At 43.4% G+C, this 288,358-nt stretch overlaps 7 protein-coding genes across 23 annotated transcripts in view; 3 read left to right on the forward strand and 4 right to left on the reverse strand.

Annotated features, from left to right (window-relative positions):
- The first annotated feature begins 13,776 nt into the window (after positions 1-13,776).
- On the forward strand, positions 13,777-143,533 carry LOC118397707 (otoferlin). Of its 11 annotated transcripts, XM_052470683.1 has the most exons (47): positions 13,777-14,161; positions 28,257-28,315; positions 50,940-51,028; positions 67,794-67,893; positions 71,426-71,622; positions 105,872-105,942; positions 106,098-106,230; positions 106,413-106,467; positions 111,217-111,348; positions 112,711-112,773; positions 113,022-113,106; positions 113,239-113,398; positions 113,661-113,847; positions 114,092-114,278; positions 114,543-114,766; positions 115,584-115,692; positions 115,851-116,049; positions 116,479-116,599; positions 116,956-117,056; positions 117,287-117,377; positions 117,485-117,601; positions 117,942-118,094; positions 118,648-118,840; positions 121,099-121,223; positions 121,342-121,476; positions 122,217-122,378; positions 122,970-123,041; positions 124,512-124,631; positions 124,972-125,133; positions 125,310-125,472; positions 125,932-126,107; positions 126,339-126,368; positions 126,510-126,644; positions 126,812-126,887; positions 127,455-127,603; positions 127,910-128,182; positions 128,382-128,509; positions 129,989-130,159; positions 130,273-130,433; positions 130,668-130,810; positions 131,312-131,400; positions 134,084-134,182; positions 136,064-136,305; positions 136,807-136,985; positions 138,006-138,106; positions 138,628-138,835; positions 139,896-140,036. In XM_052470683.1, the coding sequence occupies exons 1-46, from the start codon at positions 14,083-14,085 to the stop codon at positions 138,806-138,808; spliced, it is 6,177 nt and encodes a 2,058-aa protein (XP_052326643.1). In that variant the 5' UTR covers positions 13,777-14,082; the 3' UTR covers positions 138,809-138,835; positions 139,896-140,036. The 11 variants fall into 11 exon arrangements, with proteins under 11 accessions (XP_052326643.1, XP_052326641.1, XP_052326640.1 ...); XM_052470681.1 differs by lacking the exons at positions 138,628-138,835; positions 139,896-140,036 and adding an exon at positions 143,054-143,533; XM_052470680.1 differs by lacking the exons at positions 134,084-134,182; positions 138,628-138,835; positions 139,896-140,036 and adding exons at positions 134,388-134,486; positions 143,054-143,533.
- drc1 (dynein regulatory complex subunit 1 homolog (Chlamydomonas)) lies at positions 143,482-153,324 on the reverse strand. Its single transcript, XM_035793671.2, has 16 exons — positions 153,036-153,324; positions 151,151-151,238; positions 150,927-151,039; positions 150,474-150,657; positions 150,257-150,394; positions 149,547-149,633; positions 149,311-149,433; positions 149,083-149,222; positions 146,161-146,295; positions 145,343-145,799; positions 145,111-145,200; positions 144,893-144,979; positions 144,602-144,747; positions 144,005-144,157; positions 143,756-143,858; positions 143,482-143,630 (listed from the first exon to the last, which is right to left on the reverse strand). Exons 1-16 carry the CDS (start codon positions 153,161-153,163, stop codon positions 143,574-143,576), a joined length of 2,229 nt encoding a protein of 742 aa, XP_035649564.1. The 5' UTR covers positions 153,164-153,324; the 3' UTR covers positions 143,482-143,573.
- A 23,159-nt stretch (positions 153,325-176,483) lies between these two features.
- On the forward strand, positions 176,484-187,324 carry LOC118397708 (opsin-5). The gene is made up of 4 exons (XM_052468945.1): positions 176,484-176,544; positions 176,892-177,185; positions 181,603-181,928; positions 186,524-187,324. Exons 1-4 carry the CDS (start codon positions 176,484-176,486, stop codon positions 186,896-186,898), a joined length of 1,056 nt encoding a protein of 351 aa, XP_052324905.1. The 3' UTR covers positions 186,899-187,324.
- Positions 187,325-191,108: 3,784 nt separating this feature from the next.
- On the reverse strand, positions 191,109-231,368 carry mmut (methylmalonyl CoA mutase). 3 transcript variants are annotated; one of them, XR_004828620.2, is made up of 13 exons: positions 231,215-231,368; positions 223,835-224,259; positions 223,182-223,549; positions 222,783-222,940; positions 220,588-220,759; positions 220,229-220,477; positions 219,964-220,075; positions 218,894-219,009; positions 214,424-214,539; positions 208,614-208,745; positions 206,298-206,445; positions 198,732-198,974; positions 191,109-192,807 (listed from the first exon to the last, which is right to left on the reverse strand). XR_004828620.2 is itself a non-coding variant. In XM_035793672.2 (13 exons), exons 2-13 carry the CDS (start codon positions 224,250-224,252, stop codon positions 192,679-192,681), a joined length of 2,286 nt encoding a protein of 761 aa, XP_035649565.1. In that variant the 5' UTR covers positions 224,253-224,259; positions 231,215-231,368; the 3' UTR covers positions 191,109-192,678. The 3 variants fall into 3 exon arrangements, 2 of the variants coding, with proteins under 2 accessions (XP_035649565.1, XP_052326658.1); XM_035793672.2 differs by having other exon boundaries at positions 198,807-198,974; XM_052470698.1 differs by having other exon boundaries at positions 198,807-198,974; positions 231,202-231,329.
- Positions 231,369-231,626: 258 nt separating this feature from the next.
- On the reverse strand, positions 231,627-254,118 carry fkbp1b (FKBP prolyl isomerase 1B). Its single transcript, XM_035793673.2, has 4 exons — positions 253,871-254,118; positions 252,731-252,778; positions 232,859-232,971; positions 231,627-232,720 (listed from the first exon to the last, which is right to left on the reverse strand). Exons 1-4 carry the CDS (start codon positions 253,905-253,907, stop codon positions 232,592-232,594), a joined length of 327 nt encoding a protein of 108 aa, XP_035649566.1. The 5' UTR covers positions 253,908-254,118; the 3' UTR covers positions 231,627-232,591.
- Positions 254,119-256,959: 2,841 nt separating this feature from the next.
- Positions 256,960-263,899, forward strand: LOC118398392 (WD repeat and coiled-coil-containing protein-like). 3 transcript variants are annotated; one of them, XM_035793675.2, is made up of 4 exons: positions 256,960-257,668; positions 258,375-260,329; positions 260,841-260,961; positions 263,258-263,899. In XM_035793675.2, the coding sequence occupies exons 2-4, from the start codon at positions 258,398-258,400 to the stop codon at positions 263,440-263,442; spliced, it is 2,238 nt and encodes a 745-aa protein (XP_035649568.1). In that variant the 5' UTR covers positions 256,960-257,668; positions 258,375-258,397; the 3' UTR covers positions 263,443-263,899. The 3 variants fall into 3 exon arrangements, 2 of the variants coding, with proteins under 2 accessions (XP_035649568.1, XP_035649569.1); XM_035793676.2 differs by having other exon boundaries at positions 256,960-257,491; XR_004828621.2 differs by lacking the exons at positions 256,960-257,668; positions 258,375-260,329; positions 260,841-260,961 and adding an exon at positions 261,476-262,675 and having other exon boundaries at positions 263,258-263,406.
- A 230-nt stretch (positions 263,900-264,129) lies between these two features.
- Positions 264,130-288,358, reverse strand: part of LOC118398394 (sphingosine-1-phosphate transporter MFSD2B-like) — a 56,453-nt gene continuing 32,224 nt past the window's right edge. For all 3 annotated transcript variants that reach the window (XM_052470700.1, XM_035793677.2, XM_035793679.2), the window contains 11 exons: positions 278,339-278,462; positions 276,452-276,530; positions 276,164-276,345; positions 274,166-274,256; positions 272,544-272,665; positions 266,807-266,890; positions 266,440-266,523; positions 266,213-266,322; positions 265,300-265,443; positions 264,708-264,884; positions 264,130-264,507 (listed from right to left, as the gene is read on the reverse strand). In XM_052470700.1, the coding sequence (XP_052326660.1) occupies positions 264,456-264,507; positions 264,708-264,884; positions 265,300-265,443; positions 266,213-266,322; positions 266,440-266,523; positions 266,807-266,890; positions 272,544-272,665; positions 274,166-274,256; positions 276,164-276,345; positions 276,452-276,530; positions 278,339-278,462 (1,249 nt within the window). In that variant the 3' untranslated portion in view covers positions 264,130-264,455. The remainder of the gene's footprint in view (positions 264,508-264,707; positions 264,885-265,299; positions 265,444-266,212; positions 266,323-266,439; positions 266,524-266,806; positions 266,891-272,543; positions 272,666-274,165; positions 274,257-276,163; positions 276,346-276,451; positions 276,531-278,338; positions 278,463-288,358) is intronic.

Genomic DNA, 288,358 nt, shown 5'->3' on the forward strand with positions numbered 1-288,358 from the left:
TCTAGAAGGTTCCCTGTCCTGTTAGATGTAAGGCCCTAAAAGTATTTATGTCAGGTCTAGCTTTATGCTGTATCATGGTCCTGAATGTTTAATGTCTGTCTTTAAACAGGTGTGAAACCAAGAGCTTGTCATTTGAGATGTGTGGTTGTTCAAATTGTGTATCAGGTTCAGATGGAGACAGGCTTATAATGCATTTCAGAAAAAGATAAGAGGAGATGGGTAATAATAATGTGTGCTTGATTATTTTTGTGTATATATATATATATTCATCCAGTACAGGGAGGTTTGTTCATTTATTTCTTAACTTTCCAGATTTAGACCTTGTATCTGCTCAGTTAGAGTTTGAGGTCACATGGGTTGCGAGGTAGGGGTTTGTTACTACGCCGATAAATTACACTATCCATCCAGACCTTTGCCACAAATAGAACATTTGTGTGACCGGACCTTCTCAAATAGTACTTGAGTATCCCTGCTGTAGTGAATCATGCTGCAGGCCTATGCCCCGCTGCTGAAGTCCTGAAAGTATTTGATGGTGGCATTCGAGCCTTGTCTCATAGACTAGACGTAACAAAGTAAAAGTAAATCCAGCCCTCTAAAATTAGTATGATATGTTACGTTTAGTATGGTTACATAAGACCGACGGTTACTTAAGGCCAAAACAAAAGTAGGGTTGTTAGCAAAAACAAAAGTAGGGTGGTTGGTCGGGGTGAATGGGTGGGCTTATATCCAGAGGTTGCAAGTTTGAATCTCATCACGGACAACTTTACATTTTAGCTAATTAACCATTTTTTAACTACATACTACTTTTTAGCTTCCTTGCAACTATTTAGCATGTTAGCTAACGCTAACCTTAACCCTTTAACCTAACTCTTAAACCTAACCTTAACCCTAACCCCTAGTCTGGCTAACATTAGCCAGCTAGCTAACGTTAGCCACTTAGCCACCAAACTAGACTTGGTAACATATACATTTAGCAAATTTGTAACATATTGTACGTTTTGCAAATTCATAACATATCAAACGAAATGGGTGATGGATATCCACAAACGAATACATACCATAGGAAGGTAACATATCATACTAAATGGAGTGTCTCTGATTTATATACAGAATCATACAAAAGCTCTGAGACATGGTTGGGCAATCCCGAACGTGTCCCTGTATAATTACTTAGTGCTTAGGACATGGTACCTTAAAAATTGGCACCTTAAAAGATGTGAAAGAAAGTAAACAACATTTCATGTTTTATCCTAGCCTCCTTGTCTAGATAAACCATTCGATATGGGCCATTTGGCAGGTGTCTGTTGTTGTGCGTGATAAGTGTTCCATCCCCTCTGAGCGTCATGTTACTGGTATTATCCCTTGGACCACTCAAGGAGCACTACAAGCAGCTGCCCAGCACCGGACCCAAACACGGACAGAGACTTACCTGACCCACACCTCTGCACTAACACCAGGCGAACAGAGGGCAACAGAGAGTTGTATGGCAACTACCCTTTTATACAAAGTGGTCCTTCTGGTCACAAAATAATAACAGAATTATAGAAATAGAATGGGATAAAACTGCCATACCTGCACTGTCATTTTCTAGGATTGCCTAAAATAGGATATCACATAAATTACGATTAATAAGATTGAAATTACAATTGAATTAAGATTTAGGAATATAATATTTAGAAAAACGTTGATCCTCTTGAAATCTAAGCTATATAGAAATTGCAAATGGTCTGGAAATATATGGAATTATGGTAGCTTAGGTGGAATTGTAAAAACTATTGGTCGCTAAATCCAGAGAAGTGACGGACCATGTAAAAAACACTTGGTTACTAAATCCATTTAGAAGGACCACATAAAAACGGTTGGCTGGTATGCCCTCATTCATCTGAGCGGTTGGCTGTTGTCATGACGTGGCCTTTTCTGGGTGTAGATCGTGGCTTCCCCCTCTCTCTCACTTTCTCTCCTAAACCCAGGTTTTATTGTCTCAGGTTGTAAATTCCTGGCAGAGACTCTCTCCCCCAGTCATGCAGAGAGATCACAGAGAGAGAACAAAGGACTTCACTTGGGCAAACTCCTAAATCCCCAAAATGGGATAATTAAACACTATGTCTACTTTTGAGAGTGTGGGAATGGTCCATGAACACTTAAGGGAGAGTTAGGTTGAGTGTGTTTCATTTGGAGATCTCATGAAAGACACATAACGGCATCTCTTAAAGTGTACATTTCCCAGCTGTCAGGTTTAAATCTAAATATTGTGAAACGTATGTGATTAAACATGAAACTATTTGTGAAAAGATGTAATGTGATGTTTAGCTTCTAAATGAGAGTATGGATTTTTCATATAAAGATGAACTAGTCAGTGGCCACGCCCACGTGAGCATAGACATTACGTCGGCGTCATGGAACCACCCTTTTCTACTGAAATGCATAAAACCCACACCTGAGGAAATTCACTTCAGACAAAGCAAAGTCCACCGTGAGCTGTGGTGGCGAGTAGTTAAGACTAAGCAAACCCCAGCTGAGGTTGCAAATGGTTTAATTTCTGAGACCAAAACATGCTGTGTGAAGTGGTTGAAACTACAACTCTACCAAAGGACAAGACTATTCCATGTGGAGTATTGGCTACACGGCTGGAAATGTTTCAACTCTGAGACTATCGATCCCTACAGAATAAGAGCAAATCTTAGTCAGCTAGAAATTACGTAAACCGAGGAGGAGAATACAGACAACCCCTGAAACATCTATTTTATTCTATTCTATGAGAACATTTCACCACCACGCTCACATACATGCAGTTTCTATTTGAGGATATTTATATATTTTGGTAGTCTGGATGACTTGGAATCACACAACATTCAGACATTCGTGTTACTTTTGTCAATAAAAAGTCCTCAGAAATGTGCGTCTTCTCTGTTCGGACGACGATAGCACTCTGGGCTATGATGGATGAGGGATAACTTAGGTAGGCTGAGCAGCCAAACTAACGGGACTTAAGGGAAACTGAATGGACTGTGAGGGGAAGTTAGGTAGAGTGGAGAGGAGCAGGACAGCCTTTTTACAGCCACCCCAATATTTCTTATGGGAAAATTAACATAGATGAAAAGGCCTCTAACCTACGTGGCAAAGTCTCTAATGTGGACCACGTTATTTAAAGGGACAAAGTATCTGAAAGGCCACAGGCCTCAAAGGTATTCTTCTTCCTAACATGCTGAATACTACCCGGCAGGATAGGCAGGGCCACGCGGGTAGGGGGAGGGCCCTCTAACTCAGTTGGTGTAGGGCAGCTGGGCCCATCCTTAGATGCTGAGTGCAATGCCAGCCACGGCTGAAGCAGGTGGCTCGCCTACTTTGGCGGAGGAATGTGGCATTCTGGCCACAACTGTCCTTGGCTGCTCACTTACTGCGGCTGAGGCTGGTAACTCTTTCACCACTGCTGAAAGCGATGACTCCCATGGGTGAGGATCATCAGGGATCTGGAGGCAGGGGCTGACTGGGCCCTAGAAGCAATGTCAGATGGTCTCCCACGTGGGAAGGGCTGAGGGTCATCACGGCAGAAGGCAGGCAGCTGCCCAGAACTAGAGACAACAGGTTGAGAACGGCTGAAGGGTGGCAGCTTAGTGCACTTTAAACTTTTAACTTTGACAAGTCTCTGGACCTGACAGGGAAACCGAATCTGGACCTGACAGGAAAACCGACTGAACCTGACAGGGAGAATGACTTTGGACCTGGCATGGAAACTGACTCTGAACCTGACAGGGAAACTGACTCTGAACCTGACATGGAAACTGACTCTGAACCTGGCAGGGAAACTGACTCTGGACAAATCAAATCAAATTTTATTGGTCACATACACATGATTAGCAGAGGTTATTGTGGGTGTAGCAAAATGCATGTGCTTCTAGCTCCGACCGTACAGTAATATCTAACAAGTAATATCTAACAAATTACAAAACATATACCCCATATACGCACAAAACTAAGTAGGAATGAATTAAGACTATACACTTATGGACAAATGATGTCAGAGCAGAATGGACTAAGATACAGTAGAATACTAAAAAAACGACCAGTGAAAACAGAGGACGCCAAATTCAAACCACAGAAATCTCATAATTAAAATTCCTAAAACATACATGTGTTTTATATAATTTTAAAGGTAATCTTGTTATTAATCCCACCAAAGTGTCCGATTTCAAATATGCTTTTCAGCAAAAGCACTGCAAACGATTATGTTAGGTCTCCACCAAATCACAATAAGCACAGCCATTTTCCAGTGAAATATAGCATTCACAAAAAGCAGGAATAGAGATAAAATTAATCACTAACCTTGAATTATCTTCATCAGATGACACTCATAGGACTTCATGTTACACAATACATACATGTTTTGTTTGATAAAGTTCATATTTATTTAAAAAATCTGAGTTTACATTGGCGTATTAGATTCACTAGTTCCAAAAACATCAAGTGATTTTGCATAGCCACATCGTTTCAACAGAAATACTCATCATAAATGTAGATGATAATACAAGTTATACACATGGAATTATAGATATACCTCTCCTTAATGCAACCGCTGTGTCATATTTCTACAAATGTTTACGGAAAAAGCACACCACGCAATAATCTGAGACGGAGATCAGAACAGTAGCCAAATTAGCCTCCATGTTGGAGTCAACAGAAACCAGAAAATACATGATAAATGTTTCTTTACCTTTGATGAACTTCATCAGAATGCAGTCCTATGAATCCCAGGTCCACAATAAATGCTTGATTTGTTCGAAAATGTCCGTTATTTATGTCCAATTAGCTACTTTGGTTAGTACGTTTGGTACACCTATCCAAACGCTGGAGCTGGTCGACCATTTTTTTGGACAAAATCTTCAAAAAGTTATATTACAGGTTGAAGAAACATTTCAAACTAAGTACAGAATCAATCATTATGATGTTTTTATCATAAATCTTCAATAAGGTTCCAACCGGATAATTCCTTTGTATCTTGAGGAGGAACGGAACGCAGGAGGATATCATGTGGTATGCGCATGACCTGGAACTGGCTCTCTGCCAGTAGTCTGACTCATTCCCCTCTCATTCAGTCCCACAACACAGTGGAAGCCTCATTCAAATTTCTATAGACGGTTGACATCTAGTGGAAGCCCTGGGAAGTGAATCTTCATTCATATCTAAAGGGGATTTCAATAGGGAATGGGTTGAATACATACCAACCTCAGATTTCTCACTTCCTGTTTGGATTTGTTCTCAGGTTTTTGCCTGCCATATGAGTTCTGTTACACTCACAGACATCATTCAAACAGTTTTAGAAACTTCAGAGTGATTTCTATCCAATACTACTAATAATATGCATATATTAGCAACTGAAACTGAGGAGCAGGCCGTTTACACTGGGCACCTCCTGGCACCTTTCATCCAAGCTACTCAATAGTGCCCCTGCAGCCATAAGAAGTTAAGTGAATGAGATACCGTAGAATAGTATAGAAAACAGTATATACACATGAATGAGTAATGCCAGATGTAAACATTAAGATACCATAGAATAGTATGGAATACAATATATACATATGAGATGAGTAATGCCAGATATGTAAACATTATTAAACTTCATCAGGATTGTTGGGTCCCCTTCGGGACAGTTGAGCTAATGTACGCTAATGCGATTAGGACATAGACATATCTGATATTGGCAGAAAGCTTAAATTCTTGTTAATCTAACTGCACTGTCCAATTTACAGTAGCTATTACAGTGAAAGAATACCATGCTGTTGTTTGAGGAGAGTGCACAGTTTTGAACATGAAAAGTTATTAATAAACAGATTAGGCACATTTGGGCAGTCTTGATACAACAGTTTGAATAGAAATGCAATGGTTCATTGGATCAGTCTAAAACTTTGCACATACACTGCTGCCATCTGGTGGCCAAAATCTACATTTCACCTGGATGGAATAATACATTATGGCATTTCTCTTCCATTTCAAAGATGATGGTACAAAAAAATACAACAAAACGGTTGGTTTTTACTTTGTATTGTCTTTTACCAGATCTAATGTGTTATAGTCTCCTACATTCCTTTCACATTTCCACAAACTTCAAAGTGTTTCTTTTCAAATGGTACCAGGAATATGCATATCCTTGCTTCAGGGCCTGAGCTACAGACAGTTAGATTTGGGTATGTCATTTTAGGTGAAAATTGCAAAAAAGGGATTCATCCTTTTAAAGTGATAGTGTTCCATTCCTTAAAGGGGCCAGTGATTCCTAGTCTATGCCTAAATGCTTTTAATGTGCTAGTGATGTCTGTTTAACAGTCTGATGTTGTTGAAATTGTTTTACAATCTCTCAGTCCCAGCTTTGATGCACCTGTACTAACCGAATGATAGAGGGCTGAACAGGCGGTGGCTCGGGTGGTTGATGTCCTTGATGATCTTATTGGCCTTTCTGTGACATCGGGTGCTGTAGGTGTTCTGGAGGGTGGGTAGTTTGACCCTGGTAATGCGTTGGGCAGAACGCACCACCCTCTGGAGAGCCTTGCGGTTGTGGGTGGTGCAGGTGCCGTACCAGGCAGTGATACAGCCCTTCAGGATGCTTTCAATTGTACATCTGTAAAGGTTTGTGAGGGTTTTAGATGACCAGCCATATTTCTTTAGCCTCCTGAGTTTGACGAGGCTCTGTTTCTCTTTCTTCACCACATTGTGTGGGTGGTCCATTTCAGTTTGTCAGTAATGTGTACGCCAAGGAACTTGAAGCGTTCCACCTTCTCCACTGTGGTCTCGTCGATGTAGATGGGTGTGCTCCCTCTGCTGTTTCCTGAAGTCCACAATCATCTCCTTTGTTTTCTTGAAGTTGAGTGAGAGATTATTTTCCAGGCACCACACTCCCAGAGCCCTCACCTCCTCCCTGTAGACTGTCTCGTCATCGTTGGTTATCAAGCCTACTACTGTTGTTTCATCTGCAATCTTGATGACTGGGTTGGAGGCATGCTTGACCACGCAGTCATGTGTTAACATGGAGTACAGGAGGGGGCTGAGCACACATCCTTGTGGGGACCCAGTGTTGAGGATCAGCGGAGTGGAGGTGATGTTTCCTACCTTCACCACCTGGGGGCAGCCCGTCAGGAAGTCCGGGACCCAGTTGCACAAGGCGGGGTTCAGACCCAGGGCCTCGAGCTTAATGATGAGCTTGGAGGGTACTATGGTGTTGAATGCTGAGCTGTAGTCGATAAACAACATTCCTACATAAGTATTCCTCTTGTCCAGATGGTATAGGGCAGTGCGTAGAGTGATGGCGATTGCATCGTCTGTGGATCTATTGGGGCGGTAAGCAAATTGAAGTGGTTCTAGGGTGCCAGGTAAGGTAGAGGTGATATTATCCTTGACTAGTCTCTCAAAGCACTTCATGGCAGAGTTGAGTGCTACAAGGAGACAGGGAAAACTGACTCTGAACCTGACAGGGAGAACAACTCTGAACGTGATAGGGACAATTTCTCTGAACTTGACAATGAGAACGATGCTGGACCTGCCAGGGAAACTGATGCTGGACTTAGAGAAGAGTTGAGTACTGGGCCTACTAGAGAAACTGGTACCTTTGAGCCTAGCGGGACAGGAGACTGATGACTTTCCTGGGCTAGGGACTGAGGGCTGACAAATGCTGGAGACAGCAGAACTAGTGCAGCTGGAGACCAATGACCTAAAGCTAAAGGCCGATGGCAGATGAGGGCTCAGGACTGAGAACCAAGCACAGGTAACTTGTGGCTTAGCAGGGCAGAAGGCTCTAAGCTAGGCGGGCTAAGGAGCTGTATGCTGACTATGTCTGGAGACTGCGAACCTAGTACAATGAACTTGGGGCCTTGTAAGACAGGAGGCTCTAAACCTGGTGGGATAGGCAACTGCCTAATAAATAAGGTAGTGGGCTGCAATCTGAGCAGGTCAGGAGACTGCAGACCTGCAGATGGGGTAGCTAATTATGGCCTAGCATGGTAGGGAGCTCTGCAGTCCATGCAGGGCAGGATACACTAGACCTATTTGAGGGTCAGAACATACTTGACTTACTGGAAGGGCAGGGAACTCTGGCCTTACCATGGAGGCAGGATAGACTGGACCTACTTGAGGGGCAGGACACTCAAAGCCATGACACTTTACACATGCCAGTAGGCCCAAAACTGTAACTCTGAACCTACCGGCTGGGAAGGGAACTCTGACCCTACCGGGAAGGAAGGGTACTGGACAACTAGGTCAGGGGAGACATCAGGGATGACATCTGGTGGGTCACCCGGGTTGATGTCTGACAGGAACCCTGAGGCAAGGTCTTGAGGTAGCAGGACCCTCTGGGCCAGAACTAGCATGGTGCTATCAGGTGGGGCCAGCAGGGACTCCAGGCCTGGGACCAGTAGGTCCCACAATGCTGTGACTGGAGAGGCCCCAATGTCTGGCCTGTACTTGACCTCTGCAGTAGCTGAAGGCTGTGGCTCCATCCAAGGTGCAGGCAACGACTTCAGCGCGGGCTTGGGCTTTGGGCCAGGATTAGTGAGGGGCTCCTGAGAGAGAGCAGGTGGAGTCTTTGATGCTGAAGGTTCCAGGGTAGCAGACAATTTAACCTTGGGCACCCTAGCATCTGTCTTGTTTAGCAGGGGATCCCCACTGGGAGGAAAGGACGACTCTGCAACCAGAACAGCCCCCATTGCAGTGGCTGGCTGTGGCTCCACAGCTGGAGCGGGAGTCTCCTTAACTGTGGCTAGTCGAAGAGCTAGCTGAGGAGGGTGCAGACCTTAATGTCTTGGACTGCAAAATCTGGAGTTGTTTGTCATCTGCTGGGAAGCTAGGCCTCTCTTGGGAGCAGAAGTGGACCTGACACAGTGCCTCTGGTCAGGGAGGCCTAGAGTGTCGTCGGTTGGGAGAGGGGCTAGACCACCTTGGGTGGAGGTGGGGCTCCCGACACTATGGCAGTGGCAGAGACAACGTAAGCTCCAGCCAGGGGGACCTGGAGCCACGAAGATCTGTTGAGTAGCTGGGACACCTCGGGACGTAGTGGGGGTCCCAATGGTACAGTGGAGATGGTGAACACTCAGGCTGGGAGGGCCTGGTGTCGTGTCTCTCAGGGGAGTAGCCAGGCCAACTCGGGAGTACCGGCATTGATGGCACTCCAGTGGCAGTGACGATGTCTCTAGCCAGGAAGGCCTAGAGCGGTGGTGGTCCGGACAGTAGCAGTGGTACCTGTTCTTCCGTGGCTATGACTCAGGCCGGGAGGGTCTAGAGCACACCCTCCTGATCTCTTGCTGCTCGTGACGCAGGTACTCGTATTCCTTCATCAGCTCCCAAGTGGTGAGGGTATGGTCACTGACCACTACCACTGATGGTTTCGCATGTGGAGGGTGGTGACAGCAGCCCCATACATCTTGCAGGATGACTTGTCTGCAATCTGGAGCGCGGAAACAACTCCTCTTCTGGGTACTTCAACATCTCAACTATACCAGATCAGAATCCGGTGATCTGAAGAACCATGTGAAAACTATTGGTCACTAAATCTGGAGAACATATGGTCACTAAATCTGTCTAGAAGAACCACGTAAAAACTGTTGGCTGGTATGCCCTCACCCATCTGAGTGGTTGGCTGTGAATGGCCTCACTCGCTATATACTTATAAATGGCGCCGGAGGAGATTGCCGCCGTTTTACTAACCAATTGTGCTATTATGTGTTTCTTTTCGCGATATTTGTCAATTATTTTGTACGTAATGTTTCTGTAACCGTATCTTACGGAAGAAAAGAGCTTCTGGATATCAGGACAGCGATCACTCACCTCAGGTTAGACAAAGATTTCTTCAACAACAACAACAACAAGCAGGACTCACACGATATTCTCCAAACACCCCACAGGGCAGACATGCCAATTATTTGCAAAAGGAAGCGACGCAGAGGATGAAGAGCCGGATGCCTCGTCCGGACCCGCAGAGGACAACTAGGAAAGCTGCCGTTATCGTCAATATCACTCGCCAACGTGCAATCGTTGGACAATAAACTAGACAAGGTAAGATCACGAATACCCTACCAACGGGACATCAAAAACTGTAATATCCTATGCTTCACAGAATCGTGGCTGAATGACGACATGGATATTCAGCCAGCGGGATACACACTGCCCCAGGATAGAACAGCACACTCCGGTAAGACGGGGAGGGGGGTCTGTGCATATTTGTAAACAACAGCTGGTGCACGAAATCTTAGGAAGTCTCTATACTTTGCTCGCCTGAAGTAGAGTATATTGTGATAAACTGCAGGCCACACTACTTGCCTAGAGAGTTCTCAGCTATACTTTTCGTGGATGTTTATTTACCACCACAGACAGAGGCTGGCACTAAGACCGCACTCAGTCAGCTGTATAAGGAAATAAGCAAACAGGAAACCACTCACCCAGAGGCGGCGCTCCTAGTGGCCGGAGACTTTAATGCAGGGAAACTTAAATCAGTTCTACCAAATCTCTATCAACATGTTAAACTTTCAACCAGAGGGGAAAAAAATCTAGATCACCTGTACTCCACACACAGAGACTCGTACAAAGCTCTCCCTCACCCTCCATTTGGTAAATCTGACCACAACTCTATCCTCCTGATTCCTGCTTACAAGCAAAAATTAAAGCAGGAAGCACCAAAAAATGGTCAGATGAAGCAGATGCTAAACTACAGGACTGCTTTGCTGTCACAGACTGGAACATGTTCCGGGATTCTTCCGATGACATTAAGGAATACATCACATCAGTCACTTGCTTTATGAATAAGTGCCTTGAGGACGTCGTCCCCACAGTGACTGTACGTACATACCCCAACCAGAAGCCATGGATTACAGGCAACATTCGCACTGAGCTACAAGAAATCCTGCTATGCCCTGCGACGAACCATCAAACAGGCAAAGCGTCAATACAGGGCTAAGATTGAATCATACTACTAAGGCTGGTAATGGCTCACATCAACACCATTATCCCAGAAACCTTAGACCCACTCCAATTTGCATACCGCCCAAACAGATCCACAGATGATGCAATCTCTATTGCACTCCACACTGCCCTTCCTCACCTGGACAAAAGGAACACCGATGTGAGAATGCTGTTCATTGACTACAGCTCAGCGTTCAACACCATAGTACCTCAAAGCTCATCACCAAGCTAAGGATCCTGGGACTAAACACCTTCCTCTGCAACTGGAACCTGGACTTCCTGACAGGCAGCCCCCAGGTGGTGAGAGTAAGTAGCAACACATCTGCCACGTTGATCCTCAACACTGGAGCTCCCCAGGGAGGTGTGCTCTGTCCCCTCCTGTACTCCCTGTTCACCCACGACTGCATGGCCAGGCACGACTCCAACACTATCATTAAGTTTGCTGACGACACAACAGTGGTAGGCCTGATCACTGACAACGACGAGACAGCCTTTAGGGAGGAGGGCAGAGACCTGGCCGGGTGGTGCCAGAATAACAACCTATACCTCAACGTAACCAAGACTAAGGAGATGATTGTGGACTACAGGAAAAGGAGCACCGAGCACATCCCCATTCTCATCGACAGGGCTGTAGTGGAGCAGTTTGAGAGCTTCAAATTGCTTGTCCACATCAACAACAACCAAATTGGTCCAAACACACCACGACAGTCGTGAAGAGGGCACGACAAAGCCTATTCCCCCCTCAGGAAACTAAAAAGATTTGTTATGGGTCCTGAGATCCTCAAAAGGTTCTACAGCTGCAACATCCTGACTGGTTGCATCACTGACCGGTTGCATCACCGCCTGGTACGGCAATTGCTCGGCCTTCGACCACAAGGCCCTTCAGAGGGTAGTGCGTACGGACCAGATCATCACTGGGGCAAAGCTGTCTCCCATCCAGGACCTCTACACCAGGCGGTGTCAGAGGAAGGCCCTAAAAATTGTCAAAGACCCCAGCCACCCCAGTCATAGACGGTTCATAGACGGTTCTCTCCTCATAGTCACTTTAACTATACATTCATGTACATACTACCTAAATTGGCCCGACCAACTAGTGCTCCCGCACATTGGCTAACCGGGCTATCTGCATTATGTCCCACCACCTGCCAACCCCTCTTTTTACGCTTCTGCTACTCTCTGTTCATCATATATGCATAGTCATACATACTACCTCAATAAGCCTGACTAACAGGTGTCTGTATTTAGCCTTGCTACTCTTTTTTCAAATGTCTTTCTACTGTTTTATTTCTTTACTTACCTACACACACACAACTTTTTTTGGCACCATTGGTTAGACCCTGTAAGTAAGCATTTCACTGTAAGGTTATATTCGGCGCACGTGACAAATAAACTTTGATTTGATTTGATTGGTTTGGTTCTGGCCTCTATAGAGCTGTCCGGTTAGATGATGTTGAGGCCCATTGACTGTACTCTTGATCACCACCACATGCACATACACCCAGGTACAGCTGTGTCTATTTGAGGATGTTTATATGATTTTGGTCATTCGAATGACTTGGAATGCTATTGTTGTGGTTATTTCAATGTGTTATTTCTGATTGGTTGGGAATGGCAGGGCTATGATTTAGGTAGGCTGAGCACCCAAACTAACAGGACTTAATGGAAACTGAATGGACTGTGAGGGTTAGTTAGTTAGGTAGAGAGGAGAGGAGAGGAGCAGGACAGCCTATTTTTACAGCAATAGACATTATTTTTCTTAAAGGATCTTCAGTTGTGGCAAGTCGGATAAGATGAAGATAGCCAACAGTAAACCTTTAAAACAGCAACATGCACACATGTTGGGCAGGAGAGGCACAGTAATTTTTGCAGAAAATATGGGGCTCAAAACTGGTGGATATCACGGCCGTTAAAAGAAGTGGACCAAGGTGCAGAGTGGTGAGCTTACATTTTGTTTTTTATTAGAAAAGATAACACCACCAAAACAATCAACACTACAACGCAAACCGTGACACTACATGCTATGTGCCATAAACAAAAGTCAACTTCCCACAAAGACAGGTGGAAAAAAAGGGCTACCTAAGTATGGTTCTCAATCAGAGATAATGATAGACAGCTGTCCCTGATTGAGAACCCTACCCGGCCAAAACATAGAAATACAAATAATAGAATATAGAAAACCCACCCCAACTCACACCCTGACCAACCCAAAATAGAGACATAAACAAGATCTCTAAGGTCAGGGCATGACAGTGAGGCTCCACATGCCCTGGATGACTGGTTGCCACTGACAGATACACATATTTGCAAGGTAGGCCTATCCTATGTACCCTAAAAGATAAATGTAGCTAAGTCACAACATAATTTTCATCTAGAATTAGATTCGCACAAGTCACACAAATCAATTGGCATGTAGGCCTAGCCTATTGATGCATGTTCAAAACTGTTAGTGGCTCTTTTGGTATTAACAAAATGAAATAAAATTGAATTCCCGAACAGACTTTTAATATTGATACCCCATTCTGTATTTTGGTATTTTATTAGGATTTGTTGCGAAAGCCGCAGCTACTCTTCTTGGGGTCCACACAGAACATGAAACATTACATAATACAGAACATTAATAGACAAGAACAGCTCAAGGACAGAACTACATACATGTAAAAACGGCACACATATCCTACATATCAATACATACACACAAAATATTCTGTATAGTGGATTTCCTCTCAACAATGGTAAACATTTTTATCTGAGAATGCAACCCTCCCTGTCCAAGACACTTTCTCCCGCCCCATCCCTCGGTATGACCGCGAGTCGAAGCGCAGACCCCTGTCTTCACCACACGCGCCAGTCAGTCACCTGGATGCGCGAGACCCAGCAGTCGCAAAGCATATAGCGCGGGATAAAACGAAAGCTTATGAGTAATTGGACATCCTTCCTTCATTTATGTCAAAGGAGATAAAGCAGATGCTTCATGCGGAATGGAAGGAGATTTTGTTTCACCAAAGACGCAATGAGAGGGTCTAGGTTCAGAGATCATTGAACATTTGGTTGATACGCTTATCAGCAGAATATACGAGTGTTTTGCTCTGTGAAGGAAAATACTGTTGTTCATTTTTTCCTGAAGTGCTGTATTGTACCGAAGTTGACATGGCTCTTCTAGTCCACCTTAAGACGATCCGGGACCTTCGTGGAAAGGGGGACAGAATCGCCAAAGTCACATTTCGAGGTAAGAAACTCAAATACTTTATTATCACTACAGATGCGTTGTCAGGGATGTTTTCTCTCTCTATGACCCAATAGGAATAGTCATACTGATTGCGCAGTGCCTATGAGTTTGCGATGTGATCGATGTGATTTGGTGTATGAGCCTGTGGATAGGTAAACCCCAAGGTGGTGACGCGTCTCCTGTGGTTGCGCTGAAAAGTTAGGGAAACCCCCGCCTGCCTCCACAATCCCAGGAGGTGATGGAGAGAGACAGATTGTGGAGGCGAGGAGTGCTTTTATGCATCGGAATACATAATACCCATAAATAAATAATTTATTGAGTAATTTCAGTTAGGACATCGTTTTTTAACCGTCAAGTTTAAAAAGGTGTACAATAACCTATAGTCCTATCGATCAGAAGGATATTCTCTTCCCTATAGGCCGAGTCGTTATACGCAACCGTTTTTTCACGTTTTACAGTTCTACAGCTCTCATCTTTCTCCACCGTGGCTAGCCTCCCTTGCAATGCGGTCAGCTGAGCTGGATCTTACAGTATCAAAAACCATTGATTTCCATCACGGAAAGGAATGAGTCTCTAATAAGGAAGCTGTCCCGTGGTCGGTGGTCCATTATGGCCAACTCCCCTGGCCAGGCAGGTCTGATTGGAAACAGATTGGTAATCCCAATGCAACAATTAAACGAATGAACAATATAGGCACTGTAGATGAAGGCTAGACTGTTACGCATTCGTGTGGAGGGAATTGTGTGTGTTTTCTGTTTGAAACTGTTTGCCCGTTTCAGCACCACGGAGAGCAAATTCAGATTTTTGGTTGCAGCGATAAACTTTTATGGCATCACAATGTCAAATTATTGGTTAATAACTCTATTATGACATCACAGTGACTAATTGTTTGTTGTTAACCTTTATGACATCACAATGCTGAACTAGTAATTGAAAGAAATGTTGCGATAACTCTGTATGACAATGAGTAGCCTACTTGTTTGTAGAATAAAGGCCAATAACTGTTTACACAGTAACCCTGCTTAAACGGTATTGGCCATAGGTTATACCTGCCGTTTTACCAGTTGAAGTAGACACCTGCTGTATAAGCTGTCTGGCACTGAAACCGTAAATTATGTGGCTTGTTGTTCAGTTTAACCAAGGCACCATATAAGATGTTCGGTTTCTGAACTATTAACTTAGGATGTCAGTGAAATGGGCAACAATTTAGTAACAGGGCCGACCCGCTCATTAGGCAGGAATATGCGGACGCCTATGGCTGCAGATTGACGAAGGCGGCATTTTCTGAGCTAAATTGACATTCAACCACACATAAAACCTCACATAACCCCCCCCCCCACACACACACACACACAAAAATATTCTCTCAACCGATGGCATATGTTTTTTTTTAGGTGAGTGCTGCTGCCGCCCTATGATAAGCAGTGCCTACTTTGTCAAAGGCAGGGGGAGACTAAATATTTACCATTCCCAACGTGACTCACCATGGTGTTGTTGGAGAGACGCATTACTGTGGCGCTCCACCAACATTCCGACCCAAAAAGTATCTAACACAAATCATGTAGCAGATATAAAATATGATAGAAAGACTATGTGGTATTTTCTGTAGCCTACAGGCTGGAGATAATGTAACGAGACAAACATTTTACATCATGCCGGTTTCTCCGATCAAATAGCCTGAACTAAATGGCGCCCAATCAAATAAAAGATTAGCTGACATGTTTAACAAAAAACAGGACAGGTCAAAGTAAAATGGACAACATGGTATGGACAATCAGGCTACATACGACTGCAGTCCAGGAGTTTCATCCCTTGGGCTAAATTGTCATGATCAGTCATTTCACGTTTGTATCTGTACATGTTTTGTGAGCTGATCATAGCGAAAAACAAAATGCTTCTTCTGCATTTCCCACTGTGCAAACACATTGCAAATGGGCTCAGGATAACTCCTCTTTATAAAGTAGGGTAGCTGATATAAAGAGCATGAATAGCCACATTGATTAGAGACAGGAATCAGCACTGATAAAGCCCATGCAACGACCGCACAAGCACAGACTAAGACCGACGTCTTATGGACGTCTTTAAAATATATATATTTTTTTACAAACGGAAGGCCTACCACATAGATGGGCATTACTAAAATTACATTTCAGGTGACACTGTAGGCCAGGAATGAGCAACTCCAGTCCTCCGTGGCCTGATTGGTGTCACACTTTTGCCCCAGCCTCAGCTAACACATCTGACACCAATAATCATCTAATCACGATCTTCTGTTTAGAATGCAATTCGTTTCATCAGTTGTGTTGACTAGGGATGGGGGGAAAGTGTGACACCACTCCAGCCCCAAGGACTGGAATTGATTTCCACGTCCAAGGACATTGTTTTTTTGTCCGGTCCGGACCAAATCTGAACTAATCATAGACGTCAATGTTTGGTTCAGTCTTTATTTGGCCCAAACATAGACGTCTATAAATGACATATTTGCAACTTTCATTTAGAACCAAAATGAACATGATTTCAATGTCTTGAAAATATATATTTTCAACACCCGGAAAATACGTGTTTTCAATATCTGTAAAATACCCCCCCCCCCTTCTCCATCTCCCTCTCTCTTTCCTTCCCTATCCACCCCTCTCTCTCTGGTGTTTGAGATGTTGTTGATAGCTCCTTGCCTGGAGTACATGCTGTCAGCAAGGCCTCCTGGGTACTTTAAAATCAGACTGTTTCCTGTCTGGAGAGGAAGGGTTCTCTCAGGAAGCCCCTGCCCCACTGGGCAGGCCAACTTATATCCCTTACAGGGACAGACACTGGGGAAGGTTATGAAAGCTTTGTTACCAGTAACCACAGAGTTAGACATCTATCCGGTGCTTGTAACGCCAGGGTAGTGGGTTCGATCCCGGGACCACCCATACGTAGAATGTATGCACACATGACTGTAAGATAAAAGCGTGCTAAATGGCATATATTATTATTATTATTATTATCCCGTGGGGAATATAGTTGACCAATGTGTCTATTAAGTAGAAGAAGTTTAAGATAATATATGTTTTAAGTCCAGATATACAGTACAAAAACCTGAACATACACATTCTGTGCTGTACAATGCATAAAGTACCAGTCAAAAGTTTGGACACACCTACTCGTTCCAAGGTTTTTCTTTATTTTTACTATTTTCTACATTGTAGAATATTCATCAAAACTATGAAATAACACATACGGAATCATGTAGTAACCAAAAAAAGTGTTAAACAAATAAAGACATATATTTCAGATTCTTCAAAAAGTAGCCACACTTTCCCTTGATGACAGCTTCTCACACTCTTGGCATTTTCACAACCAGATTCATGGTTGGAAGGAATTTAATTTAACATGTGTGCCTTGTTAATTGGTGGAATTTCTTTACTTCTTAATGCGTTTGAGACAATCAGTTGTGTTGTGACAATGTAAGGAATTTCCTCCTCTTCTTCCGAAGAGGAGAGGCGAGAGGGATCGGTGGATCAATATGTGGCGTGGTAAGTGTCCATGGTTCTTTTAAGAAGAAATACTTAACATGAATACAACTGAATACAAAAACAATAAACGTGAAAACGAACTAAACCCAAAACAGTACCGTGTGGTGAAAAACACAGACATGGAAACAAACACCCACAAACAAACAGTGAAACCCAGGCTACCTAAGTATGATCTTCAATCAGAGACAACTAATGACACCTGCCTCTGATTGAGAACCATACTAGGCCGAAACATAGAAATCCCTAAATCATAGAAAACCAAACATAGACTGCCCACCCCAACTCACGCACTGACCATACTAAATAATGACAAAACAAGAAATAAAGGTCAGAACGTGACAGACAAGGTATGGGTGGTATACAGAAGATAGCCCTATTTGGTAAAAGACCAAGTCCATATTATGGCAAGAAGAGCTCAAATAAGCAAAGAGAAACAACAGTCCATCATTACTTTAAGACATGAAGGTCAGTCAATGCGAAACATTTCAAGAACTTTGAAAGTGTCATCAAGAGCGTTCGCAAAAATCATCAGGCGCTATGATGAAATTGGCTCTCATTTCCGCCACAGGAAAGGAAGACCCAGAGTTACCTCTGCTACAGAGGATAAGTTCATTAGAGCCTCAGAAATTGCAGTCCAAATAAATGCTTCATAGAGTTCAAGTAACAGACACATCTCAACATCAACTGTTCAGAGGAGACTGCATGAATCAGGCCTTCATGGTCAAATTTATGCAAAGAAACCACTACTAAAGGACACCAATAATAAGAAGCAACTTGTTTGGGCCAAGAGCATGAGCAATGGACATTAGACCGGTGGAAATATGTCCTTTGGTCTGATTAGTCCAAATTTGAGATTTTTGGTTCCAACCTCTGTGTCTTTGTGAGAGACGCAGAGTAGGTGAATGGATGATCTTTGCATGTGTGGTCCCCTCTGTGAAGCATGGAGAAGGTGTGATGGTGTGGGGGTGCTTTGCTGGTGACACTGTCTGTGACTTATTTAGAACTCAAGGCACGCTTAACCAGCATGGCTACCACAGCATTCTGCAGCGATCCGCCATCCCATCTGGTTTGCGCTTAGTGGGACTATCATATGTTTTTCAACAGTACAATGACCCAACACATCTCCAGGCTGTGTAAGGGCTATTTGACCAAGAAGGAGAGTGATGGAGTGCTGCATCAGATGACCTGGCCTCCACAATCACCCGACCTCAACCCAATTGAGATGGTTTGGGACGAGCTGGACTGCAGAGGGAAGGAAAAGCAGCTAACAAGTGCTCAGCATATGTGGGAACTTCTTCAAGACTGTTGGAAGATCATTCCAGGTGAATTTGGTTGAGAGAATGACGAGAATGTGCAAAGCTGTCATCAAGACAAATGGTGGCTACTTTGAAGAATCTCAAATATGACATTTATTTTGATTTGTTTAACACTTTTTTCGCTTACTACATGATTCCATGTGTGTTATTTCATAGTTTTGATGTCTTTACTACATTTACATTTACATTTAAGTCATTTAGCAGACGCTCTTATCCAGAGCGACTTACAAATTGGTGCATTCACCTTATGACATCCAGTGGAACAGCCACTTTACAATAGTGCATCTAAATCTTTTAAGGGGGGTGAGAAGGATTACTTTATCCTATCCTAGGTATTCCTTAAAGAGGTGGGGTTTCAGGTGTCTCCGGAAGGTGGTGATTGACTCCGCTGTCCTGGCGTCGTGAGGGAGTGTGTTCCACCATTGGGGAGCCAGAGCAGCGAACAGTTTTGACTGGGCTGAGCGGGAACTGTACTTCCTCAGTGGTAGGGAGGCGAGCAGGCCAGAGGTGGATGAACGCAGTGCCTTTGTTTGGGTGTAGGGCCTGATCAGAGCCTGGAGGTACTGAGGTGCCGTTCCCCTCACAGCTCCGTAGGCAAGCACCATGGTCTTGTAGCGGATGCGAGCTTCAACTGGAAGCCAGTGGAGAGAGCGGAGGAGCGGGGTGACGTGAGAGAACTTGGGAAGGTTGAACACCAGACGGGCTGCGGCGTTCTGGATGAGTTGTAGGGTTTAATGGCACAGGCAGGGAGCCCAGCCAACAGCGAGTTGCAGTAATCCAGACGGGAGATGACAAGTGCCTGGATAAGGACCTGCGCCGCTTCCTGTGTGAGGCAGGGTCGTACTCTGCGGATGTTGTAGAGCATGAACCTACAGGAACGGGCCACCGCCTTGATGTTAGTTGAGAACGACAGGGTGTTGTCCAGGATCACGCCAAGGTTCTTAGCGCTCTGGGAGGAGGACACAATGGAGTTGTCAACCGTGATGGTGAGATCATGGAACGGGCAGTCCTTCCCCGGGAGGAAGAGCAGCTCCGTCTTGCCGAGGTTCAGCTTGAGGTGGTGATCCGTCATCCACACTGATATGTCTGCCAGACATGCAGAGATGCGATTCACCACCTGGTCATCAGAAGGAGGAAAGGAGAAGATTAATTGTGTGTCGTCTGCATAGCAATGATAGGAGAGACCATGTGAGGTTATGACAGAGCCAAGTGACTTGGTGTATAGCGAGAATAGGAGATAGGAGAGAATATTTACTATTATTCTACAATGTATAAAATAGTTTAAAAAAAGAAAAACCCTGGAATTAGTAGGTCTGCCTAAACTTTTGACTGGTACTGTACATTTCAGTGATTGGTAGAGCCAAGAATTTTCCCAAATCTTTTGTCAACATGTGTTGAATGATAGCATGAATATTTCACCAACATAATTTTGGAAGGGTGTTGAATTGCCCGCTGGTAAAAATAGATTGTTTGGGGCTTTGTTATCTTCATTAGCCCAGCACTTCCCTATTCTGAAGTCTAGCACTTCCCTATTCTAAAGCCAGATACTCTAACTTCTACTGCACTGTAATAGGGCTTGATGGTAATGCTTGTCTTCTCTTCCTGGGCCTGAGGTGAAGTTAGCACAGCCAATGTGTTACGCTGTATATAAAATAAATGAGAAATTAAATGATTATTTCCACCATCACGGAAATGAGTCAGATTCACTCTGGTTGAGATTCAATTACAGATTACTTGATTCTCAAAGAAGTTGTTATCGTTCTGCCTGCTTAGGATAATTCTCTCTCGCTCTCTCAAATTTGAAATAGTTATGAAAGGGACTCTCTCTCTCTCGTTTTCTCCCTCCCTCTCTGTCACTCAATTTGTTTCTTTCTGTTCCTCTGCTAAATTGTAGAAATGAAACAGGTTGCTGAACGCTCTCTTTCTTGTAAATCGTTTTTTTAATTACAGAACACTGCCAATATATTTTTTCCCTCTGCTCTGCTGATATAACCTTTTACTTTCACTCTACAGTAAGATATCAGTAAAAAAAAAAACGCTCTCACTCTATAAATCCCCAGGTAATTGAAAGTGCACAGACTGCCCCCGTGTCTACTATTCAACGTAGTATATTGATTGACGTACCTCGCTGTAGGTGTTTTCTCATTTTCTCCCTCTCAATCTCCTTACGTCTGTCTGTCTCTGTCTCTCTCTCTCTCTGTCTGTTTTTATTGACTTGCTGCTCCACTTTGCCTTTGTCATTTATATCTCTGCCATGGTCCCACATTACCAGTTGTTTGTTTTTTTAAAATCTCTCACTCCCGATGCCTTGTTACATTTGAATTGTTTGGTGTTAAGCGTACTTACATAACATTATGGCCTCTATTTTCAGCTAGTGCTAAGGTGCTGCAAGTATCAAACCCACGTTAGTGTGCAATTTCGTCATGTAAATCTGGTGCACTGGCATTTTCCAGCCCTAACGCCAGGTTTGGCAATTTACCTGTCTATCCTCAGCTCGCTTGCGCTGAGGTGGGTGGGAACGGTGGCAATATTTTAAGGTGTGTCCTTAAAAACAAGCGTAAAAGTGAGAATTTCATGCAGTGGTAATGGGATGTTTTAAGACCCACAAAAAGCAGGCCTTAACAGTTACACAGTTGATAATGGCATGGATTTTGACATCGGAAGCGCAGGCTATCCAGCCATGATGCACAGTGCTCATGGAAGGTGAGATATGCCTCTTGTACCGGTGAGTCTCGTATAATTCTCTATATTTGTTCAAATATTGGTTTCCCGCCTTTTCGCTTAATTTGAAAAAAAAAACTAACTTATTAGAGAAATTCACCTTCCATGGGTTTACACTTGAAAACAAACAGCTTGAATTGAATGCAATTTCGTCAGTTATTTCTGGAGTAGTGCAAATATGATCAGTAAGATGGTACCATGAAGGTTAAAAAACATTACATTTCCCAGCAGTATAACGGTAGACATTCCCCATTTCTCTGTATATTGGATCTTTATCCAGCTTCTGTGAAAAGTTTGGATGTACAGTTGAAGTTGGAAGTTTACATACACTTAGGTTGGAGTCATTAAAGCTAGCTTTTCAACCCTATCCACAACTATAGTTTTGGCAAGTCGGTTAGGACATCTACTTTCGTGCATGACACAAGTCATTTTTCCAAAATTGTTTCCAGACAGATTATTTCACTTTGCAATTCACTGTATCACATTTCCAGTGGGTCAGAAGGTTACATACACTAAGTTGACTGTGCCTTTAAACAGCTTTGAAAATTCCCCAAAATGATGTCATGGCTTTAGAAGCTTCTGATATGCCAATTGACATAATTTGAGTCAATTGGAAGTTTACCTGTGGATGTATTTCAAGGCCTACCTTCAAACTCAGTGCCTCTTTGCTGGACAGCATGGGAAAATCAAAAGAAATCAGCCAAGACCTATGAAAGAAACGTGTAGACTTCCACAAGTCTGGTTCATCCTTGGGAGCAATTTTCAAACGCCTGAAGGTACCACGTTCATCTCTACAAACAATAGTACGCAAGTATAAACACCATGGGACCACGCAGCCGTCATACCACTCAGGAAGGAGATGCGTTCTGTCTCCTAGAGATTAATGTACTTTGGTGTGAAAAGTGCAAATCAATCCCAGAACAACAGCAAAGGACCTTGTGAAGATACTAGAGGAAACAGGTACAAAAGTATCTATATCCACAGTAAAACAAGTCCTATATCGACATAACCTGAAAGGCCACTGCTCCAAAACCGCAATAAAAAAAGCCAGACTACTGTTTGCAACTGCACATGGGGACAAAGATTGTACTTTTTGTAGAAACGTCCTCTGGTCTGAGGAAACAAAAATAGAACTGTTTGGCCATAATGACCATCGTTATGTTTGGAGGAAAAAGGGGGAGGCTTGCAAGCCGAAGAACACCATCCCAACTGTCAAGCACGGGGGTAGCAGCATCATGTTGTGGGGGTGCTTGTGCACTTCACAAAATTGATGGCATCTTGAGGAAGGGAAATGATGTGGATATATTGAAGCAACATCTCAAGACGTCAGTCTTAAAGCTTGGTCGTAAATGTGTCTTCCAAATGGACAATGAACCCAAGTATACTTCCAAAGTTGTGGCAAAATGAATTAAGGACAACAAAGTCAAGGTATTGGAGTGTCCATCACAAAGCCCCTACCTCAATCGTATAGAAAATGTGTTGGCAGAGCTGAAAAAGAGATCCTACAAACCTGACTCAGTTATACACAAGCTCTGTCAGGAGGAATGGGCCAAAATTCACACAACTTATTGTGGGAAGCTTGTGGAAGGCTACCCGAAACGTTTGACCCAAGTTAAACCATTTAAAGGCAATGCTACCAAATACTAATTGACTGTATGTAAACTTCTGACCCACTGGGAATGTGATGAAAGAAATGAAAGCTGAAATAAATCATACTCTCTACTAGTAACGACTGTTGTTAATGTGTGCAGGTCATGAAAAGCATCCTACAGGGAGCTAATGATGGTGCCTGGTTCGAGCCCGGGTAGGGGGCGAGGGGGGTGGTTTCCCGCTTGCTCTGTACGGACTAAAGTTATACTGTTACATTAGGAAGGACGTCTGTATCTTTGTAGTGACTGGGTATATTGATACACCAACCAAAGAGTAGTTACTAACTTCACCATGCTCAAAGGTGTTTGCTTTTTAAAATTATTATTATTTCTTTAATCTACCAATAGGTGCCCTTCTTTCCGAGGCATTGGAAAACCTCCCTGGTCTTTGTGGTTGAATCTGTGTTTGAAATTCACTGCTAGACTGAGAGAACTTACAGATAATTGTATGATAATTGTATGTGTGAGATACAGAGATGAAGCAAATGGTGACTTTAAAACAGTTACAGAGTTTAATGGCTGTGAATGGAGAACCACTTGGTATGGAAACTGCTCAGCCTCCGACTGCAAGGTGCTAGAGAGGGTAGTGCGTACGGCCCAGTACATCACTGGGGCCAAGCTTCCTGCCATCCAGGACCTCTATACCAGGCGGTGTCAGAGGAAGGCCCTAAAAATTGCCAAAGACTCCAGTCATAGTCATTGTTCTCTCTGCTACCGCAGGGCAAGCAGTTCCAGAGAGCCAAGCCTAGGTCCAAAAGGCTTCTAAACAGCTTCTACCCCCAAGCCATAAGACTCCTGAACATCTAATGTTATGGCTACCCGGACTATTTGCACCCTCCCATTTGAGATTTATTACTTCAAAGTAACTGAGGATGGATAAACAACATTGTAGTTACTCCACAATACTAACCTAATTGAAGGAAGCCTGTACATATTAAAAATATTCCAAAACATGCTTCCTGTTTGCATCAAAGCTCTAAAGAAAAACTCCTCAATATGTTGCAAAGAAATGAACTTTATGTCTTGATTACAAAGTGTTATGTTTGTTGCAAATCCAACACAACACATCACTGAGTACCACGCTTCATATTTTCAAGCACGGTGGTGGCTGCATTATGTTATGGGTATGCTTGTCATCGGCAAGAATTGGGGAGTTTTCCTGGATAAAAAATAAATAAACTGAATGGAGCTAAGCACAGGCAAAATCCTAAAGGAAAACCTGGTCCAGCCTGCTTTCCACCAGACACTGGGAGATAATTTCAACTTTCAGCAGGACAGTAACCTAAAACACAAGGCCAAATATACACTGGCGTTGCATACCAAGAAGACAGTGAATGTTCCTGAGTGGCGGAGTTACAGTTTTGACTTAAATCTACTTGAAAATCAATGGCAAGACCAGAAAAAGATTGTCTAGCAATGATCAACAATCAATTTGACAGAGCTTGAAGAATTATGAAAAGAATAATGGGCAAATGTTGCACAATTCAGGTGTAGAAGTGACGTTCCCAGTGACTTACCCAGAAATACTCACCGCTGTATTCGTTGTCTCATTCACAAGAATAGACCCAATAGGCACTGTATTTACTGTGTTTGTTTTCGTACTGTATGTACACTGAATATGCCCAACTTTAGGAACACCTTCCTAATATTGAGTTGCTCTTTTGCCTCGAGTCCAGCCTCAATTCGTCGGGGAATGGACTCCATAAGGTATCGTAGGCGTTCCACAGGGATGCTGGCCCATGTTGACTCCAATGCTTCCCACCGTTTTGTCAAGTTGGCTGGCTGTCCTATGGGTGGTGGACCATTCTTGATACACACGGGAACCTGTTGAGTGTGAAAAACCCTGCAGCGTTGCAGTTCGTGACACAAATCGCCTGACACCTACTACCATACTCCATTCAAAGGCACTGAAAACTTTTGTCTTGCCCATTCACCTTCTGATTGGCACACATACACAATCCATGTCTCAATTGTCTCAAGGCTTAAAAATCCTTCTTTAGCCTGTCTGCTCTCCTTCATCTACTTTGATTGAAGTGGATTTAATAAGTTACATCAATAAGGGATCATAGCTTTCACCTGGATTCACCTGGTCAGTCTATCTATGTCATGGAACGAGCAGGTGTCCTTAATTAATGTTTTGTATACTCAGCGTATATTGGTGCATCATTTCTTAAACAACCTGATGGAAAATGTAAAAGATGTTTAGCTACAAATTCACACAGTGGTAATTGAATTATAATGGAGGTATTGCTGTGCTCGTGCTTCTTTTAAAAACACAATGTCTGCATAGAGAGATGTAGTTCTCTCTCTCTCTCTTTTCCCCCCTCTGTTTCGTGAGTCCTAAGTTAGTCGTTTATCTGTCTGCCTGTCTTTCTCTCCTTTGGCTCCTCGTATCAAGTGTGGTTTTATGTTTGTCATTAGGTTATTATAGCCCCATTACTCTGTCTTTCCCTTTCCACTTAGTCTGACACATTTAGGATCTTGTAAGATAGTGGACTCTACGGTCTTGTCAGGGGTACGGAGCATGAGGAGTCAGATGGAATTCACGTGCAAAATGGTGGTATTCAGTTACAGGTGCAGAAGGTGAGCTGGAATCATGTATATTGATATTCATGAACACTTGACTGGCAAAAATAACAAACAAGTAACATAAATGCAACAGCCAATTCACAGAAGCGAAAGGCTTCTAAGGCAGAGCGCCTAAATCTTTGACAAAGTGCTAGTAACACACCTGACAAAATGTTACTCCAGCCAAAGCTCTCCTAAAAAATGAGCAACTTGAAAAGGAAAAAAAGCCCAACCCCTGACACTGGTATAATCCAAAAAATGCACCTTAACAGGTATTTAATAATTAACATTAATTTATTTATTTAATTAACACTAATTATTTCCTTCACAATCAATAATATCATATCAATGGCCAATACATAATACATTTCAACACCTCAGAATATCATATCACAAACATTTAACAAATAAAGATACAGTTTTAGGAAAACACCACTCAACATAGAACATTCTAATTACTGCTCTTCAGTCCACAAACAATTTGCGGTGGTGAGTACGGGTCTCCCTTACGAAAAAGATTGCAGTAAAAAGTGCAGTAACTGCAGTCGACTGGTATTTTGGACGTAGTAATTGCAGAATAACTGCTTGCTTTGCAAGCCCTTGGTCAACAATGCAGTTTTAAGAAAAATAAGAAAAATATATTAAATAAATAAATAAATAAAATATTTACTAACTTAACTAAAGTAAAAAATAAAATAAAAAATAACAATAATGAGGCTATATACTGGGGGTACTGGTACCGAGTCAATGTGCAGGGGTACAGGTTAGTTGAGGTAATTAAGGTAATATGTACAGTACCAGTCAAAAGTTTGGACAGACCTACTAATTCCATTTTTTTTTCTTTTTTATATTTTCTACATTGTAGAATAATAGAGAAGACATCACAACTATGAAAGAACAAATGTATTCTTGTAGTAACCAAAAAGTATATATTTTATGTTTCAGATTCTTCAAATTAGCCACCCTTTGCCTTGATAACAGCTTTGCACACTCTTGGCATTCTTTCAACCAGCTTCATGAGGAATGTTTTTCCAACAGTCTTGAAGGAGTTCCCTACCTTGGCACAACACAACACAAACACATTAATAAGGGAAATATTCCACAAATGAACTTTTAACAAGGCACACCTGGTAATTGAAATGCATTCCAGGTGACTACTTCATGATGCTGGTTCAGGGCAAATGGTAGCTACTTTGAAGAATCTCAAATGGGGGGTGTGTGCAAATAGTCTGGGTAACCATAAGATTAGATGTTCAGGGGTCTTGTGGCTTGGGGGTAGAAGCTGTTTAGAAGCCTTTTGGACCTAGACGTGGCTCTCCGGTACTGCTTGCCCTGCGGTAAGCAGAGAGAACAATCTATGACTGGAGTCTTTGGCAATTTTTAGGGCCTTCCTCTGACACCGCCTGGTATAGAGGTCCTGGATGGCAGGAAGCTTGGTCCTAGTGATGTACTGGGCTGTACGCACTACCCTCTCTAGCACCTTGCAGTCGGAGGCTGAGCAGTTTCCATGCCAAGTGGTGATGCAACCATGCTCTCGATGGTGCAGCTGTAGAACTTTTTGAGGATCTGAGGAGACATGTCAAATCTTTTCAGTCTCCTGAGGGGGAATAGGCGTTGTCGTGCCGTCTTTCACAACTGTCTTGGTGTGTCTGGACCATGTTAGTTTGTTGGTGATGTGCACACCAAGAAACCTGAAGCTCTCAACCTGCTCCACTACTGCCCTGTCAATGAGAATGGGGCCCTCCTTTTCATGTAATCCACAATCATTCCTTCTCATAATGTATGCGTCGAGAGATGTAGTTCTCTCTCTTTCTTTTCCTCTCACTTTCTTTTGCCTGTCACATTCAGTGTCATTATGAGTCCTAATTTAGTCATTTATCCGTCTGCCTGTCTTTCTCTCCTCTGGCTCGTTGAATCAAGCCAAGTAGAGAGGTAAAAGTTGTATTCGGTGCATGTGACAAATTAAAATGTGATTTGATTTGAGTTATACTGCACTCTGACTGCAATCATCGTAAGGGCTGCGATACAATAAACATTTTAACTTTGAAATATAGAATTTTTGCTAATTCTTCTTGCGTGTTAACTTTTTGTAATAACAGTGGAACTAGCCGTAGGAATACGCTTGCGAAACGCCAACATTTGCAAGTGTTTTGGCACCAAACGGCAATGGTGTGAAATGTCCAGTGGATGTATATATTTGCTTTGCAATGTGTTATTCAACGCATACTGTATAGAAGACTCATTGACACACATGCATTTTTATTTTTGTCATTTCATTTGAGACTTTTGAACGTGTCTAACCCCTGACCTCTGTCCTTCCACTCCTCAGGTCTGTCGCTCTACACGCATGTGCTGGAAAACTGTGAGGATGAGGCCAGATTTGATGAGGTTTGTAACTCCCATTCCATCTTATAGCTTCCAAATAGCTATCAAGCCCTTTCGCTTTCGAGTTTATATTTAATCTCCACCCAGCACAGCCAGAAGATGACTGGCCACCGCTCATAGCCTGGTTCCTCTCTAGATTTCTTCCACCAGGCTGCCTGCCGCCCAATGATGGAGACAGAAAGAAAGACAGACAGGTTATATGTTCGATACCCATCTTAACCCTTCATGTCTGAGTGCCTATGTATGTAATGTATCCATCTCCCCCTACCTATTGACTTTTCTAACTCAAAAATATCAATCAATCAATCACATTTATTTATAAAACCCTTCTTACATCAGCTGATGTCACAAAGTGCTGTACAGAAACCCAGCCTAAAACCCCAAACAGCAAGCAATACAGGTGTAGAAGCACGGTGGCTTGGGAGAAAACTCCCTAGAAAGGCCAGAACCTAGGAAGAAAACTAGAGAGGAACCAGGCTATGAGGGGTGGCCAGTCCTCTTCTGGCTGTGCCGGGTGGAGATTATAACAGAACATGGCCAAGATGTTCAAATGTTCATAGATGACCAGTGTAACAGTATACTTTTTAAACCGTCCCCTCGCCCATACCCGGGCGCGAACCAGGGACCTTCTGCACACATCAACAACAGTCACCCACGAAGCATCGTTACCCATCGCTCCACAAAAGCCGCGGCCCTTGCAGAGCAAGGGGAAATACTACTTCAAGGTCTCAGAGCAAGTGACGTAACCGATTGAAACGCTATTTAGCGCACACCGCTAACTAAGCTAGCCGTTTCACATCCGTTACACCAGCAGGGTCCAATAATAATAATCACAGTGGTTGTCGAAGGTGCAACAGGTCAGCACCTCAGGAGTAAATGTCAGTTGGCTTTTCATAGCCGATCATTCAGAGTGTCTCTACCACTCCAGCTGTCTCTAGAGAGTTGAAAAATCTCTAGAGAGTTGAAAACATTCATGTCTAGCGTCTTTATTAAAGAACACGAATAACCACCACTCTGCGTTTTGGTCCGCCTCTACTTCACCTCAAAAATGACCCACCTTCGCTTAAACCCCTAAAATAAAGCAGCTTAATTTAATTTTAAACCCCAAATCTAGTTTACAGGGAGAAACAACCTGTCATTCATCACAAACTTTGTGAAGACTGCATTTAATCAGTGGCCACCACTCATGTTATTACAACACACCTGTCATAATTGTTTTCTTTACTAAAGCAGAGCTTTATTATTATTATTTCTAAAGGTACTGCATAGGTGTAAACACCAATATATTTTAGCAAGAGATAGCACTTTATAGCCTAAGAAAGTAGCAGAAATGTGCAGAAAGTAGTTTTGAATGCATTTAACTGAAGGGAAACAATAACAGTCTTGAGCTTTTTTGGCAACATAATGACATATTCTTATACACTGTACAATGAGGAATTCAACTACAGAATACTAGTCTTCTCCCATTTTTTGAACCATTGCCCTCACCCACAAGGTGTATAAACAACAACAATAAACAAGAATAAAATATGATAGATACAAAACAAAAACATAAAACATAAATCAATCAACTCTAATTAGCACATGTAGGACAGTATGCAAGAGTGTGGGCATGGACTGCAGATGTATTTCTCACATGGGCAGCATATAGTATTTGTTTTATCCTCCTCTTGCCTGCCCCAGCTTCAGCCTCAGGTGGATCAGGCCAATAGTCTGCTCCAGGAACACCCTTCTCTTGTTCCGCTTATCAGGCATCCAGGTAGGGTAGATCTTGTTCCATATCACGAAAGCATTGTATGAGGACACATCAATGATGTTATGGAAGATGACCAGGGGCCAGCGGGCAGTCATCCTCCTGCAGCTGTAAGTTCCAATCACCTTGTCCAGGTTGTCCACGCCTCCTTTGTTGTGGTTGTAGTCCAGGATGATGGCTGGCTTCCTGTCCTCACAATCACGGATCTCAGCCATTTTGTGCAGTGTGCTCAGGAGGACCACATTCTTGTTCCTCTTCGGGAGGTAAGAAACTAGAGTGGTGGTGGGAGTGAAGGAAAACTTTGGATAACTAAGGCTTCTCTCCCCCTTATTGTGAGGAGTGCAGGGGGAGCTCAGGCTTGTTCTTCCTCTTCAGGAGCTGCTGGATGAGTTCAGAATTTGTCACACGTGACAATGTACCCCCTCAGTCCATCTGTCACATCAAACACAACCCGCATCCCCTGGTTCTTCTCCGGGCCTCCACTCGGTCGGCTTCCCTGTTTAGACTTGCATCTTCCAAGCGTAGATGGATTGTGCATCACAGGCCACCCATGTCTTGATGCAATACTTTGCTGGCTTGCTGGGCATATACTTATCACATTTAATTTCAAGACCCAAGTGCAGACTGTGTTGAATTAACAATGTTTATTACAACAACAGGGGATGGGAAACGACAGGTCAAGTCAGGCAGGAGTCAGTTATCCAGAGTAGGGGGAAAGGCACCGGACGGCAGGCAGGCTCAGAGTCAGGCAGAGTGGAAGGCAGGCGGGCTCAGAGTCAGGACAGGCAATGGTCAAAACCAGGACTGCGAGAAAAGAGAGATGGGGAAAAGCAGGAGCTGAGAAACAAACGGCTTGTTTACTTGACAAACAAGACAAACTGGAAACAGACAAACAGAGAACACAGGTATAAGTACCCAGGGGATAATGGGGAGAATGGGCGACATCTGGAGGGGGTGGAGACAAACACAAGGTAAGCTAAAACAGATCAGGGTGTGACAATACTGCCGGAAAGAACAGCAACCCTTTGACAAAAGAGATTACTATCAGTAATTAGTATCAGTGTCACAGAAAACAATCACATAAATCAATGATATTACAGAAATACATAATAAACAGTGAAAATCCCTTACATTACAGATGTGAAAGTAAAAATGTATCTATGAATGGAACCAGTTGCTCATCCACTGTTACTTCAGGCCCAGGGTTGTAGAGGTATGGCAGACGCTCCACCCACTTCTCCCAGACCTCTTTTATGGCCGCTAGTTTGTCTCTCACCTATCTTGCAGGTCTTTTTTATTTTATATCACCTTTATTTAACCAGGTAACTGCAACCTGGCCAAGATAAAGCAAAGCAGTGCGACAAAAACAACAACACAGAGTTACACATGGGATAAACAAACATACAGTCTATAACACAGTAGAAATGTATATTTACAGTGTGTCACGGTCTTTGAAAGGTGGATTGGACCAAAGTACAGTGTGTTAGGCGTACATTTTTTCCTTTATTTTAAATGACACTGAAAAACCAACAAAATACAAAAATGAACGTAAAGCTACATGCAGTGCAGAAAGCAACTACACACAAACATAGTCAAGATCCCACAAACTAAAGGTGGAAAAAAAGGCTGCCTAAGTATGATTCCCAATCAGAGACAACGATAGACAGCTGCCTCTGATTGGGAACCATACCCGGCCAACAAAGAAATGGAAAAACTAGAATGCCCACCCAAATCACACCCTGACCTAACCAAATAGAGAAATAAAAAGGCTCTCTAAAGTCAGGGCATGACAGTGTGCAAATGTAGTAAGATTAGGGAGGTAAGGCAATAAATAGGCCATATAGGTGACATAATTACAATTTGCCATTAACCCTGGAGTGATAGATGTGCAAGTAGAGATACTGGTGTGCAAAAGAGCAAAAAAAAGTAACAATATGGGGATGAGGTAGTTGGGCCTGTGTACAGGTGTACAGCTGCTCTGACAGCTGATGCTTAAAGTTAGTGAGAGAGATATAAGTCTCCAGCTTCAGTGATGTTTGCAATTCGTTCCAATCATTGGCAGCAGAGAACTGGAAGGAAAGGTGGCTAAAGGAAGTGTTGGCTTTGGGGATGACAAGTGAGAAATTCCTTCTGGAGCACGTGCTACGGGAGGGTGTTGCTGTGGTGACAAGTGAGCTAAGTGAGATAAGTGAAATAAGGTGGGGCTTTACCTCGCAAAGACTTATAGATGACCTGGAGCCAGTGGGTTTGGCAACAAATATGTAGCGAGGGTCAGCCAACGAGAGCATGCAGGTTGCAGTTGTGGATAGTAAATGGGGCTTTGGTGACAAAACGGATGGCACTGTGATAGACTACATCCAATTTGCTGAGAAGTAGTTTGGACTTCCAGGGCCGACAGAGATGGCCGCCTCGCTTCGCGTTCCTAGGAAACTATGCAGTTTTTTGTTTTTTTACGTGTTATTTCTTACATTAGTACCCCAGGTCATCTTAGGTTTCATTACATACAGTCGAGAAGAACTACTGAATATAAGATCAGCGTCAACTCACCATCAGTACGACCAAGAATATGTTTTCCGCGACGCGGATCCTGTGTTCTGCCTTACAAACAGGTCAACGGAATTGATTCCATGCAGCGACCCCCCAAAAAAACTACTTCGTAAAAGAGGGAAACGTAGCGGTCTTCTGGTCAGACTCCGGACACGGGCACATCGCGCACCACTCCCTAGCATTCTTCTTGCCAATGTCCAGTCTCTTGACAACAAGGTTGATGAAATCCGAGCAAGGGTAGCATTCCAGAGGGACATCAGAGACTGTAACGTTCTCTGCTTCACGGAAACATGGCTCACTGGGAAGACGGGGCGGTGCAGCCAACGGGTTTCTCCACGCATCGCACCGACAGAAACAAACATCTTTCTGGTAAGAAGAGTGGCGGGGGCGTATGCCTCATGACTAACGAGACATGGTGTGACGAAAGAAACATACAGGAACTCAAATCCTTCTGTTCACCTGATTTAGAATTCCTCACAATCAAATGTAGACCGCATTATCTACCAAGAGAATTCTCTTCTAATATAATCACAGCCGTATATATCCCCCCCCCCCCAAGCAGACACATCGATGGCTCTGAACGAACTTTATTTAACTCTTTGCAAACTGGAAACCATTTATCCGGAGGCTGCATTCAAGCTAATCTGAAAACAAGACTCCCTAAATTTTATCAGCATATCGATTGTGCAACCAGGGGTGGTAAAACCTTGCATCATTGTTACTCTAACTTCCGCGACGCATATAAGGCCCTGCCCCGCCCCCCTTTCGGAAAAGCTGACCACGACTCCATTTTGTTGATCCCTGCCTACAGACAGAAACTTAAACAAGAGGCTCCCACGCTGAGGTCTGTCCAACGCTGGTCCGACCAAGCTGACTCCACACTCCAAGACTGCTTCCATCACGTGGACTGGGACATGTTTCGTATTGCGTCAGATACGAATACGCTGATTCGGTGTGCAAGTTCATTAGAACGTGCATTGAAGATGTCGTTCCCATAGCAACGATAAAAACATTCCCTAACCAGAAACCGTGGATTGATGGCAGCATTTGCGTGAAACAGAAAGTGCGAAGCACTGCTTTTAATCAGGGCAAGGTGTCTGGTAACATGACCGAATACAAACAGTGCAGCTATTCCCTCCGCAAGGCTATTAAACAAGCTAAGCGTCAGTACAGAGACTAAGTAGAATCTCAATTCAACGGCTCAGACACAAGAGGCATGTGGCAGGGTCTACAGTCAATCACGGACTACAAGAAGAAACCCAGCCCAGTCACGGACCAGGATGTCTTGCTCCCAGGCAGACTAAATAACTTTTTTGCCCGCTTTGAGGACAATACAGTGCCACTGACACGGCCTGCAACGCAAACATGCGGTCTCTCCTTCACTGCAGCAGAGGTGAGTAAGACATTTAAACGTGTTAACCCTCGCAAGGCTGCAGGCCCAGACGGCATCCCCAGCCGCGCCCTCAGAGCATGCGCAGACCAGCTGGCCGGTGTGTTTACGGACATATTCAATCAATCCCTATACCAGTCTGCTGTTCCCACATGCTTCAAGAGGGCCACCATTGTTCCTGTTCCCCAGGAAGCTAAGGTAACTGAGCTAAACGACTACCGCCCCGTAGCACTCACTTCCGTCATCATGAAGTGCTTTGAGAGACTAGTCAAGGACCATATCACCTCCACCCTACCTGACACCCTAGACCCACTCCAATTTGCTTACCGCCCAAATAGGTCCACAGACGATGCAATCTCAACCACACTGCACACTGCCCTAACCCACCTGGACAAGAGGAATACCTATGTGAGAATGCTGTTCATCGACTACAGCTCGGCATTCAACACCATAGTACCCTCCAAGCTCGTCATCAAGCTCGAGACCCTGGGTCTCGACCCCGCCCTGTGCAACTGGGTACTGGACTTCCTGACGGGCCGCCCCCAGGTGGTGAGGGTAGGCAACAACATCTCCTCCCCGCTGATCCTCAACACGGGGGCCCCACAAGGGTGCATTCTGAGCCCTCTCCTGTACTCCCTGTTCACCCACGACTGCGTGGCCACGCACGACTCAAACTCATTCATCAAGTTTGCGGATTACACAACAGTGGTAGGCTTGATTACCAACAACGACGAGACGGCCTACAGGGAGGAGGTGAGGGCCCTCGGAGTGTGGTGTCAGGAAAATAACCTCACACTCAACGTCAACAAAACTAAGGAGATGATTGTGGACTTCAGGAAACAGCAGAGGGAACACCCCCCTATCCACATCGATGGAACAGTAGTGGAGAGGGTAGCAAGTTTTAAGTTCCTCGGCATACACATCACAGACAAACTGAACTGGTCCACTCACACTCACAGCGTCGTGAAGAAGGCGCAGCAGCGCCTCTTCAACCTCAGGAGGCTGAAGAAATTAGGCTTGTCACCAAAAGCACTCACAAACTTCTACAGATGCACAATCGAGAGCATCCTGGCGGGCTGTATCACCGCCTGGTACGGCAACTGCTCCGCCCTCAACCGTAAGGCTCTCCAGAGGGTAGTGAGGTCTGCACAACGCATCACCGGGGCAAACTACCTGCCCTCCAGGACACCTACACCACCCGATGTTACAGGAAGGCCATAAAGATCATCAAGGACATCAACCACCCGAGCCACTGCCTGTTCACCCCGCTATCATCCAGAAGGCGAGGTCAGTACAGGTGCATCAAAGCTGGGACCGAGAGACTGAAAACAGCTTCTATCTCAAGGCCATCAGACTGTTAAACAGCCACCACTAACATTGAGTGGCTGCTGCCAACACACTGTCATTGACACTGACCCAACTCCAGCCACTTTAATAATGGGAATTTATGGGAAATGATGTAAATATATCACTAGCCACTTTAAACAATGCTACCTTATATAATGTTACTTACCCTACATTATTCATCTCATATGCATACGTATATACTGTACTCTATATCATCGACTGCATCCTTATGTAATACATGTATCACTAGCCACTTTAACTATGCCACTTTGTCTACATACTCATCTCATATGTATATACTGTACTCATATGTATATACTGTACTCGATACCATCTACTGTATGCTGCCCTGTACCATCACTCATTCATATATCCTTATGTACATAATCTTTATCCCCTTACACTGTGTATAAGACAGTAGTTTTGGAATTGTTAGTTAGATTACTTGTTGGTTATCACTGCATTGTCAGAACTAGAAGCACAAGCATTTCGCTACACTCGCATTAACATCTGCTAACCTTTTGTATGTGACAAATAAAATTAGATTTGATTTGATTTGATTTAGAGTTTTGGAGGCTATTTTGTAAGTGACATCGCGCCGAAGTAAAGGATCGGTAGGATAGTCATTTTTAAGAGGGTATATTTGGCAGAATGAGTGAAATAGGCTTTGTTGCGAAATAGGAAGCCGATTCTAGATGTCATTTTGGATTGGAGATGCTTAATGTGAATCTGGAAGGAGAGTTTACAGTCTAACCAGACACCTAGGTATTTGTAGTTGTCCACATATTTGGATCCATCCAAGTCGGAACCATCCAGAGTAGTGATGCTAGTCAGGCGGGCGGGTGCGGGTAGCAATTGGTTGAAGAGCATGCATTTAGTTTTACTAGCATTTAAAAGCAGTTGGAGGCCACGGAAAGAGTATGGCACTGAAGCTTGTTTGGAGGTTTGTTAATTAACACAGTGTCCAAAGAAGGGCCAGATGTATACAGAATGGTGTCGTCTGCGTAGAGGTGGATAAGAGAATCACCAGCAGCAAGGGCGACATTGATGTATACAGAGAAAAGAGTCAGCCTGAGAATTGAACCCTGTGGCACCCCCATAGAGACTGCCAGAGGTCCGGACAACAGGCCCTCCGATTTGACACACTGAACCAGGCAAGGCAGTCATTTGAGAAAGAAAGGCTATTGAGTCTGCCGATAAGAATAGGATGATTGACAGAGTGGAAATATTTGGCCAGGTCGATGTAGACAGCTGCACAGTACTGTCTTTTATCGATGGCGGTTTATTGATGGCGTTTAGGACCTTGAGCGTGACTAAGGTTCCCCCATGACCAGCTCAGAAACCAGACTGCATAGTGGGTTTCGAAATGGTCGGTGATCTGTTTGTTGACTTGGCTTTCGAAGATTTTAGAAAGGCAGGGCAGGATGGATATAGGTATATAACATTTTCTGCGCCCCCGAGGTGGAAAGCATGGCCAGCCGTAGAACAATGCTTACTGAAATGATCGATTATCGTAGATTTATCGGTGGTACAGTGTTTCCTAGCCTCAGTACAGTGGGCAGCTGGGAGGAGGTGCTCTTTTTCTCCATGGACTTTACGTGCACTCATGGCTTCAGCAACTGGGGAGACTGTCATCTGCAGCACCTTTATAGCCTCTGACTGCATTCTCCATTAGTAAATAATGCTTTCAGGACATGTTTATTTTGTCTGAAATGTTGTATATTTTTTCTGTGAACTTTTTCTGTCATGTTGGGATCATTGTAGGGGAGACGCTGCACATGCACAAGACAGTTTTAGTTTTGTCTGAGTTCAATCAGTAGCACACATATTCTCAATTTCTCATTGCGTGTGTGTGTGTGTATTTGTAGTTTTTGTGGTGTGTAAATTATTTTATAACTGCCGTGTCAAAATGACCCTAAGACAATCTTTGTACCCTGGTGGTGTACAGCTTTCATGGAAATATGAACAAAGGCGATGTTTCACTTTTTTTTTATTGTTGTGGCCACTCTAGGAAAAGCAATCAAATTTCAAGTTGAAAAAAATATAATAAGGGGGTTTTCGCTGCTGTCATTTTTGACCCTTAAGACAACACAAGGGTTAAAGGGATACTTGGGGATTTTGGCAATTGGTACACTTTATCTACTTCCCCAGAGACAGATGAACACACACACACACACGCACACGCACACGCACACACACACACACACACACACACACACACACACACACACACACACACACACACACACACACACACACACACACACACACACACACACACACACACACACACACACACACACACACTACTTTTCTTTTTCTGAGCTTTCCTTGAGCCCTCATTAACAGTAGCTGGTACAGTTAATGTAGGAGAAATGATCTGATCAGACAGAGCCTTATCCTACTCTCCCTGCCCTGTCTTTATGTATCCAAACCATTAAACGATGATGAGGTCTTTATGTCAACTCAACATCAATAGATTGTCCAGTCTGGCCCCAGGCAGCCTAGGGCATAGAGCAAAGCCTCAACAGTGTGAGTATGTGGGTGTTTTATCTTAAAAGTTGACCCAAAAAGCTTTGGATGTGATAGCAGCTTAATTTTCATCATCCTAATCATCATCCTCCTCATCATCTTCTTTATAAAACTCACTGTATAACCCAGCCCAGGATCTCTAGCAGAGCACCGCAACATTAGCATAAAGATAGGAGGCCTGTTTCTTCATGCATGGCCTGGAACATGCCTTTGATATTCGACTGGATGCTGAATCTGTATTCATAATTCAACACAGCTGGGTTTGAGGGTTAGCTTTTAGCTGCATTAAATTGGGGCCTCCCACTCAAATCAAAATATTCAAATCAAATTTATTGGTCTTGTACACAGTTTTGCTCCAAAAGTGCAGCAATATCTAACAATACAACAAACAAAATGTAAAACTAATGTCAAAAATATCAGAACGAGCAATGACAGAGTCCGGAATATAAATATACAGTGGGGCAAAAAAGTATTTAGTCAGCCACCAAAAAGTATTTAGTCAGCCACCAATTGTGCAAGTTCTCCTGTAATTTTCATCATTATTACACTTCAACTATGACAGACAAAATGAAAAAAAAAAAATCCCAAAAATCACATTGTATGATTTTTTATGAATTTATTTGCAAATTATGGTGGAAAATAAGTATTTGGTCAATAACAAAAGTTTATCTCAATACTTTGTTATATACCCTTTGTTGGCAATGACAGTCAAACGTTTTCTGTAAGTCTTTGTTGCTGGTATTTTGGCCCATTCCTCCATGCAGATCTCCTATAGAGCAGTAATGTTTTGGGGCTGTTGCTGGGCAACACAGACTTTCAACTCCCTCCAAAGATTTTCTATGGGGTTGAGATCTGGAGACTGGCTAGGCCACTCCAGGACCTTGAAATGCTTCTTACGAAGCCACTCCTTCGTTGCCAGGGCGGTGTGTTTGGGATCATTGTCATGCTGAAAGACCCAGCTACGTTTCATCTTCAATGCCCTTGCTGATGGTAGGCTTTGTTACTTTGGTCCCAGCTCTCTGCAGGTCATTCACTAGGTCCCCCCATGTGGTTCTGGGATTTTTGCTCAACATTCTTGTGATCATTTTGACCCCACGGGGTGAGATCTTGCGTGGAGCCCCGGATCGAGGGAGATTGTCAGTGGTCTTGTATATCTTCCATTTCCTAATAATTGCTCCCACAGTTGATTTCTTCAAACCAAGCTGCTTATCAAAGAGCTGCTTACCAGCTCTTTGGTCTTGGCCATAGTGGAGTTTGGAGGTTGACTGTTGGAGGTTGTGGACAGGTGTCTTTTATACTGATAAAAAGTTCAAACAGGTGCCATTAATACAGGTAACGAGTGGAGGACAGAGGAGCCTCTTAAAGAAGAATCTTGCTTGTTTGTAGGTGACCAAATACTTATTTTTCACCATAATTTGCAAATAAATTCATTAAAAATCCTACAATGTGATTTTCTGGATGTTTTCCTCATTTTGTCTGTCATAGTTGAAGTGTACCTATGATGAAAATTACAGGCCTCTCTCATCTTTTTAAGTGGGAGAACTTGCACAATTGGTGTCTGACTAAATACTTTTTTTGCCCCACTGTATATACTGTATATATACCACCATGCAGCTATCTCTTCCAGCTAGAATACTGGTGTGTATTTGGACCTCTAGTTAACAGCAGTCGGAGTGTTGGGAAGTGATTTGTGCTTTGAAACAGACAAGTCTGAGGATGCAGATCTAAAAATGAATTCACATAACTCTCTCTCTGTTTCTAAACTTTCTGCCCAATTCAGGCAGAGGAACCTTCATAGAGATAATGCATAGGGCATATAGACTGACTTTTTCATGAGAGGCACTCCAAGCAACATGTTAAAAATGTATTGACTTTTTCATGACTTTTTCATTTGCTTACATATTACATATTCTCTTCATTACATAGCATATTGTACCTGTCAGCCAGGCCTACAGTGGTTACACTTAAAGTCCCACCTTACCTCTCACTGAAAGCCTTGTCTTGATTCCTGCCCTCTCCCGCTGTGGTTGACCCCAGTGGCTAGTTGCTGGCCACTGTGGGGTAACTTCCTGAAAGTCCCCGCATCACTTCCCTGATTATCCCGGCCTGTGGTTGAGTTGCAGGAAACGAGGTCACTCATGTGACTGTTTGTTATGACGGGGTTTAATTTAGTGAGTGTTCTCGTTAACTCAGCGCCCCTGCGTCCAGTTCATGGAGAGAACGATATTCCCGTCAGACTAACCAAACCAGAATAACCAAGCTCCAGGAAATATGCTGGTTTGTCACAGGGCTTTGCGACTGTGAGATGTTTACTACAGGCATCTGTAGACTACATAGAGACTGGATTGTTTTTCACTTCCAAAATATTCCTGGGTGGTTGCCCACTGTTCTCTAAGGCTGGGGGCTGCCCTAGAGAGGTTTTCTCCAAAATCTCAGCACATTGAAGAAATGGAAGAAGAAATGTATTCCTAGATAATGCTGAAGGCCTGTACCTTAGATTCTTATTTTTCCCCACACAGCTTTACTGAAGGCAGTGGTTTCATGGGTACTTGTGACTACGAAGTTCCTCATTGCATTTCTCACTGTGGATTATTCATTGCTGTTTTTATTCGTTTTTGTTTAACAAATGCGCGCACACACTGTCAGACAGTGTAATTTCTGAGGGGAATGTTTCATCCTCTTTTCTACTGTGCATTCCTACTCCTTTCGTGATGGCGCCGACAGAGATGGTCGCCTCGCTTCGCGTTCTTAGGAAATGATGCAGTATTTTTTTTTTATGTATTCTTTCTTACGCTGTTACCCCAGGAAATTGGGCTGGCAAAATTCTGGATCATTGCTACTCTAACTTCGGCGACGCACACAAAGCCCTCCCTCCTTTCGGCAAATCTGACCACATCTCCATTTTGTTGCTCCCAGCCTATAGACAGAGACTTAAACAGGAAATGCCCGTGTTCAGGTCTGTTCAACGCTGGTCCGACCATTCTGATTCCACGCTTAAAGATTGCTTCGATCACCTGTTCACCCATCACGTTCCACCCATAAGGCCTAAGAGAGCGTTTTTGGTCATTGACTGTAGGAAAGGGCTACTAACAAGGTCTTCCCACTAGCATTTCTGATAGCATTTTCTACCTCCGGTACCAGAAAGGTATAAGGTCGATATCATATAGGTTTGATGGTGACACATTGCAATACCATACAGACAATTATTTGGGTATCTGCAAGTAAGTCATTTTATTGAATCCAAGATGATGTTCCCTCCACAGAACCCAATACAAACCCCAGTCAGGACCCCAGTGGGTAAAATCAGTGGGGAAGCCAAGCCATGCCATTTAAAAAGCCATATAGCAAATATGTTGTGATAATTGCATTATTTGCTCTATAACCCATTTGTTTATATGCCACAGTGATATACAATAAGGCAGAGACAACAAAAAGACAAAAGTCACACAGTGGCGGAATAAATTCAACTACACATATGTTAGTTTCATCACAAAACCAGAGAGCAATATCTGTCCGGTGAAGACCACCAAGCAAATATTGCATATTGCATGACCCACAGCATGGTCAAGCAAGTACATTTTTACAAATTCATTAAAAGTGAGAAGCTAAAATGTTTTGAGTCAGTAAGTATTCAACCCCTTTGTTATGGCAAGCCTGAATTTGCTTAACACATAATCACATAATAATGGACTAACTCTGTTTGCAATCATAGTGTTTAAAAATATTTTTTAATGACCACCTTATCTCTGTACCCCACACATACACTGCACGACTGATGTCTCTCAGTCGTGCAGTGAATTTCAAACACAGATTCAACAACAAAGGGAGATTATTTTCCATTGCCTAGCAAAGAAAGGCACCTATTGGTAGATGGGTAAGAAGAAAAAAAAGACAGACATTGATTATCCCTTTGGGCATGGTGAAGTTATTAATTACACTTTAGATGATGTATCAATACACCCAGTCACTACAAAGATACAGGGGTCCTTCCTAACTGAGTGGCCGGAGAGGAAGAAAACCACTCAGGGATTTCACCATGAGGCCAAAAGTGACTTTAAAAAGGTTAGAGTTCAATGGCTGTGATAGGAGGAAACTGAAGATGGATCAAACAACACGGTAGTTACTCCACAATACTAATCTAATTGACAGAGTGAAAAGAAGGAAGCCTGTACAGATTAAAAATATTCCAAAACATGCATCCTGTTTGCAACATGACAATTAAGTAATACTGCAAAAAATGTAGCAAACCTTTAACTTTTTCTCCTGAATAGAAAGTGTTATGTTTGGGGCAAATACAACACAATATATTACTGAGTACCACTCTCCATATTTTTCAATCATAGTGGTGGCTGCATCATGGTATGTGTGTGCTTGTAATCATTAAGGACTGGGGAGGTTTTCAGGATAAAAAATAAACAGAATGGCGCTAAGCACAGACAAAATCCTATAGGAAAACCTGGTTCAGTCTGATTTCCACCAGACACTGGGAGATGAATTCACATTTCAGCAGGACAATAACCTAAAACACAAGGCCAAATATTCACTGGAGTTGTTTACCAAGCCAACATTGAGTGTTCCTGAGTGGCCTAGTTACAGTTTTGGCTTAAATTGTCATGAAAATCTATGGCAAGACTTGAAAATGGCTTTCTAGCAATGATTAACAACCAACTTGACAGAGCTTGAAGGATATTTAAAATAAGAATGTGCAAATATTGTACAATTCAGGTGTGCAAAGCTCTTAAAGACTTACCCAGAAAGACTCACAGCTGTTATTGCTGCCAAAGGTGCTTCTACAAATTATTGACGCAGGGGTGTGAAGACTTACAGTATAGTATGTAAATTATATATTTGTGTATTTAAATTTCAATAAATGTAAAAAATGTCTAAAAACACGTTTTCATGTTGTCATTATGGGGTATTGTGTGTAAATGGGCGAGAAAAATATATTTAATCCATTTTGAATTCAGGCTATAACACAACAAAATGTGGAATATGTCAAGGTGTAAGAATCATTTCTGAAGGCACTTTATATGTAAAAGCTTTTAAGAAACACCACATGACCAAAAGTATGCGGAGACCTGCTTGTCTCATTCCAAAATAATTGGCATTAATATGGAGTTGGTCCCCCCTCTTTTGGGAAGGCTTTCCACTACATTAGTGAGATCGGGTACTGATGTTGGGCGATTAGGCCTGGCTCGCAGTCAGCGTTCCAATTCATCCCAAAGGTGTTTGATGGAGTTGAGGTCAGGGCTCTGTGCAGGCCAGTCAAATTCTTCCACAGCAATCACGACAAACCATTTCTGTATGGACCTCACTTTGTGCATTGGGGCATTGTCATGCTGAAACAGGAAAGAGCCTTCCCCAAACTGTTGCCACGAAGTTGGAAGCACAGAAATGTCATTGTATGATATAGTTTTAAGATTTCCCTTTCCTGGAACTAAGGGGCCTAGCCTGAACCATGAAAAACAGCCCCACACCATTATTCCTCATCCACCAAACTTTACAGTTGGCACTATGCATTGGGGTAGGTAGCGTTCTCCTGGCATCCACCAAACCCAAATTCGTCCGTCGGACTGCCAGATGGTGAAGCCTGATTCATCACTCCAGAGAACGCGTTTCCACAGCCCCAGAGTCCAATGCTCCAGAGTCCAACGGTGGCGAGATTTACACCACTCCAGCCAATGCTTAGCATTGCGTATGGTGATCTTAGGCTTGTGTGCGGCTGCTTAGCATTGGAAACTAATTTCATGAAGCTCCCATGGGCAGTTTGGAACTCGGTAGGGAGTATTGCAACCGAGGACAGATTATTTTTACACGCTACGCGGTTCTGCACTCAGCGGTCCCATTCTATGAGCTTGTGTAGCCTACCACTTCGCGGCTGAGCCGTTGTTGCTCCTAAACATTTCCACTTCATGTTGCTCCTAAACATTTCCACTTCACAATAACAGCACTTACAATTGACCGGGGCAGCTCTAGCAGGGCAGAAATGTGATGAACTGACTTGTTGGAAAGGTGGCATCCTATGACGGTGCCACATTGAAAGTAACTGAGTTATTCAGTAAGGCCATTCTACTGCCAACGTTTTCCTATGGAGATTGCATGGCTATGTGCTCGATTTTATACACCTGTCAGCAACGGGTGTGGCTGAAATAGCCAAATCCACTCATTTGAAGGGGTGACCACATACTTTTGTGTCTATAGTGTACTTCTCGCTAACACTTGTTAGGGGTTCAAGCAGCGAAGCTGGTGAAACGCTTTGTATTTCTTCTCGGACATTATTATTATTAGTAGTATTATAACAATTCTGCCACTTTGGTGAAAGAATAATTAAATATCCATCAGATAATGCTTTGGCCTCACCCTCTCATGAACTTGATATCTATTGACCAAGGTCTATATTTTCAGACACGGATTAGTATTGTAACAAAACTTGGGAAACATGTTGTTAACACTGTTAAGAGTCAACATATGCTAGCACATTCGGATTGACCACACAGTGGTGCTATAAGGGGCACATGTTTATCTCTCTTGATCGGTTTGTCTCCAAATTATGAAATTTGGCAGACATGCTCAGGGATATGACTATGCTGTGGTTCATTTTAGACGCATGGTGGAAGGACAAAACCATTCATGCAAGCTCATTGGCTCTTAGAGGCCATAGCGTTTGAGCTAGAGGCCTGGCACATGCGTTTAAATGGGTTCATAGATGATAAATATAAAATGATGTGCCAATTGGTCCAGTGTTTCGGGAGAAGATGGCGTTTAATGTAATCAACATCATTGAAAATGGTCAAAATTACCTAATCGATCTGTTCTATGTTGAGTTCTGATATTAGGCAAGTGTGGTAAGGATAACAGAAGTAGCTCATCCTAAGGCAATGTGTCCAATATGTCCTGATGGTAGCTCGATGGGGCCTAAACTTGAACCCTGGCATTACTGCTCGCAGCTATATTGTTTGATCCCATTTCCGAATCTCCACAGGCTAGGGATAGTTTAGTGAAGTATCAGCAGATAATTCTGACTTGTTACATTGAACAGCAGAAGTTTTTTTAGGGTGAAGATAAGAAACTTGTGCAGTTTGATTGCATAGTTCTATCTGCTTAATCGACCATGTACGATTCTGTGAAAGCTGCTTCGACATATGTTCCCTCTCCGCAGTTAACTCCACACCAGATGGCCTCAGTGCCTCACACAGCAAGAAAGCAAAAACTAATTGGAGTTTAATCAAGACTGCAGTCTAGTCTAATTCAGTTCGCAATCAAACCACTTTAGATCAGCTCGAAAGAGTGCAGCAAGTCAGAGAAAAGCTGACTCAATGCGGTAAGTATATTGCACTTGTTTTTTTTAATCCTTTAATTACCTTATTTGCTGGTGGATGTTCTTGATTGTACTTGTGTGGGAAGGATAGTTTAATTATGTGCATCATTAATCAGATAAAAATGTGTTCATGGAAGTGTCATTAACTGATGGCGTTTAATGACCATAATGCGTTGAGGATCATCATTGATCATTTGCTGTGTAAATCTAATTTATACTGAAGAGTTTTAATGTCAACAAGTGTTTTTTAATCTTTATTGTCATGTTATTTGCATCGGGTTTCATTTGGCACGTAAAGAATAATTACTTTCTATGAGTGGCTGTATGGCACTCAACATGAATCATTGCATGTGTTGCTGAAGGGTGTAGAGAAAGATGCAGAGATACAAAGGAATAGGGAAAGATATAGCAAGACTGTAAGAACGTGTGAGAGAGATGCTTGAGTGATTGGGAGACAGAGGCTATGGAGAAAAAGAGAAATGGACTGTCCAATTTACAAAAAGAGATGGAGAGAAAGAGAGAAAGAAAGTGTAGGAGCGAAATGGGGAGAGTTGCACAAGATGGAATTTCTCAGCCGGCGAACCAAGCTTGAACTCTTAGAAAAATAGGTGCCATCTAGAACTTAAAAGGGTTCTTCAACTGTCCCCATGTGGGAACCCTTTGAATAACCCTTTTCGGTTCCAAGTAGAACCCTTTTTTATTCCAGGTAGAACCCTATTGGGTTTCATGCAGAACCCTTTCCCCAGAGGGTTCTACATGGAACCCAAAAGATTTCTACCTGGAATCAAAAAGGATTCTACTTGGAACCAAAAAGAGTTCTCCTATGGGGACAGCCGAAGAACCCTGTTGGAACCCTTTTTTCTAAGAGTATATAAGAGATGCTGTTTCATCTTAGGAGAAACACCCACTCACGCAAACAAACACACATAAAGGCTTTGAAAATCTGTTCACCATTAGTGAGCATACAGTCGCATTATCTGCAGTCTCTGTACAGCACCTTATCCTGTAGTGCCAGACCCGATCTCTCAAGTCGTAGGTTAAACAAATTATTGAAAGAAACACTAGTGAATTATGTAATATGTCACCATCTCTGAAAGCGAGGGTGTGTGTGTTGGTGTGATGTGATGTGAGGTCGCAACGATCCTCTGCTCTTCAATAATGCAACTCTCAGAGTTGAGCTTGGGCTTTAGGCCTACATGCTCAGTGGAGTGCTGAATACAGGATGGGAAACCTTGAGTAGACTACCTCCCCTTTCCCCTCCCCTGTCCAGGAAATACATTACTTAGTGCTGAGCGATTTGTGCATTTTGAGGTCAATTCAGTTTGGGTTCTATTATTTTTTTTTTAAATCACGGTTTTCGATTTCGGTTTTTGATTAAAATGAAGGAAAAAGGAAAAAGGTTTTTGATTAAAGAAAATGAACATTAATAAATGCACTATGCATTATGTGGGTTGAATGTCCCACAGAATAAAACGAATAAAACAGTGACTGCCCATTACAGATGATCACTTATTATTAACCATCATTTATTCACCTTACTTTATTTTAATAAAATATTTCAGTAATTGTGTATATTACATTTGTTTTTTTTGAGGACTTTATTATTTCATTCCCAGTCACCATCTCATCTCTGTCGAGCTGCTGCCTACGCTGTCTGGCAAAATCACGATTTTGTAGTTCTTCAGAGTAAATAAGGCATGCTTTTATGACTGCTTAACACCAACTATCAATCACTTAAATCATGCCTTTTCAGGTAGAGATACCCCGTGAAACAAACGCTGCTCTATATAGCACCTCACGATCGTGCATTCTTCTCTCTTACATGGCAGTCATAAAAGAAACACTGACGGACAAGTAGATGCGCAATGGATTGTGGTCATTGCAGTTAACTACTACATCCCACAGGTCAGACTGGATCTGATTTATCTCTCGAGAAACTGTGCGATTTTGCACATTGAGTTCACAGAAGAAAAAAAACTGAACGAAATGGAATTCAAATAATTGAAGCAAATTTGGTCAATTAGTTGTTTAGAAATACGAAAAATAAGTGGAATTTCAGTTAACCGCTCAGCACGAACAGCACTAAATATTACATCACTTCCCCTGAAAATGACCTATAGCTAATTCCTCCAACTGGAGTGAGGTGTTATCTAAGGGATGAAGCATAGGCCACGATCAGGCTGATCCAACTGTTTTTATTCAACACATTACATAAGTATATGATCATTTCTTTTACATGGCTTTTGATGGGTTTCAAACTTGAAAAGGACATCAAATGAAGTAGGTGTTAAGTTTGAAAGGATCTTCCGAGCAGATGTTAAGTATAAACTCTCAGAGAGAATACTATAAGGAGCTCTTAATTATAGATACTTTATACCTCAAAGCTGCTCTCAGTGATTGAGACAGAGAGGGCTGTAAAGCTACATAATTTATCTCAGCCTAGATGTTTTCATCATCTGTGTATATGGCAATAGTTCGGAGGAATCGTGTGATATGGCTAGGACGGCAGTATGCCGCTCACCCTTCTAGTCGCCCTGGTTTCACAGCAGATCATGGGATTAACATCTCGTTTTTAATTGAGCTCTTAGTCCCTCTTAAAAATGGTTATGTATTGGTAACACTGGTGCTCCCAACTTAAAAAAGTGCGGATCACAACATACAATTCAGGGGCACCAGAAGATAGATTTGTTTAATTGACTGAGATATAGCATATTGGGCCTATATGAATTCTAGCTACTTTTGAAGCACATGCTCGGTTACTACATTGTATAAAACACCACAAAACCTACCACACAAGGCAAAACATTCCATTACACCATAGCCAACTTGTCAACAGTATGTTTATGTTAAATACTGTAACATTTTCTGAAATTGACCATATTCAATTATCATTGCAATTGCTTACACGTTGATGTCAGACATGTTGCTGATGACCGGGATGAAAGCAGGAGCAGATTTCAGGAGCAGGACAAGACAACCCTCTTTGTGACTGATGACTGACATAAGGGCATGTACGTGATAGGCCTATCTGGCTTATATGATTCTGATGGTCATAATGCTTCTTGACAACAACAAAGGATTTAAGAAACACACTTTCAAACGAAAGGAAACTTCTTGGCAGGGGAAAAAAAAACACATTTGGCTACTGTAAATGTGGGTGTCATAACCAGCCATAAAATCACGCAATATATGTCTCAACAAGTGTAAATATATGCGTCATGACAGTGTTATGACAGGTTATTGCATGTTAGGACCGCTGTTATGACATACTATGACATGGTTATGACCATGTCATAAAGTGTTATGAGGCAAGCTGTCAAGTAAAGTGTTACCACAAAGTCATTGTAGCCATTTCACTTCCCCTGTGAGATGAGCAGGGGCTGGGGCTGGTTTGCTGTACCGTAGCCAAAGCCTTCCAGCAGCCTCCCTACCAAAGGTTGCACTGTGTCCATTACAATGTCTTTCAACAGTTATCCATATTATCGGAGCTTCATCTTATTCTTTCTAACTCTTCCTATGGTGGAGTTCAATTTATGGAAGATGCCAACACGTTGGGTCCTTTAACCGAACCCCTCCGAAAGACACACATACAAAACAGTACACATATACAGCTACACTGGGTGCCGGGGGATGTTCTAAGTCCACAACAATACTTAACCCTTGTGTTGTCTTAAGGGTCAAAAATGACCCGCCACGATGTTTAACAGCAGAGAAAATCCCCTAAATTATATTTTTTCAACTTGAAATTTGATTAATTTTCCTCGATTGACCCCAACATTAGAAAAAGTGAAGCATCGCCTTTGTTCATATTTCCATGAAAGCTGTACACCACCAGGGTACAAAGATTGTCTTGGGGTCATTTTTGACCCGGCAGTTATTCAATAATTTACACACCACAAAAACACAAAGACACACACACATACACACACACATTCACACATACACAAACACACACACTGAGAAATTGAGATTATGTGTGCTACTGATTGAACTCAGCCAGCAGCTCCTGATGAGGAAGATCACCGTGGTCGGCACAGTTAGAAAGAACAAGCCTGAGCTCCCCCTGCACTCCTCGCAATTAGGGGGAGAGAGGCCTTCTCATCAGTTTGCCTTCACCCCAACCATTACTCTAGTTTCTTACCTCCCAAAGAGGAACAAGAATGTGGTCCTCCTGAGCACAAAAAAATGGCTGAGATCAGTGATCGTGATCGTAGTTAACTGTAAATACTACAGCATGCTACAGTATACAGTATTCACTGTGGGGTTTTAGTCCAGTAAAGTCCACCAAAACACTACAGGTAATAGTATAACATTTAAGTACTGTATACTATAGTATTTTTTCATGTGGGTGCACACACACGCATACACACACCTAAGGGCTTGTCTCTTGTCTGTATGGATTACAGTGGCAGGTGGAACCCCAGGTTTAAATAAAGGGGCAGGCCTGGTGGATAACTGCTCTGAGTAAAAACAGCCCACTGTGCTGTCAGCAACCAGGAGCAGAAAGGACCAGCAAGGGCTGGATGAGCTTCAAACATTTCCCATCACACATCCAGCACTGACATAGACACATTTAGTTCAACGTTACAACAGACAAGACTGACAGAGAACAATTGAATTCCCTCAGCTCTGTCTTGCTGTTGTACCCTTGACAGGATTTAGCTAGGCTCTCTCTCACTCTTTGGATCCTTACCCCATTCCACCCTCAATTTTTTTTAAACAGAACTTACATAAGGTGACAACACAGGGGGAAAGGCTGCTGATTGGCTAATCAACTGTGGACAGTCATTTTAAGCAGTAAGGCCCGCGGGGGTGTGGGATATGGCCAATATACCACGGCTAAGGGCTGTTCTTATGCAAGACGCAATGCAGAGTGTCTGGACACAGCCCGTATCAAGGTATATTGGCCATATATCACAAACCCCCGAGTGGCGCAGCGATCTAAGACACTGCATCTCAGTGCTAGAGGTATCACTGCAGAACCTGGTTTGATCCTTGGCTGTATCACAACCTGCTGTGGTCGGGAGTCTCATAGGGCAGCGCATAACTGGCCCAGCATCGTCCGGGTTAGGGGAGGTTTTGTCTGGGGTAAAATAAGAATTTGTTCTTAACTGGTTTGCCTAGTTAAATGAAGGTTAAATAAAAATGTAATAAATAAAAGAAACCTGAGGTTCCTCATTGCTATTATAAACTGCTTACCAACATAATTAGAGCAGTAAAAAATAAACATTTTGTCATACCCGTGGTATACAGTCTGATGTACCACGGCTGTCAGCAAATCAGCTTTGGGGCTCGAACCAACCAGTTTATAATAGAGATTAGATCACTGAGATGCATAGCGTTTGCATGCTGTGGTGCAACTTCTGTTGTGTCTGTTAGAGATGACTCAGCAGCACAACTTGGGTTTATCTTGAAGAAATCCAATTAAGGTTTTCTCACAATTTCAGTTATTCATGTTGCCGGTGGTGTTGCTTTGGCGTTGGGTTGAAATTTTTTCTCTTGCTTAGTAAAACAAGTAATTAGATATTCTATGGCCCAGTAAGAGAAGGCTGGTGGACTTTTTTAAATTGCCTGTTGTGGTTAATGATTGACATGAAATACTTTTAAACCGGTCAGTCAAATGATTTTCCTGTAAACTGTGGATGTTGTGGTTGAATCATTATAGCCTGTGGTTGTGCAGCCTGTCACACTGTCACATAGTTTTGGGCTGAATCCTTAATTAGTCTTTCTCGCCCCTCAGACGTTCCGATGGCCGATTGCCAGTAGAGTGGATGAAAATGAGATGCTGGAAGTTCAAGTGTTCAACTACAGCAAAGTCTTCACCAACAGGTCAGTTACCTACAATACACTCAAACACAACACTGTAACATAAGTACTACCATAATCTCTCGTGGAGAGACTACATACACATAAATAGTACCGTCGATCTGTCATGATACATGAGATGCGTGAGAGAATGAGCAGCGAAAGTTTCAGTGCTTTGGACAAATCACAATTTCACAGGTATTAGCATCTTTTGAATTTCAGAAAGTGAGGGGACATTTGGCCATAAATTTTATTTTATTTTACCTTTATTTAACCAGGCAAGTCAGTTAAGAACACATTCTTATTTTCAATGACAGCCTGGGAATAGTGGGTTAACTGCCTGTTCAGGGGTAGAACGACAGATTTGTACCTTGTCAGCTCGGGGGTTTGAACTCGCAACCTTCCGGTTACTAGTCCAACGCTCTAACCACTAGGCTACCCTGCCGCCCCTTGCAAAGAGAGAGGGCGGAGGTCCGCTTCAGTTCTGATCCTCGTCCTATTTTTTGTCTCTAAACACATATGGACCCAGAACCGAGATTACTGCTACTACTAACAAAACTCAAACCAACAAATACCTGAATCTCAGCATGCTCAATACACACTCCAAACAGGGGTCAGAGGAATAATAATACGCACAACACTGCCACACACCACCATACTAACCAGGGTCTAACTAACAGTTGGAACATTGAGGGAAGGTCACCATAACCCTTCCATCACTTTCCTCCTGCCATCCTCAGACGGACATAATGCACACAATAATCTAGCTAAAGGCACTTCAGATAGGCAATCAGCTCCTAGCGCTTCTTGACTGCGAGGTGATAGATTGATTCAATTGTATGTGGGATTGGCTGCAGTGGAGCATCTGAATGGGCTTCTAATAGAGTGGAGCGAGGCAGTCATGAAATTGTATTAGCGCCGTATGCTAATGGACGCATCTGTCGCACCTGAGCTCAACTACTCAGACGCTAAGGACGAGACTTGAAGGATGAAGTAAAAACACAGGTACAGTATATACAGTAGATGCTACATCTCTGTCTATCTCTATGATTAGAGATGATATTCCACTCAAAGTAGGCTCTGTATGCGTGTGCATATGATAGATGAGATACATGAAGAAATAACAAAAATAAGCACGGACTCATATGATTCCAATGATACAAATGAAACGACAGACCACGTTTCTTTTAGGCACTGTTAACTGTTGACATTCTTACTACAGATACATCATCACTAACTTTGGAGGCTGTCTATTTATTATTGTAAATTTAAAAATAAAAAAAATTCTCCCCAATTTTGCTCTTGTCTCTTCGCTGCAACTCCCCAACGAACTCGGGAGAGGCAAGGTGGAGTCACGATTCCTCCAAAAACATTCCCCCCCTAACCGTGCTCCTTAACACTCGCCAGCTTAACCCCGGAAGCCATCCGCACCAATGTGTCGGATTAAACACTGTTTAACCGGCGATCAGCCTTCAGGCACCCGGCCCGTCACAAGGAATCGCTATCAATCCATTTTCAAAATTCAAATGTATTTATAAAGCCCTTCTGACATCAGCTGGTCACAATGTGCTGTACAGAAACCCAGCCTAAAACACCAAACAGCAAGCAATGCAGGTATAGAAGCACGGTGGCTAGGAAAAACTCCCTAGAAAGATCGGAACCTAGGAAGGAACCTAGAGAGGAACCAGGCTGTGAGGGGGGGGGGGGGCAGTCCTCTTCTGGCTGTGCCGGGTGGAGGTGATAACAGGACATGGTCAAGATGTTCAAATGTCCATAGATGACCAGCAGGGTCAGATAATAATAATCACAATGGTTGTAGAGGGTGCAACAGGTCAGCACCTCAGAAGTCAATGTCAGTTGACTTTTCATAGCCGATCATTCAGCGTATCTCTACCCGCCCCGGCTGTCTCTAGAGAAATGAAAACAGCAGGTCTGGGACAAGGTAGTACATTCGGTGAACAGGTCAGGGTTCCATAGCCGCAGGCTAAACAGTTGAAACTGGAGCAGCAGCACAACCAGGTAGACTGAAATGTACATCAAAGCATCTACTGCATCTCGCCTATGCCGTTAGGCCATCGCTCATCCATATATTTTTATCTACATATTCTTATTAATTCCTTTACCCTTGTGTGTATAAGTTAGTTGTTGTGAAATTGTTAAATGACTTGTTAGATATTACTGCATGGTCGGAACTAGAAGCACTAGCATTTCGCTACACTCGCATTAACATCTGCTAACCGTGTGTATGTGACAAATAACATTTGATTTGATTTGACTGAGGACAGCAAGGAGTCATCAGACCAGGTAGTCCTGAGGCATGGTCCAAGGGCTCAGGTCCTCTGAGAGAAAGAGGGAGAGAAAGAGAGAGAAAATGAGAGAGAGTATACTTAAATTCACACAGGACACCGGATAAGACAGGAGAAATACTCCAGATATAACAGACTGACCCTAGCCCCCGGACGGACACATAAACTACTGCAGCATAAATACTGGAGGCTGAGACAGGAAGGGTCGGGAGACACTGTGGCCCCGTCTGACGATACCCCTGGACATGGCCAAACTGGCAGGATATAACCCCACCCACTTTGCCAAAGCACAGCCCCCACACCACTAGAGGGATATCTTCAACCACCAACTTACAATCCTGAGACAAGGCCGAGTATTGCCCACAAAGATAATAATAATATAATATATGCCATTTAGCAGATGCTTTTATCCAAAGCGACTTACAGTCATGTGTGCATACATTCTACGTATGGGTGGTCCCGGGGATCGAACCCACTACCCTGGCGTTACAAGCGCCATGCTCTACCAACTGAGCTACAGAAGGACAAGATCTCTGCCACGGCACAACCCAAGGGGGGGCACCAACCCAGAGAGGAAGATCACGTCAGTGACTCAACCCACTCAAGTGACGCACCCCTCCTAGGGACAGCATGGAAGAGCACCAATAAGCCAGGGATTCAACCGCCGTAGTAGATATTGATACAGAAAATCCCAGTGAGGAGAGGGGAACCGGCCAGGCAGAGACAGCAGGGGCACTTCGTTGCTCCAGTGCCTTTCAGTTCACCTTCACACTCCTGGGCCAGACTACACTCAATCGCAGGACCTACTGAAGAGATGAGACTTCAATATAGACAAAGGTCGAGAGTCTGCGTCACTCACATGGATAGGCAGACCATAAAAATGGAGCTCTATAGGAGACAACCCTGCCTCCAGCTGTGTGCTTAGAAATTCTAGGGACAGTAAGGAGGCCTGCGTCTTGTGACCATAGAGAGCAAGCCCATGTCATGCTTTGTAGGTTAGCAGTAAAATCAAAAGCAGAACTAAGGTCTAGGAGCACAAGGAGAGATGCAGAGCCTCTGTCTGACGCCATTAAAAGGTAATTTACCACCTTCACAAGTGCAGTCTCAGTGGTATGATGGGGTCTAAAACCAGACTGAAGCATTTCGTATACATTGTTTGTCTTCAGGAAGGCAGTGATCTGCTGCGCAACAGCTTTTTCAAAAAATGTTGAGAGGAATGGGAGATTCGATATAGGCCGATAGTTATTATATTTTCTGGGTCAAGGTTTTGCTTTTTCAAGAGAGGCTTTATTACTGCCACTTTTAGTGAGTTTGGTACACATCTGGTGTATAGGGAAACGTTTATGTTCAACATAGGAGTGTCAAGAACAGGAAGTAGCTACTGTAGGTACTGTCTTTCCAAGCTAGTCGGAAGACTGCCAGTTTGGTGTTGCGCCATTTCCGTTCCAATTTTCTGGAAGCTTTCTTCAGGGCTCAGGTATTTTCTGTATACCAGGGAGCTAGTTTCTTATGATGAATGTTTTTGTTTTTAGGGGTAGGACAGCATCTAGGGTATTATGCAAGTTTAAATTGAGTTCCTCAGTTAGGTGGTTAATTTATAGCACGGCTTTTGATGATCCTTGGTTGGGGTCTGAGCAGACTATTTGTTGCGATTGCAAACGTAATAAACTGGTGGTCCGATAGTCCAGGATTATGAGGAAAAACATTAAGATCCACAACATTTATTCCACGGGATAAAACTAGGTCCAGAGTATGACTGTGGCAGTGAGTAGGTCCGGAGGAATGTTGCACATAATCCACTGAGTCGGTGATGGCTCCAAAAGCCTTTTGGAGTGGGTCTGTGGACTTCTCCATGTGAATATTAAAGTCACCAAAAATGTGAATATTACCTGCCATGACTACAAGATCCAATGGGAATTCTGGGAACTCAGTGAGGAACGCTGTATACGGCCCAGGAGGCCTGTAAACAGTAGCTATAAAAAGTGATTGAGTTGGCTGCATAGATTTCATGACTAGAAGCTCAAAAGACGAAAACACAGTCGTTTTTGATTGTCTAATTTGAAATGTGCTATTGTTAATGTCAGCAACACCTCCGCCTTTGCGGGATGCGCGGGGGGATATGGTCACTAGTGTAACCAGGAGGAGAGGCCTCATTTAACACAGTAAATTCATTAGGCTTAAGCCATGTTTCAGTCAGGCCAATCACATCAAGATTATGATCAGTGATTAGTTCATTGACTATAACTGCCTTTGAAGTGAGGGATCTAACATTAAGTAGCCCTATTTTGAGATGTGAGATATCACAATCTCTTTCAATAATGACAGGAATGGAGGAGGTCTTTATTCCAGTGAGATTGCTATGGCGAACACCGTCATGTTTAGTTTTGCCCAACCTAGATCGAGGCACAGACATGGCTTCAATGGGGATAGCTGAGCTGACTACACTGACTGTGCTAGTGACAGACTCCACTAAGCTGGCAGGCTGGCTAACAGCCTGCTGCCTGGCCTGCACCCTATCTCATTGTGGAACGAGGGGAGTTAGAGCCCTGTCTATGTTCGTAGATAAGATGAGAGCACCACTCCAGCTAGGATGGAGTCCGTCACTCCTCAGCAGGCCAGGCTTGGTGCTGTTTGTGGGTGAGTCCCAGAAAGAGGGCCAATTATCTACAAATTCTATATTTTGGGATGGGCAAAAATCAGTTTTCAACCAGTGATTGAGTTGTGAGACTCTGCTATAGAGCTCATCACTCCCCCTAACTGGGAAGGGGCCAGAGACAATTACTCGATGCTGACACATCTTTCTCGCTGATTTACAGGCTGAAGCTATGTTGCGCTTGGTGAGCTTTGACTGTTTCATTCTAACATTGTTGGTACTCTCTACACTCGCCAGTTTTAGCTTTAGCCAGCACCATCTTCAGATTAGCCTTAACGTCCGTAGTCCAGCCCCCTGGTAAACAGTGTATGATCGCTGGATGATTTGTTTTAAATCAAATCAAATTTTATTTGTCACATACACATGGTTAGCAGATGTTAATGCGAGTGTAGTGAAATGCTTGTGCTTCTAGTTCCGACAATACAGTAATAACCAATGAGTAATCTAGCTAACAATTCCAAAACTACTACCTTATACACATAAGTGTAAAGGGATAAAGAATATGTACATAAAGATATATGAATGAGTGATGGTACAGAGGCAAGATGCAGTAGATGGTATTGAGTACAGTATATACTTATGAGATGAGTATGTAAACAAAGTGGCATAGTTTAAAGTGGCTAGTGATACATGTATTACATAAAGATTCAGTGGATGATATAGAGTACAGTATATACGTATACATTTGAGATAAATAATGTAGGGTATGTAAACATTATATTAAGTAGCATTGTTTAAAGTGGCTAGTGATATATTTTACATCAATTCCCATCAATTCCCATTTTTAAAGTGGCTGGAGTTAAGTCTAATACTACGGGTAATAGAGTCACCAGTGACTAGGGTTTTCAATTTGTCAGAGCTAATGATGGGAGGCTTCGGTGTCTTAGACCCCGTAATGGGAGGAGGAGAGACCAGAGAAGGCTCGGCCTCTGACTCCGACCTGGTGCTTAATGGGGAGAACGGTTGAATGTTTCTGTCTGCTGAATGAGCGACACCGGTTGAGCATTCCTACAGCATTTCCTTCCAGAAGCCATGAGAAAATTGTTCGGCTACGGGGACTGTGCGAGGGGATTTATACTACTATCTGCATTTATTAGTGGCACAGACGCTGTTTCATCCTTTCCTACACTTAAAATACCCTTGCCTAACGATTGCGTCTGAAGCTAGGCTTGCAGCTATCTTTGTCATAAGGCGATCGTTCTCCAGTATATTAGGAGTACAGTGACTGCAATTAGAAGGCATAATGTTAATGTTACTACTCAGCTTTGGCTGGTGGAAGTCCTGCCGAACCATGTCCAAATAAAGCGTCTGGAGTGAAAAAGTTGAATGAAAAAAGTTGAGCGAGGAAATTAAAAAAAATATTAAACGGTCATTTAAAAAGTAAAAAACGTAAAGTTGGCAGGTAGCAAAGTAAGGTTAGCAACAAACCGCACAGCAGCATGTAAACAAGTCTACAAGTTGTGACCGGAAATGACACAAGGAGCTCTATGGCGCGATGAGCCAAGTAAACTCCCCCAGCCAAACGCTCCCCTAACCCGGGCGGCGCCAATTGTGCACCATTCTATCGTACTCCCGGCCATGGCCGGATGTGGCACAGCCCGTGAATGAACCTGGATCTGTAGTAACGCCTCTAGCACTGCAATGCACATTCACAATGGTGATAGAAATTTGGTAAGATGGATTTAAGTTTCCCTGCATTAAAGTCCCCGGCTACTTGGAGAGCCACCTCTGGGTGAGCGTTTTCTTGTTTGCTTATGGCGGAATTTGGCATGAGTCCCCATATCCTCAAAAGGTTCTACAGCTGCACCATCGAGAGCATCCAGACTGGTTGCATCACTGCCTGGTATGGCAACTGCTTGTTCTCCGACTGCAAGGCACTACAGAGGATAGCGGGTACGGCCCAGTACATCACTGGGACCAAGCCAGGCGTGTAAGAGGAAGGCCCTATTGTCTCTAGCCACCCTAGTCATAGACTGTTCTCTCTGCTACCACACGGCAAGTAGTACTGGAGCACAATGTCTAGGTCCAAGAGGTTTCTAAACAGCTTCTACCCCCAAGCCATAAGACTCCTAAACATCTTGTCAAATGGCCACCCAGACTATTTGCATTGCTCCCCCCCCCCCCATTTACACCGCTGCTACTCTCTGTTGCTATCATCTATGCATAGTCACTTTAATAACCCTACCTACATGTACAGTTGAAGATGGAAGTTTACATACACTTAGGTTGGAGTCATTAAAACTCGATTTTCAACCACTCCACAAATTTCCTGTTAACAAACTACAGTTTTGGCAAGTTGGTTAGGACATCTACTTTGTGGATGACACAAGTAATTTTTCCAACAATTGTTAACAGAGAGATTATTTCACTTATAATTCACTGTATCACAATTCCAGTGGGTCAGAAGTTTACATACACTAAGTTGACTGTGCCTTTAAACAGCTTGGAAATTTTCCGAAAATTATGTCATGGCTTTAGAAGCTTCCGATAATTGACATCTGACAAGCTTCTGCTAATTGACATCATTTGAGTCAATTGGAGGTGTACAAGTGAATGTATTTCAAGGCCTACCTTCAAATTCAGTGCTTCTTTGCTTGACAGCATGGGAAAATCAAAAGAAATCAGCCAAGACCTCAGAAAGAATAGTGTAGACTTCCACAAGTCTGGATCATCCTTGGGAGTAATTTCCAAACACCGGAAGGTACCACATTCATCTGTACAAACAATAGTATGCAAGTATAAACACCATGGGACCACGCAGCCGTCATACCGCTCAGGAAGGAGACGTGTTCTGTCTCCTAGAGATGAATGTACTTTGGTGCGAAAAGTGCAAATCAACCCCAGAACAACAGCAAAGGACCTTGTGAAGATGATGGAGGAAACAGGTACAAAAGTATCCATATCCACAGTAAAACGAGTCCTACATCGACATAACCTGAAAGGCCACTCAAAGAGGAAGAAAATCCAAAGCCACCATAAAAAAGCCAGACTACAGTTTGCAACTGCACATGGGGACAATGTGATATGATGATACTACAAGCTTGGCACACCTGTATTTGGGGAGTTTCTCCCATTTCTATCCGCAGATCATCTCAAGCTCTGTCAGGTTGGATGGGGAGAATGACTGCACAGCTATTTTCAGATCTCTTCAGAGATGTTCGATCGGGTTCAAGTCCGAGCTCTGGCTGGGCTCCTCAAAGACATACTTGTTCCGAAGCCAATCCTACATTGTCTTGGCCGTGTGTTCAGGGTTGTTGTCCTGTTGGAAGGTGAACCTTCGCCCCAGTCTGAGTTCCTCAGAGCTCTGGAGCAGGTTTTCTTCAAGGATATCTCTGTACTTTGTTCATCTTTCCAACGATCCTGACCAGTATCCCAGTCCCTGCAGCTGAAATACATCACAGCATGATGCTGCCACCACCATGCTTCACCGTTGGGATGGTGGCACATTTCCTCCAGGCAAGACACATGGCATAGGAGCCAAAGAGTTAAATCTTAGTTTCATCAGACCAGAGAATCTTGTTTGTCATGATCTGAGAGTCCTTTAGGTGCCTTTGGCAAACTCCAAGCGGGCTGTCATTTGCCTTTTACTGAGGAGTGGCTTCCATCTCGCCACTGTACCATAAAGGCCTGATTGGTGGAGTGCTGCAGAGACGGTTGTCCTTCTGGAAGGTTCTCACATCTCCACAGTGGAACTCTGGAGCTCAGTTGATTGCTCAGTTTGGCCGGGCGGCCAGCTCTAGGAAGAGTCTTGGTGGTTCCAAACTTCTTCCATGTAAGAATGATGGAGGCCACTGTGTTCTTGGGGACCTGTGCCTCAACACAATCCTGTCTCAGAGCTCTACGGACAATTCTTTCAACCTCATGGCTTGTTTTTTTCTCGGACATGCATCGTCAACTCTGGGACCTTATATAGACAGGGACCTTATATAGACATAGCCTTTCCAAATCCGGTCCAATCAAATGAAATGATCACAGGTGGACTCCAATCAAGTTGTCGAAACAGCTCAAGGATTATCAATGGAAACAAGATAAACATGAGCTCAATTTTGAGTCATTTAGCAAAGGTTCTGAATAGTTATGTAAATAAGATATTTCTGTTTGCCAAAAACTCTAAAAACCTTTTTTTCACATTGTCATTATGGGGTATTGTGTGTAGATTGAATACTTTTAGACATTTTAGAATAAGGCTGTAACATAACAAAATGTGGATAAAGGGAAGTGGTCTGAATACTTTCCGAATACACTGTATTTCACCCTCATAAACATTCATGATTACATTGTGCATGTTCATTTAGACAGTAATTATTATTCAATATGTCCTCACCTGGGATTTTAACTCATAACCTTTTGGTTCACGGCAATGGAGGGTAAGAGGGAGTGGTGGGATGACCTGGTCATGTTACCAAAACACAATGAGTTTCGTGATGATGATGACACACATGCACGCACATGCACACTTTAGTGGTTTACCTGGCCAGTTATATGCATCATTTTAAAACTTTAATATCACCTCATATACTATTGATGCAACCTCGGTGTTGCACTAATGGGGAACACTGCACTTTAATACAACCCAAAACCTTATTGCTTCTCAAAGTTTTTTCCTCCAATTATATCTGTGTTAAGGGATGTGAGCATATGAAATCCTTCCTCCACAAAGCCCCTCACATTGTATAATTCATGTGTATCTTCTCCTCCCAAACTCAGCTTCTCTCTGCTTTCGCCTCCGCTCTCTCCCCGTCTCCCTCCCTCTCTTCCCCCACAGACTGCAAATCATGCCTTCATCCCTAGTATCCCTCATTTCCTCTGCACTGTAAACAAAGACTCTTTGGATCAACCAACAACAAAAAATACTTTAACTGGTGACAACTAAATGAGTTAGGTTTTTTCAATTGAAAAATACTACATTTGTTGAAACCAAATATATGATTCAATGCCAACTGTTTTGGCAAACCTATATTTTAAGTTGCAATCTTTCAACACTCAACTTACTTTTACCCTTTGGTTAAACCTAATAAATAACAAATACAAACTAATACTTCATGTAAATGCAACCCATTTTTTTCCTCTTCTTCTAAGTTCAGTTTTTCATTTGGAATTAGCTATCCAAATTTCTTCAAATAATTAAATAAATTCCCAGTAAAAAATTAATTAAGTTGGTTCAATAACTAAAAATAATATTGCCAAACATATTCTTTACACAAGACGTTCACGTTTAGTAGCCACAATATTATAACCAAGCATTGGCTACGTTAACATAGAAACCTCATCAGGCTCTTTAGTGCAGAGGGTCATTGTCATTTGCCAGAGTAGCTGCCCCTCACATAGAGAACTCATAAACTGCCCCTTAACTTTTACAGGGGCATACAAGAGAGATTGTGTGTGTTTGTGTGTCTGTCTGTGTCTGTGTCTGTGTGTGTGTGTACAAGTTTTATTCATGTCTCACTGTTGGCCAACGGGGGGCACTGCTTTGTAATGTGATGATGAAAACTAAATCATGTGCAAGTGTAAAGCATACAGTCATTTCTATGAGAGAATACTAAACAACCTGTGCATCGTTTCCCACTCGTACTCCAAGATCTTCTCTGCATTCATGTCTTCGAACAGCAACACTTATTATTGTAGTTAAGCTTCAATTTAATGTATTGCTCGATAGAAGCCAGGGTGGCAGGTAGCCTAGTGGTTAGAGCCTTGGGCCAGTAACCAAAAGGGTGCTGACAAGGTAAAAGTATGTCACTCTGCCCCTGAACAAGGCAGTTAACCCACTCTTCCCAGGTAGGCCATCATTGAATAAGATTTTGTTCTTAACTGACTTGCCTAGTTAAGTAAAGGTACATTTTTGTATTCATTTATTTAAAGACAGCTAACTTGAGATTTTGAGGGTTGACCTAGAAAGAAAACATGTATTTCACTTGAGAAGGAAGGAGATGACCTCTGCTTTAAATTATGAAGCAGATGAAAGTAAATTGTTTGGCACATCAGGATCAATAATGAATGGCACCTTTTGAAGAGCCAAAAAGTGAGCCAGAACATGATAGGCTGGTTTTCTTCAATTATTCAGGAGTTGTACACGCTTACAAAGGCTGAAAGGAACTGACAAACCGTTCACTTTTCTGAGGAGGTATCGAGGTATCGATCACCATCGTGATAACGAAAAGACAGAGTAGAGAGGAGAGGAAGATGGGGGGGGAGAGAAGAAAGGGGTGGAGGAGAGAGAACAGTGAAGAGGACAGTATCCTGCATCCTCCTGTACCAAATAGATGGATGCAATAAAAGTTGATATTGGTTTTCTTTTCTATGAAGAAAGAGATAAGCTATATTCCAAACTAGAGAGTAATCCAAGGTATTCTGGCTATGAGCCAAATAAGGACATGTATACCATGGTATTATTCAGTACTCAGTATGGAAAGACTTAGCTACTTCCAGATGAAGCCTAGCTGTCTGCATTGGTGGGGGAATGATTTGTGACAGTGAGGATTAAACCTGGTGTTAAGTTCTGTACATAAGGTTTATCCTCCATAGTCTGTATTGACTATTCTGTTCCTTCATTTGGCTGCAGTTGTTATTATTTGCCTGCAGTATTGTGCTGCATACTGCATCCATCTCTCAGGAGGGAGGGAGAGAGGGAGATTACAGGCACAGAGAAAAGGGGGAGAGAGGGAAAGCATGAGAGATACAGAGAGAGGGTGAGAGAGTGTGAGAATGAGAGAGAGAGCGAAAGAGAGAGAGACACCTGCCTGGAGGTGATAGCATTCCCTCCCCCATACGCCCACCATAGGCAGAACTACGACAACATAACCAACAAAAACAGGTCACAACTCCTGCAGCTCTGTAGCACGCTGGGTATGTACATACTGCAAACCCAATTTTGATGAACTCACATATCTATTGGGTAAAATTCCCCAGTGTGCCATCACAGCAGCACGATTTTTGTGACCTGTTGCCACAGGAAAAGGGCAACTAGTGAAGAACAAACACCATTGTAAATACAACCCATATTTATTTGCCCTTTTGTACTTGAACTATTTGAACATAATATGACATTCGAAATGTCTTTATTATTTTTGAACTTTTGTGAGTGTAATGATACTGTTCATTTTTATTGTTTATTTCACTTTGTTTTTTATTATCTACTTCACTTGCTTTGGCAATGTTAACATATGTTTCCCATGCCAATAAAGCCCTTAAATTGAGAGAGACATGGGTGGTGGTGAAAAATGGAGGGAAAAGGAGGGAGAGGGTGGGAAAGGGTGGGAAAGGGAGGGAAAGGGAGTGCAAGGATGGGAAAGGGAGGGAAAGGGGGGGAAAGGGGGGGAAAGGGATGTAAAGGATGGGAAAGGGAGGGAAAGGGGGGGAAGGGAGGGAAAGGGAGGGAGAGGGAGGGAAAGGGGGGAAAGGGAGGTAGAGGGAGGGAAAGGGGGGAAAGGGAGGTTGAGGGAGGGAAAGGGGGGAAAGGGAGGGAAAGGGAGTGCAAGGATGGGAAAGGGGGGAAAGGGAGGGAAAGGGGGGAAAGGGAGGGAAAGGGAGGGAGATGGAGGGAAAGGGAGGGAAAGGGGGAAAGGGAGGGAGAGGGAGGGAAAGGGGGGAAAGGGTGGGAGAAGGAGGGAAAGGGAGTGCAAGGATGGGAAAGGGAGGGAAAGGGGGGGAAAGGGAGGGAGAGGGAGGGAAAGGGAGGGAAATGGGGGGAAAGGGAGGGAGAGGGAGGGAAAGGGAGGGAAAGGGTGGGAGAGGGAAAGGGTGGAAAGGGAGGGAAAGGGAGGGAAAGGGTGGGAAAGGGAGGGAAAGGGAGTGCAAGGATGGGAAAGGGGGGGAAAGGGAGGGAAAGGGGGGAAAGGAAGGGAGAGGGAGGGAAAGGGGGGAAAGGGAGGGAAAGGGTAGGAGAGGGAAAGGGTGGAAAGGGAGGGAAGGGAGGGAAAGGGTGGAAAGCAAGAGAGAGTCAGGCTAGAAATGCATGAAGCAACTTTCACACACTTTTAGTTGCAGTTTCAGGTTGCAAGTGACATCATCTCAAGCAACTTTGCTGTTACATGACGCAACAGCAAAAATAGTTTGCAACAGCAAATCAGATTGAGGCTGCTTCTGTCATATTTTTATTTTTTTATTCTGCACTACCCCCATGTTGAGCTGCTGGCTAGCTAGACAAAATGACATTACGAACACCAACATGACTAGCTAGCAACGAGCTAACCATGCTAGCAAGGAATTAAGCTAATGTTAGCTAGCTAATTAGCACAGTTCAGGGTGAACAATTTCAGTTGAAACTGGTCAGGGAAAGGTTTGGGTTCACTTCAATAATTGCATTTATTGACTGCCAAACCATGTTCATTTGACTAGCCATGATGCCAAATGGTAGATATCTCCCATTCTGCTAATGTCTCTTCTGTCAACCTTTATGCACACTGGCAGTGACAGGTAGCTGTGTTGACATGATAACTGGTTAGAATTCTGAAACTTTGAATGGATCATGTGACAAAAGTATTTTGCTTTGATTGGCTGAGGCTTGCAACTAGTTGCACAAAGTTGAACAATTAGAACTGGATGCAACCAGGTAAGAGAGAATGGTTGGTGAAATAAAAGTGGATACAGAGAATTTAGAGTGATGAACACAATGGTGGTTTGTGATTGGTATTTTAGTGAAAGCACCAAATAGCCTCTCTCTTACTCTCTCTCTCTCTCTCTCTCTCTCACACACACACACACTCACACATATCCTAATGGCCCAAGTTTGCTCCCTGCCTGTCACTTCTCATAATCCCCAGGCCTCTCACTGTTACTGACCATCCCTTAGGAGAACCCCCCCCCCCTCAACCTCCTCCAGTGTGTGTGTATGTGACAGAGTGTGAGACTATTGACTGTGGTTGTCTTATATTACGTGTAGTTGGGCTCCCAGTGGATTAATGTGTATGTGTGTGTGTGTGTGTGTGTGTGTGTGTGTGTGTGTGTGTGTGTGTGTGTGTGTGTGTGTGTGTGTGTGTGTGTGTGTGTGTGTGTGTGTGTGTGTGTGTGTGTGTGTGTGTGTGTGTGTGTGTGTGTGTGTGTGTGGATATATAGTAGTAGTTTACTGGGTCTTTGTGTGGTGTGTGATTGATTGCTCTGCTACAATATTGTCCGGGGGAAACTATATCAATTATTCACACCTTTATAATTCTCTGACTGAATACAAATGGTACCAGGTTTCGCTCCCACTTTTAACAAACAGCCAATTCAAATTACATTTGCTTGTAAATGATTTGTGAAGCACATATGAAGGCCTTATAAATGCTCTATGAAGGCTTAATGAATCCTTTACACTGTTCTTGTTGGTCATAGAGTGTAACCCATATTTCTGTATGCAGTCTGGTACATTGGGAAACTATGGAATGTTAGAGAATGAGAATTGAGATAGGCTTATCGCCCAATAAAGTCATTTGCAGCCTTTGGCTTTTTGGGGGGGTCAAAAACAATTGAAGATAATAAAATGTTGTTTTTCTAGGCAGCAATTTTGCTAAAATGTTGTTATTCTAGGCAGCAACTTTGCTAAAGGACAGGAAGTTAACAGCACTCTAAAGTTGATATGCTAAAGGAATAAATCACCTACGTTTTCTTAGACACTTTGTTAAAGTTGTTTTTCCTCAGGGCAGCGATAGCAGCTAATGAGTTTCCCCCGACAATATTGTAAGGAAATAACTGTCAGGTGTTGGAATGGGGATAGAGTTGGTTGCTACTTAACTTCAACAAGTACTCACTGGCGGATGGGTGATGGGGCTGGGCAGAGGATATTGTGTGTGTCCGTGTGTGTGCTTGTCGAGAACAGACCTGCTGGTTTGGCAACAAGCTCTGACTGTCTTACCGCAAAATCAGGTGTCCAATCCCTTGTCCATGAACGTAACATTTTGAAAGTTAAAATTCAGGCATTAATTCTGAATAGTTTAGGGGTTAAGGTTTGCACTGGGATTGCCTAGCACTGGGATTGAACACGCGACCCTCGGAGCCGGAGCTGGCAGTTTACGCCCGCCCACAACACCCTAGCAAATCTCAATTGTAATAGTGCTCACCGTTGTCCCTAGAGGACGGTTTTGAAGTAATCTCCTGACATCCTGCTTACATGATCGGACGTCTAATTTCGCAGTGGATCTTGAGCGACCTGGCCGGGTTTGAATTTTTGCAGTTTAATATTCTCTGAGAGAGAAACAGGCATGAGATCACAGGGAAAAGTGACGATATCAGTATCGGAATAGAGAAAGTGAAGGTGTATAGAGCAAATAGGGTGTGTTACCCTTTATTCAGTGTTTGTGTGCGTCCGTATCTGCGTCCGTGTCTGTAGCTCTATCTCTGTTGTTCTAATAAGAGTCTATTTCTCCGTCTGCTCCTCTTTACTGGTTAGTTGTTGTAGCGGCCAACGACTCTCCCTGCCTGTCCGAGCCAGTTCCCATCACTCTGCCTACACACTCACACACATACACACACAGGCACACACACATACGGAGTGTGGTGTCAGGAAAATAACCTCACACTCAACGTCAACAAAACTAAGGAGATGATTGTGGACTTCAGGAAACAGCAGAGGGAACACCCCCCTATCCACATCGATGGAACAGTAGTGGAGAGGGTAGCAAGTTTTAAGTTCCTCGGCATACACATCACAGACAAACTGAATTGGTCCACTCACACTGACAGCGTCGTGAAGAAGGCGCAGCAGCGCCTCTTCAAACTCAGGAGGCTGAAGAAATTCGGCTTGTCACCAAAAGCACTCACAAACTTCTACAGATGCACAATCGAGAGCATCCTGGCGGGCTGTATCACCGCCTGGTACGGCAACTGCTCCGCCCTCAACCGTAAGGCTCTCCAAAGGGTAGTGAGGCCTGCACAACGCATCACCGGGGGCAAACTACCTGCCCCCGATCATCAAGGACATCAACCACCCGAACCACTGCCTGTTCACCCCGCTATCATCCAGAAGGCGAGGTAAGTACAGGTGCATCAAAGCTGGGACCGAGAGACTGAAAAACAGCTTCTATCTCAAGGCCATCAGACTGTTAAACAGCCACCACTAACATTGAGTGGCTGCTGCCAACACACTGTCATTGACACTGACCCAACTCCAGCCACTTTAATAATGGGATTGATGGGAATGATGTAAATATATCACTAGCCACTTTAAACAATGCTACCTTATATAATGTTACTTACCCTACATTATTCATCTCATATGCATACGTATATACTGTACTCTATATCATCGACTGCATCCTTATGTAATACATGTATCACTAGCCACTTTAACTATGCCACTTTGTTTACTTTGTCTACATACTCATCTCATATGTATATACTGTACTCGATACCATCTACTGTATGCTGCTCTGTACCATCACTCATTCATATATCCTTATGTACATATTCTTTATCCCCTTACACTGTGTATAAGACAGTAGTTTTGGAATTGTTAGTTAGAGTACTTGTTGGTTATCACTGCATTGTCGGAACTAGAAGCACAAGCATTTCGCTACACTCGCATTAACATCTGCTAACCATGTGTATGTGACAAATAAAATTTGATTTGATTTTGATGGGAATGTCAGATAGTCAAGGAAGACAGTGAAAAGAGAGATAGATACAGAGAGACAGACTGAGCTGTGCAAGGACAACACTATCAACCTAATGGAACCTAGCAAACCCAGCTAAAATGCAAATGTGGCCTACTTGAAGTCTTATCTCTGAACAATCACATAAAAATACCAGTGTTTTTAGCCAAGGCACAGTTCTATGCCACGACCCACTGAATCAGGAATATTCTGCTCTTTTTGTGAAACAGTGGTTGATCATGGTTATTGTGGTTCTGTTGTTCCAGAGTCATTGGAACCTTCAAGATGGTTCTACAGAAGGTGGCAGAGGAGGGCCAGCTAGAGGTGACAGACACACTCATCGACGACAACAACACCGCCATCAGGGTAATTCCCAACACTGGTCCCTGATCAGTTTAGATATCCATAGCCATAAGAATGAGAATCCTCCATACTGATCTATGGACATCATACAGTATATACTGAACACAGCCAAAATGATAAGTATTTTATTGACCTCAGGTGAGTATTGATCCAACAGCCACATACAGTGTATTTGGAGAGTATTCAGACCCCTTCCCTTTTTACACATTTTGTTACTTAATAGCCTTGTTCTAAAATTGATTAAATTATATTTTCTCTTCATCAATCTGCACATAATAACCATTAATGACAAAGGAAAAACACATTTTTAGAAATGTTTACAAATAACATTTTCTGACCCTTTGCTATCAGATCTGAAATTGAGCTCAGGTGCAAAAACTAAGCCATGAGGTCAAAGAAATTGTCCGTAGAGCTCAGAGACAGGATTGTGTCAAGGTACAGAACTGGGGAAGGGGAACAAAAAATGTCTGCAGCATTGAAGTTCCACAAGAACACATTGGCCTCCCATCATTCTTAAATACAAGAAGTTTGGAAACACCAAGACTCTTTCTAGACCTGGCCGCCCGGCCAACACTGAGCAATCGAGGGAGAAGGGCCTTGGTCAGGGAGGAGACCAATAACCCAATGGTCATTTTGACAGAGCACAGAGAACCTCTGTGGAGCTGGGAGAACCTTCCAGAAGGACAACCATCTCTGCAGCATTCCACCAATCTGGCCTTTATGGTAGAGTGGCCAGGCTGAAGCCACTCCTCAGTAAAAGGGACATGACAGCCCGCTTGGAGTTTGCCAAAAGGAAACTAAAGGACTCGGGCCATGAGAAACAAGATTTTCTGGTCTGATGAAACCAAGATTGAACTCTTTGGATTGAATGCCAGGCGTCACGTCAGGAGGAAACCTTGCACCCTCCCTACGGTCAAGCACGATAGTGGCAGCATCATGCTGTGAGGATGTTTTTCAGTGGCAGGGACTGGGAGACTAGTCAGGATCGAGGGAAAGATGAACAGAGCAAAGTACAGAAAGATCTTTGATGAAAACCTGCTGCAGAGCTCTCAGGACTTCAGACTGGGGCAAAGGTTCTTCACCTTCCAATAAGCACACGGCCAAGACAACGCAGGAGTGGCTTCGGGACAAGTCTCTGAATGTCCTTGAGTGGTCCAACCAGAGCCCGGACTTGAACCCGATTGAACAACTCTGGAGGGACTGAAAATAGCACTGCAGCGACGCTCCCCATCCAACTTGACAGAGCTGGCAAGTTTGTAGCGTCATACCCAAGAAGAATCAAGACTGTAATCGCTGCCAAAGGTGCTTCAGCAAAGTACTGAGTAAATGATCTGAGTGCATATGTAAATGTGATATTTCAGTTTTTTAAACTTTCTAAATACCTGTTTTTGCCTCATCATTATGGTCATCATTGTGTGTAGATTGATGAGGGGGAAAAAAACATTTAATCCATTTTAGAATAAGGCTGTCACTTAACAAAATTAGGAAAAAGTCAAGGGGTTTGAATACTTTCCGAATGCACTGTATAAAGAAAGAAACAGTATGTGAGAGAATGGAAAAGAGAAAGTGTGAGATAATGGGAGCAAGGGATGGAGAGATCAAGAGCGTTATAGAGAGGAGGACAGAGAAACAGAGAGAGAGACTGTGTGAGAGCTTATCCCGGCACCAATAGCTAACAATAGCTAACACTGATGTTGGGACCTTGACACACTTAACAGGGAATGAGTGATAACCATGAAAACACGCAGGACTGATGGCTATAATTATGTTCAACAAGTATTTTATTTTTCTGTCTTTATCTAGCTCTAGTTGTGATATTTTACCTAGCCTCGCTGGCGAGCTAACATTTAGGTAATCAATCCTTTGATGACATAGCTGTCACGTTCTGACCTTAGTTCTTTTGTTATGTCTTTGTTTTAGTATGGTCAGGGCGTGAGTTGGGTGGGTTGTCTATGTTAGTTTTTCTATGATTTGCTATTTCTGTGTTTGGCCTGGTATGGTTCTCAATCAGAGGCAGCTGTCAATCGTTGTCCCTGATTGAGAACCATACTTAGGTAGCCTGTTTTCTATTGTGTTTCGTGGGTGATCATTTTCTGTTTTGTGTGTCATCTAGACAGGATTGTTTCGTTTGTTCGTTCTTCCTAGTTGTTATTTTGTTTAGTTTTGATTATATTAAAAATCACGAACACTTACCATGCTGCACCTTGGTCCTCACCTTCTTCCACCGACGACGGCCGTTACAATAGCGATGTTGTAAACGGTAATCATCTGATTACGTGTTTGTTTACTTGCACAAGCGGCATTTGAAGTTGCATGTGGTCGTATCCACTGCTAGTAAACAAAGCTGGTATCTGCAACTTTTCATGACGCAGCCAGGAAATGGCTCCATAGAGATGATGTCACACACAAGTCAGAATAGTAGATGAGAGAGTAGATGAACACAGCCGGCCCAGAGTCTCACCTGTGTTTAAACTGAACAGAGGTGTTTTTATTTAACGCGTCCTGCTGAAAGATGCGGGGATACCATGGTAACGCCTCTAACTTCACTGGCTCTGCAGTCACAGGGCAGAGATAGGGAGTGAGAGAGAGAGAGAGAGAGAGAGAGAGAGAGAGAGAGAGAGAGAGAGAGAGAGAGAGAGAGAGAGAGAGAGAGAGAGAGAGAGAGGGGAGAAAGAGGGAAAGAGAGAAAAGGAGAGAAAAAGAGAGCGAGAGAAATGTAACAAATTGCTTGGGTTGTAATAAAGATCAGTTGACTGTCCAGGGAGGTGTATTAGTCCCCAGAAGACAGGAAAGAAGAATTGCTCTGTCTCTGCATCTTCCTGTTCAGATCAATCTAAGCACTTACTGTCAAACCAAATGTATCTTTGTGCTGCAAGTGACCACAACTGTCTCTATCAACCAATATTGAGCTTTACAACAATTGTTTTACAGAAATTGTAGGCAGATTCTGTCTCACAAATTTACAGTTGTCACACTTTTTTTCCCCCCATATTCACTTGTCAAGAAAGCCGGAAGTCAATTTTAGTTTAATTTCAACCAAGAATGGATTCTTTGTTCCAGTTTAATTAAAGACGTCATTATGAAGATTTTGAGTCTCTTTAACTACAGATGTCCCCTATGGGGATAGTTTGGAGATGTGTTACCCACCCTGTCGTGGAGCAATGGCTAGGGGAGAGTTGGGTTGAGTTACCCCTAGTGTGTTTCCCTCTCTCTCACCCATTGACTTACATACCAGCAGAGAGGGTAAGTAATCCCGGATGCCGCAATCCTGAGGCATACATGTCACTTAACAAAACAAGAAAAGATTAGAGCAACGGACCTTGGCTACCTCTTTCACTGCCACTTTTATATTACCATTTCATTTAAGCAATATGAAATTGATTATGAATGATTTGTGGAGCATCTATGTATTGCTAATGATGACCTTGTGAATGCTCTATGAAGCCTTTATTAGTTGTTGTCAACTTACTCTCTGACCATAGTGTGTTTCTAGTTTGTTTTGCCTAATTTTCATTGGTTGACGCTTCCATTCCAGGCCAGTGTTACCATATACATCAAGTACACGACGATGGATGGGACTGTGGGGGTTTGGAGTGACGGAGAATTCCTGGACATCCCGGGTGACCCGGAGGGAACGTTCCAGTTTGAGACGGACAGTCTGCTCTCCGGACACAGCCAGGGGTCAGGAGTGTCACAGGGGCGATCCCTCCATGGAATTCCCACTTTTAGGAAGTGAGTCGACAACTCCATTATTATAGCTGAAACATCATCAGCGTCATTATAAATGTGCGTGCATCAACACCATTGTTAAAACAATGTCATTAACAAAAAAAACATATCAAAGCAGACATCATTATTGTGAGCATAATCATTAAATACACCATTACGCTCAAAATACACCATATAGAAAATATATATCTTCATCATCATTAATAACAACTAAAGTAAAGACATCACCGTAATCATCATCTACTGTACACACCATGCATTTGAACAGACCTTACTACTCCTGTAGCTGGCACCATAGTCTACAAGTTTGTATGGAGTGAATGTGTTACAGCAGTATGTGCCAGCCTCCAGGCAGTGCTTTCTGCGGATGACCATTAGGCCCTGTCTAGACTTGACAGTACATGCAGCTTTAGTATTCTGATCATAGAGTTTTGATCATGGAATTCTGAACGTGTCATGCGTCTACACCTACATTTAAATGTGTCTACCGTGTCCACAGTGTGTCCGGATTTCCTTTTCCTGTGTTATATTCAAATGCCAGTATCATAACACAACAACAACTGTTGGCAGTTGCTAACTGCTGTTGCTAACTAGACAGATAACCTTTGTAACTAGCCAGCAAGCTAGCAAGCAACGCTGAAAGCATAGCATACTTGTTAGCAGAACTCTAGCCAAATCCCCCAAAATGTATATAAATATTAGCTAGCCAGCAAACACGTTATGAACATATTTCCTCAACTTTATAATGAAAAGGTGCATCCCGATCCCAAAACAACAGTTTTTTGGACTTGTGGGAGAAGTGTTGATGACTTCGCTCACTGTATGGGCTTTCGGTAGCCCGATTGCATCCAGACTAAGGAGAAATCCACACACAATGCATCCCTGACCACCTGTGATCAGCCAGATCTGAACACAATCAGACCACTTTTGTGCGTCTAGACCCGTCCTTTCAATGCGATCTTCGTATTCTAATAGCATAAGTCGCATGTTGGTGTCAAGTGTAGACCCGACCTTAGCCTTCTCTCTCTCTGTGTGGTGTTGTGTTTTCTGCTGAATAATGTGTGGGCTAATAATGCGTAGGTGATATTGATTTCACATTGACCAGTCTGCCTGGCTCGGCTAGGACCCTTAATCCATCGTCATAATGTTGTGAATGTGTGCGTGTGTGTGTTTGTGTGCATGCGTGATCGCCTGTGTGTGTATGTCTGTACATGCGTGTGTGTGTGTGTGTGACCATACATCAGCCACTTATTTGGATGTATTAACATGAGTCTTTCATATAATAGACTGGTTATAATGGGAGTCAACTGGGCATTACAATGAAATGGGGCTCTGGCCATGAATCGTCATCAAAAATCTGTTGAACTGAAAATAACTCTTATAATCTCAGAGAGTTTAGTTGTACTGATTTAGTGGGTTCTATTTACTGGAAATAGTTTTTATAGTGTGTCCCCATAGTCAAATCAAAATCAAATCAAATCCAATTGTATCTGTCACATGTGCCGAATACAACAGGTGTAGGTAGATCTTACTGTGAAACGCTTTCTAATGCCATTAACCAACAACGCAGTTCAAGAAATACGGTTAAGAAAATATGTACCAAATAAACTAAAGTAGAAATAACTGTACATACTGTACGTGTCCTGTAAGGAAGACACAGACTAAGGAGGAACTGTATTATTTCACACACACACACACACACACACACACACACACACACACACACACACACACACACACACACACACACACACACACACACACACACACACACACACACACACACACACACACACACACACACACACACACACACACACACACACACACACACACTGTATCCATTCCACACTTGCAGTCTTGAAACACAAACACAGACTCAGTTTCCACTGTGCTGTCCACAGGTACACTATACACACACCTGTCCTTGATGCTAGACGAGGGCACCTGTCATCCCCTAATCACTGCGGTAACAAAGAGCAAGACCTGTCAGTCGTACAGGACAGTAAACTCATGGAAAAACACACACAGAGGGGACAGGGGGCACAGTCAATTTAGTGTATGTAAACTTCTGACCCACTGGAATTGTGATACAGTGAATTATAAGTGAAATGATCTGTCTGTAAACAATTGTTGGAAAAATGACTTGTGTCATGCACAAAGTAGATGTCCTAACCGATTTGCCAAAACTATAGCTTGTTGACAAGAAATTTGTGGAGTGGTTGAAATACATTTTTTAATGACTCCAACCTAAGTGTAGTATGTAAACTTCCGACATCAACTGTAGCTTCTTTTCTTATTTCTGATTTCTCCCGTATTTTAATTTTAATTTATTTTTTATTTTGTTGATATTGAATACTGTCCTGTTGGGTAGGACTTGCACATTAAGTATTTCACTGTACTTGTACATGTGATAAGTCAAACTTGAACGTGAACTTATGATTTGACATTATGTGTGATGACATTTCACCATAATGAAACAGTAGGTAATTCCATACCGGCCATACATATAAATTAATGTCACAACAGAAGGTGCTTTCTATTTAATGTATAATAATCAGGATCATATTGTGATTATGCTGAGGGGTAAATGTCGACGGTGAGAGGTAGTAGAATCTGGTGTGTGTGAAATTCATTACAGTTTTTTACAATCGCTAGGATCTCCTAACCAACTTTCAGCTTGGCACAGCAGTTAATTTCCCATCCAAAATGCACTAAAACTACCAAAACCCTTTATACATGTCTCAAATCAACTCATTCTTCCATAACACTAGCAAAGGTTGTCACCCAACAGGCAAACAATGACCTAAACAACACTAACAACAGGTGGCATTACACCATGTTTTCTTTTGTAAAATGTCTTTACAAAACAAGAATGACTGATCTGATCTGTCTATTTAGACTATTTAGAATTTACTAAATAGTCTAAATTTACTATTTACTATTTAGACTATTTCGAATTTATTTAGAATTTACTGCAGTGTATATTACAGGATGAATCAGAAATTATGCAATATATTTCAATATGTTTTATATCATTTTTTGGCATGGAATGATTGCAAAATACAATCATTTGTATATACACCATCCACCTACCGATACAGATACACTGGCAATGTTAGTCAACCCTGTCTTCTGCATTTGGCCACAGATTCACATCACATTCACATCACATCTTATGTCATCTTGGGCAATACACATAGGAAAGAATATTTTGGCATGCCTGCTCCATCCCTGGCAATCTTCTGCAGATATGTCCAGGCATCCAGCATTCATTGTGTCCAGGAGGGACATTTGATCATGTGGATGGTGGTCATAAACCTTCCACCTCCATGAGGAAAATAATTCCTCTACGGGGTTGAGGAATGGAGAGTAAGGTGGGCTGCACTCTCAGACTGTTATGGCATGTACTGGAGGCGAAGTCAGTTGCAGGAGAGCAGAGTATAGTTAACAGGCGCACATTTATGTTCCGTTCCAAAACGAGAGCACTACAATGATCAAACGCGCTCAAAACACGGAACATAAATAAAAGTCAAGCGCATAAATCAAACACTGCACAATATGAAACAATTCCACACAAAGACATGATGGGAAACAGAGGGTTAAATACAAGTAGATTGATTGGGGAAATGAAAACCAGGTGTGTTTTGGAACAAGACAAGACAAATGGACATATGAAAAATGGAGCGGTGATGGCTGGAAAGCCGGTGACGTCGATCGCCGAATGCCACCCGAACACGGAAAGGAGCCGACTTCGGCGGAAGTCGTGACACAGACCAGCCTCTCTCATTGATAGACCATGATTTATTACATGATCAATTATAGTAGCCCTAATCGCATCTGAGACTACAGCTCTTGATCTTCCTCTCAGTCTTCTTCCACCACACATATTTACTCCTCTCCCTCTCCCATTTGGTATAAACAGAGGACAAGAGAGATGAAGCAGTGTGTGCTGTGGTCTTCGGGTCTGAGCTGCCACGATAGAGTGATTGAAGAGAAAGTGGTTTCTCTTTCTCACACACACACACGCACACGCACACGCACACGCACACACACACACACACACACACACACACACACACACACACACACACACACACACACACACACACACACACACACACACACACACACACACACACACACACACACACACACACACACACACACACACACACACACACACACACACACTGTACACATACACACACACACTACCCCATCTCACCCATCTCACCCATCTCAGTTATAGGCTTTACCCCTTTCTCTGGGAGTTCAGAATGATTTATTGCTGACCTCCTAATGCATTTTATATCATCTCCACCCGGCCATAGCCAGCTTGTTTTGCAGGGGTTTTTCTATTCATATAAATCACCTCCCACTTGTCTTGTTATACTGCCAGTAAAGCACATCCACTAAATATGGAACACACACTCAGTTAGTTGTGATGAATGGGTTGGCATTGGGAGTAACCTACGTTTTTGACACTGTGGCCACAACAAGTGTTGGAAGACCTACAGTGGTTCCTCCTTTAAAAGTTGCGAGCTTGCACCACGGGACCTAGAGGTACCCAGCGCCACGGCTTCATTGCTCCAGACCACCACAAGCGGTAGAGCACTCGTTATGCATTTGGGTCCCAAGGTTTTTATATGATCAATCATATCGAGTGGTTTCAATGACGAATTTTGACGCGAGCCACCCTTGCCTTTGTGGCGTTCTTAAACAATGATGGCTGACAAAATATTACGGTGGAACCAGATGTAAGTTGTTATAACGTCATAACGAGTCAAGCAAAACATTTAAAATTGAGAGAAATATGTTAGTTAATGTAGAGACAAACGTTTGTACATATTTTTTTGGTCATAAAGTTAATTTATTATCCAGCTAGTTAGTGTTATGAGAATTCATTTGTAATTCATGTTGTTTAATGTTATAGGGACTCCTGAGAAAACCAGCGAACCAGGCTTGTTGTCTTGTGAAACAGTGGGTGTAAAGAATCTAGCTAGCTATAGCATTTACTGCAAATTGAATGTACAATTGTGTAAGCTTGCCTTGAAATGCAGCTGAAGTAACGTAGCTAGCTAACTATTTACTTGCTTATAGTATAGTGGAGGATAAAAATAACTGTATGCCTATGGATGTGTAGCTAGCTACAGTATGTAGCAGTATGTAGCCGTATGTAGCCGATCTAAAACGTTAGGTTCTGAACTAATATCCTGGCTAAATTCCCAATCTGGCCCTCACAAACCATCATGGTCACCTAATAATCCCCAGTTTACAATTGGCTCATTCATCCCCCTCCTCTCCCCTGTAACTATTCCCCAGGTCGTTGCTGCCAATGAGAACGTGTTCTCAGTCAACTTACCTGGTAAAATAACGGATAAATAAAAATACCAATCTATGAACCTCAGCTATCATCGTTGTTCTATCAACTTCAAGTCTGAATGGCATTAATGAAGCCTTTGGATAGAATATAATAACTTCATTGTGCCAAGGATGCAAGTCCTATATACACATATACTGTAGTTATTACCACGCATGAGATTCCCACATTGTTGCCTGTACATTGAATATATTCACTGATCATGTACTCTTCCTTGGCAAATGAAGGTGTGGTTCAGGTATGAATCTCTGAGACATTATTTTTCAGTCATATCAAACTCCATTATTTGAATGATGCTGTGTATATGTGTATGTATTACAATTATACACTTCAACAGTGTTTACCGTTCTTGGGACATCAATGATTACACATTGTTACTATGCAATAGACTAGAAACATTATTGATTTGTAATTCACATATACAGAAGAAAAAAAACTATGCATATCGAACTCCCTTCATCTGCATTCATCTGAGGACACAGGATAGTATTTCAATGAGACTTAATTTCAACCAGTGGAGAATGTGAAATGCTTTATTGAAAGAAGTTCATTATCCAGGTGTTATAAATAGGTAAATGCATTATAACTATGATAATTGTAATATTATAAATATTAATGTTCCATATTCAATGTTAATATTCAATGTTCCGGAGTTCTAAATTGAGCAGCTGCTGAAAAATGAGCTCCTGTATATATTGAGATTTAAATGTTTTTTTAGAGTGAAGTACATCGAAAAAATCAAGAGAAAACTGCAAGACTCAATAGAAGACAAAACAAGGAACAAACCAAAAAAGACAGGCTTTTGAAAAATTAACTATTTTTCATAAAATTGTACAGTTATCTTAGCTAGCTGAATTGCTAGCAGAATTGTTTACTTGTTGCTAAGCAGTTGCTAGGGAAGAAGCTAGCTAGCTTACAAAGAATAACAACAAAAAATATCTAGTTAACAGAAGAAAGGAAGACAAAATAAGGACAAAAGAAGGACAGAAGAAAAAGGAAAAGAAAGAGGACAACAAAGTGAAACAGTCAGCACTTCTATTGCAACTTCGTATTTCGTCGTCCTAACGTAGTCTACACTGCTATCTGCCCAGCAGCTAGCCAGCTAGCAAACGTCCACCGTCTACCGAATAGCAGCACTGTAGAAACTATTACACTCAACTGGACGACTTGATTAGTGTAGTGTTAGCTAGCTACATAGTTGTCTTTGCTGTCTTCGTATCCAAGATAATTGTGTAGTTTAGAGCGTGTAGTCTTAGAGTGATTATCTTAATTTACCGAGGTTAGCTAGCCAGCTATTTGTCGTCCTTAACGTAGGAGACACTGCTAGCTAGCCAACAGCTAGCCAACGTCTACTGAATAGAACTTCCGCACTCAACAACCCGGTCGCATTCCGCTTCGCTCCACAGGTAGTATCACATTTTCATTTCATTTCATTACAGCACAACGGTTTGATTTGTTTGATCGTAGCTAGCTACATAGCTAGCTACATAGCCGTCTGTGTATCAAAGATAATTGTGTAGTCTAGAGCGATTTTCTAGGTTAGCTAGCCAGCTATTGTCGTTCTTTTAACGCAACGTAACGTAATCAACACTGCTAGCTAGCCAGCTAGCCCCGAATAGCAGCACTGTAGAAACTATTACACTCAACGGAACGACTTGATTAGTGTAGTGTCAACAACGTAGCCACTGCCAGCTAGCCTACAAAGTCAACAACGCAGCCACTGCCAGCTAGCCTACTTCAGCTGTACTGTATCATTTTAATAATTTTAGTCAATAAGATTCTTGCTACGTAAGCTTAACTTTCTGAACATTCGAGACGTGTAGTCCACTTGTCATTCCAATCTCCTTGCATTAGCGTAGCCTCTTCTGTAGCCTGTCAACTATGTGTCTGTCTATCCCTGTTATCTCCTCTCTGCACAGACCATACAAACGCTCCACACCGCGTGGCCGCGGCCACCCTAATCTGGTGGTCCCAGCGCGCACGACCCACGTGGAGTTCCAGGTCTCCGGTAGCCTCTGGAACTGCCGATCTGCGGCCAACAAGGCAGAGTTCATCTCAGCCTATGCCTCCCTCCAGTCCCTCAACTTCTTGGCACTGACGGAAACATGGATCACCACAGATAACACTGCTACTCCTACTGCTCTCTCTTCGTCCGCCCACGTGTTCTCGCACACCCCGAGAGCTTCTGGTCAGCGGGGTGGTGGCACCGGGATCCTCATCTCTCCCAAGTGGTCATTCTCTCTTTCTCCCCTTACCCATCTGTCTATCGCCTCCTTTGAATTTCATGCTGTCACAGTTACCAGCCCTTTCAAGCTTAACATCCTTATCATTTATCGCCCTCCAGGTCCCCTCGGAGAGTTCATCAATGAGCTTGATGTCTTGATAAGCTCCTTTCCTGAGGACGGCTCACCTCTCACAGTTCTGGGCGACTTTAACCTCCCCACGTCTACCTTTGACTCATTCCTCTCTGCCTCCTTCTTTCCACTCCTTTCCTCTTTTGACCTCACCCTCTCACCTTCCCCCTACTCACAAGGCAGGCAATACGCTCGACCTCATCTTTACTAGATGCTGTTCTTCCACTAACCTCATTGCAACTCCCTCCAAGTCTCCGACCACTACCTTGTATCCTTTTCCCTCTCGCTCTCATCCAACACTTCCCACACTGCCCCTACTCGGATGGTATCGCGCCGTCCCAACCTTCGCTCTCTCTCCCCGCTACTCGCTCCTCTTCCATCCTATCATCTCTTCCCTCTGCTCAAACCTTCTCCAACCTATCTCCTGATTCTGCCTCCTCAACCCTCCTCTCCTCCCTTTCTGCATCCTTTGACTCTCTATGTCCCCTATCTTCCAGGCCGGCTCGGTCCTCCCCTCCCGCTCCGTGGCTCGACGACTCATTGCGAGCTCACAGTATATAATAATATATAAATAATATATGCCATTTAGCAGACGCTTTTATCCGGACTTACAGTCATGTGTGCATACATTCTACGTATGGGTGGTCCCGGGAATCGAACCCACTACCCTGGCGTTACAAGCGCCATGCTCTAATGAGCTAGAAGGACCACACAGAACAGGGCTCCGGGCAGCTCCCCTCCCTGCGGACCTGGCATCCTTTCACTCCCTCCTCTCTACATTTTCCTCCTCTGTCTCTGCTGCTAAAGCCACTTTCTACCACTCTAAATTCCAAGCATCTGCCTCTAACCCTAGGAAGCTCTTTGCCACCTTCTCCTCCCTCCTGAATCCTCCTCCCCCTCCCCCTCCTCTCTCTCTGCAGATGACTTCGTCAACCATTTTGAAAAGAAGGTCGACGACATCCGATCCTCGTTTGCTAAGTCAAACGACACCGCTGGTTCTGCTCACACTGCCCTACCCTGTGCTCTGACCTCTTTCTCCCTCTCTCTCCAGATGAAATCTCGCGTCTTGTGACGGCCGGCCGCCCAACAACCTGCCCGCTCGACCCTATCCCCTCCTCTCTTCTCCAGACCATTTCCGGAGACCTTCTCCCTTACCTCACCTCGCTCATCAACTCATCCCTGACCGCTGGCTACGTCCCTTCCGTCTTCAAGAGAGCGAGAGTTGCACCCCTTCTGAAAAAACCTACACTCGATCCCTCCGATGTCAACAACTACAGACCAGTATCCCTTCTTTCTTTTCTCTCCAAAACTCTTGAACGTGCCGTCCTTGGCCAGCTCTCCCGCTATCTCTCTCAGAATGACCTTCTTGATCCAAATCAGTCAGGTTTCAAGACTAGTCATTCAACTGAGACTGCTCTTCTCTGTATCACGGAGGCGCTCCGCACTGCTAAAGCTAACTCTCTCTCCTCTGCTCTCATCCTTCTAGACCTATCGGCTGCCTTCGATACTGTGAACCATCAGATCCTCCTCTCAACCCTCTCCGAGTTGGGCATCTCCGGCGCGGCCCACGCTTGGATTGCGTCCTACCTGACAGGTCGCTCCTACCAGGTGGCGTGGCGAGAATCTGTCTCCTCACCACGCGCTCTCACCACTGGTGTCCCCCAGGGCTCTGTTCTAGGCCCTCTCTTATTCTCGCTATACACCAAGTCACTTGGCTCTGTCATAACCTCACATGGTCTCTCCTATCATTGCTATGCAGACGACACACAATTAATCTTCTCCTTTCCCCCTTCTGATGACCAGGTGGCGAATCGCATCTCTGCATGTCTGACAGACATATCAGTGTGGATGACGGATCACCACCTCAAGCTGAACCTCGGCAAGACGGAGCTGCTCTTCCTCCCGGGAAGGACTGCCCGTTCCATGATCTCGCCATCACGGTTGACAACTCCATTGTGTCCTCCTCCCAGAGCACTAAGAACCTTGGCGTGATCCTGGACAACACCCTGTCGTTCTCAACTAACATCAAGGCGGTGGCCCGTTCCTGTAGGTTCATGCTCTACAACATCCGCAGAGTACGACCCTGCCTCACACAGGAAGCGGCGCAGGTCCTAATCCAGGCACTTGTCATCTCCCCTTCTGGATTACTGCAACTCGCTGTTGGCTGGGCTCCCTGCCTGTGCCATTAAACCCCTACAACTCATCCAGAACGCCGCAGCCCGTCTGGTGTTCAACCTTCCCAAGTTCTCTCACGTCACCCCGCTCCTCCGCTCTCTCCACTGGCTTCCAGTTGAAGCTCGCATCCGTTACAAGACCATGGTGCTTGCCTACGGAGCCGTGAGGGGAACGGCACCTCAGTACCTCCAGGCTCTGATCAGGCCCTACACCCAAACAAGGGCACTGCGTTCATCCACCTCTGGCCTGCTCGCCTCCCTACCACTGAGGAAGTACAGTTCCCGCTCAGCCCAGTCAAAACTGTTCGCTGCTCTGGCTCCCCAATGGTGGAACAAACTCCCTCACGATGCCAGGACAGCGGAGTCAATCACCACCTTCCGGAGACACCTGAAACCCCACCTCTTTAAGGAATACCTAGGATAGGATAAAGTAATCCTTCTCACCCCCCTTAAAAGATTTAGATGCACTATTGTAAAGTGGCTGTTCCACTGGATGTCATAAGGTGAATGCACCAATTTGTAAGTCGCTCTGGATAAGAGCGTCTGCTAAATGACTTAAATGTAAATGTAAATACTTCAATGCGCATATGTTGTGCATTATAAAACGAGGAAGAAAGACAAGGTGGGGAGAGAGGTGTAGAAGACAGAAAGGGAAAGAGGTAAGAACAGAGGCAGACAGTATATGATTCATCAATTACAGTGCTACCCTAATATTCTCTCAGTTCATCACAATTGCGGTGTCTCCTAACCTGCCTTGGGCCCCCAGTTGGCCCGAAGGTTATCCTAAGAGCGGCTGAGGTGGCGATGACAGGACTGGCTTCCTCTCTCACATCAAAACATACCTGCAGACGAGAGAGCATGATTTAGCCTTGGTTTTTTAAATTCTAACACGGTCAGTCATCTTAAATCAGGAGGTGAAATGCAAAACTGACCTTGGATCATTAACTCTGGGACTACTACATCTCTGTCTGTATTGCATCTCTTTAATAATACCTCTTGTTGACCCGACCAACTCACATCATGCTTTGCCCTCTGTGTCTGCCAGTTCAGATGCGGGAGGGGTTCACCAAAATAGCTGGTATAACCCAGAGGATTTAGGGAGATGTGGGAGAGGGATGAAGTGAAGAAGAGAGACTGTGTGTGGTCTCACATGGTGTCCACACTAAGTGGCTACAGAGTACTTTATGCTGAAAAACAGACACGTGAGGACAAACAATAGAAGATCATGTCAATAGAAGATACTGTATGTGACACCTATCGGAGTGTACCTGAAACATTTAAATATAGAGGGCTATGTGTCTCACCACTTGGTTATTGCAAGGCTCACCCCCAGGGAAATCATGACTTGGCAGCAACAGATAGTCCAGAGAAAATGGCTGTGTTTATGTGGTGTAAATCGGAAAATTAGCAGCTGACATCTTAAGAGTTTTTTAATTAATTCATGTGAGACATGTTCCATGTACAACAAGACAGGCAGAGATGGAGAAAAAGAACACAGAACCGTTTAAATACCTCTATTTATGTACACTTTTGCCATCAATAAAGCTTCCCATGGCCTGTTTCTCGGACAGTAAACATCTGGCAATATCTACTTTTTCGACCCCTTGGTCAGCTCGCTTTCTGAAAGTAAAGAAAACCGCTTCTTTTTTTATCGATATGAAAACAATAACTGAGATGTGACCGTTCAATCTAAAGCAGCAGATGTCATTTTTAGGATACGCCAATACAGCCCAGTGCTGCTTACCTGAGATGCCATCTTCATAGGTGTCCGCTTTGACTTTTAATTTGGATTATTTTTGATTGAAAATCAAAAAGGTTTTGCCCTCGACAAAAAGACACAACTGTACCTCCTTAGCATATAGCAATTTGCCTGTGAATAACCACACCTTCATACAAACGTGCTACTGTCTGCAGAATACAGTATAATGATATATTCAGAAAGTTCCCCTTGGATTTACCTGAGGGAAACATTTGTATCCCCTTTTGATATTCACCACAATACCACAACACCTGGGTCTTTAGTGTGAGAGACTAAGGCATTATCCCTTTAGATGCCACAGTCATGAATTAATCAACACGAGCACACTGACACGCATGCCATACTTAAATTATCTTTATTTGTTTGAGCTATTGAAATATCCATACTCCTCATTTACAAAGCGGAGGAAACTGAGGCAGGGATTGATGAGAAGGTTAATTTGATTAGGCTTTTGTTTACTTCATTCATTCATTTGGTTTGTTTTGTGTCGGGATGGGATGCAACCAAGCTCATTCTGTGCCAGTGTGAGGCCATCCTGCTTTCTGGACCGCCTTTGATCCTACCCACAATGCAGCAGATTGGCTGCGCATCAAACAGCATTGTGAAGTCTGTTAACTCAATAGTTTTTATGTTTATAAGTGTACTGCAGCACCAAATGACAGATATAGAAAGTGAAATCAAATCTAATTTAATTTTTCACATGCTCTGAATACAAGACTTAATTGTGAATTGCTTGTTTACGAGCCCTTCCCAACAACGTAGAGTTACAAAATAATAATACAAAGAAAAACAGTAACACAAGAGGAATAGATACATATATAAATATATATATATACACTGCTCAAAAAAATAAAGGGAACACTTAAAAAACACAATGTAACTCCAAGTCAATCACACTTCTGTGAAATCAAACTGCCCACTTAGGAAGCAACACTGATTGACAATAAATGTCACATGACGTTGTGCAAATGGAATAGACAACAGGTGGAAATTATAGGCAATTAGCAAGACACCCCCAATAAAGGAGTGGTTCTGAGTGGTGACCACAGACCACTTCTCAGTTCCTATGCTTCCTGGCTGATGTTTTGGTCACTTTTGAATGCTGGCGGTGCTTTCACTCTAGTGGTAGCATGAGACGGAGTCTACAACCCACACAAGTGGCTCAGGTAGTGCAGCTCATCCAGGATGGCACATCAATGCGAGCTGTGGCAAGAAGGTTTGCTGTATCTGTCTGCATAGTGTCTAGAGCATGGAGGCGCTACCAGGAGACAGGCCAGTACATCAGGAGACGTGGAGGAGGCGGAAGGAGGGCAACAACCCAGCAGCAGGACCACTACCTCCGCCTTTGTGCAAGGAGGAGCAGGAGGAGCACTGCCAGAATCCTGCAAAATGACCTCCAGCAGGCCACAAATGTGCATGTGTCTGCTCAAACGGTCAGAAACAGAAACAGAGGGCCCGACGTCCACAGGTGGGGGTTGTGATTACAGCCCAACACCGTGCAGGATGTTTTTCATTGCCAGAGAACACCAATATTGGCAAATTCACCACTGGCGCCCTGTGCTCTTCACAGATGAAAGCAGGTTCACACTGAGCACATGTGACAGACGTGACAGAGTCTGGAGACGCCGTGGAGAACGTTCTGCTGCCTGCAACATCCTCCAGCATGACCGGTTTGGCGGTGGGTCAGTCATGGTGTGGGGTGGTATTTCTTTGGGGGGCCACACAGCCCTCCATGTGCTCGCCAGTGGTAGAATGACTGCCATTAGGTACCGAGATGAGATCCTCAGACCCCTTGTGAGACCATATGCTGGTGCGGTTGGCCCTGGGTTCCTCCTAATGCAAGACAATGCTAGACCTCATGTGGCTGGAGTGTGTCAGCAGTTCCTGCAAGAGGAAGGCATTGATGCTATGGATCCCTCAGGAGACCATCCTCCACCTCATCAGGAGCATGCCCAGGCATTGTATGGAGGTCATACAGGCACGTGGAGACCACACACACTACTGAGCCTCATTTTGACTTGTTTTAAGGACATTATATCAAAGATGGTTCAGCCAGTAGTGTGGTTTTCCACTTTAATTTTGAGTGTGACTCCAAATCCAGACCTCGATGGGTTGATAAATTTGATTTCCATTGATACGTTTTGTGTGATTTTGTTGTCAGCACATTTAACTATGTAAAGAAAAAAGTATTTAATAAGAATATTTCATTAATTCAGATCTAGGATGTGTTATTTTAGTGTTCCCTTTATTTTTTTGAGCAGTGTATATATGTATATATATACAGGGCGTACCAGGACCGAGTTGATGTGCAGAGGTATGAGGTATTTGAGGTAGATTTTGTGACAAAGAAGGGCACTGAGTGATAAATGGCAGATATGTGAGGGCAGAACAAATAAACGGGCTCTGCCCTCTCACTAGGGTGTAGCCAGATGGTGAACTGCAAAGCACAAAATAGCACCTTGGTATTGATAAAACCTGAGACAAGATTGTGAGGAGGTTTTACTGGCCAGGGATTCAATCAATCAATCAAATGTATTTATAAAGCCCTTCTTACGTCAGCTGATGCCACAAAGTGCTGTACAAAAACCCAGCCTAAAACCCCAAACAGCAAGCAATGCAGGTGTAGAAGCACGGTTGCTAGGAAAAACTCACTAGAAAGGCCAGAACCTAGGAAGAAAACTAGAGAGGAACCAGGCTATGAGGGGTGGTCAGTCCTCCTCTGGCTGTGCCGGGTGGAGATTATAACAGAACATGGCCAAGATGTTCAAATGTTCATAGATGACCAGCAGGGTCAAATAATAATAATCACAGAGGTTGTCGAGGATGCAACAGGTCAGCACCTCAGGAGTTGACTTTTCTTAGACAATCATTCAGAGTATCTCTACCGTTCCTGCTGTCTCTAGAGAGTTGAAACAGCAGGTCTGGGACAGGTAGCACGTCTGGTGAACAGGTCAGGGTTCCATAGCCTCAGGCAGAACAGTTGAAACTGGAGCAGCATCATGGCCAGGTGGACTGGGGACAGGAAGGAGTCATCAGGCCAGGAAGTCCTGAGGCAAGGTTATAGGGCTCAGGTCCTCCGAGAGAAAGAAAGAAAGAATGAGAGAGAGAGAGAGAGAGAGAGAGAGAGAGAGAGAGAGAGAGAGAGAGAGAGAGAGAGAGAGAGAGAGAGAGAGAGAGAGAGAGAGAGAGAGAGAGAGAGGAAAAAATTAGGGAGCACATACTTAAATTCACACAGGACACAGGATAATACAGGATAAATACTCCAGATATAACAGACTGACCCTAGCCCCCGGACACATAAACTACTGAAGCATAAATACTGGAGGCTGAGACAGGAGGGGTCAGAAGACACTGTGGCCCCATCCGACGATACCCCCGGACAGGGCCAAACAGGCAGGATATAACCCCACCCACTTTGCCTAAGCACAGCCCCCACACCACTAGAGGAATATCTTAAACCACCAACTTACCATCCTGAGACAAAGCCGAGTATTGCCCACAAAGATCTCCACCACGGCACAACCCAAGGGGGGGGTGCCAACCCGGACAGGAAAAAAATCAAATCAAATGTATTTGTCACATACACATGGTAAGCAGAGGTTAATGCGAGTGTAGCGAAATTCTTGTGCTTCTAGTTCCGACAATGCAGTAATAACCAACGAGTAATCTAGCAAACAATTCCAAAACTACTACCTCATACACACAAGTGTAAATGGATAAAGAATATGTACATAAAGATATATGAATGAGTGATGGTACAGAGCAGCATAGGCAAGATGCAGTAGATGGTATCGAGTACAGTATATACATATGAGAGTATGTAAACAAAGTGCCAGAGTTTAAAGTGGCTAGTGATACATGTATTACATAAAGATGCAGTAGATGATATAGAGTACAGTATATACGTATACATATGAGATAAATAATGTAGGGTATGTAAACATTATATTAAGTAGCATTGTTTAAAGTGGCTAGTGATATATTTTACATCAATTCCCATCAATTCCCATTATTAAAGTGGCTGGAGTTGAGTCAGTGTGTTGGCAGCAGCCACTCAATGTTAGTGGTGGCTGTTTAACAGTCTGATGGCCTTGAGATAGAAGCTGTTTTTCAGTCTCTCGGTCCCAGCTTTGATGTACCTGTACTGACCTCGCCTTCTGGATGATAGCGGGGTGAACAGGAAGTGGCTCGGGTGGTTGTTGTCCTTGATGATCTTTATGGCCTTCCTGTGACATTGGGTGGTGTAGGTGTCCTTTAGGGCAGGTAGTTTGCCCCCGGTGATGCGTTGTGCAGACCTCACTACCCTCTGGAGAGACTTACGGTTGTGGGCTGAGCAGTTGCCATACCAGGCGGTGATACAGCCCGACAGGATGCTCTCGATTGTGCATCTGTAGAAGTTTGTGAGTGAGTGCTTTTGGTGACAAGTCAAATTTCTTCAGCCTCCTGAGGTTGAAGAGGCGCTGCTGCGCCTTCTTCACGATGCTGTCTGTGTGGGTGGACCAATTCAGTTTGTCTGTGATGTGTACGCCGAGGAACTTAAAACTTACTTCCCTCTCCACTACTGTCCTACCGATGTGGATAGGGGAGTGTTCCCTCTGCTGTTTCCTGAAGTCCACAATCATCTCCTTAGTTTTGTTGACGTTGAGTGTGAGGTTATTTTCCGAGGGCTCCTCCCTGTAGGCCGTCTTGTCATTGTTGGTAATCAAGCCTACCAATGTTGTGTCGTCCGCAAACTTGATGATTGATTTGGAGGCGTGCGTGGCCACGCAGTGGTGGGTGAACAGGGAGTACAGGAGAGGGCTCAGAACGCACCCTTGTGGCGCACCAGTGATGAGGATCAGCGGTGTGGAGATGTTGTTACCGACCCTCACCACCTGGGGGCGGCCCGTCAGGAAGTCCAGTACCCAGTTGCACAGGGCGGGGTCGAGAACCAGGGTCTCGAGCTTGATGACGAGTTTGGAAGGTACTATGGTGTTAAATGCTGAGCTGTAGTCGATGAACAGTATTCTCACATAGGTATTCCTCTTGTCCAGATGGGTTAGGGCGGGGTGCAGTGTGGTTGAGATTGCATCGTCTGTGGACCTATTTGGGCGGTAAGCAAATTGGAGTGGGTCTAGGGTGTCATGTAGGGTGGAGGTGATATTGTCCTTGACTAGTCTGACGGAAGTGAGTGCTACGGGGCGGTAGTCGTTTAGCTCAGTTACCTTAGCTTTCTTGGGAACAGGAACAATAGTGGCCCTCTTGAAGCATGTGGGAACAGCAGACTGGGATAAGGATTGATTGAATATGTCCGTAAACACACCAGCCAGCTGGTCTGCGCATGCTCTGAGGGCGCGGCTGGGGATGCCGTCTGGGCCTGCAGCCTTGCGAGGGTTAACAGGTTTAAATGTTTTACTCACCTCGGCTGCAGTGAAGGAGAGTCCGCATGTTTTGGTTTGCGGGCCGTGTCAGTGGCACTGTATTGTCCTCAAAGCGGGCAAAAAAGTTATTTAGTCTGCCTGGGAGCAAGACATCCTGGTCCGTGACTGGGCTGGTTTTCTTTTTGTAATCCTTGATTGACTGTTGAACCAGGGTGTTCTGCCACATACCTCTTGTGTGTGAGCCATTGAATTGCGATTCTACTTTGTCTCTATACTGACGCTTAGCTTGTTTGATTGCCTTGCGGAGGGAATAGCTACACTGTTTGTATTCGGTCATGTTTCCGGTCACCTTGCCCTGATTAAAAGCAGTGGTTCGCGCTTTCAGTTTCACGCGAATGCTGCCATCAATCCACGGTTTCTGGTTTGGGAATGTTTTAATCGTTGCTATGGGAACGACATATTCAACGCACGTTGCTCACCGAATCAGTGTATTCGTCAATGTTGTTGTTTGACGCAATACGAAACATATCCCAGTCCACGTGATGGAAGCAGTCTTGGAGCGTGGAATCAGATTGGTCAGACCAGCGTTGAACAGACTTCAGTGCGGGAGCTTCTTGTTTTAGCTTCTGTCTGTAGGCAGGGAGCAACAAAATGGAGTCGTGGTCAGCTTTCCCGAAAGGAGGGCGGGGGAGGGCCTTATATGCGTCTCGAAATTTAGAATAGCAATGATCCAAGGTTTTACCATCCCTGGTTTGCGCAATCGATATGCTGATACAATTTAGGGAGTCTTGTTTTCAGATTAGCCTTGTTAAAATCCCCAGCTACAATGAATGCAGCCTCAGGATATGTGGATTCCAGTTTGCAAAGAGTCAAATAAAGTTTGTTCAGAGCCATCGATGTGTCTGCTTGGGGGGGAATATATACGGCTGTGATTATAATTGAAGAGAATTCCCTTGGTAGATAATGAGGTCGACATTTGATTGTGAGGAATTCTAAATCAGGTCAACAGAAGGACTTGAGTTCCTGTATGTCGTTGTGACCACACCACATCTTGTTGACCATAAAGCATATGCCCCCACCCCTCTTCTTACCAGAAAGATCTTTGTTTCTGTCGGCGCGATGCGTGGAGAAACCAGCTGGCTGCACTGACTCCGATAGCGTCTCTCGAGTGAGCCATGTTTCCGTGAAGCAAAGAACGTTACAGTCTCTGATGTCCCTCTGGAATGCTACCTTTGCTCGGATTTTATCAACATTGTTGTCAAGAGACTGGACATTGGCGAGAAGTATGCTAGGGAGTGGTGCGTGATGTGCCCGTCTCCGGAGTCTGACCAGAAGACTGCTTCGTTTCCCTCTTTTACGAAGTCGTTGTCTTGGGTCGCTGGCTGGGATCCATTCCGTTGTCCTGGGTGAAAGGCAGAACACAGGATCCGCTTGGGGAAAGTCATATTCTTGGTCGTACTAATGGTGAGTTGACGCTGCTCTTATATTCAGTAGTTCTTCTCGGCTGTATGTAATGAAACCTAAAATGACCTGGGGTACCAATAACATGTATAAACATTTTAAAAAACTGCATAGTTTCCTAGGAACGCGAAGCGAGGCAGCCATCTCTGTCGGCGCCGGAAGAAACTTTCACGTCAGTGACTCAACCTACTCAAGTGACGCACCCCTCCTAGGGACGGCATGGAAGAGCACCAGTAAGCCAGTGACTCGGCCCCTGTAATAGGGTTAGAGGCCAGGCAGAGACAGCAAGGGTGCTTCGTTGCTCCAGGGCCTTTCCGTTCACCTTCACACTCCTGGGCCAGATTACACTCAATCATAGGACCTACTGAAGAGATGAGTCTTCAATAAAGACTTAAAGGTTGAGACCGAGTCTAAGTCCCTCACATGGGTAGGCAGACCATGCCATAAACATTTAGCTCTATAGGAGAAAGTGCTGCCTCCAGCTGTTTGCTTAGAAATTCTAGGGACAGTAAGGAGGCCTGTGTCTTGTGACCGTAGTGTACGTGTAGGAATGTACGGCAGGACGAAATCGGAAAGATAGATAAGAGCAAGCCCATGTAATGCTTTGTAGGTTAGCAGTAAAACCTTGAAATCAGCCCTTGCCTTAATGGGAAGCCAGTGTCGAGAGGCTAGCACTGGAGTAATATGATCATGTTCAGGCTGAAGTGGCTCAACATTGTGGGGGGTGCTCCGAGTTCCAGTTAACATCTCCATAATTGAAACGCCATTTGAGAGGATAGCGATGGTTATAGTGGGCCCGCTACCCAAATCCGCCAGAGGGCACCAATACATTCCGGTCATCCTAGATTATGCCACTCGCTACCCAGAAGGCAATCCCCTTCGGACGATGTCTTCCAAAATTATAGCCAAGGAATTAGTGCCCCTGTTCACCAGGGTAGGGATTCCAAAAGAGATCCTTACTAACCAGGAGACCCCCTTTATTATCCCGCCTTATGGCAGACCTTTGCAAGTTGTGGCAGGTGAAACAGTTGAGGACATCGGTTTACTATCCTCATTCGGATGGGCTGGTTGAGCGATTCAACCGCACCCTGAAGTCAATGCTCTGGAAGGTAATAGATAAGGATGGGGAAAACTGGGATTTCATGTTGCCGTATCTGATGTTTGCCATTAGAGAGGTTCCCCAAGCCTCGCGGGGGTTTTCACCCTCTGAGCTGGTATATGGGAGGCATGCCCAGGGAATCTTAGACATCGCACGGGAAACCTGGGAGCACCAGTTCACCTCTTATACTAGTGTTACAGAGCACATCACAGCCATGGTAGACAGGATAACCACAAGCACAAGAGCACCAGAGCACCAGCGGCATACTTATAAGCGGCAGGCTACCCTGGGGGAATTTCAACCGGGACATAATGTGCTGATCCCCATGGTAGAGTGTAAACTGTTAGCCACATTGAAGGGATCATATCAAGTGCTGGAGAAAATAGCAGAGGTTTATTATCGGATCCGACAGCCAGGTCGTCGGTCCCCGGAACAGATATATCACGTAAACCTGTTAAAAGCGTGGCTTTAGAGAGAGAAACACTAATTGTCATGTACCCCACACCCACTCAGGCGTGCAGCCGAAGTGCATGTTTCACCTACACTGTCTCCAGCACAAGTACAGGAAGTAAAGACCTTGATCCAGAAAAACAATGATGTATTTTCAGGGATACAGGGCGAACTGAGGTGTACGGCTCATGATATTGTTTCCCTACCTGGGAGAAAAGTGAGCATGAGGCCATATCAGGTACTTGAGGCTCGACCAGCGTACATTACAACCCGGGACCACACCTGCGGCCTGGGGCGGTCCAGGCCGGAGAAACAAACATTCAGGTACTGACCTGTTGGAAAGAACACTCTCTGGTGTGATTTTGTGTTGGTCTTTCACTTAATTTTAACCTTGAAGAGAATTGTCACAATATGTACATGAAGGCAGTGTAAAGTGATAGATAATTCATAAGAATAAGAGTAAGAATAAAGAATTCAGTAACTGTGTTAACTCCTTCTAGACCTATCGGCTGCCTTCGATACTGTGAACCATCAGATCCTCCTCTCCACCCTCTCCGAGTTGGGCATCTCCGGCGCGGCCCACGCTTGGATTGCGTCCTACCTGACAGGTCGCTCCTACCAGGTGGCGTGGCGAGAATCTGTCTCCTCACCACGCGCTCTCACCACTGGTGTCCCCCAGGGCTCTGTTCTAGGCCCTCTCTTATTCTCGCTATACACCAAGTCACTTGGCTCTGTCATAACCTCACATGGTCTCTCCTATCATTGCTATGCAGACGACACACAATTAATCTTCTCCTTTCCCCCTTCTGATGACCAGGTGGCGAATCGCATCTCTGCATGTCTGGCAGACATATCAGTGTGGATGACGGATCACCACCTCAAGCTGAACCTCAGCAAGACGGAGCTCCTCTTCCTCCCGGGGAAGGACTGCCCGTTCCATGATCTCGCCATCACGGTAGACTACTCCATTGTGTCCTCCTCCCAGAGCGCTAAGAACCTTGGCGTGATCCTGGACAACACCCTGACGTTCTCAACTAACATCAAGGCGGTGTCCCGTTCCTGTAGGTTCATGCTCTACAACATCCGCAGAGTACGACCCTGCCTCACACAGGAAGCGGCGCAGGTCCTAATCCAGGCACTTGTCATCTCCCGTCTTGATTACTGCAACTCGCTGTTGGCTGGGCTCCCTGCCTGTGCCATTAAACCCCTACAACTCATCCAGAACGCCGCAGCCCGTCTGGTGTTCAACCTTCCCAAGTTCTCTCACGTCACCCCGCTCCTCCGCTCTCTCCACTGGCTTCCAGTTGAAGCTCGCATCCGCTACAAGACCATGGTGCTTGCCTACGGAGCTGTGAGGGGAACGGCACCTCAGTACCTCCAGGCTCTGATCAGGCCCTACACCCAAACAAGGGCACTGCGTTCATCCACCTCTGGCCTGCTCGCCTCCCTACCACTGAGGAAGTACAGTTCCCGCTCAGCCCAGTCAAAACTGTTCGCTGCCCCCCAATGGTGGAACAAACTCCCTCACGACGCCAGGACAGCGGAGTCAATCACCACCTTCCGGAGACACCTGAAACCCCACCTCTTCAAGGAATACCTAGGATAGGGTAAGTAAGGGTAAGTAATCCTTCTCACCCCCCTTCTCCCCCAAAAAAAAAAGATTTAGATGCAAGTGGCTGTTCCACTGGATGTCATAAGGTGTATGCACCAATTTGTAAGTCGCTCTGGATAAGAGCGTCTGCTAAATGACTTAAATGTAATGTAAATGTGTGTATAGTGTGTGTATATAGTATTGTGAGTGTGCATAGAGTCAGTGAAAGATACTGTAGGGTCAATGCAGATAGAATGAACTATTTAACAGACTTATGGCCATAGAAGCAGTCTTATGGCTAGGGTATAAAAGCTTTCTTGGTCCGTGAACCAATGCCCCGGTATTGTTTGCCGGATGGTAGCAGAGTGTTTATGGCTTTGGTGGCTGAAGTCCTCTGACACCGCCTGATAGAGGTCCTGGATGGCAGGGAGCTCAGCACCAGTGATCTCCTGGGATGTCCTCTGCAGCTCGTCAATATTCTCTCAATGGTGCAGCTGTAGAACTTTTTGAGGATCCGAGGGCCCATGCCAAATCTTTTCAGCCTCTTGAAGGGGAACATACGCTGTCATTCCCTCTTCATGACTGTGCAGGTGTGTGTGGACCATGTTAGGTTAGTGATGTGGACACCAAGGAACTTGAAGCTCTCGACCCACTCCACTACAGCCCTGTCCATGTGGATGGGGGCGTGCTCTCCTCTCTTTCTCCTGTAATCCATGATCAGTTCCTTGGTCTTACAGATGTTGAGGGAGAGGTTGTTGTGCTGGCACCACATTGCCAAGTCTCTTACTTCCTACTTGTAGGTTGTCTCAACGCCGTTGGTGATAAGGATTACCACCGTCGTGTTGCCAGCAAACTTGATGATGGCGTTGGAGTCGTATGTGGCAATGCAGTCGTGGGTGAACAGGGAGTAGAAGAGTGGACTAAGCACGCACAACTGAGCGGAACCCGTGTTTAGTGACAGCGTGGCGGAGGTGTTCTTGCCTACCCTCACCACCTGGGCACAGCTCGTCAGGAAGTCCAGGATCCAGTTGCAGAGGGAGTTCTCAGGGTCCCAAGCTTGATGATGAGCTTGGAGGGGAGAATGATGTTGAACGTTGAGCTGTAGTCAATGAACAGCATTCTCATATAGTTATTTCCCCTCTTGTCCAGGTGGGAGAGGGCAGTGTGAAGTGCAATTGAGATTGTGTCATCTGTGGATCTGTTAGGGCAGTATGCTAATTGGAGTGGGTCCAGTGTGTCTTCCTAATTACAGATGTGAGTGCGACAGGGCGATAGTCATTTAGGCAGGTTACCTTGAAGTTCTTGGAAACAGGGACAATGGTGGTTAGCTTGAAACATGTTGAAAATATTGGTGAAGACACTGGCTGGTCTGCGCATGCTCTGTGAACAAGCCCTGGTATTCCGAGTGTAAACCTGTTTTACTCACATCGGCCATGGAGATCGAGTCACACAGTCAACCGAAACAACAGGCGCCTTCATGCAGAACTGTTTTGTTTTCCTCGACACAAGCATAAAAAGGATTTAGTTCGTTTGGGAGTTCTGCGTCACTGGGCATCTCACAGCTGTGTTTCCCTTTGTAATCCGTTATCGTCTGCAAGCCCTCCCACATCTGACACACGTCGAAGCCGGTGTATTAGGAATCCACCTTCCCCCTATATTTCCTTTGCATGTTGGATATCTTGTTGGAGGTCGTAGTGGACTTTCTTGTATGCATCCTTGTCCGCGTCCAGTTCCTTGCTAGCGGTAGCTCTAGCCTTTAGCCCAGCACAGATATGTCCGTATTGTCACTTTTCACTTATTGATGAACCCCGTGATTAATGTGGTAAACTCCTCAATGTAATTGGATGAATCCTGGAACATTTCCCAGTCTGTACAAGCAAAACAGTTTTGTAGCCTCACATCTGCTTCATTGTACCACTTCCGTATTGAGCGAGTGACTGGTACTTCCTGTTTGAGCTGAGTTTGTAAACAGGAAGCAGGAGGATACAGTCATGGTCTGATTTACCAAAAATAGGGAGAGGGGGGCTTGTATGCATTTCTGTGGGTTTAATGAAGGTGGTCTAGAGTTTTATCGCCCCTAGTGGAGCAGGAGACGTGTCATAGAAATGAGGTAGAATGATTTTAAGTCTCCCTGCGCTAAAGTCTCCTTCCACCAGACACGCTGCCTCTGAGTGTATTGTTTCTTGTTTGTTTAGGGCCCCATACAGTTCACTGAGTGCAAAAGTGGTGTTGGCTTGTGGGAGGATGTAGACAGCCGTGATAATTACGGATGAGAACTCTCTTGGTAGATAAAGAGGTCTGCAGCTCACCATGACATATTTTATATCACGTAAGCAGAAGCTCAAGATGTCCTTCACATTGGAAGCAGCACAAGAGTTGATGTTAATGAAGAGGCACACCCCCCCCTTTGGACTTGAAACCAGTTCTATGTACATAGATTCAACCAGCCAAGTTTTAGAACATTGCAGCTTTTCAAGTCTCTCTGATAGGAGATCTCAAACACATCTCATCCATCTTATTCTCGAGTGACTGGATATTTGCCAATAAAACAGAGGGGAGTGCTGATCGATTTTATCTTCTTCTCTGTCTCACCAGGATGCCAGCCCATCTTCCACGTCTACGTCTGCAGCGTTTAGGTAGCCCATAAAACAAAGGAACTATGTCCGGTGTGAACAAGCGAACAGCTGAGTCGGAGTTGAAGTCGGTATTAACGTCAAAATTAGACATTTAAAGTCAGGTTAGCAACTGTCAATCTGATGTCCAAAAGTGATTGGTCGGTAAAGATACAAAAACTGTACAGATAAACACAAAAAAAGTCACTAAGCGTCAAAGTCAGGTTGGAACTCGTAAGATGACGGCCTTCTCTATCGGCGCCATCTTTTGCCATCTTTACCACATTAAGTATTTTATGTAGAAGGTCTTTATGGGGCTGTATGAGCTCACAGCACCACTAACAAATGAGTCTTTAATGTAGAGGGTCTGTATTCATATGAGGTCAGTATGAACTTGGCACTGGTAGAATGTTCTGGGGTCGTTGATTCCTAATGTGTCTTTTGTTTGAAGCTGTGGCTTGTTTGAAGTACTCAGAGAAGAGCTTCAGTTGTAGACATCAAATGCTGCCGTTGAAGAGGTAACTTTAGATTCATGTTATTGCAGTGCTTGAATACGTGTACATGAAGTGTCCTTATGCGATAGCAAATATCTCCAACCAACTCCTCCTTGGTGTTTTATCTCCCCGTTTTCCCTCATGGTCTTCTTCAGTGTGTCTGAGTGCTGTGTTTTTTTTGTGGTGTATTGCCTGTGTGTTATGTGCCACTGTGTTGCCCCCCTATGTTGACTGACCGAGCGTGTTAAGTGACCCTCTCTGACTTCCTGTCTAAAGCCACGGTGTGAGAGGAGATCACCATGATGATCCCAAGAACAACCTCCTGGGATAAATCCTTATAGCAACACCTGTGCCATGCATAAATCTGACCCCTATTTCATCTTGACTGATAATTCCCATATAAGTTCTATAATGAGAGACTTTAACTGAAGTACAGTTGAAGTCTGAAGTGTACATTCACTTAGGTTGGAGTCATTAAATGATATAAAACATATTGAAGCTTATTGCATCATGTCTGATTCATTCCTGTAACATATACTGTAGTGAATTCTAAACAGTAGAGAGTTGTCATTCTTGTTTTGTAAAGACATTTTACAAAAGAAAACATGGTGTAATGCCACCTGTTGTTAGTGTTGTTTAGGTCATTGTTTGCTTGTTGGGTGACAACCTTTGCTAGTGTTATGGAAGAATGAGTTGATTTGAGACATGTATAAAGGGTTTTGGTAGTTTTAGTGCATTTTGGATGTGAAATTAACTGCTGTGCCAAGCTGAAAGTTGGTTAGGAGAATTGTGTGAAGAGTTTGGAAAAAGTGACCTAAGTATTGAGAAATGGATCCTAGCGATTGTAAAAAAGTGTAATGAATATCGCACACACCAGATTCCAGATTCCCTCAGCCCAATCACAATATGATCCTGATTATTATACATTAAATAGAAAGCACCTTCTGTTGTGGCATTCATTTATATGTATGGCCGTTATGGAATTACCTACTGTTTCATTATGGTGAAATGTCATCACACATAATGTCAAATCACAAGTTCACGTTCAAGTTTGACTTGTCACATGTACAAGTACAGTGAAATACTTAATGTGCAAGTCCTACCCAACAGGACAGTATTCAATATCAACTAAAGAAAATACAAATACAAATAAAAAAAACAGGAGAAATAAGAAATAAGAGTAGAAGCTACAGTGTACTGTCTAATCGGCCTTTTTGGATTATCATACAACGTTGAGAGATGATATTGCGTAAACGAGTCATCCTAAAGAGTTCAGATATCATTAAGGATGTCTTGAAAATAAAGGAGAGCCGCACACTCTAGGAGCTCAGATGCAAAAATGTCCTGTCCAACGTTTCGACAGACAAGCTCTCTTCATCGGGGTATGATCAAACACTGCGGTATGACTCGTTTATATAGTGTCAAAAGACACAGGTGTCTGTAATCATGGCCAAGTGTGGCCTAATATCATTGGTTAATTATCAAATGTTAAAATGGCATACAAAGAACAGCATACAAAAAAAAATGGATACCATACGATCATAGATACATTTTAGACTACACAAACTTACAAACAATTACAATGGCAAAGTCACAATAATCACAAGAATGGGTTCAGATCAAAGTCTACGTTGAGACCGAAGGGAGCAAGGGTCTTTAAATGAAAGATCCAGGCAGCCTCTCATTAAGGATGTCAACATAGATATTTTATTTTTTTGCCAAGGCATGTTACCTAGCTCTAGAGAGGGAGTTGTGTTTGAAACAACAGGCAGAAAGCAGCCTGAAGCGTGATGCAATACCAGACTTAAAAATGCAACAGCACTATTTCGGGCATGAGCAGAATAACATTTTTAAGACAGAGGGGGATTCAGAGAAAGCCGAGTGAAAGTTAGCCACGACTACTATTCAGCCTCTCCCTCCTTCCTCAGTCAACTGCTGTATTTTGCAACCTGATCTCATAGTTTGACTTAAAAAAATTTGAATTGGATGAACGCCGATTTTTTGACCCATTAATTCCACGTGGTTGCAGGGATAAAACAGAAACAACTCAAAGGGTTAAGTTGAGGTATTCATTCCAAGTGGTTAAGGCTATGGTTTGGGGAAGGCTCTGAACCTTGTGAGTTTGAGTCCAGTGCTGTGCCACTGTTTGTTGTGAGCACTGAGGAAGCCATATATCGACGTCCTCAGGACCTTTTGTTACATCCGAAGTCAACCGCTTTTTTCTTGTGACCAGCCGGATATGTTTACCTCCTCTACATATCTCTCTTCTTCCTTCCTTCCTTTCTCTTTCTGTCATCGCTTGTTCTGTATTTCTCTCAATCTTCAACAAGCAGGCACGCACGCACGAACACACAAATGGAAGGCTGTCTTTCTTTCTTTCCTGTTTTCATCCAGTATAGGGTACATAGACTCAAAGGATTGTTCTCTGATGTTAAATATTGATAAAGCCTTTTACACTAATGAAGAAATAAATACCACACCAGCCCAGAATACAACCTTATTACAAATACACAGAGGAACGAATACCACACCAGCAGCCCAGAATACAAGCTTTTTGCAATTACACAGAGGGAAAAAAATCTAAGCAATAGCTAAGAGGCCATATTTAATACTCCTGCAGCCCCTGCAGCCAATGCCTAACCAGACAGAACAGCTAAGCTCTTGAGATATTGACAGTCATATTTCAAAAGGCTACATTTTTATAGAAGTCGGATGGCAGTGCTTGCATCATAATTGTCATTGAAATAGAGATTTAGAAAACCATTTCTGTGTATATCAATATTAATAATAGGAGAGAACTTCATGAGAAGGCAGTGGAATGGTAAATCTTTTTTTCGACCGGAACAGTCCGCTCTAGAACATTGAACCACCACTCTGGATGTCTGGTTCACCTGATCATTGTCTGACCATCTGATCACGAGACACTCCTGAGAGAACACTGTGTGTGTGTGTGTGTGTGTGTGTGTGTGTGTGTGTGTGTGTGTGTGTGTGTGTGTGTGTGTGTGTGTGTGTGTGTGTGTGTGTGTGTGTGTGTGTGTGTGTGTGTGTGTGTGTGTGTGTGTGTGTGTGTGTGTGTGTGTGTGTGTGTGTGTGCATGTGTGTGCATGTGTGTGAGAGAGAGACTATTCAGCAGAGCCCCCAGAGCAGAACAGAGCTTTGTGGTGATGCATTATTAATTACCTGCAGCTCAATTCTTTTTTCCTCCTCCTTTATTTATTGATATTCAATTTTACAAGTTTTTGATTTTATACTGACCATTCTCCTCTCTCTTTTTCTCTCTCCGACCCTCTCTTTTTATCTATTTTTGCTTGCTCTCCCCTCCTCTCTCCCCTCATTTTGGTAAATTGAAAAAAGTAATCATTTTGTGTGTGTGTGTGTGTGTGTGTGTGTGTGTGTGTGTGTGTGTGTGTGTGTGTGTGTGTGTGTGTGTGTGTGTGTGTGTGTGTGTGTGTGTGTGTGCGTGTGTGCGTGCGTGTGTGCGTGCGCGTGCGTGTGTGTCTCTTGAGCATTACGTCAGGTAGCGTGCTGCCCCTCTCTGTATTTCTGTTGTGGTTGCGTACCATCTCAAATTTCTTCAAATAAGTAAAAACTCAAATGTCAATAACCACTGAGCACAGTGGTTAGCGTCTTTTGGACATCTTTGTTTTGTCGATTTTTGGTCTGGCCCTACCAAATCAGAACCAATCATAGAAAAAAACAAGTTTTCATAAGTTTAGACAGTACAGTAAAGTAGAGGAAAGGTAGAGTATAGTTCAGTACAGTACAATAGAGCACAGTAGTGTAATGAAAAGTAAAGTATATGTCAGTACAGTACACTACAGTACACTACAGTACAGTAGAGCACAGTATAATGTACTTTGTACCCTACTGTACTCCACTGAATTAAACTAAACTCTACTGTACATTGCTCTACTATACTGTACTCTGCTGAATTAAACTCTACTGTACTGTGCTGTGCTGTATTGTGCTGTTCAAGCTTGTGAAACATAGATGCCTTTTCAACATCCGGATATTAAGTATTCTCAACGTCTTTTGAACGTCATTTAGCTTTCTGTGTACATTGTTACAATGGGAATGGTTGTCAGATTGACAAGCAACCCCAATATCAATGGGACAACTATCCCATGAGTTATGATACACAGACAGGAGCACTTTTATTCACTATATACCAAAATATTCCTTGTAATTACACCAAATCACTCCATAGATAATATTGATCAGTATTAATCGACATGGTCGGTAGTAGGGGGTTGGTTACATCAAGATAGGTCAGTCATTGATGTTGGTCTGATGAGTTACTCCACAACCTGATTCAAGCAAACGGTTTGTGTGGTTTTGATTGGTTTGATGTGATTTGATTGGTTTGATTTGCAGTGTTTTGATTAAAGATACAGTTTACTTGGTTTTTCTTCCATTTCAGTTTAAATGAAAAGGGCAAAAATACTGGGTACTTGGTGACATTGTTCTGATTACACATAGCTTGTATTATTGCCCATTTTAGGGATAACGTTACTTTTGTTCATTGAGTTGGAATTCCATCACACCGAGAGGAAAAACAGTGCAGAAATTGCCCCTCCAGCAGCATATTTGTTCAAATTTAGCCCTTTCTGAAGTTCAGCCAGTTTTTAATTTCCATTTAGCATCTCTCTGCTCTGCCTACTCACTGACCTTTCATACATACTCAAACAGCCCCGTCTCTACTCTCTTTATTAAACTAGAGTCGCTGATTAAACAACAGCAAAGAGGCGAAGTCTCAATCAGTTCTCTTCTCTTTCTCTCGCTCAGACACTGCTTCTCTCAAAAGATAGTGATGTTTGTTAACTCTTTTTTTTGTCCCGATCTGCATTCACTCTGTGCTTGGCACAGTAAAGGAAAAGAGAAGAATGAAAAATGCAGAAAAGAGAAGTAGGTATCGGCTCTGTGTTTCTTTTATAATGTTGGTAACTTTATTAGTGTGTCTCTTTGTTATAGAGGTGTTGAAATGTATTAAGCCCATTTGTCCGTGGGTTTTCATCCCTGGTGACAGCTCACTCTGTGGTTGAACTTGTCTGCTCCAGTTCCATCTCCTCCATTTTGTTCCTGCTGACTGTAATAAGACGCTGTGATCCTCTATAGTTCTCTGACAGACAGACGCCAAACTTTCCTCTTTAATCCTCCCAGTTCATTCAACAGTAGCGTTCTGCTCTGGCAGAGTAAGTGTGAGTGTGTGTGTGTGTGTGTGTGTGTGTGTGTGTGTGTGTGTGTGTGTGTGTGTGTGTGTGTGTGTGTGTGTGTGTGTGTGTGTGTGTGTGCGTGCGTGCGTGTGTGCGTGCGTGCGTGCGTGCGTTAGTGGTTGGGAACCATTGTTTTTTTGTTCCATTTGACTGTTTTGACCAGAAAAATAAAGTTATAAACTGGTTCGAACCTTTTTAAACCTCTGAAATGGGCTAGTAGTTTACATGCATTGGGCAGACAAGTGTAGGCGTGAGAGCCAGAGAGGGTGGAGGAGGAGGCTTGACTTGAAGCGCTGGCCATCTTTTTATGACATGCATTATTTCAATTAGGCCCACAGAATTATACCTACGGAGGAGCGGCTTCTATGAAGGAACTTTGAATGTCTTTGAACTTCTGAGAGTTGGCTGAACATTGGACCATGCTAACAAGCTGGTGTGTGCGGAGTGGCACCAGAATTGAAATAAAAACACGTCTTACCTTTGTGAAACATGATAACTATAGCATCCTTAACTAGCATTGAAAAAGTTCATCCGTTCTTCTCTAGTTTAAAAAAAATTAAAAATCTCTCCCTAAATTCTTAATCACACTTGTAACGTCAGTAGGCTACAGTAGCTTGTGTTTTGGGAGGGGTAGGTAGCCTGCACACACTGGAAAAGATTTTCAGCTGGCGGGCAGACACTGGAAGCAGTTGCTGAGTGAAAGAGTGAGGGCTTTGCATAGGCACTTTGTTGCATTTTTTGTGGGACTGGGAAAAAATGCTCGTAACAATAAATAACGTTATTAACCGGTCTTCATGCTTTTAAAATAACGATTCTGTTCCGGAACTGTATAGATCACTTTTGTTCCTGGTTCTGATTCTGTTTCTAAAAATGTTTTGTACTTTTCCAGTTTTCAGTTCTGTTCCCTGAACTGGTTCTAAACCCTGGTGTGTGCTTGCATGCCTGTGTGTGTCTTCGTTTCAGAGTGTACTGTACATGTGCTCCAATGAATCCCTTGCCATGCTTGTCTACACTCATATTATTTGGTCATCAGTGCACCCCCTCCCTCTTCCCCAACACCACAGCAGCTTGTGCACTGCTGTATATTCGCCTTAGATTCATACCCTCACCTGCCTCTCCCTCCTCTGCCTCCCTGCATGCACACCTGTATTCCTCTTTACCTACCTACTTGGATTCTAGTGCACCTGTGAGCTAGGCTCCTGTTTAACGAAGGAACTCCAAACATGGAATAGAGTGAATGAGGGACAGTTGAATCTTATTTTGTTGAGAGACAGAGAGGTAGCTAGTGTTGTCATCCTGAGCTGGGTTTGGACCCTTGGTATTTTTCGTATGGTATGTATGAACCACTTGCTTTTGCTTATTGATTAGTATGATCTGCATAGCCCTTTCCTCTAGCCAAGGACCAAATGCGCCCTCTGTAGCCTAATGGGTGGAATGTTATTAATATTTTTCATAATTTCGTGTTTCTATGTCAAACAGTTTTGTTATATTTCAGTCTTCTGTGATGTATATACTCTAAATTGCATAGATTGCAATGCTATGTCTGACATGCTACAAGCGTCTTCTTTTTTAAGCCCATAACCATGTGTGTGAGGTGTATAGATTTGTTTAAGACTACCAAGAATCACTCTGTGTGAGCCTGATTTAGCCCAATGCAGTAAAAGGTTAAATGTTTGTTAATCTGACTGAGGCTGTACAGATGTAGGATCTTAATTTGATCGCTCTGTTGTTGCTGAGAATTTTCCTGCAAGGCAGGAAATGCAAACTTGTCGTGTATTCAAGGTTTACAACACAGGCTTTCTAAAGTTTGTTATTTCCACTTTAAAATGTGAGACTTGATTTTCCCTAACAACAAAATGTATCTACCTCTAGTAAAATGGTCCATTAATTATAATCCATATAATAATTCACGTTTTCTTTTGCTGCAGGATTATTTTTCTTCTGTAGCAAACTCAAATTAAGATCCTACATCTGTATTCAACACCCGGTGGTTGCACTCTAGCGTTGCTTTGAGGTGTTATTGATTTTGTGGAACAGTTTTACAAATGTTACATTCTAAAGTCCATTGCATTGTGATTATGTCAATAGTAATAGTATGGTAGCTAGGTGAACCAGCCTTGAGTGAACAATTGTTTTTGTAGTCTTACTGTATATTGCTTCTTTCTAAAGGATGCTCCCATTTTCTTGAATGAACACTATCTTATCTCCTTCCTTTTATGGTTCTTATCGAAAGTGGGTTTGATAGATATCAGTGAATTAATGAAAGGAAGATGGAAAGCAGAAATTTAACTGGAAATTGAAATTGAACTGATCAACTACTCCACTTCAGAATGCTTGAGAAGACGAACAGAAAACCTCCCTTTCATCTTCTATCTGACATGTATCTATATCTGCAGCTAATTGGATGGTCACGCTCATAGTTGTTCATTATTAAGGCCCCTCATTTGTCGGTCCAGGCCTTTGTTATGGTGGTGATATGTGATCCTCTGTAATAACTGTGTGTCGCTATTGGACACCGCTGAGTTCTATAGTGATGGGGGTCGGGGGGTGAAGAGACTGTCTTGTCCATGTGATGTTCATCTCTGCTAAATGTTTCTCTCCTGACGGTGCAATGAGTTATGTTGGTTTAGGGCAGGGTAGGCAACCCTCGTCCTGGAGTGTCACAGGCACTTCATGTTTTTGATTGATCTGTCCTGGAAGAGCAGGTACACAATATATACAAAAGTATGTGGGCACCTCTTCAAATTTGTGGATTCGGCTATTTCAGCCACACCCATTGCTGGCCTGTGTATAAAATCGAGCACACAGCCATCGCCTTACTAAGGAGCTCAGTGACTTTCAACGTGGAACCGTCATAGGATGCCACCTTTCCAACAAGTCAGTTCATCAAATTTCTGCCCTGCTAAATCTGCCCCGGTCATCTGTAAGTGCTATTGTGAAGTGGAAACGACTAGGAGTAACAACAGCACAGCCGCGAAGTGGTAGGCCACACATGCTCACAGAATTTGGCCGCCAAGTGCTGAAGCATGTGACGCGTAAAAATCGTCTGTCCTCGGTTGCAAAACTCACTACCGAGTTCCAAACTGCCTCTGGAAGCAACGTCACCACAAGTAATGTTCATCGGGAGCTTCATGAAATGGGTTCCCATGGCCGAGCAGCCGCACACAAGCCTAAGATCACAATGCGTAGTAAAGCCAAGCGTCGGCTGGAGTGGTGTAAAGCTCGCCGCCATTGGACTCTTGAGCAGTGGAAACGCGTTCTCACACTTCACCATCTGGCAGTCCAATGGACGAATCTGGGTTTGATGCCAGGAGAACACTACTTGCCGCAATGCATAGTGCCAACTGTAAAGTTTGATGGAGGAGGAATAATGGGCTGGGGCTGTTTTTCATGGTTCATGCTAGGCCCCTTAGTTCCAGTGAAGGGAAATCTTAACGCTAAAGCATACAATAACATTCTAGACGATTCTGTGCTTCCAATTTTGTGGCAACAGTTTGGGGAAGGCCCTTTTCTGTTTCAACATGACAATACCCCGTGCACAAAGCGAGGTCCATACAGAAATGGTTTGTTGAGATCGGTGTGGAAGAACTTGACAGACCTGCACAGAGCCCTGACCTCAGCCCCAATCAAACACCTTTGGGATGAATTGGAACGCCGACTGCGTAATAGGCCTAATCGCCCAACATCAGTGCCCAACTTCACTATGCTCTTGTTGTGGTTTAATGGAAGCAAGTCACTGCAGCAATGTTTCACAATCTAGTGGAAAGCCTACTCAGAAGAGTGGAGGCCATTATAGCAGGAAAGGGGGGACCAACTCCATATTAATGCCCATGACTTTGGAATGAGATGTTCGATGAGCAGGTGTCCACATACATTTTTGTCATGTAGTGTATGTTGAATTTAGGCAATTACTGAACTGATCAATTAGCTTAGTTGGTCAAGTGTGGTGCCTCGTTGGAACAAAATCCTGCAGTAACTGTGGCACCCCAGGAACAGGGTTGCCTACCCATGGTGTATGTTTTAGTTAGGTACTGTAGTTTTTCATAATGTACTGCTGAAGCACTCATACATTTCTTGTTCAATGAGGTCCTCCTCAGATAAATATAAAGGTCCCTACATGAGAGTTTAACAAAGTCCTCTGAATGTCACAATAATGAGAATAGTTCATGAATTTGGGGAACTTGACTTTGTCATTATCCCCAAAGAGGTAGGTCTTCCAAAATATTTGACCTGATTTCACTGTGTAAGTGTTCAGTAGTTCCTTTGTTTACTTTACTTCCTCCTCTTCTCTTCCTCCCTCAGAGCGGGGAAGGGGGTATTCTCAGCCATGAAGCTCGGCAAGACCAAGAGCTCCAAGGATGACCACAAGAAAGGTAGGCTTTTACTAATCAGCTGCCCATCGAGACTTTGATAAATTGAATCAGGTGTGTTAGAGCAGAGATAGAGAGAGAGACCTGTAGCTCTCCAGGAAGAGGGTTGGCCTCCCCTGGCATATAGTAACATAGGTTATTGTGATGGCGCCCCCAAGATGAGCCAGCCATCTTGGACATGGAGGATCTGAACAGGAAGGCCATGCGTCTGGGAGGGGTGGGGGGTCTGGACCCAGACTGCATCTCCCTGGCCTCCGTCACTGCCGTCACCACCAATGTCTCCAACAAGAGGTCTGTGTACTTATTTATGTACTTACTTATTGTACATCTGTTACTGCAACGATCCATTGACCCTTTATAACACTCTTATTCATGTTTATAACCCATACTACAGTACTAGTTGAGTAAATTAGCACACTGCAGGCTACACTTCATTAGGAAAAGCTCTGATTTGTGTGCCTTGACTCTCTCAGATCAAAGCCTGATATCAAGATGGAGCCTAGTTCTGGGAGGCCTGTGGATTACCAGGTGAGATGAGGAAAGAATACACCCCAACCCCCAATAAAAAATATATTTAAAAAAACAAAAACATGTTTTATTGTCACATACACCAGATAGGTGCAGTGAAATGTGTTGTTTTACAGGGTTAGCCATAGTAGTACGGCACCTCTCGAGCAAATTAAGTGCCTTGCTCAAGGGCACATTGACAGATTTTTCAGCTCACGTATTTGATCCAGCGACCTTTCTGTTACTGGCCCAACACTCTAACCGCTAGGCTACTTGCCACTCTAAACATGTGTTGATTTGCAGGTTCAGTCATAGTAATAGGCGCGCACAATTTTTAAATTGTTTTAACTGTTAAGTTCCAAAATTAGGACATTTATTTAAATCATGGTATGTTCTAATTCATTTCTAAGCAATAGCAAACATATTGTTAAATGAACATGGTACAATGACATTGTTTGTACAAGTGGCTGTCCCAAACCTGACTCCGAAACTTAATGTTTGAAAATAAAGCAATTCATGATTATTTTTTATCTAACACTATTTTTCAATATAACACCCTTCTTTGTCTACACAAAGCATTGTTCACACCCTCTTAAGCCTTAGCCCCACCCATCTCTTTAAGTTTTGGTCCGTGCGTTCTGTACGAACTTGCCAGCTACTTCCAGAGATCTAAGAGAGAGAGAGAGAGAGAGAGAGAGAATAGCTCACCCTAACATTACTCGTCCTATCGCGTTCAGAGCGCACACTGGACGCTCTGGCCAATAAGTAGAGTTGTTCCAAAAGTTGTGACCTCACAACTACAGTCAAGCACCCAAGCTACCTTGCTAACATTGGCTAGCTACTTTCAGAAACATAATGAGAGAACACCCCACTCTGACCATTTTACTCGCCCTAGCAGAGCTGGTTAGACTTTTTTGTATGTTATCCAGAGTGTTGGTGACTGTAAATGTGCTGCTGGCAACAATTGAATTATGCTTTGTTGCCAACGTTTACTGACACTGGACATATTCAATGGGTGTTGAGTGTTCAAAAATGCATCAGTTATTCTGCACTTTGGCACACTGAGACGAGAGTATTTTTTAAGAAATGTAGCTAGATAGCTAGCTAGGTAAACAATGAATACCAACGCATGATGCAACGTTAGTTAGCGAGCCAGCCAGCTAACGTTAGCTAGCTAGCTAACAGTACCCTTTAACTTGAAATGAAAATACAGTACATTGTCAAAATTAGAGTGGAGTCATGTAGTTAGCTAGCTAAACAATGGACCATAATCACAACTCATGACGTTACTGTACTCTACTGTAATATGCTGTATTGTACTGTGTTCTACTTAAGTGATAGTGCCAGAGAAGCCCGTGTTTGGAGGATATATTGGCACCGGCTTCGAGGGCATTATCACTTTTATACAACGGGTTACCAACATATTCAAATAATTATTGGTCGTTAGTTGTATCGGTTCCGTTCCTAGAGACGCGACCCAGTTGTTCAGTCTTTTTGTTCAGTATTGTAGCGACCCGCACAGACAGCGGTGTGTTATGTGGTAGGCTATTAGTGGGTTGTGTTGTACTTACCAGTGTTCGCGGGGTCCGACATGCCAATCAACCAACTATGTGCCAATCATGTGGATGCCTGGAATGTTCTGATGCCGGGCATCCTGGTGGTTGGCGGAGTGGCATGGAGGGGGTTGGGCAGGGGGATGGAGCATTGGAAGTTAAGACCAGGTTTAGCCATTGTTCTCTCTCTTACATCTGGGCTTCACAAGAGAAGGTCACGGTTGGCTTGTGGGGTATCTTTCATTTATTTGGCGTGGGCTATGGCCAAACAGTAGCTTGTGTGAAGTTGGGTTTATAAACCGTCAATTCGTAAACTCAAACCTCTGTCTGGACAATTGTTCCTTTATGATCTAGTCAGGTCATTACAGTATCTTTGGATGTGACCCAGTCGTTCATTCTAAATGTTCTATTGTCATACTGGCTGGCAACATTCTTATCCCTTTATAGCTAGCCAGCTACGGCTAACTTACAGTCACGTCAAAAAGTGCAAAATAACAGCAAAGTAGCTGCATTTGCATTTGTTTAAGCTGCATGTATTTGGAGACATTCATTACAATGACCTAATGAGGCACAATTAGCCTACCATAGAAAATGTGCTTACTCATCAGGACACTGTTGTTCAGAGGAGCTAGCCAACAACACAGCTAACACAAAGCTGCACTTTGTTTCATTTAACCTTTCTTCAATTAACATTTCATTGTATATATCCATAGAAATGATGTCAGCTGGTTCATGATTTCGACTGGCTGAGAAACGCTCCCTGCCTGTCTGTCTTATCCCGACTCCCGACACATTCATTACTATAGGACAGCTGGAAATGAAATGTAAATATTGAAACAATGTTGCAAATGTTGGAGAGACAGACAGCAAGGTTTACACAAATCTCTGCTGTTGAAAACAAAATGATAGTCTAAAGGAAATGTGAGATAAAGTCTAGATGCTTTTTATAGTGGAGATCAAGTTTATAAATTGCTTGGCTGGGCTGATGAGACAGTGGATTGCGCAGTCAAATGGAACAGAGTAAATTGTCATTTTAATGTCATAGATTTAGCCGGTGGTAACCTGTGGAATAGACAGCGGCTGGAATGCGGTTTTAACCAATCTGCATTCATGATTAGACCCACCCATTATATAATGTACTGTACTGTGCTCTACTGTGCGGTACTGTACTCGAGTTTACTCTACTTGAGTTTCTTACAATTTGAGAAAGGGCCCCTGGACCAATGTCCTGGTATAAATCTTGGTCTTTGCTCCTGATCCCTATATTACTTACATGGTTTGAGTCACTTTGGTCAACTCTGAGTTCAACTCGGGATAACCGGTACCACGCAAGTGGCTCACCTTTTAGCCAGGTAAATGTATATGGCAATGAATCATTCAGAACTAACCTGCAGGCTAACTCAGGGCTAACTGAGTGTCTGAGCCATTAGTTGAGGACCAATAAAATCATATTCCCTCCCTCTCACAAAGATTGCACCATCATCCCCTTAATTTGGGGAAGATGACTGATGTCTTGGAAATTCTAAAGAGAGACTGTATATTCTTCAAACAACAACCTTTATTGTAAGATTAGCAAAAAATGGAGCAATCAACAATCACTCATAGTTCAGAGTTAAATGCCCAACGAGCAGAGTTGGCTCTCAGCTTTTATAGAAAGTCCAACCTCTTTGTCTATGTGGCAGTTAGCAGATGTGTGCAAACAGGGATGGGGAACATGGTTTATGAAAGAAGTTCCAGCAGATAGTACAAATGGGATGTCACATATTGCGGTCGCACCCGGCTCTTATCTGTACGCCCAGACTTATGACTAAGTCACACAAGACAAGCCTGCATCAGCAAAAAAAACACTAGCATATAGCAATGGACAATTCTCTAAGTAAAAACAGTATAGTATGTCTAATTTTGTCATTTTTCGTGACATTTCCTCCCTTTTGAGACTAAGTCTAAGTTTGACTGGTACTGTATATAGTTATAAACATACTTAAACATGCTCATTCATGTAAATTGTTCTGTATTATCCAGAAAGCCATATGTATTGATGCACTTTAACATTAGAATTATGATAACATGGTAAATTGAAACCCCTACTATCACCGTCCCCATAATAGTGATACAACCCAAATTTGTGACCGAATGACAGTCCTTCGTGCTTTACTTTGAGTCTATAACGCAAACGCAAGACCCTCAACTTAGTGGTTTGTTAATGACAGATCGGTGTCTCAATGCATTTCAATCTAAATCACAATAATCTTCCTAGTGTGTAGACCTCCAAAATAATGATACCCCAAATAAACAGTTTAGGGCAACCCTAAATCAATTTACAGGCACAGTTGACCACCCCCTTCCTTCCTGGCAATCTTCTTCTGGCATTTCTTCATGTTCTGCTTCAGATAGTGTTTCAGTTCGTCAGTTCGTTTCAAAGTGGATGGCCCTTGATAATGTCTCTCACCTGGGCCGCCACTGTCCGTTACAGCCCATTATGCCTTGCCCATTTTCCCACCAGTACACCAGCAGCATGAGAAAAGTCTCTCCATGCTCCCTCCACATGGACCCATGTCGCACTCCTGAGAGAAAAGACATGAGAGAAAAGGCAGTTAATAGCTTCGACTGGATGCTGTGTACAGGTTGTTGGCTTGGACTCAGGTCTCACAGCAGAATTGGTGAAGGGTAAGGTCATAGTGAACACATTTATCAACCAGAGGAGAGGAGAGAAGGAAGGATGGAGGAATGGGGTTTATTAGAGAGGAAAGAAAAAACGCTCCAGTAAGGATACAATTAGAGGATAGTGTGAAGGCTGGGTGGGGAGAACAGAATCTAACAGCTCATTAACGTAGCCTAACTGCAAACTGCATAAACTCCCCTGCTAACAACAGCAAACTGACCTAGATACAGTAATGTACCAGTCTCTGTGACCAGGAACCACAACAGCGCACACCAACTGAGATGTTCACAGCAGGGATAATTAACCCTGAGGGACAGAAGTCGCCTCTGTAGTCTAAACCTCCAGTCTGAGTTGTCATCTTGTTTGTTTCACGCCGTACCCTTTTATTATGGTACTTTCATTCGCATTTGGGTGGAATGTTTTGGAATTAAATGATTCCCTCCATGCTTATTCCCTCCCGATTCCGATAGTCCTCCAGCAGGATTTCCGAAAAACCTGGGTTTTCCAGAAAATGTTCTGTTTCTTTGCAACCCTAATGCTAATATGTCCCATTAGATTAGCATCACAGTCGTTGAGGCAAGGCAGCTGGTTGGCCTTAACATGGACCCTGTGGTCTGTGTGGAGATTGGGGACGACAAGAAGTACACCTCCATGAAGGAGTCCACTAACTGCCCCTACTACAATGAGGTAAGTGCATCTCTCTCTCTCCCGCTCTCCCTCCCCTCCCCTCCCCTCTCTCTTCTACATTGTGTATAATTGAGTAGAAAAAGTGGGAAGAGAAGCCAGGCTCAGTTCAGAGGCTCCAGCACCAGCCTGGCTGTGTTCAGATCAAAGCCTCTGCTCTGGGCTCAACAGGAATCCTTTCTGCCTTGAGCTATGCACATTACACTCTTCTTTCACGAGAGGGAGGCTGAGCAAAGCGTCAAAGCATTATTCAGTTGGTGTCCTGATCCTGCTAGACATTAGTCTGTAATAATTCCCCTTGTATTCGATCCAATTCACCCGGACGTGAATGGATTCAGCCAATGCTGAAAGAATGTTAACTTGATCATTGTTGGTTGTATTCTGTTAGTTATTCAACTCAAGCATTAGTGATGGGGGGGGGGACAATACAGTTACAAATCGGGGTATTTATTGATTTGGCAATACCGCAATATTATTATTTTTATTATTTTTCCTTCATAGCCTGTTCTCCATCTTCTTTCTAAATAGGGAATGTATTTTCACCAATTTTATTTCCATGGCTGATCAAAACTCATTTTCTCCATGGCTCTCTCTTGTCCCTCTGCACCAGACATTATTTATTGATCATCGTATCGCTTTGTAATCACTGTATCGAACCGCAATACATATAGAATCGTGAGACTCATGAGAATCGCAATACATATCATATCGGCACATAAGTATCCACATACTGTCCACAATGTCTATACACCACATATACAGTATATATATTCATACTCCGGACTCCAACGCTGCTCATACTAATATTTCTTAATTCCATTCTTTTACTTTTAGATTTGTGTGTATTGTTTGATATTACTGCACTGTTGGAGCTTGGAAAACTAGCATTTCACTACACCCGCAATTCATGATTCAAAATACACTCCGACATCTGAGCTACCTTTTTTGCAGGTGCATGGTAACAGTTGAATAAGATGACAAAAAAAGAAGAAACGAAGGCCTTGAGGCCGATACGTAAAGCTTATTAAAGAGCAGTGATTACTAGCAAGAGCAGTGTGCGGGTTTCTTTTTCCCTCTCACTACACAAACACATTAACACCTGCTAAATGTGCGTACGCAACCAATACAATTTGATTTGCTTTTATAATATTGTATCGTGAGGTCCCTGGCAATTCCCAGCCCTATCAGGCATGTAGAAACGTGTTGTGTGGCATGACCAATGAATCCTTCAGGGGTTGATTCATTCAATTCAACCTTTGAATCTACTGAACTCAATGGAATGATCATACAATACATGAGTCATTTGACAGAAAGTAAGGCTACTGTATCTGTCACATCACATTATGCCTTCTCTTCTCCCCACAGTATTTTGTCTTTGACTTCCACGTCCCACCAGATGTCATGTTTGACAAGATCCTGAAGCTCTCCGTAAGTGGCTCTTCTACACACACACACAGACATTCAATCGTTCTCTTTATAGTAACAGCCTTTGAGCATGAAATCAACATTTTATCCTTCTCCCACACACTCTTACTCCTTACTCTCTCTCTCTCTCTCCTCTCTCTCTCTCTCTCTCTCTCTCTCTCTCTCTCTCTCTCTCTCTCTCTCTCTCCTCTCCTCTCCTCTCCTCTCCTCTCCTCTCCTCTCCTCTCCTCTCCTCTCCTCTCTCTCACCAGGTGATCCACTCTAAGAACCTGCTGCGGAGTGGCACCTTAGTTGGAACTTTCAAGCTGGATGTTGGCACAGTCTACTCCCAGCCTGGTAAGTGGTAAGGTCCTGAGACTGGCACATGGGAGATGTTGATGGTTGCCGTGGTCATATTTAGAATTATTTTAATTCCTGTAAGTGGTTGAGAGAATGGTTGATTTTTGGATTGATACTTGTCTGTCACAGAGCACCAATTCTACCACAAGTGGGCCACACTGTCTGACCCTGATGACATCACGGCCGGCTGCAAAGGTTACATCAAGTGTGACATCGCCGTGGTGGGGAAGGGGGACAACATCAAGACTCCCCACAAGGCCAACGAGACGGATGAAGACGACATAGAAGGGTAGAGAATGTTTTATTCGGGCAATAGAATGTTGTAGAAGGGATATACATTGTAAAGTGGCTGTTCCACTGGATGTCATAAGGTGTATGCACCAATTTGTAAGTCGCTCTGGATAAGAGCGTCTGCTAAATGACTTAAATGTAAATGTAAATGTTTAGGGGGGTCAGGGGTCAAATAAAAAAGTCCGGAGAATGTTATCAAGGGGTTACATTGAGACGAAATCAGGCGTACAACTGTTTTTCAACCTTTTGTTTCTGGTCAGGAACCTCCTTCTTCCGGAGGGTGTTCCCTTGGAGAGGCAGTGGGCACGATTCTACGTGAAGATCTACCGCGCTGAGGGCCTTCCCAAGATGAACACCAGCATCATGGCCAACGTTAAGAAGGCCTTCATAGGGGAGAACAGAGACCTGGTGGACCCCTACGTACAAGTGCTCTTCGCCGGACAGAGAGTAGGTCCACTTACAGCCACCCACTACTCAGGAGGTTCCTCACTTCTCCATACCATGAACCTGAAACGGTCTTATTGAAACTGTCTGTTTTATTTATTTACTTGATAAACAAAAGAGACAAACAGCATTACATAATGATCACATTCCCCATTATAAATACAGTATACATTTGCATAATATGAAGTGTCAGTGTAAGAGTTGAATTGGTGCCAATCCAGGCGTATGTTGATGGTGTTTCCTCCAGGGGAAGACGTCGGTCCAGAAGAGTAGTTATGAGCCGATCTGGAATGAGCAAGTGGTCTTCACTGAGATGTTTCCTCCGCTCTGCAAACGCATGAAGGTCCAGATAAGAGACTCCGACAAAGTCAACGACGTCGCCATAGGAACACACTTCATTGACCTGCGAAAGATCGCCAATGATGGTGACAAAGGTGAGGTCCTATCTGCCCCCAACCATAGCTCAAAGGTCGAATATTGCCAGGACATCGGGTCAATCCAATCTTATTGTAGCACATTAGTCATTTTGGTCGTCAGTCGTTTTTACCAAGTCATTAGAGGGCTTTGACCCAAATGATTAAAGAAAGTCAACAATGGTTTGCTGCTCCTGCCGACACCACACAGGCAATAGCCTTTCTCAGGACCCTGTTCTTTGTTGAATTCTCCTGTCATCCTCCATCCCTCCTCCCCTCCCCCAGGGTTCCTGCCCACCATGGGCCCAGCCTGGGTCAACATGTATGGCTCCACCCGCCAGTACACTCTGATGGATGAGCACCAGGACTTGAATGAGGGGCTGGGGGAAGGCGTGTCCTTCAGGGCCCGCCTCCTCATCTCCGTTGCCGTGGAGATCCTGGACACCACCTCCACTGAGATTGTAAGCTCCACCGAGGTGCAGGTGGAGCCTGTCTCTAACATCTCAGAGGTGAGTGCTGATTGGGTGGTGACTATTCATTGGTTGCCATGTATGTCTGAGGTCAGTTCCATTGGCCTTTCCTTTCAAAAGGGAGTGTACATTGGCTGGCTGTCATTGACTCACACCTCACACTGCAGTACTATGTTCAATCTTTCCATTATATTTACCTTACATGACCTTTCTCATCCCCATTAATTCTGATTATGAGGCATAGGACTTATTGGGAGAAACTGCCAAACTATTGAGTATCCCCACATCTTTTCAGTTAAGATACATAAAACCCTACGCGTCTTCAGCTTTGCCCTTTGACCCTGCCTATGACTTCCTGACCTCGCCATATACAGTCAGTGCTTAGATGTCTTCATTCTGTTGTTATACTGCATTGCATTGACATTATATTGCTGTTAAAGTTGTTAGCTGGCCGTTAGGGAAATCAGTAAGCAGTGTTACCCCAGGCTAAACATTAGCTTTCCCAACTGTCCCCTAGCTGTCTCTTTGTTTAGCTAATGCCTCCCTAATGTCTCCCTTGGGTGCAGTAAGTTGTTCATATCAGTTTGACTATATGCCAGGTGCATGTGTAGCTATCACCCCTTAGCCTATAGGAGAGGGAGAGAGATTAACGAGGCAAACCCTAACGTGCTCAACATCTCAATCAGTACTAAACAATACATTGTTTGATTAAAAAGAAAAACCTGTGTGTCGGTAACTGAGACTGTATTTGTTTATTTAGCATGCTGTGTGTGTGAGTTTAAGGTCAAATGGGGGTTGGTTCTACCTTTAATTTGTATTCGGTTGTTTACTTTGTCTTCTTCATTCTGTCGTTCAGAGTGTTACAGGGAAAATAGAGGAATTCTTTCTGTTTGGTTCCTTCCTGGAGGCCACCATGATCGACAGGAAGATCGGCGATAAGCCAATCAGCTTCGAGGTCACAATAGGTAAGTACTACACTCAAGGGTATACAGTAATAACTTCTCATAAGTATTTGTCTAAAAAGAGAGTACTCAATGATTTGTATGTTTGGCATGTAAATAACACAAACAATAACACAACCATACAATTCTACTACTTTATTTTCCCCATTTCCTTCTCCCAGGCAACTACGGCAACCAGATAGATGGAGTGAGCAAGCCCTCGGCAGCTAAGAAGAAGAAGAAAGAGGGAGGAGGAGGAGAGAGTGATGAGGAGGAGTCAGAGCTGATCCAGCAGAACTCCAGTGAGGACGAGGCAGATGATGATGGGGACCTGGTGTCTGTGTCCTCCTCCCCACCCATGAAACCTGTCATAACAGACAGGTCAGAGGGGCAGGGGTTCAAGGGTCAGGGGTCATCAGTGGTGGTTTGGTCATGTTCCGTTAGTTCCTCCTGGGTCACCCCTATAAAGCCTTAGTTCTGCTTAGAAATATTGTTTTGCTGATGGGGTGTCACAACTCAAAAAAGTCAGTGTACCACTTGGTCTTCTTTATTCATAGAATAAGATACAGTATGTATACCAAAATACTCTAACATAAGATCATGGAAATGTAAAAAATAACATGGTGCACGGTACAACATGAAAAAAAAAGAGAGATATGAAAGAAATCAGTTTCCATTGATCTCATTCTCTGAGGCACTCTGATAATGTCAACTCTCTTCCTCTCCCCTGTCAGATAAGAGTTGACAGGATCACATCTGTTCTACACAGCCTAGAAAAGGTTGTTTAATTTGATTTGTGCCCAACTTTAGGAACTACTTCCACCTGCCCTACTTTGAGAAGAAGCCATGTATCTACATCAAGAGCTGGTGGCAGGACCAGAGGAGAAGACTTTACAACTCCAACATCATGGACAAGATCGCTGACAAACTGGTCAGTAATCACTCATGTTGAATGTGCACCATTGTGCAGGATAATAGGTTAATTCATCCCAAATAACTCAAGGTATTACATTCTTAGAAAAAGGGGTTCCAAAAATAGTTCTTTGGCTGTCCCCATAGGAGAACCCTTTTTTGGTTCCAGGGAGAACCCTTTTTGGTTCCACATAGAACCATTTTGGGTTCCATGTAGAACCCTCTGTGGAAAGGGTCCTACATGGAACCCAAAAGGGTTCTTCAAAGTGTTTTCCTATGGGAACAGCCGAAGAACCCTTTAAAGTTCTCGGTGGCACCTTTTTGTCTAAGAGTATATTGTATCTGATGCCCTTGTTTGTGTGTTGTGTCTGACAGGAGGAGGGTCTGAATGATGTGCAGGAGATCATCAAGACAGAGACAGCCTATCCAGAGCGCAGACTCAGAGGGGTGCTGGAGGAACTCAGCACTGGCTGCAAGTGAGATAACATTACCGCTACGACAACCATAATCAATTCATAATTACTTGTTTATTTTTTTTTAACCTTTAACTCTGCATTGTTGGAAAAAGGACCTGCAAGTAAGCCTTTCACTGTTAGTCTACACCTGTTGTTTAGTAAGTATTTGACAAATAGCATTTGATTTGATTTTGATTTGATCCTATTATGCAAAGTATCTTCTTTAAGTGTCTCTGTGTTTTCACTTTCAGTCGTTTCGTCACTTTGGCGAACAAGGACCAGAACCAGGCAGGCAGAACCAAACTGGACAAAGAGAGACTCAAGTCCTGCATGAGAGAGATGGTACAGCGCCGCTCTGAGAGAGTGATGGAGAGAGTTGCTATGGTTACGGATCTATCCTTATGCAGCAGAGGGTGGGAATGTGTATAATGTCATGTCCTTCTCTATAGGAGAGCATGGGCCAGCAGGCCAAGCTGATTCGCTCCCAGGTGAAGAGGAACACAGTGAGAGACAAACTGAAGATGGTTCAGAACTTCCTGCACAGGCTACGTTTCCTTGCCGACGAGGTACAGATTCTGTTACACTCAACTTTATTTATAACACATTCCAGATGCATCGACAGAGCAATTGATAGAAAGAGCACAGGCAACCTCAGAAAAACATTCAGCAACCTCCCGCCAGTGGATCCTAACTCTCCCTTATGTAAAACACTAGCTTAATAATAACCAATCGCTTTGTACAGTTAAGAGCACCACTGTGAACTCATGAAATGCCCTTCACTGTTGAAATAGTGTGCGTCCTTGTGGATATCAATGTCATTTATGTTACGCCCAGGAATTTCAGCCTGTATTGACCACTATGTGGGTGTCAATAACACTTTGAACCTGTATCCCCTGTGCCCTCCAGCCCCAGCACAGTATCCCAGACGTGTTTGTATGGATGATGAGTAGCAACAAGCGTATCGCCTACGCCCGCATCCCCTCCAAAGACATCCTCTACTCCATCGTAGACGAGGAGACAGGCAAGGACTGTGGCAAGGTCAAAGCTGTCTTCCTCAGGGTATGTGAAGCTTCTGTGGTTCTCTCCGCCCTCTGCTTCTTCTTCCAGGGATGCCTGCGTGACACAATCAAGGCAGGAGCATTGGAAACACACAAATACAAGTACCACAAGCACAACAACAAAAACAACAACACATCCCTCAGTAAAAAGCGTTCCTCCAACGACAATGCGGATTGCCAGAAAGGCACCAACGCGTCCAACTGTAGGGTATTGCGAAGAATATTTATGTAAGTTAGGTACAACATTTAAAGAGTGACCGGGTACGGTCTCTCGTACAGGTTAGTAATGTGGCCGTTTTTGCAAAAAGGGATTTATAAATGTACAGAATGCAGTGTCAGAGAGGGCCAGCCTACTTTCTGGTAGAGAATGAAGTGATGAGTGCAAAACCTGTGATAAAACAATGAGCTGATGAAAGTCCATTTACGTTAGCGTTTGCTGTTGTATGTCTGTGACGTTGCGTCTCTAGAACCCAAGCTAAGACGAAAATGTTACTATAGCTGATGAAAGTTGCAAAAATATCCCTGCAACGTCGCTGTAACGTTTTTGTCCCCAGCTGCCTGGTAAGAAGGGGTTTGGTCCAGCCGGGTGGACAGTGCAGGCTAAGATGGAGATGTACCTGTGGCTGGGCCTCAACAAACAAAGGAAGGACTTCCTGTCTGGCATGCCCAACGGCTTTGAAGAGAACAAGGCTCCCAGGACAGGCTCGTGTCTGCAGTCTTTACCCCCTATCAGTCTGGTTTATAACAGTAAGTCTGTCTACAATCTGTGACCCCTACAGCACTGTATACTGCAGCTAAAGTAGGTAAGTACCCACTGGGCACACACTGGTTGAATCAACATTGAACCAATGTGGAATAGACGTTGAATTGACGTGTCCAGTGGGTAGTTGCTGTAAAAGCCAAGTTTTATAGTTACACATTCCCTCTACCCATTCATTGAAGTACGTACTCAAGTGTTAGTGGCTCACAACTGTGTATGTGAGTGTTGTCTCATCTCTGTGTCCTCTCTCTGCTCTCCTGTGTATCTGAGTGTTGTCTCATCTCTGTGTCCTCTCTCTGCTCTCCTGTGTACGTGAGCGTTGTCTCATCTCTGTGTCCTCTCTGCTCTCCTGTGTACGTGAGTGTTGTCTCATCTCTGTGTCCTCTCTTTGCTCTCCTGTGTATCTGAGTGTTGTCTCATCTCTGTGATCTGAGTGTTGTCTCATCTCTGTGTCCTCTCTCTGCTCTCCTGTGTACGTGAGCGTTGTCTCATCTCTGTGTCCTCTCTCTGCTCTCCTGTGTACGTGAGCTCTTGTCTCATCTCTGTGTCCTCTCTCTGCTCTCCTGTGTGTATCTGAGTGTTGTCTCATCTCTGTGTACTCTCATCTCTGTGTCTCTCTCTCCTGTATCTGAGTGGTGTATCATCTCTGTGTCCTCTCTCTGCTCTCCTGTGTATCTGAGTGGTGTCTCATCTCTGTGTCCTCTCTCTGCTCTCCTGTATCTACGTTGTCTCAGCGTTGTCTCATCTCTGTGTACTCTCTCTGCTCTCCTGTGTATCTGAGTGGTGTCTCATCTCTGTGTCCTCTCTCTGCTCTCCTGTGTATCTGAGTGTTGTCTCATCTCTGTGTACCTGTGTATGTGAGTGTTGTCTCTGCTCCCTGCTGTGTATCTGAGTGGTGTCTCATCTCTGTGTCCTCTCTCTGCTCTCCTGTGTATCTGAGTGTTATCTCATCTCTGTGTCCTCTCTCTGCTCTCCTGTGTATCTGAGTGTTGTCTCATCTCTGTGTCCTCTCTCTGCTCTCCTGTGTATCTGAGTGTTATCTCATCTCTGTGTCCTCTCTCTGCTCTCCTGTGTATGTGAGCATTGTCTCATCTCTGTGTCATCTCTCTGCTCTCCTGTGTATCTGAGTGTTGTCTCATCTCTGTGTTCTCTCTCTGCTCTCCTGTGTATGTGAATGTTGTCTCATCTCTGTGTCCTCTCTCTGCTCTCCTGTGTATCTGAGTGTTGTCTCATCTCTGTGTCCTCTCTCTGCTCTCCTGTGTATGTGAGCGTTGTCTCATCTCTGTGTCCTCTCTCTGCTCTCCTGTGTATCTGAGTGTTGTCTCATCTCTGTGTCCTCTCTCTGCTCTCCTGTGTATCTGAGTGTTGTCTCATCTCTGTGTCCTCTCTCTGCTCTCCTGTGTATCTGAGTGTTGTCTCATCTCTGTGTCCTCTCTCTGCTCTCCTGTGTATCTGAGTGTTGTCTCATCTCTGTGTCCTCTCTCTGATATCCTGTGTATCTGAGTGTTGTCTCATCTCTGTGCCTCTCTCTGATATCCTGTGTATCTGAGTGTTGTCTCATCTCTGTGTCCCTCTCTCTGCTCTCCTGTGTATCTGAGTGTTGTCTCATCTCTGTGTCCTCTCTGCTCTCCTGTGTATGTCTCCTGTGTATCTGCTCTCCTGTGTATCTGTGTTGTCTCATCTCTGTGTCCTCTCTCTGCTCTCCTGTGTATCTGAGTGTTGTCTCATCTCTGTGTCCTCTCTCTCTGTGTATATCCTGTGTATCTGAGTGTTGTGTCTCATCTCTGTGTCCTCATCTCTGTGTCCTCTCTCTGCTCTCCTGTGTATCTGAGTGTTGTCTCATCTCTGTGTCCTCTCTCTGCTCTCCTGTGTATCTGAGTGTTGTCTCATCTCTGTGTCCTCTCTCTGCTCTCCTGTGTATCTGAGTGTTGTCTCATCTTTGTGTTCTCTCTCTGCTCTCCTGTGTATGTGAGTGTTGTCTCATCTCTGTGTCCTCTCTCTGCTCTCCTGTGTATGTGAGTGTTGTCTCATCTCTGTGTCCTCTCTCTGCTCTCCTGTGTATCTGAGTGTTGTCTCATCTCTGTGTCCTCTCTCTGCTCTCCTGTGTATCTGAGTGTTGTCTCATCTCTGTGTCCTCTCTCTGCTCTCCTGTGTATGTGAACGTTGTCTCATCTCTGTGTCCTCTCTCTGCTCTCCTGTGTATCTGAGTGTTGTCTCATCTCTGTGTTCTCTCTCTGGGCTGCAGTGAAGCAGGTATTCCAGCTGAGGGCTCACATGTACCAGGCCAGGAGTCTGTTTGCTGCAGACAGCAGTGGCCTGTCAGACCCCTTCGCCAGGGTCTTCTTCTCCACACACAGCCAGGTCACTGAGGTAAGAGAGAGGGTGTGTGTACGTGTGTGCGTACGTGTGTGTGTGTGTGCTGGTGTGAGTTTTTTAAAACTTTTATTTAACAAATATTTTTCAAGCAAGACCTGTTGTGTGTTTCTAGGTCCTGAGTGAGACTCTGTGCCCTACGTGGGATCAGCTGCTGGTGTTTGATGATGTTGAGCTGTTCGGGGAGGCCGGCGAGCTACGAGACGACCCACCTATCATTGTGGTAGAGGTCTATGACCAGGACACTGTGGTACGACCCTAAAGATAGAGGGAGAGGGGGGAACTATCATTGTGGTAGAGGTCTATCTATACCCATAGAGAATAAATAGTTTTGTGGGATTCAAAGGATACGAGGATTCAAAGTACTGTGAGATCTGTGATCCCAACACGGTGTTTGTCCATATGTCCTGACTGTGTATCTGTTCTTGTCTTCATTTACCATGTTCCTCCTGTACCTCCTCATGTGGTGGATGCTGTTGGGGCTAAGTAGAGTGTGAACGCTTGAAGTAGCGCCTCTCCTGCTTTGGGCTTCTGTTTGCGTAGCAATGTAGCTAGTTAGCGGAGTCATACAAGAGGCAGGACAGGCTATTTTAAAAGGCCCTTCCCAAACTAGGTTTACCATCTCTCCATGACGTAGCCATAAGCATGGTCCTCTTGCATTCCTCCGGTAGTGGTTGAAGTTAGTAGTTGTAGACACGGTTGTGTTTGACAGCTGAAACAGTAGTTGATTAGTTTGGTTAAAGTGTTTACTCTAATAGTCATGCATGCTTCTCATAAACTGATGGAACCCATAGGGGTATGGCCCCTAGTAGGACTTCTTTTAAGTATTTTGTTAGTATTACAGTCGCATCTTCTCTGAATAGTCCCCGCTTTTTACACTGTTTTCAGCATTACCTCTGTGCTTACACTGACCCCCAGTGGACATGGCAGGAAGTACACCCCAGAAACATTTCTAACTTTGTTTTTCTTTCTACTGTTGGTGGCATCCAGGGCAAGGCAGAGTTCATTGGTCGTACGTTTGCTAAGCCCATCACTAAGATGTGTGACGAGCACTACGGACCCCCGAGGTTCCCCCCTCAGCTAGAGTACTACCAGATCTACCGTGGTAACTCTACCGCCGGTGACCTACTGGCTGCCTTCGAGCTGCTACAGGTAAACTGATCACACATGCACGCACATAGACACATGTGCACACACACACAAACACACACACACACAGACACTAGGAAACTAACACATAACAAGGACACACTGAGAGCATGCCAGCGACAAGCATGAAAAGAGTTTAAAAATACACACCCGACGTACAAGCAAGAAGTTATTGGACAAATGAATCACGTAGAGAATGATCTTCTACCGATTTACTAAATGCATGGAATATGCAACTACTGAACAGTTGTGCACACCCTTACGCACGGAACACGGTCACTAGCTAACTCTTCAGCAAATCTAGAAAAGAAAGGTCTCTCTCTCTCTCTGTCTTTCCTTTTCTTCATCTGCCTGTTATCCATTTCCATTTCATCTAATTGTCTGTTCTCCCACATTTATGTGTCCTCCTCTCCTTCTTCCTCCTATGCCTCTTCTCCCCTACTCCCACCGTCTCCTAATCCCACGCCCACCCTGTGGTCCCTTGACCCTCCTTCCTCCTCTTTTCTCCCTCTGTCCCTCACTGAACCTCGCCCTACGACCCCTACATTGTGCCCTCCAACCTACATACTCCGGTATCCTGCCCCTGCTCTGCAGATTCCCTATGACCATGAGGAGATCAGGAGGGCTCTGATTGCTGTCCATGACTTTGCAGTTCCTCAGATTAAGGTGCTCTTTTCACTCTTCTGCCCATCCCTCTATGGTCACTCTCTGGTTCTCACTCTCTGGTTCTCACTCTCTGGTTCTCACTCTCTGGTTCTCACTCTCTGGTTCTCACTCTAAGTGTTCTTCTGCCAATGGAAGCTGGTGGGAGGAGATATCGGAGGACAGGCTGATTGTAACAGCTGGAATGGAATTAATGAAACGTATCAAACTCATGAATTATATAGAAACCACATGTTTGACTCAATTCCATTTATTCCATTCGAGCCATGACAATGAGCCTGTCCTATAGCTCATCCCACCAGCCTCCTCTGTCTTCTGCTATGTTTTATTCTATAAAGGTGCTTTTCTCCCTTTCTGCCCCATCCCATCTCTATTCAGCGTCTTGCTCTGTAACGATTCTCTCGAACGTCTGTACCTCTGCAAAACGAGGAAGAGAATCCAATCCAAACTAGGAAGCCAAACTAGGAAGCAAAACTAAAAACTTCAGACAAACTAAGTCCTAAGTCCAAAAACAAAGTTTCAACAGCTTCAGTTGGGTCACTTTTATCTCGGAATACTGATGCTGACTGTGTTGTATATCAATTTGTACATTTCTACATGTATAATTTGCATATGTTTTTCTGTTTTTCTGAATACTTAGTGACAGTTGTTTTGTTTGTTTTATTAGTTGATTTTTTTAACCCGGTATTTCCAGCATTATCCACTAGGTTTGCTGCTGGTCCTCTCTAATGGACTTGAAATATGTACCGTAGCTAAAAATGGGTCAATTAGGGGCAGTTTAAGGAGAGATAATAGTATAATGGTTAAGGTGTTGGCTTGACCTGCTTGATAGTCACTGGACCTGGGTTCGAGTCCCGGTAGGGGATACCACCAAATCCCTTATAACATACTTCCATGGTTGGTTTCAATTACTCTACCCTTAACCTGCCCCTAATTGACCCCTTTTTAGCACCAACTTCCGAGTCCATTAGAGAGGATCAGCTAAGATGTAGAATCACTGATCTACAAATAGTGATCCCTGCTAAATAATAGGCTTTGTGCGATTAAGATTTGTACAACTACGCCTCTCCTGGCTTACCATTCACTCGCGCATCACCACACATTGATTGATTGATTTTGGATTTTCGACCTGCAGCAAACCAAGTGGATAATGCTGGAAATACCAGTCAATCCATTTTTTTTAAACAACCAAAACAACTGGCCCTGTGTATACTGTATGTGGCGCAGCGGTCTAAGGCATTGCATCTCAGTGCAATAGGCGTCACTTCAGTCCCTGGTTTGAATCCAGGCTGTATCACATCCGGCCGTAATTGGGAGTCTCATAGGGTGGCGCACAATTGACCCAGTGTTGTCCGGGTTTGGCCGGGGTAGACCGCCATTGTAAATAATAATTTGTTCTTAACTGACTTGCTTAGTTATGGTTAAAACATTTGTTTTTTTTTACAAATAACCCCAATTCTCTTCCCTGAGTAGATTGGGCAAGGGGGGAGGGCGGAGCTTCCTGCCATCAATGGTCCGACAGACTCAGACCGTGGACCCATCCTCCCTGTGCCAATGGGCATCAGACCAGTCCTAAGCCGTTATCGCATAGAGGTGAGACAACACTCTATGACTAGGGTACAGAACTCCGAGAGGGCACTAAAACTACAAATAGGGGGATGGTATCCCAAACTAGAGGACAAAGAGAAGGTACCCCAAAACTAGACACTTAAAGGAGGAGGAACTCCCTCATTACTGTGAGTCCAAGAAGTGGAGATCCTGTAAGGGAAACTAAAGGGAACCCCCAAAACAAGTGATTCATAAGTGTGTCAGATGCGGAACCCCCAAAACAAGTGATTCATAAGTGTGTCAGATGCGGAACCCCCAAATAAGTTGAAGATCTGGGGGGGTGCTGTTCAAATGGTCTGATCCAGTGTGATGGGTTGTGGTCCAGGTTCTGTTCTGGGGCCTGCGGGACCTGAAGAGGGTGAATTTGGCCCAGGTGGACAGACCCAGGGTGGACATAGAGTGTGCAGGGAGAGGAGTCCAGTCTGCACTCATCGTGAACTTCAAAAAGAACCCCAACTTCAGCACACTGGTCAAGTGGTTCGAGGTGGTGAGTAGAATCTGGTCAAATCTTGATGGCCTTTCAGACAATGAAAGACAACAGATACTGTACTGTGTATAGAAAATAGATTCCAGATGTTTAAACCTTAGATCAGGGCAACTTCATACCACCTAGTCCTAACTCGATATGTGACCCCCTGACCTTTGCCCCCATGGCACCATCAGGACCTGCCAGAGAACGAGCTGCTCCACCCTCCTCTTAACATCCGGGTAGTGGACTGCAGGGCATTTGGCCGATACACCCTGGTGGGTTCCCACGCCGTCACCAGCCTACGACGCTTCATCTACAGCCCCCCAGACAAGACGCAAAACAACTGGGCCAGCGCAGGTAGACCTACTCACACTATGCAAGACACTTTTCTAGTACTTTCTATTCCTATTACAAGATTTTACATTTTTGTATTGTTCAGGGGAATCCAATAACATGTATTCATACTATTTGAGTATATACTGGACATTTGGGGATATACTGTATATTCTCTGAGTCTAATCTTCCATATTCTTTTCAACTGTTTCTGATTTCCTCTCAGACCTGTGTGCATATGAATGCTTTACTTATATTGAAGCTTTCTGCGCTTGCCTTTTCCCACTCCTGCTCTCCTGCCTCTCCTGCCTCTCTCTCTCTCTCTCTCTCTCTCTCTCTCTCTCTCTCTCTCTCTCTCTCTCTCTCTCTCTCTCTCTCTCTCTCTCTCTCTCTCTCTCTCTCTCTCTCTCTCTCTCTCTCTCTCTCTCTCTCTCTCTCATCCTGTCCTTTTCCTCCTCGGTCACACCACTGACCCCACTCCAGCTAGACTGATGAATGGCTACATGGTCCTGACCAACGGGGGGTCCCAATCTCGCCCCTCCTCCCCTTACTCCCGCACCCTGCCCCGTACCCTCTCTCACCCCACAGGTGATGTCATAGTCAACATGGGCGCCAACCCCTCAGTCAGGAAAATGGACACGGTGGTGAAGTTAGATGCTGTAAGCTTTGTCACGCATGTCTCAGATTTTTTTTAATCTCTTTTGATTTTTTGAAAAGGACAGAAGTAGAGATGCACTCAAGGACTGAAATTGAGGTTTATGGCTTTTACACCTCTGGTGCTGTGTGTGGTGTAAAACAAAGATTTTTTTTGTGTGTGTTTTATATTGATATATTTAGCATTTTCATTTGTGTGTAATTTGGCGCCGTTTTGTGTGACCCTCTCCCTGTAGTCGTCTGATGCAGTAATTAAAGTTGATGTGGTAAGTGGTATGGATCTGTCCCTCCTCATTTGAAAGAGCTTCACCATGTGGACAGACATCAATTGCCACTTGTAACATTTATTTACCATGCCAGGTAGCACTTTTGTTCGTTTGTTCAGATGCTCTCTCTCGTATCTGCAGAATGAGGAGGAGAAAGAAGAGAAGAAGAAGAAGAAGAAGAAGAAGAAGGGAGAGGTGGAGGAGGACGATGAGACCGACGAGAGAATGCTGGACTGGTGGTCCAAATATTTTGCTTCCATAGAGACACTGATGGAGGTGAGAGATCTATTATAATCTATTATATTGCTTTTTGTTCCGTCTAGTAGGAATATGGTTATATTCTGGAAATAGTGTTAGAGTAGTTCCAATTAGACTACTAGAGTGTCCTAGAATAAAGTCAGTTCTATGTGTGTGTTGTGGGAATAATCCTGATCTTTTCTCAGATCCTCAGGGCCCAGGAGGCAGCTCTGGCTGAGGCCGAGGAGAGGGAGGAGCAGGAGATAGCAGCAGAGGGAGCAGGTACAACGGTCTCTCAGGATGACTACCGTATCTCTCAGAATGACAGGATTCTGTTTAAGCTCTAAATAGTGGATAAGAATGGGAGCAGTGGATGGCTGTGATGTGTGCTTTTATAGATGGATGCTATAGGATCAGAGTGTCTATCTCTGCCTGCTTGCGGACTGGTGGAGAGGGCACCAGTTGAGTTGATAATGTGAAGGCATTGTATGCATTGCACACCATCATCACTCGCCTCCTTCATCCCTAGGACCCCCCCATCCGATTACCCCCACCCATCTCCACCTAAAATAGAAGGAAAGCATGACTCCATATCAAATCATGTATATACATCTACTAGCATGTAGCATGAACTCAATTTTAAATATGATGGCATGGATATCAGTTGCCATGGCAATGGATGGCCAGAGGGGTCAGATGTCAACTTTCATGTTGATTGATATCTGGGGTGCTGTAACGTGTCCATCCCTTCGCTCCACTCAACTCCCCTCCCCTCCCCTGCCCCCTGCCCCCTGCACCCTGCCACCTCCACTCCCCCTTCTCCTCTCCTTTCCCTCGCTCCACCCTCAGATATCAAACCTGATGACCTCCCTGTAAAAGGCTCCAAGGGGAAGGAGAAGAGCCGAGACAAGAGCAGGAACAAGGACAAGAAGAAGAGTCACCATGCAGGAGAGGGGACAGAGAAACGCCCCAGCAAACCCAAAGTGAACGAGCTGCTGGTCAGTAGGCCTTAGAGATTCCACTGGGCACAAACATACACACCCCTTGCTCTGATACCTGTGTGTGTGGGGGGGGACGACATGTTTAACTATACTTGTGGATCCACAAGAGTAGTAAACTAACAAAAAGTTGACCAACTGGGGACATTTTATTAGTCCCCACAAGGTTAAATGCTATTTCTAGGGGGTTTAAGGTAAGGTTAGGGGTTAGGGAAAGTAGGATTTTGAACGGGACTGAATTGTGTCCCCCCACAATGTCAGTTATTAAACTGTGTGTATGTGTGGGCGTGCGTCTGTACTTTCCAGGTGTACAACAAGGAGTTGGAGGCAGAGTATGATAACTTTGAGGACTGGCTCCACACCTTCAACTTGTACAGAGGGAAGGCAGGGGACGACGATGAAGCAGCCCTGGATGACGACAGGATCGTGGGCAGATTCAAGGGCTCCATGTGCATGTACAAGCTGCCTCTGTCTGAGGAGATCACCCGGGAGGCGGGCTTCGACCCTAACATGGGCATGTTCCAGAGCATTCCACACAATGACCCAATCAATGTGCTGGTGCGAGTCTTCGTGGTCAGGGTGAGTAACAGCCTAGACTCTAACCCCTGACCATAAACCAAACCTTTGTTGCTCTAAAGCATAGCAACCTAGTCATGTATTCTCAGTCAACAATTTTTTTTTGGGGGGGGGGGGGTAAAATAAGGTTTCAAAAGATTTTAAGAATAAATGATTGAGTAAAAACCTGAACTATACCACATTCTTCAACTTTCTGTTCCAGGCCACAGACCTCCATCCTGCTGATGTCAATGGGAAAGCGGACCCCTACGTCGTCATCAAACTGGGCAAGTCAGAGCTGAAGGATAAAGAGAACTATATCTCCAAACAGCTCAACCCTGTCTTTGGCAAGTGAGTGTGGATGGATACACTCACTGCACTTTGCTTCTGATTCAGCTATTGCATTGAAGCATTACTTGACTCTTGTAACTCACATAGATGCATTGGCAGCGCCATCTATGAAAAGCTTACCATTTCCTATTTGTATTTTAGTCATCAGACGCTGTTATCCAGAGCCTTTTTAAACACACCTTCGGTGACAGAACCCTTTCTACATACAGTTTTATCCAAGCAATATCAAAGCTCTTTTGGAAAATGTTGATGTGGAGTGGCCCCCCCCCTCGCTATTGAACCTGGTCGATACACAAATAACCCCTTAGGTAAACGTGTTTGTACTTTTTGTAACAATGGTTCCATTGAACAGAAGCTCGAGCCTTGCTTTTAGGTGTGGGATATACGATTCCATTAGGTATGATGTTTTCCTTCCGCTGTCCAGACCAAATGAGAATGTTATAACGGTCTCGATGAAAATGATAAATGCCGTGACATTTTATCAGCTAACAATAATGATGTAAATGCCTGCGCCAAAGCCTGCCACCTTATCCTCCAATGGACACATTTGTTTATTAATGCCTAATTGTCCTTTTATCTACTGTGCTTTGTTTTTGTTTATACATACATGTATATAGATCAGGGGATGGAACCAAAATAATTTTCCAAACTTTCCATCCCCAACAGAATCCCATTTTTTTCTCGTTCCGTTCCAGTGTTCCGACCAGTTTGAACCCCCCAAAAAGTAACGGTTCATATGGTTTATTTTCTGTTGTTTTACCAATGAAATCAACACAGGTTTAAGATAATAACAAATGTATTTATTTAAACCATTAGCACGGATAGAGAATCCTTCTACAGTATGGAATGCGTAAGCTAGTTGTTTACATGTTTGATTGTTCAGATAAGTGCAGCCGTGAGATGCGACTGAAATTTCACGATGGGAAGAGGACAGAGCGAGAGAGAGGGGTGGGCATGGATGGGGCTTGGAATGTGTTTAGGCTATTATTAGCGTTATAACGTCACCAAATTACAAAATGATATACTAGACATCAGGAATATTTTTGGAACAAAAAATTAACATTTTAACATTGTTAATCATCAAGATTTAAAAATAACGGCTCTGTTCCAGAACACCAGAGATCACTTTCGTTCCCGATTCTGTTTCCCTTCATCAAAAAATGATGTTATTTTTCGGTCTGCAGTTCTGCTCCCTGGACCCCTGGTAGAGATGATGTTATGTGTTATAGATGACGCCTGTCCCATGTTTGACTATGATTGTTTTAAGTGTCTCAACTCAATTTGATTGGTCCACGATGTGGTTCTGTAAATAATTCGTATTTTGTATCAGTGTGAAGTGACAGTTAAATATTTGTTTCTGAACTTGGCAATATCAAAATCTTATCTCAAATGTCATCCGTACTCTCTTCATCTCATCCTTTTTGGTCTATCCCTTCCTTCCGTCCCTTCCTCTCCTTGCCTCCCTCAAATCCTTTTCAGGGCGTTTGACATGGAGGCTACGTTCCCCATGGAGTCCATGTTGAGCGTGTCAGTGTACGACTGGGATCTGGTGGGCACTGATGACCTCATCGGGGAGACCAAGATCGACCTGGAGAACCGCTACTATAGCAAACACAGAGCTACCTGTGGCATCGCGAACAACTATTCTGTGTGAGTTCCTGTCTGTCTGTTAGTTAGTATGTTCCTCTGTCTGTCTGTCTCTTTCGAAAGAAAAAGCAAGTAAATATCGATAACAGTCTGGTGGTGTTGTTTGTTCCTGGTAGGCATGGTTACAACATGTGGCGTGACCCCATGAAGCCAAGCCAGATCCTGGCCAAGCTCTGTAAGGAGGGCAAGCTGGACGGACCCCACTATGGCCCCGGGGGAAGGGTCAAGGTCGCCAACCGTATCTTCATGGGTGCCACAGAGATCGAGGATGAGACTGGTATGTTGTTAGTATTTGATGCATTTATGTCATTTAACAGAGCAAGCTTTATTAAGCTTTGTCTACATTTAGGGAGACCTGGTATTTTGTGTGTGTGTGTGTGTGTGTGTGTGTGTGTGTGTGTGTGTGTGTGTGTGTGTGTGTGTGTGTGTGTGTGTGTGTGTGTGTGTGTGTGTGTGTGTGTGTGTGTGTGTGTGTGTGTGTGTGTGTGTGTGTGTGTGTGTGTGTGTACAGGTCTAAAGAAGCAGACAGATGAGCACCTGGCACTGACAGTGCTGAAGCACTGGGAGGAGATCCCTAGGGTGGGCTGTAAACTCATCCCAGAACACGTTGAGACAAGACCCCTGTTCCACCCTGAGAAACCTGGCATCGAACAGGTAACACCAACTCCTATATCTCAAAAACTATCCACATGTTATTATTATATATCATTATTATAAGGGTTTATCTAGAACCTTTTTTACCCCTTTTGTCTCCCCAATTTGCAACTTCCCAACAGATTTAAATGTATTTCAAATACGTATTTATATATATTTTAGGAAAAGGGAAAAGCAGTTTAAATACACTTGGAAAGTATTTGAAAATACTCAAATACACTTCCTTGAATTTAACCTAGGTATTTGAAAATAGTGTTTGAATTAAGTATTTGGAAATACTTTCAAATACAATTTGGTAGACTATTTGGTTTTCAAATAACCATTCAAATACTCATATGTTTTGGACTGTGTATTCGAAAATACATAGAAAAAAGTATTTGAAATACCAGATACTCAAATACATATGTATTTGAAACCAGATCTGTAAATAATGAAGATTAGTGGATAATGAATCTGTAATAAGCGGTTATAACCTTTTGTGACTTCTGTTAAACTCCACAGGGGCGGATTGAGATGTGGGTAGACATGTTCCCCATGGACATGCCAGCACCTGGACCCGCCATCGACATATCACCACGGAAACCAAAGAAGTAGGTCCTGTCTGGGGCTGGCGCAAGTCTTCAGTCAGTGTAGATACAGTGTATACAAGAGGTGGAACCAAGTCATTGTTTTACAAGTCACAAGTAAGTCTCAAGTCTTAGCACTCAAGTCCCAAGACAGGCAAGTCAGAGTCAAGTCTCAAGTCAAGACCATTAAGTCTCAAGTCCTAAACTTTGAGTTTCGAGTCCTAAACAAGTCATAATGTGCTCTTCACCAAATGTAATACCATTTCATATTTTTAACAAGAGTAATAGTACACTGCTCAAAAAAATAAAGGGAACACTAAAATAACACATCCTAGATCTGAATGAATGAAATATTCTTATTAAATACTTTTTTCTTTACATAGTTGAATGTGCTGACAACAAAATCACACAAAAATTATCAATGGAAATCAAATTTATCAACCCATGGAGGTCTGGATTTGGAGTCACACTAAAAATTAAAGTGGAAAACCACACTACAGGCTGATCCAACTTTGATGTAATGTCCTTAAAACAAGTCAAAATGAGGCTCAGTAGTGTGTGTGGCCTCCACGTGCCTGTATGACCTCCCTACAACACCTGGGTATGCTCCTGATGAGGTGGCGGATGGTCTCCTGAGGGATCTCCTCCCAGATCTGGACTAAAGCATCCAGAATGTTCTCCACGGCGTCTCCAGCGTCTGTCACATGTGCTCAGTGTGAACCTGCTTTCATCTGTGAAGACCACAGGGCGCCAGTGGCGAATTTGCCACTCTTGGTGTTCTCTGGCAAATGCCAAACGTCCTGCACGGTGTTGGACTGTAAGCACAACTGCCACCTGTGGACGTCGGGCCCTCTTTACCACCCTCATGGAGTCTGTTTCTGACCATTTGAGCAGACACATGCACATTTGTGGCCTGCTGGAGGTAATTTTGCAGGGCTCTGGCAGTGCTCCTCCTGCTCCTACTTGCACAAAGGCGGAGGTAGCGGTCCTGCTGCTGGGGTGTTGCCCTCCTACGGCCTCCTCCACATCTCCTGATGTACTGGCCTGTCTCCGGGTAGCTCCTCCATGCTCTGGACCCTACGCTGACAGCCACAGCAAACCGTCTTGCCACAGCTCGCATTGATGTGCCATCCTGGATGAGCTGCACTACCTGAGCCACTTGTGTGGGTTGTAGACTCCGTCTCATGCTACCACTAAAGTGAAAGCACCGCCAGCATTCAAATGTGACCAAAACCTCAGCCAGGAAACATAGGAACTGAGAAGTGGTCTGTGGTCACCACCTTCAGAACCACTCCTTTATTGGGGGTGTCTTGCTAATTGCCTATAATTTCCACCTGTTGTCTATTCCATTTGCACAACAGCATGTGAAATGTATTGTCAATCAGTGTTGCTTCCTAAGTGGACAGTTTGATTTCACAGAAGTGTGATTGACTTGGAGTTGCATTGTGTTGTTTAAGTGTTCCCTTAATTTTTTTGAGCAGTGTATATTACATTTACGCAAATCATGAATGCTTTTAAAAATATCTATATATTTATTACTTTCCAAATAAACGTTATATTTCCATGTAAATACCTGGGTAGCCATGGGAAACACCCCCAATAGTGGTCGACTATCGAGGATCGCTATGGGGCGCAATCGGGCGATGTAGGCTTGTACACAATTGCCCAACCTTAACACACACACACACACACACACACTCTGTGTGTGATTCCAGTAGGCTAACGTATGTCAATGGTTTTAGGAACAGCAGTAACATCAGGCAGGATTTAGGCTACCAATTGCCTAGCCAGTTGTAGCTCAATCTTGGGTGCAATGATCATGTTCCCGCACTGACTGACTGTGTAGAGGCTCATTGATTTAACATTACTACACTAGTAAAGTTATAAATGATATAGCTGTCGGCTATATTAACCACGACTTACCGTTCTTTGAGCAGCTTCAAATGTCAAACAAAGTTGGAAATTGTTGCGTCTCCGTCTGTAATTTTCTTCCCGCATGTTTTGCAAGTTGCAATGCGTTTTTTGTTGATACAGAGTCTTCTTTATATCCGGAAATAATAATTTTGGGTATCATCTTTCCAAGGGCTCCATCTGAATTCACCCGGCGACTTTCCTCTGCACTGCCACGCACAACTTTTTCTCAGCTGGCACAATTTGATTGGCTGCTGTCCGATTCAAACTGTAATCCGTTTAAATGAAGAGTTGATGCGCTGCACACTTTTTTAATAGCATCATTTTAAATATTTGGGCTTGGGGAGTGTGTCAAGTCAGGTCGGAGTCATAAGGCTCAAGTCCAAGTCAAGTCACGAGTCAATGGTGTCAAAGTCTAAGTCATCATATTTTTGACTCGATTCCAAGTCATGTGACTCAAGTCCACACCTCTGGTGTATATACATCACAGATATATCATGTGACAACTTTTACATATGAACTCCTTTCTGAAAGGTTGACTGAAGTATTGTATCTTATTTATGGTCCAATATGAACTGTTGTTTATATAACTCTTAAATCAAATGGACTTATAGTTTTCAGACTAATTGCGATTACAGGTTTTCTGTGGTAAGTGTTTTATGTCCTTAGAGTGGGTTGGTCATCTAGTATTAACCCTGGGACATGGCTGTAGAGTCCACACAGTCATGTTCCAAGGCTAACTAGCACCAGACAACAGCAGTCCAACTGTGTGTGTTCCTCCCTCCCTCCTCGCCAGATATGAGCTCAGGGTGGTTATATGGAATACAGACGAAGTAATACTCGAGGACGATGATTACTTCACTGGGGAAAAGTCCAGTGACATATTTGTCAGGGGGTAGGTACCACAGAGGGCCATGGCGCTAAGCCCTGATCGCCCCGTGGGTGTGACATGGTGGCGTGCTGCGTTTTTTTGGCGTTAATCATTGTTTTTGTTTTTTGTTTCTATGTTTTCCGTGTGTTGGGTGTTTGTTTGTCGTGTCTCGTTTGATGTCCTCTCTCTCTCTCTCTCTCCTGTGTGTCGATGCTGTGCTGTTGTCTAGCTTTGAGCTGCGTGTTATTATTTGGAACACTGATGACGTAGTTCTAGAGGACGATGCTTTCATGACAGGAGAGAAGATGTCTGACATCTATGTCAAGGGGTAAAACACATATGATTCCATCGCATGGCTCGTACAAACCCCTCGCCCTCCCTTTACCCGCCCCTTCCTCAGCTAAACAACCAGAACTCTGCTCCCCTGCTCAAGCCCCACCTCTCTCCCTCAGCCCTCCTATCAGCACGCAGTAAACCACCATACCTTCACGCCTACAGAGAGAGGAAGCCAATCAGGGCCATACCACTAAAACCGCCTAAAGGGTCAGTGTCATCAAAGACATCACACAAATGACACTAGGGCCAGGCCATTTACTCATCTAAAATGGACTAATCGTTATTGAATTATCCAGATCATGGATAATGGTTTGCAATATGTTCTGTGGATGACACACGTATTGATTTAGAATTTTTCTTTTCAGTAGGTCTCATACACATTATATTGGATATAAGCCAGGATAAGTCCATGGCAGCCAATTTCTAATCATCCTTACTGCCATTTGTTTAACTGGTATGGTCCTGCATTCCTACAGCACATTCCTACATTGTCTGGGGCAGGGGTTAAACGATAGCATTAGTCAAGAATGTTTGCATGGGAAATGTCCTCGTTGTTTTTTGCAATTTTATTGTAATATGATGCTTCTTATTAATGATAATAGTATAATCAATTCTAATGGACATTGAAAGTCATATAAAAAAATTGGCCTCCCCTCCTGCTTCTCCAATGTGCCCACCTTCAGGGTTTCAATTCAGTCCATTCATCTTTTCTTTTTTTATTCCAGTTGAAGAATTTAAAACTGCCATCAATTTTGAAAGATACATTTTTTTAAATTATTGAAATGAGAATTTTGATTTCCTTTCTGAATTGAAAATGAATGGAACCCAACCCTCTTTACCAACCACTGCCCACTTGACGCCACTGCAGCAGTACAACTCACCTACAGTACTGTACTGAGCCTGCATTGAGACACATTTTGCATTGTATGACACTTCTGCTTATGTTAACCTCGTCGTATATGCATCTTCGCTCCAATGAAGGAAAGCACTGTCATAAACTCTTTTGAGATCATTTATGTGACTCTTTTTTTGTTTTTTGGAAAGCTTTGTGTTGTGCATGGCAATAGAAATCATGTGACCCTCCCAACACCAAATCAGGTCATTTGTATTTAAATACACAGTTCAAACCGTGTTCTTATTCAGTCGTTATCAGATGGTACACTTCATATGGAATTTACCCAGGTCCACACAATCAGCATTATTTCATAGGCATATTTCAATTTGTTTGAATCATTAATCTCATACTGTTTTTTTTATTGGAGGGTCACATCATGCATGTGTTTTACTTTTAAAATACTAACTTTCCTTTTTTGTATTAAATGGACCAGACCTGTAATGCATAAAACACATTCGGCCATACTATAAATTATCCACTAACAATCTCAAATCACATTCGCTGATGTAAGATGGTTGATCTTCTAACCTCCACAGATAACCTTCACACAGAGCTAGCTGATATGTAAAAAAAAAAAAAAACTTTATAATAACACGGTCCTTACACCCAATTTACAACATTATTGCCCTGACCTCTAACCTTTGACCCCTGTGATATTTAACCCTCTATCCCAGGTGGCTGAAAGGGCAACAGGAGGACAAACAGGACACAGATGTCCACTACCACTCTCTGACAGGCGAGGGGAATTTCAACTGGCGCTTCGTGTTCCCCTTTGACTACCTGATGGCCGAGGAGAAGATTGTCATCTCTAAGAAGGAGTCCATGTTCTCCTGGGATGAGACAGAGTACAAGATCCCTGCACGCCTCACCTTGCAGGTCTGGGACGCTGACCACTTCTCCGCTGATGACTTCCTAGGTAGGCCTACACTGCTAGGGCTCTCTGGAATGCTACATATTCTTCTTTTCATGTCTATTTTCTAAAATGTTCTGTATTTTCTCAGCCACTTCTTCTATAGCTCCTAGATCACATCCCTCAACCTCTTTCATCTCTTGTCCTCTTTCTCCCCAGGTTCTCGCTGTATCTCAGTCTGTCTTTGCCTCTCCATCTTTGTACAGGCGTAGGATCTTAATTTGAACCCTATTGCAGGAGAAATGTTTTACTTGTCGTGTATTTGAGGTTTAATAAGACTTTCTAAAGTTTGTCATTTCCACTTTGATATTTCAGACTTGATTTTCCCGTGTGAAAAAATGCATCAAAAATGTCAATTATAATTCAACATAATAATTCACATTTCCTGTTGCTACGGGGTTATTTACCTGCCGTAGGAAACGGGCTTAAATTAGGTTCCGACATCTGTATCTCCTCAGATATTTCCTCAGTTATTCACTAATGCCCTGTAATTTTCTCTCCTGACAGGTGCAATAGAGCTGGACCTGAACAGGTTTCCCCGCGGGGCGAAGACAGCCAAGCAGTGTTCCCTAGGCATGGTCCAGAATGAGGCTGAGCTGCCCTGCATTTCCATCTTCAAACAAAAGAGAGTCAAGGGCTGGTGGCCATTCGTGGCCCGCGACGAAAACGACGAGATGGAACTCACGGTGAGAGAGAGAGAGAGAGAGAGAGAGAGAGAGAGAGAGAGAGAGAGAGAGAGAGAGAGAGAGAGAGAGAGAGAGAGAGAGAGAGAGAGAGAGAGAGAGAGAGAGAGAGAGAGAGAGAGAGAGAGAGAGAGAGAGAGAGAGAGAGAGAGAGAGAGAGAGAGAGAGAGAGAGAGAGAGAGACTAATCTTCGAAACCAAGCGAGAGAGAGAGACTAATCTTCGAAACCAAGCGAGAGAGAGAGAGAGAGAGAAACTAATCTTCGAAACCAAGCGAGAGAGAGAGAGAGACTAATCTTCGAAACCAAGCGAGAGAGAGAGAGAGACTAATCTTCGATACCAAGCGAGAGAGAGAGAGAGACTAATCTTCGAAACCAAGCGAGAGAGAGAGAGAGACTAATCTTCGAAACCAAGCGAGAGAGAGAGAGAGACTAATCTTCGAAACCAAGCGAGAGAGAGAGAGAGACTAATCTTCGATACCAAGCGAGAGAGAGAGAGAGACTAATCTTCGAAACCAAGCGAGAGAGAGAGAGAGAGAGAGAGAGAAACTAATCTTCGAAACCAAGCGAGAGAGAGAGAGACTAATCTTCGAAACCAAGAGAGAGAGAGAGAGAGAGAGACTAATCTTCGAAACCAAGAGAGAGAGAGAGAGAGAGAGACTAATCTTCGAAACCAAGAATAAAAATGTCACATAATTATTTAGGTTCAGGGTCGAGATGTTGAGAGAAAGATACTAACGCGACTAGCGAAGTCTCCACCCCCCTATCTGGAAACTCTCAGCCGTCCAAATAACCTGTGACTAAAAACCTGGGCACTGGAACTACTGTTACTAGCTAGTCGTTGTATCCCAGAACCCTTTTGACGGATGTTACGATACCCTTTCTTTTAAGTAGTCTGTCCACTAGAGATTACACATACATAGACACAAACCCATACGCACACACGCACCGCACACATGCATCGTACACACACACCGCGCACACACACACGTTGGAGTATTGGATTGATTGTGTCGTCTTCTCAGGGTAAAGTGGAGGCGGAGCTTCATCTGATGTCGGCAGAGGAAGCGGAGAAAAGTCCTGTTGGTCTGGGACGCAATGAGCCTGACCCTCTGGAGAAACCAAAGTAAGATATTTACAGTTACAGTACACACACATTAAGACGATACACACATACAGACAAAATGAACACAATCACAAAAAAAATGATTTTAAACGTGAAGGTGGGAAAGAAAATAATGGTGCAGAGTCAGACTCATATATTCATCCACTTCCTTCAGGAGTCCTATTTACACGACGCAAAAAAAACACAAAAAAAACTGGGACCATATTTCATTAAAATGTCAATTTATATTCAAACCCTCTCATTGTGCATCCATCAGAAGCTAATAATGGTTTATTCAGAGGATATATCGTGCACACAAGACATACGGCCTATTTTGTCAACAGCACCTCTTTGCGCTGTGAAAATGCCACTCTTACACCTTCACACTATCACTCCATTCTCCTCCTGTCATTCCTTCACCTGTCTCCCTCTGTTTCTTTTCTTCCTTCCTTTGTGTTGCCTTTCTTCCTCCCCTTCAACGTTGTCTTTCCTTCCATATACATCCTCTCCACCCCTCCCTTCCTTTCCTCCCCCTTCTGAAGTCGCCCGGACACCAGTCTCATGTGGTTTGTGAACCCTCTGAAGTCCATCCGCTACTTCATCTGGCACAACTACCGCTGGCTGATCCTCAAGGCCCTAGGCCTGCTGCTACTGCTGCTCCTGCTCGGCCTCTTCCTCTACTCCTTCCCTGGCTACCTGGTCAAGAAGATGCTGGGGGCCTGAGAGAACGTCGACCCACCAGGGCCACCGGTAGCCCCCTCTCTCTGTCCTATCCTAGCCTCTCCTCTCTTGTCCTCCGTTCCGCATTTTCCGTCAGCTCCTCTTTCTCCTTTTCCCCTCTCTCTGTTCTCTCCTCTGTTCCTCCTTTTCAATGAACCCATATCGCTTCACTCTCTGCTCTTTTCCCTTCTCACCTCTTTCCTCTGCTTTCGACCACCTTCCTTTTCCATAACCTCTTTCTTCCATCCCTCAACCGCTCATCTCGTCCTCTTTTTTTCCCCCCAGGTATGTCTCAGTCTTTGTCTTTCCTCAGATATACAAAGATTGTCTCTGGTAGCTTTTGCTGCATCCCTCCCCCTTTTTTCTTTGCTCTCGGCATCTTCATGTCCCTGTCTCTGTCCCCTATACTGTCCTCTGTCTCTGTCCCCTATACTGTCCTCTGTCTCTGTCCCCTATACTGTCCTCTGTCTCTTGTCGCTCAACCTGCCAGTGTCTGGTGTCAATCCCGAGTCTTCCATTGTGCATCACACTGTCATTACACTGGCGGCTTCAGGGGAATACTTTTTAATATGAAGCTGCGTTCAAGCGAGCTGTCAAACAAACACCATCTAATTTTAAATCTGTGTCTCCATCGTCTGAGTCTCCATCGTCTGTGCTTCCCGATTGTGCGGTGGTTCTTCAGGTTCTGTATAAAATAAAAAAGAACGTTGCTATTTTGTAAACAGGGTTGTTTGTGTAGTAGTGTGTGGAGAAATTGTGATCAGTTAGAAATAGTCATACATCATATGGCTTTCGAACCACTAACGCTTGCTCTCCTCTTTCCTCTCTTTACCCTGCACTTTGGCCCCCATTACCACTGTTTCCCCACCCCACCCACTACCCTCCCTTTAATCCACTCACCCTTCTGTTCCCCACCTCTACCTCTCCCACAACCGCCCCCATCTACCCCATATCTTTCCCCACTTCCTTCCCTTATACCCTCCATATCACACCCTTTTAACCCTCAACCCCCATCCCATCCATCCCATGCCCCACTATCTACCCCTCTATTCTCATCCTTCCCCTCTAATCTTACACCCATCCCCCCCAGTCGGCCGGACACCACATTCCTGTGGTTCCTGAGCCCGCTGAAGGCTATCCGCTACCTGGTGTGTAACCGCTACAAGTGGCTTATCATCAAGATTGTTGTGGCCCTGCTGCTGCTCATGATGCTGGGGCTCTTCCTCTACAGCATGCCTGGCTACCTGGTCAAGAAGATGCTGGGGGCCTGAGGGGGCTGATTGGGGCTGCAGGGATGGGTACCAGGGTGGGTTGGGGGTGGTTGAGACACAGAGGAGTGGTGGGGGTGTTGGGCGGGGTTCCATGCACTTCCACTTTCCATTGTTAATACTCACATTCACCAAACAACATCCCCCAGTCTCTCCATCAGTACCCTCCCCCCAAACACACTCGCCTCAGTGCTGCTGAGAGAGGGCGTGTAAAGGGAGAGAATAGGGGAGGGAAAGGTGGATAGATGGGAAGACAAGATGACAGCAGCCCCCCCAGTCCACTCCCTCCGCATCCCAGCCTTGCCCTTTCTCCACCGCCCCTCTAACCATGGCAGTGCTGCTCAACACACATACTCAAGGACTTCCTATCCCTTGGTCTTCTGAAAACTAGGAACAACCATCTACTTTCGACTGCTACAGTAGCACAGTGGGCCTAACCGATCAAATGCTTCAGGACGCTAAACCAATCAGAAACCTCATCCCTGCACTGGCCACTGACTAACCAATCAAACAACTCAACCCTGATCTCATCATCAGCAATGCAGCATACCCTGATGTTACATTTCAGAGATGGTTTATTTACCTATGTATGTATTTATTTATTTATGACTTAAATTGATTTGGAAGTTGCCGGAGTCTGGTGTAGCAATCTAAGCTTCCGATTCCGGACTACACATGCCCCCTGTCGATGGGGATTCGATCCCCGGCTCGGCGGATTGTCCGCGCCCTTCCTTTCTGTATCTCTCGCCATTGTCTACTATTCTGTACTTATAACTGTCTTGTCAATAAAATAATAATAAATATGGAAGGCGATCGGAGCTCCTGGTCTCCTAAAAACATATACAATTATTTGGAAGGACATGGTTAGTTTGATCATTTCTCAAGTGATGTTGTAAACTATTTATTTAACTAGGCAAGTCAGTTAAGAACAAATTCTTATTTACCATGACGGCCTAGAACAGTGGGTTAACTACCTTGTTGGGGGGCAGAACGACAGGTTTTTTACCTTGTCAGCTCGGGGATTCAATCTAGCAACTTTTCAGTTACTGGTCCAACGCTCTAACCACTAGGCTACCTGCCACCCCATGAGACAGTGCCTTCAGTGCCATTGACTTTTTCAACATTTTGTCATGTTGCAACCTGAATTTAACATTTCATATAGGGATTCACACGCAAAGACCAGGGAGATTTTCCAATGCCTGGCAAAGAAGGGAACCTATTGGTAGATAAAAAAAATTAAAAAGCAGACGTTATAAAAAGGTTATCAAAGTTGCTTGTTCTGCCCACTATGATTAATTTGCTCCCTTCAGAAATTATAGGCTGTGGTCTATATTGGGTTAGTTATAACAAATCTTTGTTAGGGTTATTGCTTGTAATCGATAAGGACTGGGGAGCTTTTCAGGATAAAAAATAAACGTTAAGGAGCTTGGCACAGGCAAAGTCCTAGAGGAAAACCTGTTTCAGTCTGATTTCCACCAGACACTGGGAGAAAAATTTGCCTTTCAGCAGGACAATAAGCTAAAACACAAGGCCAACACTCAAGTGACTGAGTTACCGTTTCGACTTAAATCTACTTGAAAATCTATGGCAAGACCTGAAAATGATTGTCTATCAATGATCAACAACCAATTTCACCAAGCTTGAAGAAGTTAGAAAATAAGAATGCTCTTAGAGACCCAGAAAGACTCACGGCTGTAATCGCTATCAAAGGTAAATATACTTATGTAAATTATAGATATTATTTCTGTATTTAATTTTCAATGCATTTCCTCAAATTTCTAAAAACATGTTTTCACTTTGTTATTATGGGGTGTTGTGTTGAAATGGGTGAAAATGTTGTTTTATATAAATGTTTAATTCAGGCTGCAACACAACAAAATGTGGAGTAAGTCAAGGGGTTTGAATACTTTCTGAAGGCACTATGTGTCGGTTTCGAAATGGGAATCATGGGGTTGGTGTGAGCTTTTGAACCGGATCAAAGTAAATGTTTTTCCCAACAGTTCATTAGCGTTCCTCTTTAGCTCTTGCAGCCTTTGCACACGTCTTCTAAAATAACGAGACTGAAAACAGGTGTCTATTTTCCTAGGACCTACTGTAGTTCAACAAGATTTAAAGAGGGACAAGGAATACAAGAATAGCTTTCGAATATGAACCCATTAGAGAAGTAAACTTGCTATTGTTTGGCTTAAATTATGTCGTCAAAACACCAACATTTTATGGAACAAAGTTTGTTTCTTCACCACTTTCTTCAGTGACCTGGAATGCTCTTATTGGTTCTTAGTTATCCAGAAAATATACAGTAGTAATATAAGCATGCATCAGTATTCTAACATCTCACGGTGATTGAGTTGACATGATCATCAGATATGGCATGACTTCCTTTCTACTATAGCTTTTACAGTCGGCTTCTAAACCTGTTATCTGTATGGATCCTGACACGTGTTAATCCATGCAGATTTTCCCGGAAGTGGTTATGTGCACCTTATAGCACAAGAGGTCCGGTATAAAAGGGAGGTGTGGCTTGGCCTCTTGACCTCTCTCTCCCCTGTCGGCCTGTCAGATTACTTTGTTTGCAGTGTGCAGTTCCCTCTGGTTTCCCCTTGCTTGACCTACTTGTAGTTATGCCATCATTTGTGTTGCAGTCATTTTAGTGATCTCATGTTCACAAAATACAAAACCAACTAAAATTGATTTTGTTTGCACTAACACTAAGTCTATTATATTCTCCTGTTGATGAGTATGCAATACAAACATTTTGTCTGTTTTAACAATGATCTTAAATAAATGGAGTTAATTGAAATAACAATTTTGACAACTGTTGGGTTTGTATCTGGTTACAATGTGTCGTCCAGTGTGTGTCGTTGTGTTCTTTGTGTGTTTCAATATGTATCGATATGACTCGTTATTAGTAGTGTTTGTGTGTCCGTGCGTGTACATTTCAGTTTTGTGTGTGTGTGTGTGTAAACATCTCTTCCTGCAGTCGTCCCAATACCAGTCTGTCGTGGTTGCTGAGCCCAATGCATGTGGTGTGTATCCTGGCCTGGAGGCAGTACAAGCTGCACTGTGTTCTACTGCTGGGGGCTGTCCTGGGACTACTGTTCCTGGGCCTGCTCTTCTTCTCCATGCCCTCTGCCCTCAGCAACAAGATCTTCAACATCGCTGGCTGAACACACTTATCAACCACACACATGCAAACTTTCTCTCAATGTGCCTGATCCCTGAGTGTATTTGCACTCTCTTAAGCATTGTTGGTATTTGAAAGGCTCTTTGTACACACTCTAATGCATTGCACTATTATCACATATTGTTGGTATAATCTTCTATACATTCTACTTTACTATAAGATAATACTCCCATTATGCACTTTATATTTTCTATTAAAAGTGTTAAACATCAATTCTCATACCATATGTTGAAGTGCTTTATTTTCATCATTAAATATTGAAGCATTTCAACTGCACTGTGGGTTTGTGTGTACTCTTCCCGATTAGTCAGTTTGTTCACTCAGGAGCCAACTGCATCACCAGGTTGGGCGGGATCTCCAGCTCAGCATTGACCTATGAGAAGAATGTAGATAGGTTCAGTGGACGTGTCATTAAATTAGCAAACACATTCTGGACACAAACCCTCTCGATGCAATCACAGGCACACACACACACACACACACACACACCACACACACCCTGGAGTTGACGTATTGGTGAAGCAGCATCCGTAGCTCCGTGTTCTGCTGTTTCAGGCTCTGTGTGTCTGTGATGAACTTGGACCTCTCTGTCAGAACAATGCTAGGAACAGACAGATTCAAATAATCAATCAAAATGACGCTCAATCGATCACCACTTTTTATATCACCTGTTTTGTAACTCCATACGAGGCCGCTACTATCTTGTCATCACGTGTATGTGTGTGTGGGCGAGTGTGTGGTACTCACTGGTACTTGTCAAGTGCTGCCTCCAGGGCGCCCCAGATCTTGAGTTTGGCCTCAGGGATGACGTCACCCATGGCCTCCCAGTAAGCAGCGTCTTCGGTGTCATCTCTCCCTCCTAGACCCAGCATACTGGGCTGGTGAGAGGCAGCTAACTCTCTGGGGAAATGTCACAATCGTCACTTTCATTGTGAGAAATATTGTGTGTAAAGTTACGCTTCCCCACATAACATTTGTAAGGTGGTTTCTACACTGATTTAAGTTCGCCGTATTGAGTCCAACGTGTCACCACATAATTAATAAATGAGGCCCGAGGGGTTGTCGTATATGGCCAATATACCAGGGCTAAGGGCAGTATCCAGGTATTCTGTGTTGCGGCGTACCTAAGAGCAGCCTAAGAGCTGTTTTTAATACCAATAAGGCACGTCGGGGGGTTTGTGGTATATGGCCAATATACCTCTGTGTTGCATCGGGATATTGATCCTTTACTACACCCCTTTGCTTAATACATGGGCAAGGCACTTAGAATGCATGCCCAATACATTGCTTGATTATAAGTGGTATGCTAGTTTGGGTATTGAAACAGAGAGCCCCAGTGCTGACCTGGGCCGGCAGTGTTGAGCAGTGAAGGCCCGCAGGGCCACCAGGACATCATTGGGATGGATGAGGTCAGACGGCAGGCTGCAGGAGGAAGTAAACTCCCCTCGCTCCGCCTGAGGACTGGCCACGCCCCATTTTGCAGACACATCCTGAATACAAAAAAAATAAGAAAAGAAACAGGGGGATCATGTTTTATGATCATTCTTACAAGACGTCAGTGCGGAGCTGGTCATCATGGCTACTAACATCAGCCTTCTTCCCTCCCTCCCCTCTCTTCTCCCCCCCCCTCCTTACCTGGGTCAGCTCCCCTTGTGTATGTTTGTACTTCATGAAGAAATCCGCCAGCTTGTACACGTCCTCCTCGCTCTCGATCCCCATGGCCTGGCAGAGAAGAACAGAGCGGAGACAACACTGACACAGCTCCTCTGTCGCGACTGTCATGTGTTTATTTGACAGTAAATGTATAGTTACAGGTGACATAACATACATATAGCCGTCACGTTGTAACTCACAGTGAAGATGGAGTCCAGCTTCATGAGGGACTGTTCATCCTTCTCCAGTGGAGAGAGAAGCTTCAGAAGTTTACTCTCTATCAGAAAACCCTATGGAGGTGAGGGAGGGAAGGAGAGAGAGACAGAGAAGCTGTAAAGGCTAAATGTTGAACTAGTTGAGTTAGATGACACAGTTCCTCTTCCTCTCTCTATTCCTCTGTCATACAGACACACAAACTCTTAGCCCGCTCACCGCCTCGTCACACAGCAGCTCCAGGAGCTTCTTGACCATCTTCACCGACACCGTCCCACTGTGCTCCCCCTCACTCCCTTCCCTCTCTCTCTGCACCTCACTGCTCCCACTCTCCAGCCCTGCTCCTGAGTCATACACCTCCACAGCCAACCCAGGGCTCTCTGCCCCAGGCCCAACCCCGGCCTCCTGGTACTTCCCCTTCCCCAGGCCACTGGTCTGCCCAAGCTGGAGCAGCTCGGAGATTGCCTGGTGCGCAGTCTTCTGGGTCTGTCTCTGGGGCTGGAGGGGGCCGGAGCGCTCCATGAAAGCCAGTGATGGGCGCTGCCAGGACAGGCCCAACTGCTGCTCGTGGACCAGCCGGTCTGTATCCAGGGCCTTCTCCACCAGCGCCTTGACCTCCTCCTCGTTCATCAGCCACACCTCCTCAAACTTCTTGGCATCGATGGCCGCAAAGTGCCTGAATGGAAGGAGGGGAAAGAGCATAGACTTATTAGTAAGAATGGGCATTGTGTCGATGTCTCCCCTAGTGCTTGAGACATTGCACTTGACGTGACATTTGTTGGTCTGCTCGGTACAGTTAAATTGCAGTTTTGACCATCCCTGGGTTATAGCGTTAGACAGGGAGAGAAAATGAAAATGCAAAGACTGACAATTACATTCTCTTTGTGTGTGTGTGTGTGTGTGTGTGTGTGTGTGTGTGTGTGTGTGTGTGTGTGTGTGTGTGTGTGTGTGTGTGTGTGTGTGTGTGTGTGTGTGTGTGTGTGTGTGTGTGTGTGTGTGTATCCGTGTGTGTATCCGTGTGTGTGTGTGTTACTCACCTCATCTTCTTCTGCATGTGTTTGTACTGTTGCATGATGCGTGTGTAGTCGTCAGTGAGGTTCTGGTTCTCCTCCCGAGACTGCTTCTCCTGGTTGGCACACTTGATCTTCAGGTTGTTGACAACATCCTGCAGTCTAGATGATAAAAGTCCCAGTAACTACAGCAGAACTACACAGGTATAAGTGTTATTTACAAGATAACCAGTTTCCCCCAAACTACAGCCCCAAACTGTTGTCGACTTTTGTCAATAGGTTTAAAATATCTAATGGTGCTAAAGTAAACAAACCCATTGTGATAGAAGAGATTGGCGATTCAGCACCACAGAAGCGGACAGCGGTGGAAACAGAACTCAGAAATTCAGCGCCACATTGTAGTGGAGTGATAGTGTTATAGGGTGCATTCGGAAAGTATTCAGACACCTTGACTCTTCCACATTTTGTTACGTTACAGCCTTATTCTAAAATGTAATAAATAAAAACAATTCCTCATTAATCTACACACAATACCTGTTGTCCCCACAGTGACTGTACGTATATACCCCAACCAGAAGCCATGGATTGCAGGCAACATTCGCACTGAGCTAAAGGGTAGAACTGCTGCTTTCAAGGTTTGGGACTCGGGAAGCTTATAACACGGAAGCTTATAAGAAATCCTGCTATGCCCTCCGACGAACCATCAAATAGGCAAAGCGCCAATACAGGACTAAGATTGAATCATACTACACCGTCTCCGATGCTCGTCAGATGTGGCAGGGCCTGCAAACCTTTATAGACTACAAAGGGAAGCACAGCCACGAACTGCCCAGTGACACAAATTTACTGGCATTTTCAACATGCGTCCCTGATTGAGTCTGTAATACCAACATGCTTCAAGCAGACCACCATAGTCCCTGTGCCCAAGAACACTAAGGTAACCTGCCTAAATGACTACCGACCCGTAGCACTTACATCCATAGCCATGAAGTGCTTTCAACGACTGGTAATGGTTCACATCAACACCATTATCCCAGAAACTCTAGACCCACGCCAATTTGCATACCGCTCAAACAGATCCACAGATGATGCAATCTCTTTTGTACTCCACACTGCCCTTTCCCACCTGGAGAAAAGGAACACCTATGTGAGAATGCTATTCATTGACTACAGCTCAGCATTCAACACCATAGTGCCCTCAAAGCTGATCACTAAGCTAAGGATCCCGGGACTAAACACCTCCCTCTGCAACTGGATCCTGGACTTCCTGACAGGCCACCCCCAGGTAGTAAGGGTAGACAAAAACACATCTGCCACGCTGATCCTCAACACTGGGGCCCCTGAGGGGTGCGTGCTCAGTCCCACCTGTACTCCCTGTTCACCCACGACTGCATGGCCAGGCACGACTCCAACACCATCATTAAGTTTGCAGACAACACACCAGTTGTAGGTCTGATTACCAACAATGACGAGACAGCCTATAGGGAGGAGGTCAGAGACCTGGCCAGGTTGTGCCAGAATAACAACCTATACCTCAACGTAATCAAGACAAAGGAGATGATTGTGGACTACAGGAAAAGGAGGACCGGGCACGCCCCCATTCTCATCGACGGGACTGTAGTGGAGCAGGTTGAGAGGTGTCCACATCACCAACAATCTAGAATGGTCCAAACACACCAAGATAGTCGTGAAGAGGGCACAACAAAACATATTCCCCCTCAGGAGACTGAAAAGATTTGGCACGGGTCGTCAGATCATCAAAAGGTTCTACAGCTGCAACATTGAGAGCATCCTGACTGGTTGCATCACTGCCTGGTACAGCAAATGCTTGGTATCCAACCGCAAGGCACTACAGAGGGTAGTGCGTATGGCCCAGTACATCACTGTGGCTAAGCTGCCTGCCATCCAGGACCTCTACACCAGGCAGTGTCAGAGGAAAGCCCTAAAAATTGTCAAAGACCCCAGCCACCCCAGTCATAGACAAGGCAAGCGGTACCGGAGTGCCAAGTCTAGGACCAAAAGGCTTCTCAAAAGCTTTTGCCCACAAGCCATAAGACTCCTGAAAAAGGTAATCAAATGACTACTCGGACTCTAAAAGACACCTAAAGGACTCTCAGACCATGAGAAACTAGATTCTTCTGGTCTTATGAAACCAAGATAGAACTCTTTGGCCTGAATGCCAAGTGCCACGTCTGGAGGAAACCAGGTGACGCTCATCACCTGGCCAATCCCATCCCTACGGTGAAGCATGGTGGTGGCAGCATAATGCTGTTTGGATGTTTTTCAGCGGCAAGGACTGAGAGACTAGTCAGGATCAAGGGAAAGATTAACAAAGCAAAGTACTGAGAGATCCTTGATGAAAACCTGCTCCAGAGCACTCAGGATGTAAAACGGCTGTTTTGCAGATTTGTGAAGATATCAAAATACTTAAACTTACATGCAAAATACCTGCTGTTAACTTTAAAATGATTGGAATGAATTATCCAAAGAGACTGACTGGAGCAAAGGTTCACCTTCCAACAGGATAACGACCCTAAGCACACAGCCAAGACAACGCAGAAGTGGCTTCGGGACAAGTCTCTGAATGTCCATGAGTGGCCCAGCCAGAGCCCGGACTTGAATACGATCAAACATCTCTGAAGAGAACTGAAAATAACTTGAGCAGTGATGCTCCCCATCCTACCCAGCAGAGCTTGAGAGGATCTGCAGAGAATGGGAGAAACTCCCCAAATTCAGGTGTGCCAAGCTTGTAGCGTCATACCCAAGAAAACTTGAGGCTGTAATCGCTGCCAAAGGTGCTTCAACAAAGTACTGAGTAAAGGGTCTGAATACTTAAATGTGATATTTCAAAAACCTGTTTTTACTTTGTCATTATGGGGTATTGTGAGTAGATGGATGAAGGAAGTGAAGGGGTCTGAATACTTTTTGAATCATTGTAGATGTAGCTACCTGGTGATCTTTCTCTTCTGCTGGGACTTGGTGATGGTGTTCTCTTCGTCTCTCTTCTTTAGCACCTGGAAGTTGTACTCCAGCTTCTCCTGGTTCAGCTGGTACGTAGCCTTCATCTGCTGCAGTTGCTGCTCCAAGATCTACACACACACACACACCACAGCTCATTTAAATACAGTCCCTAACATACCTGCATACTCGTTCCACTTTTTCATATTTTCCGTCTACCTGAACATCTGTGTCCAGTTTGATCTTGATCATATTGTATTCCTCCGTGTCCTCTGTCCTCAGCTGCTGCAGCAACACCTCATACTCCTCCACCCTCTTCATCCTCTGCGTCACGTTCTCCAGCTAGAGAGAGAGAGAGAAAGAGAGAAAGGAGAGACAAAGAGAGACACAAACAGTTCAAGTATATTTTCAGGGAGAGAAGAGAGAGAGAGTGTATTTATTTGAATCTTATTTACCTCTTTGTCCCGGCGCTCCTTCGTGTACTGTTCCCATTTCTTCCTGTTCCCTGTGAGTAGGATCTTCCGCTCATGCTCAAAGGAATTCTGCACAAAACAGGAGCAGGTCAACAACCATCAACAAACAGATCAATGAACATGTCAACAACCACAATAACCATCCTGGTGACCAAAAACCAACCAAACGCAGGAAACAGCCCCACTCAAAGTCGGCAGGACACTGCATGGTCAGGGGAGACAGAAGGTGGCTCAGTGGAGGCTGATGGGACGAGCTATTGGAGGATGTATTTATTGTAATGGCTGGAATGGAATAAATGGAATGGTATCAAACACATTCAACGTATGGAAACCACATGTTTGACTCCTTTCCATTAATTCCATTCCACCCAATACAATGAGCCCGTCCTCCTTTAGGTCCTCCCACCTGGCTCATATCTTTCATGTCAGCTCGTGGATCACCCACCAAGGGGTAACCCCTAGGGAATGTGTGGATGCTGTTCATCGACCCCCCACACGTCCTCAACACTCTTTACTATATAGTGCTATTTATATTTATATTGTTTTTGTTTTTTTTATCACCATTTTCATTCTGTTATTTCAATTCGTCCTGCATGTTTTAGCTCAGAGCCTAAGATTTTCACAGTACCCTGCATTCACACCTGCAAGCCTGTACATGTGAGTATTAAACACTGATTCTGAATGTGTCCCACCTCTATCTGGTCCAGTTCATCCCTGTAGGAGCCCATCAGAAACTTGACCTGGTCCTCCATCCTCTCAATCATCAGGTCCACATCCTCTGCCTGCTTCTTTAGATCTTTGACGTAGCGATCGTCACTTAACTTCATCTCCTACACACGCACACACACACACATTATACATACAGACAAAACAAATTAATACACACAAGCACACACACACACACACTACCTTCTGCAACTCGTGGATGAGTTTGTTCTTGTCCTCTATGAGCAGGGCACACAGCTGCTGCTGGCTGCTCAGAGAGTCTCTCAGGTCCTGGGGGATCTCCTTCATCTTTGCCACCGTCCACTTCCTGGTGATCTCCTCAAACTTCTCCAGGCTCGACTTGGCCTCATTCTCCAGCTTCTCCACCCTGCTCAGGGGAAGGGGTGGGAGGGGAGAGAGATAGACGGAGGTCGGAGAGGAGAGGAGGGTTGGAGCACATGAATGTTTGGTTGATAGTCAACAACGTTCCAATTATTGGTAGAAGAGTTTGTTTGTTGAGCGGTGCTGTGAGGAGGTTGTATTCGTTTGACCTGCTTTTTGTGATAATGAGCTACGCATTTACAGTCCATGGTCAACAGAGGGAGCACTTCCACTACAACTGCTGCGGGGCACAGTCACTGATCCTGGGTATGGTACCTGAGTCTGTGGGCCTCCTCCACCTCTGTTTGACGCTGCGATTCCCTAGAATCAGCTGCTACCTGGATGTTGGTAACCAGCTCCGTCCCATCACTCTGCAGCTTTATCATACGCTGGGGGGAATGAGAGAAGGAGACATGTAGTGTGTCTGTGTTGTGTTGACGTTATGTTTCATTGCTTCAAATTAATTTCTAATGCTAACAATAACATTGGCCTAATGGTACCTTCTCACTCTGTTCCACTTGATGCTGGCTTTTCCTGGCCTCCTCTTTGATTTCTTTCTTTTCACGGGAGTCATCTCCCAGTTCTTGTCTGAATGACAGATGGGAAAAGGACATCTTATTTTGGCATGTACTATATACAGTGCCTTGCGAAAGTATTCGGCCCCCTTGAACTTTGCGACCTTTTGCCACATTTCAGGCTTCAAACATAAAGATATAAAACTGTATTTTTTTTTGTGAAGAATCAACAACAAGTGGGACACAATCATGAAGTGGAACGACATTTATTGGATATTTCAAACTTTTTTAACAAATCAAAAACTGAAAAATTGGGCGTGCAAAATTATTCAGCCCCCTTAAGTTAATACTATGTAGCGCCAACTTTTGCTGTGATTACAGCTGTAAGTCGCTTGGGGTATTTCTCTATCAGTTTTGCACATCGAGAGACTGAATTTTTTTCCCATTCCTCCTTGCAAAACAGCTCGAACTCAGTGAGGTTGGATGGAGAGCATTTGTGAACAGCAGTTTTCAGTTCTTTCCACAGATTCTCGATTGGATTCAGGTCTAGACTTTGACTTGGCCATTCTAACACCTGGATATGTTTATTTTTGAACCATTCCATTGTAGATTTTGCTTTATGTTTTGGATCATTGTCTTGTTGGAAGACAAATCTCCGTCCCAGTCTCAGGTCTTTTGCAGACTCCATCAGGTTTTCTTCCAGAATGGTCCTGTATTTGGCTCCATCCATCTTCCCATCAATTTTAACCATCTTCCCTGTCCCTGCTGAAGAAAAGCAGGCCCAAACCATGATGCTGCCACCACCATGTTTGACAGTGGGGATTGTGTGTTCAGGGTGTTGCTTTTACACCAAACATAACATTTTGCATTGTTGCCAAAAAGTTCAATTTTGGTTTCATCTGACCAGAGCACCTTCTTCCACATGTTTGGTGTGTCTCCCAGGTGGCTTGTGGCAAACTTTAAACAACACTTTTTATGGATATCTTTAAGAAATGGCTTTCTTCTTGCCACTCTTCCATAAAGGCCAGATGTGTGCAATATACGACTGATTGTTGTCCTATGGACAGAGTCTCCCACCTCAGCTGTAGATCTCTGCAGTTCATCCAGAGTGATCATGGGCCTTTTGGCTGCATCTCTGATCAGTCTTCTCCTTGTATGAGCTGAAAGTTTAGAGGGACGGCCAGGTCTTGGTAGATTTGCAGTGGTCTGATACTCCTTCCATTTCAATATTATCACTTGCACATTGCTCCTTGGGATGTTTAAAGCTTGGGAAATCTTTTTGTATCCAAATCCGGCTTTAAACTTCTTCACAACAGTATCTCGGACCTGCCTGGTGTGTTCCTTGTTCTTCATGATGCTCTCTGCGCTTTTAACGGACCTCTGAGACTATCACAGTGCAGGTGCATTTATACGGAGACTTGATTACACACAGGTGGATTGTATTTATCATCATTAGTCATTTAGGTCAACATTGGATCATTCAGAGATCCTCACTGAACTTCTGGAGAGAGTATGCTGCACTGAAAGTAAAGGGGCTGAATAATTTTGCACGCCCAATTTTTCCGTTTTTGATTTGTTAAAAAAGTTTGAAATATCCAATAAATGTCGTTCCACTTCATGATTGTGTCCCACTTGTTGTTGATTCTTCACAAAGAAAAATCAGTTTTATATCTTTATGTTTGAAGCCTGAAATGTGGCAAAAGGTCGCAAAGTTCAAGGGGGCCGAATACTTTCGCAAGGCACTGTAACTAGCTATAGCTAACACTAAAGTTGCAGAGGACAGAGTACACCTTCACATGCAATAGCTAAACAGCTAAGCTAAAAGTTTAACAGGTGCTATCTCAAACAGAAGCCAGCTAACGTTAGCTACCTTTTCTTGGCTTCACTTCGTGCAGCTATCCGGAGGCGACGGGCTGCAATTCTCTCCTCTGGATTTTCAGAGTCCACGGAAGGTCCAGCCTCCTCCGTATCCTCGCGTAGGTTACCGGCTTGACTCATTTTTTTCTTAGCTAGCTATCTAGTTAATCTTATTACTATGACTTAAATGTAAATGTAAATGTACTTCGCTTCTACACAAAAGTGGAAAGTGTCAACATCACTCACTATATGATGGTTTGTTGTTGTAATTGTTGCTATGGGTACGGTGGCCAGTCTAAAAAAGTAGGATATTCTGCACCCTACCGGAATGAAATGTGAACTGCAGTGAAATGTCGCGCTTTGCTACTGATTATGAAATAAAAGTGAATCAGAAAATTAAATTATAACCTTTCTTCTAATGTGGAATAGAATAGACAGGGTAGGCTATCCTCACATCTCAGACTATTATTGCTCAAGTCTAATAATAATAATACAATAATACATTTGGTAAATACAAATAATGGGCATTTGGTACACTGTCTATTTTTGCCCTGGTAAGTAGCCAATTCATGTCAAGACCTATACATACTGAGTAGTTATTTAACAAGAAAATCAGCTTCAGTGTCAATGTTGAGAAACATCCCACGTGTGGGATAATGTTAGAATTCTGCTGATCTAACTATTTTTTATTCATGAAAAGTTTATAAAAACCAGATCGTATTTGATCTCATGTGGGCTAAAGGTCTTTGGATGTTCAGTTTCCTGCAAAGGCACTGTATATACTATCATAAATTAGCATTATTAGCATTAGCATTTATGTTACTTGCCGCTTCTCATTTCAACTAACATTCAGTGTTATTTCCACAACTTTTTTCCCTTGAAAGAAGACTATCGCGTCAGTAGAGGGAATGTCTATTTTCCACATCAAAGCCTCTAATGGCCATTTGAGAGCGGAGCATGACCTTGTCCAACCAGCCCAGCCACAAGGGAAAGGGGATACCTAGTCAGTTTCACAACTTAATGCATTCAACCGAAATGTGTTTTCCGCATTTAACCCAACCCCTCTGAATCAGAGAGATGCGGGAGGCTGCTTTAATCGACGTCCATGTCATCAGCAACCGGGGAGCAGGTGTTGTTGGGGGGTTAACTGCCTTGCTCAAGGACAGAAAGGCAGATTTTTTTTTCACCTTGCCAGAAGATTAAGGGAGTGAATAGAACACAATAAAGCACCTGCTGAGTGTTTCACAAGTGTTTACAAGATAATGACAGCGTTTGAAAAGGGGTCCTTCTTGAATTGCGGTGGTAATTGTCCCTTGATTTTGGCACCATGTAAAAACACTTTAAAATGACAAAAACATGACAAATAACACATTTTCCATTTTCTTTAACTGTTTTTTTAATAAGGAAACATGTCATTCCTTTATACTGCAAAATATCTATTTAACAAATTGGCTTATCCCACTGGTGATGTGTTGAGGTGATGTTTTGGGGATTTAGATATATTTATCTATTATTTTGAATGCTAGACAGTGTACAAAAGTATTTCATATATTGTATATATTAATAAAAACAAAGGAGGCAATTAAAAACACCTTATTTTTTGCTAGATTAATTACTATAATATATAATACAGTTTTCTTTACTACAGTATTTATACTATATTTAACTGTAAATAATAATATATATTACAGTATACAACAGTAAATACAACAGTATTTACTGTATTGTTTTGGTGGACTTTAATGAATACTACAGTAAAGCTGTGGTGCAGCTCCTCTCTGATGAGAATTCTCTGGAACGACAGGTCCCGGGGGCTTTCCCTGCACTTAGGTCGTTGCAGGGACGACCACACACACACACACACACACACACACACACACACACACACACACACACACACACACACACACACACACACACACTCAAGCACAGTGCTGAAAAGGCTGTTCGCACAAAGGGGTGCAAGTGAAATTTTGACAGGAGCATAGAAAGCGGACAGGACAGGAGTGTATGTGTAAATTAGTGTGTGTGTGTGTGTGTGTGTGTGTGTGTGTGTGTGTGTGTGTGTGTGTGTGTGTGTGTGTGTGTGTGTGTGTGTGTGTGTGTGTGTGTGTGTGTGTGTGTGTGTGTGTGTGTGTGTGTTTGCATGAGTGTACTTAAAGTCAATGTTCACATTCGTCATCTTAATCTGCTCAGTGGGGAAGGGGAGTGGGGGGTGCTATACTGAATGTGTGTACTGCACTTGTCTGTGAATGTGTGTGTACTGTGCACGTGTGTGTGTGTGTGTGTGTGTGTGTGTGTGTGTGTGTGTGTGTGTGTGTGTGTGTGTGTGTGTGTGTGTGTGTGTGTGTGTGTGTGTGTGTGTGTGTGTGTGTGTGTGTGTGTGCACATCTGGGTGCATATGTGTGGGAGTCCATTATAGAGAGTGAGTGTATAAAGATTCTCGGAACTGAATATGCTTTCTGTGGTAATGTCAATAATGTGAAGAATATTATTCTTCACATTATTCACAATATTACTCAGAAGCAGAAGAGCCTGTTTCCCTGTCAGAGGTAAAATTCTATCGCTGGCACCCTTTGGGGTGTGTGAATACGGGTCCCTACTGGTCTGGTCTGTCTGTGGAAGAGGAGGATGGAGGAGGACAACAAATACATGTCCAAACTGTCACCCACTGTGGACTACTGGGCAGGCATGTACCTAGTGGTGATAGGTGAGTTACTTTTGGATTTGTTCAGCATTCTGCATGAGGCTGGTAGTTTGGGATTTGTGAAATACAAATGACAGGATTTCAGATAGATGTGAGAGCATGATTGATTTCTGTGGAGATGGTGATTAGAGATGATGTAGTGTAAAGGGATTCATATTCCGTACACACTCTTTGCGCGTGAGCTGTTTTAAATTTCTCTAATTTCTCAGTGGAATTTACAGCCATACTGTATATCACACCAAAGTCCTATCGGTTGGCAATATACAGTAGTGGATATATAAAGAATAAGCAGCACTTACGGTATAATTGATTTGACACAAAGCATTATGGTTGTCTTTTCAATGGTTGGCAATGTGTGCTCTAGATGTGTGAGTGGTTATTGTGCACTCATTGATTTGACAAAAGCTGTTGCTTTTCATTTGTCGCTTATCATTTATGCTGGACACAGTGGAAACCATACTTCCATTGGTGAGCTGTCTGATGTCAAATGAGAAAATACATGAAATAAGGATATCTACACAAACAATGTATACAAAAAGTACATTTCTGTTGATTCCTGATAAATGTACATCTAAAACTGTGAGTGTTTACATGTGGTACAACACCCCAGTCATCCTGTTGCAATTCAGATACAGTGAGGTCCAAAAATATTTGGACAGTGACAAATGTTTTGTAGTTTTGGGTCTGTACTCCAGCACTTTGGATTTGAATGAATTATACAATGACTATGAAGTGCAGACTGTCAGCTTTTATTTGAAGGTATATCAGGTGAACTGTTAAGAAATTACAGCACTTTTTGGACATAGTCCTCCCATTTTAGGGAACCAAAAGTATTTGAACAAATTCAAAGTTGAAGCTGATTAAACAGCATGATCATTACACAGGTGCACCTTGTGCTGGGGGACAATAAAAGTCTAAAATGTGCAGTTTTGTCACACAACACAATGCCCAAATATGTCTCAAGTTTTGTGGGAGCATGCAATTGGCATCCCAACTGCAGGAATGTCCACCAGAGCTGTTGCGAAATAATTAAATGTTATTTTCTCTACCATTTGGCGTTTCCAATGTCGTTTTAGAGAATTTGGCAGTACGTCCAAACGGCTTCACAACCGCAGACCACGTATATGGTATCGTGTGGGTGAGTGGTTTGCTAATGTCAACGTTTTGAACAGAATGCCCCATAGTGGTAGGGTTATGATATGGGCATGCATAAGCTACGGATAATTAAGGCAATTGCATTTTACAGCTGGCAATTTGAATGCACAGAGAAACCGTGACAAGATCCTGAGGCACATTGTAGTGCCATTCATCCGCCGCTATCATGTTTCAACATGATAATTGTCACGCTCTGACCTTAGATATCTCTGTTTTCTATATATTTTGGTTAGGTCGGGGTGAGACTAGGGTGGGTCGTCTAGTGTTGTATGTCTAGGGTTTTGTATGTCTAGGGTTGTTGTAGGTCTAGGGGGTTTTGTATTTCTATGTTGGCCTGATATGGTCCCCAATCAGAGACAGCTGTTTATCGTTGTCTCTGATTGGGGATCGTATTTAGGCAGCCCTGTTTCCCACTTTCTGGTGTGGGATCTTGTCGACAGTTAGGTGCCTGTGTGCACACTAGTAGCTTCACGTTTCGTTTGTGCTTGTTTGTTTTGTTTTGCTGAGTTTCGGTATTATTAAAAACATGTGGAACTCTATTCATGCTGTGCCTTTGTCTCATCATTACGACGATCGTGACAGAAGATCCCACGACAAAAAGACCAAGCAGCATGTTCAGGAGGAATGGACCTGGGAGGAGATTCTGGATGGAGCAAGACCCTGGACGCAGGCGGTGGAGTATCGCCGTCCTAAGGAGGAGATAGAGGCAGCGAAAGCAGAACAGCAATATTACGAGCAGTTATACCAACGAGACAAGCACGAGAGGCAGACCCAAACAACTTTTGGGGGGGACACACGGAGTGGTCAGCGGAGCCGAGGCCTGAACCAGAGCCAGTCAGGGAGTCGAGTGAGGAGCTCAACTCAAGATTCCAGAGAGAAGTGCTAGCATTGTGAGCGTTGCAGAGCGGGCGTGCTGAGGAGCGTGTTATGCAGTGATGCTAGGCAGTGATGCTAGGCAGTGATGCGCACGGTGTCTCCAGTTCGCATTCATAGCCCGGTGCGCTCTATTCCAGCTCCCCGCATTGGCCAGGCTAGACTGGGCATCCAGCCAGGAAGGATGGTGCCGGCTCAGCGCTCCTGGTCTCCAGTACACCTCCTTGGACCAGGATATCCTGAGCCGTTCTGTGCACTGGTGCACTGGTCTCCGGTGCGTCTGCACAGCCCAGTGCGTCCTGTGCCAGCGCCCCGCATTTGCAGGGCGAAAATAAACATCCAGCCAGGATGGGTTGTGCCAGTCCTATGCTCCAGACCTCCAGTGCGCCTCCACAGTCCAGTACGTCCTGTGCCTCCTCCTCGCACTCGCCCTGAGGTGTGTGTCATCAGCCCAGTGCCACCTGTACCGGTCCCACACATCAGACCTCCAGTGCGTCTCCACAGTCCGGTAAGTCCTGTACCTTCTCCTCGCACTCGCCCTGAGGTGCGTGTCATCAGCCCGGGACCACCAGTGCCTGCACCACGCATCACACCTCCAGTGCGCCTCCACAGTCCAGTACGTCCTGTGCCTCCTCCCCGTGCTCGCCCTAAGGTGCATGTCATCAGCCCAGTACCACCAGTACCGGTCCCACGCATCAGGCCTCCAGTGTGCCTTCACAGTCCAGAGCTTCCGGCGACAGTTCCCAGTCCAGAGCTTCCGGCCCACGGTTCCCAGTCCAGAGCTTCCGGCGACAGTTCCCAGTCCAGAGCTTCCGGCGACGGGCCACAGTCCAGAACCTCCAACGACGGTCCACAGTCCGGAACCTCCAATAACGGTCCACAGTCCGGAACCTCCAACGACGGTCCACAGTCCGGAACCTCCAACGACGGTCCACAGTCCGGAATGTCCACTGATGGTTCACAGTCCGGAACCTCCACCAACGATCCCCAGTCCAGGGCCTCCAGCGACGGTCCCCAGTCCGGGGTCTCCAGCGACGGTCCCCAGTTCGGAGTCTCCAGCGACGGTCCCCAGTTCAGAGTCTCCAGCGACGGTCCCCAGTTCGGGGTTTCCAGCGACGGCCCCCAGTTTGGGGTCTCCAGCGACGGTCCCCACTACGGGGTCTCCAGCAACGGTCCCCAGTCCGGGGCCTCCGGCAATGATCCGCAGTCCAGAGTCTCCGGCGATGATCCACGGTCCGGTTCCACAAAAGCGGAGGGATCAGAGTAAGGAGGAGGGGCCAGAACCGGAGCCGCCACTGAGGGTAGATGGCCACCCGGACCCTCCTCTATAGGTTCAGGTTTGTGACCGGGAGTCCGCACCTTTGGGGAGGGGGATACTGTCACGCCCTGACGTTAGATATCTCTGTTTTCTATATATTTTGGTTACGTGGGTGCTCTAGTATATTTTTGTTAGAGTGGGTACTCTAGTGTTGTATGTCTAGGGTTTTGTATGTCTAGGGTTGTTGTAGGTCTAGGGGGGGGTTGTATTTCTATGTTGGCCTGATATGGTTCCCAATCAGAGACAGCTGATTGGGGATCATATTTAGGTAGCCCTGTTTCCTATTTTCTGGTGTGGAATCTTGTCTACAATTAGGTGCCTGTGTGCACACTAGTAGCTTCACGTTTCGTTTGTGCTTGTTTGTTTTGTTTTGCTGCGCCTTGGTCTCATCATTACGACGGTCGTGACAATAATGCTCGACCCCATGTCGCAAGGATCTGTACAAAATTCCTGGAAGCTGAAAATGTCCCAGTTACTCTATGGTCTGCATACTCACCAGACATGTCACCCCTTGAGCATGTTTGGCATGCTCTGGAGCGTGTCCAGTTCCCACCAATATCCAGCAAATTCGCACGGACATTGAGGAGGAGTGGGACAACATTCCACAGGCCACAATCAACAGCCTGATCAACTCTATGCAAAGGAGTTGTGTCACGCTGCATGAGGCAAATGGTGGGACCATTTTCTGATCCATGCCCCCACCTTTTTTTTAAGGTATTTGTAAACTGACAAATGCATATCTATATTCCCATTGTGAAGTCCATAGATTAGTGCCTAATGCATTTATTTCAATTGACTGATTAACTTATATGAACAGGTAACTCAGTAAAATCATTGTTGCATGTTGCGTTTATATATATATTTCAGTATATACTATATACTATACTATACTACAAATTTGGTCTCTAAAAGGTACAAACTTTAAATGTCCACATGGTTTCCCAATTAAATGGGCAGGCGGTGAAGTTGATGCGCTTGGTGTTGAGCGATCTTGCAACTAACTATTAACATTGACAGAAAGCGTAAATTAAACGCTGAGTCTCAAATAGCCGCCTGTCCCTTTTAATAGCCAGCACACGTTTCAGCAAATAAACGTTTCAAATAAATGGTGGGTCTAAATTAATTGCTTAAGAGGTTACCATGGATTGCAGTGAATGGTTTACAAGGTTTAATGTTTGATTTGTAACATTTTTAAACATGCAATAACGACTTCAAAGAAATTATGGCAATCATTGTTTTTTATCGGCAGTAATAAACTGCTAGCCATTGGCTGCTAACAGCTTTGAACTGCTAGCAAACTGGCAAGCACAGAAACAGGCAACAACTTTGGGAGTACAGACCCCTAAAATTTGACTGATCGGCCTCTCGTGGCGCAAGTAAGAACTGCTGAAAATGCATACAAATGATTATGTCAAGGAAATGTTTTTAAAAAATCTAAATAGAGGCATACTAAGACAAAAGGAACGCGACACAGTGTGTAAATGTTAACATATTAGTGCAGTACATTAAGAAATGTATTAAAATGCTAGAAGTGAATTCTGGAATTAAACAATGAACTATGCAAATGAGCAAATACTGTGTGCATTAAGGAAATAGACACCTGGCTCAAATAGAAGCCTGTCTCTAATAAGCGCCTGTTTTAAGCAAATAAATGCCTGGGCTATGAATAGAAGTGGAGAAGGAAACACTTGTACATCAATGGGAAAGTTAACCTCATGAATTATCTAGTGGTATCGCAGTTTACATGTTTAGTCATGGCTCTACTGACTCCAGGATAATCCTTTTTCAAACCAAATAAAAGTAAAACGGGCATATTTATATAACGAACATGAGTTTGGAGGTTTAAAACTATTAAATATCATCTCTCCTATCTCTCCTAAAGCCTCCTGTCATGCCTTCTCCCGCTCCCCCTCTCTGGCGCTCGAGGGCGCCAGGCTGCACTTCATTACGCACACCTGTCACCATCATTGTGCATATCAGCACTCATCGAACTCACCTGGACTCCTTCACGTTGTTGATTGCCCCCTCTATATCTGTCTGTTCCTCAGTTTTGTTCCCCGTGTCAACATTATTGTCGTAATGTCGTTTTGTTCCCCCCCGTCCAGACGCTGTTCTTGTTATGTTTGATGTCCTTTTTCCACTTGATGTCATGTTCACTCGCTGTACTTGCTTCTCGTCTCCTGAGTCGGTCCGTACACCTCCATTATACTAAAATTATATCTAAATCCAAACTAGGTTTCCAGCAGACTACTAAGAGAGGCACATCCAAAGTTCATAAGGAGGCTTTTTGCCATAATATACAGTTGAAGTTGGAAGTTTACATACACCTTAGCCAACTAAATTTAAACTCAGTTTTTCACAATTCCTGACATTTAATCCGAGTACAAATTGCCTGTTTTAGGTCACTTAGGATCACCACTTTATTTTAAGAATGTGAAATATCAGAATAATAGTAGAGAGAATTATTTATTTCAGCTTTAATTTCTTTCACCACATTCCCAGTGGATCAGAAGTTTACATACACTCAATTAGTATTTGGTAGCATTGCCTTTAAATTGTTTAATTTAGGTCAAATGTTTTAGGGAGCCTTCCGCAGGCTTCCCATAATAAGTTGGGTGAATTTTGGCCCATTCCTCCTGACAGAGCTGGTGTAAATGAGTCAGGTTTGTAGGCCTCCTTACTCACACACACTTTTTCAGTTCTGCCCACAATGGGATTGAGGTCAGGGCTTTGTGATGGCCACTCCAATACCTTGTCTTTGTTGTCCTTAAGCCATTTTGCCATCTAATTTTAATCACATTAAAAGTAGGTTAAGGTTTAGAGATCACAACAAAAACAGACTGTGATTAGCTGGAAGGTGGCAGGCTGTATTTGAGATTAGAGAAATTCCTTGCTATTGTCTTTCAAATGATCTCAGGGCTTGATGGCTTGCCTAGGGCGTATAGCGGTCCTCTGAGTGGAGGCTAAACGCCAGAGATGCAAAAGCGGCCTGCTCATATAAGGTCCTCTGAATGGGGGCTACCCGCCAGTGATGCAAATTATGTCTTGAGCTGCAAACTCCACTCGCCTGCTGGCAGTAGGAATTTATAGTCATGGGCGTAGCGACAGAGAGAAATAGCAAGTGGAGGGAAATGTTTTGCTAACTGGGTAGGTGTGTCACTTGTTTTTGTGTCATCCTCAGTGATTGTAAATGCATTAAATTCACATGTTGTATTGTGTTTTTAAACTGGCAAATAAATCTAATCAAATAAAAATCACAACAAATGTAAGGTATTTATAGAAACAACAAAAACAGCTTGCGGCCTCTGGCTGGCTGTGGTTAGCTGTAAAAGTGGCAGGCCCAATTTGAGATTAGAGAAATTCCTTGCTATTGTCTTTCAAATTATTTTATGGCTAGATGGGTTGCCTAGGGCTTAAAGATGTTCTCTGAGTGGAGGCAAAATTTCAGAGTTGCAAAAGCAGCCTGCCAAGGGCTTATAGTGGTCCTATGGGAGAGGGCTACCCGCCAGAGATGCAAATCACGTCTTAAACGACAAACTCCATTTGCCTACTGGCGCTAGGAATTTATAGCCTTGGGCTTAAGGAAAGCGGCAAATAGTAAGTGGGAGGACATTCTTTGCTATCTTGGTAATTGCACAGGTGACATGCTGGTAAATATGAGTTAAAACAGATTTGAGTTTCCCTGCAATATAATCTCCGGCCACAAGAAGCGTTGCCTCTGGATGTACATTTTCTTGTTTGCTTATGACTCTATACAGTTCATTGAGTGCAGTCTTAGTACCGGCATCGGTTTGTGGTTGTAAATAGACAGCTCCAAAAAATATAGATGAAAACGAAATAGTATGCAGCTTGTCATGAGGTATTCATGAGGTATTCTACTTCATGAGGTATTCTACTTCTTAATACTAGAGATCAGCTAACAAAGAGACACACCTGTCCCCCCTAGTCTTTACTTGACGCTGCTGTCCTGTCTAGACAATAAATGGAAAAACCTGCAAGATATACAGTATATTTTCTATGTCCTGGTTCAGCCAATACCCTGAGAAACATATAACAGTTATTCAGGTCCCGTTGATAGGATAGTGTCGAGTTCATCCAGTTTGTTCTCCAGTGACTGCACATTCGCCAATAGAAAAATGGCAGTCTATCTCGACTGCCTTTTTTTCGCCACGGCTTCCTCTTTCAAGTCCAGGAGATTAGGGCCTGGTCCTGAGTAAACAGAACGTCTAGTGCTGCCAATCCAAATCAAGGTTATTGATCACTGTTCTGATGTCCACAAATTGTTTTCGGTCATATGAAATGATGGCGGAGACATTATGAACAAAAACAGTTAATATCAGCATAAAAAACACAATATGCATATCTAGTCCTTGGCCTACATGCTAATCTGACTTTGCAGGTCTACTGACTCTGAAAAACACCAAAAAAAAGATGCCCAGGGTCCCTTAGGCATACTACAAGGAAGCATGAAGACTGCAGATGTGGCCAGGGCAATGCATTGCAATGTCTGTAATGAGACACCTAAGACAGCACCACAGGGGCAGACCACATGTAACAACACCTGCACAGAATCGGTACATTCGAACATCACACCTGCGGGACAGGTACAGGATGGCAACAACAACTGCCCGAGTTACACCAGGAACGCACAATCCCTCCATCAGTGCTCAGACTGTCCACAATAGGCTGAGAGAGGCTGGACTGAGGGCTTGTAGGCCTGTTGTAAAGCAGGTCATCACCAGACATCACCGGCAACAACCCACCGTCGCTGGACCAGACAGGACTGGCAAAAAGTGCTCTTCACTGACGAGTTGCGGTTTTGTCTCACCAGGGGTGATGGTTGGATTTGCGTTTATCGTCGAAGGAATGAGAGTTACACCAAGGCCTGTACTCTGGAGCGGGATCGATTTGAAAGTGGAGGGTCCGTCATGGTCTGTGGCGGTATGTCACAGCATCATCGGACTGAGCTTGTTGTCATTGCAGGCAATCTCAACGTTGTGCGTTACAGGGAAGACATCCTCCTCCCTCATGTGGTACCCTTCCTGCAGGCTCATCCTGACATGACCCTCTAGCATGACAATTGCCACCAGCCATACTGCTTGTTCTGTTCGTGTTCTGCCATGGCCAGTGAAGAGCCCGGATCTCAGTCCCATTGAGCACGTCTGGGACCTGTTGGATCGGAGGATGAGGGCTATAGGGCCATTCCTCCCAGAAATGTCTGGGAACTCGCAGGTGCCTTGGTGGAAGAGTGGGGTAACATCTCACAGCAAGAACTGGCAAATCGGGTGCAGTCCATGAGGAAGAAATTTACTTTCTGCAGCTAGTGGCCACACCAGATACTGACTGTTACTTTTGATTTTGACACCCCCCCTTTGTTCAGGGACACATTATTCAATTTATGTTAATCATGTCTGTGGAACTTGTTCAATTTATGTCTCAGTTGTTGAGTCTTGTTATGTTCATACAAATATTTACACATGTTAAGTTTTCTCAAAATAAACGCAGTTGGCAGTGAGAGGACGTTCCTTTTTTTGCTGAGTTTAGTATTTTACTGAGTGACTTTCGTTTTTACTTGAGTAACTTTCTATTAAGGTATCTATACTTAATACTTAATACTTACTCAAGTATGACAATTGGGTCCTTCTTCCTCCACTGGACATTATAGAGTATTGTGTGTAAACCAGTGACACAAAATCTCAATTTAATAGATTTTAAATTCAGAGTGTAACACAACGAATTGTGGAAAAAGTCAAGGGGTGTGAATACTTTCTGAAGGCACTGGATATGCATAAAATCAGGTTTAAATTGAATGAGCAGCATGATAAATAATAAACAGTAGCAACAATGCATGGTGGTTGTGTGTGTGTGACAGGGTCTCCAAGATTTTAATTTACTGGATATTTGAAACATTTCCTGGACATCCATATGCATTGGGTGCTTAACACATCAGGGCATCCACCCACGGTGCTCAGAATGAGAGAAATCACATGTGTATTATGCAAACTCATCTTCACGAACAAATGTTGTCCCCTTGGCTACCGGTGGGTCAGTTGGATCTATTGTGTTAGGCTAATTGATTAAATTCAAAATAAAGCCAATAAGGCTCCTTATTTAACTCACCATTTCTTCGAGCAAGGTATCATCGGGTAGGATTTACGACGACATCAAAGCAGGTCAGTAAATCCATATCGGCTTCGGGGAATCTCTTGTACAAGGTGTTTCATGATGCTTGCTCTTCGTGTGCATTATTGTCCCTCTCCTGCATTTCAACATCAATTCATTTTTCTTGTCTGGGTGGTTTTCTTATAAAACCTGCTGATTAATACTTGTCCAGACAACGCTAATCAGTAGGTTAGGTTAATGGCACATGTGACCGTAGGTACATATCCCAAACAGAAGCCATGGATTACAGGCAACATCTGCACTGGACTAAAATTTGATTTGATTTGAAGTCTAGAGCTTCCGCTTTCAAGGAGCAATACACTATTCCGGACGCTTATAAGAAATCTCACTATGCCTTCTGATGACCCATCAAATAGGCAAAGTGTCAATACAGGACTAAGATCCAATCCTACTAAACCGGCTCTGATGCTTGTCGGATGTGGCAGGGCTTGCAAACTATTACGGATTACAAAGGGAATCCCAACCGCGAACTCCCCAATGATGCAAGCCTACCAGACGAGCTAAATGCCTTCTATGCTCGCTTTGAGGCAAGCAACACTGAACCATGCATGAGAGCACCAGCTGTTCTCTCCCTGACAGTCTGTAATACCTACACGTTTCAAGTAGACCGCCATAGTCCCTGTGCCTAAGAACACCAAGGTAACCTACCAAAATGACTACCGCCCGGTAGCACTCATGTCTGTAGTCATGAATAACTTTGAAAGGCCGGTCATCCCAGAAACCCTAGACCCACAACAATTTGCATACCGCCCCATCAGATCCACAGATGACTCAATCTCCATTGCACTCCACACTTCCCTTTCCCACCTGGACAAAAGGAACACCTATGTGAGAATGATGTTAATTGACTAGAGCTCAGCGTTCAACAATATAGTGCCCTCAAAGCTAAGGACCCTAGGACCAAACATCTCCCCCTGCAACTGGCTCCTGGAATTCCTGACGGGCCGCCCCAGGTGGTAAGAGTAGGCAACAACACATCTGCCACGCTGATCCTCAACACTGGGCCCCTCAGGGTTGCATACTTAGTCCCCTCCTATACTCCCTTTTCACAATTGTGGCCACGCACGACTCCAACACCGTCATTAAGTTTGCTGATGCCACAATAGTGGTAGGCCTGATCACCAACAACAATGAGAGGATATAGGGAGGAGGTCAGAGACCTGACAACAACCTCTCCCTTAATGTGAGCAAGACAAAGGAGCTGATCGTGAACTGCAGGACAAGGAGGGCTGAACACGCCCCCATACACATTGACTTGGCTGTAGTGGACCGGGTCAAGGATTTCAAGTTCCTTGGTGTCCACATCAAACACACCAAGACATTAACACAATTCTGAGTTGTTATGGTTTCCATGGTGAATTATTAGTTTCACGTTCATTCTTGGGTTAGCTGGCCTACTGCCACAGGAGAGATGCATTTGTAAAATGTTACATTGTTGTACAGGTTATAGAGTCAGAGAGGTAGGTTTACACAACCACCAATGTTGAAAAAAAAAAAACTTGTGTAGATGCTCTCTTACTGAGGGAGATTAACTTTATGAATTTCCTGCCTTGGCTGTGGGGCAGTGGAATTATGACGATATGTTTTTGTCCCACATATCAACCAATTAGCATCCAGGATCCAAACAACTGGTTTTATAAAATAGCAATTTTACACGATTATATATTCATAGGCTACTATTTCATCTCTCAACGAAAATATAGGCCTAGTCCCAACACATCTATGATTGCTAGCCAAGCCGGCTCGCCGTTCATTCGGTTAGGTTAGGTTGCCAGAAAGTATTTTTGTTCTTTAACTATGGACGCAACACAGTCGTTTGTTCTAACTGTTCCGTTGCTGTGCTAGCTGTCAACGCTCTTATCTCTTCTTTGCTACTGTAGCTAGCCAACTACAGCTAACAGAGTCAAGTCAAACTGTGCAGCCAGAATAACAGCAAATTAGCTGCATTTCTTTTTGTTTGAGCTGTTTTCTATTGACAATTATATATATATATATATAATATATAATAATAATATATATATAATATATATAATATATATGTATATATCCATATCCAATCATGCTGATTCATGATTTTGACTGGCTGAGAAAAGATCCATCTCGTCCTGACACTTTAATTCTCAATACGACAGTGGAGATCGGATTTCATTATTGAAACAATGTTGCAAACGTCGAGAGACAGACAGCAACGTTTGTACAAACCCCTGTTGTTGCAAACCAAATGTTAAGCTAAAGGCAAGGGGAAATAATTCCTAGATGCTTTTTACAGTGGAGATCGAATTGGCTCGCTGGGCTAATGGGATAGTGGTTGCACAGGGATTGCTCAGATGGAATTGAAAACAAGATGCCCATTTTTTGCGTCATAGGCTGACCCATGCTAAACAGGTTAAATAGTATGGTTTAGAACGCATCTCAACCAATCAGATATGCCAGAGAACCAGGGAACCAGGGAATTATCTTGTGACAAGGACTGTTCTGAGGCCCGAGGCGATAATTCTGGGTTGAAGGGCCTTATTCTTTTTATAAAACAGTTGCCAACATATTTATTATATTTCTTATTTAAAATTATTATTTTAAGGAGTATATGTGTTTTTGCTACCCAAGCAGGCTGGTCATTAGTTATTTTCTATTCCTGGTAGGCCGGATGGATCGGACCGCTCTGCTCCTCCCCTCACACACACACACATACACACACACACAGACAGGCACACACTCTCTCAGGGATGGATCGATCCAATATTGCAATATGTAAGGAGGAGAATGACCCCTCCCTTATTGAACTTATCGGAATTTTTGCAGAACGGGATTGGTCAATAGCTAAGCAAAGTTTTTATGCAAGAGCTTCAAATTTAAGAATGTTGTCCATCTCGTTTTCATACATCGCTTCAACCAGCCATTCCGCTCATTTCAAAACTCGTTCACTGACGATGTCTACATGCACACCAATATCACATTATTTTTAGAAATACTCAAATATTCTGTTTTTGAGTTGACATCAGTGATGAGAAGTTTGGCTCTTTTTAATGAATCTGATGTTTGACTCATTCAGTCAAAAGAACGAATCTTTGGACTCATTTCGTTCATATGGGTTAGTAATGCCCAGAGCACGCACGCCGAACGGGCGAACGGTGAACTGAAAACTCGAAATAGTAATGATTCTACAAGCTTCTCGTTCAAATGTCATTCACCATAGGGGGCTTATTGGAGCTGTCATTTGTGACAGACTTTTAAAAGCGTGCTTTAACCAATGTACCTTTGTTGATGGCTAGGCATACAAATAAGATTATTAATCAGTACATTTTAAACGAGGTCTAGATGTGGCCGCAACCGTACTAGATTGTGAACGACTCTTGGCAGAATGCATTGCTTGACTGCGGTTAGGGTGATAAGCACAACATTGCTCACCAACTGCAGCACACCAAATGGTTCATTCTCGAGTTTGTTGAGCAGAGGCTGTGTATGTTTTGGTTCTACAAAGATGTGTCCATCATAACATTCAATAATCAACTATTTTCATTCATTCTTGCACCATGTGATCAATTATCAGTTCTAAACATGTATTTTTCTTCTCTATGCTGCCTGCAGCATGATCTATTTTGCCTGCGCACATACACTGAGTGTACAAAACATTAGGAACATCTTCCTAATGTTGAGTTGCACCCCTTTTGCCCTCAGAACAGCCTCAATTCGTCAAGCATGGACTCTACAAGGTGTCGAAAGCGTTCCACAGGTATGCTGGCCCATGTTGTTTCCAACGCTTCCCACAGTTGTATCAAGTTGGCTGGATGTCCTTCGGGTGGTGGACCATTCTTGATACACATGGGAAACTGTTGAGCATGAAAAACCCAGTAGCGTTGCAGTTCTTGACACACTCAAACAGGTGCGCCTGGCACCTACTACCATTCTCAGTTCAAACGCACTTAAATATTGTGTCTTTCCCATTCACACTCTGAATGGCACACACACAATCCATGTCTCAATTGTCTCAAGGCTTAAAAAAACGTATTTAACCTTTCGCCTCCCCTTCATCTACACTGATGGAAGTGGATTTAACAAATTACATCAATAAGGACTCATAGCTTTCACCTGGATTAACCTGGTCAGTCTATGTCATGGAAAGGGCAGGTGTTCCTAATGTTTTGGGAACTCAGTCTATATGACAGACAGTTGTTGGTCGGTGCACGTCTCCAGAGTCACCGGAGGAGCGCGTATGAATCCTGCTGTAGAATTCTTTGCGGCCTTCAGGTCAAACAAACTACTAAAAATGAACGAGTCACTCAGAAAATCAAATCATGACTTACTGTCAGTAAAAATAGTTGTTAAAGAATCATTTGCAAACTGCACATTACTACATCATATCCCATTTACAATAACGTGAATAATTTCCTATCCCAGTTTTGAGAAACACGAATAAGATGCCTGGGATATGATGCTCTTAGATGGAGTACTATGGATATTATAGATCTTAACCCTTTTACTGATGTTTTTTGCAGGCTCAATCAATTTGGCATTATATTCTATTGGAATCCAGCTAGAGTGAGAATATACAGCAATTTAACCTTTTAATCACCCGCAACCTGCATTGAAAATGACTGCAGAGTAGGATTGAGTGATTATTGAGAGTACCAAAATCATATAAACTGGAACAGCCATCTCAGTAATGAGTGCAATAAATCCAACTACTAACAGATTGGATTAGTTAAGAAAAATGTATGGTATTTATTTTTGTGTAGCATACGATTAATCAACCAATCAATGTGCATAAGCACAGGTATTGAAACAAACTATTCAGAAAATCCACCTGCAATAGAGCATGCTGGAAAATGTGATAATGATGGGCATGGTTTTGAGTGTTTATGAGCAAACTTTAATTTGTAATACTGATTGTCATTTTGAAGTCCACTGAACTCACAGAATAATGCTGATTAAGCAATTGGTTATGTTGGCTTTTTTTTTTACAGGGAGCTAAATGTATTTATAGAAAATCAGGCCAGGATACAATCAAATGCACACTGCACTTGGCTTTTAAATGTAATTTACGCTTGAGCCAACATCCCCCAGTGTTTGACGTGAATGTGATTTTCACGACCATCAGGGCAATTAAAAGACAAGTGCAGAATCCAGGCCTTCTTGTTTCCTCCAGACTGGTAACCTAATTGTCCTTACAGCACGCTCCCATTAGCGATAATATTATTCACCCGTTTTTAATCAATCCGTTGAGACAAGTTTTAATGGCATTAGGTTTCAAAAAGGGCAATTTTGTTGTTTTGCATCAGCTAGCTATTGCTTGCCTGCCTGTGTGATAAAAACATTATACACAACCAGAGAAGTCTACCGGTATGCCCAAATCCAGAAGATAATGTAATAATCAGTATTCCTGTTTCTCCTGGCCTAGTAATTGTCCTAACAGGACACTCCCCTTGGGGATAATAATATTTACGAGTTAAACATAATCATACATTTATACTACCTACAGCACAGAGGTACATAAGAGCAGCTGTAGCAAAACTACAATTGTTATTGTGGTCCAATAATCATGGTGTTTGTGTTGGCCAAATAACTGTCCTCACGGCACATGCCCCTTGGGACAGTTAAAAGTATTCATGCCAGAGTCATTAGAGATCTCTATAAATGACTTGGATTCATGCCTGTGTCTGTTTACCTACACCACAGAGCAACTCACATGTAGCTGTTACAAAACTAGCTGATACAGTAGGTAATGGTGGCGGATAAATGGCACGACAATGAGCCTAAGGATCTTGTCACGTTATCTCTGTGCATTCAAATTGCCATCGTTAAAATGTCATTGTCTTTGTTGTCCGTAGCTTATGCCTGCCCATACCATAACCCCACTGCCACAATGGGGCACTCTGTTCACAATGTTGACATCAGCAAACCGTTTGTCCACATGACGCCATACACGTGGTCTGCAGCTGTGAGGCCAGTTGGACGTACTGCCGAATTATCCAAAATGACGTTGGAAGTGGCATATGGTAGAGACATGAACATTCAATTCTCTGGCAACAGCTCTGGTGGACATTCCTGCAGTCAAGCATGCCAATTTCACACTCCCTCAAAACTTGAGACTTCTGTGGCATTGTGTTGTGTGACAAAACTGCACATTTTAAAGTGGCATTTTATTGTCCCTAGCACAAGGTGCACCTGTGTAATGAACATGCTGTTTAATCAGCTTCTTGATATGCCACACCTATCAAGTGGGTGGATGATCTTGGCAAAGGAGAAATGCTCACTAACATGGATGTAAACAACTTTGTGCACAACATTTGTTTGCCTGCCACAGGAAGCGGCGCAGGTCCTAATCCAGGCACTTGTCATCTCCCGTCTGGATTACTGCAACTCGCTGTTGGCTTGGCTCCCTGCCTGTGCCATTAAACCCCTACAACTCATCCAGAACGCCGCAGCCCGTCTGGTGTTCAACCTTCCCAAGTTCTCTCATGTCACCCCGCTCCTCCACTCTCTCCACTGGCTTCCAGTTGAAGCTCGCATCCGCTACAAGACCATGGTGCTTGCCTACGGAGCTGTGAGGGGAACGGCACCTCAGTACCTCCAGGCTCTGATCAGGCCCTACACCCAAACAAGGGCACTGCGTTCATCCACCTCTGACCTGCTCGCCTCCCTACCACTGAGGAAGTACAGTTCCCGCTCAGCCCAGTCAAAACTGTTCGCTGCTCTGGCCCCCCAATGGTGGAACAAACTCCCTCACGACACCAGGACAGCGGAGTCAATCACCACCTTCCGGAGACACCTGAAACCCCACCTCTTTAAGGAATACCTAGGATAGGATAAAGTAATCCTTCTCACCCCCCTTAAAAGATTTAGATGCACTATTGTAAAGTGGCTGTTCCACTGGATGTCATAAGGTGAATGCACCAATTTGTAAGTCGCTCTGGATAAGAGCGTCTGCTAAATGACTTAAATGTAAATGTAACATTTGTACGCTTTTTGTGCGTATGGAACATTTCTTGGATATTTTATTTCAGCTCATGAAACACAGGACCGACACTTTACATGTTGCGTTTATATTTTTCTTCAGCGTAGATGCATCATAAATAATTTCCATGGAGAAAGTCCACCATTCTCCTATTCTCGCCAAGGTTGCTGTGGATTGTTCTGTCAATGTATTAAAGGTACCTAGGATTGTTGGCTCTCTGAAGGACAACGCCTCACATCCTGCCTTTTCACTGATTACATTCAGTTCATAAGCCTGTTGAGGAAGAATTAACACATAGCACCACAATATTTTTCCTTAGTTAAATTAAATCTCCATTGGGGGCGGGGGGGGGGGGCTTTGGAGAGGTTCCTATTGGAGAGCATTACATTGGTTTAACCAATAGTCCTCTATTTAAAGTACAATTACTTTTCCTGTGGCATTGGTAATTGCTGAGGTGAGCCCCTGTGGTGATATCCACGTGTAGCAGAGAAATAACAACAAATAAGGCACTGACTGACAGCTGTCAGTGTAACTAGCTAGCATGCTAACCTTAGCTAGCTAAGAAAAGTGTGAGCACCATTTCAATTAAGTCAGGTGACAATAATTATTTCAGAAAAAGACTACCAGCCTACCGGTCAAGAGATGAGTCTCAGCTAAACCATTTGTCTGACTCTTGCGGTTTGATAGATACTGTTAGATACAACTGCACTGTTGGAGCTCGGAACACAATTGTAGGTTACGGCAAAACGCTGTAACCAGCTGCTAGTTCTGGTCTACTTAGTTCATTGACTTTCATTGAACCATAAAGAAACAGCCAGTGGGGTGTCTCGCCTCCTCTTCCGTCTCTAGTTACATCTTTGCCATATCCTACACTTGGCTGCCAGAGCCATGGAGCAAATTAAAATAGGGGTTGCAAACTAATGTTTTTGTATCCCTTCCCTTTTTTTTTGCCAGCAAATTACCACAATCCAGAGCCACAACTTTTATTTGGGAAGTGGGGGGGACTCTATTTAAGGGGTAGATAAATACATTTTAGCTTCCATCAATGTAATTGTCTGCATCATTTCCAATCCCGCATATATTTTTTTGTAAACATACAGTACCAGCCAAAAGTTTGGACACACCTACTCATTCAAGGGTTTTTCTTTATTTGTACTATTTTATACATTTTAGAATAATAGCGAAGACATCAAAACTACGAAATAAGACAAATGGAATCATGAACTAAACAAAAAAAGTGTTAAACAAATAAAAATATATTTTTAGATTCTTCAAAGTAGACACCCTTTGCATTGACGACAGCTTTGCACACTCTTGGCATTCTCTCAACCAACTGGAATGCTTTTCCAAAAGTCTTGAAAGAGTTCCCACATATGCTGGGCACTTGGTGGCTGCTTTTCCTTCACTCTGTGGTCCAAACCATCTCAATTGGGTTGAGGTCGGGTGATTGTGGAAGCCAGGTCATCTGATGCAGCACTCCATCCCGGTCAAATAGCCCTTACACAGCCTGGAGGTGTGCCGGGTCATTGTCCTGTTGAAAAACAAATGATTGTCCCACTAAGCGCAAACCAGATGGAATGGCATATCACTGCAGAATAAATAAATCACTGACAGTGCCACCAGCAAAGCACCCACACACCATCACACTCCCTCCATGCTTCACGGTGGGAACCACACATGCGGAGATCATCCGTTCACCTATTCTGCGTCTCACAAAGACATGGCGGTTAGAATCAAAAACCTAAAATTTTGACTCATCAGACCGAAGGACAGATTTAATGTCCATTGCTCATGTTTCTTGACCCAAGCAAGTCTCTTCTTATTATCAGTGTCATTTAGTAGTGGTTTCTTTGCAGCAATTCGACCATGAAGGCCTGATTCACGCAGTCTCCACTGAACAGTTGATGTTGAGATGTCTGTTACTTGAACTCTGAAGCATTTATCTGAGCTGCAATTTCTGAGGATGGTAACTCTAATGAACTTATCCTCTGCAGCAGAGGTAACTCTGTGTCTTCCTTTCCTGTGGCGGTCCTCATGAGAGACAGTTTCATCATAGCGTTTGATGATTTTTGCGACTGCACTTGAAGAAACTTTAAAAATTCTTGACATTTTCCGTATTGACTGACCTTCATGTCTTAAAGTAATGATAGACTGTCATTTCTCTTGGCTTATTTGAGCTGTTCTTCCTATACTACGGACTTAGTCTTTTACCAAATAGGGCTTTATTCTGTATACCACCTCTACCTTGTCACAACACAACTGATTGGATCAAACGCATTAAGAAGCAAAGCAATTCCACAAATTAACTTTTAACAAAGCACACCTGTTAATTGAAATGCATTCCAGGTGACTACCTCATGTGCAAAGCTGTCAAGGCAAAGGGTGGCTATTTTGAAAAATCTCAAATATATTTTGGTTTGTGTGACACTTTTTTGGTTACTACATGATTTCATATGTGTTATTTTATAGTTTTGATATCTTCACTATTATTATACAATATAGAAAATAGTCAAATAAAGTAAAACCCTTGATTGAGTAGGTGTATCCAAACTTTTTACCAATACTGTGTATATACGTATATATATATATATATATATATATATATATATCAAATTTATTTTCCTTCATTCTTTTTCCCTAACCCTACCATCTCTCCCCTAATTGGAGTAAACTAATGGACAACAACACTTAGGCTTCTTCTTCCAGGTCATACCCACTATATACATTTTACGGACACAGTATATTTTACAATAGTTATATTTTGTTTGTTTTTAGTCCCATCTTTCAGCTCCACTCAATCCCTCCCATCTATCTCTGAACACCATCCAGTTTTGATTAGTATTTGCCATTTATTTTTCAACTGTGCTGTGATGCTTCACAAAATTTCTGAACATTTCTATTCTCATACATATTTAAACATGTTGCTAAGACTATTATTATATATCATTGATCGATTGGCGATTACTTGTGAAATCACCCAGCACATGTAAACCTGATAATACAGTGTGAAAGCTCTTAAAGTTACAATGTTTCCGTTATAGCGTCTTTTTGACAGTTTTTATAACATCACAAAATAGACATTAATATTCCATATTCCATCTGTCATTATTCCCAGCATTCGGATGTTGAAATATATTTTCCCAGTGTCCATTGTTTGATGTTGAAGTTTTTGGCGGCAAGAGTCTCTCGGTAACAAAGGGATTTTGCCCTTTAGATACTGCAGGGCAAGAGAGAAAGTTCACTACCGACTGTTAAAGTCACAAAACCGGCCCCTCTTCCCTCTCTCCTCTTTGGTGGGAGAAAGGGGGGGTCTGGCTATCTGATCAATGCATACAATGACCGGCCCAATGACCGGCCCAACAACAGGACACAAACAGTCCGGAGAAATACAGAAATGATCACATCCACAAAACGAACAGAGAAACAAGCCTGCACAAAAGCCGACAGGCCTACTGGGTTTAAATAGCCCACAATCAAAACCTAAACAAAAAACAGGTGCAACTAATCAGACACAACTAAATTAAATGAAAAGGGGATCGGTGGCAGCTAGTAGGCCGTACCCCCCCCCACCCCTCCAACGTGCGTGCGGTTCCCGCAGCGCGCCGACCCCGGCCTCGAGGTCGACCCAGAGGGCGAGGCGCAGGGCGAGGCGCAGGGCGATCCGGGTGGAGGTGGTGGAAGTCCCTCAAGAGGGAAGGATCTAAAATGTCCCCCCCCCCCGGTACCCAGCACCTCTCCTCCGGACCGTACCCCTCCCAGTCCACGAGGTACTGCAGGCCCCTCACCCGGCGTCTCGAGTCCAGAATAGCTCGTACCGTGTACGCCGGGGACCCCTCAATGTCCAGAGGGGGCGGAGAGACCTCTGGCACCTCACCTTCTTGTAGGGGACCAGCTACCACCGGCCTGAGGAGAGACACATGGAACGAGGGGTTAATGCGATAGTAAGAGGGAAGTTGCAATCTATAACACACCTCGTTTATCCTCCTCAGGACTTTAAATGGCCCAACACACTGTGGCCCCATCTTCCGGCAGGGCAGGCGGAAGGGTAGGTTTCAGGTCGAGAGCCAGACCCTGTCCCCTGGTGCGAACACAGGGGCCTCACTGCGGTGGCGGTCAGCGCTCTTCTTCTGCCATCCACTGGCCTGCTTGACAGAGTCCTGGACTGCCCTCAAGGTCTCCCTAGAGCGCTGTACCCACTCCTCCACCGCAGGAGCTTTGGTCTGACTCTGATGCCACGGAGCCAGGACCGGCTGGTAGCCCAGCACGCATTGGAATGGCGACATGTTCGTGGAGGAGTGACGGAGTGAGTTCTGTGCCACCTCTGCCCATGGGACGTACCTCGCCCATTCTCCTGGCCGGTCCTGGCAATACAACCTCAGAAACCTACCCACTTCCTGGTTCACTCTCTCCACCTGCCCATTACTCTCGGGGTGATAACCAGAGGTAAAGGCTGACCGAGACCCCCAGACGCTCCATAAACACCCTCCAAACCCGGGACGTGAACTGGGGACCTCGATCAAATACGATGTCCTCCGGCACCCCGTTCTCTCTCTTTCTTCCAGCTTGATTGGTTAATTGATTGCTGGATTAGTTTACTAATCCTTGCTCTCTCTTCTAGCTTTCTTGCTTGATTCCTTGATTGACTGACTGACTTATTGCTCTCTTTCTCTCTCTCATCCAGCGGTGCTCTCAGTGCTGGGTAATGCTGCGGTCCTGCTGACCTCAGCACTGCGGCCGACTCACCTCAAGGCCCCGGAGCTCCTGACAGTCAACCTGGCTGTGACGGACATCGGCATGGCTCTCAGCATGTACCCCCTATCCATTGCCTCGCTCTTCAACCACGCCTGGATTGGAGGGAATTCCTCCTGCCTCTACTATGGCCTGATGGGGATGATCTTCGGCACGGCCAGCATCATGACCCTGGCTGTCATGGGGTTGGTACGATACCTGGTGACAGGAAACCCACCTAAAACAGGTATGGTGATGAGTCCGTCAGTTGAGCACAGTTTCTTTTTTATGGAAGCTGGTTTGAAAAAGTGCGGTAGGGTGGCTGGTTGATAGTGGAGGTTGTTTGGTAAACTACCATTTGTTTGTGTGATATAACAAGCCTTACCTGAGATCTGATGGGTCGTGCTAGCCCCCACAGATAATAATGTTTCAGTGCAGTTAATTTGATGAAGAACCCCCCCAAGACACATTTTTGATTGATCAAATTTGACTAGGAGGTTCACTCCACACCTCTGATTTCCATATAGGTCTAAACCAAACATTACTAAACCCCGAGGGCACTTCTCTCCATGAGGACCGAGGCTCTAAGGCCCTGAATTAGGATCCGCAGGCTTTCTTTTAGCTTTTTTTCTCTATTATATTTTATAAAAGCCTCCGCTCTTCTGGGAAGGCGATGTTGGAACATTGCTGCAGGGACTTGCTTTCATTCAACCACAAGAGCATTATTGAGGTTGGGCACTGACTTTGGGCGATTAGGCCTGAACCTTGATTTATCACTCCAGAGAACACATTTCCATGGCTCCAGAGTCCAATTGCGGTGAGCTTTACACCACCCCAGTTGAAGCTTGGCATTGCGCATGGTGATCTTAGGCTTGTGTGCGGCTGCTCGGAAACCCATTTCATGAAGCTCCTGATGAACCGTGCTGACGTTGCTTTCAGAGGCATTTTGCAACTTGGATGTGAGTGTTGCAACCAAGGACAGACTATTTTTACGAGCTATTCAGCACTCAACGGTCCCGTTCTGTGAACTTGTGTGGCCTACGTCTTTGCGGCTGAGTCGTTATTGCTCCTAGATGTTTCCACCTCACAATAACGGCCCTTACAGTTGACCGGGGCAGCTCTAGCAGGGCATAAATTTGACAAACTGATTTGGAGAACAGCAAAAACAAGCAAAAAAGACCCCAGCCATTTTCACCTTGGCTGCTGTAGGTTAATTCACACCGGTCGATCTACATGCCACTGTGAATCATTTCTCATATACCCCTGAAAGGGGGGAATATGAGAAATGATTCACAGTGGCATGTAGCATCAGCGACTGTTCAGTCAGTTGTAATGATGAATTGCATAAATCGTCGTCTCTTTAATTAGATATCTATTTTCTCAAACGACATAGCATCCACATTTGTATTCCAGGGCATTACTAATCAAGCTCCGCACGAACAAGCAATCAATGGAGCACACAGATTATTGTATTATCACATTCACATGAATTATTAGAATATTACTTAGGATTCTGTATTAATATCAGTGATGTAGTGTTAAAACAAAGTGGGTAATGGGTCATCTATTAAATTCAAATGGAAATCCGGGGGGAAAAGAATAACAACAAAAAAGCCTTTTGTCCGAGATGGGGGTAGTTCCTTTCACTTCTCAGGCCTTTGGCCTGGGTTACGCGAGAGGGCAGAGTTCGCCATTTGAGAGAGTGGTGAATTATTATTATTTTCAAATTTGAAAAAACAGAAACAGAAACATAGCATTGCTTAATGCGCCCAACTGAATCTAAACACTCGTGAGGCTGAGCCGCAATTCATGCTTCCACTCACACAGAGACAGCACCCACATGGATAATGCTACCCGCAACAACAACCACACTGCTCACACAGCCTAACGCCATCATTGTCAAAAGTGACAACAGTGACACATCAAAGGATGTGAGTGTGCCATGCAGTAACCGTAAAACACTCAATGTAGGAGAGAATACTTTTTGTAAAACACAGAGGGCCGATAGAAAGACAGCAGTCACACACAGCATGATGTTAATGAATAAGCAGCACTTTCACTCTGACATAATTAGCAGGTAGGATCCAATCATAAGGATGCAAAAACACAACCATTAGGCTAAGCATTTCCCAGTCAAAATGTATAGCTATTACATTGCAAACATATTTTTCAAGTTCAGAGCACAAAATAAATCTGTGATCTAAAATCTTAAATGTAACAATGTTTCACACACATAACACATTATTTTCAGAGACAACTAGTTAACAACAGATAGCTGGTTAACAAGTGATCATTTACTAGATGATGATCATTTGAAACGTAATTGCTTTATGGAAGTTAATCTTGAAAAGGGCGAAGCTAACACGTTAGCATCAACCTCCTCTTCAACAACACCTGCTGCAGCCACTACACACTAGCTTACAACAAAAGCTAGCTAGGCCATGGGAAAACTACTGCTCACTCTATTGCACAGTGACCTGTCAGCCTTGGAGAAGGGGAAAGTATACATGCGCTTTTGTTCAAATGTGATTGGTTGATTCCGCTGTTACTCAAAAGTCTGACCTTTCAGGGGGCATGTGCTCAAAATGAAAAAGGTCACCCACCTGCATTTATTTTATTGATTGTGATTTTATCTTCAATGCTCTTAAATAATATACAATTAATAGTCTTCTAACTCATGATATGTGGCTGGCTGGCTACTAGCTTATATTTTAGTATATGGCGGCCGGCAAGAGTCTAGACTGCCTATGTTGCTGTTGCTCTGACACACGTGCAACTCCCGACTGAAGAAGGGATGGAGTTGTGTCGGAGATTTGTAGATGCAGCTGCTCCTCTCTATGCCTTTCTGCCTCTCTCTGCTGCACGTAGGCTATTAGCCAACCGGCCCGAATATTGGCGATGATGTAAATCAAGTGTTAATCAAGTTTTATCAAGTGTTAATCAAGTTTTATCAAGTGTTAATCAAATGTTATGCTGCAGGGGGTGGAGGGTGGCGAACTTGAACGACGTCACAATGACTTGTGGGCAGTGTGTTCAGAACAACAATGACAAAAACTGTGTACATAAAAATATAATTATACCATCACCCAAAAGGACTCTTGGCGAGTGGGAGGGCAAATGGGCAGGTGCTCGGACACAAGTAAACAACTACCTGTGCACGTGCCTGATATACAGTGTAATGCTACTTATACATCAGCTACTGTATTATATACGACTGACTGGATGCATGGACAATCGACCAGGAAGTGTTTGACAGTCCCAGTTCTGGACATCTGTCTGTGTCCTGCATACTGAAGAGGAAGGCTATTCAGCTGAAATGTTTGTTCATAATGTACAAAGTAGGGATTGGCGTGACAAGAATGTATGCATGATAATCCCCTGGTGCAGATCTAAACTAAATGGAAAAAAGACAGGGAAATAAGTCGTTCTAAGCTATCTTCTTAAGGTTCTGGGTGCATTATTATTGGTTTTATTACTCATAATCTAAACTACCAGCAGGGGGTGGAGACGTCTATAGAATTTGAATTTTAAAGCCATTCTAATTAGACACCATAGGGCACACACATATATACTACATGCAGGCAGACACACACACACACATGCATACACACATGCAATACACTGCTCAAAATCTGAATTAATGAAATATTCTTATTAAATACTTTTTTCTTTACATAGTTGAATGTGCTGACAACAAAATCACCCAAATATTATCAATGGAAATCAAATGTATCAACCCATGGAGGTCTGGATTTGGAGTCACACTCAAAATTAAAGTGGAAAACCACACTACAGGAGTTACATTGTGTTGTTTAAGTGTTCCCTTTATTATTTTGAGCAGTGTATTATTCAATTGGATGTAATGCTCTGTGACCCACAATCAGCTTACTTACAGTCACTCTGCCAACCACATTGTTTTTATCAGCTAGATCAGCCATCATAATATTCATTCATTCATTCTATTCGCCATCATATCTACAGTATCTCCATATCTATGTAATGTGCTCATTACGGTCCGTTCCAAACTGTTGACTCAGAAATATACATATTCTAATTCCGTGGTAGTCCCTGCAAGGGTTGGTTCCAAATGCAGACATAATAATTTGTTCTTAACTGACTTGCCGAGTTAAACGAAGGTTAAATTAAATAAAAATGTTTAAAAAATGGTGGGTTGGATGGCAGCCGAGGTGGTCACTGACAGCTAGTCAATACCGATTCATCATCGGTGCTTCTGATGAATGTGAATAAGTAAATCAGGATGTTTAGTGCAGTGTAAGTGTGGGTTCTTATGGATCATTACTCTTATGAAGTGAGGGAATAGCAAGAGGTTCCTAGTGGGCTGCGAACCCCCAGGACGTCTCTCCCAAAGAAGCTCTAACTGCAATGTTAATAAGAATATCCCCATTGGGTGAGATGGTAAGGCGCCTATCAAATAGGGTCCTTGCAGTGCTCTAGCTGTCCTTACTGTACACTCCTCTTTAACTCTCGTACAGGTAATAAGTTCCAGCATCATAGCATAATGATGATCAGTGTGATATGACTAGAGTTAAACTTTGGTTTAGGGTTTGGATTAGGGTTAGGGTAAGGTTTATGCGAAGGGTTGGGGTCCTCCTCTACCTCTCTTCCTACCCTTCTCTACCTCTCCCCCTCTACCTCTTCACCAGGCAACAAGTTCCAGCGTCGGACCATCACCATGGTGATCAGTGTGATCTGGCTGTACTCTGGACTGTGGGCTGTGTTCCCTCTACTGGGATGGGGTGGCTACGGACCGGAGCCCTTCGGGGTGGCCTGCTCCGTGGACTGGGCCAGTTACCAAGACTCCCTGAACCGTTCCACCTTCATCATGTCTCTGTCTATCCTCTGCACCTTCATCCCCTGCCTCGTCATCCTCTTCTCCTATTTCGGCATAGCCTGGAAACTCCACAAGGCCTACCAGGCCATCCAAAGCAGCGACTTCCACTACGGACACATCGAGAGGAAGGTCACTCTGGTGAGTATGACCGTTTATCTGTTGACTGTTTATTAAATATTCTTTCTTTAAAGCTGGAATCCGCATAAAGTGAAACAGTGCCACTGTTCTCCCCAGCACCTTTGTTATTGTTTGTCGGTGAAACGGAGGAGAGCAGCGTTCGGCAGCTTTATCGTGCGTGGTGTTTTATCGTGCGTGCAATGATATCCAAGGGAGAAAACAAGTGTTTGTTGTTTAAAGTAACTTCTTTGTTGTTGTAATATCACAAATGGACATGGCAGTTGAAATACGGATTCCAGCTTTAATTAGATTAGTGAGTTTATTAATGGGTTGTTGGGATGAAGTTAATATAAATCAATTATGTAAGTTGTTAAATTAATGAGAAGTGTTATTATCTTTCCCTATAGCCCAGTGGGCCAAACAGCAAACCGACAAGAACAACAACAGATTGCGCTGTTGAGTGAAGCTAAGGGCCTTGTTTGAATATTGTAAAATTGCCTCCCTCCTTCTGTTGCTCCTTGATGTAATTACCAATCTAATGTGATTTGAGATGGGAGGCGACACTGACTGTCAGCGTCCTTTCAGCTATACAAATGATTGCTTCTCTCTAGGACGTGTGTGTTTGTGATTAATTGAATCTTTGGATAGTTTATATTTAGGGCCATAGCTCACACAGTGCTCCACAAGCTGCCAAGACAAATACTGTGTAAAGTATAGCTGCTTATAGAACAAGGATATTTAAGTTGACTATTCTTATGGACATCAATGCTAGTTGACACATTCTCCATGTACAGCCCTTTATAACATTCTTACCATTGAAAAAGCATGTGATTTAACCATTCTTATGACCATTAATGCTCATTTATGGAACACAGAGAGGGGTCACAAACGTGTGTATAGGTGGCAGGGAAGTCAGGCGCAGGAGAATAAACTCGGTAAATGGAGTATTTTAATAAAACAAAACATAACTCCAAAACCATAAATACAAATTCAACAAATTGGGTACGAGGACCGGTCGCGCACCAAATACAAACACGAAACTGAAACAAAGACATGATGGGAAACAGAGGGTTAAATACACAACAGGTAATGAATGGGATTTAAACCAGGTGTGTAGGAAGACAAGACAAAACCAATGGAAAATGGATCAATGATGGCTAGAAGACCGGTGACGTTGACCGCCGAGCACCACCCCAACAAGGAGAGGCATCGACTTCGGCAGAAGTCGTGACGAGGAGAACGCTGAGGACGAGAAAAGGATAGATAGAGGGGAGAGCGAGAAGAGGATTAGATGAGAAGGGAGAGAGAGAGAGAGAGAGAGGAGAAGAGGTGAGAGGAGAGTGAGGGGAGAGCAGAGAAAGATTGGTTTACCAGTGTCTCTGTGTCCCTCTGATGAATCTGTAGTGTTTGACAGAGCATGCTGGGTCAACTCCCGGTCACCTCTCTGACACTTCACACATCTGTCTGTTCCTGTACAAATCTCTCACACATCTGTTGGTCCCACAGCAGCATGAAACATTCCAGTGTGTTGTGTGTGTGTGTGTGTGTGTGTGTGTGTGTGTGTGTCTGCAGTGTGATTCGTATGAAGAGTGCTGCTTAGTTATTTTATTCATGCAATGTGGAAGGCTTTTAAATGACAAAATGAATAATTTTGTATTTAGAAAAAAAAAAGTTTTAATTGAATTTAAAATGTTCCTTCAAGAGCAGTTGAATACATCTTTCACATTCACTTTGTTCTTTAATGCATGCCCAGTGGTTAGGCCCAGTTTAGTTTTCCGCTCTCCTACGATGCAAACAGACAGATAATGAATGACCTATTAGAGTGAGATCCATCTCCAGCTGGCGATAGCCTCACATAACTCAGATGGAGGGTTTCATTTAGTTTATCTCTGTAATGTTGTGCATACACAGAGCAGGGTGTAGTGATACATTAACAAAGACAGATTCACACCTCTTTCTCTCTGACTCACAGCTTCACAGTAATTTTTTATTTTTTATTTCACCTTTATTTAACCAGGTAGACTAGTTGAGAACAAGTTCTCATTTACAACTGCGACCTGGCCAAGATAAAGCACAGCATTTCGACACATACAACAACACAGAGTTACACATGGAATAAACAAACATACAGTCAATAATACAGTAGAAAAGTCTATATACAGTGTGTGCTAATGATGTAAGATAAGGGAATAAATAGGCCATGGTGGCGAAATAATTACAATACACCAATTAAACACTGGAGTGATAGATATGCAGAAGATGAATGTGCAAGTAGAGATACTGGGGTGCAAAGGAACAAGATAAATATAGAAATGCAGTATGGGGATGAGGTAGTTGGATGGGCTATTTACAGATAGGCTATGTACAGGTGCAGTGATATGTGAGCTGCTCTGACAGCTGGTGCTTAAAGCTAGTGAGGGAGATATGAGTCTCCAGCTTCAGTGATTTTTGCAATTAGTTCCAGTCATTGACAGCAGAGAACTGGAAGGAAAGGCGGACAAAGGAGGAATTGGCTTTGGGGGTGACCAGTGAGATATACCTGCTGCAGCGCATGCTACGGGTGGGTGCTGCTATGGTGATCAGTGAGCTGAGATAAGACGGGGCTTTACCTAGCAAAGACTTGTAGGTGACCTGGAGCCAGTGGGTTTGGCGACGAGTATGAAGCGAGTGCCAGCCAACGAGAGTGTACAGGTCACAGTGGTGGGTAGTATATGGGGCTTTGGTGACAAAACTAATGGCACTGTGATAGACTGCATCCAATTTGTTGAGTAGAGTCGCCAAAGTCAAGGATCGGTAGGATGGTCAGTTTTACGAGGGTATGTTTGGCAGCATGAGTGAAGAAGGCTTTGTTGTAAAATAGGAAGCCGATTCTAGATTTAATTTTGGATTGGAGATGCTTAATGTGAGTCTGGAAGGTGATTTTACAGTCTAACTAGACACACAGTTATTTGTAGTTGTCCACATATTCAGAACCATCCAGAGTAGTGATGCTGGACAGGCAGGGGCAGCGATCGGTTGAAGAGCATGCATTTATTTACAAGCCTTCAAGAGCAGTTGGAGGCCATGGATGGAGAGTTGTATGGCATTGAAGCTCATCTGGAGGTTAGTTATCACAGTGTCCAAAGAAGGGCCAGAAGTATACAGAATTTTGTCGTCTGCGTAGAGGTGGAGAATCACCAGCAGCAAGAGCGACATCATTGATGTATACAGAGAAGAGATTCAGCCCGAGAATTGAACCCTGTGGCACCCCCATAGAGGCTGACAGAGGTCCGGACAACAGGCCCTCTGATTTGACACACTGAACTCAATCAGAGAAGTAGGTAGTGAACCAGGCAAGGCAGTCATTTGAGAAACCAAGGCTGTTGACTCTGCCGATAAGAATGTGTTGATTGAGTCCAAAGCCTTGGCCAGGTCAATGAATACATCTGCACAGTAATGTCTCTTATCGATGGTGGCTATGATATAATTTAGGACCTTGAGCATGGCTGAGGTGCACCAATGACCAGCTCTGAAACCAGATTGCATAGCGGAGAAGGTACGGTGGGATTCAAAATGGCCGGTAATCTATTTGTTAACATGGCTTTCGAAGACCATAGAAAGGCAGGGTAGGATATATATAGGTATGTAGCCGTTTGGATCTAGAGTGTCTCCCCCTTTGAAGAGGGGTATGATTGAGGCAGCTTTCCAATCTTTGGGAATCTCAGACGATCCGAAAGAGAAGTTGAACAGGCTAGTAATAGGGGTTGCAACAATTTCGGCAGATTATTTTAGAAAGAGAGGGTCCAGATTGTCTAGCCCGGCTGATTTGTAGGGGTCCAGACTTTAGAGCTCTTTCAGAACATCAACTATCTGTACTTGGGTGAAGGAGAAATGGGGAGGCTTGGGCGAATTGCTGTGGGGGGTGCAGGGCAGTTGACCGGGGTAGGGGTAGCCAGGTGGAAAGCATGGCCAGCCGTAGAAAAATGCTTATTGAAATTCTCAATTATAGTGGATTTATCGGTGGTGACAGTTTCCTATCCTCAGTGCAGTGGGCAGCAGGGAGGAGGTGCTCTTATTCTCCATGGACTTTACAGTGTCCCAGAACTTTTTTGAGTATGTGCAACAGAATGCAAATTTCTGTTTGAAAAAGCTAGCCTTAGCTTTCCTAACTGCCTGTGTATATTGGTTCCTAACTTCCCTGAAAAGTTGCATATCACGGGGGCTATTCGATATCACGGGGGCTATTTTTTGAATTGGGCATGCTTTATTTAAGATGGTGAGGAAGGCACTTTTAAATAATAATCAGGCATCCTATTAGATATCAAAACAGTACCAGTTTTGCTGACATTTTGTAAAATTATATTTATCCGGGCAAAACCCTATTTCACGCTGGTTCCACTACTTAGGGTCTTTCAGACATGGGGCTCAAGCAGAGCTCATGAGTAACTGTGACAAAGCGTACAAGTCTAGATCACGAGAAACGCTTTAGTCCCTGTCAAATTTGGCTACCCTAGGTTAAGAAGTTTGACATGGCTGTAAACATAGTCTATGCTATGTTTTTGACAGGCAAATGCCTCCCCTCTCTGTTTCTCTCCTCCCCTCTCCCTTATCTCCTCCCCCTCTCCTCTTCACCCTAGATGGCGGTGTTGATCAGCTCTGGGTTCATCGTAGCCTGGTCTCCCTACGTGGTGCTCAGCTTTTGGAGTATGTTCCACAACAAGGGGAAGGACAGCCTGGCCCCCGTGGTCTCCCTGCTGCCCTGCCTGTTCGCTAAAGGTTCCACGGCCTACAACCCTTTCATCTACTACATCTTCAGACGCTCCTTTAGACGCCAGCTGCGCCAGCTCCAGGTCCAGATCTGCTGCTCTGCCCAACCAGACTCACCTTCGTGTAGGGAGACAGGAGAGGGCAGGCAGAGTGTAAGGTCTGACCTACTACAGAGCTTTCCGGATGATAAGAATAGAGCTCCCTTGGTGGGGAAGTTGGGAACTGCGGTGCTGGAAAGAGTCTGAGAAAGAGCTGACAAGCTCCTGTTAAAAAAGTATTGGAACACGGCCTGTTTGAACATTGGTCCGTACCCATCAAAGGGTTAAGACTGTGTGTGTGCGTTAAAGGGTCACAAATGGATGGGGTGCGAGTTAATCCACTGTGTTTCTTCACTGTCATTCTAGCACACACTACTAGGTCATAGCCTCATCCTCGCCACGTCACTTACAAAGTAACACTTTACTTGAAGTCAACAGACAAAATGTATTATGATGCAGTCATAAGACACATCACATATTATAATCATTGTAATAAGGTTTTATAAGGGCTCATACATGTTTATAAAAAAGTTGTAAAGCATTGTGTTTTTTGGCTTGAAGTTAAAGGAATATCATGTAGAATGAAGCCCCCTAAAGGAAACTGGGTGAATTGCAACAACATTTGCAATTCTACTTGCCATGTAGAATTTTAGCAACCAGGAAATAGCAAGTCAATTTCTTATAGCAAGTCAATTTCTGAGTCTCTTTTACTTTCAGTTTTGCACACTATTTCTGCCATTGTTCATTGTGCTTGTGAGGAGTTAACCATGCCTCTGTGTGACGCTGATGGAAGAGAGGGAGGGTCCTGCCTTCCAATTTGACAACAAGAGACAGAACGGCTTTTGTTGTCAAATAGGAGGACTGCACCATCATCATGTAACTTTGTGTGGGCCCCAATTGATTCATTTTTTAACAAATATTGTGAAACATTATACTATTACCACATATATATTAAGGACATTTCCTGAAATTAAAATGCAAAAATATGACATAATGCCCCTTTTAAGTGTTATTGTAAAGTTCACTTTATTGTTGAATGTTGTTGTGAGGTACTGTAGCATTGAACTTAAACTTCACAATGTCCACTATGAGCATTTACAATGGTCTCTGTTGCCATAGTTCTGGTCCCTTTCTTCCTGTTTTGAGAGACTTGTTGGATATTGTAGCATTGGCAGGCTACGAGACAGCCTTCTTGACTTTCCTCTCCATGTCTAGAGTGTTCTGAGAGTCTGTCCCCAATAGAAGCCTCAGGAACCATCAAGTTAAAACAGGAGAGCTAATCTGACATCGCACCCTATTCCCTACATAGTCCACTACTTTTAGATAGAGACCTATGTAGCTAATATTATTCTGATTGGGCAGTGGTTGTGAACTATGTTAGGAATAGGGAATAGTGTGCCATTTGAGGCGGCTGGAAACTTCAGGAAGCGTTTTTCACATCTGACCTTGTTTGTGTGACCTCTAATGATTGTAACAGAGCTACTCTGAGAAAATCAAACAGCTTTAGAAAAGCATATTTCTTTTCTCTGTCTTTGTTGCTCCTAAACACTTCTACTTCACAATAACAGCACTTACAGTTGACTGGGTTAGCTTTAGCAGGGCAGAAAGCTGACTAATTGACTTGTTGGAAAGGTGGCATCCTATGAAGGAGCCACGTTGAAAGTCACTGAGCTCTTCGTTAATGTTATTCTACTGCCAATGTTTGTCTATGGAGTTGGCTGTGTGCTGTATTTATACACCTGCCAGCAACGAGTGTGGCTGAAATAGCCGAATCCACTAATTTGAAGGGGTGTATATATAGTACACATACCATTCCATTAAACCATTACGTTACCAGCACAGTCATTGTTGCTCCAAAGTCTGTGTGGTCGGTAGTGTGTGCGTGTTGCTATCTTCAAGCGCTTATTGATTCATGAATGATTATAGACTTCACTTCCCAATGAAGACCTTAACCTAAGGTTAACCGGTGGTGCTCACCATGATGGCAAGACCCTTTTATCTTATTAGAAAACCTTGACAAAAATTGAAAATCTTGAAAAATATGATCTTCTTTTCCTCTGCATGCCCTGAAACACAACTCCTCTGACAATAGAATGTTTTTTTTTTTAATGTTGTTGTAACGGAGACCCTGAAATTTTGACATTAATAGATCCTGTTTCTCCATCTAAATTCATCTTTGTTTGCATTAATAGTGAGCAAAATTCAAAAAATAGTTTGAGTTATTAAAACCCCCTAGAGTCCATATCCACACCCTTACTGAAATTGAATTAGCATAATAAAAAAAATCAGTTTATTACCCCTCTTTCATGGTATCCAATTGGTAGTTAGTCTTGTCTCATCGCTACAACTCCCGTATGGACACGGGAGAGGCAAAGGTTGAGAGCCATGTGTCCTCCGAAACACAACCCAACCAAGCCGCACTGCTTCTTGACACAATGCCCACTTAACCCAAGGGCCAGTCACAACAATGTGTCGGAAGAAACACCGTACACCTGGCGACCGTGTCAGTGTGCATGTGCCCGGCCCGCCACAGGAGTCACTAGAGCGTGATGGGACAAGGTTATCCCTGCCGGCCAAACTGGACCAACTGTCCACCGCCCCATGGGTCTCCCAGTCGCAGCCGGCTGTGGATCTCTAGTGGCACAGCTAGCACTGCGATGCAGTGCCTTAGACCACTGCGCCACTCGGGAGGCCCCTCAGATGTCACACTTCTGCATCTGCGGTGAAAGGTGACAGAGCTAGACCGGTGTTGGTCAAACCATGAGATATCCTGAAAATCAGTCTTCTCGCGAAAATGTCTGTAGTTTCCCAATGGCTTTGCCCGAAAAACGAGACCCTCACGAACATGGTCATCTCCATCTTGGGACTTGTCTGAAGTCGGTACAGCCGATCTACCAACTTCTGTCTGTAGCCTCCAAACAGTTCAGGCTGCACACTAATAGGACGCTCACAAGAATCGTCCGAAGATCACCCGGTAACAGTTAAAAACATATATGGAAGTATATAATGGAGGCTGTTTAGTGCCAAAAATAAGGGGTTAAATACATAAACAAAATGTTTCCTGATCTTTCTTACAGATGATCTCTCTTTCTTACTTGTGTATTCATGAATGAACTTATTGGATAAGGAATTCTGCCTACAGCTCCACTGCTCAGACGTCAGAAATGATTGATATTTGATTTCAAAAGCAGAGGAGCAAACTGCCTGCTGCTTTCAACTTAGATTTAACAACAACGTTTCAACTGCATGGTCTTCATTTGTTTAGCTGGTTTGCTTTCTGCACTCTGTTTCAGATTGTTTCTCTGACTGCCCATTCTCATAGTGTTTCTTCTATATTAGCGGAGGCTGGTGGGAGGAGCTATATGAGGACAGGCTCATTGTAATAGCTCAAATATAGTAAATGGAACAGAGTCAAACATGGTTGCAGTACATTTGATGTGTTTGATACCGTTCCATAAATTCCATTCCAGCCATTACTAGGCCATCCTCCTGTAGCTCCTCTATCCAGCCTCCACTGCTCTATATTACAGATACTGTAGACCTGTCCAGAAATAACCCTTAGCTCTAGGTCAGGGGTCTCCATCCGTTTCTAGCATGAAAGCAACTTTTAATGCTTTCAAATAGGCTGGCACATTCTTCTCTGAGTCCTTAGTGTTTTCTGTCAATATACCTGGTAAAAAATAATGGTTATTATAAACTACGTGTGACCAAGAACAGCCCTTGGCCGTGGTATATTGGCCATATTCCACAACCCCTCGGGCCTTATTGCTTAAATAAACACCTCATATAAAATCTGTGATTTTTAACCCCAAATTGTGTTTTATATATATTGTTTTTCACTCTCAAAATGAAATGTGTTTATAGAGAAAAACAACTCAATTGGATGTTCTGAGTCCATGTCAATGCTTAAATCACATCCGAAGACGATTATTTTAGTTCTGTAAGAAAACAAGCAAATTTAGATTTGAGTGGAATTCCCATTTAATTGTGCATCTTTGCCTTTTAATTGCACATCTAGCAAGTGAGGAATGTGAGATTTACTTGTGAGATTTGTTTATGGCATTTTGGGATTGAAAACATGAAAAATGACACATACTTTCAGAATTGCTTGTTGAGCTACTCATATGTGGGCTGCGAGCTACAGGTAGCTGTTAGTAGACCTGTTGGAGACCCCTGCCCTAGGTACTTCAAGCTATTGTGTGGGAATAACCAAATATGCTAGCAACTCCACCTCACACTCTGAAAGGCAAGTTTTGCCATAATTGTTCATTCCAATCTGATAAAAATCAAGCTATAGAAGTCCTTAAAGGCTAGATGTTGTTTCTGGATGGGGTTTGAGTGTGGCTACGCGGGGATGGACAGAGAGAAAGAGAGCCGTTGAGCTTTGTTATCGAGAGCAGAGACATGAGCAAGTCAATGGCAATCAGCGGATATGTAATCAGTCTCCATAGCACTCAACTCTTATTCCAATAAACCGGTTCAAAGCTCCAGCAGACAATTAAAAAAATAAGATATAAAGACAATACAAAAGCTTGAACATAAAGGCAAAAGGATATCTGACCAAATACATACAGTAACATAGCCAGCAACGGCCCACTTTGTATTGCCTAACATGTCTGATCTGTCCTGCTTGAGGTAATCTCTCTATCAGTTAGAATCTCTAACTTGAGAAGTGAGAATCAGGCAAATCTCCAACCCATTGTTACATAATAAGTGATTTAGGGGGTCAAAGCTGCTCTTAGGACTTCCAAGTCAGAATTTGTTCCCAGTGTCAATGTACTAAATTTAGTCATTACCATTTGTCTGAGGGTGAGTTCTGGGGTTAAAGGGTCTGGCATGTTTCTCATTTTCACACAGAACAAGGAAGATAGAAAGTAAAAATGATTGTGAGAGAAATGACCTAATATGCCAAATGACTATCCTATTGCCAGGTTGTTATTGTTAAAGAGAATGTGTTCTCAATTTCTCTGTAACCTACCTGGATAAATAAAAAGGTCATACGGTAGTGTATCTTCGCGATACTACGCGCAAAGTCATTTTGAAGTTAGCCAGCAGTAAAAACCCAAATCGATAAGTAATCAAGATAGGCTTTGTTAAAGTTAATGATATTATTGATCAGATTCAATATCTCATCTGAACCATGGAAAACCTTAAGCTGTTACAGCAAACAAATCACATTATTCTTATTGACAACATAAGTTCAGTGACTTTAGATAACATGGAATTTAGATAAAAGTAATTACGAATAGTTCCACAATCTCCTTGTTCTACCATAATATCCTGTGCAGATTTCACACGATTATATTATCAGTTTTCACAAACATCTGTGTATATTTATTTTATTTATTTACCTTTATTTAACTCGGAAAGTCAGTTAAGAACAAATTCTTATTTTCAATGAAGGCCTAGGAACAGTGGGTTAACTGCCTTGTTCAGGGGCAGAATGACAGATTTTTACCTTGTCAGCTCGGATATTCGATCTTGCAACCTTTCGGTTACAAGTCCAACGCTCTAACCACAAGGCTACCAGCCGCCCCATATCAGTGTTTTACAATCTATCCTTAGGAGAGTGCTCAGAAAGAACACGTTTTCAAACCCAGCACTTACTGTACACAACCAATCACCAAGTCCTTGATTAGATGAACAGGGGTGTCCTCCAGAAATGGATTGAGAAACGCTGATGAAGACAGACTAAGAGATCTGTAGACTAAACTGTATATTATTGGTTGTGGTTTAGGGCAAAATTCACACAGTCATTATGAATATATTCATGTCACAATCTCATTGCGCTATTCTATCATCCTGTGCAGATATCACACGCCGATGTTTGCAACTTCTTCCCATCGCTGTGTGTACACACACACACACACACACACACACACACACACACACACACACACACACACACACACACACACACACACACACACACACACACACACACACACACACACACACTTGAGTTATATTGTTCATCAGCAATCGGTCTACATGGCCTGGCGGATCTTGTCCAGGCTCTTCTCAATGTTGTCTATCACCTCTACTGCAGCCTGAGGGATTCTCGTCCCGGGGCCGAAGATACAGCACACACCAATCTGGTACAGGAACTCATAGTCCTGTAGAGAAACATACAGCATGGAGTTATATACTGTAAAAGATACAGCACACACCTCTCTGGTACAGGAACTCATAGTCCTGTAGAGAAACATACAGCATGGAGTTGTATACTGTAAAAAGATACAGCACACACCTCTCTGGTACAGGAACTCATAGTCCTGCAACATAGTGTTAAAGACACACATTCTCAGACCAAAATGGAATGAGGATGAAGTGCATTTTATTTTTTAACAGACCATGCAGACAGTAAAACCTTTACTAGAACCATCTCCCTTAATACCAGTGTATAACCAACGTGTGAGTCAGCAGATGATCTTCATAGGAAGAAGGGGAAGACCATTCTACTCAGTGAATAAAAAAATAAATATATCCACTGATTAAAAACACACTGTTTTGAAATGAAGGTAAACAGTAGCCCCAACAGGGTAGCACCATTGCTTAGCCAGAGGACAGCTAAAATAAAATATACAAAAGTATGTGGACACCACTTCAAATGAGTGGATTCAGCTTATTTTAGCCACACCAGTTGCTGATTGGTGTATAAAATCGAGCACACAGCCATGCAAACTCCATAGACAAACATTAGCAGGAGAATGGTGTTGTGTCTTTGACTGTTATTTTTTAATGTGATTGACTGCTATTTTATCAAATAATTACATACCACGTTAAATTATTACGTGATTAAATGACTCATTAACAATTAATTAAGTAGAAATCTGGGGGACCACGGAAAAAGTTAGAGTTACTATCTTCCGACTAAACTCTAAAGATATTTATATCTCTTACATCAGTCACAGTCAAGTCATTAATTCTTATTTACCTTCTATCAGTCTCATTCTGAATGTCGCAAAACCCTTGGATGTCTGCACGAACCCTAGCATAAATTCTGAATCAGCGATATACAAAGTGGCTTAATTATTTATTTACTAACCAACTAATCACACAGAATTACATAAACACACAAACAGAATAGTTTACACATTGATTACTACATAATGCAATGAAAAGTCCCTAGTGGACTAAACCCGATATGACAGCTTGGCAGACAAAGAGCGGCAATACTTTGCACATGAACGGCCGCTAATTCAAAGTAATTGCATTGTACATATTTACGTGTGTACAGTTGAAGTCGGAAGTTTACATACACCTTAGCCAAATACATTTAAACTCAGTTTTTCACAATTCCAGACATTTAATACTGGTAAAAAAAATCCCTGTCTTAGGTCACTTAGGATCACCACTTTATTTAAAAAATGTGAAATGTCAGAACAATAGTAGAAAATTATTAATTTCAGGTTTTATTTCTTTCATCACATTCCCAGTGGGTCAGAAGTTTACATACACTCAATTAGTATTTGGTAGCATTGTCTTTAAATTGTTTAACTTGGGTCAAACGTTTCGGGGAGCATTCCACAAACTTCCCACAATGAATTGGGTGAATTTTGGCCCATTCCTTGCTCGCACACGCTTTTTCAGTTCTGCCCACAAATTTTCTATAGGATTGAGGTCAGGGCTTTGTGATGGCCACTCTAATACCTCAACTTTGTTGTCCTTAAGCCATTTTGCCACAACTTTGGAAGTATGCTTGGGGTCATTGTCCATTTGGAAGACCCATTTGTGACCAAGCTTTAACTTCCTGACGAATGTCTTGAGATGTTGCTTCAATATATCCACAGACTTTTCCTACCTCATGATGCCATCTATTTTGTGAAGTGCACTAGTCCTTCCTGCAGCAAAGCACCCCCACAACATGATGCTGCCACCCCCGTGCTTCACGGTTGGGATGGTGTGCTTGCAAGCCTCCCCCTTTTTCCTCCAAACATAATGATGGTCATTATGGCCAAAGAGCGCTATTTTTGTTTCATCAGACCAGAGGACATTTCTCCAAAAAGTACAATCTTTGTCCCCATGTGCAGTTGCCACCCATAGCCTGGCTTTTTTATGACGGTTTTGGAGCAGTGGCTTTTTCCTTGCTGAGCGGCCTTTCAGGTTATGTCGATATAGGACTCGTTTTACTGTGGCTATAGATACTTTTGTACCGGTTTCCTCCAGCATCTTCACAAGGTCCTTTGCTGTTGTTCTTAGATTGATTTGCACTTTTCGCACCAAAGTACGTTCATCTCTAGGAGACAGAACGAGTCTCCTTCCTGAGCGGTATGATGACTGCGTGGTCCCATGGTGTTTATACTTGCGTACAACTGTTCGTACAGATAAACGTGGTATCTTCAGGCGTTTGGAAATTGCTCCCAAGGATGAACCAGACTTGTGGTGGTCTACAATTGAGGTCTTGGCTGATTTCTTTAGATTTTCCCATGATGTCAAGCAAAGAGGCACTAGGTTTGAAGGTAGGCCTTGAAATATGTCCACAGGTATACCTCCAATTGAATGATGATGATGTCAATTAGCCTATCAGAAGCTACTAAAGTCATGACATAATTTTCTGGAATTTTCCAAGCTTTTTAAAGGCACAGTCAACTTAGTGTATGTAAACTTCTGACCCACTGGAATTGTGATACAGTGAATTATAAGTGAAATAATCTGTCTGTAAACAATTGTTGGAAAAATGACTTGTGTCATGCACAAAGTAGATGTCCTAACAGACTTGCCAAAATTAGAGTTGGTTAACAAGAAATTTGTTTTAATGACTCCAACCTAAGTGTATATAAACGCTGACTTCAACTGTATGTCTTTGCGGTCTCTCCGTTGAAAACACTTGATCCGTCTGGGGAGTAATTCGACAGAAAGTCTCTGGTTTGTCCACCAGAGATCAAAGTCTTTCGTAGTTGTAGCTATGTTATTATGGATATGTCAGACATACCAACAGCCGTTTGATAGGAAATTGTTCTTTAGAATGGATCTTTCAGATCCATTTCTCGGATGAGGGTAATAGACTAAAGTACTTAAACAGCTGCAGACTGAATGTTCCTGTGTAGTTTTCATCTTCTTCACTCGAGAAAGTTTCAGTGTCTAGCCATCCAGTACCTTTCAGCTTACGCTGTTGGTCTCGCTGGTCTCAGAGTGGTAACCATTTCAGTGTGGGGATGCCTTCTCTGGTCTTTAGTTTTGTAGATTTCTTAACCCTTTTTGACGTCCGGTTCAAACCGCGTGCTTGGTCTCTAGGGATTTAATAGAAACGGATTCTCTGGAGTATTGAATCACGCGTTACCATCTGCCAGTCCGACGGACTGCCCAAATGCATAGTACCATATGTAAAGTTTGGAGGAGGAGGAATAATTGTCTGGGGATGGTTTTCATGGTTCGGGCTAGACCCCTTAGATCCAGTGAAGGGAAATCTAAATGCTACAGCATACAATGACATTCTAGACGATTCTGTGTTTCCAACTTTGTGGAAACCGTTTGGGGAAGACCGTTTCCTGTTTCAGCATGACAATGCACAAAGTGAGGTCCATACAGTAATGGCTTGTCAAGATCGGTGTGGAAGAACTTGACTGGCCTGCACAGAGCCCTGACCTCAAACCCATCGAACACCTTTGGGATGAATTGAAACGCCAATTGCCTGACCTCACTCTTGAATGGAAGCAAGCTCTTGTGCCTGAATGGAAGCAAGTCTCTGCAGCAATGTTCCAACATCTAGTAGAAATCCTTCCCAGGAGAGTGGATGCTGTTATACCTTTCACTTACTTAGCCAACGCAGCTTATTTAGCCTACTCAACAACCTGACTCAAACAGAGAGGAATGGTATTTATGTTAGCCAGCTTCATCTGTTCCAAGTCAAAGTAAGCTTTCGGTTTTATGAATGTATTGCCTGCTAAACTGGTTGCTGTACACTGTACTGTGTGATTGTACACAAGGTTTGGATTGTGGGTTTACTAATGTGTTAATTTTAGTTTGTTGACATAATGTTAATATGTTGACAACAATGTAGGCTGTGTAGCGGTTAGGGGTTATGGTATGAAGGTTTGGCTTGGAGAGGTTTTTGTGCCTGGTAACAGACACCTGTTGTGTTGTGCACTGAAGTCCACAAGCAAAGGGAAAATGTAAGAGGAGGAGAGCACGTAGATGATAGAAGGAATTATACAACGAGTAAAGTGATGATGCTTTATGTGGCTGCTATGAAAGTGAACTGTGTGTGCAGGTGAACAGGGATTTATTCCATCCACTGATTTTGTTACTAAACTTTAGAAAACTGAATGAAACAAGGAGGGATCTACCTGAATTTGTCCAATAAAAACTCTTGTTTTAGTTGCAAAGCAGTTTGCAACTGTTTGGACTAATGATTACACCCCAGATGAGATAGATGCAGGCAAGAGTGTGCAAGGTGATATTGAAAGTGTCACTGTCTTTCACTTTGATTACCACAATTTGTCTCTAGACCCTGTGCACCTATATTACAAATGTTAATTTCTAGGCTAGGTTGTAGCAACCTCATTATGGGTATAAGGCAAATTTGAGTATCATGTAGTAGCGTACACCTATCAAATCACCATCCCTAATCTCTAATGGCACTAACCACCACTGGTGTGAATGCACCCTGAGAAACCTGCATATTTTGATATCTATATAGCAGAGCTATTATACTGTAGCATAGTGTCGAAGCTGAAGAAAAGCTCTTTATGAATAAAATATTCACTATGAATACCACCATCTATACATAAAGGACAGAGGACAAGGCGGCGCAATCACGTCACGTCTAGGAATGTTAGCGGTAGTTCTCATGGTATTGTATTCGTTATGATACAATCTTGTGTGTTCAACATGGGCCTCTGATCCTGGCTGTTTTATGTTTGTTGTTGTTGGCTCTATAATCGGCTAATGTCTATGTGTGAACACAGAAACATGGTTTCATAAATGAGACGTCTCTCTGAATACATAAACTGAATGGTTTCATCTCTCTCACAGGACACCAGTAGCTATTACTAGGTGTGTGTGTGTGTGTGTGTGCGTGCGTGCGTGTGCATCCAGGCATCAAGTGGCAGAGCTATGGATTTTGATGTCAATTCCTATTTGCACTGCTTTGACTTTTCCAATTCACACCCACTCTGAGCAACACCTCCATCCCACAATACATTATAAAGGCATCCATTGGTCCCCTGCAGAAGGCAACTGATTTGTTAAACTACCAAGACACAAGCACGCACATTTGTGTGTATATTAAGACGGTAAATCAGAAATAGTCATCAGGCAGCCTGATTGTGTTTACCTCAACTAACTCAATGTTTTCTCACTCTTCAGGCCTAGCAGTAATTAAACAATCTCATAGGTTCCATGTGTGCACCACTCTCTGTGTGTGTTTTTGTCACCCTTTTGAACAACAAACAATACATCTGGTTAGCCGACCTATGGGAGGCAGGACGGAGCTGGCCCTGGATCCTGTTAAGTTTGCCGTCTCCTGGGCGGGCACATGTACATACAACACAGTCCTCATACACAGATTTCTCACATAAATGCACAACTTTAAAATCAGGTTACAGACCAGGTAACTAGGCCTTGGACCGAGCAGGCTATGGGTTATTCTACTGTTTGGTCAAGCAGAGAGACTAAACTGGTCTTCTTTATTTTCCTATTTGATGAGAGAAACTGATGGCAGCTCGTGTTGGTGTCATTTACACTATTATTGTTTAGTATTCTGCAGAGAGAAAGGAAAAAGGTGGTGGGAAAGAGGTGGATCTTTGTATATTCTGTATATGTATATTTCTTGACGTTTTTTAACCTTGGAGGGATATCATTATTTGGTATCAGAAAGAGAAAGACTGACAGAGACTCAGGACATTCTCAGGGTTCATCTCCCTACAAGTCAAAGGTTACAGTGTACATTAGGTGGGATGACCCCTCCACAGATGACCAGGATGTCAGGGTGGTTGAGGTTGGGTTAGGGGTCACAGGTTACCTGAGGTGGGATGACCCCTCCACAGATGACCAGGATGTCAGGGCGGTTGAGGTTGGGTTAGGGGTCACAGGTTACCTGAGGTGGGATGACCCCTCCACAGATGACCAGGATGTCAGGGCGGTTGAGGTTGGGTTAGGGGTCACAGGTTACCTGAGGTGGGATGACCCCTCCACAGATGACCAGGATGTCAGGGCGGTTGAGGTTGCGAAGCTCCTTGATAAGCTCTGGGACCAGGGTCTTGTGTCCTGCGGCCAGCGTGCTGACCCCAACACAGTGGACGTCTGCATCTACCGCCTGCTGGGCCACCTCCAGGGGGGTCTATAGAGGAGGAAACAAAGTAGTATGAAAAAACAGTAGTCATCATCACGTTAGTAGTCGAACCACTGCCAATGATGTGGAAAGTCTATATAGTGGTCCTCCTATACTGTACGTCTCAATAAGATCTGATTTATTACTTCTAAATCATGTGTTATATTTTAAGGCTGAGACTGCCCCAAGGCACGTTCAACAAGCAATATATTAGCGAACGCGTGTGGCAAACTGTGTTTGTTTAAAACAAAGTTTGTTGAACTTTTGTTTTTTTAAACACAAACATTCCATTATGTTAGTTTTAGCTACTCTTGCTGATAACACGATGTAATGACCACGTAAAATGTTGGTTTTACCTGTGCCTTTCTGACTTTTTAGATCCTGGTCCCGATGTCATGGAGTGGCTACAGATTTTAGTGGGTGAAGCGTCGAGGGTTATGTGGAGGAAGTCGGCCCTCGCTACAACGACTTCGCCCTTCGGTGTCATTTTCGGTTGAACCCCAAAAAACGTTTTGGTAATTTGGATGTCTAGACGGCCTGTGTTTTGGTCAAAGTAGCCTAAATAAAGTGTCACTAAAATCCCCAATGATGTAGTGTGAGGTTCTGTGTTATACACTATAGCCCGTTACCATATCATATGTGATTGAATATTATCTGCTGTTGGCTTGTGTGGGTGTATGTGTTATGCAACATAGCTGACTTGAGACATTGTTAACAGTTTCAGGGCCATGGGCCTTTCTCGTGATGGAAAAATACAGAATAACATAAAAACGGACACATACAGAGCGTAGTGTAGGGAACAAACGGTCTTTTGTTAGATAACAGGAGCTACGCTGGCCATGCTGGTTCTGTGCATGATGCACGCGTGTACAGAACCAGCAACCCTAAGGCTCACCTCAATGCCTACTCTTTGCCAGAGTAGTACCACCTCATGGGGGTAGTCTGCCTATCCCATAAGCCTGGATCTTATTGTCCCATTCAGGGACAATAGTCACCTATTGGACAAGCACAAAAGATTTAACCAGATCCACAGACGTCCTTTGGGCTGTTAAAGTGCCAATGGAGGAGACTCCAACCTCTGGAATGCTGCTGCTGGAGAAGAGCTAGAAGCCATCGCCAGTGCCCTGTGTCCTCCACAACATGGTCCTCATCCATGAAGGCATCACAGAGGACTTGGATGAGGACCATGTTGTGGCACATGACATCGAGCGAGTCCCTGATCCTGCAGACAATAGAGTGGCCCCACGTAACCAGGCTGTCCAGAAGAGGGACAACATAATGCGCCTGCTCTAAAAAAAAAATGAAATACTTATTGTTGCACAATGGAGAAAATTGTTCTGGTGTCCATTTTTTAAGAAATAGCATTTTCAATGATTGAGACACATGACATAGAATAACTGTCTTTTTCCAGAAGGAACTTCAGTTTGCAGAGAGAACAAAAAGGACTAACAAGGAAAAGCTAAATATTTGTTTATTAGATTGCATACATAAATAACACAAAACATTCCAAAAATCTATTCCATTGACTACAACATTGAGAACCATAAAAAAAAAACTGATTTGATTTACTTAAATAATAATAACTGCTTATTCCAAAACTAATTTACTTCCATTACAATCACTGTTCATTCAAAAACGGATTTACTTCAATTAACAGTCACTGCTCAGTAATACGCTGCAAATCAGCAGTGAACTCTTCAGAGAGAGAGTTCCTGTCTTGTTGAATCTGGACTAAATGTCTTTGCAGGCTGAGCATTTCTAACATTTTTGCATCCATGGCTGCGGTAAACCTTGAAGGTTCTGGTGGCAGTGTGTGGGTGTCAGTGTGAGGAGGGGGAAGGGTTGGGCGCTGTATGTGTTTGTGGCTGTGTGTGGGTGTCAGTGTGAGCAGGGGGAAGGGTTGGGCACTGTATGTGTTCGTGGCTGTGTGTGGGTGGGTGGAGTTGAATGTGTGTCAATGCGAGGAGGTTGAGAGTTGGATGTGTGCAGCTTTTTTGTGGATATTGAATATTGAGGTCTACAGGCGTATGTGGGTGTGTGTGGGTGGAGGTGTTGTGGGTTATGTCAGTGTGGTAGTGAATGTTGTGGTCTGTTGGTGTTTGTGGGTGTGTGTGGGTGGAGATGTTGTGGTGTGGGTTATGTGAGTGTGGTAGTGAATGTTGTGGTCTGTTGGTGTTTGTGGGTGGAGGTGTTGGGATGTGTGTCAGTGAATGAAGAAACAATGCGGACAGGAGTTACTGCTGATTGAGAGGATCCACCATGTTGCTGCTCTAAGATTGTAGCCGGCTATTTACTGACAAACTAGCTAGCTAAGTAGAATTAGCCTTGGGAGTAGCCTAATTGTATAGCCTACTGTTTGCTCCCAATGCCAGCTTTCGGGCAGAGTCTGTGTGCTCGGGGACACACACACACACCATCATGGAGAATCATCCCTTATCCATACAAGGAAGTAGCCTATGCTAAGCTAGCTATACAGGCTATGCATCGATATACAGTGAGGGAGTAGCCATGTTTTCTTATCATGAGCAGAAGATGGTGCTTGTCACTGTGATTCTGGTGATTAGTTTAGTGCAGCATCAATATTGATAGTAGCCATCACTGTGTCGCGCAGCTCACGAGACCACGGCAAGGCACTCTATCAGTGATAGCTGACATTTTATGGGTCATCCCAGTCACATTAGTTCATGTGACTTGCGTCGGCAGTCACACTTTAAATATTGTACACTTTAAATATTGTACATTATTTTCGGACAACATTATTCTTTGGAACCCTATTCCCTTACACAGTTTAAGCTAGAAATGCATTCTCTTAATTTGAGACTGGTCTGGACTAGTGTACTAGTATCTCGGCACTTTTACTGCTTTTCTGCTCTGAGCAAAATCAGAGTAACTGCTAGCTCATTAGTGCATACTGTAGAATGAGTCAGACTAGTATACATTTGACGGTATTATTTCAGTCAACGTAGTTACATTTACTTCATGCTTATCTGCAGCAGTAGGTTCAAGTTCAAGCCATGTGTCATACATTTGACATAGGTAGTAGACCGTGTCCGTCTATCTTCGTGTTCCAGTAGTATTATTATTCTAGTGACAGTTTACTGACTCTATTCTTAGTTTATCGTATGCTATTGTATTGTATGCTAATTGTAGTGATCGTGTCATTCTAGTCATCATCAGGGGTGAAAGTAGATGTAATGTTCTTCCAGGTATGGGCCCAATCATAGAATTCCATATAGAACCCCTATTAATTCAATAGGATCTCTGTGGGACTAATCATAAAGATTGGTCATTTAACTTTTAAAATGTATTACCTTTAATCGGGGCATAAACACAACCAGTTATGTTTTTATCTGATTGTCAAACAATCACTTCAAAGGGCTCCTTTACTAGACTACGCGTGCACATTCAACCGAGTGTATTTCCAGCCTCTAAACTGTCTGTATGGTGAATGGAAAGAGACCTCTAACACGGATTATTATTATTATTATTTTTTTAGTTCACTGCTGCGAACGAGTCTCAATGTCGGCCACTTATCTCTCTCTACCTTGTCATTTTGGATTGTCGACTACACCACCCGTTTTCAAGTCCATTTGCACATTTTTCATGCCTCTGACATGCGGTAATGATAAATAATTGTGAAATAGCCTACAGCTTACACGTTTGTTTTAATTATTGTGACAGGCTCATGTTTTACCGGTACGGCGTACCCCCACTATTTATTTTGCCGGGACGCAGTACCAGACCGCCTTACTTTCACCCCTGGTCAGCGTGTATTAAGCTACTGAACCTAACCATGCAGATGCTCCTACAAATGTGACAAATCGGCAGCCATGCCATATGCAATACCGTGTATACATAACGAAGCAAAGAATATCAGCTCACACCTAAATGTGCTAGCAGTCACCATTGCATAAGAGTTGCAGCCTTAAACACATGATAGAAGTAGTATGTAAGACATGAAGATAACACATAATAATAGGAGCGAATACATGATGACTATAATGAAGTGATCGCTACAATTAGCATTCAAATTACACTACAGCCTCAATTTACATGTATACTATTGCCTAACCTAAACCCTAACTTGAAATCGGAGGAAGAAAAGTTAGGGTTATCATCTTGGACCTTAGTGGGGAAGCTGAAGCTGTATAGCTGTGCGATGACCAATCAGGGCTCGCTATAGTTTGAACAGTGTTGCCTAACCCTGTTGATACTAGCATTACCTAGCAGGCGGTGGGCTTGCTAAACAGGCACATGGCGATAAACTGTCGGCGATCAAGCGGCTATTGCCTCTAATGGGAACGTCTGTTAGAGAGTTTATTTCAGATATCAAGGCTTATTCTACTAATCTATGGGGTCTATTTCTCTCGTTATCAGGTCATTTATTATTTTCTCACGGCTTACCGGCATATACCGTTAGACATAAACCTTCAGCTCAAGTAGACTATTTATTAGGTCTAGGTTTTAGATTATCATGTCACTCTCATTGCTGCTGAGCAGTATTAGTAGGTCATTAGGCTATTTAGATAGTTACGTAACCACCTGTACTAACGTTTAGTTGAGTTTTTTTTTTGGGGGGTTGTTAGTAATACCGTCTGTATGTCGATTTATGCCATGTGATGGTGTGTCATGGCTGAGCTGTGCCACTCTGCAGCAGTCTACTGTCTGCTCTTCTCTCTGTACAATGTCTTCTGTTATATAACCACGTATATATCTTTTCTATTCCAAATTTCAGTCAGGCAAATGCAGCCTTTCTTATCATGGCTCGATAGCAGGGATTCAATTCATACTGAGTGTCAGGACCCTTTGGCGTGCAGTCTGCTCAGGAATCCATCGGTCCGCCTTCTTTCCGTGGACTACGGAGAAGCAACCAACATGAGTTGGTATCTCTCCTCACTCAGTAGCACAACTTTGAGTTCATGTTAAGGCAACAATGTTACGGTTGCATTATACTTTTCAGAGGTGGTCCGTATGATGGCTTTAGGGGTTCTTCAGTCTGAATAAGCTACATGTTCCTTGCCTTTAATCTTGCATGATCTCTTATGTTCTGCTTGCACTATGGACACTCACATGTTAACTGTACTCTCATACACTCCAATATGAAATAATTAGCATGGAACATCAGTCATCTGAACCAGAACAAATACTGCTTTGTCCTCTCTTTCATGTCATGCTGAGCAGCACACGGCAAACCTTTGTTCAACATTGATGCTGGCAACCAAGGACAAGTTACTGGAATTCATCACGGCTCTTATTCCTTTTGTCAGCGCTGCGAGCTAGTTACGAGCTATGGAGCCACCAAATTCCACTGCTACTGCTTCTCAATCGTTCCCAACTTCACCTTCAAGATCATGGATCGTGGAGCCTACATGAGTTCCTGCAGTATTGCCATATGGCAGTATTGTAGTATGATCATAAAATCATCCCTCCCAACGAGTTCTCTAATTTCCTAAAACATTTTAGAAAAAGCCTGTGTCCTTATCCCCGCAATGGGAGGGTGCAACAGTATTTAAAACTGGGGTGCCAATAAATTTGAGCGCTGTCTTTGAAAAAAAGTATTACTTGTTTAACAAAATATCTGTCTGAGCAATTGTATTAGTATAAAACAATATAATTCCCCAATGTTTTTGAGCATACAATATAGCTCAGTATTTGTATTATCTATTTTGCAGTCTTTTTGGCTCATCTTTATCAAGGGTGCCAATAATTATGAACCTGACTGTATGTGAGACTGAATGTCCCCTGAACACGGGAAACTGTTTAGCGTGGAAAACCCAGCAGTGTTGCAGCTCGAGACAAACCGGTGCGCCTGGCATCTACTACCACACCCCGTTTAACGAGACTCAAATCTTTCGCCTTGCCCGTTCACCCTCTGAATTGCACACATACACAATCCATGTCTCAATTGTCTCAAGGTTTTAAAAAATCTGGCTTTAACCCGTCTCCTCTCCTTAACAAGTGACATTAATAAGAGTGTTCACCTGGATTCACCTGGTCATGGAAAGTGTATGTTCTATAGGTTTTGAATCAATACAACGTCACAATTACGGTACAGTGTTCGAGTTGGCTGCTGGAGGGCAAGGAGACACCCAGCTTCACTAAACCATAGACAACTATGTGCCGTTTCTATCATCTCGTCAGCCCTTGAAGAGCAGTCAGAACTACATTTTTTTTATGTATGATTCTACATGCTCTATCGTCAGTTATACAGCAAGTAACTGCATGCTTTTCATGATCAGCTAACTTCAATTGATCATGTCATTTCAGAACCGTGAAGAGTAGCCTATCCATTTGGCATGTAGCTAGCTAAGCAAAACCACGTTTGCAGCTCACTTAACTGCTGTCAAACTCCACACAGTTGTCACTGACTAGTTGGATAGTCATTTCCCACTGAGCAAACAATTTAGGTACTTAGAGCATTCTTAGAATTATTATTTTTTTGAATCAGGTTTTGGCTTGGCAGACCTTGTTTCTTTATTGACATGTCAATAAAACTCATGAATGTAACTACTTGGCAAATGTTGTTATCTTCTACTTGTAGCCCTGGTTGTCCTGAAAATAAAATGGTTAAACACTTCAATGTGAGACTAAATATGAGGGCAGGGCAAGCAGATGAATGAAAGTAGTGCATTTCATGTTGTTTCCGATTCAGGGATTGGCTGGGACGTTTTAACAAGACTGGAGTGTCTGTCTAACTATCCTCGCTAGGAGAATGACGAGGGAAGAGTGGTGAAACGTAGTGAACTGGCCAGCTTTGATGTTTGCCATGCCTGTGTAGGGAATGTTCCATAGGCTTTCCATAGGTCTAGAGTAGACCAGATGGACTCACACTCACAGACACATTTCAGCGTTAATCGTTTAAAAGGACGATTGACCAAGATATAACCCACCTGCAGATTTACAGTAAGGGCTTTTTCCAAGCACGAATATGATGTGGTATGTCTGCATGCAGCATTAACAATTGCTGCATTAGAGTCCCATTGTTATCACACACGTTCCTTAGTGCGGTGATCATTGTGCTATGCCTGGCATAGGTTATGTGAATGACTGCCTTGACCTTTAAGAATTAGTTGAGGCGTGACTAAAACAACACAGAGGCAGGGATTGAACCCAACGCAAATGAACGACCTAAGCACAGAAATAGATTCATAGGCAATTTAAGGCAATTTCAAAGGTTCGCAGAGATCCCATTCGCTGCTAACTGCGTTTGTTTGAATCCATGCCTCACTTGATCTTCTCTCCCTGTCGTGGAGTTATTCTTTACTGTGAACACTTGGGAAATAAATACTCTATCGTTTCTCTTCAAGTCCAGTAGCTAGCAACTAAGCTTACCTGGAAGAGCGGTCCAATGTCAACGTCGAATCCCAGGTCAGCGAATCCCGTAGCGATGACCTTTGCCCCCCTGTCATGGCCGTCCTGGCCCATCTTGGCCACCAGCAGACGAGGGTTCCTGCCCTCATGCTTCTTAAATTCCACCACCCTGGGAGAAGATTAATAAGTCATATCAATAGTTATTAATAATTAAGTGTTTATGGTACACAACCACCTTGGACACTCAATAGAGGACAGGGAAGGAGAGGTCATATTAGGGACTGTAGTGATGGCTGGGTAGTATTCTTTAGACACCAAACAGAAGAAAACGAACTGAAACAAAGAAGGACTGCCGTAACTTGTCCAAAATTAAACATATTTTTGTTTTCCGTTGCTAAATGCTTTGGTATGGTGTGCTCTAATGAACACAACCTTTATGTGTAGTGGAACGTCTAGCATAAAATGGCTCAGATGGGTGGATGCTACTGTACAAATGGGTGGTTGATGAGGTCAGTTACCTTTGCTTTGAATAATGTACTATATAAATGCAAATTATTGCATTGGTGTATTTGCCAGCAAAGAGCTTCGATTTTCTTCTTAAACTCCACAACCCTGTTCAGAAATGTGTAATATTATTAAAGTTCTTGAAAGGCTCTACACATATTAAATGTATTGTAATTCCAGACACAACAACAGCAATAGTGACTTGATGGGGGAGAAAGTTGAAAACTCTGATCACAAACAATCACATAGGAGGTTCAATAAGGGCCTTCAAACATCTTCTCTGTGCATTGCTGAAGTGTAGAAGCATGCCAATCACTTTGGCTTCCCAAGGGGACAACCACCTAGCCTGGTTAAGCCAGACTGAATGCTGCGTCCCTTGAGAACAAACCTGATTTAGGCTCTGTCTATGAGAGTAAAAGCTTCGTCTATGAATCCTGCCGGAACTGAACTGTTCTGCAGATCGATCAGATCGAGTCAAGAGGTGGCAGTTCTTACTGGGAAGGAAAAGGCAGACAAGGAGAGTTACTGGTTCAAATCCCAGGACAGGTACACAGTGGGATGAGCAAGTGGAAGGTTGCTGGTGTCAGAGCCATTCTGCCTTTGAGCAAGGCATTTAACCCTGAAATGGTTCTGCACTGCAGTTGACCCTGTGCTTATTTCAAGTGTGTGTGTGTGTGTGTTATGGTTGGGCGATATTACGATAGTATCATCTATCGAGGATGATTGACAACCATCGTCGATGGTGATGACCTCATGATGGGACAAACAATACTTAACCCATTTCAACTTGACTGCCGCAAAGCAGGGCAGTGCATGGATGACATTCCGAGTAAGGCTATAACATATATGAATATAGTTATTTCAATAAATATGTTGCATTTACAGAATGCAAGATAACTATGTAGACAGAGCTAAGAGTTTCACCAAAGCAGCACAAAATATTAGATCAGAAAATGTTTTTGTTTGGCAAGGACCAAAAGAAAGTAAATTGTTATAGCGGACATTTATTATTTTAAAAGTCACATTTTCGGTTCTCTCTCAATTTGATAAGAACATGACTTGATACAGCTTTATTTTGAATGTCAAATATTTCAGGCCACAAAAAGTGAAATTCAGCAAACAATGCCAAGATGGAAAAATCCAATGAGAAGTCAAAAAACGTAGGCTAGGCTACAGCTGAGCAAAGCTTATGCAAGAAAGGATGCATAGCCTATAGGCATATAGGCCTATTTCCATATTATTCTAACAATGTGCAACCTACCTACAACGCATAGTAAGCCCTGGCCTAATAAGAGGAGGATGAGGCAAAAATGCAAATCAGTATATAATTATCCAGTTCTAAGGACAGCAAGAGTTCCTTGCTCTGCAGCCCATGATGATTAACAAACTGTCACCCGATGTTGACTTTGTGTCACTCGCACCTCGGCACACACAGACACACAGATAGGCTTAGGCTACACATCTCTTTCGTGTCACATCTCCAATAGAGTAGAATAGTCTACTAGAAAATATTTGGATCCACTTATCTTTTGTCAACGTTCCGATTCCTCTCATCCCTCCTGTAACATGCAAGTCGCTAGCAGTGGGTTTTTCTCTCCCTTTTTAAATATTATTATTGGCCACTAGGAGGCGAAAACATCTTCTGCCATAAGTGCAGAATCATGATAGGACAAAAGCTGATATCACCCAACCATGTTTCAATATGTTTTGTGTTATTCAATATTATTACAAACCTTAGTGTGCTGTCTCAGGGGGTTGAAAACAGAGAAGATATTCTATATTCTAACATTAAGTACAACAGAGAATCAAGTACTATTTTCTTTCTGCGCTTACCGGTTGTGTGCTGTGGAGATCTCCTCATGCTCACCGAACTCGCTGCGGTAGGCTCCGCTCACCATCCTGGTGCTGGCTTTATGTTCCCCAAACACAACCTTCATGGCATCCGTGATCTCCCCAACAGAACATCTGGGGAATGCACAACAACATGTCTCAAAAACACTTCTATTTTAATCAAATATACCAACAGGGTTTCACAACGCTCTCCTTCAATATTCCCTGCAGTTCAGCTTACTTTATTTAATCAGGATTGTCTATTCCGTGCATTACACTGATCGCCAGGGAGTCCTGGGTTCAAAGAAAAATGCTGTTATGTATTTCTTAGGTGATTGTTTATGTCAGTGTTTCCCAAACCACTGCACTGAGGATAGGTAACACTGTCACCACCGATAAATCCATGATAATTGAGAATTTCAATAAGCATTTCTCTACGGCTGGCCATGCTTTCCTCCTGGCTACCCCAACCCCCGCCAACAGCTCCGCACCCCTCGCAGCTACTTGCCCGAGCCTCCCCAGCTTCTCTTTCACCCAAATCCAGGTAGCAGATGTTCTGAAAGAGTTGCAAAACCTGGACCCTTACAAATCAGCTGGGCTAGACAATCTGGACCCTCTCTTTCTAAAATTATCTGCCGCCATTGCTGCAAACCCTATTACCAGTCTATTCAACCTCTTTCGGATCGCCCGAGATCCATAAAGATTGGAAAGCTGCCGCGGTCATCCCCCTCTTCAAAGGGAGTGACAATCTAGACCCAAACCGTTATAGACCTATATCCATCCTGCCTTTCTAAAGTCTTCAAAAGCAAAGTTAATAAACAGATTACCGACCATTTCAAATCCCACTGTACCATCTCCGCTGTGTAATCTGGTTTCCGAGCTGGTCACGGGTGCACCTCAGCCACGCACAAGGTACTAAACGATATCATAACCGCCATCGATAAAAGATTGTACAGTGCAGCCGTCTTCATCGACCTGGCCAAGGCTTTCTACTCTGTCAATCACCATATTCTTATCGGCAGACTCAACAGCCTTGGTTTCTCAAATGACTGCCTCGCCTGGTTCACCAACTACTTCTCAGACAGAGTTCAGTGTGTCAAGTTGGAGGGCCCGTTGTACAGACCTCTGGCAGTCTCCATGGGGGTACCACAGGGTTAAATTCTCGGGCCGACTCTTTTCTCTGTATATATCAACAATGTCGCTCTTGCTGCAGGTGATTCTCTGATTCACCTCTACGCAGACGACACCATTCTGCATACATCTGGCCCTTCTTTGGACACTGTGTTAGCAAACCTCCATGCGAGCTTCAACGCCATACAACACTCCTTCCGTGGCCTCCAACTGCTCTTAAAAACGCTAGTAAAACTAAATGCAAGCTTTTCAAACATTCGCTGCCCGCAACCGCCCGACTAGCATCACTACTCTGGACGGTTCTGACTTAGGTATTTGTAGTTGTCCACATATTCTAGTTGTCTGGCTAGACTGTAAACTCTCCTTCCAGACTCATATTAAACATCACCTATCCAAGATTAAATCTAGAATCGGCCTTCTATTTCCCAACAAAGCCTCCTTCACTCACGCCGCCAAACATACCCTAGTAAAACTGACTATCCTACCGATCCTCGACTTCGGCGATGTCATTTACAAAATAGCTCAGCAAATTGGATGCAGTCTATCACAGTCTCATCCATTTTGTCACCAAAGCCCCATATACTACCCACCACTGCGACCTGTATGCTCTAGTCGGCTGGCCCTCGCTACATATTCGTCGCCAGACCCACTGGCTCCAGGTCATCTATAAGTCTTTGCTAGGTAAAGCTCCACCTTATCTCAGCTCACTGGTCACGATAACAACACCCACCACCACACTCCAGCAGGTATATCTCACTGGTCATCCCCAAAGTCAACACCTCCTTTGGCAGCCTTTCCTCCCATTTCTCTGCTGCTAATGACTGGAATGAATTGCAAAAATCACTGAAGCTGGAGACTTATTTTTCCCTCACTAACTTTAAAACATCAGCTATCTGAGCAGCTAACCGATTGCTGCAGCGTTACATAGCCCATCTGTAAACAGCCCATCCAATTTACCTACCTCATCCCCACATTGTTTTTATTTACTTTTTTCTGCTATTTTGCACACCAGTATTTCTACTTGCACATTGTTTTTATTTATTTTTTTCTCCTCTTTTGCACACCAGTATTTATACTTGCACATCATCATCTGCACATCTATCACTCCCGTGTTAATTTGCTAAACTGTAATTTCTTGCTACTATGGCCTATTTATTGCCTTACCTCCTCACGCCATTTGCACACACTGTATATAGACTTTCCCCCTTATTTTCCCCCCTATTGTGTTATTCCATGTGTAACTCTGTGTTGTTGTTTGTGTCGCAATGCTTTGCTCTATCTTGGCCAGGTCGCAGTTGTAATTTTACAGTGGCTACACTTGCAGGACGCCATACTTGTGTAACCGAGTTAATCTTCAGTGTGGTCACATAGTAGCCTACTTAAACTAGACATTGTGCAGTGGCTATTGCTTTACATAGCCACATAGGCCTACACTACACTAAACCTACAAATTATATATGGGGGGGGTCTGTATCAAAAAGGGTGGGAGTGGCAGGGCGCTTATTAGGAGATTATTTTAGAGGCCACAACCCACAATTTTACACTGAATGTGTTTTTTCCATCCCAAAAATTTAATAAAATTATAGGTGGCCCACCCAAGGATTTCAATGGCTGAGACACTCCTGCACATTGTGCTACGACTATTCCTTTACATAGCCACATACTAACTGTAATACTGTTGCTTCAAAACCAACTGGTGTTTTTAATAGTCTCACGGTGTTCTGTTGGTATGTTTATTCTTCAGGGTGGTTTTATGTACACTGTCCTTAGGCGTTTTAAAAGGCAGTTATAACCAAAATGTACTACTGTTGCCATCATCGTTATCATTGTTTACACTACAGAGCATCTTTGTCTGTCTGGCTGTATAGAATGGTCATGTGGTCTGTTAAAATGGCATCTGTCCCTGTTCTAGCCATTCCTTTACCACATACATCACTTTAAAACCAGAAGTGTTTTAATCATGTGATGCAAAGTGATTTAGGGAAAATCTCAACAAACTAACAGGGAGAGGAGCTAAAAAGTCCAAAAAACATCCTGAATTAAAAGGTTAATGGAATTCTCATGCAAGACTCCGATTTCATATCCACCACCTTTAACAAGGGCAGAGAACTGATCAAATATTTTCAACCAAGACCACAGTTCTCAATCCCATAGATAATAATAAACCAATATTCAGAATCCTTGAAATGTCAGCGTCAGCAGTGGACAGTATTATTCGCTTATTCAGGAGCTCTAGAACAAAATATGTATTTAGTCTAGACACTGTATTCCTGAAGAGACAAAAATATTCTCTGATTGCCCCTATTGTACATCTCGTTAATCTGTCCGTCAAATATGGGTTCTTCCCCAATGCTTGGAAGTCTGCTGCAGTGATACCCATTTTAAGTGCTGGTGACCCTACACCGGTGGAAAATTACCGACCTATAAGCATTCTTCCAGTGCTATCAAAAGTAGCCGAAAGATGGGTGGCTGATCATCTGACTGATCCCCTCATTCAGGGCAACTCCATACATCTAATGCAATTTGGATTCAGAACTAACTATTCTACCGAAACAGCCAATTACTATTTTCTAGAGTGCATTAAATCTAAACTGGACATAGGTGGTGAAGTCGCTGCAGTCTTTTTAGATCTTAAAAAGGCCTTTGATACTGTGAATCATGAGGTCCTCCTATCCAAACTATCCTCCATTAATGTGTCCACTGAAGTCATTGTTGGATGTACTCCTATCTGACGTCAAAGGGTGCGTTTGGGGGACACTCAGTTGGCCACTCTTTACAATAACATTGGGGTCCCACAAGATTCAATATTAGGCCCCCTTCTGTTTACCATATATATGAATGATCTCCCACAAGTTAACATGCAGATGTATTAAGACGATACAGTCCTGTATGTACACTCAAAAATAAACAACTAGTTGTTAACAAGTTAACTGAAGCTATGGTACATGTTTCTACATGGATGACTAATTATGCATTTCTGCATGCCTGCATTTAAATATCGACAAGACTGTATGTACTTCTTCCATTGATTGTTCCCAACCAGCTGTTCTTGTTAATTTAGAGAATCTGAAAGTTGTATCTAACTTCAGGTTTCTGGGCGTCATTTTGGACTCCAACTTGACATTTAAGAAATATGTGAAGAAGGTGGTTAACACAGTCAAGTTTGGATTATCCAACTTCAGGTTTATAAGACCTTACCTTCCTCTGGAGGACGCCAAACTATATATGCACGCTATGATCTTCTCACAGCTGAGATATTGCCTCACATGCTGGTCACAAGCAGGAGCTACTAGTCTGAAACCAATTGAATCACTCTACAAACAAAAACTTAAATTTTTTTATAACAAGCCAAAACAGTTACCACCGTTGTCATATCATTTACAAACATTATTTATTTAGTCTGGACAGCTTTATGTAGATGCAAGCCTTGTCTTTTAGATCCTGTATGGTCTTGCCCCTCCACCCCTACGCCGGCACATCATGCTCAAGGAAAGCACCTCCAGGGTAACAAGGGCAGTAACTAGAGGGGATTGTGTTGTCCCTTTTCCACACAGTAAAATCGGTCAATCGGCCTTCTCTGTTAGAGCTACAATATACTGGAATGCAAAGCCCATGGAGGCTGCACTGATTATTGTACTTTTACATTTAAATTGAAAACATGGCTCAAATCTATCCAAACCTGTACACCTGAGTTATCTGTGGTTCCTCATATGTAAGACGACAGTTGATGATAGTGGTGTTGTTATATCATTGGATGTAATGCATTTGTATTTTGTATTGTTTTAGTGAGTATTTGTATATAGTGGCTGCTCAGGGACTACTGGTGAAAATTAGCTTTTGGCTAAACCCCGGCACATTTACATGGATGTTGCATTATTGTAATATTGATGTTGATTAATGTGTATTGTTTCCTTATAAATAAATACATGTTATGCAACAGAGTGTATTTGTAGGGAGGGATATGTGGTCATTCACAAGACCTTTGTTACTTGTGTAGATTCATTTACTCATTTTACTCAGCTAGTTGGATGAATTGCTTGTATTATTGTTGGGCATGACATGTTCCCATTTTGTGTATAATGAATAGCCAATCAATATAATTTCATGTATGTGCAAAACGAATTTCCTTCAAGGGTAATACCATTTTGGTACATTTTAGAGTGACTTACATTCAACTAGACTAAATGTAGGAGGAAAAACAACCACATACAGTATCACAGTCATGGGGCCAAAGCAAGATTTGATTGTTTTTTGGTTCATGCAATTCTACTCATTTTGCCATTGGTTAAAGATGCATTTTTAGCCGTTTTAAAGCTTATTTTGTGAAATTTTACACATTTTGCAATGACATCTGAGTGAGAGTGGCTAACAAAGTCAATGGGGGCCCCTTGGAGGTCAGGGCCCGTGGGCCCTTCATGCCCGGTCGGCAATTCCGCCATGCTTACTACAAGTTTAGATAGCTGACTCAACTAATTTACCAATCTAAAAACATTTTGAGTGACAATTGAGTGACTGACATTGACTGACATAACAAAAGGAAAACTGCTGATGCACAACCAAATTTCAAAACTGCACCTCGTGTGTTCTACTATTCTAACTCTCAACAGTAAGTAAAGTTACCTTCAAAAGTGACAATGAGCCCAGGGTTGCTGACCATAGGACTAGTGGGGATAGTGTCTCACCTGGCTCTAGCAGCCTCCACAGCCAGCCCCAGCAGGTTCCCCTCCCTGGTACGAGCACACTCCTCTATGGCCGACAGACACCTCTTCGCCACCTCAGCATCACGACTCTCCCTCACCTGCAGGAGACACACAGACTTGATGTACATATAAAACAATATCTTAAAATGTACTTATTCCTTTTAGCTCCTAGTGAAGGCTCAACAGTGAATCTCCAGCGAACCCTAATATGTTCTAATTATATTGGCTTTTCATTGTACTGATATAATGACATCTACATTGCGGTTTAGTGAGACCATAGACTGTTGTGCCTTAATGGGGTCAGAATTTTGTTTTGCTTTTCTTTTCTTAATATTGACATTGATGTATAACATCCATAACACAACCCAATGTTGGCCTGGTTCCCAGTCCAAGGATATCCCTTTGCTTTGCTTCTCCACCTCTAAGTCTTGAACCCTTGCTTTCGTAGAAACCATGTGTCAGAACGAGGGACTTTACATCAAACGAGACATTATTTTGAGGACAATGTTTGGCACCACACATGTTCTGGACAGGAAAATGGCCACTTACTCACAGCCTGGTGGTCCATATCTGTTAAGTGCTTTAGCCTTGTTCTCTGCTGTGTTTGTCCACTGTCATGCATTGCCATGACAACAATAGTCAGAGGAGTTGGACAACGCGAATACAGACCAGAGTAGGGCTTAAGAATGAGAAGCCAAACCAAAGCCAAACTAAATAGACAGGCTGCTGCCAAGGCAGCTATTCTTCCTGGGGTCCAGCAAAATGAAGGCAGTTCATACAATTTTAAAAACATTACAATTCATTCACAGATTTCACAACACACTGTGTGCCCTCGGGCCTCTACTCCACCACTACCACATATCTACATTACTAAATCCATGTGTACTTGTATGTATAGTGCGTATGTTATCGTGTGTGTGTGTGTGTGTGTGTGTATGCATGTGTCTGTGCCTATGTTTGTGTTGCTTCACAGTCCCCACTGTTTCATAAGGTGCTTTTCTATCTGTTTTTTAAGTCTAATTGTACTGCTTGCATCAGTTACTTGATGTGGAATAGAGTTCCATGTAGTCATGGCTCTATGTAGTCCTGTGTGCCTCCCATAGTCTGTTCTGGACTTGCGGACTGTGAAGAGACCTCGTGTGACCTCTTGTGGGTTGTGGCCCTGACATGATTAGAATGACAACAATGTACAACACACTATGATGAGTGTGGTCTTTGTTCGATGGCATTTTCAATGACAAAATACAACAATTTACATGATAAATAGAGGGATTAATTGTAACTACAAAAACTGGCAATGCCAGTTGCTTATTTAGCCCACAAGAGGTGTCACTTTGACAGTGACTACCTGGTAGCACAATGAGGAGCCAGAAACGTCATTAGGGTTCAAATAATTGCAGGAGTTGTCTTCAATCGCTCAAACGGAACATCAGCCAACCAAGCCATTTTGGACATTCAATTACATTAATGGGGAGTTGATGTGGTGACAAAACGTCAAATTCGTTTTGTTGGGTGAATTGGGCCATTTCACTAATGTTTCCATCCAGAGTGATATTGGCAATTTCATAAACTCTTCTCTCCATTTGCAGGCTCGTTTCAGGTTCAGCTGAGGACAGACTGGGTTTGAGCCCAGCTTGTCACTTGGTAATGAGTTTGTCTTTGTCTTAATTAATTGGCAATGACAGAGGTCAAACGTTTTCTATAAGTCTTCACAAGGTTTTCACACACTGTTGCTGGTATTTTGGCCCATTCCTCCATGCAGATCTCCTCTAGAGCAGTGATGTTTTGGGGCTGTTGCTGGGCAACACAGACTTTCAACTCCCTCCAAAGATTTTCTATGGGGTTGAGATCTGGAAACTGGCTAGGCCACTCCAGGACCTTGAAATGCTTCTTACGAAGCGACTCCTTGGTTGCCCGGGCGGTGTGTTTGGGATCATTGTCATGCTGAAAGACCAAGGCACATTTCATCTTCAATGCCCTTGCTGATGGAAGGAGGTTTTCACTCAAAATCTCACGATACATGGCCCCATTCATTCTTTCCTTTACACGGATCAGTCGTCCTGATCCCTTTGCAGAAAAACAGCCCCAAAGCATGATGTTTCCACCCCCATGCCAGGTATGGTGTTCTTTGGATGCAACTCAGCATTCTTTGTCCTCCAAACACGACAAGTTGAGTTTTTACTAAAAAGCTATATTTTGGTTTCATCTGACCATATGACATTCTCCCAATCTTCTTCTGGATCATCCAAATGCTCTCTATCAAACTTCAGACGGGCCTGGACATGTACTGGCTTAAGCAGGGGGACACATCTGGCACTGCAGGATTTGAGTCCCTGGCAGCGTAGTGTGTTGCTGATGGTAGGCTTTGTTACTTTGGTCCCAGTTCTCTGCAGGTCATTCACTAGGTCCCCCCGTGTGGTTCTGGGATTTTTGCTCACCGTTTTTGTGATCATTTTGACCCCACGGGGTGAGATCTTGCGTGGAGCCCCAGATCGAGGGAGATTATCAGTAGTCTTGTATGTCTTCCATTTCCTATTAATTGCTCCCACAGTTGATTTCTTCAAACCAAGCTCCTTACCTATTGCAGATTCAGTATTCCCAGCCTGGTGCAGGTCTACAATTTTGTTTCTGGTGTCCTTTCAGAGCTCTTTGGTCTTGGCCATAGTGAAGTTTGGAGTGTGACTGTTTGAGGTTGTGGACAGGTGTCTTTTATACTGACAACAAGTTCAAACAGGTGCTATTAATACATGTAACGAGTGGAGGACATAGGAGCCTCTTAAAGAAGAAGTTACAGGTCTGTGAGAGCCAGAAATCTTGCTTGTTTGTAGGTGGCCAAATACTTATTTTCCACCATAATTTGCTAAAAATTCTATAAAAATCCTACAATGTGATTTTCTGGATTTTTTTCTCTCTCATTTTGTCTGTCATAGTTGAAGTGTACCTATGATGAAAATGACATTATCTTTTTAAGTGGGAGAACTTGCACAATTGGTGGCTGACTAAATACTTTTTTCTCCCCACTGTATTGTGGTATTTGGTCTCCATTATGCCTTTCCTAATTGTCTTTCCTGTGATAAGCTATATTTCCATCCAATTGGCAATAGATTTCCACGTGAATATTCTAAATTCAAAAGGCACTCGCACATCTGAGCAATCTTTTTTGCGGGTGCATGGTAACAGTTGAACAAGATGAAGGAAACGCACTGCTCTTGATAGTATCACTGATCTTTAATAAGCTTTACGTATCAGCCTCACGGCCTTCGTCAGAGCTTGTGTGAGTAAAAAGCCTAGCCCCACCCACATTCCGTTCCATGCTTCGAAAGGGGTTGGAGGCAAAGGTGAATATTCTGTGAATATTCAAAAATCCGCATAAAAACAATATGCTAATTTTCCCAGCAAAAATGTGTTTCCATCAAATTGACTAGTTAGATAAAAAGCTGTGCGCGAATACTTTTTTTCCGCTAAATTCCTATGTACCGAGTAAAAGAAATACAAGTTAAATGGGTTTCCATCTCATTTTCAACTCTCACGAAAATACATTTTTGTTGTGTTTTACACCATAAGTACCCACTCCGGTATTGGCACGTAATGGCCTTGCCAACAGCTCACAAATCCAAAAACAGATAAATGTATTATGTTCACAATAAAATAATTAGGTGTGGTGAAAGTCGTCGTAAAGATGATGACCGAGAGGAACGTGAAAGGAAATAGAGGCTTTTCTCTATTTCACTTTTAAATGTAAACCTTCATCTAACTTTTTCTCATCTCTACAGCTGATTCGAGGAAGATCTGTTCAATCTTGGTAATGCTAACAACTTGTAAACAATACAAGCATCATTCTTTCTAACCGTTCAGTTGAACTTTAACTTAACCGATCCAAAGTCTATCCTTTTATCAAGCTTTTAATCTATACATCTCGCATGGGACACAATATGGTTTGAGGAAAACCTAGTTGTAGTATTATAGGTCAGAGGTTGTCAGACTGATGCGATATCTCGGGTCAGTTTAAAAAGATCACTTTTTCCTTCATTTCCAAGAGGTTGTGGACTGTGATTAGCGTCAAATAGCGAGGTCAAGAAAAACAAAATGGCCTTAGTTGTGATGCATTGAGGCATTGTAGGCCAACGATACCAGGCTTATGTCATTTGAGATGTTTCCTCGAGTCTGGACTATGTAGACTATCATACTACTACTGTGGAGCCATAACTCTATCAATGCTCACTGACTGATCCACCCAAGGGCCTAACTTGTGCAGCCAACTTGTGTGTGTGTGTGTTTTGTCTCCCAGGCCCAAGAAGCAGGCAAAGTTGGTGGAGTACTAAATAAAGGTCAATATTTTGGAGACGTGTTACTAACTGACCCTCTGGAGAAATGAACGGAAGAGGGCCGGAGGATTGGTTGGGTTGTTTAGTTGAATTACGCGTTGAGTCTTGGGGTGAGTATGACACTGACCTTCTTGAGTTTGTCGATCTGCTTGTTGCGTACGTTGGTGTTGTCGATAGCCAGCACATCAACGGACTCCTCTTTCTCTAGACGGTACTTATTCACTCCAACAATCACCTCCGAACCTGGGGGGCACAGCCAGTGGGACACACAGTCAGAGAAGGGGGCAGAGGCAAAGGCATACTCGCTCATACGCAATCACGCACACACCCACCCTAGTCTGTTGGCTGCTGGTTCAGTGAAGCGATAGAAGACATCGCAGTTAGTTTCTCTCAGACAGCTTTCAGTATTCACTTCACGATGACCAGCTAATACCATATACCTCTTTGAAAATATAGGGAATAGAAAGCAGGGAAATACAAAGTAACCCATCCATCCCTACTGTGTTCAATGGCTGCGGTGGGCCCCACCTCCTTTATTCTACCACTCTTCCCCTCCTCCCTCCCCTCTCAGCATGCATCAAAGCAGTAGCGTTCGGCCGGATCTCCTTGCGTGCTAACCAGGCCGACCCATGCCATGTCCACAAGACAAACCCCAGTGGCCCTGGGAGCCCCCACTATGTTCACAGGACCCGACCCCTGTGCGAGCATCAGATAAGCACAGCCTTGGGTCTGCAATCAGATCAAAGGCTTAGATGGAGGTCAGAGCTCAGACGCCAGCTCACTCTCACACACACGCACTGTCTGTTATATTCCCCTGGCCAGTGTTCGCTAGGCCAATGATGAATGTATGATCCTGACTAGAGCTGTGGAAATAGACCGCTGAGATGTCAAGTGCTACTTATATTCCGGCAGACTTCCAGGACATGTCTCTTTAAAAGAGCAGCTATGAAATATGGAGTGTGTCTGTTCTGCCTGAGTGGAGGACTGATGCTTCCAACATACCCACTGAATTACATATGGGGCTTTTTAGGAGGGGAGGTGAGACGATGGAGGGGAGAAGGATGTAAGAAAGAGGAGGGAATAAAAAGACAGAGGGTGGGTGGGTGGGAAAAGAGAACAGAAGGTGGGACGGGGAGGTGGGAGAAGGACAGGGGTGCATGTGTGCCTGCACTGCACGTGTGTGTTCTGCTGCAGTACCTGAGTCGATGCGAGCCTGTCTGCGAGCAGCACACTCCTCGATGCGTAGTTTAGGAATGCCTTCAGCCACAGCTCTGGCCATGCCTCCCATCTCTTCGATCTCATTGATAAACTACAGGAGAGGGGATCAAATAAATTGATAAACATCTAATGCATTTAAACATGAACACAGTCAATACTAACAACCATTAAATATACTGTTTAGTGTGTGACCCCAACTCTTAACCGGTCCCTGACCTCTAACCCCTGACCTCTAACCCCTCACCTTTAGGGCAGTGTTGTAGACATCGTCGGTCAGCGCCTCCATCATGTGTGACCCGCCCCAGGGGTCGGCTACCTTGGGTATCCCAGACTCCTCTTGGATGATTATCTGTGTGTTGCGTGCGATGCGGGCACTCTTCACCGTTGGTAGACCCAAAGCCTCGTCAAAAGAGTTGGTGTGTAGAGACTGGGTCCCCCCGAACACCGCAGCCATCGCCTCGATCACAGTACGCACCACGTTGTTATACGGGTCCTGGAGAAAACAGAATACACAATACAGAACATATGAAGGTCATAGGTTCACCCCATTTACATGACTTGGCCTCGATCAAATAAAGTTAATTATGGGTTTCATCCGCCCACCTGTTCGGTGAGGGACCAGCCTGAGGTCTGACAGTGGGTCCTGAGGAGCAGAGACTTGGCCAGCTTGGGTTGGAACTTCTCCTTAATGAGCATGGCCCACAGCCTCCTGCCTGCCCTCAGCTTGGCAATCTCCATGTAGAAGTTCATACCGATACCCCAGAAGAATGATAGCCTAGAGGAGAGAGGGAGGGGTGTAGAATGATATATACAAGTACCCGAGTATCAAACGTTGGAACAAGATTTTATTTGGTTTTACATAACACTATGTATTCCAAGTATGCATGTCCTTTGTTGGAAAGCAGATTCCCCATAAGTTTTCAAAGTATACCATTCTATAGACATGAGATATAGGTAACTAGCAAAATATTGGAAACACCAACATAGTCTCCTATTAGGACACTGGGCCACCAGAACAGCTTCAATGTGCCTTGGTATAGATTCTACAAGTGTCTGGAACTCTATTGGAGGGATGTGACACCTTTCTTCCACGAGAAATTCTATCATTTGGTGTTTTGTTGATTCATTTATTTGTATTTATCCGTTATTGTACCAGGTAAGTTGACTGAGAACACGTTCTCATTTGCAGCAACGACCTGGGGAATAGTTACAGGGGAGAGGAGGGGGATGAATGAGCCAATTGTAAACTGGAAATTATTAGGTGACTGTGATGGTTTGAGGACCAGATTGGGAATTTAGCCAGGACACCGGGGTTAACACCCCTACTCTTACAATAAGTGCCATGGGATCTTTAATGACCTCAGAGAGTCAGGACAGCCATTTAACGTCCCATCCGAAAGACCGCACCCTACACAGGACAGTGTCAAATCCCTGCCCTGGGGCATTGGGATATTTTTTTTTTAGACCAGAGGAAAGAGTGCCTCCTACTGGCCCTCCAACACCACTTCCAGCAGCATCTGGTCTCCCATCCAGGAACTGACCAGGACCGACCCTGCTTAGCTTCAGAAGCAAGCCAGCAGTGGTATGCAGGGTGCTGCTGGAAAACACTGTCTCAGGCACTGCTTCAGAATCTCCCACGAAGGTTCACTTGGGTTGAGATCTGGCTACTGAGACACACACAGCCTTTAAACCATATGCTCCGAGACCCCTCTTTCAAAGTCACGGAGATCTCTTCTTCTAGACATGGTAGCCAAAATAATGGGCAACCGAGCATTTTTATACGTGACCCAAAGCATGATGGGATGTTAATTACTTAATTAATACAGGAACCACACCTGTGTGGAAGCACCTGCTTCCAATATACTTTGTATCCCTAATGTACTCAAGTGTTTCCTTTATTGTGTCAGTTACCTGTCTGTTATTACCCACATGTTCATATTGATGCTCCAGAGAAATGACGAGGAACACAGGTTGGCCACATAGGGTGATTACAGAAAAAACACAAAGATGTAATAAATCAGTAAGTACGGTTAAAACTCCCAAAAGGAATGAATAGACAGCTAAAGTGTAGAGCAGAGTGTTGTAACAGCAGAGCTCTCAGCTGAGGACAATTATAGCTTACAGTAATTCATTGAATGCAAGCACTATCGGTCTATTGATTTTGACAGTCCTAACAGGACCATAATGCTATGCACATGCCATATATCATTACCGCTCAGGGGGAACCTGTCAATCAATAACACTGCAGTGTGTGTCTGTGTGTACATGCTCTGTGATTACCTACGTGACTGACAATAAGGTGACTTGAGACATTTTTAACAAAAAGGATCTGCATTATTGTAGATGTCAAAGTGAGCGACTAAATGAACAATGGACTAAACGCAGGCTGACCAAAACTCATGGCTAAATGAAAGGACAGTCAACTCGCAGCAACTTTAAAGTACTTCCTTCGAACAACCACACGTCAATCAGCAGTCTGTCATTCACCCTAGGGAGACATTTAGAGTGTGTTTCCTCTGACCTCGCTGCAAATCACATGGCTCTGCATCAAAAAACCACGACATGAAACAGCGAGCCAGAGAGGACAGTCTGTGAATAGCTGTCTAGTGGAGAGGAGACCTCTATCTGTCTGACAGGACATTCGCTGCTCTGAGACACTGGGAGTGACACAGGGAAATCACAAAGAGAACCGCTCCAGAAACAACCCATAGCCACTAACTCTGAGGCACTGCATCACACAGGAATGAGGTCCCTGGGACAACACACACTGTATGATCTCACTCTGTGTGTGCGCACACCTGGGGGCGAACTCATCTATAGTGAGGCCAGCTTTCAGCCCAGTGCGGCAGTACTCCAGGCCGTTGGCGATGGTGTAGGCCACCTCCAAGATGGCGTCCGCCCCGGCCTCCTGGAGATGGTAACCACTGATGGAGATGGAGTTGAACTTGGGCATGTGCTACCGGAGGAAACAACCAGTCATTCAACCAAACAATCAATCGTAACAATAGTCAATCAATCATGATGGGGAAACAGTGTGAGTTCGGTCACGGACCTCCTGTATTTGAGGTACGTGCCTGTATCTTAAGTTAGATGTTCCTTCCGTGGAAATAATTTTTAAAAAATAGCACTTTTACTGTATTTGCAAGGCAGCGAGATACAGAGGACGCTTTACCCTGTTGTAGCTTTAAGGTTCTTACCTTGGACGTGTAGGCGAAGATATCAGCGATGGCGTGCATGGAAGGTTCCGGGGGGAAGATATAGGTGTTGCGCACCATGAACTCCTTCAGGATGTCATTCTGGATAGTTCCCGTCAGCTTCTCCTTGGGCACCCCCTGCTCCTCCCCCGTCACGATGAACATGGCCAGCACCGGGATCACCGCTCCATTCATCGTCATAGAAACCGACATCTTCTCCAGCGGGATGCCGTCGAACAGCATCTTGGTGTCCTCCACGGTATCTATGGCGACCCCCGCCATTCCGACATCGCCATGGACACGGGGGTTGTCGGAGTCATACCCGCGGTGAGTCGGGAGGTCGAAGGCCACCGAGAGACCCTGTTGACCCGCTGTAGAAAGAGAGAGCGAGAGGGGAAGTGAGAGAGAGAGAGCGAGAGAGATAGAAGTTACACTTATTACAATGGGAAAGGTAACCAAAAATAACTTGTACTTAAATGTTGTTTTATTAACCTATAAAGTAGAGAAATAACTCTTGCCTGATTAAACCTGACAGAGTCCATTTCTAGACAGACAACAATCACAAGTGCCACTCAGCCTCCAACAACCTGGGTTCACTTCAATATTCTATCATAAAACCCCAGTTGGTCACACCAGCAGTGAGTATTGTGCAGTACCTTTAATGTTGTCCCGGTAGAACTTGTTGCTCTCCTCCACGGTGCTGAAGCCAGCATACTGCCTGATGGTCCAGGGCCTGAACGTGTACATGGTGGGGTAGGGCCCCCTAGTATAAGGGAAGACCCCCGGCAGTTCGTCTGGCTTCGTTGCAGAGTCTGCTTTAGTGTAGACGGGTTTTATGTTGAGGCCCTCCGGCGTGCGCCAGATCAGGTCTTCTGGGTTCTTCCCTTTCAGTTGTTTTTTGGCCAGGCTGGCCCACTCCGGGTGCAGGTCCACTTCATCCTGACAGGGCGTTGCGGTACGAAACTGTCGGGAGTGCGTCTGTGAGCGTGTGTTGCTGAATCCGTGTGAGGAGCAGGGAGCTCCTAGAAGTCGGCGTGCAGCCAGAGTGACACATGTCCTCTGTGCGGTCAGCATGACGGGCCTGGATCAGTAACACACGAGACACAGGAGGAGAGGAATGAAAAACAGTGGGACAAGAATGAGACATCAGGAAATCCCTCTGGTTTCATTTGTTGAGTATTGGTGATTTCCTGGTAAAAGGACCCATGAGCACCAACATTGGGTGTCAAATGAAAGCTAACTCTATATTTTTCTGAAAGTAAGTCATATTTACATTTTTCAACCCATTTTCCATTAACAAAATGACCAATAAGCGAATGCTTTGATTTCTTGTCAAACAGATAGAAAATGGATCTTAAAAAACATATACCAGAAAAAGTCTTTAGAAAAAAAAAAAAAAGATATTAGAAATAGATCAAAACACAATAATGAAGAAATATTTAGTTTAGGAAGAAAAGAAAAAGAATCTGCCTTCTGTAAATTCGGTTACCAAAAAAAACCCACATCTTTAAAATGTTTTCTCATTTCTCTCATGAGTTCACATAAGTAACAAGTAAAAGGTAGGCCTATCAACTAGTTATGGTACGTTTTTAATAGTATACATTTGTTTATGAATTATTAAGTGATTAAAATGTGAAATGTGAAAGAATGTTTATGGGGACCTTCAAAGCTGCAGAAATGTTTTGGTACCCTTCCCCAGATCTGTGCCTCGACACAATCATATCTCAGAGATCTACAGATAATTCCTTCATTTACATTTAAGTCATTTAGCAGACGCTCTTATCCAGAGCGACTCAAATTGATTCACCTTATGACATCCAGTGGAACAGATAAATTCCTAAATTGACCTCATGGTTTTCAGATGGTTTGACTCCTTCGACCTCATGGTTTGATTTTTGCTCTGACATGCACTGTCAACTGTGGGACCTTATATAGACAGGTGTGTGCCTTTTCAAATCATGTCCAATCAATTGAATTTACCACCGCTGGACTCCAATCAAGTTGTAGAAACATCTCAAGGATGATCAATGGAAACAGGATGCACCCAAGTTTGATTTCGAGTCTCATAGCAAAGGGTCTGAATACTTATGTACATTTTTCTCCAGTAGTGCTCACTTCACAAGCTCAGGGCATGACAGGCCCAGCATACATGTGTAGTCTACTTGTGCGCTCTATAGCCCCTTGCTTTAGCTACTGTCATCTAGTATGCTAAATATCTTCATAAAGAAACTGATAAAACACACGGGTAAAAAGTCTAGGTAACTTACAAAGATGAGGAGGACCAAGAGCAAGAGAGGGAGTGTGGTGATGTACGGTAGTGTCCACAACTAAAGAATCATTGTGGAATCTGAAAAGACGGGTATCCAAAAGCATGATGATGTGGGCCTACTTACGATGCACACATGCTAACAGAAGGGAACAAGGTGGGTAAATCTAGCTAAATGTGTCATTGTAGCAAAGTATTTATAATCCCAAAAAATGTATCTCTCGTTCAATCATTTTCATTATATTATCTCTATACAATGGGCCATTATTGATTTAGGCCCAATAGGCTTGGAATATGACCTATTTCAATGAGCTTTCCACTTTGATAGGGTTATTTTAACTCAAATGTTTTAGGCCTACCTACAGAAGAAAAAATAAAACTACACAGCCTGGCACGCTCCGCTCCTAAACTCTGGTGTGAGCCAACATTGCATGTCCATTGGACTATGATAATGGTAATTGCAGAGCAACAGTGAAGTTCATAGGAGTTTATAGTTTTGAGAAATGAAGGTATAGATACATTTTCTATTATTTTCCATCTTAAGAATTTAGGCATAAATAACAGATGGAAAAGGGGTCTTACAAAACGTCGACCAGAAAAAGTCTTAAAAGGTATTAGAAATACATCAACATATTGTTTATGTAAAGACCCCTGCCAACTAACATCAACACTTAGATTTCATTTTGGAGAAATGATTTGCCTTCTGTAAATTTAAAAATCATTCCGTTACCAAAAACCCACATATCCAAGATATTTTCTACTTTCTCTTCCTCGTGAGGAGGGAAGATAATGAAAGTTCACACAAGTAACAAGTAAACGTAGACCTACCAATTAGTTTGTGTTTTTACTGATATAAATGTTTGTTTATGAGTTACCAAACTGATAACAGAATAACCCAAAATGTGTAACAGAATTACTGTAATTGAATTGGCTACAAAGGAAATCATAGTTAGCAGTCTCTCATCTGCTACTGTTCTCCCTCTCCCTCCAAATCCTAGATGTTTGTTTCAAACGTTTGTATAGCACAGTACAGTACAGAAAAGTAGAGTATGGTTCAGTACTTTACAGTAGAATAGAGTACAGTAAAGAAAAGTAGAGTACGGTTCAGTACTTTACAGTAGAATAGATTACAGTAAAGTAGACTATAGTATAGTCCTGTACAGTAGAAGAGTGGAGTACAGTTCAATACAGTACACAGTTGAGAACACTAGAGTGGTGTACACTATAATGTACTGAACTACACTCTAGTCTACTGAGATGTTCTTTAATGTCCAAACTTGTGAAACATATACGATAGGATCAGATTTGGTTTTGTCCAGACCAACAAACTTTGGTCTTGTTTGGTGGCGGAGCTCATTACAATAATGGCGAGTGTGTAGAATCATTTAGCATATTTCTACCTTTGTGTACCTATTTAGGATACATCATCATAAAAAAAGAGTGACATGCATTTCTGTGTCGTACAGTTCAGTGTCACATCATAGCTGACACCCATTCTTTCTGCAGGCATCTTTAAATCTTAATTCGGAGCAGATACTTAAGAGTTTTGGGGAAAAGTGGTCACATAAAAAAAAAACAGAGGGAGATTATACAGAAATTCGGTTAACAAACCATAGCATCTGCAGAGTTCTTCCAGAAAAAATAAATTGTCAATGTAAATAGATTTTTTTTTTTTAAGTAGTCCTTGTGTATGGTTTGTTAAACTTTGAAATCAATGGTTTTGGTTTGGTGTACATTTTAAGTGAAAAACCACATTGCTACGTTAACTCACTGCGTATCGTACACAGTGTTCTGTACACTAGACCTTATTTAGCCAACACCCAACAAAAATATACTTTCCAGGACACCTATGATATACAGTATGTATATATTTAATATACCACCAGAAAGAGAGATATATATATATATACTTGCACAACAATGTAACTCCAAGTCAACCACACTTCTGTGAAATCAAACTGTCCACTTAGGAAGCAACACTGATTGACAATACATTTCACATGCTGTTGTGCAAATGGAATAGACAACAGGTGGAAATTATACGCAATTAGCAAGACACCCCCAATAAAGCAGTGGTTCTGCAGGTGATAACCAGACCACTTCTCAGTTCCTATGCTTCCTGGCTGATGTTTTCGTCACTTTTGAATGCTGGTGGTGCTTTCACTCTAGTGGTAGCATGAGACGGAGTCTACAACCCACACAAGTTGCTCAGGTAGCGCAGCTCATCCAGGATGGCACATCAATGCGAGCTGTGGCAATAAGGTTTGCTGTGTGTCAACGTAGCGTCCAGAGCATGGAGGCGCTACCAGGAGACAGGCCAGTACATCAGGAGACGTGGAGGAGGCCGTAGGAGGGCAACAACCCAGCAGCAGGACCGCTACCTCCGCCTTTGTGCAAGGAGGAGCAGGAGGAGCACTGACAGAGCCCTGCAAAATGACCTCCAGCAGGTCACAAATGTGCATGCGTCTGCTCAAACGGTCAGAAACAGACTCTGTGAGGGTGGTATGAGGGCCCGACGTCCACAGGTGGGGGTTGTGCTTACAGCCCAACACCGTGCAGGACGTTTGGCATTTGCCAGAGAACACCAAGATTGGCAAATTCGCCACTGGCACACTGTGCTCTTCACAGATGAAAGCAGGTTCACACTGAGCACATGTGACAGACGTGACAGTCTGGTGACCCCGTGGAGAACGTTCTGCTGCCTGCAACACCCTCCAGCATGACCGGTTTGGCGGTGGGTCAGTCATGGTGTGGGGGGGGGGCATTTCTTTGGGGGGCCGCACAGCCCTCCATGTGCTTGCCAGAGGTAGCCTGACTGTCATTAGGTACCGAGATGAGATCCTCAGACCCCTTATGAGACCATATGCTGGTGCGGTTGGCCCTGGGTTCCTCCTAATGCAAGACAATGCTAGACCTCATGTGGCTGGAGTGTGTCAGCAGTTCCTGCAAGAGGAAAGCATTGATGCTATGGACTGGCCCGCCCGTTCCCCAGACCTGAATCCAATTGAGCACATCTGGGACATCATGCCTCGCTCCATCCACCAACGCCACGTTGCACCACAGACTGTCCAGGAGTTAGCGGATGCTTTAGTCCAGGTCTGGGAGGAGATCCCTCAGGAGACCATCCGCCACCTCATCAGGAGCATGCCCAGGCATTGTAGGGAGGTCATACAGGCACGTGGAGGCCACACACACTAATGAGCCTCATTTTGACTTGTTTTAAGGACATTACATCAAAGTTGGATCAGCCTGTAGTGTGGTTTACCACATTAATTTTGAGTGTGACTCCAAATCCAGACCTCCATGGGTTGATACATTTGATTTCCATTGATAATTTGTGTGATTTTGTTGTCAGCACATTCAACTATGTAAAGAAAAAATGTAATAAGAATATTTCATTCATTCAGATCTAGGATGTGTTATTTGTGTTCCCTTTATTTTTTTGAGCAGTGTATATATACACACATACACAACAGAAAGTTGAATTTCTTCCCTTTCAAACAAAATCAAGCCAAAGACATTACACAATCCATCTCTGCCACCTGCAGGAGTAATGGGGCTGATTCTAAAAAGTGCTTGGGGGGAGGGGGGTGGAGCGAGCTTTGGCTTAGAGCAGGTGGAGAGAACTGTCCAGTGGCGAAACTGCATTTTCTACCCGATTTATCAATTACATTAAAACACCATAGAGTTTATAGAATGTTTCACAACAGACCTTTTTATGAATTAGTGTCTGAAATTAACAAAACAGTGCCATGTTTGTGTATAATGGTGCCATCAGAGTGCTCTACAACTCAGCGGTTCTCAAAGTGGGGTCCGCAACCAGATCCAAAAATAAAAATTATATTACTGACAACAACAGATTAAACACATTTTGGCCAAGGTCTCTGTGGAATAAGTTGTGTGTAATACCATACAATTTGATTTTATTAATCTACAATTTGGGCCTTGGTAGGCTCACAGGGATATTTGTATCCGCAATGCTCCACCAATTATAGATTTTTCAACTCAATACTTCTTGTATTCCCACAAAATGTTTTGACGTCATCAGTGTGCATCGTGGGATTTTGTGTGTAGATATTGTCTACTAATTGGTTGGTGACGTCATTGGAAACATATTTTTGAATACAAAACAAAGAAACGTGCCACATATGTTGATGTTGGGGTGGTGCTGGAGAATTTTCCTTTATGCTTTAAAACTCCTCATGGAAAAAATGTTTAGAATTGCAGGATAGTAGCTTTAAAGATGCAACAACAAAACTTCTCTCTGACCACGTAACAAAATATGTCGAATTACAGGAAAATAGGGTTGTCACCAGTATTGCGATACAACAATACCTTTTCATTTTCATGGCAAAAAGGAAAACACAAAGCAGACTAAACTCTTATGTCCTATAAAAAAACCTGCTGTATGTAAAATATTATGTGCTATAGCTGGTATCGTGACAACATTACAGGAAATTATCTTGAAAACTTTTCTCTCCTTTTCCTTTAAAAATGTTCCTTACCAGGAAGACTTATACCAGAGACTTGGTTCGTCCGGCAATGCACTGCCAAAGTCAGAGTAAAAATCTTTGTATGCCATTTTTAGCTCACTCGTGTTGTGTTCTGATTTTGGGGGTCCCGGATTAATTTGTTGTCACAAAAGGGGTCCCTGGCCCCCAAAAGTTTGAGAACCCCTTACACAAGGAACAGAGGCTGTCACTGCTTTTGAGAATCATTACTGCTCAAAGTGATTGATTGTCTTTGTGGTCCATTAATTCACAATTTGATAACATGCACACCATTTATTGATAATGTCTTGTCAAATAATAAATACATAGGTAAACGCTGTATGATACACCGTTAATGCTGTGCGAAACGTCGCAACCCGGGACAAAATAAAGTTCAAGCCAGAAGGGGTTCCTTTTTCAGCTTTTCTCAAATATTATTTGGCCTTGACCATGTCAATCTTAGCTTGACAACGACAGTATACAATTCCCCGGATGTTGGAGTAGACAATTACCCGGATGTTGATGCTAACATATTGGCCACATTCCTCTTCCAGGGCCAATGATTTCTATACATCATTGGCGTTGCTGACGCCTGTCAGATCTTACAACGCCTGCATATGTATTTTACGTATCAGCTGACCACGTCATATGTTATAGCAATCTGTCAGTCGATTACATAGTTGATAACAAATGCAGTGCATTGTCAATGCAGGCCAACATCTGACCAGGGGAATTCCACACATTCCGCGTGCAAGACAACTCGGAAAGTGACATTTCACACTTGGAAAAACGTTGTTAGAATCTACCAATAGGAAACTCTAAACTAACCGAATTGTCTTGAAAATAACAATGCCAGTCGGTAACCATTAGCTGTAGGGCCATTCATTTAATTGCAACCCCGTTTGAACGCCAGGTTAAGCTAACGCCATATTCACGAAGTACGATAAACAGTGGTACCATACGATAAATGTTTATAGAGGGGCCAACTGCTACGGTCACGTCAATATCGCATAAACAAAACACGCAAGTCATTGCAGCGGCTAGTAGGGCGACAGTAAAAGGTTCGCTGCATGTTGGTTACGAACCCGTTAGCAAGCTAGCTAGTAATGCCCTGGCATATAAACAAATCATCACATCTTTGATGTAGTTTATTTTAAACCCAAATGTAAAATGGGCTGCAAGACCGTCTGTCGCTAACATTATTACAGAAGGGTAGTTTTCTCACAGTTCAGAAATGGCAAATATTTGTTTAAGTATACATTCTGACCTTGTTTTCTTACCTTCTCAGTGGCGTTGCTGTAAAGGCGTATGTTTGACCAGCCAATAATATTTCATAACATTAGTAATCGACCAATCACAAGCTAGCACCGCTGGTTAAACTCCGACCTATTCCACAGGACGTAAAAAGGAAGCAGATATTTGTTTAGTGATGAGAAGTATTACTTCCGCTCTAGAAGTATTCGTCGAAAGTGTAAAGTATGTACTATCGTTATGTCGCCAGAAGATGATACTGTTCCTTCGCAATTTTTTCTCCCAGTTGGATTGAAACGTTTGAAATGCTTATTTTTACCAGTGTGATTGCTTATTTGCTAAGGAGAGTTTGAATACTGTCTGAATGTTATTAATCTAATCAGCTCTCGATCTTCAACACACACAACTCTATAAACACAAAGTTTATAGATTTTCAATAAATACATTTTTCACAATTTTTATTAAGAGTTGATTGATTAAACAGTCATAGTATTCATAGGTTTTAAGAGTAGTACTGTACAGTAGATTTGGGTTTCTGATGTCCTTCATTTGTTCATATATGGCATTTTTGCAGTAAAATGTTTACCAGGGATACAAAATGTACTAAACACATAAACATCAGTTATCCTTATGCAGGGCAGGGGTTTTTCATCACCATGTGACCTGACCAGGAACAATTGCAGGCCCTAGTTTTAGAGTGTTACATGATGTTACTTAGGGAGGTCTCATGGTTAAGGAAAACTCCTGACCATTAAAGCTTTCAGCAGGACAGACCTTTATCAAAAGTGGCAATGCAGACAAGTGTTTGGTAATGCCCAGGCAAGATACGACAGGGTTCTCCAACTCTGGTCCTGGAGAGCTACTGGAGTGTGTAGACTTTTGATCCAGACCAGCACCAACACACCTTCAATCTGCATTCATACTAGGCTGGAACAAAAGCCATACCCAGTAGCTCTCCCAACCGGAGTAGAGGAACCCTGAGTTACTGAGTGTTGTACTGTTACACCTTATTTGAACTTTGAAAAACAGTAAGGCAGTGACTTTCCATTGTAAAATATTACGGCATTCATCAGATGTTTCTTTGTCATACACAGAGATTCAAGAAAATGTACAACCTAAAATGAAAGGGAAACATTTAGAAAAATAAAAACAATGCTCATGGACATTAAACATTAAAACAAAGAGGAAGCCAAACTATGGTATCATCAGTGTGTGAAAGGTCTGAAATCAGTTTAGTGGCAGACAGCATCCATCTACAATGACACAAAGTTGGCAACAAAGCAGTAGATCCTTAAACTGGTGAGAAGTTGAAGATGCTAAAACTCAAAAGAGCATTGGTCGAGGGTATGGAGCAGTGTTACCCCCTCAAAGGGAAGGTAGTGAGTGACCTTTTAGGGAGGGGTCACTCACTCCAGCTTAAGGAGCTCAACATCGAAGATGAGTGTGGCATTGGGGGGAATGACACCGGGGTGACCTGTGGCTCCATAGGCCATATCCGGCGTGCAGGTGATCTTCGCCCGCTGGCCCACGCTCATCTGGGGGAGACAGAGGGAGGAAGAAAACAGGTAGAGGAATTGTCAACACTCGCTTATCATGTGTTGCAATATCAACATAAAATATCATGAGTACAGAGATGGAGTGGCACTATCTGCTGTAAGACAATGCCATCTCACCTGTGCGATTCCTTCCTCCCAGCCCTTGATGACTTCCTGTCGCCCGATCTTGAACTTGAAGGGCTTGTTTCTGTCTCGAGAAGAGTCAAACTTCTTGCCATTCTGCAGCATACCTGGCAGAGGAATCACACAAACACTTGACTCGATGATCTTCCTAGGTTACGGTAGGTGTTTGAAAGTTCTTGTTTATTCATGTATCCTGCTTTATATGAGTACAACTGTGTACACGCGAGTGTGCTTGTGGAATCATTTGAACACAAAACAAGGCCTACACAAGTATATTTTCCACACAGATCAATTCCATTCCAGTCACTCAAACATTTCCCCTCAAAACAAACTAAAACAAAACAAGCAGAGCTCTGTTTTGCATGAGGTCAGGAAATCCTTCACCTCTGCTGCAAGAAATACGGTCTTGAATGCCTCGGAATCATAGCATTCCAAATTCCAACATCAAAGGCTTCGGGAAAGGCGGATTCTGATAACAGGGCTGGCACAAAAACAGGAGTAATTCCACTGGGCTTCCTTATCCAGGTCCTGGGCTCCTTTTAATGATCCAAATGAACAAAGGGAATGTGAAATATGAGGCAGTGGCCTAATTCTTCCTCTGGATTATCTCTGGCGGTTAACTAGGCCATGTCTAGACTGCATTTGGACCACAGGGGAAACAGACAGAGAGACAGACAGGGAGAAACAGTAGTGGCACAACAATTAATGTGCACTTGAAAATCTGTCCATTCAGGCATGCTAAGAAAGTTAGATCCAGACAAACTGAGACAGAGACACTGTGTGCGTGAAGAACAACCATTTTACCTTTCACAGGCCGAGGTAGAATACTGACACGAGTATTACTGAGACAAAATCCTAATGACAATAATCCAGGGCAATGTGGCTGAAGCCATGATTTGCAGAAATCATTAGAAACACAGTCATGATAAATGTAGGATTTTTCCTAGCCCTCCAGTAAATTGAAGAAATGTTGATGTCAACATTAAGCAGACATACAAGACTATAATAACCCCTGCAGAAAGGTAGACTAGACTGTTCCAGAAGCAGCCATGGTTGGACCGATCCAATCTCACCTGTCCCACGGTATTAAATGTCACAGCAAACATGAACCCTGTTGCTCCACGCAGCAAATTTTGCTGAATGAAAAAAAAAAATAACTGCAACAAAACCCATGACAGTTCAGCATGTCAATCTGAAGAACTTGTCACGTCTCGTAAAATTATCGCTAATGTGCGTCTACCATCGTTTCCAAGTTTTAGTCAAATAACATGATTCATTTTTGCCACCATCACATTAGACAGACATAACAGCAGCGTAAATAGTTGGCAATAAAACTACCAGTCAGTCAGGAGACGGGTTCACCCAAAGAGATGGGAGTCTTGTACAGTACTGGCTGCTTCTCCTCTTTCACTCCCCCTAAACCTAGTAGGACCGCAAAGCTTCCAAGAATCCCTGCCTGTGGGGTCACTGGGCAGAGGTCCAAGCCGATGGGTCCACAGACCACAACGTGATTACCATCTGTTAATACCGTCTCTCCCCTGGCCAGACTGGTTACAGGCATAGTGAAAGTGCTCCTGAAGATGGAAACATTAGGTCATATATATATATCTTTTTTTTAATCCTTTTTTATTTTTTAAACACAGTGAAACAAGGCTAGGATGTTTATTTTATATGCAGGCTGGGGATTGCTAGGGGCCTCACTATATGATTTATCATGATACGATATGTATTGCGATTCGATACTGTGACTTTATTGCCATTCGATGTTCCAGACATATTGCTCACCTTATGTCCGCTGTAGAGGGACAAGAGATTGAAAATTAGTTTTGATGAGTCGTGGAAATAAAACTTTTGGAAACAAATTTGGCTCCCTGTTGAAAAGAAGATGGAGAACACGCTATGAAGGAAAAATACTGGCGTTTTGGTGGAGGTAAAGGAAACTAGAACAAAAATATTATCCTGTAATGTAACTATCTATTTTTTACCATCATTAATGCAATACAGGTCATATTTCCCCCAAGCAGCAATGATATGGCCAGTTACAAAGTAGAGGTTCTTAGAATTCAATTATTAAGACTCCTTTGCTGAATAGGTGAAACGTTGGCTGTGTTTCAAAAACACAACTTAACCTATGTCTACCGGTATATCCAACATTAGTATACCAAACATTAAGAGCACCTTCCTAATATTGAGTTGCACCCCATTCTTGATACACACAGGAAACTGTTGAGCGTGAAAAACACAGCAGCGTTGCAGTTCTTGACACAAACTGGTGCGCCTGGCACATACTACTACCATACCCCGTTTAAAAGGAACTTCAATATTTTGTCTTGCCCATTCACCCTCTGAATGGCACACATACACAATCCATGTCTCAATTGCCCCAAGGGTATAAAATCCTTCTTTAACCTGTCTCCTCCCCTTCATCTACACTGATTGAAGTGGATTTAACAATAAGGGGGATCATAGCTTTCACCTGGTCAGTCTGTCATGGAAAGAGCAAGTGTTCTTAATGTTTGTTAATGTTTGTTTTGTATATTCAGTGTATATAAGCAGCTTGGTAAAGTAAAGCCCATCCTATCTGACAAACGCTACATAATATTCCCAGTCTGTTTCACTTTTAATAAAATAAAGCCTGTCCAATAATTTATCTTCGTGCAACAAAATGCAGAGAGCCCACCTCATCTTGGTAGAGTCAGGTTGGGGTCGAATGAAAATAAAACAGGCTTCTTCTTCCCTGTTACTGCAGCACAGTGCCAGACCCTCTTGGATATCAGGCAGGAGATAAGTGACTAGTAGACAGTGTAGAAAGCATGACAAACTGGGCCGGCTAAATCCCGGGTTCTCTGTTTGGGTTGGGGGTTAAAATACCCAGGGAAGACCCATGTGTGCCCAAAACGGCACCCTAGTCCCCATATAGTGCTCTATACTTTAGGCAGAGGCACACAGGGTTGCCACATAGGGTTCTGACTAAATGTAGTGCACTATATAGAGAACAGGGCACCATTTCAATGTTGGCCCCCAGACCCTCTTGAGTAGTATGGGGTCTCAGAGGGGCTCAGTCTCAGGCTATCCAGCCCAGCTAGGCTATTTATACTCTGTAACTGTGTCTCAGACCACACGTCACACAGACAAGCCTCTCGTCCCCTGGGGCCCAAAGATGTAAGGAGATAGCACACGTACGCTATCTGTCTGCAACATGCTTTTATAGACATATTGGCACATCATGGGGCTGTGAACAAGTAAACTCAGCAAAAAAATAAACTGTCAACTGCATTTATTTTCAGCAAACTTAACATGTGTGAATATTTGTATGAAATAACAAAATTCAACAACTGAGACATAAACTGAACAAGTTCCACAGACATGTGACTAACAGAAATGGAATAATGTGTCCCTGAACAAAGGGGGGGGGGTCAAAATCAGAAGTAACAGTCAGTATCTGGTGTGGCCACCAGCTGCATTAAGTACTGCAGTGCATCTCCTATTCATGGACTGCACCAGATTTGCCAGTTCTTGCTGTGAGATGTTACCCCACTCTTCCACCAAGGCACCTGCAAGTTCCCGGACATTTCTGGGGGGAATGGCCCTAGCCCTCACCCTCCGTTCCAACAGGGATTGAGATCCGGACTCTTTGCTGGCCATGGCAGAACACTGGCATTCCTGTCTTGCAGGAAATCACGCACAGAACGAGCAGTATGGCTGGTGGCATTGTCATGCTGGAGGGTCATGTCAGGATGAGCCTGCAGGAAGGGTACCACGTGAGGGAGGAGGATGTCTTCCTTGTAACGCACTGCATTGAGATTGCCTGCAATGACAACAAGCTCAGTCCGATGACGCTGTGACACACTGCCCCAGACCATGATGGACCATCCACCTCCAAATCGATGGTCCTACTTCGTGGGCTCTCTGTGCGTTAGAGCTCATTCCTTCAACGATAAACGCGAATCCGTCCATCACCCCTGGTGAGACAAAACCGCGACTCGTCAGTGAAGAGCACTTTTTGCCAGTCCTGCCTGGTCCAGCGACGGTGGGTTTGTGCCAATAGGTGACTTTGTTGCCGGTGATGTCTGGTGAGGACCTGCCTTACAACAGGCCTACAAGTCCTCAGTCCAGCCTATCTCAGCCTATTGCGGACAGTCTGAGCACTGATGGAGGGATTGTACGTTCCTGGTGTAACTCAGGCAGTTGTTGTTGCCATCCTGTACCTGTCCCGCAGGTGTGATGTTCGAATGTACCGATCCTGTGCAGGTGTTGTTACATGTGGTCTGCCACTGCGAGGACGATCAGCTGTCCGTCCTGTCTCCCTGTAGCGCTGTCTTAGGCGTCTCATAGTATGGACATCGCAATTTATTGCCCTGGCCACATCTGCAGTCCTCATGCCTCCTTGCAGCATGCCTAAGGCATGTTTACGCAGATGAGCAGGGACCCTGGGCATCTTTCTTCTGGTGTTTTTCAGTCAGTAGAAAGGCCTCTGTGACCTTAATTGCTTACCATCTGTAAGCTGTTAGTGTCTTAACAACCATTCCACAGATGCATGTTCATTAATTGTTTATGGTTCATTGAACAAGCATGGGAAACAGTGTTTAAACCCTTTACAATGAAGATCTGTAAAGTTATTTGGACTTTTACCAATTATCTTTGAAAGACAGTTTGGGGGGGGGTCCGGTATATTTGTCCGGTGTGCAGGTGATCGCCGTCCACTGGCCCACTCTCATCTTTATATGTCGACGGACAAATATATGCTTGTACTTCGTTGTTCATACATCACTATCCTTGTCACTTAGTGGTGTTACACGTAATGAGACAGCTCCGATATAGACCTGCGGCTTTAATGTCATGGTGTAGGCAGCATGTTGCTATACTGTAGTATTAATTAGCACAGTCTCTGCTGCTATTTACTCCCACAGCACCTTGTCTCAATAGGCCAAATCATTGAAATAGATGAGAAAGAAGCACTGCTGGGAGTCAGTGTAGCATTCAGCCGTGCTCTTCGTAAGTTGCTACATCTACTTTGATTGAGTTGGCTAATAAAATACAGTACTGTAGTGCTGGGTTTAATAGGACCATATCATCCCGTGCAGTAATGAAAATATAATTCTAATAATTATTACACAAGACTTTAAAGTGTTCAGAGGAATAAGTGAAGGCTAGGACTACTAGTCTGTGAGTTATATTTAACCGTACTGCACCATGGTTCTCACTCTGATCAGTATTCTGTTCAATCTCCCTGTCTGGAAGGCAATCCCAACAACTGCTGGGCTGTGTCGAATAAAACTCCAAAATCAATGAGGGCTGGGCCCTGATGGATAACATGGCCTTTTGCCCATTACTCACCTACTGCCTGCCGGCAGTTGATGTGCAAATGTACAGTATCAGTATGAATATATATATAAATATATTTAAAAATGCAGGGAGATGAACAGAGTGCAAATGCAGTGTAGTACATCTATTTTGTGTACAAAGTTCAGAGATGGCTTGTGCATCATAAAGTGCATAGCCCTTTAGTCTCTATGGGCCAGATAGCCAGTTGGTGAGGGCCACAGCCCGGGGGAGAAACTTTTCAGGTGGCGGGAAGTTTTGGTCATGAGTGACCTGAACCGACTGCCAGAAGAAGGCTGATTTGCTATTTTTTTTCTATCCAAATATTATTTATAATATTTATGACCTTGCGATATAGATCAAAACACTTGGGAGAACTTTTGGGAATCTTAGTAATATAATTATTTAGAAGCAAAGTGTAAAGCAGCATGGTTCTTGTTTTGAACTATCTGACTGCATTTGACCTAACAGAACAGCATGCAAACTTATAATACATCTAAAAATGGGGGGGGGGGACTGTGCTGCGTGAGTGACAGGGGGTAAGGTTGTGTGTGTATGGGAAGCAGCTGCCAGAGGATTATACACAGAGTGTACAAAACATTAGGAATACCTGCTCTTTCCATGACATAGACTGACCAGGTGAATCCAGGTGAAAGATATGATCCCTTATCCATCAGTGTAGATGAAGGGGAGACCGTTTAAAGAAGGATTTTTAAGACTTGAGACAACTGAGACATGGATTTTGTATGTGTGCCATCTAGAGGGTGAACGGGCAAGGCATAAATATTTAAGTGCCAGGCGCATCAGTTTGAGGGTGTCAAGAACTGCAACGCTGCTGGGTTTTTCATGCTCAACAGTTTCCCGTGAGTATCAAGAATGGTCCACCACCCAAAGGACATCCAGCCAACTTGACACAACTGTGTGAAGCATTGTAGTCAACATGGGCCAGCATCCATGTGGAACACTTGACACGTTGTAGAGTCCATGCCCTGACGAATAAATGCTGTTCTGAGGGCAAAAGGGGGTGCAACTCAATATTAAGAAGGTGATTACAATGTGTTATACATTCAGTGTAGATGAATGCAATGCACCACCAACTCAAAACATCTTCCTGCGGCTATGAGGAGAGAACGAGAGCGACCGAGATAGATAGAGACGGAGATAGACTGAGAGAGATACTGCTGTGCTCAGGCCTGGTCTCCTGCAGTACTCTATATAAAGGCCTGCGGTGCCGCTGTGTTGTCTGCGGGGGAGTTGACCCTATTACTGGAGCACGAATGCAAAGTCTGCATTCTGTCTCTCCGTCTTTCTTTTTCAGTCTCTCGCGCGCGCAATTCAATTCAGTAGACTTTGACATGGCAAGTTAAATGACTTACATTGTCAAAGTACACATATAACAACAATGGTGGGGCCAACAGCAATAAGGCATCAATAATAGTAGTAGTAGTGGAAATGGTAGTACCATTAACAGAAACAATATTATTAATAATAATAATAGCAAGATAAATAGTAATAGGCTAGTCAACATGACTGAAAAGCCACATGGCATGGTATGAACATTTTGACATTATATTGCATTTCAGCTCGTGGAAGGAGACCACATACAGTATTTGGCAGCCAAAACTGCACAGTTTGGCTTTTCACCCAGTAAATAAATAAATATATATATTTCTTAATCTTTCATAGTTTCAAATTCTTTGTACTGAATGATAATTTTGGGAAAGAAAGATTTTCTTAGGTCTGAGTATTTGTCACAGTGTAAACAGCATTTCCAAAACTCAGTCCTGGGGTTCCCAAGGGGTGCACCTTTAGTTTTTTGCCCAAACACTACACAGCTAATTCAAATGATCAAAGCTTGATGAATAGTTGATTGTTTGAATCAGCTATGTAGTGCTCGGGCAAAAACCAAAACATGCACCCCTTTGGGGTCCCGAGGACCAAGTCTGGGAATCCCTGGTGTAATAGGGATCGTAGCTCTGTCTCTACCTCTCCTCGGGGGCAGAGTGTACATAGCCTGTCCTCTCTGGGCAGCCAGGCTTGCCTGTGATGACCGGTTTCTATAGCCAAAATGCTCACAGAGTCTGTACCTAGTTAGTTTTTCACAGCGGTGAGATAGTCTGGCACCATGTACTGTCTGTTTATAGCCAAATAGCATTGATGTTTATTTTTTTGTGGTGTCTTTCCAATAAGTGATTTAAAAAAAAATCTTTGCTTTGTGATGATTTGGTTGGGCTACACTTTCTGAGTTCTGTCCTGAGGCTCTATGGGGTTAGTTTGGGTTAGTGGACTGAGCCTCTGAACCAGATGGCTGAGGGGACTCTTCTCTTGTTTCACCTCTTGACATTGTGGGGCTGTGTGATAAAATGTTTCAGGGTCGCTTGTTTTGAGATGGTTGTACAATTTGATGGCTCTTTTTTTTCTCCCAATTCGAATAAGGAGGGGGGGGGGGGTATTGGTCCAATTCTACTCTACATGCATTATTTTTTTAAGTTTTTCTTTGCTTGCAATAAAAAATGTTGCATTGGATGTTTGTCCCCATTTGGTAAATTCATTATTAGAGAGTGGACCCCATACTTCACTGCCATATAGAGGAATTGGTTCTATAAACGACTGGAACATTTTGAGACAGATTCTAATTTAAATGTTCATTTAATTCTTCTTGCTTTGTCTCTATGCTCGTTCACAGCCATACGAAAGCTACCTGTGTTGCTGATATTTAGTCCTAGATACATGTAGTTGTTGGTGTGTTGTAATACTACGGTGTCAAAAATATAATTTATATTTGTGATTCTGATTTCCAGAATTTTCTGTTTTTTCTTTTGGGGGGGGCCAATTCTGACAGAACCTGTGCAGATAATCTAGGTGCTGCTGTTAACTCCTCCTTAGTAGGAGACAGCAGCACCAGGTCATCTGCATGCAGCAGCCACTTGATTTCAGTGTTGTGTAGGGTGAGACCAGGTGCTGCAGATTCTTCTAATGTTTTTGCCAATTCATCAATGTAGATGTTAAAAAGTGTTGGACTAATTGAGCAGCCCTGTTTCACTCCACATCCCTGATGAGAATAAGTATGTTTGCTTGTTGCCAATTTTAACCGCACATTTGTTTTTTTTGTCTATATTGATTTAATAACGTCATATGTTTTCCCTCCAATGCCACTTTTATTTACTTTACAGAAATATACATTTGTGCCAAATTGAATCAAATGCTTTTTTGAGGTCTTCAAAACATCAGTAGATTACGCCTTTGCTTTGGTTGACTTGTTTGTCAATTAGAGTTGAGGGTATAAATGTGGTCTGTTATGCAGTAATTCTGTAAAAATCCAATCTGGCTTCTGCTCAGGACGTTGTGTTCGTCAAGGAAATGAAGTGGTCTGCTATTTATGATACTGCAGAGAATTATCCCCAAGTTTCTGTTCATGCAAATTCCTCTAATTATGTGGGTCAAATTTATGGTACATTGTTATAGATTGGTGTGATCAATCCTTGGTTCCAAATATCGGGGGGAAATACCTGCAGTGAGGATAATGTTGGTCTGTATAATTGATCACCCTTTTTGAGTTGTAGAGTACATTGTTTTTTCAATAATTCTTGTTCTGTTCGGTCTTTGACCACTGATTCAAGGATTTATAATGTCTTGTGCAGTGGGGCAAAAAAGTATTTAGTCAGCCACCAATTGTGAAAGTTCTCCCACTTAAAAAGATGAGAGAGGCCTGTATTTCCATCATAGGTACACTTCAACTATGACAGACAAAATGAGAAAACAAAATCCAGAAAAATCACATTGTAGGATTTTTAATACATTTATTTGCAAATTATGGTGGAAAATAAGTATTTGGTCACCTACAAACAAGCAAGATTTCTGGCTCTCACAGACCTTCTTTAAGAGGCTCCTCTGTCCTCCACTCGTTACCTGTATTAATGGCACCTGTTTGAACTTGTTATCAGTATAAAAGACACCTGTCCACAACCTCAAACAGTCACACTCCAAACTCCACTAAGGCCAAGACCAAAGAGCTGTCAAAGGACACCAGAAACAAAATTGTAGACCTGCACCAGGCTGGGAAGAATGAATCTGCAATAGGTAAGCAGCTTGGTTTGAAGAAATCAACGAAAACCTCCTTCCATCAGCAAGGGCATTGAAGATGAAACGTGGCTGGGTCTTTCAGCATGACAATGATCCCAAACACACCGCCCTGGCAACGAAGGAGAGGCTTCGTAAGGAGCATTACAATGGCCTGGAGTGGCCTAGCCAGTCTCCAGATCTCAACCCCATAGAAAATCTTTGGAGGGAGTTGAAAGTCTGTGTTGCCCAGCAACAGCCCCAAAACATCACTGCTCTAGAGGAGATCTGCATGGAGGAATGGGCCAAGATACCAGCAAACAGTCTGTGAAAACCTTGTGAAGACTTACAGAAAACGTTTGACCTCTGTTATATACCCTTTGCTGGCAATGACAAAGTATTGAGATAAACTTTTGTTATTGACCAAATACTTATTTTCCACCATAATTTGCAAATAAATTCATTAAAAATCCTACAATGTGATTTTCTGGATTTTTTTCTTCTCATTTTGTCTGTCATAGTTGAAGTGTACCTATGATGGAAATCCAGGCCTCTCATCTTTTTAAGTGGGAGAACTTGCACAATTGGTGGCTGACTAAATACTTTTTTGCCCCACTGTATATCCTTTTGTTCTGGGCTCTTTTTTTATATTGCTGTAGAGGTTTGCAAAGTCATTTCTCCACTTATCACCAATTTTTGATAGACAATTTAATCATGATGTGGTTTGTTTAATTAATTCAAATGATCCCAGAAGTGGTTTTGATTCTATAGATTCCTCAATTATATCCATCAGATTTATAATGTGCTGTTCCTTTTGTGAAGAATGTTACGCAGTTCCCCAGAACAGTTGAGCCAGTCACGTTGATTTGTAAATTGCACGAGAGAAAGCAGAAGCAGCTGAATCCAGCTGTGTCTTGACAGGGAGTTGCATTTTATATTGAAAGTAAAGTTTTTGGTTGTTGCTTCAATAGAGTGATCAGGCACGTACAACTATACTTTTCCTTTACAGAAAATACACTAGTGCAACACATTCGGCAGAAAAACAAATCTTAATTTTCATCACGACAACAAAAAATGCAACACTATGTGGCTTGGCAGCCACACAAGTAAATGAGCATACAATGAAAAAAGAGAAAAGGGGATTCCTCGTCAGATGTACAACAACGTATTCAACTGAAATGTGTCTTCCACATTTAACCCAACCGCTCTGAATCAGAGAGGTGCGGGGGGCTGCCCTTAATCAACATCCACGTCTTTGGGGTTACTGGCCCAAAAAAAACAATGCATGGCCATCATATCTCTCATGTTTAGGCCTGTCATAGGAAATGTAGCTGGCTACATTCTTTCTAACGTTTTGCTTAAAAGGTAATCTTGTATTTTACCAGCGAGGAATAGACTAGCTACACCGAGAAAAGTAAAGGAGAAAAGTAGCTACACATCCGTCAGAGTGCTATCTGCTGATAGAATGCCCGTTCCTGAATTCTCATCCGAGTTTAGAAGTGCAATTGAAGCACAACATTAGTCTGATGCCGAACTGGGAAAAAAAACGAAGCATTTTAGATCTGCAGTCACAAAACGCAGCAAGATATATATTTTTCCCGAGTGAAAAATTAAGAATTCAGAGTAAACAAGACCCCCAAGTTTAACTTGCTATCTAAGTAAGTGGGCATCTTATTGTGTTAGCTTTCTGCTGCGTTTGAGAAGCCAAAGCCCTTTGGATGAGTTATTTGACCAGCTGCCACTGCTATCTTGATTTCCTTGCAATTTTTTAATCCTCTCCGTTCTCAGCCTGTCTTCTCCACCTCAGTCTTCTCCGAGCAGAGCAGGCAGGCTCATTGCCCTCGTGACCCTAGGAAGCTCTTTGCCACCTTCTCCTCCCTCCTGAATCCTCCTCCCCCTCCCCCCCTCCTCCCTCTCTGCAGATGACTTCGTCAACCATTTTGAAAAGAAGGTCGACGACATCCGATCCTCGTTTGCTAAGTCAAACGACACCGCTGGTTCTGCTCACACTGCCCTACCCTGTGCTCTGACCTCTTTCTCCCCTCTCTCTCCAGATGAAATCTCGCGTCTTGTGACGGCCGGCCGCCCAACAACCTGCCCGCTTGACCCTATCCCCTCCTCTCTTCTCCAGACCATTTCCGGAGACCTTCTCCCTTACCTCACCTCGCTCATCAACTCATCCCTGACCGCTGGCTACGTCCCTTCCGTCTTCAAGAGAGCGAGAGTTGCACCCCTTCTGAAAAAACCTACACTCGATCCCTCCGATGTCAACAACTACAGACCAGTATCCCTTCTTTCTTTTCTCTCCAAAACTCTTGAACGTGCCGTCCTCGGCCAGCTCTCCCGCTATCTCTCTCAGAATGACCTTCTTGATCCAAATCAGTCATGTTTCAAGACTAGTCATTCAACTGAGACTGCTCTTCTCTGTATCACGGAGCGCTCCGCACTGCTAAAGCTAACTCTCTCTCCTCTGCTCTCATCCTTCTAGACCTATCGGCTGCCTTCGATACTGTGAACCATCAGATCCTCCTCTCCACCCTCTCCGAGTTGGGCATCTCCGGCGCGGCCCACGCTTGGATTGCGTCCTACCTGACAGGTCGCTCCTACCAGGTGGCGTGGCGAGAATCTGTCTCCTCACCACGCGCTCTCACCACTGGTGTCCCCAGGGCTCTGTTCTAGGCCCTCTCCTATTCTCGCTATACACCAAGTCACTTGGCTCTGTCATAACCTCACATGGTCTCTCCTATCATTGCTATGCAGACGACACACAATTAATCTTCTCCTTTCCCCCTTCTGATGACCAGGTGGCGAATCGCATCTCTGCATGTCTGGCAGACATATCAGTGTGGATGACGGATCACCACCTCAAGCTGAACCTCGGCAAGACGGAGCTGCTCTTCCTCCCGGGGAAGGACTGCCCGTTCCATGATCTCGCCATCACGGTTGACAACTCCATTGTGTCCTCCTCCCAGAGCGCTAAGAACCTTGGCGTGATCCTGGACAACACCCTGTCGTTCTCAACTAACATCAAGGCGGTGGCCCGTTCCTGTAGGTTCATGCTCTACAACATCCGCAGAGTACGACCCTGCCTCACACAGGAAGCGGCGCAGGTCCTAATCCAGGCACTTGTCATCTCCCGTCTGGATTACTGCAACTCGCTGTTGGCTGGGCTCCCTGCCTGTGCCATTAAACCCCTACAACTCATCCAGAACGCCGCAGCCCGTCTGGTGTTCAACCTTCCCAAGTTCTCTCACGTCACCCCGCTCCTCCGCTCTCTCCACTGTCTTCCAGTTGAAGCTCAAATCCGCTACAAGACCATGGAGCTTGCCTACGGAGCTGTGAGGGGAACGGCACCTCAGTACCTCCAGGCTCTGATCAGGCCCTACACCCAAACAAGGGCACTGCGTTCATCCACCTCTGGCCTGCTCGCCTCCCTACCACTGAGGAAGTACAGTTCCCGCTCAGCCCAGTCAAAACTGTTCGCTGCTCTGGCCCCCCAATGGTGGAACAAACTCCCTCATGACGCCAGGACAGCGGAGTCAATCACCACCTTCCGGAGACACTTGAAACCCCACCTCTTTAAGGAATACCTAGGATAGGATGAAGTAATCCTTCTCACCCCCCTTAAAAGATTTAGATGCACTATTGTAAAGTGGCTGTTCCACTGGATGTCATAAGGTGAATGCACCAATTTGTAAGTCGCTCTGGATAAGAGCGTCTGCTAAATGACTTAAATGTAATGTAAATGTATGACTCCAGACTCCAGTAATGTCAAAACCTTGTGTCAAACTTGAATCATTTACACAATGTTTCTCGTTCACATTAGTTTGTGAATGTCCAAACTCACCAAAAATGACATTTCGGTAGCTCCTATAGATGTATAACTTTGAGCTGGATTGCCTGTCTTTGCAATTAATTTATTTTCGTTTGCGATCGTTAGCATATTTAGCTAGCAGCCTCCATGCAATTTTTTGGTGCCCCCTTGTGTACTAAACCGGTAATACCGTAAATCCCGGGGTGAGATGATGTGAAAATCTGGATACCGCCCAACCCTACTAATCTCCCACTCTAGAATGGAAAAACTCTCGTCATTGAAGTAGGGTGACAGAGGGAAATGTATGTGGTTTTTAACCATTCGATCGCTGCTGCAACGATGCCAAGGAACCCGTTTTTGTTTGTCTGCTGCTAGCTAGCTCTAACAGCTCAAAAAAGAGCAAAGAGTTTAAAATCTCGATATGTGTAGAGTCCATGCTCCTTTCTGGTTTACTCCCTCAGTTTGATCGTTTAATGTAGTTGTATTAACTCCCCTTGCTAGCTTTGTTCTAGCTCGATTTTTATGGCTTGCCGGCTAGACTTCTGTTGTGTAGCTAGTTAGCTCTGGATTTTTTTTTTTCATATTCTGATTGAAATTATTTATTTATTTTGTATTATTTGTTGTCTTGAATTCTTTTTAAACATGAGTGTTTATCTCATTTTAAAAACCAGAAGGGGAATAATTTTTGTTGCAGAGTTGGATAGCTGTGATAGGAGAAAACTGAGGATGGATCAACAACATTGTAGTTACTCCACAATATGAACCTAAATGACAGAATGAAAAGGAATCCTGTATAGAATAAAAATATTCCAAAACATGCATCCTGTTTGCAATAAGGCATGAAAGTAAAGCTGCAAAAAATGTGACAGAGAAATTAACTTTATGTCCTGAATACAAAGCATTATGATTGTGGTAAATCCAACACAACACATCATTGAGTACCACTCTTTATATTTTCAAGCGTGCTGGTGGCTGCATCATGATATGGGAATGCTTATCATCGGCAAGGATTAGGGAGTTTTTTTTAGAATAAAAATAAATGGAATAGAGCTTAGCACAGGAAAAATCCTAGAGAAAAACCTGGTTCAGTCTGCTTTCCAACAGACACTGGGTGACAAATTCACCTTTCAGCAAGACAACTAAACACCAAAGGCAAAATATCCACTGGAGTTGCTTACCAAGACGACATTGAATGTTCCTGAGTAGTCTAGTCACCGTTTTGACTTAAATCGTCATGAAAATATATGGCAAGACTAGAAAATGGCTGTCTACCAATGATCAACAACCAACTCGACAGAGCTTGAAGAATTTGAAAAAGATGTGCAAATATTGCACATTCCAGGTGTGCAAAGCTCTTACCCAGAAAGAATCACAGCTGACAAAGGTGATTCTAACATGTATTGACTCAGGGAAGTGAATACTTATGTAAATTAGATATTTCTGTATTTCATTTTCAATACATTTGCTAAAGTTTCGAAAATCTTGTTTTCACATTGTCATTATGGTGTATTATGTGTAGAGATGAGACATTTTATTTATTTAATCCATTTGGAATTCAGCCTGCAGCAAAATGTGGAATAAGTCAATGGGTCTGAATACTTTCTCAAGGCAATTTATATTTGCTCATTCTCTTATACACCACATGACCAAAAGTAAGTGGACACCTGCTTGTCGAACCTCTCATTCCAAAATCAAAGGCATTCATTTGGAGTTTGTCCCCCCTTTGCTGATATAACAGCCTCCACTCTTCTGGGAAGGCTTTCCACTAGATGTTGGAACGTTGCTGCAGGGACTTGCTTCCATTCAGCCACAAGAGTATTAGTGAGGTCGGGCACTGATGTTGGGCGATTATGCCTGGCTCACGGTCTGATGGGGTTGAGGTCAGGGTTCTGTGCAGATCAATCAAGTTCTTTCACACTGATCTCGACAAACCACTTCTATTTGGACCTCGCTTCGTACAACGGAGTATTGTCATGTTGAAACAAGAAAGCCCCCCCCCCACAAACTGTTTCCACAAAGTTGGAAGCACAGAATCGTCTAGAATGTCATTGTATGCTGTAGCGTTAAGATTACCCTTCACTGGAACAAAGGGGCCTAGTCCGAACTATGAAAAACAGCCCCAGACCATTATTTCTCATCCACCAAACTTTACAGTTGGCACTATGCATTCGGGCAGGTAGCCTTCTCCTGGCATATGCCAAACCCAGATTTGTCCGTCGAACTGCCAGATGGTATAGCGTGATTCATCACTCCAGATAACACGTTTCCACTGCTCCAGAGACCAATGTCTGCAAGCTTTACACCACTCCAAGGGATGCTGGACATTGCGCATGGTGATCTTAGACTTGTGTGCAGCTGCTCGGCCATGGAAACCAATTTAATTAATCTCCCGATGAACAGTTCTTATGCTGACGTTGCTTCCAGAGGCAGTTAGGAACTCAGTAGTGAGTGTTGCAACCGAGGACAGACAATTTTTTACGTGCTATGCGCTTTAGCGGTAACGTTCTGTAAGCTTGTGTGGCCTACCACTTCGCGGCTGAGCCATTGTTGCTCCTAGACGTTTCCACTTCAAAATAATGTGGCACTTACTGTTGACCGGGCAGCTCTAGTAGGGCAGAAATTTGACGAACTGACCTGTTGGAAAGGTGGCATCCTACGACGGTGCCACGTTGAAAGTCACTGAGCTCTTCAGTAAGGCCATTCTACTGCCATTCTACTGCCAATGTTTCTAAAGGCAATTTATATTTGCTCGTTCTCTTATACACCACATGACCAAAAGTAAGTGGACAATGGCATTAATATGGAGTTGGTCCCCCCTTTGCTCCACTCTTCTGCGGAGGCTGTACAGTATGTAAACTGGGTGGACGCCCTAATGGGTTAAGTACCCAATGCATATGCATATGCAACCAAATATAATCCATAGAAAACAGTTCCCATTCCAGTCAGGACTGGCAGCTATTGCTAGTGTTCCCATCAGTTTAACAGTCAAAGTGCCAGGGTTAGAGGTTCCAAAGTCCTTCTATGGATTACATCTATGGCCGCAACTCAACATGCCGTTTTATATTTGGCACACGTGTTGACCAAATTGCGGGCTTCCCGACGAAGCACTTGCGGTAAAACTTAATCCACAGCTATTTTTTTTAGAAGCGATTGATCCTCTGTAGCTAAATTATGCTCTCTGGTGGAGTATTTAGAATTATTGTATTTACAGTGCATTCGGAAAGTATTCAGACCCCTTGACATTTTCCACATTTTGTTACGTTATAGCTAAAATGGATTAAATATTTTGTTTACTCATCAATCTACATACAATACCCCGCAATGACAAAGGAAAAACAGGTTTTTAGACATTTTTGCAAATGTATTAAAAGTAAAAAACTGAAATATCACATAAGTATTCAGATCCTTTACTCAGTACTTTGTTGAAGCACCATTTGCAGCAATTACAGCCTCGAGTCTTCTTGGGTATGACGCTACAAGCTTGGCACACCTGTATTTTGGGAGTTTCTCCCATTCTTCTTTGCCGACCCTCTCAAGCTCTGTCAGGTTCGATGGGGAGCGTCGCTGCACAGCTATTTTCAGGTCACTCCAGAGATGTTCGATCGGGTTCATGTCCGGGCTCTGGCTGGGCCACTCAAGGACATTCAGAGACTTGTCCCGAAGCCACTCCTGCGTTGTCTTGGCTGTGTGCTTCGTGTCATTGGTCCTGAGCGCTCTGGAGCAGGTTTTAATCAAGGATCTCGCTGTACTTTTCTCCGTTCCTCTTTCCCTCGATCCTGACTAGTCTCTCAGTCCCTGCATCTGAAAAACTTCCCCACAGCATGAAGCTGCCACCACCATGCTTCACCGTAGGGATGGTGCCAGTTTTCTTCCAGACATTAAGCTTGGCATTCAGGCCATAGAGTTCAATCTTGGTTTCATCAGACCAAATAATCTTTTTTCTCATGGTCTGAGAGACTTTAGGTGCCTTTTGACAAACTCCAAGTGGGCTGTCATGTGTCTTTTACTGAGGAGTGGTGTCTTTCTGGCCACTCTAACATAAAAGGCCTGATTGGTGGAGTGCTACCGAGATGGGAGAACCTTCCAGAAGGACAACCATCTCCACAGAGGAGCTCTGGAGCTCTGTCAGAGTGACCATCGGGTTCATGGTCACCTCCCTGACCAAGGCTCTTCTCCTCCAATTGCTCAGCTTGGCCGGGCGGCCAGCTCTAGGAAGACTGTTGGTGGTTCCAAACTACTTCCATTTAAGAATGATGGAGGCCACTGTGTTTTTGGGGACCTTCAATGCTGCATAAATGTTTTGGTACCCTACCCCAGACCTGTGCCTCGACACAATCCTGTCTCTGAGCTCTACGGACAATTCCTTCAACCTCATTGCTTGATTTTTGCTCTGACATGCACTTGGTTGAGTAACTGACATGATCTTCTCCCCCCCTTGGGTTGTGCCGTGGCGGAGATCTTTGTGGGCTATACTCGGCCTTGTCTCAGGGTGGTAAGTTGGTGGTTGAAGATATCCCTCTGGTGATGTGGGGGCTGTGCTTTGGCAAAGTGGGTGGGGTTATATCCTTCCTGTTTGGCCCGGTCTGGGGGTATCATCGGATGATGCCACAGTGTCTCCTGACCTCTCCTGTCTCAGCCTCCAGTATTTATGCTGCAGTAGTTTGTGTCAGGGGGCTAGGGTCAATATGTTATATCTGGAGTACTTCTCCTGTCTTATCAGGTGTCCTGTGTGAATTTAAGTATGCTCTCTCTAATTCTCTCTTTCTTTCTCTCTCTCTCAGAGGACCTGAGCCCTAGGACCATGCCTCAGGACTACCTGGCATGATGACTCCTTGCTGTCCCCAGTCCATCTGGCCGTGCTGCTGCTCCAGTTTCAACTGTTCTGCCTGCGGCTATGGAATCCTGACCTGTTCACCGGACATGCTACCTGTCCCAGACCTGCTGTTTTCAACTCTCTAGAGACAGCAGGAGTGGTAGAAATACTCTTAATGATCGGCTATGAAAAGCCAACTGACATTTACTCCTGAGGTGCTGACTTGTTAAACCCTCAACAACTACTGTGATTATTATTATTTGACCATGCTGGTCATTTATAAACATTAGAATATCTTGGCCATGTTCTGTTATAATCTCCACCTGGTCTAGACAGAAGAGGACTGGTCACCCCTCATAGCCTGGTTCCTCTCTAGGTTTCTTCCTAGGTTTTGGCCTTTCTAGGGAGTTTTTCCTGGCCACTGTGCTTCTTCCCCTGCATTGCTTGCTGTTTGGAGTTTTAGGCTGGGTTTCTGTACAGCACTTTGAGATATCAGCTGATGTAAGAAGGGCTATATAAATCAATTTGATGATTTGATTTATATAGACAGGTGTATGCCTTTCCAAATCATGTCCAATCAATTGAAATTACCACTGATGGACACCAATCAAGTTGTAGAAACATCTCAAGGATGACCAATAGAAACAGGGGGCACCTGAGCTCAATTTTCGAGTCTCATTGCAAAGGGTCTGAATACTTATGTAAATAAGGTATCTGTCTTTTATTTAGAATATATTTGTCCAAATTTCTAAAAACCTGTTTTCGCTTTGTCATTATGGGGTATTATTGTGTGTAGATTGATGAGGGGGATTTTTTTTATTTTATCTATTTTTGAATAAAATGTGGAAGAAGGGAAGGGGTCTGAATACTTTCTGAATGCACTGTATGTCTGTTCAGACAGGAGTAATATCATTGTTTATTTTACCTTTATTTAACTAGGCAAGTCAGTTAAGAACACATTCTTATTTACAATGATGGCCTACCAAAAGGCCTCCTGCGGGGACGGGGGCTGGGATTAAAAATTAAAAATGTATAAATACAGGACAAAACACACATCACGACAAGAGAGATAACACAACACTACACAAAGAGAGACCTAAGACGACAACATAACATGGTAGTAACACAACATGACAACAACATGGTAGCAACACAATATGGCAGCAGTACAAAATATGGTACAAACATTATTGGTCCCAGACAACAGCATAAAGGGCAAGAAGGTAGAGACAACAACACATCACACAAAGCAGACACTAATGTCAGTAAGAGTGTCCATGATTGAGTCTTTGAATGAAGATATTGGCCCCGCAAAAAATGTATAGCATAATTTTGGCAAAAATGTTGCTATGTCTCTCTCTCTTTCGCTCTCTTTACCCCTCTCACTTCCTCTAAACTACTGCACTGACCTGCAAAAAAACTAAACTCAGAAGGAACAGGGCCAGGAACTACGTCTTCATTACTACCGCTCTCACTCACTGCCTTCTGGGCAACAATAAACCAAACAGCAATCAATCACTCAACATAATGACAAAGTGTTGAGCTTTAAATGCATCACCACCAAACATTAACAGCGTATTAAACTGTACTTGTTGTAGAGTTCAAGCCATGTCTTCAAAGCGACAACTGGCACATAAAACTGGCGCACGCACACACACAGGTCATATACACGTCATATAAACGTGTAATAAACGTGTAATCACCCAGACAGAATGTTGACATTTACTTCCCGTTTCCTGTCTGACCTGGTTGTCTGGGAGACGACCATGAGACATAGAATGGCCCACCTCGTACATTTTTTTTATTCATAAATAAAACATTCATTTCCCAACCAGATGCTCTGTCACACACTCTTTACCTGTGTAATGGACAACACACGCCTGGCCCTTCTTTGGGAAAGTCCTTGCTGTTGAAAAGAAAACAAACAATAGTGGGTAGATTGTAGTCTCGGGTGTGTGTGCAACTTTTTACACCCTGCAGCCTAATGGAGTAAGGAGGAGCTAATAGATTAACAATGCCTGTCTGGATCAAGTCTGTCTGTGTGTTGTTATGTCTGAGCCAGGAAAGCTTAACCCTTATCCATGTAATAGTTGACCTATTTCCAAACTATTCAATCCTAATGTGTTCATCAACTGGTTATTATTGTCCCAGAGACATGAAGACCTGAGCTTGTGGAATGGGTCTCAAATTATAGAAGGAAAAAGCGAGAGAGGATGCAAGTAGCCACAGACTAAAGGGAGAACAAGACTTTGTCAGAGTGTAAGCATGTGGTGTATTGTAGGTTGTGTGTCTGCTGGGAAAACTTGCTTTACCACAGAGCAGTGATATCCTATGAGGTATTCCGTCGTGGTATTGGTGGTATGGCAGACATTGTCATAATAGGATGTGTCCTAGCAATGACATGTTTCGTTTTGATGTTGTCACATCAAATCATTAGCTGTAACATCTTAATTGCTTTAGCTAAAAACAAACACATATGTAGCTATGCAGTTTGCTGGCTGTATAATAGCGGAATAATCTAACCTACTTCAAATGAGAATTATTACCGACAAAAAGCAGGAATTCCAGGAGCTATTCTGAGAAGAAAGCCGGCTGGCTCTAAATGCAGTGTTCTAGATCGAGATTGGTCTCAATGTGCTGATCGAGAGAGTCAGTGCAATCCGGGGATGGGACGTCACTACCCTAAACCCTAACCAAGCCAAAAACCATTAAAAAAAATGTCAACCTCAAATCTGATAGGGACGTTCCAAGGATCCCTGATAACATGGACAGTACAGAGAGCGAAGAACATTTCGAAGGCTTGAGAAATACATGTTGTGGAGTGTGTAGGCCGAGTGAAATTGTAACTAACTACTTTGCAACGGCTGTAAATCGGTAAAACGTTACCACAGTATATGATAATACTGCATTTCCCACAAGTTCGTAATCGCTAAATAAGCATATACTGCACAACAATCCAAAATATAAACAGACGCCAAAATGTAGCAAAAAAACTCACCATCTCCTGGGGATATTGTTTCAATTTCCACACCCATTATGACACAAAGCCGACGGTGTTTGCTAAAGCATCAAATAAAGCAGGTTTGGCTTCTACTGTCTAGTCTATTTCGGTGGCGAAAAAGGTGCAAGCTACAGCAATGCCGCGCACTGATCGAATCCACTAGTCTGAGAAATGCAAGATTGTATTTGCCTGGCTATCCAGAATAGACTCCTTGCTCCGGCCAAACACTACGCCACGCCCACGGACATTATGCCGTGTTCAAATGCTATCCACGTGCCGCGTTCAACGATTCAGGAAGTCAGAAATGTCAGAGTTTCCTAGTTCCAAATTTATATGAACGTGGCATAAACCCAGCGAAATAATTGAGTGTGTTGTCAGGCTAAAATCACAGAGATTCTTAACCCAGAGGCGCAACATCGTGTTCGGAAATGCTTGCAGTGAACAAATCTTCCTTTGTTGTTCATTTTCTCGAAATCTAAAGGCACAACCTAGATTCGAGCTAGTGTTTTACGTACTTTAACATGTTATTCATCCAACCTCGTGAAAGTGATGAACTGACACGTTTTTATTTTCGTCAAAAACAACTTAAATTTGAAGGAGTGCCTTTGATTTGACGGCATGCACATGCGTAGTTTGGCCCGAAACAATCGTTTGACTCGATGACGTGTTCTACCTATTACGTTTATACACCCATTGGTTTCTATGCTGCGTTCAAATACTAGTTGGAACGAGGATATTTGGAAATGACTCGCTGACTCGTTGAACATTCCATGTGAATTACTACACCCAGTTAGTAAGTCGGAAATGTCCGAGTTCCCTAGTTCTGACTAATATCTGAACGCGACATTAGCTAGCGAACGTCACCATGCTGTGTTGTCATGTTTGCTGCCTTGCTATGTTGTTGTCTTAGGTCCCTCTTTATATATATTGTTATGTTGTCTCTTTTGTCGTGATGTGTTTTTTGTCATATATATATATATATAAAATCAGCAAAAAAAGAAATGTCCTCTCACTGTCAACTGCGTTTATTTTCAGCAAACTTAACATGTAAATATTTGTATGAACATAACAAGATTCAACAACTGAGACATAAACTGAACAAGTCCCATAGACATGTGACTAACAGAAATTTAATAATGTGTCCCTGAACAAAGGGGGGTCAATATCAAAAGTAACAGTCAGTATCTGGTGTGGCCACCAGCTGCATTAAGTACTGCAGTGAATCTCCTCCTCATGGACTGCACCAGATTTGCCAGTTCTTGCTGTGAGATGTTACCCCACTCTTCCACCAAGGCACCTGAAAGTTCCCGGACATTTCTGGGGGGAATGGCCCTAACCCTCAGATCCAACAGGTCCCAGACGTGCTCAATGGGATTGAGATCCAGGCTCTCCGCTGGCCATGGCAGAACACTGACATTCCTATCTTGCAGGAAATCACACACAGAACAAGCAGTATGGCTGGTGGCATTGTCATGCTAGAGGGTCATGTCAGGATGAGCCTGCAGGAAGGGTACCACATGAGGGAGGAGGATGTCTTCCCTGTAACGCACAGCGTTGAGATTGCCTCCAATGACAACAAGCTCAGTCCGATGATGCTGTGACACACAGCCCCAGACCATGACGGACCCTCCACCTCCAAATCGATCCTGCTCCAGAGTACAGGCCTCGGTGTAACGCTCATTCCTTCAACGATAAACGCGAATCCAACCATCACCCCTGGTGAGACAAAACCGCAACTTGTCAGTGAAGAGCACTTTTTGCCAGTCCTGTCTGGTCCAGCGACGGTGGGTTTGTGCCCATAGGCGACATTGTTTCCGGTGAAGTATGGCCTTACAACAGGCCAACGAAGCCCTCAGTCCTACTTGCTTAAGTGTTTTAGGAAGCGTTTGACAGTGATGAGGAGTGGACGGACATTACGGACACAGGCAATGAGGCAGTGATCACTGAGATCCTGGTTGAAGACAGCAGAGGTGTATTTAGAGGGCAGGTTGGTCAGGATGATATCTATGAGGGTGCCCGTGTTCACAGATTTAGGGATAGCGGGATGAGGTCAATAACATGGTACCTTTCTAATCGACCTGGCCCGGATACCCTGGAAGGATATTGACCTCAAAAGTCTTTGAAAGCCAAGTTAACAAACAGATCACTGACCATTTCGAATCCCACTATACCTTCTCCGCTATGCAATCTGGGTGCACCTCAGCCACGCTCAAGGTTCTAAATGATATCATCACCACCATCGATAAAAGACAGTACTGTGCAGCCGTCTTCATCGACCTGGCCAAGGCTTTCAACTCTGTCAATCACTGCATTCTTATCGGCAGACTCAACAACCTTGGTTTCTCAAATGACTGCCTCGCCTGGTTCACCAGCTCCTTCTCAGATAGAGTTCAGTGTGTCAAATCGGAGGGCCCTTTGTCCGGACCTCTGGCTTTCTCTATGGGGTTCCACAGGGTTCAATTCTTGAGTTGACTCTTTTTTTTCTGTATATATCAATGATGTCGCTCTTGCTGCTAGTGATTCTCTGATCCACATCTACACAGATGACCCCATTCTGTATACTTCTGGCCCTTATTTGGACACTGTGGTAACTGACTTGCCTAGTTAAATAAAGGTTAAATAAAATACATTTAAAAATGACATTTCCTAAAAGTGTGATTTGCTATTTTTATTAGAAAATCAGTTTTAGCCAGTGGAGGCTGATGGGAGGAGCTATAGGCATACAGGCTCATTGTAATGGCTGGAATGGAATCAATGGAACAGTATCAAACATTTGCAAACCGCATGTTTGACTCCGTTCCATGAATTGAATTCCAGCTATTATAACAAGCCTGTCCTCCTATAGCTCCTCCCACCAGCCTCCACTGGTTTTAGTCTGTCTTCATACTGTACTGTCTTGCTAAGATTGTATTCCAAGGGTCAAAAACCTCAGAATTGAGATACATAACTTCCTCTCAAATCTCATCCTAGTCTAACATTTACAGTGCCTGAGTGGACTGATCTGTGACTGAACACTGCTGTTGAAAAGAATGCCACTATGTGGTCAACAAATAAAATACACCAGTCTTCCCATAAACGTAAAATCCAATTATCAAAGACAGTACTGAAGACAGGCTAAAACTGCTTCTCCGATAGCTAGCTAACAGTGCTTTCCAAACAACTGGGAACACGGAAAAAACGAGCTAAAAGCATGACGTCATCGGGTCTAACAATCGTCTCGCCTCGAATTGTGCATGTGCTGGCTGTCAAATCAAAGGCACTCCTTAGATATAAAGTTGTTTTGACGAAAACGTGTCAGTTTGTCGCTTTCACGAGGTTGGAGTAATAACATGTGCCGTTAGACATCGATAAAATTAACAACATGAAGAATCTTTCACTTCTCTCAGTGACTCATTGACTCAAACCGAAAACCCCAGACTGGTCTGTTTGGTATCTTTCCCAAACGTTCCCAGAAGTCTCGCGATGTTGCGCCTCTGGGTTTAGAAACTCTGTGCCGTCATGCTTTTTGTATTGCCTCGCTATTCAATTCCGGTTCATGATAACAACTTTCACCCCGGGAAAAGTGAAATAAACGTGGCAAATGTAATAAAAGGATTATGGTTTGACAAGAAAATCGAGGCATGTAATGGCAAGTTTGTGTATAGAATTTCGTGACAGAATGATTTATTCGCGATTAAATCAAGCTATCTAGTTACTTCAGCTTGTCCCTGCTGGCTTTCGTTGCTAGCTTGGTTATTGAGTTGCATGGGCTTGCTGGACAATCATAAACTTTGACAGTTTACGTTAGCAACATAGGTAGCTAATTATTTTAATTTGTTGAGTAGCTAGGTATTGTAGTTGACGTCAGCAAATATTTGTTGTAATAGTTAGCTCTTGGCTGTACCTTCATAGTTTAAATGCATTTGATGTGAACATAGCCTAGCTATGACAATGTCATTTTAGCTAGCACAAAGTAATAACAACTTGAATAACTGTAGTTAAGCGGGATTGCTTGATTGTCTCTCATTGCCAAACGCTTAACATTACCTAAGGTCACAGCTGCCTACCGAATGTGATCAAATCTACTTCTAGTGTAGTGACTCCTTGAAACAGTTGAGTTAGTTGACATTGCTAGATAGCTAATTAATACAGTTTGAACTCACAAGATACAACACTGATTTAATTATTTGTCTTTAAGACAGGTGGGTAAAATAACCTAGCAGTTATGCAGGGCTAAGGTCATTCAGACTAATCAGCTCAGCCCTGGCCCTGAGGTGTTACCTCACTCAGGCACAGGGGATTAGGGATTTTACAGCACTAGAGATGCATGACAGGAGAGGCTTGTCCTATTCTTAGCGTAGGATGGCCGTTAATGTAGCTGGAACTAGTATTATGCACGTCAACATCCATCTCACAACCGATATCTTCTGCTCTCATCAATGCTATTGAATGATCGATTTTCTCCAATGTCACTGATCAGTGAGTGATCTTTTTTTTTTTATCTCTCGCCGTTTTGGATTAGTCCATACTTGCCTGGCTGTCAGTATGGAACTGGGCAAAGCCAAGTTGCTGAGGACCGGTCTGAACACGCTACACCAAGCCATCCACCCAGTTCACGGGATCGCATGGACGGATGGGAAACAGGTCTGCCTCACCTCCCTTTACTATGCCAACGGTGACGTGAAATTCGGCGACACCAATGTCATTGGTCAGTTTGAGCATGTCTTCGGTCTCTACTGGGGCCCTCTATGCTGCTCCGGCTCTCCTGCTCTGTTGGCCGTCCAACACAAGAAGCATGTCACAGTGTGGCAGCTGCAGCTCAGCGCTCTGGAACAGAACAAGCTGCTGTGCACTCAGACCTGTGAGATGAGCGAACCGTTCCCCCTTCTGTCTGAGGGATGTGTCTGGCATCCCAAGATGGACATCCTTTCTGTCCTTACCAAGAAAGATGCCTCTGTGCTGTTCTGTGTCCGTGTGGACAACCGCAGGGTGAAGGCTGATATTAAAGGCAGTGGACTCATCCACTGTGCCTGCTGGACCAAAGATGGCACCCGGTTGGTTGTGGCCGTTGGAAGCGCCCTTTACTCCTACATCTATAACGATGTTCAGAAGAGTCTTTTAGCCTGCTCCTTCTGCCCTATCTTCGATGTGGGTGGGTACATCTGTGCCATCGAGTCGACAGGCGAAGCCCAGGTGGCAGTGGCTACAGAGCTGCCTCTGGAGAGGATCTGCGGGCTGAACGCAGGTATAGTCTTCGACGTGCCCTCAGATTCCGAGTCCTCCCTACTAGGACATTCTTCTCTTATGGTGATGTTGGATGAGGATGGCTGTATAGACCCCCGCAGGAGGTCATTTGACTCGGAGAGGTCCTACCTGTCCTGCTCTCCGTCTGGCGGCCCTATGGACCTCACCCACCTCCTGGCCAAGCACCGGCGCTCCGACCCCAGTCCACTCATAAACTTGCGCCGCAAGGACCACCTGACCGGCTCCGGACAGGATTCATCTCACCTTATCCTTGTCACCTACGAACAGAAAGTCACCAGCACCAGTAAGGTCAGCATCCCTGGGATCCTGGTGCCAGACATCTTGGCCTTTGACTCCAGAGGCTCCATGGTGGCGGTGGCATCCAACACGTGTAGCATGGTGCTGGTCTACTGCATCACGCCCTTCGCTATGCCCAATGTCCAGCAGATCTCCTTACAGAAGAACGAGAGGCCCAAAGGCGTCTGCTTCCTCAGTGACAAGACGCTGCTTCTCATGATCGGCAGACAGAAGTCCAACGAACCTGCCTTCCTCCCCTCCTCCAACACGGAAAAATACATCCTGCACCTCTCCTCCAAGGAGATAGTCTACGACGGGGAAACCCCGGCGTCTCCCTCCCCGAACCGGCAATCCCCCGCTAATTTCTACCCGGGGATTAGGCGCCACTCAGAGCATGTCTTCTCTAAGGAGGAGCAGCAGGAGCGTGTGGCGATCAAGGAGTTGGAGCTGCCGGGAGGAGGTGTAATCCAGTCCCGTTCTCCAGGGAGCAGCAGGAGGAGGCTGGTGGAGGAGGTGAGGAGCCCGGAGCCCAGCTCAGTCGACTTTCCCTACTCTGACCTCTGCCGCCCCTCTGATCAATCCCACTCGAGCGCCTCCTCCATTACGGTCGAGAACTTCGACATCGAACCCATCAACCGGATGAGAGCATCAGTGCAATCTGGGGACTTGAGTCGACCCTGCTCCCCATACTACAACCCTGGGGATAAGACCCACACGGAGCTCCCCACCCTGCCCAAGACCACCCCCCTGGCCCCCAGAGAGAAGGAGAGGAACCTGGAGCAGCTGTCCCAGAACATGGAGAGGATTTTCTCTCGCTTCTCTGAGGTGCAACAGTATCTCACAGAGATCAGGGACTTCACTCAGAACGGGAAAAGGGGTTTGGGGACTATTTACCCCAACGCCTGTGAACCTCCATACGTTAACATCACATGTCAGGTAGGGGTTATGACTTACAAAATATTACTTAATTTTGGCTAAAATCTGGAGATTTTCAGAGACACATTTTTAAAGATAATGCATATTTATTGAAGACCTCACTTGTTAAAATAATAGACTGCACCTATATACAATAAAGTTTCATAAGACACACAAAGGAATGTTTATAAATCACGCAGGTGCATACTGAAGGCCATACATGAAGCCCTTAGTCAGCGTTCAGCAGATGTCAGCTTAATGGTCTATTGTTAGCCTTGCTGGACCTTGTCTAAAGGTGAGGAAGGAGATGTAATGTACTCCCTGGGCTAGAGTCTGTAATCCACCATTGGCTTGCAATAGACAGCTTGCTGACAGCACAGTGTGTATGCTATTATGGTGTTCCCAAAATAAGTGCTAAAAGTACAATTAGTGAAATGATGCCACTGTTGCATCCATCAATAACTGCATTCTTGAGAAGGTCAGAATTGTACTAACCTTCTCTCTGCCCCCTCTCTCTTCCCTCTCCATGCAGAAGCAGCTGTCTGAAAATGTGTTTATAGATGAGAGAAGACCAGTGTTGCTGTGTGAGGGGAAGCTGTGTCTGAAGGTTCTTCAGGAGCTCTTTAACCTCACTATAGTAGAGATTATGTATGGTAGGTAATCTGGCCATGGGTTTCCCCCAAACCAATAAGACATGGTTGTAGATTTGAGATTATTTATTTTCACAATATGTACACTCCCCTCTATTTATTTCTACTTCACTGTTTCATTTTTGTCTCTATTACTCCAGCATTTTGGATTTGAGATCAAATGTTTCATTTGAGGCAACAGTACAGAATGTCACCTTTTTATTTGGGGGTATTTTCATACATATTTGTTTTACTGTTTAGTAATTAAAGCACTTTATGTATCTAGTCCCCCCATTTGAAGAAGCTTTTGGACAAATCCACATATGTTGAAGTAGTGACGTTTAATATTTGGTTCCGTATTCCTAGCATGCAATGACTACATCAAGTTTTGTGACTCCACAAAGATCTTTGATCTTCTTTGAACTTTCTCACTCATCATTCATGATTATTCGTAATCATGGTAGCATCTTCGGATGGGGGGGGACTATATACATAAAGTGCTTTCATTTCTAGACTGTAAGAAAGATATGTATGAAAATACCCTCAAATAAAAGGTGGCATTCTGTACTGTTGCCTCATGAAACATTTGATCTTAAATCCAAAGTGCTGGATTGAGCCAAATGTATAATTCATTTTTGCTTCACTGTCCAAATAAATATGGAAAGGAGTGTATATACCCCAGGCTTAATTCTACCACTTATTTGAGGTTAAAGGTAGACTCTGTGATATGACATCATCAGTCACAGCGGTGTGACTTCCTGCTTATCAGAAATCAACACAATTCAAATCTGCAAAGACTGCCATTATTGCCTCTTTCAATGTGGGCATGCCTCAAGAGGAAAGTGGGTATAGTGGCACTCTGCATATTTGAATATGGAGTTCTGTAAGCTCTGGGGCCAGAATTTGCGGTCATTAGACTTGTAGTATAAAAGGTTAAATGCAACTATCTTTGCCCTATAAGAACCAAGAGGTAGGGTTGGGCAGTGTTCTCAGAAGTGTGTGTGTGTGTGTGGTGCTTGTGCGTATGCATATTACTAAGTTCGGACAGGAATAGGAAAAAGGGTTTCACTCAGGTTTCCAGGAATCTATTCATATAAGAATAGGCCTATAACCTATATCCTCAGCCAATAGTCTAGACTGCTACTCAAACACTAATAAGCTTATCTCAACTAACTATTTACAGCTTTGTTTCACTCCACATAAACAGACAAACATGAATGCACATGAAACAGTATTTGGCCATAAACAAAGTGCTTTAGTTAATGGGAGAAGAGGCTAAATATGGGAGTGATTATAGGGTTAGCTTGGGTTGAGGTTTAAAACAAGCCATTTACAACCCCACCACACCTTCCCTGTGTTAGTTTTGCTAATATAGACACTCAGCACGCTCCCTCCCACAGAGTATTTATAACGCCATCTCATTCAGAAGTTTTACTGTTTGAGTTTTCCAGAAAACTTCGAGCCGGATGTTGTGGTTACTTTGATTCCAAAATGGCTGTATTACCATCTATTTGAAGGGATCTGTAACCAGGTTTCCATCCAACCGTTTCATGCTGACGCATAAAACAACTCATGACTGGGCATATGGAAACAAGAAATGACGACCAATTTCATGAATGTCAACAATTTGTTCCTTCGACATGGTGGTATTTCGATAAAATGTATTATGTGAGAAATAGCGGTGGATACGCCTTTTTGCGCAAATATCGATATGTCAAAGTAAACATCGAGTTACGCGGTGAGTTCTTGTATGTGGTCTTCCCACTTGGGAAAGCATGTCGTTTTTATTAGGTTTTAGATTAAATAAATGACCTTCACAGGGCGGTGGAAGTTCAATGTGGAGCTTGACGCTCCTTTCCAATAAATACAGAGGGTCTTATTCTGGTGATATGATTTGATTTGCCAAATCAAAATAATCTCGCTCTTACCTATAATATTCTCGTAATGTAGTCTAGCATACCGGCACGGTATCTGCGAGCTAATGGCTAGAGCTATTTAACGCACCGCCGTTTGTGACAAAACCATCGGTAGAGTTGAAAATGTGATGGAAACACAGAATAAAATAATTATTAACTACCTTATGTGACCTATATCATCACTCACTGCTTCTTATCCGCAACAAGGCAGTTTGGTGGAAACCCACCGCTGGTGGTAGAATTTGCATAATTTCTTTCATGCCGATTTTTAGAATATTTGCTTGAAAATCTGTCACCAATTGGTTATATAATTGAAACCGTCTTTATGCATGGAGAAAATATTAGTTCAATAACTCCCTAAGCTATCGGTTAAACTTGAAACTACTGTCTCCTGTGTGTTCCAGGTCCGTTGTGGATAGTCCTAGTGGCGGATGCAGAGGGCTTTGTACCCCTGACTTTTAAACCCAAAGAGGAGTTGACCGTGAGGAACGGCAGGAGGAAATCTCCCATCAGAAGCCCTGGCAGCCCAGACACATGCCCCTCCAGCCCTGTGAAATCTCCCTCAAGCCCAGCTAAATCACAGACTTGAACAAGGCCTGGCCCCAAAACAGAGACCTCAGCAAAGTGGGAGAGAGCATGGGACTAGCATAACACACAGGATATGTCAATGCTTTATGCATACATCTCTAACAGCTGGACACACAGACTCCCTCTGCATCTTCTTATGAACAAGCAGTACTGGGTGACAAATTCACCTTTTTCAGTTGGGGAATTATTTGAGACACATGTTTGTCACACTTTGGAAAGTAGCACCTTTCAAACAATGTTTACATTTAGTGACGTTTGGATATTATATTGGTATTTTTGTCTTTGTATTATATGTACATCTGGTTCAAGATGAAGTTGATCAAAAATATATCGGACCAATGAAGTACTGTAGTAGTGTTTTGGGTGGCCTAGGTCAGGAAAGTAGCCACCATATCCCAAAGAGATTTATCCTGTTTGTGTGTTATGTGATTGTATAATATTAAAGCCCTCAAATGTTTCATCGCTTAACATATTATGACTGATTCTATTATAGTCATGGTTTATCCAGTCTTCCATCTAAATACAAAACAGATGTCATTATAGTACCACCAGGGGGAAGCAGGAGGCAGAGAATCCAACAGCTATTCCTGTTCAAGCTCTTGACACAAAACCCCACATCACAAAATGGAACCTTCCTCTACTGGCAGTAAACCCCCTCTGTTTGAAGTTATATGAAGCCATGGTTCAGTCCATCTACTAACCAACAGCATTTATTAAGCCCATTTGTAATCAAACCATCATATTCAGATACCATTCTTAAATACCAGCAATGTCTGGCTAAACACAGCAAATAGTGATATACATTCATTTATATAAATTAGATAATCTTGTAGGTATATTTAAGATGGCTATACAGTACACGTTCATGTGAAAATACAGAAACAAACTTAATGTTTACAGGAAAACATAACTACCATTATATCATTTCTCAGTGTAATATACACTAATGGACGTCATATTCCAGTCTGAGAACTGGAACCTGCCGCATGTGGAACTTCTCCTGTCTGTCCCTGGTCATGCGTTACTCAGATCCTCCAGCGTTCTGGAGCTGATGTTGCCTTGTTTCCTGTAGAAGACGGGTAATAGTCACTTTTCGGTGGAAGGTATGTTGGTATTTGACCCATTTCAAGCCGTCGTGTGATCCAAATACTTTGTTTGGTAACATTTCACTTAAGCATGTATCCCCGGCCTTATATTGTCATACAATTACAAGAGCACTGTGAAGTTCTTTCAACTTCTGACAACAGAGACTTGTGGGTAACGTACCGTAGCTCTTCCAGACAGAGTTTATTCCTGAGCCGGACATCCTCACTGATGGGGTAGAGCAGCAGTATCAGCAGGCCTGTTACAATGAAGGCCACCGGGGCGGCGCCGATGAGCAACTTCAGAGTGTAGGCTACTTGAGCAGGCTGCCTGCACGCCCCTGTGTCATAACCCGCGAACCTGAAGATACAGGTACACACACCTGTATCAAACACAGTAAACTTGTAGAGATATATACACACACACACCAGTGTCATAACCTGCAAACCTATAGCGACGTATATCTGTATCATACCGATAGTTACACACAGTGCCAGTTGCATAAACAATAATGGACTGCAATGGAATGCGTAAATCTGTGAGCGTCAGACTTGTGTTTGTGTTTCTCTCTATACATCTCACTCCTGTGTTATTTAACTGACTTCGTGTTCTGGCGTCTGTATCACTCCAAAGGAGATCCCAGAAGTATCGTTTACTTGTTTGTGTTTATCCTACGTTTGACTCATTTGAGGTAAAGCATGGTTACTCCTAAGGAAATTCCATTTTCAGTTCTGAATATCTGTAATACTCTTGTGTTCATGTCTGTCTGTCTCACTCGAGGCAGAGGGTGGACACTCCCAGGGAGATGCCGGCAGCGAACTTGGTGAAGAACACGTAGAAGGAGTAGAAGATGGCCTCAAAGCCTTTACAGTGGGGGTTGGCCAGACGGAAGTCATCCACCACGTCTGGCAGCATCGACCTGAAACACAACAAACACACACACACACACTACATCAAGACATCGGCCATCAACAACTCATAGGCCGACCTCATCATCACGTTGTACAACCAGCCTCGATGACCCCGTCAGTCTGATGAGGAGCCGTCTACTTATAGCGCTAGAGGGTAAAATGTCTATAATAATGCTTATATAGCGCAGAGATAAAAGGATCTGGTGAAACGACTGCTACTAATAACATGATTCGATGATGAAGCTAGCTGTAGCTGAGCCGCTCTGACCACAGATGGGGAAATCACCAGAAAAACAGACAGACATACACATCATGGCGACCCCACTGGATATACCCTGTCATTTAGAGAGGGAGGGGAAGGATGGAGGTGAACGAAAGGAGGGAGACAGGAGGGTGAAGCGCGCCGAGGGAGGTGAATGTGCTATAAACAACAGTCAAATACAGAATGAAAGTGGAGACTGTAGCCGCCCCCTGAGGTTTATAGACCCATCTCATTCATCAACGTGACATCATCGCCAGGCGTGACTGTATCATGCCAGGGGGTGAATGGACAGAGAAACGGGGAGACTGCTGATATTTTTGGCACTGTTATGGCTACTTCAAAACTACTGCTGCTATTACTGGGCTACTAATTCTGTGACGGTGGCTATTTTACCATACCAAAGAATATGTTTCCTATTGTTACTGTGCTACAACCACTGGCTAGTGCTAGTGCTATTACAACTACACTATAATTTACAGAGGACCTTTGTGCCAGCCCAATTCAATTGATCTCACCATGGTAAGAGGAGTGAAGCGGCCACACTGAGTCCAGAAGAGACAGCCACTACGTAGGCTACGACCAGGTTAGGGATGAACACCAGCATCACGGTGAACGGCATGATCCACTGGACAGAAAGAGGAGTTCAAAAAAGTTGCGCCGAAAGCAATAACCTGTTTGTCCACAAGGTGGCACATTCTTATGATCAGCGGAATACCAATAGCACTCAGTCCCAGACACTTACCGTGATGCCACAGAAGGCTGCCGTCTTCTTGCCAAACCTCTCCAAAAACCACTGCCACAGAGGGATGCTCACTACTGCAGATACCTGCGAAGAGAGATATATAATCTGCACTCTAGACTATAACATTGTCTTTGGTTATGAGTACTCTCAAATGTCATATAAAACCATGCACAGATGTCTCTGGATGATTTGGTAAGACATTTCTAGTTCCTCACGTCAAGATTAAGCCTTTCATGAGACAGTGGTCTGTATTATGTAAGGATCTTAACATTGATCTAGGTCTAATCTCTGTTAAACAAGAACCAAAATCGCACAATTACATAGTCTGTCTACGAGAGATTAATCTAGGTCCGAAACCAGAACTCACCAGGATGGTCAGTACAATGTTCTGGAAGTGGTCTCTCAAGTCAACTGCGTACGTACAGAAAAGGACAAAGTTGCTCTGCACCAACTGGAAATCAGATCAGATATCGCACACATTCATTCTTTAGAAATTATTCAGCATATTCAGCACTGTCCTATTCTCCCTGTCCCACTGTGCCAAGTCACTGGAGAAGCTCCTGACTTACGTCTGAAGCAGCAGATTCATCCCTGCTATTGAATGATATATAATCCTTCATTTCTGTTCAAAAGAGAAAAGCTTTATGAGATACAGCAGTTGAGAGGTTTGAGGTGGAATCTATCAAAGCTGTACTATAAAGCTCAGAGTCAGTGCAGGGCTTTCTATGCTTTCAGAGAAGGCCTTGAGATTTATACAATTATTATTGTAGTTTTAAAATATAGATATATTTTTTATTTCTATTGATTATTTTCAACGATATTTCAATGATATTGTAATTCTATGATTATTTCCAATTATATTCTGATTTTAAAGGGTCAACACTGAAGTGAAAAAAAGATCCAATCAGGATTTTTCTCATTTTATTTTTTATTTTTTTATTTCACCTTTATTTAACCAGGTAGGCTAGTTGAGAACAAGTTCTCATTTGCAACTGCGACCTGGCCAAGATAAAGCATAGCAGTGTGAGCAGACAACAGAGTTACACATGGAGTAAACAATTAACAAGTCAATAACACAGTAGGGAAAAAAAGTCTATATACATTGTGTGCAAAAGGCATGAGGTAGGCGAATAATTACAATTTTTCAGATTAACACTGGAGTGATAAATGATCAGATGGACATGTACAGGTAGAGATATTGATGTGCAAAAGAGCAGAAAAGTAAATAAATAAAAACATTATGGGGATGAGGTAGGTAAAAATGGGTGGGCTATTTGCCGATAGACTATGTACAGCTGCGGAGATAAATCTAAATAAATGGACGTCCAAGAAAAAATGTAATTGCTCATTTGTTATGTGAGGCTTATTTGATCAATTAAAAGTTTAGTAATTGTTAGGTTGTTACAAATACACTGATATAAGTGGAGCCTGTTGTCATAGAGATAGATAGAAGACTCGTGAATATAACCTGGACATTGCCATTGAGGGCTTCCAAAATTTTAACATAGTAAACTGGTTGGGGATGCTTATGAGTTGGGAGCAATCCGCCAATGAAGAAAATGTACTACTTTAAAATGGAGATAGCCTCAATGGCGCTGCCCATGATGTCACAGACGCTATAATGGCACAGATACAAAGATGAGTCCTCTATCTATCTCTATGGCCTGTTGTTCCCACACGCATCTGCCCTTTTATTGGCTAGAATGGTTCCACCTGATCCCATCTCCTTTCACATTACTTCCAGCTTTGAGGACATGTATTTCCATTGCTAGAGCGGTCAATCAACTGTCTTGTCAAATATAATAGGCCATATTTGATTGAAGGCAACTGCCATAGAGAGCAATAGTAGTGGCGCCTTTTTGTAGACACTAACTCCACCATAGTTCGTTGGACCATGGGAAAATGGATATTGTTTTTGTAGGGTTTTTGAATAAATGCCAAAAAAAGGTATGTGGTAAACAAGTTTTGGAGATCTTATGACTTTTGTCCTATGAGATAATCTTAAATCAGCTAACGTCCCTTTTTGTGAATTTTGAAGCATTTATGTAAATTTTTAAAAAAGCACATGAAGCCCTTAAAATGCTTAATTCATAAAAGTCATGTTAACTGACCGATAATACCTCATAAAACAAAACATATAAGATCTCCTGAACCTCAGACATTATTTTCGGCGTTTATCCCAAACATATCTGATGCTAACTGGAACTAAAGAGTATAACAAGTTGCCACTATACCATTTGATTGATTGCTGCCAGGAAGCATTTGGCCTCCCCTAATAATTTTTACTAAAAATAATTAGCCAATCAAATGGTTTTTATTTTCTCATTTTGTCTGTCATAGTTGAAGTGTACCTATGATGAAGATCACAGGCCTCTCTCATCTTTTTAAGTGGGAGAACTTGCACAATTGGTGACTGACTAAATACTTTTTTGCCCCACTGTATATGGGGCTTTGGTGACAAAACGGATGGCACTGTGATAGACTGCATCGAATTTGTTGAGTAGAGTGTTGGAGGCTATTTTGTAAAAGACATCGCCGAAGTCGAGAATCGGTAGGATGGTCAGTTTTACGAGGGTATGTTTGGCAGCATGAGTGAAGGATGCTTTGTTGCAAAATAGGAAGCCGATTCTAGATTTAATTTTGGATTGGAAATGTTTAATGTGAGTCTGGAAGGAGAGTTTACAGTCTAGCCAGACACCTAGGTATTTGTAATTGTCCACATATTCTAAGTCAGAACCGTCCAGAGTAGTGATGCTGGACGGGCAGACAGGTGTGGGCAGCGATCGTTTAAGAGCATGCATTTAGTTTTACAAGCATTTAAGAGCAGTTGGAGGCCACGGAAGGAGAGTTGTGTGGCATTGAAGCTCGTCTGGAGGTTAGTTAACACAGTGTCCAAAGAAGGGCCAGAAGTATACAGAATGGTGTCGTCTGCATAGAGGTGGATCAGAAAATCACCAGCAGCAAGAGCGACATCATTGATGTATACAGAGAAAAGAGTGGGCCGGAGAATTGAACCCTGTGGCATCCCCATATTAACTTGCTTGACCATGCTGCATGTATTGTAACTGTTTGTTACATGCAATATTTTTTTTGTGGACTTCACTGGACAGATTTTGCTCTCTGGTTTTGTGATGAAACAAAACAAAAATGAAACAAACTTATGTTTAATTTCATTTTCTCTGCCACAGCTTTGGTTGCCAGAGCTTTATTGTAAACTCAGCAAAACAAAAAAAATGTTTCCCTTTTTCAGGACCCTGTCTTTCAAAGGTAATTCGTAAAAATCCAAATTACTTCAGATCTTCATTGTAAAGGGTTACAACACTGTTTCCCATGCTTGTTCAATGAATCATAAACAATTCATGAACATGTACCGGTGGAACGGTCGTTAAGAAACTAATAGCATACAAATAGTAGGCAATTAAGGTCACAGTTATGAAAACTTAGGACACTAAAGAGGCCTTTCTACTGACTCTGAAAAACACCAAAAGAAAGATGCCCAGGGTCCCTGCTCATCTGTGTGAATGTGCTTTAGGCATGCTGCAAGGAGGCATGGGGACTGCAATGCCTCCTTGCAGCGGCCAGGGTAATAAATGCCTCGATAAACTTGGGAATTCATTTATCCGTAGATGATAGCAAGCTGTCCAGGCCCTGAGGCAGCCTCAAACCATGATGCTCCCTCCACCATACTTTACAGTTGGGATGAGGTTGATGTTCCAGTTTTATGTAAGGCAACAATTCTTAATCTTAGGTCTTCTGAGATCTCGTTTGTTTGAAGCATGGTTCACATCAGGCAATGCTTCTTGTGCATAGCAAACTCAAATTTTGTGAGTGTTTTTTGTGGGGCAGAACAGCTCTAACCAAAATCTCCAATCTCGTCTCATTGATTCGACTCCAGGTTAGTTGACTCCAATTAGCTTTTTGTCACGTATACTGCCTCTCCGGCCTCTAGGTCATCAGGCTGATGATTATCCCGCACACCAGCACCTTATGACGCTCACCTGTACTCCATCACCTCCTTGATTATCTTCTCTATATCTGTCACTTCCCTTGGTTCTTTCCTCAGGTGTTATTGACTCCGTTTTCATGTTGGTGCATTGTCTGTGCTTCGTGTTTATTTATTAAAACACTCACTCCCTGTACTTGCTTCCTGACTCTCAGCGCACTTGTTACACTTTTGGAGAAGTCATTAGCCTAGGGGTTCACATACTTTTTCCAACCTACAATGTGAATGTTTAAATGATGTATTCAAAAATAGACAAGAAAAATACAATAATGTGTGTGTTATTTGTTTAAGCAGACTGTGTTGGCCTATTGTGACTTAGATGAAGATCAGATCCAATTTTATGTCAAATCTATGCAGAAATCCAGGTAATTCCAAAGGGTTCATATCCTTTTTCTTGCCACTGTACAAGGATTGACCCAACTTTCAAGAATCCCTAAGCTAACAAGAGCAATGTTGTTAATTTATGGATTCTTGAAAGTCGGTACAATCCTTCTACACCACTTGAATGAAGAAGATAAATTCATTTTTTGTCAAGTCCGTAAAACATAAACTCCGTCAGACTTTTGTCTGAGGGCTGAAAAATCCTTATTGAATATTTTTATTGAGGATTTCTAAATTACACATTTTCTATATTTTACAAATGCTTTTATCTTTCGAGGCAAAAACACTGTTCTTTTTTGAGTATTTGTTGACTAACCCCTTTCATTTGTCATTATTATAAAAATATATATTTGTATCACTGTTCTGCAAATTATTTCATGTGCTAGATCTAATGGATAATGTTTGCTTTATAAATATTGTTCTATGTCCTGAATCTAGAAAAACATGCTAAAATGCTAACGGAATTTGTCCTGGAACATTATATAGCTCTATAAAACATTATATAGCTCTATAAAACAAAAATAAGTTTGGAAATTTGTGTCACATTTGTTTATATTCTAATGAATTTAAACAAGGCCTTTAAACAGTTGTTGGACAATCCATGTAAATATGAAATGCCTTTTATGATGTCTGACAAAGTTGGCATGAATCCAGTTAGTTGCATTTTATGAAAATAAAAAAAATGTCTTTACACGTGTGACATGATTTGACATACAAATCATTTAAAGCCAAATGGAAAATATTTACACAAGAAGCAACCTAATATCACCCAGTCAAACTCGCAGTCATTTAGTAAGTTCACCATTCTGCCATTCTGTTTTGTAAATTGTTTTGGTACAATAATGTTATTCTTCACTGGGTTTTTATTGTTGTGCATCCCATAATTCTTGATTTGTATATCATGAAAAAAATCTTACTCTATTGAACATTTTCACATGTTAAGTTGTTACTGATGAGTAATGAACATCCTGTTTTAAGAATGTGGCCAAACATTTCCATCCATTTTTATAGTAATTTTATATTACGGATACTTTGGTCTATCAAAATATATATTTAAAATGTTGTCAATATTAAGACAAATATGTGGGGGAAAAAGTCGAGACTTTCCCGTCTTGTAAGAATCCCTGAGCTATATATCTTGTTGTTGCCGGTACATTATCTATACGAGTGCTGTCTCTGTGAGTGGCAGCCAAAAGCGTGGCTCAGCCTCAGGCATGTTTGATTCAGATGTGTCCATTAAGTGATGCAATGTGTCTGTTATTATTCTTGATTTGAGAGTTTGGTACAATGTGTTGGAAGATCTTTTTTTTCCACCGAAGGCCTAGGTCCAATACGGTACACCGTTGACTCAACCTACCATGCGATGCCAACCATACAGAAAGAGTATCACAGAACTGAGTGGCTGAATGTAGGGAGAATTCTCATAATGATAACAACAAGCAGATATTACATCATAGTAGTATGATAATGTGCTGTCGGACTGTCTATCTTCGGTTAGATTTGGAGCTGAGAGAGAGATGCTCTCGGGCGTATTTACTCAAACACACTGAGTGTTCGATTTCTATTGATCAAATCAACATTGAATGGCAGGCAGGCTATGTCTGGAGCCATTCTGAGGGTGGCAGGGAGGGCCCAGCCATAACAGCACATTACCCACACATTACCATCCCAATGTGAGTGTCGTGTCTGAGAAGAGGTGTATTAATAAAGTTGTGCCTACCTGAATGGCAACAGAGATGAAGAGGAAGGCAGCAGTCAAACTGAGGTAGGGACTGTGTCGCATCACCAGGATGAAGCCCTTGTGGAACGGGATCTGCTTCTCCGTCTTCGAAATGTACGGATCTGTGCGAGGGAAAAAAGGAATAAGATCTGAAAGTGTCAAGAGACAGTTTCTTTGGTTTCTGTCTTCTACCCTAAACCAAGCCCATAAAGCACCATGCATTCTGTGATGAAAGAATATACAGTAGCATGAGTGAGACACGTATGGGGGGATTTCACTTCCAATCTGGCAACCCTGTAGCTGCCCCTGCATTGCAGCATTACTATGCTCTGTCTGTTCCACAGGGTTTGCCACTACAGAGAACCAGAACTAACAGGTTCACTAGTGGTGAGGTCAGCAGTTCACTGATTTTATTTTATTTTATCTTTATTTAACCAGGCAAGTCAGTTAAGAACAAATTCTTATTTTCAATGACGGCCTAGGAACAGTGGGTTAACTGCCTGTTCAGGGGCAGAACGACAGATTTGTACCTTGTCAGCTCGGGGGTTTGAACTTGCAACCTTCCGGTTACTAGTCCAACACTCTAACCACTAGGCTACCCTGCCGCCCCGATAGCCTCCATGTGCATGAAAAAAAAAGATGTATTCATTTTTTTGACCTTTTATTTTAGCAGGGAGTCCCATTGCGACCAAGGTCTCTTCTCTTTTGCAGGTGAGCCACGCATCTCACAATTGCACAGAGATATGGGGGTAGATTCTCTCCTTTTACACTTAATACTTAATTCTTTATTGTCCTTTTTTTCTCTGAGCTAGATAATCATTGGATAAGGCTGGAGCTAGCTAAATAGTCTAAAAACAATGTGACTGAGTGCTACTGTGCTTAATGGTACTTTGCAAATGAGGTTAGAGTGAAATATGAGAGGGGGTAGAGAGCACAAACACTTGCTGGGGAAAAGTGTGCACAAACACACACGGGCTTCCAGAGTGGCGCAGTGGTCTTAGGCTGCGTCACTACAGATCTTGGTTCGATACCCTTTTTTAATTTTTTTTATTTAACCTTTATTTAACCAGGCAAGTCAGTTAAGAACACATTCTTATTTTCAATGACGGCCTGGGAACAGTGGGTGAACTGCCTGTTCAGGGGCAGAACGACAGCTCGGGGGTTTGAACTCGCAAACCTTCCGGTTACTAGTCCAACGCTCTAACCACTAGGCTACGCTGCCGCCCCATGAGGCGATGCACAATTGGCCCAGCGTCTTCCGGGTTAGGAGAGGATTTGGCCGGCCGGGATGTCCTTGTCCCATCGAGCTCTAGCAACTCCTGTGGCGGGCCGGTCGCATGCACACTGACACGTCGCCAGGTGTACGGTGTTTCCTCCGACACATTGGTGCGGCAGGCTTCTGGGTTAAGCGAGCATTGTGTCAAGAAGCAGTGCGGCTTGGCGGGGTCATGTGTCGGAGTTAGCGCGGCTCTCGACCTTCGGCTCTCCCGAGTCCGTACAGGAGTTGCAGCGATGAGACAAGACCGTAACTACCATTTGGATATCACGAAATTGGGGACAAAAAGGGGGTACATTAAAAAATATATTATAATAAAACACACATGCAAAACACACAGACTCACCATCTCTCTCTTTGACTCCCAGGAACATGACCACAGTGCAGATGAGAAACACTCCTCCTATCACACCTGCAGCAATCATATACACCTCCTTCTGCAAGAGGATAAAAGTAGAGAGAGAAAACAATCATATACTGTACACCTCATTCTAGAGCATATACACCTCATTCTACAAGGAGGATAGAGAGCATATACACCTCCTTCTACAAGGAGGATAGTGAGCATATACACCTCCTACAAGGAGGATAGTGAGCATATACACCTTCTACGAGGATAGAGAGCATATACACTTCATTCTACAAGGAGGATAGTGAGCATATACACCTCCTACAAGGAGGATAGTGAGCATATACACCTTCTACAAGGAGGATAGAGAGCATATACACCTTCTACGAGGATAGAGAGCATATACACTTCATTCTACAAGGAGGATAGAAAGTATATACACCTTCTTCTGCAAAGGCAGGAAGAAAACAAGAGTGTAAATCTATCCTTTATTTGTTTATTTGGATCCCCATAGGTATTACATTACACTACTCTTCCTTGGGCCCACTATCAATATTTTTGTCTTTGGTTACAGAAGGGGCACATCTGTACTGAGCCTTCCTCAATTTCTATTTTACATTCTCCACCCAAATACTGATCTTCAACTTTCATCAAAAAGTCACATTAGAAGATATCAATGTGTTTGTTGACCCTGTCATTTTACACTAGCACTCCTTACATCGCTCTCGCAGATACAAGATCTCATAAATAACTCAACAGATTAGATAAAAGCAAGTTCATTCGGATCCTTAAATACAGTCTACCAAAATACTATAGAGCCTTGAAGATTTCATGTTAATCCCAACAGGAACTGAACTGCCCTAAACAACTCCCGGCTTGTTTGCTATTTTTCCATGCGGCGCAGCTAAGTGGTTTATTATTATTTATTCACATCAAACGTTCTGCCAGTTTCTGAGGGACTGGAGAACTCGCGAATGTGCCACCCTCACCCGCAAACTCAGAGGAATCTAGTGGTGACAGTGCTCCAAGTGTGTGTGCGTTTGTGTGTTTGTGCGTAAGTGCTCAGCATGGCTACAGAGGGCCCTGCGTGGTGAGAGAGCCGAACCATCAAGGTTTACCCATAATCATTTGGAAAGGCACCCCTTGAGCCCCTGAATAGCCGTGGCGTGCCCAAATCCAACACGGAATAGTTTGGGCTGGAGCCCGCTCGCCGCGTTTTGCCCATGAACCCATAAACCACCTTTGCATTCACAAGATTCACAGCAGGGTTTCTGGGTTGTCTCTGTGATGTTTTCATTGGCTATATGTACAGTATACTGCTAAGGAAATGAACAACCAGTTCAATTCAAATGTAATGTTCCAGTCTGGATTTGGCTGGAAATAGATGTTCAATATTGTTAGTCCCCTAATCCCAACAAACTGCATGTCGAGTTTGGGGTCTGCGGTTCATTCAGTTGTTTTTGAATGTGATAAAAAATAGCCTTAATCACAAACAGACTGTGGTCACCCCTTCATTGTGGGGAGGGGTCTCTTATTTTAGGGAAGGGGTTTGATGACTGATGTCAGGGAGGAACCCCTTTTTGTGGTCAGTGCCAGGGGAGGGGAGGGAGCTGTGGGAGAGGCTCTTATTCATCCTATGGTCACTTCAAACCCAGGATGATAAATAATATATGTCTATAAATCCCTCTTGAAGTTGGTACGTGGTAAGGCTCAATTTCACCGCTAGACAGTCTGCAAACACAAACTTCCTATTCATCATATTCCTTTTAGTTTCAACAAATCACTCGTTTTATACTTCTTGACCTTTAACTTGTTTCCTGTTTGCTTCCTTGCAACTTTAAGGCTTTAAAAAAAGTGAAGAAAAAGGAAAAGATGACCCTGAAAGTGCAGCCCTGAGGTAGTTGAGGACACTACTGTCAGTTACAGTTATTTTCAAAATCGGATCACCATGGTAACACCCCAGGTCAGGTTGTTTGTTGTCGCGGTGACACTTACAGCATGTGACAGGAAGTCCTGGGAGTGAACGATTCTTTTGACGATCTCGGCCCCGCTGCCATTGCCTAGGTGACCGGTGGACATGTTGTGGTGGGGGCAGTGCTTCAGGGTGTGGGCGCTCGCCACAATCTGACCCTGGATGGCTGCGCCAACTAGAGTACCCAACACCTCCAGGGTCATACCTGCAATATAACACATGTATTACAGTATTAAGTACTATCAAAACAGAATGACAGAATAGTGCCTGAATTTGATTAACAATGTACGGTCTGTTTAATAGTGACCTACGATAGGCTGTGGCTGAGTCTCTCTCCTTCTGGTCCGCACTGAGGAACATGGTGAGGGCAGAGTAAGGCACATGGAAACACTGGGAAACACAGAAGAACCACAGAGGACATGATTAGATATAGGACAGAGTCCATATAATTTCCACTTTTTGGGGATATTTTATGGTCCACTTAAGACGATGATTCACTGCAAAATTAACTTTTAAGAGCCTTAAGTTTAAGCTACAAATATATATATTTTTTTGCATAGGCTGCGTCTCAACCCACCACATCCGTTTATGCTGGCCTTCAGTGGCGGAAGGTAGGCGGGCTACAGGGTTGACTGTCAGACCATGAGATGTCCCGAAAATCGGTCTTCTCATGAAAACGTCTGTAGCATCTGAACTGTTCGGGCAACAAACTAATATGACCCCACTATGGAAAGGGGAGATTCTCATGAACAGGACGGTATTCTCCGTTTTGTGTCACGTGACTCATTTAAAGGTAACCGGTACCGGTAAAAATAAAAAAGTAAATTATGGAGGTAGTTTTGTGCCAACAAAAAAAAGGGGTTAAATGTGTCCAAAAAACACAAATATTTCCTTAGGTTTCTCCGAGACATAGGAAAGACACTTCAAAACTTTATTCCTTATGATAGATTTTTTGACTGTCTGTTTTTCCATTTGTGCATTCCATGTGTTTCAATGGGCTATAGTAGTAAAGGCCAAATTCAATATTTAATTATTTTTGTTTATTTATACAGGGGTCCTAAAATTCCTAATCAAATAGCTACATGATCCATGGTATGACCATCTTAAAAACAATTCCATATGTCAGCTTAGTAGAACCCCCCGTCTGTAAGCCTCAGCTCCCTGTTTTCCTCTCAAGCTGCCCAGTAGAACAGTCAGCAACTATTCGCCTTCAACCCCAGCCTTTCTTCTCCTTTGTCATTTACACAACAGCTCAGTCAGCATTGTGGCCGAACGATGCAGCTACCAAACAACTGACCGAGCATCCAAAGAGACAACAGAAATAAACGCTGCCATGAAAGACTGTCCCAGCCCTTCTCCTTCTCTTCGGGCCCAGGGTGGGATGGAGGGAAGGACGGATGGCCAAGCATGTCATTTGTAGGGCCTTGTTGGGGGGAAAAAAACCTAAATGTATAGAATCCAATTTGACCAGAGCTTTGCCTCAAGTAAAAGGATTAGTCATCAAATCATGATTGAATGATCACACTGGCCTGTTTGTTTTTTTATTGTTACTACTGTAGGGCTTTAAAATGATAGCAGCCATTCGTTCTCAGTCTCTCACACACAAAGACAATGAAGTGAAGCTAAAAGTGGTAACCAGCATTTACCCATCCAGCGGTCTCTGGCAGGGCCGAGCATATACTTATCAAGTAATTAGAATGACATGTCATTATAGGCCATCGCAATGTGGCTACGATGGGCAGTGGGCAACATGCTCTTTAGCACATGTTAAAAAGATTAGAGAGAGCAGAGGAGAGAGTGTGTGAGAGAGAGAGAGAGAGAGAGAGAGAGAGAGAGAGAGAGAGAGAGAGAGAGCAGAGAGAAAGAGAGAGAAGGAAAGGGTTTGAAGCTGTACCTTAGTAACAAAATAAACCTAAATAAACACACTTGTTTGAGGTGAACTATTAACAAGGTTTGGTTTTATGACACGTTGGCTCTGCTCACAATATTTTTGTGTTGGGTTCGGCAAGTCATCTCTGCATCTTTTCTTGCAAATAAAAAGCAGTATCCAGGAACAATGGTAGGTGTATACTATGAGTGCACAAAGTCCGTGTTGAATAGTGTTAGAGAGGATACTGTATCTGAGAACGAGGATGTGTAAATGGTTGTCCTTGTGGGCCAACACTTCTGTCCTAGGTAGCTAGCTGTCTGGTACTCACAGTGATGAGTGTCTGGTAGAGGCAGTAGAAGCCCAGGTACCAGATGAAACGTCCGTTTGTGAAGGGAGGAACAAACCAAAGGTAGAAGTAGGAGACCACCACAAACGGAGTACAGCCCACCATCCTACAGAGAGAAAAAGGGAGGGCAGGGTTATTGTTCTTATTGCATATCTTAATGGCCATTGTATCATTTGGTATCTTTTTTTATTTATTGTGAAACTTTGGCCTCATTATAGGTCTGTGCAATTGATAAAGACATCATTTACAGTGCCTTGCAAAAGTATTTGTCCCCCTTGGCGTTTTTCCTATTTTGTTGCATTACAACCTGCAATTTAAAAGATATTTTTTATTTGGATTGCATGTAATGGACATACACAAAATAGTCCAAATTGGGGAAGTGAAATTTAAAAAATTACTTGCTTTCAGGTCAGGGACAAAGTTGTGGAGAAGTACAGATCAGGGTTGGGTTATAAAAAAATATCTGAAACTTTGAACATCCCACAGAGCACCATTAAATCCAATATTAAAAAATGGAAAGAATATGGCACCACAACAAACCTGCCAAGAGAGGGCCGCCCACCAAAACTCACAGACCAGGCAAGGAGGGCATTAATCAGAGAGGCAACAAAAAGACCAAAGATAACCCTGAAGGAGCTGCAAAGCTCCACAGTGGAGATTGGAGTATCTGTCCATAGGACCACTTTAAGCCGTACACTCCACATAGCTGGATTTTACGAGAGAGTGGCCAGATAAAAGCAATTGCTTAAAGAAAAAAATAAGCAAACACGTTTGGTGTTCGCCAAAAGGCATGTGGGAGACTCCCCAAACATATGGAACAAGGTACTCTGGTCAGATAAGACTACAATGTAGCTTTTTGGCCATCAGGGAAATTGCTATGTCTGGCACAAACCCAACACCTCATCACCCCGAGAACACCATCCTCACAATGAAGCATGGTGGTGGCAGCATCATGCTGTGGGGATGTTTTTCATCGTCAGGGACTGGGAAACTGGTCAGAATAGAAGGAATGATGGACGGCGCTAAATACAGGGAAAGTCTTGAGGGAACCCTGTTTCAGTCTTCTGGAGATTTGTTTTTATTTTTTATTTTTTATTTATTTTTTACCTTTATTTAACCAGGCAAGTCAGTTAAGAACATATTCTTATTTTCAATGACGGCCTGGGAACAGTGGGTTAACTGCCTGTTCAGGGGCAGAATGACAGATTTGTACCTTGTCAGCTCGGGGGTTTGAACTCTCAACCTTCCGGTTACTAGTCCAACGCTCTAACCACTATTTGAGACTGGGACGGAGGTTCACCTTCCAGCAGGACAATGACCCTAAGCATACAGTTCAAGCAACACTCGAGTGGTTTAAGGGGAAACATTTCAATGTCTTGGAATGGCTGTTTCAAAGCCCAGACCTCAATCAAATTGAGAATCTGTGGTATGCCTTAAGGATTGTACACCAGCGGAACCCATCCAACTTGAAGGAGCTAGAGCAGTTTTGCCTTGAAGAATGGGCAAAAATCCCAGTGGCTAGATGTGCCAAGCTTATAGAGACATACCCCAAGAGACTGGTAGCTGTAATTGCTGCAAAAGGAGGCTCTACAAAGTATTGACTTTTGGGGGTGAATAGTTATGCATGCTCAAGTTTACTGTTGTTTTCTCATTTCTTTTAAAATAACAAAATATTTTGCATCTTCAAAGTGGTAGGTAGGCATTGTTGTGTAAATCAAATGATACAAACCCCCCAAAAATCTATTTTAATTCCATGTTGTAAGGCAACAAAATAGGGAAAATGCCAAGGGGGTGAATACTTTTGCAAGCCACTGTACCTCAACAGGCTAGTATAGAAAACTATGTATAAAAGCCTGTAAACCTATTAGGCCAGTGATAGACTGATGGTGTGTGGGCTGTTTTGGAAGAGATGGATTGGGTGTTTGTGACTCTGAAGGTTCCCGTTCTGAGTTAGTGTGGCGGCACAGTGGGAGAACAGGAAGATGCACTATGCCACAGGATCGCTAACCCGCATGGTCATGAGCTTTATTCAGTCAGACACACACACACACAGAATAATTATTTTGCATTGTGCAGTTTGGAGGATGTGGGGAGCTGTGTTGTCTATGTATAATTCATCCAGATACAACTGGTACATACTGTATCATTATGGGCTGTGTTTCACTGTGGAGAGAGAGAGAGAGAGAGACAGAGAGAGAGCGACAGAGAGAGAAGGTTGTGGACTAGTGCACTTTCCTCCAGTCATCAATGACTATCTCATCTATAACCACTGAGTTATACACGAATAGGCTCTAATTATTTCCCACCAAAGCAACATAGACTAGGAGCCGAAGACGGACACCCAAAGATCTAAGCTATATCTTAGGTTAATCTGATAACATCTACTGAGTATCTGTATACTTAGGAAAACATCCTTATCATAAAGACTCAAGTCCAACCACTGCTCTGCAGCTGTAGTGTCAACTAAGTACATATAGTTAACACAACTAAGCAAGTTTTTGCTAGCTCAACCACATCCTCTATGCACCACTCCAAAATAGTCGTGTTGTTTTGGTGACGACGCCAAAACGTTTCCACAATGGTGTCACGTTCTGACCTTAGTTCCTTTGTTTTTGTCTTTGTTTTAGTATGGTCAGGGCGTGAGTTGGGGTGGGCAGTCTGTTTGTTTTTGAGTTCGGCCTAGTATGGTTCTCAGAGGCAGCTGTCAATTGTTGTCCCTAATTGAGAATCATACTTAGGTAGCCTGGGTTTCACTTTTGGTTTGTGGGTGTTTGTTTTCCGTGTGAGTGTTTGGTCCACACGGTACTGTTTCGGTTTTCGTTCGTTCAATTTATTGTTTTGTATTTCAGTGTTCAGTTCGTTTCATTAAATATTACATTATGAACACTTACCACACTGCGCTTTGGTCCGATACTTCTTCCACCTCTGAATGCCGTTACAAATGGACCTGAACTCTAACCTTTGACCTGATGTGACCTGATGCGTTTGACCCCCATCCACATACTAAACCCCACACCCTCTGCTCCTGTTGCCCTCACTCCAGATCTGTCCTGCCCTAGAATTCAGTTCAACTAATAATAGATAGAAAGTTAATTGCATGGATTTTTCCCCTATTAATAATGTAAAATTAGCAGCTGTACAGAAAGACTCATGTGACGGCCAAATTACAGAGGAGGAACTTATTGATGCAATTAAAGCTTTTAAGCCTGGGAAAACTCCAGGGCTGGATGGCATACCAGTTGAGGTATATCAAACCTTTTTAATGTACTCAAAGGTCCGTTATAAGCATGTTTTAACCACTCCTATAATAATGGTACATTATCAGATACTCAACAAGAAGGTCTGATTTCATTATTACTGAAACAGGACACAAGTGTTAAATATATATAAGATCCAGTTCATTTTAAAAATTGGAGACCCCTTACACTTCAGTGTTGTGATTGTGATGCAAACATTATAGCAAAATGCATAGCGCACAGAATTAGAAAGGTATTGTTGGATATTATTCATCCTTTTTTTACATGGACGATACATTGGAGATAATATAACACAAGTACTGGAAACAATAGAACAATATGAAAAATCTGGGAAACTAGGCCTGGTATTCATTGCTGACATTGAAAAGGATTTTGATAAAGTACAACTGGAATGTATATATAAATGCCTGGAATATTTCAATTTTGGAGAATCTCTTATACAATGGGTTAAAGTTATGTATAATAACCCTAGGTCTAAAATACTAAATAATGGCTACTTCTCAGAAAGTATTACACTGTCAAGAGGAGAAAAACAAGGTTGTCCCCTATCGGCATATCTAATTATTATGGCCATCGATATGTTAGCTATTAAAATCAGATCCAACAATAATATCAAGGGGCTGGAAATCCAGGGCCTAAAAACAAAAAGTATATGCTGATTATTCATTTAAATGCACAATTTGGATCCCTCCACAGCCTCATAGAGAATCTAGATACTTTTTCTAACCTCTCTGGATTGAAACCAAATTAGGCTAAGTGTACTAAATTATGTATTGGATCACTAAAAAAAATACAGCTTTTACATTACCATGTGGGGGTGCCACAGGGTTCAATTCTCGGGCCGACTCTTTTCTCTGTATATATCAATGATGTTGCTCTTGCTGCGGGCGATTCCCTGATCCACCTCTACGCAGACGACACCATTCTGTATACTTCCGGCCTGTCCTTGGACACTGTGCTATCTAACCTCCAAACGAGCTTCAATGCCATACAACACTCCTTCCGTGGCCTCCAACTGCTCTTAAACGCTAGTAAAGCCAAATGCATGCTTTTCAACCGTTCACTGCCTGCACCCGCACGCCTGACTAGCATCACCACCCTGGATGGTTCCAACCTAGAATATGTGGACATCTGTAAGTACCTAGGTGTCTGGCTAGACTGTAAACTCTCCTTCCAGACTCATATCAAACATCTCCAATCTAAAATCAAATCTAGAGTCGGCTTTCTATTCCGCAACAAAGCCTCCTTCACTCACGCCACCAAACTTACCCTAGTAAAACTGACTATCCTACCGATCCTCAACTTCGGCGATGTCATCTACAAAATAGCTTCCAACACTCTACTCAGCAAACTGGATGCAGTTTATCACAGTGCCATCCGTTTTGTTACCAAATCACCTTATACCACCCACCACTGCGACCTGTATGCTCTAGTCGGCTGGCCCTCGCTACATATTCATTGCCAGACCCACTGGCTCCAGGTCATCTACAAGTCCATGCTAGGTAAAGCGCCGCCTGATCTCAGTTCACTGGTCACGATGGCAACACCCACCCGTAGCACGTGCTCCAGCAGGTGTATCTCACTGATCATCCCTAAAGCCAACACCTCATTTGGCCGCCTTACGTTCCAGTTCTCTGCTGCCTGTGACTGGAACGAATTGCAAAAAAAAAATAATCGCTGAAGTTGGACACTTTTAACTCCCTCACCAATTTCAAACATCTGCTATCTGAGCAGCTAACCGATCGCTGCAGCTGTACATAGTCTATCGGTAAATTTTACCTACCTCACCCCCATACTGTTTTTATTTATTTACTTTTCTGCTCTTTTGCACATCAATATCTCTACCTGTACATGACCATCTGATCATTTATCACTCCAGTGTTAATCTGCAAAATTGTAATTATTCACCTACCTCCTCATGCCTTTTGCACACAATGTATATAGACTCATTTTTGTTCTACTGTGTTATTGACTTGTTAATTGTTTACTCCATGTGTAACTCTGTGTTGTCTGTTCACACTGCTATGCTTTATCTTGGCCAGGTCGCAGTTGCAAATGAGAACTTGTTCTCAACTAGCCTACCTGGTTAAATAAAGGTGAAATAAAATAAAAAATAAAATGTAGTTTACCAATAAAATGGTTTGACGGTGATGTGGACATACTCTGTATTCGTATCCCGAAAGAAAGAAATTCTCACTACAATACATTTTAATAGAAAGTACCGTGGAAAGGAAAATATCTGTCTATTTGTGGAAAAATCACACTGATTTACCCTTTAGTCATATCCCAGACTACCTATTTGCTTATGGCTTTGCCTACACCTAGGGATCTGTTTTTTAAATTATATGAGCAAACAATATTCAATTTTATTTGGAATGGCAAGCCATTCAAAACTAAACGGTATATTTATATAATGAATATGAACTCGAGGGCAGAAATGATTAAATATGAATGCATTAGACCTCTCACTAAAGGCTTCAGTCATACAAAAGTTATACTCAAATCTAAACTGGTTCTCTAACAGATTAGTAAAAATGTCTCATCCCATGTTCAAGAATGGCCTTTTCCCCTTTATTCAGATTACAACCTCTCACTTTCGGTTGTTTGAAAATGAAATATTCTCTAAAATATCGCTATTTTTAAAACAAGCCAGAGAATGGTGTTAAGAGATGGGAGGGGTTTTGTGGGGCTGAAGGGTGGGCCTAAAAACAACAAGATAACTCATGTAAAATATACTGTGTCATTAAAATGTATATAGGTTCAGAACTTTTGTGAAACAGCACAGTTAAAAGTATATGGAAATAGACATCAAACTGGATGGTCTTCAGAGACAGAAGGAAGGGGGTTGAGGGTAGCTGAAGGCTGGGATTAAAAACAAACAAAAAATAACTATTGTAAAATACATTGTGCCTGTAAAATGTATATAGGATGTATAACCTGGAAGTAGAAGCCCTAAGTGTTGTTGTCCTTTAGTTGACCTCAATTTGGGAAGGGGTGGTAGGGTTAGTGGAAAATAATAAAATATATATATTTTTTAAATATATGGACACAGTACCAGTCAAAAGTTTGGACACATCTACTCATTCCAGGGTTATTCTTTATTTTTACTATTTTCTACATTGTAGAAAATATTTATCTGCAATATTAAAGCTGATCTACCCCCCCAAAAACAAAAACAAAAACAGAGAGGGATTAATAGAGAAAGCGAGAGATAGAGAAAGCATGAGAACGAGGTAGAGAGGGGACAGAGAGAGAAAGAGAGAAAGCGGTAGAGAGAGGTCGAGAGTGGTGAGTTCTGGTACAGTCCAGCTCTCCCTGTGACACAGAGGCCTGTCCTTAGTGATTGTTCAGCCACACAAAGAGAGTTACAGGGCTGCCTAGCACTGGGGCTGGGGCTGCTGCTGTATAGGCTGGTCATGGGAGGGTTGAAAAGGCACAGTGACTGAATGGAACAGTTATAATGTTAGAATAGACTGTTAGAATGTTCTGTAAAATGGCTCACAGGATGGGTAGTAAGATAATCCAATGGGAGTTTGTCAAAAAGGGAAGTAGGGCAAAACACATGCACCCAGGCAGACACAGAGAGACTGACACCAAAGCAAGAAGGGGATTTCAGCTCCATCACACTCTCAGAAATGGTGAGTGAAATGTCCCAGTTTTATCTAAACGTTCCTCTCTGTTGGCATGGCGGGCTCTAACATAAACACAGTAGTACCCAGGGGTATCAACTGGGCACAGTCATAAACCGCTCAGGACACACACACACACAACCGGGTACAGCCCCGGTGTTCTGCCACAAACTGCTCAGGACATAGATACTGATCCCTTCCTGTCTGTCTGATGATGTCACAGCCCATGTCCAGGGGACTTCCTGTCTGACAGTTAGAGGGGCATTCCCTCAGGAGTTAACTAGAGGGAGGGTCTGGCTTTCTCACGGTGCTGATGATCATCATACACACACAAACGGGCATGTCCCCAGCGTTCTGCCACAAAAACACTCGGGACACACAGACACACATACAGTAGTAATCAAATCAGTAATGCTGTGATCTGGTATCTCTCCAGCCTGTCAGCTTGTCAGTAATCTATGCCTTGTAAAGCTTATACAGCACTACCTCAGTCACATCAGAATCAGCACTAAGTACTCAACCAGTACTTCTTGTAAGCGAGTCGTGTCAAGCCAGTACGTTTACACAGCTTTGAGCTGACACGCGCACACTTTAGAGCTGACACCTAGGGTTACGGTTAAGTTTGATGTGGTTGCTTTTGGTAAACACTCTCTGCAGGTCTACAGTTATAAGGGTACAGCTGTGGATTACAAATATCAAATTAAAATGTATTTGTCACATGCACTAAACACAACAGGTATAGACTTAACCGTGAAATGCTTGCTAACGAGCCCTTCCCAACGATGCAGAGTTAAATAATAACAAGAAGAATAAAATACAGGTACAAGTAAAAGTATGTGAACCCTGTGAACCCTTTGGAAATGCCTGGAGTCCTGCATTGATTGGACACACAATTTGATCTGATCTTCATCTAGGTCACAACAATAGACAAACACAGTCTGCTTAAACCAATAACACACAAACAATTATACATTTTCATGTCTTTATTGAACACACTGTGTAAACATTCACGGCGCAGGGTGGAAAGAGTATGTGAACCCTTGGATTTAGTAACTGGTTGACCCTCCTTTGGCAGCAATAACCTCAACCAAACATTTTCTGTAGTTGCGGATCAGACCTGCACAACGGTCAGGAGAAATATTGGGCCATTCCTCTTTACAAAACTGTTTCAGTTCAGCAATATTCTTGGGATGTCTGGTGTGAACCGCTCTCTTGAAGTGATGCCACAGCAATTCAATTGGGTTGAGGTCAGGACTCTGACTGGGCCACTACAGAAGGCGTATTTTCTTCTGTTCAAGCCATTGTGTTGTTGATTTACCTCTGTATTTCGGGTTGTTGTCCTGTTGCATCACCTAACTTCTGTTGACCTTCAATTGGTGGACAGATAGCCTTACATTCTCCTGCAAAATGCCTCGATAAACTTGGGAATTCATTTTTCCGTAGATGATAGCAAGCCTTCCAGGCCCTGAGGCAGCAAAGCAGCCTCAAACCATGATGCTCCCTCCACCATACTTTACAGTTGGGATGAGGTTTTGATGTTGGTGTGCTGTGCCTTTTTTTCCTCCACACGTAGTGTTGTGTATTCCTTCCAAACAAATCAACTGTAGTTTAATCTGTCCACAGAATATTTTGCCAGTAGCGCTGTGGAACATCCAGGTGCTCTTTTGCGAGCTTCAGACGTGCAGCAATGGGGTTTTTTGGACAACAGTGGTTCCGTGGTGTCCTCCCATGAACACCATTCTTGTTTAGTGTTTTACATATTGTAGACTCATCAACAGAGATGTTAGCATGTTCCAGAGATTTCTGTATGTCTGTAGCTGACACTCCACGATTCTTCTTAACCTCATTGAGCATTCTGTGCTGTGCTCTTGCAGTCATCTTTGCAGGACAGTCACTCCTAGGGAGAGTTGCAACAGTGCTGATATCTCTCAATTTATAGACAATTTGTCTTACCGTTCACTGACTATTAGAGATTATTTTGTAACCCTTTCCAGCTTCATGCAAGGCAACAATTCTTAATCTTAGGTCTTCTGAGATCTCTTTTGTTTGAAGCATGGTTCACATCAGGCAATGCTTCTTGTGAATAGCAAGAATAGGATCGGCGATGGCTAGAAGGCCGGTGACGTCGACCACCGAACGCCGCCCGAACAAGGAGAGGGACCGACTTCGGAGGAAGTCGCGACACCTAGGGGTTCACATATGTTTTCCAACCTACACTGTGAATGTTTAAATTATGTCTTCAATATGGACAAGAAAAACACAATCATTTGTGTGTTATTAGTTTAAGCACACTATATGTCTATTGTTGTGACTTAGATGAAGATCAGATCAAATTTGATGACCAATTTATTCAGAAATCCAGGTATTTCCAAAGGGTTCACATACTTTTTCTTGCCACTGTATATAGACGATGTGCAGGGGTACGAGGTATTTGAGGTAGATATGTAATGAAGGCAGGGTGAAGTGATAGATAATATATAATAATAACACTAAAAATTGACTAGGCATCAGGATATATAATAATAAGAGTAAGAATAAAGAACAGATGAGTGTGCAAGTGTGTGTGTTTATGTGTCTGTCTCTCTGCGTGTGTCTCTCTGCGCGTGTGTGTGTGTGTGTGTGTGTGTGTGTGTGTGTGTGTGTGTGTGTGTGTGTGTGTGTGTGTGTGTGTGTGTGTGTGTGTGTGTGTGTGTGTGTGTGTGTGTGTGTGTGTGTGTATTGTCTGTGAATGTGTGTGGGTCGTGTGAGAGTGTCAGTGTAGTGTGTGTGAGTGTGTATATACTCTATAGTATTGTGTGTGTGAAAAACCGGTGTAAGATAGGGTCAGTGGAGATAGTCTGGGTAACCATTAATGAACTATTAAGCAAACTTATGACATAGGGGGTAGAAGCTGTTTCGCAGCCTGTTGGTCAGAGAGCCGATGCTCCGGTACCGTTTGCCGGAGGGTGGCAGAGTAAACAGTCTATGGCTTGGGTGCTGGAGTCTTTGGCAATTTTTTTAGACCTTCCTTTGACACCACCTGATATAGAGATCAAGGATGGCAGGGAGCTCGGCCCCAGCGATGTACTGAGCTGTCTGCACCACCCTCTGTAGCGTTTTGCGGTCGAGGGTGGTGC

Source organism: Oncorhynchus keta, chromosome 19, assembly GCF_023373465.1.
Source record: "Oncorhynchus keta strain PuntledgeMale-10-30-2019 chromosome 19, Oket_V2, whole genome shotgun sequence".
In the NCBI taxonomy this organism is placed as follows: domain Eukaryota; kingdom Metazoa; phylum Chordata; class Actinopteri; order Salmoniformes; family Salmonidae; genus Oncorhynchus; species Oncorhynchus keta.

What these genes read in the sequence shown, in the direction of transcription:
- drc1 (XM_035793671.2), bottom strand. Translation starts at nt 153,163, where the DNA reads ATGAGTCAAGCCGGTAACCTACGCGAGGATACGGAGGAGGCTGGACCT. An exon ending in AAGTGGAACAGAGTGAGAAG is followed by an intron (nt 151,040 to 151,150) that starts GTACCATTAGGC and finishes CATTCCCCCCAG; the next exon opens with CGTATGATAAAGCTGCAGAG. An exon ending in TCATCCACGAGTTGCAGAAG is followed by an intron (nt 150,395 to 150,473) that starts GTAGTGTGTGTG and finishes GTGCGTGTGTAG; the next exon opens with GAGATGAAGTTAAGTGACGA.
- LOC118397708 (XM_052468945.1), top strand. Translation starts at nt 176,484, where the DNA reads ATGGCGACATGTTCGTGGAGGAGTGACGGAGTGAGTTCTGTGCCACCT. An exon ending in GCCACCTCTGCCCATGGGAC is followed by an intron (nt 176,545 to 176,891) that starts GTACCTCGCCCA and finishes TCTCTCATCCAG; the next exon opens with CGGTGCTCTCAGTGCTGGGT. An exon ending in AGGAAACCCACCTAAAACAG is followed by an intron (nt 177,186 to 181,602) that starts GTATGGTGATGA and finishes CCTCTTCACCAG; the next exon opens with GCAACAAGTTCCAGCGTCGG.
- LOC118398392 (XM_035793675.2), top strand. Translation starts at nt 258,398, where the DNA reads ATGGAACTGGGCAAAGCCAAGTTGCTGAGGACCGGTCTGAACACGCTA. An exon ending in ACGTTAACATCACATGTCAG is followed by an intron (nt 260,330 to 260,840) that starts GTAGGGGTTATG and finishes CTCTCCATGCAG; the next exon opens with AAGCAGCTGTCTGAAAATGT. An exon ending in TATAGTAGAGATTATGTATG is followed by an intron (nt 260,962 to 263,257) that starts GTAGGTAATCTG and finishes TGTGTGTTCCAG; the next exon opens with GTCCGTTGTGGATAGTCCTA.
- mmut (XM_035793672.2), bottom strand. Translation starts at nt 224,252, where the DNA reads ATGCTGACCGCACAGAGGACATGTGTCACTCTGGCTGCACGCCGACTT. An exon ending in AGATCGACAAACTCAAGAAG is followed by an intron (nt 214,540 to 218,893) that starts GTCAGTGTCATA and finishes TGTCTCCTGCAG; the next exon opens with GTGAGGGAGAGTCGTGATGC. An exon ending in ATCTCCACAGCACACAACCG is followed by an intron (nt 206,446 to 208,613) that starts GTAAGCGCAGAA and finishes ATCTTCTCCCAG; the next exon opens with GGTGGTGGAATTTAAGAAGC.
- LOC118397707 (XM_052470681.1), top strand. Translation starts at nt 14,083, where the DNA reads ATGGCTCTTCTAGTCCACCTTAAGACGATCCGGGACCTTCGTGGAAAG. An exon ending in TCTATGACCAGGACACTGTG is followed by an intron (nt 121,477 to 122,216) that starts GTACGACCCTAA and finishes GGTGGCATCCAG; the next exon opens with GGCAAGGCAGAGTTCATTGG. An exon ending in CGGTGGTGAAGTTAGATGCT is followed by an intron (nt 126,108 to 126,338) that starts GTAAGCTTTGTC and finishes CTCTCCCTGTAG; the next exon opens with TCGTCTGATGCAGTAATTAA.
- fkbp1b (XM_035793673.2), bottom strand. Translation starts at nt 253,907, where the DNA reads ATGGGTGTGGAAATTGAAACAATATCCCCAGGAGATG. An exon ending in AACAATATCCCCAGGAGATG is followed by an intron (nt 252,779 to 253,870) that starts GTGAGTTTTTTT and finishes TCTTTTCAACAG; the next exon opens with CAAGGACTTTCCCAAAGAAG. An exon ending in GGGAGGAAGGAATCGCACAG is followed by an intron (nt 232,721 to 232,858) that starts GTGAGATGGCAT and finishes TGTCTCCCCCAG; the next exon opens with ATGAGCGTGGGCCAGCGGGC.